This window comes from Mustela lutreola, chromosome 8 (assembly GCF_030435805.1).
Source record: "Mustela lutreola isolate mMusLut2 chromosome 8, mMusLut2.pri, whole genome shotgun sequence".
In the NCBI taxonomy this organism is placed as follows: domain Eukaryota; kingdom Metazoa; phylum Chordata; class Mammalia; order Carnivora; family Mustelidae; genus Mustela; species Mustela lutreola.
This window is the reverse complement of record NC_081297.1, coordinates 68972656-69254718: the sequence shown is the minus strand read 5'-3', so window position 1 is coordinate 69254718 and position 282063 is coordinate 68972656. Positions and strand designations below refer to the sequence as shown.

At 40.4% G+C, this 282063-nt stretch overlaps 1 protein-coding gene, 1 long non-coding RNA gene and 1 pseudogene across 5 annotated transcripts; 2 read left to right on the top strand and 1 right to left on the bottom strand.

Annotated features, from left to right (window-relative positions):
* Positions 1–41282: 41282 nt before the first annotated feature.
* On the top strand, positions 41283–227686 carry ANO6 (anoctamin 6). 3 transcript variants are annotated; one of them, XM_059185580.1, is made up of 21 exons: positions 41283–41705; positions 88522–88575; positions 116136–116215; positions 149064–149192; positions 163485–163550; positions 164480–164767; positions 164985–165098; positions 167127–167242; positions 173470–173604; positions 180637–180742; positions 184803–184863; positions 191667–191809; positions 194035–194112; positions 198766–198991; positions 200055–200224; positions 200428–200525; positions 206777–206907; positions 213637–213842; positions 218059–218261; positions 219545–219650; positions 224491–227686. In XM_059185580.1, the coding sequence occupies exons 1-21, from the start codon at positions 41633–41635 to the stop codon at positions 224695–224697; spliced, it is 2790 nt and encodes a 929-aa protein (XP_059041563.1). In that variant the 5' UTR covers positions 41283–41632; the 3' UTR covers positions 224698–227686. The 3 variants fall into 3 exon arrangements, with proteins under 3 accessions (XP_059041563.1, XP_059041564.1, XP_059041566.1); XM_059185581.1 differs by lacking the exon at positions 88522–88575; XM_059185583.1 differs by lacking the exons at positions 41283–41705; positions 88522–88575; positions 116136–116215 and adding an exon at positions 145426–145571.
* LOC131838193 (spermidine synthase-like) lies at positions 118992–125633 on the top strand (annotated as a pseudogene).
* Positions 216446–280121, bottom strand: LOC131838858 (uncharacterized). 2 transcript variants are annotated; one of them, XR_009356724.1, is made up of 6 exons: positions 280024–280121; positions 270502–270593; positions 260430–260485; positions 220385–220493; positions 218658–218729; positions 216446–216642 (listed from the first exon to the last, which is right to left on the bottom strand). It is a non-coding gene; the product is annotated as an uncharacterized LOC131838858 (long non-coding RNA). The 2 variants fall into 2 exon arrangements; XR_009356723.1 differs by lacking the exon at positions 280024–280121 and adding an exon at positions 274197–274329.
* Positions 280122–282063: the final 1942 nt, after the last annotated feature.

Sequence of the window (282063 nt, the reverse complement as noted above, 5' to 3'; positions counted from 1 at the left end):
AGCATTAGATATTACTGAACGGATACAAGGACCAGGAAATGTCTCCTGTCTTCTCCAACTTGGTGTGCATGAGAATCATTCTTAGTCTCACTAACATGCCCAATAAGATTCAGGAGGTCAGTGTGGAAGTTCTAAAATGTTGCCAGATGATGTTGGTGCCAATACTCCCGGTACACTTGGAAGGGCAAAGATTGAGGCCAGAGTGGTTCTCAAAGACAGTTCTTGAGGTGGCAACATCAGCATCACCAGGAACCTGTCAGAAGTGCACATTCTTGTCTGTACCCCAGACCCACTGAATTGAGGGGGGGCGCGGGGTCGGGGACAGAGGCGGGGCGGTGGCAGTCTGTTTTACCCATCAGGTGATTCTGATGTCTACTGAAGGTTGACAGCCACTAGTGAGAGCAGTAATAGTAATAACAATGACTCCCACAGATGTCGACCACCAGCTGTGGCCCAGCCCCGTAAACACCTTTCTTACATCATCTTATTAGCTCCTCACAACGATCTATTTTATCAGTGAGGAAAATACGACTGAGAGGTTATGTACTTTGCCAAGGTCACACAACTCACAAAGGGTGGATCCAAGAAACCATGTCTGTCTGGCCCCCAGTCCTGTGTCAGCTGTCCTTCAGGGTCAGCAGTGTTATCACTAGAAATGATTTCAGCGAGTCTGAAGTCAAAAGCCACACTGCAGTGGCTTTGAAAGGGAGGGAGTGGAAAAGTGGGTAGAGAACACTTTTTCAAGAACTTCAACTTTGAAGGAGAAAAGAGAAGCCAAGTAAGAACTGGAAGGTAATGGAATGCATGTACTGTTTCTTGCTTGATTGTCTGTTTTTAAGAAGAGGAATGCTCAGAACTTAAAGAGGAAAAGAGAATCTCAAGTTTCAGGGATGTGTTAGAGATTGCAAAAGATCAAACCTGAGCACAATCGGGGAAGATGAATGAGCAAGGAAAGACAATTGATGGTGTCAGGAGTGCTCCGAGGAAATGGGATTTTTATCCAGCAAAGGGGAGACGCTGAGGCAGAGCATAATCGTGAACTCTGAATATCTAGTGAGCTATTATATGGAGGGGGAACAAATCTTATGTTTATAGCTCTAGAGAGTGGACCAAGGGATGGAAGTTACATGGGACAGATTTCACCTTAAAATGAGAAAGAACTGTCTAATGATTTAAGTTATTTGGAAACAGAATGATTTGCCCTTTGAGATGGTGATTTTCTTACAGCTGAAAGCACTTAGGGAAAAGCTCTTTGACATCCACAAGGCAAGGTGTATAAAGGATTATTCCCGTGAATTCACCAGGGGCTTTAACTATGCTAAAATTTTATGCTATGTCCCTGCACTGCCTGTTCCTTTAGTAAACCACTGAAGTATAGTTACTGCTTATGGTAAGGATTTTCTTTGTGTGTGTAGTTTATATCTTGAAGCCTTCTTGCTCTAATTTACAAGTGATGGAGATTACCTGCCTCTCTGACATTATTAAAATGTATTTGAAATAATCTAAGTCACCATTTAGACTTAAAATCTGTGCTTCTGAAGTCTCACTTTTTAAAATGGATCCTGTTTCTAAGCTTCCACTCATTTTTTTCTTTTCCTAGCTTTTTTTTTTTTTTTCAAGATTTTGGTTTTTTTTGAGAGAGAGAGAGAGGGCATGCACGCATAAGCAGGGGGAGTGGCAGAGGAAGAGGGAGAGGGAGAAGCAGGCTCGACACTGAACAGGGAGCCTGATGCGGGGCTGGATCAGAGGACCCTGGGATCATGACCTGAGCAGAAAGCAGACGCTTAACCTACTGAGTCACCCAGGCGTCCCTACCTGATTTTGACTATACAACTAGTGACTGGATTTTCTTATTACGCTAAGCTGGAGTCCATTCACAGATGTTGTTCAGACATTCAGCAGACATCACAGTGACGTAACAGATAGTCTCTTCTCCCATAAGATGTCATTATTTTCCAAAGAGAGAAAAATCATCTTTCAGTGAATTTATGAAAAGAAAACCCCCAAAATTCGCACATCTCAACAAATCCCAAATTTACCCTATGTAGGCTTCATCTGTTCTTTTCTCTCATAGCCTCAAGACCTCGGCGTAACCTGAGAACTTTCTGGTCTCTCCACTGTGGGCCACCAGGTCACTGGAAAGGAAGCCCCAATGAAAGCCCTCTGCCTTTCAAGAAAATGAGCACAACTCACCAGAGTAAGTGGTGGCTTGTTTGGCTCATTGGTGAAAGGGCAGAACACAAGCCATGGAGGAGTGCTGGGGAGCAACACCATCTGTTGCATCTGTTGTGCAGAACAGTTGGTCCAAGGACCATATTGTGGACTGCAACCAAGAGCTGGCATTTACAGAATTGCCCTTTCCTCTTGGGTTCAAATTCACTGCTGCAGCTAGTGCTTTGTGAAACTTAATTTAAATTTTTGCAAGGCGACTAGAACCTTCTCTCTCTTAGAGTCAACTGGAACACTTGGGCACCAACCCTTGTTCTTGGCTCATGAACTTGGAAAGATCACTTCTAAGGTTATAGTTAAGTTTTTAACGTGAATCACAATATGTGGGTATGCTTTTGAGCAGAATGTCTTTCTCTTTGCATATCTTTGTAATATTTTGTAGAATATGGTGATTAATCTATAAGTATATATATGCATATGTATATATGTTTGAGTGTATATACATATATACGAATACAACACATGTATGAAATTTTGGACATTGGCTTCTCAAGCTTCAGATTGAAAGTAACAATTCCACTTGACATACTGTCACATGATATTTGCATATACACATATTATTAGCTACATGTCAGAGAATGAAAAGAATATATACCAAGCAATTCCATTCTTTCATTGAAATAGCTTAAAGAGAAACATTTCACATGGCAATGTTAAACTGCTAATATTTGGGTCCTTCTCACTTATTTGAAGGTCAATAAAATTTACAAACAATGTAGCCCAGAAAGGCAGCATTCTAACATTCTAAGATGACCTTTGAAAATAATTTGCTGGTGGCACATACTATCATGTTTTAGTGTGTTTCAGAAACTGCTATACTTACTTTTTCTCACCTTTTAAAGTCCCAAATAATCCTCAAATGGGCCTTTTAAATTTTTTTGTAATACAATCATGACATTTTAGTTAAATTAGAAAAATTTTTAATAAGCTCATCATTCCTCAAAATATTTGGAAGAACTAGTTGGAAAACTGGTCTAAAAAGATTTCTTTCTGATTTAACTCCTGAGTTTTTCTGTGATCGGTTAGTAGATCTGTTCTATTTCTTATTCTGAGAGAAGGAAAGAGCCTTTTCAACCTCGTGCCTTTGGAAGCAGGGCTATTAACAGTGGACCACTAGGGGGTAGTAGGGAACCGGGAATCAGGGTTTGGTTCTCAGCACTAGGCTTTCCACAGTTGTCCTGTACACCTTCCAAGCGTCGGTTTCCAAAGTAGAGCCACACGCCACAATTTTGGTATAGCTGTTGTTTTTGGAATGTGGTTAAGACCGTGACCCACTTGGAAGGTGTGATGTACAGGGCGACATGGGCTGGGAACCCAAGGGTAAGCCACCAAAGATCTGTTTGTGTAAGGGAAGCCTGAGGCTCCTGGGGACTCTCCATTCTAAAGCCCAGTGGCTTGGTCCATGTGCAGGAGAGGGTGGAGAATGTCGGGAAAGGAAGAGACTTTGAGTACAGCCAGGACTGTGTTGTTGGCGCAGCTCCCTAGCTTCTTCCTACACCTCATGTGGGGTATGATGTGGTCAATTGTTAGAGCAGCGCATGCAGATAAATATCAGACTGTTCATTTGTTACGAAGACATTAGCATTCAGGGATCACAGGACACTATCTCTGTGATGACTGTATTCTCTCCCTTTGGAAGACCCTCGGGAAAAACCAAACAATAATCCAAAAGTTGTGGGGTGAGGACTGCTGAAGTTTTGTGGGTAGGGTGCATCTGTCTCCCGAGGATGTGATCTCGGGCCGACCAGAACCCTTGGGGTCTGTTAGCTAAAGCTGCCTTTCCATTCTTTTGGGCACACGTGGTCCACTGGTTTACCCAGCCTGGGAAAAGTGGTTCTATATTTTAGAAAGAGCTTGACTAAATCCCTGATTCCTCCTCTGAGTTAGGGTTGTGATTCTGTGCAGTCTCCGAGTGGGAACATCACCGAGTGGTAGAGAGTTCTAGCCCCGGAGCCAGGCCGCTGGGTTCCCGTGGCGCTGCTGGAGCTGACCCTGTGGGGCATAGCATTGCCTCTCTCTGAGACCCCGCCTTCTCCATCTCTAAAATAGGAGCAGTCGTGGCATCTCTTTTCCAAAATTGTCGTGAAGATTGCATGAGTTAATACATAAAGCTATTTGACAGGGTGCCTGACACATGATGAGCACTAACATTTTAGCTATTTGGAAAAATGCACTTGCCTCTTTTCTTTGCAATTTTTTTTTTTTTTTTTTTTTTTGGTGGCCTTAATGAGTCTAAGTAATGACTTAGTGTGCTCCCTAACAGGGCGGTATTGGAACATGGTCAGGAATTTAATATATGCATTTACACATGCTGATTAGTTAGTTCACAAGGACAGGTTTTTTTAGCAGAACTATTTTATATATACATGCTGATTAGTTCATGGGCCTAGCTAATATTTTTCACAGTAGTACTATTACTATTCTCATCATAATGAATCACAATTCTAAAATAAACCTTTTTTTTTTTTTTCTTGTTAATGAGCATGTATTCCTTAGACACAAAGGAAATATCCATTCCTGGTTGAAGCCTTTTTCAACCAGAGTCATGGCCTTCAAAAGGAGACAACCTATTGATCACTTCCAGAGTTGTGCCATGGAGAAAAAGAAAAAAAAAAGGAAGCAGAGAAACGGAGCCTTGGGAACATGTTTTGCATGCGTTAGCTAAGTCCAATGTGAGCTTTCCACATTTGAGTGTCGAGATACGTTGTGCTGTCTTAGCCCATTCCAGCTGTAAGGTCAGAGTCAATGAAGAAAACAAATAGTTCCAAATTACTGGGTAAAAGTTTCAAAATAAAAATAGAGGACAACTTTAAACCACGTAAATGAAACATTTTTAGCCATTCTAAGTAGATGCAGTGGGATTTGCTTCTTTTGTGGTTGGTTTTAAATCATTTAATTTACGTAAAATATATTATCCCAGGCAACTTTTTAATCTCATCTTTTGAGGGTTTAAGACTTAATAAGCAGCAAGCTAAAAATGTAGTTAAATGTGTAAATCATTTGTACAAATAATCGATAATAGGATTTATTAGAGAATATAATAGCCAGTGTAACATTTAATCTTGAGTAAATGAATAATTTGTGAAGTACTTCATGACTTTTCAGGAAATTTATAATCGCATGGTTAGATTTGTGCTTTAGGTAATTTCAGAATATAGATTTGTGCTTTGGGTAATTTCAGAATATAAAATAATAAAAATATTATAGGATGAATTCTTGAAATTTGGGATAAAAAGAGCATGATTGATGTTATGAAATCATTGTTTTAATTACACTTTCCTTAGCTGTTGGATTATATCCACGGCCTTTTAATGTCAGTTTCTGTGATTTAAAAAATCCCCTTCACATTCATCTCCGTTTCTAGCACCACTTCCCTGCTGGCTCACTTTTCAGAATTGTACATGCATACCATGAGGAATACCAGGGGCAGGTCAACAGACACCAACATTAACAACAAAACCAAAAGTCAGCATTTCCTGTTTATAGTTCTCAAACAAGGGTTGTATTTATGACTTGGTATAAGAACTGTACCCTGGCAAGTAATAAGAATGGGCCCAAGTTCTCAGAGAGAGATGGCCATTGAGAACCCAGAGACAATGCCCAGGGTGACAGTGTCTTCAGTGGGTCCCCAGGGACCATGGATGGCTTGGTTCTCAGCTGAGTAAAAACTCAATTCAGTCCATGTATCTGGATAATCAGCCTCTTGGAGACTCACATTAACCGAATCATCTCTGGTCGATGCATAAATCAGAATCCCAATTAATTAAGTTGCAGTTAAAAATACGTACTCTTTCCTGTTACCATAATATCTGAGCTGGCCAGGGATGGTGTGCCATTTTGCTCCCTACTGTGACCAAGGTGCCTAACACAGTATTTTGCAAATAACAGCCATTCAGTAGGTATTAACTAAATTTAAAGGATAAAGAGGGACACACAGAGAGAGAGAGAGAGAGAGAGACACCCAGGAAAGGATACAGCCAAGTAAAATGTCATCCAAATCTTAAAAGCTTAGTGTTCCAGCCCACTCCTCAGGCAACATAGGTGTGTGATACACTAGTTAATGCTTGTTCATACTAGTTCTTCAGATTCCATTGTTTTCGCTTGAGGGGGAAAAAAAAAAGAATTGAATTCTTTCAACCTCTTTGATTTTCAGCCTTTTTCATTCTCTTTATAATTCAGTCTTTCTGTAGAGAGATTACCTTATAACTCGTAAAATGTTAACTTTTCCAGGTAAACTTTTCCAGCCCTACCTCTCAGGGACTCAACAATGGTCAGCTTGCTTGAACATCCCAAACCTCCCCAGACACACATTAATGGACAGTCTCTTTGTTCTTTGAGAGACAGTCCTCCAAAATGGGGATCCCCTTCCTCACCTTTATGTACCATCTACTTAGAATATCCGAAAGAAGAGTGCTTCTTTATTAGAAAATATATTTCAACACCTCTCCCCACCCCACCCCCAAAAGGTAATGGCAATTCCCTGTCAGTACCCACCTGCCCACCCCCAGCAACACAAACACAAAAGAAAACGAAACTTCTATCCAATTTGTAAATTCCTATACTTGAAACTGATTGCTACTTGGTACTTCAGAATTATGCGTATGTATTGACAATACAGATTTCATCTTCTCTGACATTTTGGGGCCCCGGTTTGTGCAACAGTTTTCTATGTTAAAAAGTTAAATAATAATTCCCTCATTCTAATTCTTGGCCCAAATCAGACGTCTGCATGTGTCAAAGAAAGAATTGCTGAGCTGACAGCTCGCCGCGTCCATGGCTGATCAATTACCTGAATTACCTGCAAAGCTCTGAATCCTGCTTAGAAAACATGCAGGAAGCCTAGGACCAGACATGATGCCAAGGAGTGCTGTGAGCCTTCTCCTGTCCTGGGTCACAGCCTCAAATACAACACTGAGCTGGGAGGGATCATGTCCAGAATTCAGACTTCCTCTCTCAGCCTTCTTTCCCAGCAAATGTCTAGGGAAATTTTCCCTGTTAAGGCTATTCCTATTATCTTCATTATTCATGCTCAAAATAATAAAGATAATGTTGAGAATTACAGTCATTGTGATGATGCTAATAATAGACTAATATTAATCAAAAGTCTCTTCCGGCCAAGTCTCTTCCTAGTATTTCACAGATATTGTCTCATTTCGTCTTCAGAACAACTCTATGAGGTTTTATCTTTTTCATTATTCAGATGAAGAAATTGAGGTCTAGAAGATTAAAAAAAAAAATCACTTAAGATTAAGCAATCATGCAGCAGTTAAATGGCATAACCAGTACTGGACCTCTGGACTGTTTGACACCTCTTTTTTTTTTTTTTTCTTTTTAAGATTTTATTTATTTGTTTGAGAGAGTGTGTGTGTGAGAGAGATGGCAGCAGCAGGGGGAGCTGCAGAGAGAGAGGGAGAAGCACGTTCCCCAGTGAGCAGAGACCCCAGGACCCTGGGATCATGACCTGAGCTGAAGGCCGAATCTTAACCAACTGAGCCACCCAGGCGTCCCATGTGTGACTCCTCATTTCTTAACGAGTACTTTTGGCCTCTCCCATCTTAAATCCCAGTAGAGAAATTAGTTGCATGACACATGTCAACAAGAGAATCTCAGTTTTCTTTTTTTTTTTTTTAATGTTCAGTTAGCCAACATATTATACACCATTAGTTTAATGTCATGTTCAATGATTCATTGGTTTTGTATAATACCCAGTGCTCATCACCACAAGTGCTCTCCTTAATACCCATCACCCAGTTACTCCTCTCCCCACCCCCTTCCCTTCTGAAACCCTCAGTTTGTTTCCCAGAGTCCAGAGTCTCTCATGGTGTGTCTCCCTCTCTGATTTCCTCCCATTCAGTTTCCCCTCCCTTCTCCTATGGTCCTCCGTGCTATTTCTTATGTTCCACATATGGAACTGGAGGGGATTTTGCTAAGTGAAATAAGTCAAGCAAAGAAAAAGAATCTCAAATTAAAATCTCATTAGACTTCTTTTTACATTTACCTTTTGGTCAATTTTGACTTTTGGGGTAGGGGGTACAAATGTGGATAGCTAGCCCTCTAGTTTCACCTACCTTTACGCTCTGCAAACTTTTTATCACTTTGGGATTTATGTCACGCCCTGTCAGAAGGGAAGGATGGAGACAAAGAGGTAGAAGATAGAACAGTTAATTGTGTTACCATAACAGCTTTGGGTACAGCTGAGAGACTTTGAAACTAATGTATAAAATTAAGCTTTGGGATTATCTACTTCTTTAGTACTTCATTCATCTGGATATAATGAGATGAGTCAGCCAGTAGCCAAATCCCACTTACAATTGTGATGTAAGTATTAGGAGGAAAAGCTTCATATATTATACTTCTGCCATTGTTGCCCTAAGAACATTTGCTGTATGTTTTCTTTGTATAGGTGGAATTCTGTAAATGTAACTTATGAATAACATTTAAACACTCTGAAACCATAATGTTTCAATTTCCTAGCATTGACCCAGCTCTTGACATGTTTATAAAAGCAAGCTAATGGGCACCTGGGTGGCTCAGTGGATTAAGCCTCTGCCTTCAGCTCAGGTCATGATCTTGGGGTCCTGGGATGGAGCCCGGCATTGGGCTCTCTGCTCATCAGGGAGCCTGCTTCCCTTTCTTTCTGCCTGCCTCTCTGCCTACTTGTGATCTCTCTCTGTGTCAAATAAATAAATAAAATTAAAAAAAAAAAAAGCAAGCTAATGCATCAATTGCTTTTATATTTATTTTGTCCAATTATTTTGCTTTTCTATGATTTTTTTTAGAAATTAGGAATATTAATAGCAGAACAGTATACAGACAAATGAAAGTCTATCCTACCTTTAATGGCATCTAGAGAAGACAACCACAGTTTCCCTCGATATTCCTTTCCAGAGTTTCTCAGTGTTCATTGAAGGAATTACTCTCTAACATCCAAATCTTATTCCTGTGTGTGAGTTGCATTTCCTACTGCTCCATCCCCATGGAGATGGACAATAGTCTGTCCCAGGAACAGGCAAGGGTTAACTTACATGCTATGAAAAGTTCTGAGTTTTATATATATGGAGAAGACCCAGGAATTAAATTTTAATAGGCCTCCAGATTTGGGCAGCAATCAAAAGATTTTCTCTATAGCAACAATTACACACACCACTGATCTGAGATCAAATATTTATGTCTTCCCCTACATGCTATAGGACTAGCATTTTGCTAGTTACTGTTATTACCAGGGCAATTCAATAGAGGGCAAAAGAGACTAAAGATGTCATTTCACAGTGGAAACTGTAAGAGAAAGCAATAACAAGCCTGGAAAAGATTAAGCACAATTGGAAATGAGTCTAAACTGAAATAAAATACTGTATTTGAGTAGATTTTTTTTTTTTAGGGCTGTAATTTTAACTTCTACTAAAGGACTGTCGTTTCGCCTATCACTGAAACACACACAAAAGAAGACAAAGAAGTTGGATGTTAGCAGGAAACAACAGCTCTTCCCCATTTCCTAAAAAGTTCTTTCTTTTGTAGTACTATATTGTTTGAAGAAGAAGACTCTCCCATTATGCCTTAGGGAAAATGTAGCCATTTTGAAAAATGAAACATAAATTATACTTTCCTTTGGAAAAAACTTTGTGTCCTTTGGCATTGGTAACACAGAAAGCAGTAACAGAGTCAATTCTACCCATGCAGGACCCCATCAAACAATACCAATGTCTCCTTCGCCTTCACAGACTTGAGCTTTCTTCACATTGCCATCATTATCGCCACCACCATGATCACCACATGACCGACGGCTCTCATGTTTTATCCTTAGGGGTGCAGTGTGGCCATAAATTCCCCCAAACCAGGTACTTTCCAGGTACCGTGACAGAGCTGCCCTTGAAGCATTTATGATTTAAGAACTTACATTAAAGTATTACACTGCTATTCTTTCATGACTTTATTTCTTTTCTGTTCACATTTCTGGTGATTTTATTTGGTTCCAGGGAGGCTGTGAAATTCTGTACTTTCTTCCCATTTGGCTCCAAGTGTAGAACCCAGTGGGCTTCCCTAGGACCTCTTCAGTCTCCTCTGGGGCCTCTAAACTGGGAATGGTTCCAATGAGGATACAGGCTCTGGGCAAAGTGCTTGTATGATCCAGATGGGCAGACAAGACCAGAGACAAGAGAAGATCATTAGTAATAGAAGGAAGTTCTACTTTTTTCTATTCCACAAGTAGTGGAATAACGTGCCTGGCCAGAGTTCAGGAGGAGAGAACACTAGGTCTACTGGAGTTGAGAGATTCCATGTGGCCAAGACTAAAGGAAAGTGGCTCTCCAAATGAGGGGACTATCCAATGTGAAGACCCGGAGAATGGAAGGGGTGGGGATGGTTATGGGGCAGTAAATACCTCTCTCACCTCTAATACGGTGTTTATGAAGGCAAGAAGCAGGAGATAAGATTGAAGAAGGAGCTTGTGATAGGCCTGAGTGAATGGCAGGCTTAGAGATTTGAACTTTATCCTCCACTCATGTTGGAGTTGAAGATTTCTAGAAAAGGGAAGTGACTGAAGGAAGGGGATATTTTAAGAAGATTCGTGTGGGAGCAAAGTGCAGGACAGGTGCGAGAGGAATGGAAATTCCCTCCCTAAAACAAGAAGACACATTCGGAATTCCTACTAAATGCCAGGCACCATTCATTCATTAGCAGACATTTATTGTTCATTATGTGCTAGGCACCATTCTGGGCCCCAGGAATATAGCTATTAACAAAGGTGGGTCCGGGGTTTTGTGGGGCCCGAAGTTTAAACAATTTAAGGAGACTTCTCTAAGAAAAAGAATGCCAAATTACAAATACAAAATTATATATAGGGCTTGTGAAGAGGTACACGCAAATGAGGGTCGCTGAGAATAAGCTTCATGAGCCTCATGGTAAATCTCTACCTGATGAGGAAGACAAGGGACCCTCCCCCTTGAAGCTTATATTCTAGAGGAAGCAGGGACGAAAGATAGACAATAAGCTAGTAGACAAAGGAGATTTTTTTCAGAGAGTGATATTTACCTCCAAGCAAATAAATGTCTTGATAAAGAGAAGGTGTGGGGAAGGGAGAATGGGGAGAGAGCAGCTTCTGAGGGGCTATCTGAGAAGGTGGCTGGCATTCCAGGCTGAGGGTCTGTCCAGGGGACGCACTAAGGCAGCGTGGCTGAGGAACAGACACAAGCCAGGATGGCAGAACAGAGTGACTAGAACAGAACATGAGGACAGGGTAGGCAAGAGCCTGGTCCTTTAGAACCTTGGGAACCCTGTAGGCACCTCTGAGGAGGAGCTGGATTTAATTGTACTTCAGTTACCTGTTACTAGGTACCAAACATGTCAAAACTGAGTGCTTTAAAACAATAACCATTTGACTGTCTCACGATTCTGGGAGCTGACTGGGCTCAGCTGGCCAGTTTATCTCACAAGATGTCCCCTCAGGCTGCAGAGCTGGACGAGGCTGGGACAGTCTCAAGGCGACCCACTCGTGTGTCCAGTGCCTAGGCAGAGACGACTAGACCATTGGACTCAGCTGGACACGGACACACCTGGGCCTCTCCCTCTCTCTCTCTCCTTGTCTCTCTTCTCCCTCTGCTTGGTTTCAGGCTCTCTCCCATGAGATCTCACCCACAAGATAAGTAGATCACTTATATGGGAGCTCAGGGCTTCTGCAAGTACTAAAGCAAAAGCTGCCTAGACGTTTCGAAGCCTCAGCTCAGAGCTGGCTGCCTTTGTCACATGTGCTGCCTTCTGCTGACTGACGGGAGTGATGGCGCTCACCTTCAGCGAGGGTGTAAATACTGGGAGACGTGGCTCATTGGAGACCAGCTAGCACATAAACCATTTACTTTCTAAAAAGTAAATCTGGGGGTGCCTGGCTGGCTCAGTCGGTTAAGTGTCTGACTCTTGGTTTCAGCTCAGGTCATGATCTTGGGTTCCTGAGATGGAGCGCTTTCACTGGGCTCCGCACGCAGCAGGGTGTCTGCTTCTCTCTCTCTCTCTCTCCCTCCACCCTTCCCCTGGTGCGCATGCTCTATCTTTCTCTCACTAAAATAAATGAATAAATCTTTAAAAAGTAAATAAATAAAAGACCGTGCTGGCTGTGAAGAATGTACTGTAGTAAAACAAGATTGGAAGCAGAGAGGCCAGTGGGGAGGAATGTCCTGGTAAGAGGGTGGGGTTTCCCGGACTATGGCGTAGCTGTGGGTACATGGAGAGAAGTACATGGATTTGGGGATGAGGTGAAAAAGGTATGTTCGTCCAGTAGTTAGAGAAGCACGTCTGTCTGCCATTTGTTGAAATAAAGAGAAGAGTCAAGTATTAGGATGTTTTATCATCAGGGAACTATTGAGGATTTTTTAGGTGAGGAACTGGTAGAATGAAAGTGGGATTTAGAAACAATTTGTGGGGAAGCAGAGGGAAAAATGGATTCAGCTAGAAGCAGAGTGCAGGAGAGGGAAAGAAACCAAGTTTTTTGGAGACAAGTTAACAAGTTCATTCTTCCTGGGGTCCAAGGATTAGATAGCAAACCCTAAACCGCCGTGATGGCCAATAAAGTGGAAAGGAGGAGAAGCGATAGTATTGTGAAGGCAGAGCTGACAGTCCTTCATGACTGCTTTGATACGGGGACTAGGAAAAGTCAGTGATGGGTGCATCAGTCAAGATCAATTCACCCAGCTTCCAAGCCAGGACAAGGGAGATGGCCAGTACCACGGACAGAACTAGGAAGGTTGGGAGAAGGAGCTGGCTTTGGGGGAAAAGGTCAGGTGTTCACGGTCACAACTGTTGCTTCCGGTAGGGCCATCCACAGAGAATGCTCAGCTGGAGACGCTTGGGAAATACAAGGCTGGACCTCAGGAGGAGTGAAGTCAGAGATGCTGACCCCTCTGAATATGGGTAGATGTGCTGGTTGACTCCGGGAGAGAAAAGCCCTTACCGACTGGGCTACTGGAGTGAAAGATCAGAGGGGTCAAGGACAAAATTGTTTTAAAACTCAGATCTGGAAAAATGAGAGCTTCAAATAGAAAGGGAGCCGTCAGTAGTATCAAAGGCTACAAAGAGCCCTAGGATGGTATAAACACTGGCTTTGGCAATTAGGAGATCATTAGCAAGTTTTCAAAAAAGCATTTTGGATCAAAGATCAAGGAGACAGAATATCAGGGACTCAGAAAAACTGAAAGAAGGGGAAAGGGTTTGTGGTCCAGACAACTACCTTCCAGTTAGTGATCAGTGGGTGTGGGGTGGGGGTGGGGGAGAAGAGGGCACGTTTTATAGCAAGAAGCTTAAGGAGACCGAGGGTGTTGAGCTACGCACTAGCCCTTTGTATCACTGCAGGAAAGAACTGCATTTACTTATAAAAACGAAAGAAATGAAAACAAAGCTTTTCACGTCGGAGAAACAGTAGTTTCAGATGGATGTGGCATTTGTTTGGCTCTGAATTAAAAAGACATCCTAACATGTAGTTTTTAGGACCTCTGTTTATAGGGGCAATGAGGGAAAAGCAACCTCAGAGAGGGGGAGAAAGGCATTTCACTCAGTCTTCCTGTTTAATTCTTACCACATTAGCCAACCTTAATGAAACCTATAGTGGGCTGCACTTTACTACCTTAAAAATATCATGTCTTACAAATCTGGCAAGGAGATGACAGGTTTGGTGTTTGTTTTTTGTTTTGTTTTGTTTTGTTTTGTTTTCAAGTGGCTGAATTATTTCCCTCTGTTTTCTAACCCATTTAACTAGTTCACATGAATCACAAGGCCAGGCTACTAGAAGCTTGACATATTTCCAAGAAAATGGTGGGGGGGCTGGAGGTGGGGAATATTAGTATCTATAGGAAGAAAAGTTAAAACACACACACACACCATGTTTCTAAGAAGTTGACACATAATTCCAATTGCTTGATCCTAAACTATAACAACAAAACATCATTATCATTATTATTGTTATTGTTATTCTGCACTGAAGACAAATGGAAGAGCCAGAGTCCTCAAGCTCTTATATCTAAGAGACAGTAATTAAATTCAAGCAAACCTAAGTTTGATTTTCCACTTCATCACTTACTTACTGTGCCAGAGGCTATAGACTGCTCTAAGTGCTCATCCTCAACTTCTGTTTTGTAAGAGAGCTAAGAGAGTAAGAGTGGGACACAGGGCTAGCTGCCCTGCCATAGGCTACATTTCTTAGCCTCGCCTGCACCTAGGGATGGCCATGTGTCTAAGTTTCAGGTCAGTAGAGTGTGAGCAAGAAGGATTTTCACAGGTTCTGGGTCCGCTTCTTCAGGGCAAAGCTAGTTGCCCTAAATATCCTTTTTCCTTCCTGTATGCTGGACACACAGGAATAAGGTGGTGACCACATGCTATTCCTTATGTCTTTCTCTGTTTGACTTATTTCATTTAGCATGCTCTCCTCCAGTTCCATCGGTGTTGATTCATGGAGAACATTAGGAGACGGAAGGGAAAAATGAAGGAGGACATGGGGAATCAAGGGGAGACGAACCATGAGAGACTATAGTCTCAGAGAAACGGAGGGTTTTAGAGGGGAGGGGGCTTGAGGGAATGAGTGAGCCCCATGGCGGGTATTAAGGAGGGCATGGATTGCACAGAGCACTGGGTGTTATATGCAAACAATGAATCATGGGACACTACATCAAAAACTAATGATGTACTGTATGGTGACATAACATAAAAAAATTATAAACAACAACAACAACAAAACAAGGTGGTGACTGAGCTTTTGCCATGCCGGAGACGGCAGTAGCTACATAAAGGGAACCTGGGTCTCAAAACGATCTCATGGAGTATCGCTGCTCTGACAATCTGGAATGCTCACACTGGGGCTGTTAAGATATAAACATTAACTTAATTAATTAAGCCATTATACTTTCTGGTCTCTTTATTACAGAAGCTCAGACTATCAACTCAAAAATTCATTTGTTAAGAGTCCTTGGTGTTCAACCTCTCCGGATCTCAGTTTCTTCTTCTATAAACTGGGGATAATGCCTTCCTCACATCTGTTGTGAAGATTACTGAGAAAAATGCATGGTGACAGGGGCATGGGGGGGGTGCCCAGAGCCTGACAGATGACTGGTAGATGATAAATATTTGGGGTGTCCCCTTCGATCATGGAGGAACATGAACTTCATATACCTTTTCAATATATATAGAAAATAGGGACACCTGAGTGGCTCAGGTCATAATCCCCAGGGTCCTGGGATCAAGACCCAGTCTGGCTTCCTGCTCAGTGGGGGGCCTGCTTCTTCCTCTCCTCCGCACTCAAGTGCTATCTCTGTCGCTATCTCTTTCAAATAAGTAAATAAAATCTTAAAAAAAAAAAAAAAAGAATGTAGAAAATAAAGAGACTGAGTGTCAAGCATGATTTGCACTGCATGGGCAACACTGGGAAACCCACCATAAGTTTGAAATATCTACACAAAAAATGCATTTGGTACACCCCACCTACAAAACACCATAGTGTAGCCTAGCCTACCTTCAGTGTGCTCGGAACAATTACTTTGGTAAAATCTCCTAACACAAAACTTGTTTTATCATAAAGTGTTGCATAATCCCACATAACTTACTGAATACTGTACTGAAAGTGAAAGATGGAATGGTCCTCGGGGTAAGTAAGCTTGTCAGCGTATGGGCTGTTTACCCACCGATCCCATGGCCGGGAGGGAGCTACAGCTCGCTTCCATCACCCAGCAACACGAGAGAGCACCAAACCACCTATCGCTAGCCTGGGAAAAGATCAAAATTCAAAATTTGAGGTACAGTTTCTGCTGAATATGTATCACTCTTGCAGCGTCATCAAGTCAAAAAATCTTAAGTCAAACCACCGTAAGTCAGGGACTGCCTGTAGATAAAAGGCACTCACCACAGACCTGTACCCCTGGGGATAAAAATATATGTTTATAAAAAATAAAAAATTAAAAAAAAAAAAGGCACTCACATTTCTGTCAGATTATAAACTTCTTAAGGACCGGTTTGGAGACTTGTTTCCACTGTATCACAACTGCACACACATAGGGAGACTAACAGTTGTCGAGTGAGGAGAACATTGCTATAAAATGTGAGTTAGCTCTTTTTATCTCCATCACTTCCTTCCCTCCCCATGATCCTGCCCAAGGAAAGAGGAAACTGGCAGACAGAGAAAAGCCAGTTGTCCGAGGTGATGTGGTTTATAAGGAGCAGACTTGAGATGTGAGCCAAATCCAGGCCTTCCTGGACCCACGTTTGGAGGTCGTCTCACCCTGAACCTAGATAGATGCTCTTTCTTGAGAGCAGACTTGGAGACAAGTAAGATATCTGTACACCAAGGGATGGAGAAAAACGATCTGAGAGAAATAGGGGAAGTTAGAGGGAACGTTTTTATATTTTAAAATTTGGCTCTGTTCTGCACAGCCCTACAGTTGTGGTAACCTTCCCCCTCCTTGCTTCATAGAGGGCAGACACCCATCTAAAGCACCCTTCTCATTTTATTCCAACAACCTATGGTGTAGCTAGAACTTTCGGATCCCTATGGGAGAAAATGGTTTAAATAAATTCCTTTAAAGACTCTTTTTTTTTTTTTTTAAGATTTTTATTTATTTATTTGACAGAGAAATCACAAGTAGATGGAGAGGTAGGCAGAGAGAGAGAGAGAGAAAGAGGGAAGCAGGCTCCCTGCTGAGCAGAGAGCCCGATGCAGGACTCGATCCCAGGACCCTGAGATCATGACCTGAGCCGAAGGCAGCGGCTTAACCCACTGAGCCACCCAGGTGCCCCTAAAGACCCTTTGTTAAAGGGCCAGACTGACAGATCTGTGGCCTTCAGCCCCAGTGGCACTTACTTGAGAGAGAAGAGAAAGACAGGAACCCCCTATGCGGCTAGCATGTTCTCACTCCAGCTGCTGCGCAGTGCCCTTCGCAGTTTCATTGTGACTCTCATAGTGACACGAGTCCCTGATCCTCTGCAAGAATAAGTCACTACAACTAGGGCCTAACTCCCCTGTGTAGAGGACTTGATGGATTATGATTATAAATTACAAATTAGAGGCAGATTGCTTTGAGCTGCTATCGGATAAGAAAAGTATTGGCCGATTAGGTTTTAGTTGGATGATTTCCAGAGATGTTGGTATATCAAAATATCAGGTGAGGAAGAAAAATTCCTGAAAAAAAAAGGGGGAAGAAAAATTCCTGAAAACAAAACAAAACCAAACCCTGACCAAACCCTAACCCTAACCCTAATGAAGGTTCTTGTTCTCTGTTTAGATTCAGAGATGCTTCCTCCACGTAGCCCTGGGCTCACTTGCAAAACAGAAACCTAGAATTGATCATCCATCCATATTTCTTCTCATATTTATTTCCATGAAATATTATATATGTATGCAGGTGTGTGTTCCCAGGTTTAGAAAGTTTCTACAAGTATTATTTGCAAATACTGGATTTGGCTTCAGATATCTATGACAGCATTATTTAATACTTTGAATTAATACTTATTTTCTGTCTTCATTCTTTCATTTTAACCCCTTCCTTCTCTCACTACTTATTCCTGTTTTTCTCTAACCTGAATCACAAGGGTGGATATTGTTCAGAGTGAGCATTTGAAAACCATGCCAGTTCCTTTCCAATTCTGTCCTTAGAGGTGAAGAAGAAAGATGCTCTTATTTTTTTTTTTTTAAGATTTTATATATTTGAGAGGGAGAGAGAGAGAAAGCATGAACACAAGCAGGGAGAGGGAGAGGGAAAAGCAGACTTCCTGTTGATCAGGGAGCCTGATGTGGGACTTGATTCCAGGACCCCAAGATCATAACCTGAGCTGAAGGCAGACACTTAACCGATTGAGCTACCCAGGCATCCTAAAAGATACTCTTGAGTTTTTAGCCATCTAGGGTCTAAACTTTGTGGATATGCTTTGTGAGAAAATGTAGCCACAGAAGATAGTAGAAAATGTCTTTAACCCAGACTGGTTCCTAGGGTCATGATTGTATCTATATATGGATGCTTTTATGCTCATACAGAAATCGAGACCGCAGGACTCCTGGGTGGCACAGTTGATTAAGAGTCTGACTCTTGGGGCGCCTGGGTGGCTCAGTGGGTTAAGCTGCTGCCTTCGGCTCAGGTCATGATCTCAGGGTCCTGGGATCGAGTCCTGCATTGGGCTCTCTGCTCAGCGGGGAGCCTGCTTCCTCCTCTCTCTCTCTCTGCCTGCCTCTCTGCCTACTTGTGATCTCTCTCTGTCAATAAATAAATAAAATCTTTAAAAAAAAAAAAAAAGAGTCTGACTCTTGGTTTCGGCTCAGGTCATGATCTTAGGGTCGTGAGATCGAGCCCAGAGTTGGGCTCCATGCTCAGTGTGGAAGTGGGGTCTGCTTGATATTCTCTCTCTTCCTCTACCCCTCCTACTCATGTGTTCTCTCTCTCTCAAATAAATAAATAAATCTTAAAAAGAAAAAAAAAGTGAGTCCTCTCCAACATGTACCCCAGTGGTGGTGACAGATATAGACTGAGAAAACCCTGCTCTTTGTTGAACTTTGTATCTTCTGAGGTTTGGATTAGATCTTTTTAGAAAAAAATTGCTTTCAAATTAGAACATATAAGGAAAATGGTAAAGGAATAGAAATGCATTTGGGGAGGGGGAAAACTTGGGCTGGGCTGGGGTTTAAACTGTTGACTTAGTGAAGAAAAAATATTAAGCCTGTGACATTTTGGAACTTGCAGACCTTTTGGTAAAAAATATAGTCTTTTGTGTCATCTTGCCACTGTGTGAGAACAACAGGAATGGGAGCTTCTGGGAAAGGGAGGTAGGACAGTTTGGGAGCAGCCCAAGAGAGAAGAGTGGAGGGAAGCAGGTTGAGGTCCTAGGAATTCCTTCTGAAGAAGAAACTGTGTAACTTCTTCCTGTCATGCCCAGTTTGAAAAATGGAATCAACTTTCTACTTGGAGGACAGAGGAGATAGGATAGTACCAAAGGGCTGCTGAAATTGAGCCGGGCTAAACATGGTGCTAAACAGATGAAAAATGAATTTCCTTAGTGATCCAGACTTACTAGTCCACATATAGAAAGGTAAGGAATAGTCCGGAAAGTCATTGGAAAGTATAAAATAATACATTTGTGATTATTTAGTTACACTATACCTTACAGATATCACTAAAAAAAAAAAAAAAAAAAACAAACCAAACAACAAAAAAACTTACTACATTTAAAAAAAACCCATTATAGGGGCACTTGGGTGGCTCAGTGGGTTAAGACTCTGCCTTCAGCTCAGGTCATGATCTCAGTGTCCTAGGATCGAGTCCCACATCGGGCTCTGCTCAGCAGGGAGTCTGCTTCCCCCTCTCTTTCTGTCTGCCTCTCTGCCTACTTGTGATCTCTCTCTCTCCGTCAAATAAATAAATAAAATCTTTTTAAAAAAAATCCATTATAATTATGTTGCTTAGTAGACTTCTTGTTTCTAGAAACCAAGAAATATGAAAGAATCCCTTCTTGCTTACACGGTTCTTCCTCTGGTGTCAACAGCTGATCTATAGCCCATAGGCCACTCTCCTGTCCCTGACACAGCAGCCCGTGACAGCTTTGCTGGGGAAAGTTGCTAGAGGAAGGAGGAGGGAGGTGGGACATCTGATCATCAAGAATGAGGTGGCCCCACTTTGCAGTAAATGGCATGGCATCCACGACTTCTCTATCAGGTCCAACAAGAGACACTTTCTGGTATGTTTAGAGATTTATTTTTCATATATATATATATATATCATATATAAAAATATATATGATATATATGTATATCTGTATCAGAGTGGCTTAGTTTTATTTTGTTTTGCCTCTATTGCTGGAACATGTACCATAAAAAGATCCTAACACAGTATTCTATATTGTCATATCCAAAAATAAGTAAATAGAAGAGGATCCCATGCTGAAATACAGTTAAGACAAGCTTTGTCTTGATAAGCAGGATTTGTTTCAGGAGGGCTTTGAGAAGCTTTGTGAGTCCCAGAGAGGGTGCGGAGCATTTTCCTAATGTATGCGGTAACCGGACTCTTGTTTCCTCCTTTCCCTCCTCCTCTTCTTCCCCACCACCCCCTTCCTCCTCCTCCTCCTCTTCCTTTCTCTTTTTAGAATTTTTTCTTTGAGCTACGTCATGTGAAAGGACTAGACGACTAAACTGAGAGACTTTCTTAGAAGCTCAACATGTCATTAATTCAACAAACATTTATGAAAGCAGTCACATGGCGACACTTAATAAGCACCCATTATGCACCTGGAAATGTTCTGGCTGTTGAGTCCATGCGGGTGAAAGAGACAACGTCCTTGGGCTCCAGGAGCTCACATTTACTGAGGAGAGATGGGCAACAAGCAAGTGAACAGACAGGAAAGTCTTACAGATGCAGTGGAGAAGTAAAAAGGGTCTAACATGACCCTGTGAGCTGAGAACCGAATGAAGAGGACGGAGCCTTGGGGAGACTGGAAGGAGAATCAGCAAATGCCAAGGCCTTGACAGGGAACCCACTCGGCTGGTGTTCAGGAAAGGGAAAAAAGCTGGGTTGGCTGGAGCAGTTCCAACAAGGGGAGAGGCAGAAACGGGGGGAAGGGGAGGAAGGCAGCACCAGCAGGACCAGGCAAAGGAACACCCAGAGGCTTTTGTTTGAGATTTGTTTATACCTTTGTTTTGTTTTGTTTTTTTAGGTACTTTCAAAGTTACAAAGAGAATGTGAGAGTATACAAAAAACTCTCATATACCTTCCACCCAGGTTCCCCTCCAAATCCATAGTACAATAATCTAAATTAGGGAATTAATAATATATAAGCCTATCCCCCAAGAGATTCCTTACTGTCCTAATAATATCCTTTATAGCAAGTTTCTTTTTCTTTGGTACAGGACCCAATCTTGAATCATGGGCTGCATTGTGACCATATCTCTTTAATCTGCTTCAATCTGGAATAGTTCCTTAGGCTTATATTTTGAGACTGTAGACATTTTTCAAGGTCATAACCTAATTATTTTGGAGAATGATCCTCAGTGTGGGTCTCTCTGATGTTTCCTCATGATTATTCAGGTTGTACTTTTGGCGTAGGAATTTTACAGAAATTACTCTGTATTCTTCTCTGTCTGACATATCAGAAGGCACATAATATTAATTTCTCTGATTTTGAGTGGTGTTAATTTTTTAAAAAAGATTTTATTTATTTATTTAACAAACAGAGATGAGAAGTAGGCAGAGAGGCAGGCAGAGAGAGAGGAGGAAGCAGGCTCCCCGCAGAGCAGAGAGCCCAATGCAGGGCTCAATCCCAGGACACCAGGATCATGACCTGAGCTGAAGGCAGAGGCTTTAACCCATGTGCCCCTGAGTGGTGTTAATTTTGATTAAAATGGTTTCTATCAGACTTATCCCCTATAAGGTCATTACTTTTTAACCTTTAAAATAAATTATTTTGTGGGGAAAAGGCTTTGAGCCTATGTAAATATTCCATTTCTCGATAACCTTTCACCCCCTGGCTTTAGCATTTGTTGGTGTTTCATGTCTGAACCATTATTGTGATGGTTGCAGAGTAGCAATTTCCCAATTTGTTCATTCCTTCAACATTTATTCATTGCATTCTAAGGTAAGAGAGAGTTTTCCCTTTCCCCCTATCCATTCATTCATTTATCCACTCATTCTCTCATTATCTGTATAGATTCATAGATTCCTATTATTTTCAATGGATTATAATTTACTACTTCATTATTTCTTTGGGTGCTCAAGTTGTCCAGATTTAACCATTGAGAGTCCCTTCAGACTGCCTCCTGTGCTCTTCTGACATGTCTTCATAATCTTTTTAAGTTCTTCCTTACTTTCTGGCCCAAGAGAAGTTTCCAGCCTCCTCTTGTGCTTCCCCTGTCCCAGCCCTGGAGTCAGCCATTTTTCCCAGGACCCCTGGCTCCTTGTAGTGGGGGATGGTTTTAGAAACCAAGATTTGGATGCTAAGTGTGGTCATAGCTCCCAGGATGCTATAGACCATCTCAATGGACTGAGGTGGGAAACACACAGACAGAACATATGCATAGAGCATATACATATAAAACATATCTACATATATTTCTATAGCTAGCTATACACACACACAAACGTTTTATATATATATATATATATATATATATATATATATACACACACACACGCATGTATATACACACACACATACACACATATGTACATACATACATTAGATAGATAGTTAGATACTATGACTTCTCTAATGTCTCCAATTCTGATCCAAACCATGGGACTTTATCAAGCCTTCCCCTTTTCCATATTTGTACATATTCACTTACTTGCCCAGTCCTCTTTCATGTAACCAATCTTTTAACCCCACCATGGCTTTCTCAGCCTTGGAGTGTTATCTCCCCTCCATGTCTACAGTCATTTCCTCAGTTCTGTTTCCTTGGTCCCAGCTCTTCAGGCCCTGCCATTCAGAGATCTTTCAAATGAAGGAAAAAGAAAAAAATTAATGACTTTTCTTAAATAAAAAATAAGGGGAAAAAAGGGAACAAAGGAAGAATGGAAAGAAAGACAGTACAAGGTTTTTCCCCTTAAAAAAAAATAACCTTGAAAACATGAAAACATTAGAATAGAATACTAATCCCTCCCTAGTCTTTATCACTAGCACAGATCATTGTCATCTCCTGACCAACCTTGTTTGGTCAGTATCCCTACCTACTCTCCCTCTCTATGTATTATTTTGAAACAATCCCAGAAATTATATCCTTTTGTCTACAAAGATTTCTATATGCACATCAAAAAATTATAATACTATTATCACACCTTAAAAATTCACAGTTGTTTCTTAATAGTATCAAACATCTTGAGAGTGTTAGAATTTTTTCAGTTGTAGGGAGTTTTAAGCAGGGAAGGAGCATATTCAGATAGAGATTTTCAAAGGATCCTTTTGGCCACTGGAAGGAGAATGGGCTGTAGAGGAGATAATTTAGGAATTTTCCGCTTGCTTTAGCCACAGATAATGATTACTTGGATCAGGGTATATGATGGAAGATAAGTGAACCAGACTTGTTGAATAGATTGCATATGGACATGAGGGGGAAAAAGAAAAATGAAGAATGACTCTTAAATTTTTGGCCTGAGCAAGTGACTAGCTGTTATACTGTGTATCTATACTGTATACTGTATATCTAGTGCTGCGTAACAAGTTACTCCCAAATGTGATCATTATTGTCTCCTCTGATTTCTGTGAGTCAGGAATTCAGACAGGTCCCAGCAGAGATGCCTCGTTTCTGTTCCATGTGTGGAACCTCAACTGGAAGGCTCAAAGGCTGGAGGCTGAAACCATCTAAAGGTCTGTTCAACTTACATGTCTAATGGATAATGATGGCTGTCAGCTTAGGCCTTATGTGTGCCTATCAGCTGGAGTATGTACACATGACCTTTCTATGTGGTCTGAGCTTTTTCACAGCATGGTGTTTGGCTTCAAAAAGTGAGCATCTCAAGAGAGATAAAGAGCCAAGCAGAAGAAACTCTACCCTTTCTATGACCCGGTCTCAGAAGTGACACAGCATCACTTCCTCTGTACTCCACTAATCAGGGAGGTCACAGACCCTGCCCAGATCCAAGGAGAAAGATCACAGAACCCACCTTCAATGGAGCAGTGTCAGTCACATTGTAGAAGAGCTTGGGAAGTGGGGTAAGTATTTTGGTGCAGCTATCTTTATAAAATACAGTCTGCCACAGGTAACAATTCAATAAATGGAGAGGGCTTGGGTAATGGTGCTTTGGTAGTATTAATAAGTCTGTTTTCCCCTAAGCAGGAACGTAGAATTAACAGGTGGACAAAAGAATCTGGAAACACCCAAGGGATGTTCAGGTTAGAGAGAAAGATTTAGATGATACGTTTAAGTCATGACACTGGATGAAATAACCTCAGGAAAGGAGGGAGATAGAACAGAGGGCTAAGAGTGGGGTAGGGAGGAGTGGCTGGTGAATGGGGAGGGATCAGATGAGTGAGACTTCCTGGGAAGCTCCAAGTAGAGTTTCAAGAAGGAAGGAATAGAATCACTTTTAACAAGCACCTTCTATGTGAGATTTAAATACTAGAAGAAAAAAAAAACCTTCAATGCTTCATATATAGAGTGAGCTATGCATACGGGGTCCCTCCCCTCAACAGAACATACAGAGAATTAAAGTATAGTTAAACAATTAAGTAAGCATTTACAGTGAAGTGTATTAAATGCTTGTGTGAGAAAATACTGGATATATAGACCAGGGAAAACCAAGGATGTCTTCCAGGAGGAGAAATAGCTCCAGCAACTCTGATCCTTCTGTACACTGAAGTATTCAACTTTATGATCTTACAACTCTTGTTTAGTTATGTCCTCACCATTTTACCTCTTGGATCCTGTCATTGCTGAAAGCATTCCCTTGCATAGGCCATCAACTCCCTCTTCTTTCCCTCTGTGGAACTTACCTTGCAAAACACAACCCAAGTGATATCCAGCTGTCCACCTGTTTGACGCATGGACCAGAGTAGTGGAATGTGCCTGGAAAAACATATGAGTGTGCTAACAGGTTTCACGTCAAATCCATGACCTTGTGTAGGGCTTTGGTATGACCCTGTGCTCTTTCCCTAGTCCATTTCCTTTCCAGCTGTCTTGATAACCATTCCAAATTTCTTCACTTAAACCTCCTTCTACATTCTCATTTCCTGCCAGTGACCTTTGTTTTCTATTTTACTGAGAAAATCGAAATGATCAAAAGATAGTTTCCAGACCTTGAGGACATTATATTAAGGGAAATAAGCTACTCACAAAAAGACAATACTATGTGATTCCATGTATAGGAGATAGCTAACGTAGTCAAACTCACACAAATAGGAAGTAGATTGAACAGTGTCTGCCAGGGGCTAGGGGAGGGAAAAATGGAAGTTGTTCAATGAATATACAGTTTCAGTTTTGCAAGATGAAAAAGTTTTAGAAATCTGTTGCACAACAATGTAAATATATGTACACAACTGAACTGTACACTTAGAAAAGGTTAAATTTCATGTTATGCATTTTTTTAGCGCAATTAAAACAACAACAGAACTATAACTTTTAGTCTACGACTTGGTTCACTCTCATCTGGGAGCACTGTGCCCACCGCAGGTCTCCTGCCCCAGCCACGGCCTCCCCACCCAGCCGGGTGGTCCCCCACCAAGCACAGGTGCCTGTGGAAACAAACCAGGAATATCTGCACAGAGTTACTCCCCTAATAAAACCCAAGGCAGAAAGGCAAACATGTCTAGCATAAAGAGTCTCAGCTCTTATCTGCCGCCCAGAACTTCAGCAGAAATTTTCAAGTGAGACCATCACTGGGAAGAAGCTATGGGATTCCCCAACAAGGTTGGGGAAGATACAGAATGAAATCCACCCAGAGCAGGATGGGCTCAGCTTGGCATATGGAATGATGAAGATTGGCATTACTACCCAGAATCTATGCCAGTGAGCAGAGGAAAGGTGGCATGCATGCTGCCCAGGCTAGATAGAAACTAATGAGGCAGGACCCAATGCCACAAAGGCCTGGGAGAAAGATCAGAGACCTGCCTAGTTGACCCCTTTGCCCCCAGGTAGACTGAGGGGCCTCAGGGCCAGTTTGGGAGATTTAATGTTGAGCGGGACTCATGGCTCCATTCTTGGGCACCATTTCCTTCCCTGTCCTGACTCAACCAAAAGGACATTTAACACTTGTCAAAAACATCACTATGGAGTACTCCCTTTAGGTTGTCTGCTGATTCTATAAAGTCATTTGTGATTTCCTCCATGATCATCGATAGGGGGAAAAATGTAATTGCTGAAAATAATGAATAAAAATCAACACCTAAATAAGTGGTTTTTTGTAAATACCCATGTATGCAGGTTGTTTGCCTGCTGAAACAGCTCCATCTCAGAAATATAATACACATTTCAGAAATTATGTCCAGGGCCACCAGGGTTGGCTCAGCTGATTAAACACCTGCCTTTGACTTGGGTCATGATCCCAGGACCCTGAGATCAAGCCCCAGATCAGGGTTCCTACTCGGCGTGGAGCCTGCTTCTCCTTCTCCCCCTGCTTGCCTCTCTGCCTACTTGTGCTCTCTCCCTCTCTGTCAAATAAATAAATAAAATATTTTTTAAGAAGTCTAAAGAAGGGATGGTATAACCCAGGTGTTGGTAAACTTTTTCTGTAAAGTGTTGAATAGTAAATATTTTCAGATTTGTGGACAGGACATACGATCTCAGTAAATGAAAACAGATGGTGCCAAAAAGGCTGAGATAATTCTGTGACTTGACTATAGTCATAAAAACATGTTCCTGTTGATTATAAAAATATCTAACCATGTTCTAGAAAAGGAGATTTTTTATTTCACTTTCTCTCGAAAATGATTTGTGAATTAAATGCTAGTGAAAATGAAGGACTACTCCTAAACTACTCCCTAGTTGTTATAGAAAGTTATTTCTAATCTCTTTGTTAAGTATGAGACCCTTGGGTTGTTTTCTCCTCATAATTCATCTTGCATTCTGAAGTATTATATATTTTAAAAATGTAATTAAACTCTAATAACTTTGAGATTGCATTGTAGAAATCCATGCTGCTTCTGCCCCTCACCCTACCTCCCACAGCAATGACTTAGATTAGTATTGAACTGGGCATGTGAACATTCTGGGGTATTTGATATTTTCCATTGCATAGAGTAATTTTTAAAGTCAAGCTATTGACAAATCTGGGGCCTCCACATAATTTCATAAACCAACCAACAACCCAGTAGGAAATTCTCTCTCTCTCTTTTTTTTCTCACTTTCCCATTCCTTTTTATTTTTCTTACTTTTTTTTTTTTGTTTCATATTTTTGTTAAACTATAGTTGACACATAATGTTACATTCGTTTCAGGTACACAACACAGTCATGCAACAGCTCTGTGTTACACGATGCTCGCCACAAGCGTAGTGGCCATCTCTCACCATACAACACTATGACAAAACCATTGACCATATTCCCTATGCTGTGTCTTTTATCCCTGTGACTCATTCATCCCATCACTGGAAGCCCGTGTCTCCCTCTTCCCCTTACCCATTTTGCCTTTCCCTCTACCTCTCTTCTCTGGCAACCATCAGTTAATTTGTTCTCTGTATTTGTGGATCTGTTGCTGATTTTCACTTAGCATAATGCCCCCTAGTTCCATCCATGTTGTCAGAAATGGCAAGAACCCATCCTTTTTATGGCTGAGTAGCATCCCATTATATTTATAAGATATACATCTTCTTTATCCATTCATTGATTGACAAATACTTGAGTTGCTTCCATAGCTTGGTTGTAAATAATGGTACAATAAATACAGGGGTGTGTATATCTTTTTGAATTAGTGTTTTTGGGGTAAATACCCAACAGTGGAATTTCTGGACCACACGATATTTCTATTTTTAATTTTTGAGGAACCTCCATAATGTTTTCCATAGTGGCAATATCAATTTACATTCCCACCAATAGTGCACGAAGGTTCCTTTTTCTCTACATCTTCTCCAATACTTGTTATTTCTTGTCTTTTTGATACTAGCCATTTTTACAGATATAAGTTTTTAATTTGCATTTCCCTGATGATTAGTGATGTTGAACATATTTTCGTGTGTCTCTTTGCCATCTATATGTCTTTGGGAAAATGTCTATTCAGGTCCTCTGTCCATTTTTTTTTTTTGAAAGATTTTATTTATTTATTTGAGAGAGAGAGCATGTGCTGGTGTAGCAGGGAGCGACAGAAGGAGACAGAGAAGCAGGCTCCAGTTGAACGGGAGCCTAACATGGGGCTTGATCCCAGGACCCTGGGATTATGACTTGAGCCAAAGGCAGACACTTAAGTGACTGAGCCACTGAGGTGCTCCTGCCTGTTTTTAAACAGATTATCCAGAGGTTTTGGTGTTGACTTGTATAAGTTCTTTATATATTTTCTGTCTTAACCCCTATCGTATATATCATTTGCAAATATCTTCTTTCATTCAGTAGGTTGCCTTTCCATTTTGTTGGTGGTTTCCTTCACTGCACAAAACCCTGTTATTTTAATGTAGTCCCAATAGTTTATTTTTACTTTTATTTCCCTTGCCTGAGGAAACACATCTACAAAAATGTTGTGAAGGCTGATGTCAAAGAAATTACTGCATGTTTTTTCCCAGGATTTTTATGGTTTCAAGTCTCACATTTAGGTGTTGAATCCACTTTTAGTTAACTTTTGTTTATGTTATAAGAAAGTGATCCAGTTTCATTCTTTTACATACACCTGTCCAGTTTCCCCAGCCACATTTATTGAAGAGACTGTTTCTCCCTGTTGTATACTCTTGCCTCCTTTGTCATAGGTTAATTGACCACACAAGCATGGTTTTATTTCTGTGTTTTCTATTCTATTCATCTAGATGTCTTTTTTTTGGTGCCAGTATGCTATAATTTTGATTATTATAGCTTTGTAGTATACCTTGAAATCTGGGATTGTGATACCTCCAGCTTTGTTCTTTTTCCTCCTTTCTTTCTTTCTTTTCTTTTCTTTCTTTCTTTCTTTCTTTTTTTTTTTTTTTTTTTCAGCTTTGTTCTTTTTCAAGATTGCTTTAGCTATTCAGGGTCTTTCCTGATTCCATACAAGTTTTAGCATTATTTGTTGTGGTTCTTTGAATAATAATGTTGGTATTTTGATAGAAATTGCATTGAATCTGTAGATTGCTTTGGGTACTATGGGCAATTTAACAATACTAATTCTTCCAATCCATGAGCATAGAATATCTTTCTTTGTGTTTATGTTGTCTTCAGTTTCTTTCATCTGTGTTTTTTACTCTTCAGAGTATAGGTCTTTCACCTACTTTGTTAAATTTATTCCTAGGTTTTTGTTATTTTTGGCATAATCATAGATAGAACTGTTTTCTTGATTTCTCTTCATTATTAGTGAAAAAGATTTCTGTATATTAATATTATATTCTGCAACTTTACTGAATTCATTTATTATTTCTAATAGTTTTTTTTTTTTTTTGGTGGACACTTTAGGGTTTTCTATATATAGTATTGTGCCATCTACAAATAGTGACAGTTTTGCCTCTCCCTTACCAATATGGATACATTTTACTTCTTTTTCTTATCTGATTGCTGTGTCTAGGTCTTCCAGTACTGTTTTGAATAAAAGTGGACATCCCTGTGTTGTTCCTGATCTTAGAGGAAAATCTTGCAATTTTTCACCACTGAGTATGATGTTAGTTATGAGTTTTTCATGTATGATCTTTCTTATGTTCAGGTATGTTCCCTCTAAACCCACTTTGTTGAGAATTTTTATCATGAATGACTATTGAATTACGTCAAATGCTTTTTTTTGCATCTATTGAGATAATTATAAAATTTTTATCTTTCATTTTGTTGATGGGGTGTATCATGTTGATTGATTTGCAACTAATGAATCATCCTTCTGTCCTGGAATAAATCCCACTTGATCATGGTGAATGATGCTTTTAATATATTGTTGAGTTTGGTTTGCTAATATTTTGTTGAGGATTTTTCATCTATGTTCATCAGGGGTATTGGTCTACAGTTTTTCTTTTTTTGTAGTGTTTTTGTCTGGTCTTTTTATGAGAGTCATGCTGGCCTTCTAGAATGAATTTGGAATGTTTCCTTCCTCTTTTATTTTTTGGAATAGATTTTGGAACATATATATTAAATATTCTTTAAATGTTTGGTAAAGGGAGGCCTGGGTGGCTCAGTCAGTTAAACATCTGACTCTGGATTTCAGCTTAGGTCTTATCTCAGGGTCGTGAGGTCGAGTCCCACATCAGATCCCCCACTAAGTGGGGAGTCTGCTTGAGATTTTTTCTCTCTGAACATTCCCACCTCTAAAATAAATAAATAAATCTAAAAAAAAAAGTTTGGTAGAATGCAATTGTAAATCCATTCAGGTCCTGGACTTTTGTGTTTGAAGAGTTTTTGAATTACCAATTCAATTTTGGTACTAGTTAGTAATTGCTCTCTTCAGATTTTCTATGTCTTCCTGATTCACTTTTAGAATATTGTATCTTGCTAGGAATGTATCCATTTCTTCCAGGTTGTCCAATTTGTTGACATATAATTTTCTACAGTATTTTCTTATAATTCTTTGTATTTCTATGGTGTTGATTGTTACTTTTCTTTCCTTTCTGATTTTATTTATTTGTGTCCGTTTTCTTTTTTGATGAGTTTGGATAAAGGTTTATCAATTTGGTTGACTTTTTCAAAGAATAAGCTTTCAGTTTCATTGATCTTTCCTTGGTGTGTGTGTGTGTGTGTTTAAATTTCTATTTCATTTATTTTAGCTTTGAACTTTATGATTTCTTTCCTTCAGCTAATCTTGGGCTTTGTTTGTTCTTTTCTAGTTCCCTTAAGTGTCAGGTTAGATTAATTACTAATTAATTAGGTTTTTCTTGTTTCTTGAGGTCTGTATCACTAAAAATTTCCCTCTTAAAACTGCTTTTGCTGTATCCCAAAGATTTTGGTCCAGTCGTGTTTCATTTTGCATTTATCTTCATGTGCTTTTTTATTTCCTCATTGACCCATTGGCTGTTTAGTAGCATGTTGTTTTGCCTCCATGTGTTTGTGTTCTTTTCTTACTTTCTTGTGATGGATTTCTAGTTTCATACCATTGTGGTCAGAAAAGATGTGTGATATGATTTCAGTCTCCTTAAATTTACTGAGATTTGTTTTGTGACCTAACATGTGATCTATCCTGGAGGATGTTCAATGTGCCCTTGAAAAGAACGTGTTTTTTGCTGTTTTTAAATGAAATGTTCTGTATATATATTAAGTTATCTGATCTAATGTGTTGTTCAAAGCCACTGTTTTCTTACTGAATTTATGCCTGGATGATCTATTGATTGATGCAGGTGTCATGTTAAATTCCCCTACTATTGTATTACTGTCATTTTTTTTTTTGCTTTATATCTGTTAATATTTGATTTATGTATTTAGGTGCTTTCATGTTGGGTACATAGTTATTTATAATTGTTATATCCTCTTGTTGGATTGACCCCTTTATTATTATGTAATACCAAGGGCACTTTTTTAAGATTCCAAACTGATAAGGAATTTTCATGGAGTGAGGGGGAAGCAATCAGCTTTTGGGGACCTACCTTTGAAACCTAGTCTTGTTCATATATGTGCTCTTTGTTCTTGAGACTTGCACTCTTACCTAAAGAGAAATAGTGTCAAATGACACGACCAGCAGTTTAGTAGAGTTTGATGTCCTTTATTTAAGGGCAAATAATGTATGGACTGGAGGAGTACAGTGACTTACAAACACTCTTCCCAATGGATTTTGGCCAAGGGTGAGTTTTACAGAACATTATAAGTGTCAATGCATAAAGAGATTATGAATGGCTTAAGTTGCATATCTGACTTTATTCAGAAAGACGGAGGAACAAGAAAATAAATATAGAGCCCAAAGTTTGCTTGGCATTTGGGGATTGGCTGAGTAGACATACCACTGATCCTTGAAAGACACGGGTTAAAACTATGTGCATCCACTTACATGTGGATTATTTTGATAAATGCAGTACAGTACTTATTATTCTCTACAGTATTTTCTCTTTCTCATTCTTATTGATTCTTTCCTATTATACTTTTCTTATGATTTTCTTTAACTAGCTTACTTTATTATAAGACCATAGTATGTAATACATATAACATATAAAATATGTGTTAATCAATTGTTTATGTTATTGGTAAGGCTTCCAGTCAACAGTAAGCTATTAGTAGTTAAGTTATTGAGGAGTCAAAAGTTATACATGGATTTTCAACAGTGTGTGTGGGGGATTGGCACCCCTAAACCCTTTGTTGTTCAAGGGTCAACTGTACTGTGTTTCTGGTCAAGGATAGCATTTACAGGAACACAGACGTTTTGTTTGCTGACATGGTAGCTCAGACAGAGATGACTTCATTTTAGAAATTTACCTCAACGATAGCCAAGTGTTTAGAGACCCAAACACTAGAGTCAGACTGCCCAGGTTTGAACCCTGACCTAATGGAAAGAATTGGTATTTGCCATGTAGCTAAGTGATCAAATTTAACACCAATAATTGTTGGACAGTCTGTCCGTGGATACCTCTTACTGTAATGTCACATGAAGAACATAGCATTTTCTATGACAGATTCTTGCCAAAAATGTTTAACTCAAATCTAATTAAACCTCTGACTTATATCCAGTTAATAGGAAATACTAGACTTTGAAAACTAGTATCAGGAGAAAAAAATCATTCATAGCTCTTCTGTTCTCTTAAAAAAGTTAAAGTTAGGGGTACCTGGGTGGCTCAGTCAGTTAAGTGTCTGCCTTTGCCTTAGTTCATAATCTCAGGGTCCTTGGATAGAGCCCCATCTTGGGCTCCTTGCTTGGTCGGAAGTCTGTTTCTCTCTCTCTCCCTCTGCCCTTCCCCACTGCTTGTGCTCTCTCTCTCCTTCTCAAATAAATAAATAAAATATTAAAAGAAAAGAAAAGAAAAGAAAAAGTCAGCCAAAGTCATAGGGAAAAAAAGCCAGGGAATATAACCAGTCACAGTATGTGAAATGTGATTGGGTGTTTGAATGAAAAACCCAACCATTAAAGACTCTGAACTTGAATATGGGATGGCTTGATATGAAGGAAATGCTGTTAAATCTCTTCTATGTGAATATGTTATTTATGTAGGGATGACATGTCACGAGGTCTGCAGTATTAACATGGTTCAATGAAATATATACAGAAAGACAAGCAGATAAATCAAACATAGCAAAATGTTCAAAATTTTGAAGTCTGGATGGATGCATAGGTATCTGTTACATTATTCTTCCAACTTTTCTATATATTTAAAATCTGTCAAAATAAACATTTTTGGGGAAAAAAGACAGCTTCCACAGCTTTTACCAATACATTTACCTATATACCTGCATCTGTATCCAAATACTGTATTTTCACTATGGTTTGCATGATAGAATTTTATCCCGCATTTTATAGCCATTATCTCTAGTTTATAGGAGCTCATCACTTTCACCTACCCAAGGACATCTCGAGCAATTTTCCCTTCTCTCTCCCACTTACCCTCTGTTGGCTCCACACACCCTCCTCTCTACTAATGCATTTATCCACTACCCTTTACACTACCCTCAAATCAATTCAATAGGGTACCTACTATGCACTGGGGATATAGTAATGAACAAAAGACAAAAGCACTGCTTTCATGGAGTTTCTTCTCTGGTTGATGAAGATAAATAACCCAGAGAGTAAGTAAACAAATGATGTAGTATGTAACAGGGAGTTAGGTAATAAGGAGAAAATAAAGCAAAGTAAGAAGGAGGTGGAGTATGTGTGGAAAGGTGTCCAGGGTTGCTGATAACCTATGTGGAAGCATGTACAGGCAGAACAAATCTTGCCCCAAATCATGAAGCTTGGCAGGCAGAGCCTGAGTTAGATATCAAGGCCTCATTTTACTCCCCCTGTCCAGGCACCTGTGCAAACATCTTGCACAATCATATGGGGTGGGGGGCTCTGGAAAATTTGCAATTTAAATAGGGTGGTTTTCAAATACCTTAGATTTTCCTATGGGCAAATGGGGAACTCTTGGTAGTTTGAGCAGAGAATAATATGATCCGACTTATGGTTTAAAAGCATCACATTAGCTATCATGTTGAGAATGGGCTATAGGGGGACAAAGGTGGGAAGTAAGGAAATTAGAAAAATAATCCAAGTAAGAGAGAATGTTGTCACAGATGAGATGTTAGTGAGGAAGGTGGTGTGGAGTGGTCCTAATTCTAAATATATATATATATATATATATATAACTATATATATATATAGTTATATATATATTTACTATATATATATATATTTATTTATATTTAATAGACATTAAAGGATCTATTGATGGAGTAAATACAGAGTGTACAAGGAAGAGAGGAGTCAAAGATGACTCCAGGCTTTGGAGACTGAGCAATCAGAAGGATGGAGTTTTGCTTTATCTGAGATGGAGAAGATTACTGATAAACCAGGGAGGAAGATCAAGAGATTGATTTTGGATGTTAAATTTTAGCTGCCTGTTAGAATCCAAATAGAAATGGGTATAGAATTCTGGAGTTTGTGGGTTTCAAAGAACTTCAAGGTTCCTTAAGAGTTGTTGATAGCCATTTTTACCATTTCTTTTTCTTTCATTCTTCTGTGAACCTGTGATGTAACAAGAAATATATTTATTTTTTGCCTTTAGTTCCTAGTACAAACCTCCTTAAACCCTTGGAATTTTCTGAGTGATAGGAGCCCCTTTTGGGCTTATGCTAATGAAATGACAGGGTGGTGCCCTTGGATAACTTCAAGATGGACCTGGTCACCAGAAAGACCAAGTGATTAGAGGGTTGAAACTTTCAGCCCCACCCACTGGTCCCTGAGAAGGGGGTAGGAGGGTGCTGACGATTGAGTTCTATACTCTTTAACAAGACTTGATAAACTTACGGGTGCACACATGCACGTTCTGGGAGGGTTGTACACTCCAGTTCCTTGGGGACAGAGGCTCCTATGCTCAGAAACTTCCTGGATCTTACTCCCTTCATCTAGCTGTTCATCTCTACCCTTATAAACTCCTTAATAACAAACTAGTAAATGTAAGTTAGTGTTTCTCTGGTATCTGTGAGCTGCTCTACCAAATTAATCAAACCTGAGTTGGGGATTGTGGGAACCTCCAATCTATAGCCAGTTGGTCAGAAGCACAGGTAACAACTGGGACTTGTGATAGGGGTCTGAAGTGGGGGGATGGGGTGACAGTTTTGTGGGACTGAGCTCTTGACTTATGGAATCTGATGCTATCTCCAAATAGTGTCAGAATTGAGTTAATTGTAGGATACCCAGTCACTATCCACTGAAATGTTTTGCGGTGTTGGAAAAAATACACTAGGCAACCTATTCTATACGTTTGCCCCCTATCACTCCTCTGAATCTGCTGATGTCACCTGTGACCTCCCACAGCAAAATCCAGTGGCAAATTTTTTTTTCATACTCAAAGAAAGCTATTTTAGCTACAGGAAAATTTGAAGTCTTTACAAAGGCATGGTATCAGATTCATTTGACACAGAATATCGTTTCTACCTTTTTGGGAAAAAATTTAACTTCACACTTTCCTGTTTCTCATTTCTCACTGGACACTCCTTCCTTCTCAGTCTGCTTTACTGGTTTTTCCACATTGTCCGAAAGCAAGTGTTGGAGGGCAGAGTCCTAGAGATCAGTCTTCAGACACTATCTCTTTTTTGGTGGTTGGGGGCAGGGAGAGAGATACTCTAAAATGGGCTTCATGCCCAGCACAGAGCCCATCATGGAGCTGGATCTTACAACACTGAGACCATGGCCTGAACCAAAATCAAAAGTCCAACACTCAACTGACAGAGCCACCCAGGAGTCCCTTGGAGCCTATCTCTTTACAGAGATTAACCTTCTAAGCAATCCTAACCAGACCGAAGTTTATCTCCAGTGCATATCTCTCCTCCAAGCCCCAGACACATGACTGCTGGACATCTTCACATGGATGTCTAACCTCAAATTCGAATTTATGGGTCCAAACGCAACCTCCTCCACTCTCTTCCTCCCCTGGAGTCCTACACATCTCAAACATAGCAACTCTATTTTCCCAGTTTCTCAGGTCAAAATATTGGAGTTCTCTTTGACTCCCTCTTTCCCCCCTCAGACTCATATCCAGTACCTCAGACACTCTTCAGATTTATTTCAAAACATGCCTTAATCCACATCTACCAGTACCATTCTGGTTCAGGACTGTTATCCCTTGGCTGAATTAAAGAACTGGTCTCCTAACTGGCCTCCCTGATTTTACATTTGCTGGGTGGCTCAGTGGGTTGAGCTACTGCCTTCGGCTCGGGTCGTGATCTCGGGGTCCTGGGATCAAGTCCCGCGTCGGGCTCTCTGCTCGGCGGGGAGCCTGCTTCCTCCTCTCTCTCTGCCTACTCGTGATCTCTCGCTGTCAAATAAAAAAATAAAAATCTTTAAAAAAAAATAAAATGTAAGGATGACACCTATTTAGTCAAAACTTTACAAAGGCTTTTCACATTATTCAGAATCAAAACCCAAGGCCCTCTGATGACTAAGTGATGCCGAACTCCCCCTCCTCTGCCATCCCTGACCTCCTACTACTCCCCCCACCATCACTATGCTGCAGTCACCACCGGCCTCTGCTTTTCTCGAAGACATTAAGCATGCTTGTCCTCAGGCCTTTCACATTTGCTTTTCCTTCTTGAAACTCTGTTTCCTCAGGGATTTATATACTCTGTTCCCTCACTTCCTTCAGACCTCTGCAAAAATGTCACCTTATCAGAGAGTCTTCTCCTAACCACTCATTATAAAGTCTGTCTCCCAACCATCATTCTCTCTGTGTCTTGCCCTGCTGCATTTTTCTCACTAGTGCCCACTATTGTCTGACAGGCACTTTCTTATTTGTCTCTTTCCACTACAATGGAAAGTCTTGATGGCAGAGATGTTGTCTGTCTTTGTTTTTTGTTTTTACTATTGAATCCCCAACATCCAGGGAAGTGGTCAGCATATAGTTAGTTCTCAGTAACTAAGAATGAAGAATGACAGTGGCATGTGTCACAAGAGTGATAGCGGAGATACGTGGCAGCCAACCTCAAAGATGGCTCCCAATGAGCCCTCCTTCTGGTGTTCATGCTCCTGTATAAGCCCCTCCCATAGGCAGTAGAGCTGACTGAACTTGTGTAACTGTGGCAGAAATGACAATGCAGGGGCGCCTGGGTGGCTCAGTGGGTTAAAGCCTCTGCCTTCGACTCAGGTCATGATCCCAGGGTCCTGGGATTGAGCCCCACATTAGGCTCTCTGCTCAGCGGGGAGCCTGCCTCCTCCTCTCTCCCTGCCTGCCTCTCTGCCTACTTGTGATCTCTGTCTGTCAAATAAATAAATAAAATCTTAAAAAAAAAAAAGAAATGACAATGCATGACTTCCAAGGTTAGGTCATAAAATATGTTGTGGCTTCTACCTCACCCAGCCTCTTGGATTAGTCATTGTCAGGGAAGACAGCATTGTGTCATGAGGATGTTTAAGGGGTCTACAGACAGGCTGGTGGAGGAGGAACGGAAGTGACTGCTGCCAAGCAGGATCACGTGAGGTTTAATTGTTTTAGGAGCAGATTTCGAGCCCTAGTCAAGCTTTTAAGTGACTGCAACTTGAACAACATTGTCACTACAAATTAGAACCTAGGCCAGAACCACTTGACTAACCTGCTCCCAAATTCCTAATCCACAGAAACTGTATGAAAGGATACCTGTTTATGATTGCCATGAGCTGCTGAATTTGGGCAGTGTATTATGCCACAGCTACATGATCTCTTTGCTGGTTTTTCCTTGGGAATTTTGCATTTGCTTTCCCTTCTGCCTAAAACTCCATTTCGCTCAGGTAGTTTGACATCTCAATCTCTTATACCAGGCTTCTGCTAAAATGTCATGCTGTGCAGTTATGCACCAATCAGCAATGGATGCAGGATGTGTTTGAGATATCCAGGAGGTAGATATAACAAGATTTAACTGATTGGACATGAGGGATAGAGAGAGGAAGGAGTCAAAAATGTTTCTCAAATTATTGGCTTGTGTAACTACACATTCCTGAATTTAGGGAAATACGTTTGGGGCAGAAATTATAAATTCAGTATTGGGCCTGCTAATTTTGAAATATCTAAGAAATAGCCAAGTGGAGATGTCCAGCATTCAAGTATATATAACATTTGCAACACAGAAGAGAGATTTGGAAATAAAGACCTTGGAATCAGGACCAGCTATCCAATTTGCAGTGCCCGTTTCAAACAAAACTTTGCAGGATTTCTTGTTCAGTGAGCACATGAAGCCCACCAGGAGCCAGATCCCCCTCCCACCAATTTGTAGGACTGATAGACCATGCCCTGGCTGATGGTAGAGAAGTGGAGCCAGGTATCTCCCCTTCCCCATCCCCATGGACTCTATGCTCCAAACCGCGTTAAAGACACAGCCTCCCAGAGGATGCTTTTACTTAGGGCATGGGAAAGAGGCTCATTCCCACCGAGTCACACCCATTGGGTGACAGCACTATGAAACTGCTAGTATAGGGCAGGGATAGCTGCCTTCAGGCCCTGCCCTACAGCACCATGGGTGCATGAACATGACCCTGAACTTCCCTGTACCTGTGCTGAGGTGTTCTTTGTCCTAGTGGTCCTGGTTTTGGGTAGGGCAAAAAGGAGGGTGGGCAAGGCTGAGAAGCTGTCCCGGAGGGCAGAGAGGCAGTGCGAGGCAGGACTGTATGAGAACCAAGCACACTTCATTGTTTCATTGAACGACACATATGAAACAAAAATTCAAAGATAATGTTATTAAGAATTTAAACCTGCAACCACAGAGCATTAATGCCCCAAGCATTAAGTGCTTCTGAGTGCTGGGCCCTCTGTAAATCAGGTGTTGATGTGCTCATCAAACTGGCCCTGTTTGAATTAGATAGTAAACTCCTAAGACTGAATGAGTTCAACAGGGAAAAATGAGAAGAAAAAAAGACAGGATCAAAATCAGAGACGTACCAATATTCAAGGGATGGGCAGAGAAAGGGCATCCTGTGGTCAAGTGAGGGTTGTAATTCATCAGAAGACTAATAGAAGAGAAAATACTTGGTCTACCACTCTGACTTGGAAAAGCTTTGCAAATCCAATAACCTGGCCACATATTACTAGGCACATTTTATTTCACTAACTATTCATGATATAGATGATAATTTTTTAGGATCAAGTATGTGGTTCTTACATGGGCCAATTAACCTTGATTATGTGTGAAGCATTTATGACTCGGTTGGAAAAAAAGATATTGTATGAGAGGAGCTACAGAAAATAAAATAGATTGAATGAAAGAATAGAATTTACTGATGATAGACTCACAGATAACAAGTAAATAATTCATTTCCCTTCTAGCAACAGTTACCTTTACACATAAGGCCAGCAGTGTCGCTCTGCAACATTTATCAAGCAACAAAAATGTAGACTTTAAAATCTAAAAGGAATTTCAAATGACTCATGGGACCCTATTACAAAATCAACCACAAGAGTTTTCTAACTACTAATTAATTTTGAGCGAAGTCTTAAGCCATAAAAACCAGACCATTTCGTGAGATAACTGGGGCAGAAAGTTGATGAGACTTAGAATTTGGGGTGAGGGGAGTGATTTGTCTCTAGAGTTGGTTTATCAGATGGCCAGATTCTAGATGCTTGGGTTTGAACCCCAGCTCTGCCACTTACTTCCTATATGTGATATTGAATTAGTTATTTAATCATCCTGTTTCTGAGTAAAAGAGTGGTAATAATTGCTAGAATTGCTATGAGGATTACATGACTCAATGTAAAATATTTAGAACTATGCCTAGCATATAAAAAGCACAATGTACACATTTGTTAAATGAAAATTGTGATAACTGATCATGTCGCTAAAATGCCTCTGGAATTTCTAATTTAGTAGGTCCCATAAGCTTTGGGGAGGAGTTTAGGAAAGAAAACAATCTTCTTTTTTACCTCCTCACCCCTCCCACCTTCTTTATTCTTTGATACCCCTCCCCCACCTCCTTCTGCCCATTGCAATGTATTGTTTTCTCTTTATATTAAAAACAATTCTCTCTCTGGGCTCCTGGGTGGCTCAGTTAGTTAAGTCTCCAACTCTTGATTTCAGCTCAGGTCTTGATCTCAGGGACATGAGCTCAAACCCTGTGTTGGGTTCCACGCTGGGTGTGGAGCCTATTTAAAAAAAAATTTTTTTTTTAGAATTCTGTTCTTTAAGATATTGGACATTTTCTTAAAATTAATTTCCACATGTCTTATGCATATTTGTGTCTGTTCTCCCACTTATGATTGGTCCCAATGTTTTTTCTTACATATGGAAATTCAAAAAAAAATGTACGGGAGAATAAAATGCACGGGAGATTTACTGTCATGATAATTCTGGTACCTCCATGGAAAAAATATAAAAAATTTTGATGGGGGGTGCCTGGTGTCTCAGTCGTTAAGCGTCTGCTTTGGGGTCAGGTCATGATCCTAGGGTCCCCGGATCCAGCCTTGCATGGGGCTCCCTGCTAAGCAGGAAGCCCGCCTCTCCCTCTCTCACTCCCCCTGCTTGTGTTCCCCCTCTGTGCCTCTGTCAAATAAATAAAATTGTTTAAAAAGAGTTTTGATGAGAAGTATAGGGCAATGAATATAACAAGGATTTCAAATATACCTTCTAAGCCCTTTTCAGGAATCAAAATGAACCTAACAGCAGCTTCTTTGAAAACAGTTCTGCAGACACACAATCCCAGGAACCTGCAGTTCAAACTACCCCACCCCCGCCCCCGCCCCCATGAGTCTTTAAAAGTAGAAATCTCTTTGTATTTCTCCTTCTGCTCCCTTCGGTCGCGTTCTTTTACTTTCTGCCCCAATTTTATTTAGTACTTTGTTTCCTCTGGTTGTTACAGTCTTTCACACTGCATTATAGTAGAGCTTGCTTCTAACCATAGGGAAATTCTTTGGCTTCTTTTGCATTTTTGATAGGGAGGACTAAGCTGACTCATGACCATCTCGCGACCACTCCCTGCGTGTGCTCAGGCGGGCGGGGGTAGGGGGCGCTTCTCTCGCTTTCTAACTTCCCTTTATGCGGAAATCCTGCGGCCTTTTGTGAACACGTTTCTTGAGATCCCTCTCTTTGTCTTTTTTCGCGTATCGTTTATTATTTGCGAGTTTTGCCTCTTCTCTCTGCAATCGTCCTCTCTCCTTGCCCCCATAGAATACACGTTCCCTCACTTTGGGGTCAGAGTAATTGATGCTTGAAGATCCTCCATGGGCTCCACCTAGCCTTTACATATGGTTCAAACGTGCTCGCCTTCAGAGTTCTCCACCTGAGCTGTTGCGGCGTTTTTCCCCCTCTGCAGCAACACATGTCAAAGAAAGCAAGCCCCAGGACTTGTCCATATATGACCTTAGAACAGGGCGCTGCCTCGTTTGGAGGCAACGTTTGGGGAACCTTGTCCACTCCCGCCCCCGCGTGCTCTCGCCACCGCCTTCCCCGAGGTCACTGGCGTGCAGAACGCGAACGCCGACTACTCCGGCTCGCGTCCCGACTTCCTTCTGGGAGCCTAATAAACCTGGGGGAAGTTTAATCATTCCGCAGCGAGCCCGGCTCTCTCACTGGGCATGCTCAGTGGCCCGGCCCCGCTCCGGTGGCGAGTGGCTGTCTTGGGCGCAGGGCTCGGGTCGGCGGCCGCTTCGGCGGGGCTTCCAGGAGTGCGGACCGGGCGCTGCAGCCCCTGAGCCGGGAGCCAGACGCGCCCCGCGGTCCCCGCCCGGACGCAGGGCCCAGCCAGAGCCGCGTCGTTCCGGAACCCAGGACCCCCCAACTTCGCGCCAAGTTCGGAACCGCCCTCCGGGGGAGCCATGCAAATGATGACCAGGGACGTTCTGCTAGAAATGGACCAGGAGGAGGAGGACGACGACGACGGGGACATCGGTGAGCGAGGGGTTCCCCGGCGGGGGCCGACGCCGGAAGAAGTTGGGGACTGCGCGTGGGCGCCGCGCCCTCCGCGGGAGCGGCTTGCGGGAACCCTCGGCCGCTCGGAGGGGCGCGGGCGCGGGCGGCCGGGGAGGAGGGAGACGGCGCCGCGGTCCCGGGGCTGCAATGCGGCCGCCTCGAGCCTCAGCTGCCTGCGGGCCGGCGCCCGGGGGAAGGCCGGGGAGGCGCGGGGCGCGCACGGGCTCCCGAAAACTGCGTCCGGGCGGGCCGCAGCCGCAGCCTCGGAACAGTCATGCTAGATACAGGGAGGTCTCCGCGCGCCGACGTCTTGACTCAGAAGCAGCAACTTTTGGGTCATTTCCTTCCCCCCTCGAACCTGCTGTGGGGATTCCGGAGTGCGGCGCGGGCGGGGAGCCGGCCCCGGTTCGGAGAACAGGGGTGTGACCCACCTGCATCCGCTGTAAAGTGAAAGAAAGGATCGGCTCTGGGAGGGAGGGTGGGGGCTGGGTGGGGCGCCCGGGGAACGGATTTGTGGCCGCGGGTGGAGGCCCGGGATCCTTTTGTCAGCCGCGGAGCCCGCCGGGGCCGTGATTGGAGGAGTAAACCCTAGTCCCGGCGGACCTCCGGATATGTCTACAAGTCCAGAGGGCCCCTGGAGCTTGGCGAGACTGGGAGGTGGTGGTGGGGGGTGGAAGCCGAGCCTGGGTGTTACCATTTCCAGTTAGAGTTTAAAATGTTTAGAAGTTGTAGACGGAAAGCAGGGAGAGTTGTTTAAGAGTAGAACAACCATTAAAACAAACAAGAGGGAAGGGAGGAGGAGGTGGGGAAGGGGAGAACTACTGGAGGAGAAGGGAGAATATCACTGTCTGGGAATGACACATTGGGTCCCTCCAGGACTGGCAATTTAATTACCCTGCTGGTCTGCTCAGAGACTCTGAGTCTGTTTCCTGCAAGCAAAATCAGTTTAAAACATAACAGTTCCTGCTCTTGTCCTCAAGACCTATTTTTCTCTGATAACTTTAGAAGTAACTTAATTTTAGGAGCTAGGGGTGGTTTTTATCATTTCCCCCCCAGCTGTATTGAGATATAGTTTCCGTATCATTTTCTAACTTTAAGGTTTATAAAGTGCTGAGTTGATACGCTTAGATGTTGCAAAATGATTACCACCATAGCTTTAACCAATACCTCCATCATCTCACATAATCACCATTTCCTTCTTGTGGTGAGAACATTTAAAGTCCACTCTGTTGGCGACTTTCAAGTACAGGATGCAGTATTAATTATAATCACTATGCTGTACCGTAGATCCCCAGAACTTGTCTTACAACTGGAAGTTTGTGCCTTTTTTTTTTTTTAAATTTTTATTTATTTATCCGACAGAGATCACAAGCAGGCAGAGAGGCAGGCAGAGAGAGAGGAGGAAGCAGGCTCCCCGCTGAGCAGAGAGGCCCATACGGGCCTCGATCCCGGGGGAGACCATGACCCAAGCAGAAAGCAGAGGCTCAACCCACTGAAGCACCCAGAAGTTTGTGCCTTTGACCAACATTCCCCCCACCCCCATTCTCCTGTTTCTATGAGTTCACCTCTAAATGACTTTATCTGTAGTAGTAGATTTCACCTGTAAGTGATATACAGTAATTATCTTTGTCAGACTTACTTCACTTAGCATAATGTCCTTCCAGGTGCCATCCATGTTGTCCTAAATGGCAGGATTTCCTTCTTTCTCGAGGCTGAATAATATTCCGTTGCCCACATGCAAGGCTGAGGAAGTGGTGAGGGGACTGGGTGGTGGTGGTGGTGGTTACACACACACACACACACACACACACACACACACACCCCACATCTTTATTCATCTATACTTGGACAATTAAGTTATTTTTATATCTTGGTTATTATAGGCACTGCTCATTAACACCCAAAGAACTAGATAACTTTCTTGTTGACCAGGAACAAATTGAATAGAGGGGCTTATACTTCATGATTTAGCTTTACTTTTCATTCATTTGAGAACAATTTATTAGATGGAGGGAGCCAGTAGTATTCTTTTTTTTGTTAGAGAGAAAACTGAAACTCACAGGTTTATCTGCCTAGCTTTTTGTATGACTAGTTAGGATTCAAACCCAGACTTTATGATTTTCAAGACCTGTGTGCATTATTAGTCCATTTTACACCTGGTCACTCAGCTGTCAGATAACGTATAATACTACTATTTAGCAGGCTTTACTGGTAAATCATGATTACATAAAAATGTAAATTATAGGAGCAAACTTTAAAAAGTTATAATAAAGTAGCATAGTCTGTTTTGTAGGAATATACTTAAAAAAAAAAGCTTTATTTATTTGAGAGAGAGAGTAAGGGAGAGAGAGAGAAGGAGCAGGGAGAAGGGCAGAGGGAGAAGCAGACTCCCTACTGAGCAGGGAGCAGGATGTGGGGGGCTCAATCCCAGGACCCTGGGATCATGACCTGAGCTGAAGGCAGTTGCTTAACTGACTGAACACAGCCCCCTCCCTTGTCTGTTATGGTGAGGTGTTACTGTTTATGTTGAGTATTGTAAACAAATAAGGATAAAAACCCTAATGGAAATCAAAGTAAGCTAGAGACTCTGAGCTTTGTTTGTTCTGCTGTGTCATCAGTAGATCTCAGTTTAGAAAGAAAACTAATTTGGTCTAGTCTATGTTTACCAGATGAGGCATCATAAAATTTATCTTAAGTGTGTGGCAATAGGTTCTTTTTTGTAATTACAGATGTAATTTATGCTGTTTCTATCGAGTCAAACTGTAACTGTATTTAATAAAAAGTTAAATATCTCCTCCTTCACCCTTCCCTCCATAAGCTACTGATACTGATACTTTACTGTCTCTAAGGGTCAACTCAACAGTTTATGTCAGAGAGTTATTATCTCAGCAGTCTTTGGTTGTTATACAAGTTCAGTGTGGGTTGCACTGATTTTATAATAAGCACAAATGTTTACCAGGTCAATAGAAAGTTTATGTCATTGTAAAGTAGTAAGTCTTTTTAAAGGTTAGCAGAAGTAGGCTGATGGTATATAGCCTTTAACAAAATAATTATAATTTTCAACTATGGGAGAGGAAGTTCTAGTGAAACGAAGATGATAATTTTCACCTGTGCCTCTTGTTTTATAATGTAGTGCTATGTTAAAGCTGTTGACTAACATATTTCTCCTAGTACTGGATTGTCATTACCAATAGTTGTATAATTTAAAATCCACTCAGGTACCGAAGGTTTCTATGTAATTCCTCTGTGAATATTAACTTTGTCATTCAGAACAGTAGAGTTATTTTTGATGTAGTTCCTGGGTAAAACATCGATCACCAGATAATTTGCAAAACACAAAAAGAAAAACTTCTTAAACTAGTTGCGGTCCCTGGTTGTAGGATATACATGTTTTATGTACATACATGGAAGGGTGCCCTGTAGTAGACTGGGCTTTAGGGCTCCCCCACCCCACCAGTGGGTTTCTGCTTACTTTTGCTTTATGTGTAAAGATTGCTTCCTTGTTTGGCCTGAACCTGACCAGAGAATCAGAGATGGTAATCTTATTATGAGCATCTTTTCCTTATTTACTTTGCTCAGGGCCACCAGAAATTGTCCCCAAAGGTTTCTGAATGAGGCGACCTGTTGGCATGAGAACATTTTTGCAAAAGACCCCTTATTTTCTAAATCAGCTCCAACAACCAAATGCAGGTGTGACAGGTGGGCAGTAGAGGCAGGAAACATGTGGCTTTTAGCCCTTTTGCACTGATGCTGGTAGATAGCATGTGTCCAGAAAGGTTTTGTGTGCCTGTGTGCAAAAAAAGTGTTTTTGGCTGGCCTGCCTCCAGGACTCCTCCCATGGGCTTCCCCGCCCCGCCCCATTAATCAGTAAATAAAATCCATCATTTCTCCCTGTTCATGTAGAAAATGATAGAAACATCTTTTATAGCCAAAATGTAGGTACTATAGTGTGCTGATTGATTGATTGATTGATTTTGCATTTCTGTGGTTCAGACTTTGCTGAGACAAGTAAAGTGTTCTCAAAAAAGGAGGGAATTATCAGGAATAAGTCAGATGGTTCAGGCAAAAAGGTTTGTTTAGATGCTTGGTTCGTTGCTTTGGGTTCCCAATCTGTTTATGGTAGAATTTACTCTTTGATCCCCACAGCTGATGGTTGAGTCATTGGTTGTGGGTCGGGGCAGGGGAGGGGAGGGCCGTTGTGAGCAGAGGCCCATTACCTCTGAGTTCTGATGGTCCAGCTGTATCTTTCAAGTGTCTTTATTGGCTCCTTTTTTAATCTCACATTTTTACACAGACTTACTGCACAATTTCTATCCCTACAAACTTTGTTTAATCACCTGAAGATCTGATCCTAGATCAATATTAACTGAGCAACCCTTCTGTGCTAGGTGCAAGATTGGGTGTGGGGCTTTACTAAAAATGAGTAAAATGCACCCCTTGGCTGCGGAGAGGTGGGGGCCGGGAACCAGCCCTTTGCAGTAAGTGCCATTATCGAGTTGCGTACACAGCCATGGGAAGAGGTGCGGGAGGCAGCTTCCCAGCAGAGATTGCTGGGCTGCGCGCTGGAGGACCAGGCAGATGCAGTGGCAGGGAGGGCAGAGGGAAACTCAGGAGCTCCATGGAGTTGCCGGTGGTAGAAGGGAACAGCCACAAGGCTAGGGAGGCAAGAAGGGGCCACACCATGAAGAATATTCTGCATGTTTTAAGGATTTGGTATTTGGAGGTCCTGAAAGATTTTAAGGAAAGGAGTGATGGGAGCAAATTTGCGTTAAGATAAATCTCCCTGGCAGCATGTTGGAAAGTGGGGTGGAGAGGGGAGGTGGTAGAGGTAAGCCTTTCTGGTAGTCACGTTTGGAAATGCCTGCAGTGGCCATGAGAGTAGAAAGCAGTGGTCTGAAAGTTTAGGAAAGAGGTGACCTCTCTGAGGCCACAAGCAAACAGCTGGATTCTTGGACCTGAGCTGAGTGATCAGGTGGCAAGTGGTGGCAGCTGTGCACGAGGGGAGACTTTTCTATTATTCCAGCAAGTCTCACACTTTTCTCCTCTGCTTTGGCTCAGACCATTTCCCTTCCTTGCTAATACCAGACTTAGCTCCTCTGTATTTCAGTGGCTCACTCTCTTCCAAGCCTGTCAAAAACCTAGAAAGCTAGTCCTGATCCTCATTGCCCAGAGTGCCCAACAGTAAACTGTTACACACCTTATTTTTCTGTTCTACACGATTAGCATGCACTTTTTTGTTTTGTTTTGTTTTTTAGCACGCACTTTGTATTTTGTCTTTGTTGTTGATTATCTTTATCCCCACAGCTAGAGTGTAAATTTCTTGGGCACTGAGGACTAGGTCTTTTGGGTCTTCTAGAGATCATGCAGAATATCCTGAACATTGTAGACATTCACTGCTACAATTAAAAAAAAAAAATGTTCGCTTTCTCATCCTCCTTTGACATACCAGTTTCCTGAAGGCAGGGGTCTTGCATGCTTTGTGTTCGAAGCTATGCCCTTTGTGCCTCCAATGGTGCTTGCTCTTTGGTAGAAGCCAAGCAGATCATTGTTGAAAGATCAATAAGTGAATTGCTGTTTTAAAACAGTTTGATTAACATTATGCTTGGTGGTTTTATGGCCCTCGTAGAATTCTCTTCTATGTCACTTTGAGATTCCCTTATTATCTGTCGATTGTCCATATCAGGTACTCTGCTGGGTTCTAGGGTCCTTGACCTCCTGTACCTCACTATCTGGGAAGGAGGCAGATACACAAATAGATAATTGCACTAGTCTGTGATTACTGCTGTAATCAAGATGTGTACCAGGGTCCTTCGTGGTACTAAGGAGAAAGCCTGTAATCTTGCCAAAAGGACTCTTCAGATGCCACACCTGAATGGCCTCGGAAAGGATCAGAAATAGATAAGTGGGTGGGGCTAGGACAACGATGTGTCTTGAGTATTCCTAAATGTGGTACTTTGATGAAATGAACTTTGATGCTGTCTTTATCTGCTATGGCGAGGGGAAGATTGTCTCTACCAGTAGAATGACAGTTCAAAACAAAGCAAACGATCCTTAAAGCCTTTCTCTTTTGAGTGTCGTTTTGCCCCCTTTTTAAAAAATATAAACCTGTTATTTTCAGTTTCAAACCCTCAGTCACAATTTATCTTCTGCATTTTAACTTTCAAGTCAAAGAATTGCTTTCTAAAATGTTTCCCATCTCCTCTTGTAATTCCAGTCATTCTCTAAATCTGACACAGACACAGTTCTAAAAGACTTCCACACTCACAACCCTTTCTTTTTCTCAAGTGGTTGCAATAGTCACATATATTGATTACTGTACATTTTTTTTTCTTTTAGAAACCAGTAAATTTAGACCAAAAGCTCCTGTGAAGGTTTCTGTCAGAGATGCTATTTAAATTCTGACATTCTTGAAGGGAGATTATAATGCATTATTAGGAATCCCATAATCTAGCTTTAGGTTAAAAAATGGTCTTAAACTTTCAAAGTGGGTAGTTATAGCAGGTTAAAGTAAAATGATTATATTTTAATAAAAGTTTCCACTGTAGCTAATACTTTAGGTTTTCATCTGTTATCATACTTACCAGTTTGTGTTTTGTATTCTAGCTGATTCAATTAAGTCCTTTTTTTTTTAAGATTTTATTTATTTATTTGATAGAGAGCACAATCACAAGTAGGCAGAGAGGCAGGCAGAGACAGAGGGGGAAGCAGTCTCCCTGCTGAACTGAGAGCCTGATGCAGGGCTCGATCCCAGGACCCCGAGATCATGACCTGAGCCAAAGGCAGAGGCTTAATCCACTGAGCCACCCAGGCGCCCCAAAGCTTATATAGTCTTAAAGGGAGAGGTGCTATGCACTTACTTCACAGCCTGTGTGCTGTAATGCTTTTCACATAGTAGATACTCAATAAACATTTGCTAAGGGACTGTTTTAGATTTTAATGGAAGCTTTGTAAGCTGTACGATTAAAGCTTGATCTGCTTTTGGTGCAATGTAGTCAGGGTGGGGTCTGTGCAAAAAACACCAGTTTTAGAACAGGAAAACATCGTTTCCAATTAACTTCAACCAAGGAAATGTACTTCAACTTACTGGTAGCTCCCATATAAAGATGGAGATGGTGAGAATTTAATACAATCAACGGATTGTCTTACGTCATTATCATCATTGCCATTATTGCATTTCCTTTGGTTTTGCCTTGCTCTAGAATACTGCAACTAAAATTAATTAGTATCCATCCCAAGAAGCAGCCAGTTTAAAGAATACTAGATGAAAACATCAAGAATGAAATAGTGTGGCTATGTATCAAAAAGCTATTCAGATACTCCTCAGCCAGAACATCAGATGGAATGTTTGCATGGAAGACAGGTTGAGGGGTTAATAAGCAAGTTTCTCTGCTGTGGTATTTATCACTGCCCCGGCTACATGTCTGAGTTCTCACTGAAAAAGCTTGCTGCAGCAACTTATTCAGTAGCTAAAAATATGAATGAAGGAAAATGTATTCTTTTGTGAAGTCCAGATGTGGCTTTTATATTTAATGCTTTTCATCTAGGATATTGAAACTCTGCTATTTCTCACATTATTTAAAAATACAAATCCTTGAAATTGAGGGAAAAAGGATACTGATCTTTAAAATTATCTTTTTTATAATTTTAATTTTAACTTTGGCTGTACTTCAGCCCTAGGTCAGTCATGCAAATAGATGTTCTTTCACAAAGTGCAATTAGGCGAATTATAGGGTTGTTTATAAAGCTTGTTTTACCTAAACTAAGATTGTGTTGACATAACTGAATATTTTATGATTTTTACCTAGATATTTGAAAGATAATCTTTGGCTTGGCACAAACAAAATGATGGCTAAACCTTTCTCCGGCGTCACCTAGACACAGCCTTAAGCGTTTTTTTTTTTTTTTTTTTTTTTTCTGATTTGTGCTTAGTTTTTAAGAAAAATGATTTCCCCACTAAATTGTAAGCAAACATTATATACCCTTCTTACATATAAAACTCAGACTTTTAACATTATTTTTTAGTTTTTAAAGATTTTACTTACCTATTTGACAGAGCTCACAAGTAGGCAGAGAGGCAGGCAGGGGGAGAGAGGTGGAAGCAGGCTCCCCGCTAAGCAGAGAGCTCAATGTGGGGCTCGATCCCAGGACCCTGAGATCATGACCTGAGCAGAAGGTAGAGGCTTTAATTCACTGAGCCACCCGGGCACCCCTTAACATTATTTTAAAAGTTTGTTTATATAATGATTTGAAACTGTTGCATTAATTTTTATATTGTTTTATTTCTTTCTGCTGTTACTGATTAAATAAACAAGCCCTGGATGCTAAGTTTGTATAAAAGATAAGATCCCCTTTCTAAAAAAAAAAAAAAATTAGAATAAGCAAAACCCACCATTGTTTCTAAGTGAGACGAGTAAGTAAGGAAACCATGTAAATTCATTGGTCAGAGATGCTACCTAGGGAAATAGGAGATTTTAAGGAGGGAGGGTGGAAGGTGAATCCCTGACGAGGGGCTGGGAAGGCAGTATTGATGCAGAGCAGGGCCAAGGGAGTGGAATGGCCAGTGGTCAGAAGACGAGTTTGTGGTTGGCTTTGACATTGAGAATCTGTTACCTGAGGCAAGTTGCTTGGCTCCTCTGAGCCGCTTTCTTCAGCCTAGTAGGGTTGCTAGGAAGATGCGAAGTGTCTGTGTAGTGCCATGTGGGGCTTTTCACTCAATGCTCTGCAAGTGGCAGTTACAATGTCACCATCTTAATGAATTCATGTATTTACATGCTACTTTTTTCATTTTTTTTTTAAAGATCTCACCTCATTTTATTTTAATTTCAGCCTAAGAAATGGTTACTCTTGGGGCACCTGGGTGGCTCAGTCGGTTAAGTGTCTGCCTTTGGCTCAGGTCATGATCCCAGAATCCTGGGATCAAGCCCCGCATCGGGCTCCCTGCTCAGTGGAGAGCCTGCTTCTTCTCTCACTGCCTGCTGTTCTGTCTACTTGTGCTTTCTCTCTCTCTTTTTCTCTCTCTGTCAGATAAATAAGTAAAATCTTTAAAAAAGTGGCTACTCTTCACCTCTGTGATCTCTCAGTCCTCCCTCCTACACACTGGCTCTGCGTTTTGTATTGCTTGGGTCACATCGTCTGTGCAGAAACTGCCCACTAAATGTCAGGTTAAGGATGACAGTGACAGCAGCTGTGCTGCAGACACAGGTGCCTAAAGATAAAGGAGTCGAAGAATAGCATGTGCTTTCTGCAAAGAGATAATTATTGTGTGTGCCCCCCTCCCCCATCTTCAAGCAGACTGACAATGTTTTCCGAATTCCAGGAAACCTACTTCAGGAGGAAACTCCTTCAGGGAATCTTAGCAAAAGATCCTAAGGCCTGTTACTTTGTGGGCTCCCAATAAATGGCTCGTAAAGGTAGAAATTGTTTTTTCCATCGGTAGTACCTGTAGCTTATCCCTTTTGCTCAATTGCTGTCAGGCACTTCTTGCCAAAGTATGTGCGCTCCCATGTGTCATCAGATAATTGTATGTACAAGACATGAGGAAGGAGACATTTAAGTAAGAAATAAATCGTTTTTATTAAGAATTGAATATCATGGGAGAATAGGGGAGAGGAAGATCAATGAGGAGATTTTTAGTGGTCAGAGTTCTCCCTGATTCCACTGTTACTCCTGAAATTGGAAAATTGAAAGATCGTTCAGAGATGTTTGCCATTCACTGGAGGGAGGGCAGGGAGGTGGTCTGTGGTGGGCGTGATCATTGATCTGACGTGAAAAACCCATTTGGCTTTACACCCTTCCCATTGCCCACATTCTAGTTCTTGACCATTGTGTGTACAGGCAGTCAGTTTCGGCCCCTCATTCTTTAAACATCTTCAGAACTGGAAATGACCTTTTTTTTTTTTTTTTTTTTTTTTAAGATTTTATTTATCTGACAGACAGAGATCACAAGTAGGCAGAGAGGAGGAAGCAGACTTGGGGCTCTATCCCAGGACCCTGGGACTAGGACCCGAGCTAAAGGCAGAGGCTTTAACCCACTGAGCCACCGAGGCACCCCGTGGAATGACCTTGTATCTCAGAGAGAGGACCTCCTGGCCATCTTGTTACTGGAGCACACCCAAACTCCATTCTTGCATCTACATCATTGTGGGTCTGAAGGGGAGGAGACACCAGGGCCTTAGCTCCCTGTCTGAGGGATCCGATCCACTCTCTCCCTTGAAGCCCTGGATGAGTGTAGGTATTGGGGATTAGGTGAAAGTGCTCTTTTTTTTTTGAGGTTTGGATCTGCAAGTGAAAATCTGAATTTGATGAGAGATATTTATACCAGAGATTAAAAGAAAAGGATGACTTTTCCTTGTGTTGAAAGATTATCTCCACCATCTATTATAGCTAACCTCGCCTTACCTTGGCTGGGGATATGGACGGGCACCCTGTAGTGTATCAGGAAGAAATGGGGCTCTCTATTGGCCTGTGGTCCTTTTTATTTATCCCCTGTTGGCTCCTCAGTTGCCCATCATTCTCCTCAGAGTTCTTTATCTGACCTCTGTCCCAGTGTTCTCCTCAGACAAATTGCCTGAGGTTAAGACTACCACTGCTTACACTTCAGTTTTAGACAGATGGGATTCAAATTCTAGCCCACACATTTACTAGCTGTGTGACCTTGAGTAGTAACAGAGCTTTGTTCCCCTCCTCTCTAAAACAGAGCTGATATTAATTAGAACCTACTTCAAGCATGACTATAGCAGTGATGTCATTAAAAAAAAAAAAAAAGTCTTGCTTTGCAGTGTTGCGGTACCTGATACACTGAAAACCCTCTATAATTAGAAGCTAATGTTGATATTCTGGGTAACAATTTTTTCCTGTATCTCAGCCCAGATTTGTCTCTTCTGGTTTTCACTAGAGGTTTTGCCTTTCTCCCAAGGCTATACCTTCCATGTATATAGCTCACTGTTAGTCTTTGTCTTTCTCATTAAACTGTGAGTATCTTGAGGAGATCTGTCACCTCCTTGAGCAGCATAGTGCTTGGGCACATGGTAGGCGATCAGTACATGCTTACTGAATGAGTGAATGGATGAAAGATTTTGATCATTGAAGGACTACGAAAGACTGGGAAGGTAGGCCTTTGTGTATAGATCAACCCTCGGGTAGGTTTTTATAACTTTGGAGCCTTGGTTTCCATATCAGAAAAATGTTGTAGACCTAATATAGAAAGGGTAATGATACTTTATGGAATTGTTACAAGGTTTAATAATATTAATATATAAAAGTACAAGGGACAGTTCCTGGCACATAATAGGCCAACAAACAATGGAGTCATTTATAGAACAACCAAGCATAGAAAAATACAGTATAATTGACTGGTGTAACTTAAGTTAGATTTTCTAGTAGATATATTTCACAACACTATCATCCTTTTGAAAGATACATAATTTTAGTAAGATTTTTAGAGAATATACTATAAAGATTGATAATGAAACTTAAATGATACTTTGCTAGATTTTACAGTAAAAGAAAACACCAAAGAAATAAGGGCATTTCTTAATTTGGCAAATTTAAGACTTTCAAAGTATCTACTGTTTAAGTCTAAAGAGTAGTGTTCTTGATATTGATCCTGTGAAATTTTAATGAAGTCAACTTTTAACATAATATGCATTGTTTAAAAAGATTTATTTATTTACTTTTTTATTAAAAGATTTTATTTTTTTGAGAGAGAGGGAACGAACAGGGGAGAGACAGAGGGAGACTGAGAAGCAGGCGCCCTGCTGAGCAGGGACCCTGACACTGGCTCTGTCCCAGGACCCTGGGATCATCACCTGAGCCAAAGGCAGAGGCTTAACAGACTGAGCCGCACAGGCGCCCTAGGAAGATTTATTTATTTCAGGGAGAGAGAGCGTGTGTGTGCATGAATGAGTAGGAGGAGCAGAGAGAGAGAGAGAGAGAAGCAGACAGGGAGCTCAATCCCATAACACTGAGATCATGATCTGAGCTGAAATCAAGAATTGGATGCTTAACCAATGGAGCCACCCAGGTGCCCCTAAAATACGCAGTTTTAAAATAGACATGTAATATTTAGTTATTATTTGAATGGTCCGTTATTTTATTTTATTTTTTATTTTTTTAAATATTTTATTTATTTATTTGATAGATCACAAGTAGGCAGAGAGAGAGGGGAGGAAGCAGGCTCCCCGCTGAGCAGAGAGCCTGATGTGGGGCTCGATCCCGGGACCCTGGGATCATGACCCGAGCCGAAGGCAGAGGCTTTAACCCACTGAGCCACCCAGGTGCCCTGGTCCGTTATTTAAATGGAAAAATTCAGACATGTCTCATTTGCTCCCAGAGCTAAAATTTCTCTTCATTAAGTATTACTGAAAAGTTTGAAGTCAGATAAAACCTGTTAAAAGACAAGAATAGGATACAGAGCAAAATGATAAAACTGAAGACAAGAGCCCACAAAGAAATCGTTACCTTTATGGCTTGAATTGTTTTGAATTTAGTGATATAAAAATAAAATAATCTCTACCTAATTTGCAAAAATAGGTACATGAAATGATATGTTTCATTTTGTGTGTTTGAGGTTTGAGACTGATTTGCCTGTACCCAGTTGTTAGAACTTAAAACACTGCTAGGCCCCTCTAGTAGCATCAGCCATAAGAAAAGTTAGATGTCCCATTCCGTCTGGGTAGATCAAAGCACAATGAAAAGAGGAAGGCTGTTCTTATCCTTAAGGAGAGTTAAAGTGATTTGCTTTATAGTTAAGTGTTCATAGAAGTGACTCTGCAACAAACGTGAAAATTTCATCTTTTGGTTACTGCCTTAGAATTGCAATTCTTGTCCATGGATTTCAACCTATAGTCCAGATTGTCAGACTGTCTCCTATTTCCTCCCTCTGTTTAAATAGCATTTAGTACCTATGGCGTGCATGCTTCTATAACAAGCACATTGCAGCTTACAAATCACAGAGGAGATGTGAGCATTACTAACAGTCCTTGTCATCTGCTCTAAGGGTGAGCAACACAGTAAATGGCTTTTGAGCAATGGGGTAATGATGGTTTTCCTGAGAATTACAGTTGCCTAAACTGTGGCTAGCGGCTTGTTCATACTCCAAGATACTTATTTTGAAGAATTTGGTCACAGTCTTGACTAAGTTATTTGGCACACGCACAAAAATCCCTTTGGAAGCTGATTGTGGAATTTGCTACTAGTGGCCTTCATAAATCGGAACTGTTGCTCTTTTAAAAAGACATGTGCTTAGGGATGCCTGGGTGGCTCATTTGGTTAAGCATCTGACTCTTGATTTCCCAGGTAACAATCTCAGGATGATGAGATCGAGCCCAGTGTCTGGCTCCATGTGGAGAGTGGAGCCTGCTTGGGATTCTCTCTCTGCCTCTTCTCCCGAACCCCCAGCCTCCCGCTCCCATGCTTGCTCAGGATTTCTCTCTCTCTTTCTCTCTCTCAAAAGATGTGCATAGAGATTTCACTGAACTCAAGAGCACTGAATTAATGTCCTTCACAGTCTTTACTGAAGACCTCATTTGGGTCATGTACTATTTAAGTTTTGAGTATAGAGAACCAGAGAGAATTCCAGCTTTAGTGAAGCTTGTTTTCTAATAAGTGATAACCTAGGGGCACCTGGGTGGCTAAGATGGTTAAGTGTCTGCCTTCAGCTCAGGTCAAGATCTTTAGGTCTTGGGATCCAGCCCCATGTCAGGTTCCTGGCTCAGCAGGGAGTTAGCTTCTCCTTCTCCCTCTGCCTCTCCTCCTGCTCATGCTGTCTCTATCTTTCTGTCTCAAATGAATAAATAAAATCCTTTTTTTTTTTTTTTTAAAGATTTTTATTTATTTTTTTGACAGAGAAATCACAAGTAAGCAGAAGTAGGCAGAGAGGCCCGCAGAGAGAGAGAGGGAGAAGCAGGCTCCCTACCGAGCAGAGCGCCCAACCGACATGGGGCTCAATCCCAGGACCCTGGGATCATGACCTGAGCAGAAGGCAGAGGCTTAACCCACTGAGCCACCCAGGCACCCCATGAATAAATAAAATCTTAAAGAAGTGATAAAGTAAAAACCGAAAGCGTATGCAAAAATCCATTCATTTACCTAATGTCTATTCAGCACCTCCTACGTGTCCGGCCTGGTGTTCTGTGCTAGGAATTCAGCCCTACATGAGGCAGCAGTGGCCTCTGCCCTCAAGGAGGAGGCTGACCAGCAGGGAAGACAAACATGCCAACATTACCAGCAAATTATATGTAAAGACTGTGGAAGAAAGAGACCGACCCAGGAGAGTACAGATGAGAACAGAACTTGGGCATTTCCACAGCAGCTCAAGGAGGCGGGCCCCCACTGGAGGATGGCTGACAAGTGCAGCTGTTATTTTCATAATTCTAAAAATAACACGGCCTTAGAGTGTCATCTTTAAAAAGTAGGTCTATGAGAAGGCTCAAGATGTACGTTAGATTCATGTGTAAAGCACCACGGTTGTGTTCTGACTTGTGATTCTGGTTGTGCTGTGCTGGGCCCGCACTCCACGAGGAAGATTTGTTTATTTGGATTTCTGCAGCTGTTAGTGTGTTCAGGAAAGTGAGCCATTAGCTCTGTCTGTACGGTGCTGTGCTCTTTATTTCTTAGTAGGTTGGCCAGATTGTTAGCACTGGGTTGGAAAGCCACAGAACCTGGTAGGTGGCCCCCAGCTCCCTTAATTCTTCTTTCATAGCCCAGTGTAGCGTAATATTCTCTCTTCCGTCAGTCAGAGATGGTAGTTTCCGTCTCCGTGCAGTTTCCCGCCGTTGACAGAGGAGGAGGAGAGAAGTAAGGAGCAGGTATATCTTGTCCCCGTGGTCTACCTTTTCCTCTTTTGACCTGAATGGAGCAGGGAGCTAGTAAAGGGTTCCTTGGGTTTTCAGCAGGAAACTGAAGAGTGGTTCTCCACTCTTTCTGCCCTGCTTTGCTAAGGGATGTGACTTGCTGGAAGTGACTGACACCACAGGAACCCTGGTGTGCTCCCTCAAGGACTTTCCTCTTGAGAAACTCCAGTGCTGGAGAATCACACTCTAGAAGTCCTTACTAGCCAAAGTACCCTGGTAATGGAGTCATCATGAAGATGCAAATTAAAACCTGTTTTCAGTTGCTACTGCAGGAAGAAATGGATGCAAAATCTATTTTCATTTACTATTCGTATACTATATTCATTTACTATTAAAAAAATCCTGTTTCCGGGGCGCCTGGATGGCTCAGTGGGTTAATAAGCCTCTGCCTTCAGCTCAGGTCACAAATCTCAGGGTCCTGGGATTGAGCCCTGCATCAGGCTCTCTGCTCAGCAGGGAGCCTGCTTCCCCCTGCCCCCTGCCTCTCTGCCGACTTGTGATCTCTCTATCAAATAAATATGTAAAAATATTTAAAAAAAAAATTCCCGTTTCCTTTCTGTGTTGGGCTCTTTCATACTTGACTGAAATCCAGCAAGCAATGGGATTATATTATTATTAAACTTACTATTTTAGCCGTTGCATCTCCTTCCTTTCAAACTGGGAATATTTTCTTTATAAAGACCTTTGTGATCAAGTGTAAGAGATGCTACAAATAACCCTTCCCCGTGGTTTTACCTGAACCCTCCATTCTTAGTAATGTTTATTTAGTCCTGCAGTATTTTTTTAACATTTAAAAAGCGTGTTTTACATACAGTAAAATGCAAAGTTAGCTGTTCGGTTTGCTAACTTTTGACAAATTTTATAACTATCCCCCAAAACAAGACAGAAGACACTTGCATGACACTTTCAAGTTATGCTTTTCTCCCCCAGTCCAGGTGAACGCTGAATGACTTCCATGATACACTGGTTGGCCTGTTCTTGAGCTGCCTGTAGGTGGAAGCCAGTAGAATGTGGTGTTCTGTGTGCCTGGCTTCTCAGCCCTATTTTTGGAGATCCGTCCACATTGTTTTGGGTCTCAGTTGCAGTCCAGTATATTTTGTATATAAGAATAGCTGGAAAAATATTTTGATTTAAATCGTGAAATAGTATATCTCTCCTAGGTAGCAGCCTGATCATACTTAGCCTTTTAATTATTTTTACTTTAATGTCAAGTATTTTTTTGGTCTTAGTTATTTTTGTAACCCCTGTAACAGTTCATACGATGCCTTGCCTGTAATAGGAAATCAGCAAATGTTCTCTTCAGATGGAAGGGAATGTGTGAGGAAAAGTAACTCCTGTCTCATTTTAGAGAAATTCAGGTTTCAGTTGCTGTGCCGTGATTGCGTAACGTGACTGCCCGTTCATTCTGAGTGTTAGCCCACTGACGATTTTGCTTGTGAGCGTGATACCTGCCCAAAGTGGACTATTTGTGGATTCTTTCCTTCCAAGTAGTTCAGCATAATCATTTATTTTTCCAAATAGGAAAATTTACTTTTCCAAAAAGGTCAGCTCTTATTGAAGTTTTTTTTTACGGGTTAAATATATTCTAAACAGATATTATGGGCCTCATTTGGTAACTGAAGAGCTCTGAGAACAGAAAGGTAAGGGGGACCTATCCAAAATGAAGGAGCAATTCAGCGTCGGTGCACATTATTAGGTTCCAAAATATTTGTTCAAGCGCGAGTGTTCCAAGTTCCCAGAGAAGTGACGGACACTGACGTTATTTCCCTTAAGGATGACTCATGATTTCTTGAGTCTGGTTTCCACTGTTAGTCATCTTCAGGGGTTGGGTTAAAGCAGGCTTTCATTCCAGGCTTCACAGACCCCACTCCCCAACCTCCACCCCCACCCGCCCTTGATTCCTATCTCCTGGCTCAGCTACACAGCAGTCTCTGCAACCAATTCTGGCTCCAGGCAAGAAGGATTTTAAACTTCAGCACTTAGCAGCAGTCCAGCATTAACCTTGTGTTTGTGTTTCAGGTTTGATCATTTGGCCCATCGTTTTCTTTTTCTCCCCAGGTTGCCCAAACTCCTTTCTTAGGTCCCATCTTACTCAGCAATGCCTTCTGCCCTGGGTGTGAAGTCCTCCCCCTGGGGGGTGCTCCCCCATCCCTGCTTGCCCTGATAATGGCATCCCAGTGTCCCCAGATTTAGTAACAGAGCTCTGTGTCTAGTTTCTTTAGCTGCTATCCTGGGGGCACCTTCAGTCTTGGACCCTGAATTGTGATCAAAGCACCGTATTGATTTTCAGGCCACTAACTTAGTCATGGCGCCCTGGCTGCTGTAAGTGGGGCTGTGAGTAAGAGTGGGATATGGTTTCCTGCGGGAAGAGAGGAGACTTCAGTTCAACCTGACAGGCAAGAAAGATCAAATGTTTACTGGAATGTGGGGAAATAACCTCCTGAGCAGTAGAAATCAGGGCCTCACAGGAAACAATTCTATTCAAAAGCAGTGGTGTTGTCCTCCTGTGTCCCGTGTTGTGTGTCCGCCCCCCCCCGCCCCCCCCATCAGTGCTGGGGAGTGACCTAGTTGAGCAGCAGGGTATCTGAGAAAAGCTAGCACTTAAAATGTCCCCTAGTTGAAAATTTCCAATACTTGAAAATGTGCTGGGAATCTCACAAGTTGAGAACCTTTTTTGAGTGCCTTTTTGCTTCTCTTGCTGCTGCTGATGTGTTCCTGAACTAGCCTGCCCCTCTCCACCTTTCTTGGTTACCGCATCCTCTCCCAGGTGGCCATCCTCCTGGCTCCTGCTTGGGATTTATTGATTTATTCCCCAGCACTTGCCCATAAGGCGGACTTCACTCCCCTCCCCCACCCACCCCAGCAGGCAGGCTCCAAACTGAAGATCTTCACTGAAGGTCCCCTTCTGGCTCTCACCAGGTCAGCCTGTCTTTGGAAATGAAAGGGAAGAGGGATCTCGTCTGCCTTCAGAGAGGGAAGTTAGTTCTAGGTGAACACACAGCCGAAACAGGCCTAACCTTGTTTTGACAGAACCTAGACATGGGTTTAAATTAAGGAAAAAAAAAAAAAAGAGGTAAATGCTGTGAATAGGTCAACCGTAGGGCTTCTTGTGCAACAAGAGCTGGTGTGTGCCATTGCCAGTTGCTTTATTAAGCTTTAGGAGCTCCTCAAAATGGATTGAGAAAGGTTCCCTTCTGAATTTTTTACTTTATTAAACAAGGTTACAATGTTTCATGTGCCTTTTAAAAAACTCGGTTGTGACTTCTGACTTAATCAGCAGCTTGTGTAGAAAAGTATACATGAATCAATATTTTTCAAGTGTATGTAGAAAATCTATCACCTGTGAATTCTGTACACCATGTTAATTTATTTGTCCACGAGGAGTGAGAAATAAATAATAATTGTGATAAATTGCTTTGTAATGTTTTAAAGCCTAAGTGCATTCGTACTAGGCTTTAAACATAGCCTACATGGCAGTACATAAACAGTGTGCATACGAGTCACCTTGACCAAGCATTCTGAACTTTTAAAACCACCACTTTCTTAGGGTCATCCAGCATGATTACCTGGAATAAAGCATTTAACTTTTAAATTTTTTTCAAAGATTTTATTTATTTGTCAGAGAGCGGGAGACAGGGTGGGGAGAGAGAGCACACAGCAAGGGGAGAAACAGAGGCAGAGAGAAAAGCAGGCTCCCTGCTGAGCAAGGATCCAGATGTGGGTCTCTATCCCTGAACTTCTGGATCATGATCTGAGCCCAAGGCAGATGTGTAACTGACTGAGCCACCCAGGTGTCCCAACGTTTAATTTTTTTAATGTATCTCTCTCCAGATATATACATTATATATAATGTATCTCTCCAGATATACTTTTTGGTCTTAGTAGATATGTTTATAGATAAGTCTTTAGTGTAATTAATTACTGCCCATTAAATGGGAAGGATTCAGACGTAGTACAATTGCCTTCTCATTTGTGGCAAGTTACCTCCTGAAAATGGGCTGTATAGGGAAAATAACATATCAAAGCTCATTTTCTCAGAGGAATTATGTGTAAAGGGAGATTGTACTAAGGGCCCTTTGTCCTTTGTTTTATTGAAATAATTACAAATACTTTAGATAGTATAATATAAATGCTTTACAAAGCTTTCCCGGGAACTTAAAAATTGATGGGACAGGGAAATGTAATAGTAATATAAAATCATATTTGATTTTTGATGACAGAATAGAAAAGGTTTCTGTTCATGTTCTTCATGATTCCTGCCTTATTTTTATTATAACCATTAGGAGGTAAATGGATGAAAGGCTGTTTAAAGGAGATCTGGGAGGCATCTTTGAGACTTGTGGGCCCCTTAGGCACAGAGGATGACCTTTTTGAGAAACTGACCAGAAATATGCTGCTCATTCCACAGCTGTTTTTCATAGCACCCAAGCACTGGTACTGCATGGGTTCCTAACTGGGTTTGTAGGTCTTCATGCTTGGCCTTGGGGTCATGAGAGTCTCTGAATCCCCAGACTGTATGGGAAATGTGTTTAGTTGAATATTTACAAGTCTCTGGCAAAGGGAGTCCATACCTTTCATCACATTCTTAAGGGGCTTCTTAATCCAAAAGGACTGAATTACCAGTTTCATAAAAACTAAGGTGGTTACAGTACAGATCTCATGAGTTAAGGTTAGTTAACTGTACAGTGGTATGAAATTGTTAACCAACACTGCTGCCTTTGAAATTAAAAACCTCTCTTTTCCTATGCTGTCCTCATCAGCAACCACACTGTTAATCCCTAAAGTCCACCTGCATTACAATGTGTCCAACAGATTTCCTTAAGTAGTGGTGTTATGGGGGGGAAGACCAGAAAAGGAATAGAAAATGTTACTTTTTTGTTTCTTGACATGTGACTTCCTGTTTTAATTGGGAATTTTTAGTCATAGGAGACAAAAAAAAAAACAACAACAAAACAAATCAAACAGCTTTAATAAAAAGGGATTCTTTTTACTTTTTTTAAATTAACATATAATGTGTTATTTGTTTCAGGGGTAAAGGTCTGTGATTCATCAGTCTTACACAATTCACAGCACTCACCATAGCACAGACCCTCTCCAGTGTCCATCACCCAGCTGACCCATCCCTCCCACCCCCCAACCCTCCAGCAACCCTCAGTTTGTTTTCTGAGATTAAGAGTCTCTTATGGGTTGTCTCCCTCCCTAATCCAAAAGGACTTGTTTTGGTCCCATCTTGTTTCATTTGTCTCTCCCTTCCCCTATGATCCTCTGTCCTGTTTCTCAAGTTCCTCATATCAGAGAGATCATATGATAATTGTCTTTCTCTGATTGACTTATTTCACTTTCCATCAAGGTTCTTTCCATAGTTTGGCTATTGGGGACATTGCTGCTATAAACATTCAGGTGCCCGTGCCCCTTCAGATCACTACATCTGTATCTCTAGGGTAAATACCCAGTAGTGCTCTTGCTGGGTCATAGGGTAGCTCTATTTTCAACATTGTGAGGAATCTTCATACTGTTTTCCAGAGTGGCTGCACCAGCGTGCATTCCCACCAACAATGTAGGAGGGTTCAAAAAGAGAATTTTTTAGCATAACAACTGAAAGGTGCAGAGGTCATTTGAGCTGCAAGAGCCAGCCTTGCCCTTGGGTTTCATGCAAGGGACGCCCACTTGCTCCATCGCGCTTCTGGTCACTCAGTTGCAGTGGTGGTTTTGCTCCCATTAATCCCTTTTCACCATGTCATCCATAGGAAGAAAGAGCTCTGGTACTTTCTTCTCCCTGGAAATCTCAGTCGATAGCTCTCATGGGTTTATAAACCGATCCCTAAGATTGCTGTTGTGGACATTAAGTTGCAGAGATTGTGGAAGTTACATTAGCTGTGTAAGTGACCATGGGGAGTGTGCACACTTCTGTTGAACTTTTGTATTGTTACCTTCTAAAACCAAAATGGCAGTGAAGTTTATCTGTCAGTTCAGTGTACTGAAATGTAGTGTTGGGGCACCTGGGTGGCTCAGTGGGTTAAGCCTCTGCCTTCTGCTCAGGTCATGATCTCAGGGTCCTGGGATCGAGCCCTGCATTGGGCTTTCTGCTCAGCAGGGAACCTGCTTCCCCCCTCCCCCACACCACTCCTGCCTCTCTGCCTACTTGTGATATCTCTCTGTCAAATAAATAAATAAAATTAAAAAAAAAGAGAAAGAAATGTAGTGTTTAATATTCATAATAATCTAATAGTTTTATGTTTGCTTTTCTTAGTGTAAAAATTAGAGACATCAGATATATTCTATTGCTCTATCTTAACAAAAAAACCCTGATTTTGGGGGGCGCACATTGGGTTGGTGGTGTTAGTGGCTCTTTCTAGAAAAGTTATGGCTAAATCTGCTCTTTTACCTTTTTAAATTTTTTTTTTGTGTGTGTGTGAAAAACATGAATGTTATTCAAATATTTCTCTGGTATAAAGCAATAGAAAAGGCTGGTTGGGAAGGGTTTCTGATGTTAGCATAACTAAATTAAAATATTTACTCTGCTACTTACTGGTTGTGCAACCTTCAGTAAGTTGTTGAATTTCAGCCATTTTTTTCTTATTATAAAGATAAAATGAGATAATGTACTTAAAGGACTTAGTACAGTGCCTGGGACTAGTAGCTATATTAGCCACGTTATGCAAATCTTATGATTTCAAATAAAATTTTTATAATATGTACAAGAACTTAATTACAGACATTCATGAATGGGCCCATGGCTAATTGCTATGCCTATAGAATGAATCTTTTCATTCTATTTTGCATAGATTCTCTTGGGTAGGATTCCAGAAGTTAGATTGACATTTTAGTCAAGAAAACCAAGAATATTATTAAGTTGACAGAGATAGCATATGGTACATTAATATTACTAATAAGCATTACTTGTGTTACTGAATTCGGTCTGAAAGTATCAAGAGGGAAATTAGCTTAAAGCACTGAATTTCCAAGTCTGTCTGAGTGTAAGTACACAGTACATCTTTAATTGATTTTATTCCTCAGGTGACTTTATTCAGTTTATTCTGGGGCTCAATTTTCATAAATTTATAGTATGAATGAATAAAAATGAATATAGTCATTTACCTTTTGTAATAAATAGTTCCGATCAGAATTGTTGAATCAGTGACATTCTTTAGAGCCAAGACTGAAACCTATTGAAAATTTACTTTGTGGTTTTTGGTTTTCTTGCACTTTCCAGTGTAATCCTTTCTGAGTTCTTCAGGGTTTTTTTAACCTGGGTCAATATGGTGCCTGAAATGCTTCTACACTTGGGAATTGAAGTCAAAATAAACATTGCTGAGGAAAAAGTAATGGGACCCATGTTGCTGGGCTTCAAAAAAGAAAGCTGACTAGTAGACTCTAATAATGTAGAGAGTCCAGCTGTGGAAATGGGGAGAGAGAGAATCTTAGTGGATTTTGGGAATTCATTTTTATAATTAACCTAATGGTATAGTTGTTAAACACTTATTGAGATCCAAATACAGACTTTTTCCTAAGAATGTTTAAAAATAGACAAGACAGGGGTGCCTGGGTGGCTCAGTGGGTTAAAACCTCTGCTTTCCGCTCAGGTCATGATCCCAGACTCCTGGAATTGAGCCCCACGTCGGGCTCTCTGCTCAGCGGGAAGCCTGTTTCCTCCTCTCTCTGCCTGCCTCTCTGCCTACTTGTGATCTCTGTCTGTCAAATAAATAAATACAAATCTTAAAAAAAATAGACAAGACAACAATTGGTCTGACTTCGATATAGGGCTACTTCAAACAGGGGTAAACCGGATGGCTTCGTGTAGGTCAGTTCTATCCTATTTTCTAATGAAATCCATTAACCTAGGATTTAAATGTCTGCTATATGCCGAGAAGTGTTAAAAACTGAGAGGGTGCCTAAAAAAGAGTAACCTATAGTAAGTGGCAAGTATAATTATAAATGTTTCATATGTATTCATACATTTGATAGTTATAACGATGCAGTTAAGTAGGTGCTATTATAATAACCACTTTATGGATGATAAAATCGAGGGACATAAAAGTTAGGTAATTTGCTGTAGCCACACAGCAAATGACCAATGCAGGCAGGATCGAAACTTTGACTCAAACATTAAGCTGATTCCTAGACAATCTAGTTATGGGTACAAACATGAGAAAATAAGAACAGTGTAAATACTTGATTAATCTACTGGGGGATTATGGATCTTACTTCATAATATGTAGCATCTCATTGCCTTTACTTTTGTTTCATCCACTCAAAAATTCTCCCTAGGTGGAAAGCTGATCTAGATATGACAGTAGTCCTTAGTGTTAATGGAGGGACAAAGCTTGATAAATACTGCAATCTATTAGGCTCCATGCTCAGCAGGGAGTGTGCTTGAAGATTTCTCCCTCGGCCTCTCTACCCCCTTTCTCTCTCAAATAAATACATCTTTAAAGAAAAAAACAAAACAACAACAACAAAAAGCAACCTTTCACCAAGTAGTAAGGCTGAATTTTCTTTTGTGTCTTCAGGGAATATACATGAGGTATTAAAGAAAATATATTTCATGATTAAGAAACTTTTTAGAAAAAACACAACCAGGAATTTGAGAGGGTATGGACTTGAAGGAATATGGAAGAAGACCCTGGCAAAGGTCATTTAAACAAAGGTTCCACTAATTAGTACACGTGGGGCCCCACTGAGTCTTAGATACTATTCTAGCTCAGGGCAATCTGTTCTGGGCCCGGTTAGCTAGCCTTAGCCAAAAATAAGACCTGCCATTTACAATACCTCCTTTTTTTGCGGATAAGTCAGCTGCGGAAATGGAAGCTGTTAGGCTGAGTCAGGATTATCATCCAGTGATGTAGCTTAACCTTCCTGGTCTAAAAGTTGTCTTAAAACCATAATAATATCTATCAGTGGTACCACATAGGACTTTCTGTGAGGATGAAATGATAGCATAGATGTTAAATTGCTTTCAAAGATTTTGAATTGCAGGCTGATAGCATCGTCCCAGCTGCTGGGATGTCCTGGTCCTGCAATGCCTTGTAAATACAGTAACTTCTTCCTTTTTGAAGCTGCAATTTCCATATCAGAGAAGCAGAAACACAAAAATGCATGATTAAAAAACCTATTATCTGACAATAAGAAAGAGTACATTATACAGGAAATTTGCCTAATTTGTATCCTGTTCACAAGGTGTTCACAAATACTGTTTTTTTAAGTTGTGATCAGTATTTCATCCTGGGTGATTTTTCTGAGCTGTTGATTCCTTTGGAGTACAGTCTGCCATTTTGAATTTTGTTTATTAAATATTCTGCAAGTGTATAAAGGTTTACAAATTCAGAAAATTCTTTTTAATATAATAGAACTCTTCTCATTTTGGGGGGTGCAGTCATGCATTTGAAAAAAAATTTTTTTTACATTTTTTCCTGAGAGCAAATTCATTGGCAGGCAAAGAATTCCAATTGTAAGACATTTCAGGGATCTCTGTTTTGTGTAGAGGATAGGCTATGGAAGATACAGTTCTGTTGAGAGCGGAAGAGGGTCGCCATCAGGTAATAAACTTGGTTTTCAAATATCTTAATAGTTCATGTAAGTTTAGAGGAAACCTGCTTCTGGAGGACAGTGTTAGACCCTGATTCTCCACATCATTCAACCGTTTGTGGTCATCTGACCTTAAATACTTCCAGTGTGCCAGTTGCCTGAACGCCCATATCTTACCCACTTTTCTTTTTCAATGGCTGCCAGAAGTTGTTACTTGATCTTTGGAATCATCTTCTTGTCTTTATTAAACAGTTTAATGAACATGGTATCCAAAAGAGTAAGGTACTTAATGAGAGTGTTTCTTACCGAGCAGATCATTAATCTGCAATTTCAGGTTCATACGGAGCCTAACATCTGAAACACTTCCCATAAACAGTTCACACAAAAGGATAATCTTGGGAAGTTCAGTGTTGCCCTTTAGTGTGTATTTCAGCTAACCAAGGGAATGAAACTCAAGAACTGTGTAACTAGATCTAATAAAAGGTCATGGGTTGTCTTAACAAGTTGGAATAAAACATTGATTGTGTAAGTAATGGAGAAAGTAAAACCAAGGTTTACCTGAAGGTATTTCATGTGAAATGGGAAGACGTGAAATCTTATGCCTCCTCTTTGAAATTAACACTGTTGTCCACATTACTGCAGCAAATGTGGGTCAGAACTTTTATTTCATACTCTCCAAACAGTAATTCTTCCCTAGTTTCACCCAAGCAAAATGTTTAAGATAAAGGACTAAGAAAAAGAATATGTCAGAATTTTTCTTAACTTTTAAAAATAGGTAGAAGAGGGGTTCCTGGGTGGCTCAATTGGTTAAGCAACTGCCTTTGGCACAGGTCATGATCCTGGAGTCCTGGGATCAAGTCCCGCATCAGGCTCCCTGCTTGGCGGGGAGTTTGCTTCTCCCTCTGCCTGCTTCCCTCTCATGCTCTCTCTCTCTCATTCTCTCTGTCTCAAATAAATAAATAAAAAAATAAAATCTTTAAAAAAAATTAAAAATAAAAATAGGTAGAAGGAACCACTTCTAAGAACATGCCCAGGTACTTTTGAGTTCACACATAACAGAATAAAAGGGGGGAGATGGTTTGTGATGAAATCAAGATGAGCTCTTTGAAAGAACAGAGCCGGGAGCCTGGAGACCTGGTGTCTAGTTCTATTGCGGTTGCTAACTAGTAATTATGGACCATCTTGGATCTCCATTTCCTCAACGCAAGTAGTGTTTCACCCGCACATCTCTGAAGTCCCTTTCAAATTCTGTGGTTCTTTGTGCTGCATGGCAAACTGTCTTGAAAGCTTAGTGACTTAAAGCAGCCATGGATTTATTATACTTCTGACTTTGCCCAGAGATTCAGCCCAGGCTTGGTTGGCTGAGTAGCCTTCAGTCAGCAGATGGTCTGGTCCCTAAAAGCTCCAGTCCTGTTTCTCTGACCTTGGCGGGGTGTCTGGAGGACTGAGCTTGGCTGCGGCTGGTCGCTGGAGGACCTACACGCAGCCTCTTCAGCATGGCGGCCTCAGGGTAGTGCGAGTTCTTTTGTGGCAACTCAGGGTGCCGAGAGTAGGGATCCAGCAGACAAGATGGAAGCTGTGTGGCCTCTTAATGGCTTAGTCTTTGGTGTCACAAGTGCCATTTCCATTCTCCTCTACTGAAGGAAGCAGTCATAGGCCTGCCCAGACTCCAGGGGAGGGGCTGTGAACCCCCTACCACCTGACGAGAGGCATTGCCAAGAATTAATGGCCTCAGTTTAAAAGTTGTTGTAGTCCCATTCACCATGTATGGTAAAGTTTGTTCAACTGTGGTAAAGCTTGCTGGTTTAAATTTAGCCCTCTCAAATGCTTAACAAGCTGGAAAAGTCATGCCCTAGGAGAGAATGCTGATGACCAAAAGTAGTACCCTTTCTCCATGCCTCCTTTCTTGCCCATTCTGTAGTTTTTGTTTATTATTAAATATTTTAAACTTTTATGTGTTTAGCCTACTACTCATGTTTCTCAACCACCACTTAAGCTTTTTAAATTGTTATTTAATATAAAGAATACCGACATCTTGAAAAGTCAAGTTTGATTGCATTTTCTTTTTTTTATTTAAAAATAAATTTTTAATTCAAAAATAAAGTTTTAATTCAAGTATAGTTAACATACAATGTTATATTAGTTTCAGGTATATAATATAGTGATGCAACAATTGTATCTATTACTCAGTGCTCCTCAAGATAAGTGTTAATTTCCATCCCCTTAATTTCCATCTTAATTTCCATCCCTAGTTTCCCCCACCACCTACCCACTTATGCTCTGGTAACCATCTGTTCTGTATAGTTAAGAGTCTGTTTTTTGGTTTATTTCCCTGCCCTTCCCCACCTTGTCTATTTTGTTTCTTGAATTCCACGTATGAGTAAAATCATATGGTATTTGTCTTTCTCTGACTTACTTCACTTAGCGCAGTACCCTCTAGCTCCGTCCATGTTGTTGCAAATCACAAGGTTTCATTTGTTTTTATGGTTGAATAATATTCCACTGTGTATCTGTATATGCACCACATCTTTATTCATCTATCAGTGGACACTTGGGCTGCTTCCGTATCTTGGCTACTGTAAATAATGCTGCAATAAACATCGAGGTGCATATATCCTTTCGAATTACTGTTTTTGTATTCTTTGGGTAAACAGTAGTGCAGTTACTGGATCCTATGATAATTATATTTTTAATTTTTTGAGGAACCTCCCTACTGTCTTCCACAGTAGGAAGTACTGGCTGCCCCAGCTTGTTGAGAGCATTTTCCATGGGCCTGACTTGGGAGTCAAGTGCACAGGACATTTCCTAACCTTTTCATTTACAATAAGTGGTTTCTTGAAATAAGAAAGCTGGTAATAATGCTGGCTTCACCTGGCAGAGCACACAGACAATCACACACACACACACACACACATTTAGCTGTTGGAAAAACATAACTTATGATTAAACAACCAAACAGCCTGATGTGATATATCCTCTTTACATAATTTTGAACTTAAGTGAAATACTTTGAACTAATCTCTCCTGGAGACCTGGGTTTATCTAGAACATAACAGATGGTGCTGTAAAGGATTTAAAGAAATTATTAAGCAAATATTATAGGAAAGTGGTCAGAAATTTCTAAACATAAACATACCTGTATCTTTTTTTAGGAGTCTAGGGAATTTTTAAAACTACTGTTTTTAATAGCTGCCATTTATAAGAACTGACATCTTTCCATTGTTTCTTAGGGACACGTGCTGAAATTTGGCCGACAATCGGTGTTCTCATTAAATACTCATTTCACTGCTCTGAAGGAGTTTTGTTACTCAGGGCCATCAAGCTTAGAGTTGCTGGAACATAATTACATCAATGGGTTGTACTTGGACACAGGTTGGAACAGCCTTCACAGTAGGTCATTTACCCTTTTTATTTTTAAAAGACTTTATTTATTTATTTATTTGACAGAGAGATCGCAAGTATGCAGAGAGGCAGACAGAGAAAGAGGGGGAACCAGGCTCCCTGCTGAGCAGAGAGCCTGATACAGGGCTTGATCCCAGGACCCTGAGATCATGACCTGGGCTGAAGGCAGAGGCTTAACCCACTGAGCCACCCAGGCACCCCAATTTACCGTTCTATTAAGTCAAAACAATTCTCACCTTTATCTGTGGTTCAGAGTTAACTTATAAAGGAGGTAGTGGGGGAAATCAGCATTTATTTTGTTTTATTTATTTATTTATTTATTTATTTTAATGCTGTATTCCTTCGTTATATTTTAAACATAATGGTTTGGTCATTGACACACTTCAATGTGAATATAAATTTCAGCTCTAATAAGGATATGATCTTTATAATCTTTGTCTCTAAATTAACTTTGAAGACTTGTGAAAACCTTCACACAGCAGGAAACTATGATTCTTGGCTCATTGAGGTATTGATGTCTTTCTTTTGAGGTTTCTTCTGGGGAAAGAAGTTACCACTATATTGTTCTTGCAAGGGCCGACATAATTAATGCTATCTTTTTTTTTTTTTTTAAAGATTCTATTTATTTATTTGGCAGATGGAGATCACAAGTAGGCAGAGAGGCAGGCAGAGAGAGAGAGAGGGAAGCAGGCTCCCTGCTGAGCAGAGAGCCCAATGTGGGGCTTGGTCCCAGGACCCTGGGATCATGACCTGAGCCGAAGGCAGAGGCTTTAACCCGCCGAGCCACCCAGGTGCCCCAATGCTATCTTATTAAAGGCTTATTGTATCTACTTTTTAAAATGGTAACTTTTCCTTGTTCTATAAAAAAGAAAATTGCTTTATTGATAGTGAGATAGTCTGTAGACCAGCATAACCTAAGTCAAGATTCTTTTTCTTTTTTTTTTTTTTTTTAAAGATTTTATTTATTTATTTGACAGAGAGATCACAGGTAAGCAGAGAGGCAGACAGAAAGAGAGAGAGAGAGGGAAGCAGGCTCCCTGCTGAGCAAAGAGCCCAACTCGGGACTCAATCCCAGGACCCTGAGATCACAACCCGAGCCAAAGGCAGCGGCTTAACCCACTGAGCCACCCAGGCACTCCCTAAGTCAAGATTCTTAAAGGGAGTAGTGAATATTCTATAATTTGGCCTGTTCAATGTCACATTTATTTAATTGTATAAGTATTACATTGTCACTGGAAGAAAATGAGAATATACATAGGGAAAAAGAAAATGGTAGCATCTAATAATGTCTGTTAACATTTTGGTTTATATCAATAATGAATAAAAAATATTTAACAGCCTATATGACACAGGCAACAATTAGTCAGAATGAAGTCTGGCCTTACCTAACACATTCTGTCTGGTTGAAGTTGGTCTTGGGTTGTATCTCTCTGGGTGTTTTCCCATTTACAGACATGCTATATATATTTTAAACAATCTGCTCTATTATCATGACTCTCCTACTCCCTTAAAGTGTTTGTAGGCTTCATAGGCTGCTTCCACCAACTAAAATCTATATATGAGAAATAGAAGTTGAGTCCCTAGAATTGAAAAATAAGATTGTTTACTTATTTATTTGTGAATTTCCTTTTGACTTCTCTTGTTAAATATACAATAGTAGAAGATCTCCATTTAGTAAAAGGACATGGACATCCTTTTAAAAACAGCACGTTTAAACTTCGTCTTAGCAGATTATCTTCATCCTGCTCATTCCTACTAGGCTTTCCCATTTGAAGTCAGTAGGAGTCCAGAACTTGCTTCTCAGCTCTCTCCAAGCCCCCTGCCACGGATCTAGTTGCAGAGAAGAAAAAAACAATTCAGAAATATCTAAATATATGAAGTTATTCATTGTTTGAGCTAATTTATGAAAGGCATATTGATGCCATTATTAAGAATGAAATGTGCAGTTGAGGTCCATAGAAGAAACACATGATTTAACAAGCTTGAATATTATCCCTAAATCTTCCATGATTTTAAGTTAGAAGATCTGTAATATCATTAACAGCCTTGATGGTTAACCTTTTGCTATATTAGAACATGAAAATGTATAATTAAGGTGTCCTTTTCAAGCCATATGAATGCATTAGATTACTTCGAGTCTGTTATTTTAGTTATAGGTGATCATCGATATCAGAGTTCTCTTATCTGTAGAATGAAAGGTTTGGACTAGATTATATCCAAGAGTCCTCCCAGCTTGCCCATCCCATAGTTGTATATTAATAACCCTTACAGTGAAGCTAGTCATGTCTGATTTATGCTTCAGATTTTCAAAAGCTCTTTAGAACTCTACATGTCATAATTCCAGAAGTTTCTCAATTTATGAATGAGGAGGTTGATGGATCTTGGATGGTACAGAAAGGAGAAGGCAGTAGGGAAAGACCTGTGTGTTCTAGTTTGGAGAGCCAGGGAAAGGTTACTCCGGGATTCTGGAAACTCAGACTGGTGACACAGCTGTCCCCAGTCCTGAAGGTGGGTCAGTAAGGGGGAGCGGGGAATAAGGATGTTGCTGGGGATTCTTGCCTGGGGAGGCAGTACCCGCTAAAGCATGGCTTCGGCCGGGTAAGGATTATTTTTCCTGCCATGTTTTCACCCTACTGTCATGTGTGGCCAAAGCCACACCTTGCATATTTGTGTTTTTTGAACATATCTTCTTTCTTTTGATTGTCATCTATAGGGAACTACTTACCTTGGTGGTTATTTATTTATTGGCTTGTTTTTGGATCTGTTGCTATAGTTTACTGAAAGTCTGCTAAGCTTAGGGGCTACCATGAAAAGGGGCATTGACATGAGTCAGAAGACTCCTGTCTGAGCATTTCCTGATCCAGTCCTACGTCTACCCCTCATTAGCCTTGGGCTGGTAATTGTCTTTTATAGTCCACCAAAAGTATGCACAGATCTTACATTTTAATTATGGTAGCTGAAATAAGGTATTATACGAGTAACTGATTATTAGACCTGAGCACTCAGACCTGAATTGATTTTTGTTTCATGGAAACCCCACAACATCAATGAGAGCTGTAATAATGGAGATGATGATGATGATAATTAGAGTAAGCAGATAATGATAAGCCAATCCTTACTGAACACATAGTGTGTACCGAGGGCTCTCCTAAGTGCTTCACATTGATTCGTGGACTCCTCATAACAGTCTGGATTGGTAGGTGCTTTTATGGTCCCAGTTTACAGGTGAAGAAACCAAGGCACAGAAAGATGAAGTAACTTGCGAAGGTCGTATGATTAGCAAGTGACTGAGCTGGGAAGCGAACTGAGGCCATCTGTCTTGACAATCTGTGTTCTTGACCCCTGTGCAGTACTCTGTCCTAGAAGACTGGGCTACACAAGACGGGGCAAGTTTGTTGAAGGCAACATGGGTACTAAGTACTGCTCGTACTTGTAGAACCAACTCTTTACCATCACATCTCAAGTTTTTGGAAAATATTATTAATACAGTTTAGTCTGGATAACTTGTTTTTAATTTGACTAGTTAAGTGTTTATCACACTTCTGGTGATATTTAACTTTTTTCACCAGATATACTTATGATTAAATGGATTGTGGAAATTTTCCAATATCATAAAAACAAAAGATTGGCACTAGTTATCAGTTGAAGGTGAAGTAGAAATATACATTATGGCCAAGTTTTTCTATAAACAAAGTTGGAATATCCAGATGCATAAATGAAGTTTCCTGGTTCTGTTATTTAATTATATAGTTTTATCTGAATGCCATACCGTAAAATAATCATATTTTAAAGTGACCCTGCTTAAGATTTAAGACATCAAATTTTTAACTCCCTTATATATTTTATAAATGAGAATAAGCTATTTTTTTTCTTAAACATGCCATATGTAATATCTCTTACATTGTAAACACTGAAAACTTAAGTTACCATAGTTTTTGCATGTCTAGATTACCAAAGCCAATAAAACTTTATTCCTGTTTATGACAGGGTTTTTAATTTTACAGAATCTATTTTATATGATTTATTCATTTATCCCTTTCCTCTCTCCTTCCTTTCCTGGTTTTATTATTTTGGTATTTGAGTGTGGGATGTATTGGAAGCCCTTCATCTTGGCCATCTTTGAAAACATAGAGCTTAGCCATCATTATCTCCTTCTCTCTCGGACTTGGAATTCTCTCCTCCAAGAGAAGCAGGAATGTTGCTGGAGAAGGCTGTAATGAACTTTACTTGTTGGACCTTATTCCCAAAGAAACCATCATGAAACCATAAGATTCTCCTCAATTTAGAAAGAATCACCCTTAAGTCATTTCCATGTTATTAAATTGTCATATCTACTAGTGGTGACTCCCAGTTCTGGGTGATTGTTGAGAAGTGAAATTATGACTACATTACTTTCTCCCAGATGGAGAGATTTTGCATCTCCTTCTGGCCTCAAGTGTCTCCACTATAAATTTGAAGTTACTGCCTCTCATCTTCTGATGAGGATGCCATCAATTTGAGTGTCTGTACATGCGTACACGTACACATACATACATAGTGTTGAAAAGGTGACAAAAAAGGAAGAACTCACAGTATTTTGTCTTTCCTGGCTTCATCAAACTCTGACACAGTAATCATTTCAGATTCTGGTGCTTTCCTGGCTTTCCAAACCACATTTACCTAAGGCAGTGGAGGTAATTTATTTTCATATCTGTTTGTCGTTGCATGGTGCTTTGGAAGGGCTGGTGTTTTCCATTTATTTGTTACCACTGTTAATCATTACAAAATCTTATTATTACTGCCCGTATATAAATCAGGAAAAACAAATTTGATTTCTAGCATTTTAATGTGGCTAAAAAAATTCATGAATAGAGGAAACTTCTTATGCAAATATAAGCAACTGACAGAGAATAAATATGGGCACAAACTCTTGCTATTATAATCATCTTTTGACCTCAGCCATCCTTTGTATAGCTCAAGTAATGACTGTTTGATATTTATTATAAAGCATATTAAGTTTCTTGATTAACTGAACCTTTCATTCCTCTTTTTTGTTTCATGTAGCAGTGAAAATAGATTGTTCTATTATCATTCTTGCCAGGAAATTTATAAAATATATAAAATTATTCATAAATGTATTTTAAACTGGAAATATGTTAATGTATTATTGGGTGTATTGAGCAGAAAACATTTCTTTTCATATTTGAATGGCAGGCACATGATTATAAATTCACTTCCTACTGAATATTAACCATCAACTCCATATGGCCGGTGGATAAAACTCTGAGAGGCACAGCCAGGAGATGTAAATTCTTACCCTCATCATGGTCTTTTTATATGATTTTGTTTAAAGTTTAAAATCAACTGAGTGACCTTTGAATTAAAAAAAGAAGTCATTCCTCCTGAGAAGTCCAAGGGCAATATGGTTTGAAGATGGGTTATTATTCTTTCCACTTGCCTCTTGGCTTCTGTGGTCCTGGCTCTCAGGAAGAGAGGCGGTCTTGCCCTCCTCCTAGATCTGACTCTTCCATCTTGGTTTTTTGCTTCCTCTGCTCTGCTTAAAACACCAACATTTCTTAGAGTAGCAACCTCAGTCCACATCTGTTCTTGCCCATGTATTCTCAAGGCTTGTTCAGTCACACTTGGAGTTTAGAGGTGCTGGCCTGTTCTTGGACTCTAGACCCCCCCGTAGGCCATTTCCCGAGGGATGCCTCCCCTCTGCACTCCCCTCCCCCTGTACTTCCTCCTTTCTCCACTCTGGTACCCCCACTCCAGCCATCCTGTGACCTGCTCAGTGGCTTGACTGCTGTCTCTCCGGCACTCAGCAAGGCTCTGGCATAGAGTAGGCGCTCAGAATGTGCTCAGGGATTTCATATTCACCGTCGAACCCCTGATCCTCCTGTGTCTGGCACCCCACACAGTGGGGAAACACCTCTCTCCCTGGGTTGTCTTTCTCGGTGCCATCTGCCGCCTGGTTTCCCCTCCCTCCTCTCTCTCCTCCCACCACCCTGTTGCTGCTCTTTCTGCACACCCAGGCCTGGGTGGATGTCTTCTGTGTGTCTGAGTCCACTCCCTTCCTTCAGTCCCAAACACCACTACCCTGGGCCTTGGCGTGCCTGTCTCTCCCCCGGATGGTGGCTCTGTCTCTGGGTTTGTATTCCAGCCTTCCGGTCTTGTCCTCTCAAACCCGTCCTTCTTTACCGTCGCCTGATTAATCTGAAGAAAACTGCGAACTTGACCAAGACTGCAAAAAAGACTGAAAGAAAGGCCAGGGGTTTTCTGTGCTGTCTGTATGAGGCGACAGTAGGAAAAAGTGGATGCTTCGTAGGTTTGTTTCTTTCAGTGTACCGCAGTGCTCATCAAGAAGCCAGAGGGAGTTTTCAGAGACCACTGGATAAACGGAGTTACTTGTCTTATAAAATAAACGCGTGAGAATACATAAGAAAAATTGTGGCATGAGATTATCACCTTTGCGGTGGGAAAACTTGGGAGTTGAACCTCAGCTTTGGTACATATGAGCCGTGTGGCCTGTGCTGTTTCCTACGACCTTCACTGGGCCTTCCTCTTTAACATGGCATTACAAGAGGAACTACCTCTACGAATTTCTGTGAGTTTTAAATGGCGTGGCGACAGAAAGCATGGAGTGTGTTTAGCACAATGTCTGGTACCTGGTATATGCTTAATAAATATTAGCAGAATCAAAAGGACATGAAAACCATGGCCACATACACATAAATATACATTTACATAATGTATGAAGATGAAAGAATAGGATAGTGGTCGTCTCAATGTGGTGGGGTTGCAGATTTTTCTTGTTTGTGCCTTTTCTCCATTTTCTAGAACTATTATTTGTTAATGGTTTTTAAATTTTTAAAATAGAAATCTTTCAGTGACTTCCCCCCTTTACACATTAAGTCCGAGCCCCTTATACTTCACCCAGTGCCCTCTGTAACCTCATTCCACTGTGCTTCTCTCTCCTCATCGATGAGGCCTTCTTCCTACCTGCCTTGGTAATCACCGTGAATCCTGAATTACCTTCTTCCCCGTATGCATGGTTTCCTGCCTGCCTTGCCCCGCCTCTGCCTGTAGTGGCCAATCCTAACTCTGTCCTATTTACTGTAGCTTCTCCTTTAAGATTTAGCTTAAGATCACACAACTGATGGAGCATTAGGAACACCATGTTTAAAGTATTTGCTCTTGTGTCTGTTTTTCTCAGTGGGATGTTTTTCTCCTGAGTGAGGACTTTACTAGACGCTAGAAATAAAAGATGACTAAGTTCTAGTCCATGCCCTCAGGTTGCTTATAATTAGCAGGAGGGGAAAGGCATGAACACACATGAGGATGGTTACAATTGTAGGATTTCTGATGCAAGATCCTGCAGAATTCAGTAGGGCAGAAGGAAGAATACAAAGGGGAGGGCGGTGAGTTAGGGCGAAGGGTTCATGAATGTTTTCATTCAAGAGGTGATGCTTAAGTGACAGATAACATGGGGACAGGTGTTCCAGGCAATGTGTGTGGGAGAATGGTGACAAGTTGAGGTGGGTCTTCATGGTGCTTGGTACAGGGTAGAAGCTCAAAAATACTCAAACTGAACAATGTGCCCCCTCTTAGTAGCCATGTGATTCAGGAGTTTGTGAATTCCCAGAAGTTATGTACAATATTTTATGTTTATTTGCTTCTGGAAATTTTTCTGGGGAGAGGATCCTTCAATGTCACCAGATTTTCCCAGAGAGTTGCATGGCCTCTGAAAGGTTTAAAAACACTCTTGACAAATATCATATCCCTAGAAGGAGGTGAAGTGAGGGGCGGAGGCTGGAAAATGATTTGCAGAGAAGCTGTCCCCGGAGGATGGCCATGCCCCTGACATCTCCAGGGCGCTTCCCTGCTGGAGCCATGGAGGGCCTGGCCATAGCGGCTCCTCTGGGAATGGTTCCACGCACTCTTTTCTAGCTCCTTTCACCGAGCAGCCTCCTTCCTGTCTCTTTGTTTGCTCCCGCTAAGCCATTACAGTGTTGCTTCCCTGAGAGTCAAAGCAACTCTCCAGGGCAGGAGACATTATGGGGTTGAAAGACTGGGGAGAGAATGGAAGCACCATGTGTTTTATTCTGAAAATAAAGTAAGGACGTGAAGATGTGAGGAGAACAAGAAAGCAAATACAGTAACCAAAGCAATTTGGTGGCAGTGGTATTAAGTAGGCGGCATTAAAAGACTGCAGTGGCATTAACCCCCCAGAGACACTGCAGGTCAGCTCATTCATTCCTCAGCGCTGGCTGGTAAGGAGATGTGTGAATTACCCAACTCTTAGAACCCTGCCTAGGCAGAGCCAGCGTCCTCCCCACTCTAGGCAGCTACGACGATACCCTCTCTATACCTTTGTTCTAGAACATATTGCACTGTGGTGTGATTGTTGATATTCTCTTTCATGAGGCATGACTAGCTTATCTTTGAATGGGCTAAGTGCTGGGCTCAGTTCATGTTTATTGGAAGAATGAGCTTGAGCTTTCTAGCCTGAAGGTAGCGGAGTTCACGGTTTAGCCTGCACACAGACACACACAGGCACATGCCCAACCAGCTGAAGATTTCCATTATCCTTTGCCTAAGGAGGCACTCAAGTAAAAGAGCTAATCAAGGAAGGGAGCAGATCTTTTGCAAAGACAGGGGCTGCTCTCTTGAAGGGAGGGATTTGGCGCAGTGCCGAATCTGAGACAGTATCGGCAATCAGCTTGCTAAACAGTTTTGGTAACCACAGGCAGAGCACAGGACAAAGGTCACTGGAGCAGATGCAGAGGGCACCGTTGGCCACACTTGGATCTGTGTCGGGAGTACCCACACACCTTCGTCTGTTGCCCAAAGTCAAGTAGCCTTCAGAAGCATAATGATCATGCAATTGTATTTTTCCACGCTCAGCACTGGGATTCACAAAGCGAGCTCCTGCCTTGCGTGATACTCCGCCCCATTCAGAAGGATCCAGAGGGTCCCCAGCTAACGGGATGTTGGGGGAGCTTGCAGAGCTTGCAGAGGGCTCAGGGGAGTCACAGATGCACTTAAAGGAAGAGAAGATTTAAATATTAGGATGTTAAAGAAGAACCTGAAGGGTGGCTTCATGGTCTCGGGTATAGGAAGTACACAGAGAATGGTGATTAATACTTTCCAACTACTGAGGAAGACAGAACAGGAAAATTGGTTTGAGCTGTATCATGAGGACTTCTGAATCGATGGAGTGAATTAGCAGATTATTGAAAATATCTTCTTATGTCCCTACCATGTTAACTGTTAGTTATAGATAGTTGGTCATTTTACACATTCACTGTTGCCTTCCTGTATTAGACTCACTCTAAAAGAAGGAAAGGAAATGAAAGTAGGGGTGCTGACTGCACGTCTCCAGACAGCAGGCCCTGGGTTTTCTTGATGCATCTCGGATTAAACGTCGTACTGTTTAATATCTGGACGTAGCTATTATCATCTCCATTTGTTTGTGGGGAAACTGAGGCAAGAGCCCTCAAGACGACAGTCATAGGTGGCAGTCCGAGGACTACGTCATATGTTACTTCAGTCCCGAGTCCGTGTGACTCCAGAGGCCTTGTTTCTAATTCAGCTGTGAAACACAACGGATCTAGTGTTTACTGAGGCTGCCTGGGTACCTCACTACTCTCTGTGAGGAGTTCCAGACATGCCTGTCCCAGGTCCTGAACACTGTCCCCTCAGAACAACTGTGCTTTCGTTACAGTTTGGCATTAATGCGTCCAGAACACCATCTGTGGCTTCTTCTCAGCCTGGGCAAAGTGTAGTTACAGAGCAGCAAATCTGTGATGCAGGCTTTCTGGCATAAGAGTAAGAAAAAGTAGAAAAATCCGCGTCCGTATAATATAAAAATTGAACTCCAGTGGCATGCCTTTGGATTATCTTCACAGTGAAGGCGTGCAGTGAAGGCACGCACAGGTGGTATGTTTTCTGTACGTACAGCAAGGGCTGTAGCCAGGTGAATGATCCCCACCTAAATGAAATCTGCTGGTCACCAGACCTTCCCATCCCTGACGCTTCCTGGGACACAGCTTCTTCTCATGGTGTGCATTAGACATGGACAGTGGTGGATATTTTGGAAAGAAAATACAGGAAATGGTCAATAAAAAATCACCCTAAGATAAACCAAACATGACTACCTTAGTGTGCCGCTCTCTAGCTTTTCAGAGACGCAGATGTAATGTCATAGAGTTTAGACGTGTGGTACCCCGCACTTACCTTGCCTCAGAAGTGTTCCCTGACGTTTTTCACTGTAGTAAACCATACATAACATAAAATTGACCATTTTATGCAGTTTCAAATGCACAACTCAGGGACGTTGTGTACGGTTGCACTGTTGAATAACCATCGCTGCTTTGCCTCTCCAGAACATCTTCCTCCTCGGTGTTCTCTCCACTTCAACATGCTTCACACACCATGCTTACTAGCTGCATGCTATCCGACCATATAGAATTTACTTGAGAGCATTTACTAGCAAACATTCAACCGATGCTTATTTTGTGTTTGCTGTGAAGCAGACTTTACAGCTAAGGTCGCGAGCAGAATGTGGTTTGTGCCTCTTGGACCTTAAGTCTGGTGAAGGCAGTGGCTGTCAGTGGGTGAGCACAGGAGTGAGGGGTACATGTACCAAGGGAGCCTAACTTGATGTATGATTTACATAATCTTCCTTGATTATTGTAGGTTGAGCCTGTGGCAGATATTTTTGCTGTTATTAGTAATATTGCGAGATATCTGTGGGTATAAACATTTATTTGCATCTTGATTATTTTATGAAGACTTGAAAAAGTGGAGCCAGTGAAGGACTCGCTGCCATAGGGCCATGCGAGGTGTTCTTTCTTTGAGTGCTGGTTCTTGTTAACCCGCCATGCCATTCTCCAGGTTAGGAGCTGCCACCAAACATTTCCGGTGCCTGTTACCTCTTACGAGCTCTCCTAACCTTTTTAAGTAAGTGTCTATGAAACCTGTAGGGTTATGTGAAGAGTTGAGGCTGAGAAATCGAGTGTACCCAGCTCAGAAGAGCTCAGGAGGGCAGGGCCAAAGGGACTGTCGACATGATGTCACAGGTAACATTTGAACTGGCCGGCTGTTTGGACTCCTGTCAGAGGCCTTGGCTTGACTCCCGCTTTAGGGCTGTGCTCCGTGTGCATGCTGACAGAGTTTGGCTCCTTTCTGTGAAATTCCAGGCTTGCAAACTTGAAGCTCATTATGAAGTAAGAGAAGCCTATAAAAGACAAAGTGTCTCTGTATCAGCTAAACAGAAACTTCCGATCTATTGTCAGAACTGGGAGAGACTTTGGGATACCATATATCTTCCCTGTTCAGACTGCAGACGAAGGTGCTGAGGTTTAGAAAGTCAAGAAACATTCTGAAGGAAGCCAGTTGGGGAGATAAAGGAGAGGGATTAAAACTAATTCTCTCAGTTTATCTTGTGGTTTACTCCATAACCTGCCTCATGTTGTCTTAGCCTTCGGTCTTGTCCTTCTGGGAAATTCCTGATTTTGTTTTCTGGCATGTCCTCTAAGGTGTTACTCATCTTCAGTGTTGAATGCATGTATGTGCTGACTAAGGTCTCTTCACAGTCATGTTATGCTGGTGTGTTTGCCTTCCTTACTCTATGTCGGTCTTCGCCTACTAATTTGTTGGACTGCTCCCTGCTGTCTTCCTCTTGGCCTCGTTGTTTATTGGAAAGTCTCTGTGGACTCTGGCAGCAGTAACCAGTTATGTTTTATTTCACTCCCTTTGTGTTAGCCCTTTAGGGTCACTTTGTTGGGTTTGGGTTTTTTTTTTTTTTAAATGTTAAGAAGTCATACACCCTCCAGTGATGTAGGAAATGTGGAAACCTGGTCTGGGGCCAAAGAGCAAACAGTTTTTAAATACATCCTGAATGTTGAGAATAGGAACATAAGCACAGATCTCTGACGTATTTATTTTATGATGACTGGAGCTAATGATTAGTTGGTAAAGCTTTCCCATGAACACACATCTCCACATTTATATAAATGTGCATATAGTTTTTTCTGTATAGCAGATCTTTTAAGGTCAAATTTACAAAGAAGCTAGCATTACTTTGTGTTAGACCAAGTGCCATTATCTTTAGTAGAGCTTCATATCTGCATAATGACTCTAAATATAGGGCCATCGGTCTCCTGATAATAATTAGGAAAAAGAACTTAAAAAGCCAGGGCATCAAATTTGGTCTGAGGCTGTCAGCCCCGGTATGAAGTGATTATTATGCAGTTGGAAAATCCTGTAGCTTAGATTCCAAACAATTTCTGGTAATCAGTATCTCAGAATAATTCAGAGTTATCAGGTTCTTTCATTTATGAGAGAAAAGAACGATTCCTCATTTATCTTGAGTCTTTGATGTTGGCAATTCCGTCCTTAATTAAAAAGGCATTGGCATTTTCATTATGAAAATGGTTTTCCTGGATGTATAGCTGAGTCCATTAATTTAGTGTTTTAAAGCTGATTGGCATTAGCCTATTAGTTACTTATATACAAAAACAACTTAAAAATTAATTTTGCAGTGTCTTGATTTTAAATACTATTTCAGACATCTGTTCCTCCTGGGTCTACTGGATCGGCGTATTAAGTTCTAGAGAACTAGGGAGTAAAAATATGGTGTACTCCACGTCCAGAAAAGAAGACAGCCGTTATCACGGTCTGTTTAAGGTGCCTGAAGAGAGCCGAAGGGGACATACCCTGGCTCTGTACCCCACCCTTGTTCTCTCATTTTCTTCTGTATCTTTCAGGGTGGAAAAATGATTATGATAATGACAGTTCTATTTTCTGACGTGATAACTGTTAATGTGTTACAGCCCCTTAGTCTTTTGTAAAAGTCCCATTGAAGATAGGCAGTATGATGCCCATTTTACACACTGGGAAGCAGAGACTCCCCAACGGATCACCTGATTAACCCCTGACACCGCTTAGTTAGCTCTTGTTGTTTCCCTGCCACTTCTTTCCATTCTGCGCATCACTGCTGGTCCCATCTGTGCTCTTGGCAACATTCTCCTTCAGAAACACCTTCTAACAGTCCGTAGTGCACAGGGCTAAAGCCCAAACTTCAACACATCTACAGGCTGATCGTAACTTCTTTAACCTTCTACCCCACAACCTCCTTACGAGAACCTGCACTAGGTACTCGTACTGTGTACTTTCCCGCTGGTTTCTCCTGCCTTGGCACTGACACATGCCTTTTATTTGCCAGGCACTCTGTTAGGATCTTAGCCACAGCTCTTGCCTTTAAAACTTTAGTAGCAAGATAGATGTGGACATACATCACTTCGTAACTTTTATGTATCTAATTCCAGATTGAGTTTTTGCCCTCCATGAAAATTTTCCTAACCATTCAGGGTAGATTCTGCCTTCCTCTGAATGCAGCCCGAGACTGTTCCAAATATTTATCTTTAAGTTCTGATTGTATTTTCTTGTGCCTGGGCCTTAATCCACTTCTAGGTTATAGATACTATAGGCACAGTCTGTGACTTTAATATATTGCTCTGATTTCTAAGCTCTATTTTTATTTTATTTTATTTTATTATTATTATTTTTTAAGATTTTTATTTATTTGACAGAGACACAGCAGGAGAGGGAACACAAGCAGGGGGAGCTGCAGAGAGAAAGGGAGAAGCAGGCTTCCTGCTGAGCAGGGGCCGGATATGGGGCTCCATCCCAGGACCCTGGGATTATGAGCTGAGCTGAAGGCAGACGCTTAACAACTGAGCCACCCAGGAGCCCCCTAAACTCTATTTTTAAAGGAAGGATTAATTAATTTGTAAACATATATAATTTCTATATATGATTTTAACTTTGGCTGGGACACCTGGGTGGCTCAGTCAGTTGAGCATCTGACTCTTGGTTTTGCCTCTGGTCATGATCTCAGGGTCATGAGATCAAGGCTCCCTGCTCAGCGGGGTTTCTGCTAGAGATTCTCCCTCTTCCTCTGCCTTTCTCTCTCTCTCTCTCAAATAAATCTTCAAAAAAATTTAGTTTTGGACTACCATATTTTTAATATATTGCAATGTGGTCTGAAACCGCATGTTTTACAGTATAAAAAATTAGGTTGGCATGCAAATATGGCACATTGCTTATTTTTCTGGATTTCTTTCAAACTCTGGAACCAAGTTTTTTTTTTTTTTTTTTTTTTTTTTTAATTAATGATTTTACTGTGACACCTTCCTCTTCATTAGTTATCAGCATAGGAAGAAAACCTTTTGAACATCAGCCAGGCCTTTAAAAGGCACTAATAAAATATCTCAGTCGCTAGTTCTTCAAGTTATGGGACTTGTTAAAAATACCATAAAATGTAAGTGGCGTGAGCAGATTTAGTCTTGACTAAGGAGGTATGAAACCAATTCTATTCCTGGTTCACGTCACTGAAGGGGGTGACTCTGGTGTAGTCAGAAGCACAGTGAGCCCCAGTTTCTTTGCCTGCCAAATGATGCATCATAGCAGACATGGTGGGTTCTTCTTTTTTTTTTAATTTTTAAATTTTTAAATAAACATGTAATGTATTATTAGCTCCAAGGGTACAGGTCTGTGAATCACCAGGTTTACACACTTCACAGCACTCACCATATCACATACCCTCCCCAATGTCCATAACCCCACCACCCTCTCCCTCCCCCTCTCCCCCTGGCCACTCTGTTTTGTGACATTAAGAGCCTCTTATGGTTTGTCTCCCTTCTGATCCCATCTTGTTTCATTTATTCTTTCCTACCCCCCAAGCCCCCCACATTGCATCTCCACTTCCTCATATTAGGGAGATCATATGATAGTTGTCTTTCTCCGATTGACTTATTTCGCAAGCATAATACCCTCTAGTTCCATCCACATCGTCACAAATGGCAAGATTTCGTTTCTTTTGGCTGCGTAGTATTCCATTGTGTATTTATATACCACCTCTTCTTTTTTTTTTTTTAAGATTTTATTTGTTTATTTGACAGAGAGATATTACATGTAGGCAGAGAGGCAGGCAGAGAGAAAGAGGAGGAAGCAGGCTCCCTGCTGAGCAGAGAGCCCGATGTGGGACTCGATCCCAGGACCCTGGGATCATGACCTGAGCTGAAAGCAGTGGCTTAACCCACTGAGCCACCCAGGCACCCCTATACCACCTCTTCTTGATCCATTCATCTGTTGATGGACATCCAGGTTCTTTCCATAGTTTGGCTATTGTGGACATTGCTGCCATACACATTTGGGTGCACGTGCCCCTTCGGATCACTACATTTGTATCTTTAGGGTAAATACCCAGTAGTGCAATTGCTGGGTTGTAAGGTAGCCCTATTTTCAACTTTTTGAGGAACCTCCATGCTGTTTTCCAGAGTGGTTGCACCACCTTGCCTTCCCACCAGCAGTGTCGGAGGGTTCCCCTTTCTCTGCGTCCTCACCAGCATCTGTCATGTCCTGACTTGTTAATTTTAGCCATTCTGACTGGTGTGAGGTGATATCTCATTGTGGTTTTTGATTTGTATTTCCCTGATGCCGAGTGATATGGAGCACTTTTTCATGTGTCTATTGGCCATTTGGATGTCTTCTTTGCAGAAATGTCTGTTCATGTCCACTGCCCGTTTCTTGATTGGGTTATTTGTTCTTTGGGTGTTGAGTTTGCTAAGTTCTTTATAGATTTTGGACAATAGTCCTTTATCTGATATGTCGTTTGCAAATATCTTCTCCCATTCTGTCAGTTGTCTTTTGGTTTTGTTAACTGTTTCCTTTGCTGTGCAAAAGATTTTGATCTTGGTGAAGTCCCAATAGTTCATTTTTGCCCTTGCTTCCCTTGCCTTTGGCAATGTTCCTAGGAAGACATTGCTGCCGTTGAGGTCAAAGAGGTTGCTGCCTGTGTTCTCTTCAAGGATTTGGGTGGATTGACATGGTGGGTTCTTTTTTTTTTTTTTTTTTTTAACGATTTTATTTATTTATTTATTTGACAGAGAGAGATCACAGTAGGCAGAGAGGCAGGCAGAGAAAGGGGAAGGGAAGCAGGCCCCCTGCTGAGCAGAGAACCCGATGCAGGGCTCAATCCCAGGACCCTGAGATCATGACCTGAGCCGAAGGCAGCGGCTTAACCCACTGAGCCACCCAGGCGCCCGACATGGTGGGTTCTTAACCCACCAAATACTTTCACCGGTGCCTCTCCCCCTGTTGTGTTGTAGAACTGTGTCCCTCTGTCTATTTACAGATAAATTTACTGAGTGACCAAACAACAGAAATTTATGTTCTCACAGTTCTGGAGGCTGGAAGTCCAAGGTCCAGGTGTTGGCACATTTGGTTTCTTCTGAGGTTTCTCCCCTGGTCTCACAGCTGCCATCTTATCACTGTGTCCTCATGCAGTCCTTCCTCTGTGTGTTTGGGTCTCTGCCCATTTTTCCTCTCAGAAGGACACCAGTCAGACTGGATTAGGGCCCACTCTAATGGCTGCATTTTAACCTCATCACTCCATTAAGGTTCATAAGATCATAAGGTTCGTAAGATTCTGGGTATGGCGTGTTAAGGCCCCAACACGTGAATTTGGATGAGACGCAATTGAGCATATAACATCTATTTAAAATAATCTTCATTTGTTTTATACAGAGAGACTAGTATAAAGAAGAAACCAAAACTAGCCTTCCACCTATTTAACAATGCCTATTGTTAAAGAGGGAGGGTAAGTACATGAAAAGATCATTCAAACTATATTCACGATTATAAAAGGAAAGTTAACACGCTCCTAGCCCCTTCCTTCCACACTCAGGTAACCTCTTTAAATACACTGACACAAATGTTTGCTCTGCAGAGTCCAGGTACATTATTGTCTGGTCTGAACGTATCAGGCAAAAACACACATCCGTGTATCCGTGCATCCTCTGTAGTGGCCTTTTAAATGACTGCATAGTATTCCATTGTATATGTTGTGGATGTAACTGGTGACCTGCTCATCGGCATCTAGGTTGTCTCCGGGTACCCTGTCCACCCGCATTACCAACAATGGAGTGGGATTCCTGTTAAATACGCATTATGGAAGGAACGGTAGTGAGCCACCTAAGGGACACAAGCAGCCTTCAATTTGGGGGAAGACAGCCTTTGTTTGTCACCTTCCTGTGCACTGGTCCTCATCAGTTACTGTGAAGGGCATTTCAGGCTTTCTTACCCTCCAGTCCCTGACCATATGCCAGTACCTCCTTCCGGCCTAATGTGGAAGGAGGGGCTTCTCTGGACGGCGTTCAGTCACAGCACACAGCTGTCCTTTCTCCTCAAGAAGAAAGACCAGTCTGAATCATTAACAGGCAGAAACTCTTCTTAGTGAAGTAAAACCATTTTTCTTGTAAGAATTGCTGTTTCTGTGCCCACGATGGCCCATGAATCCTTTCTGGCTGCTTCCACCCTTTGGAGAGGGGCCAGTTTCCTAATGGAATGTAAGCAGTCTTACTGCTAATCAAGATTTACAGCTGAGACTGGGATGCTCGGCGGCTCATTGGATTTGCAGACCTCTAAGGCAGCGCCAGCGGCAGCTCTGAGATTAAGTACAGCACAGAAGGCCCAGTCCTGTTCTCCGGGCCCTCCCTCCGTGCTCAGGCCCGGCCTCCTAGCCACAGGTATCATCTGGTGTTATTTTATAAGTTGTATCGCAGTGCACATGTTCTTTGCTGAAGAATTGCTTTCATTTCTGACTCATTTCAGGAAATGAAGCAGTCTATCAGAGGTGTTCTTCATTTTCATTTTCAGACCCACAGAGAATTAGTTTTCTCCAGGGATTTCTAACCACATGTGGGCAGTGCTTTATTTACCCAGATGTGAGAAATAGCAGTAATGAACAGCCCTTTTCCAAAGTTGGCCTTACTTCCCTGCAGAACCCAATGGGAAGACCCAGAGGAACTTGGGCTCTTATGAATGTAAATATTTCTGAGGTTTTGGTTTTGTGATGCTTGTGGACATGCTGTGTGTGTATGGGCTTTGGTGCAGGAAAAATATAATTTAGCAACAGATTTAAAAGGTAGTCTGGAGTGTTTCTAATTACTGTTTGTTTAGCTCACCATTGCCTTAATAAGTGGATTTAAGTAACCTTGGGGGTAGGGAATGTAATGTTCATATTATAGGCAGCCATGCAAATCAAATCCTAACTAACTATTGCAGAGAACACACCATGGAGTCATTTTATATGTATTCCGTTGAATTTTAAATTCAAAACTGAGAGCATTTTGGAATAAGCATCTTTCTACCTGTCATGTGTCGGTGTGAATTATGCATATGTCCCAAATCAACCCTACTGTGTGCTACAGTTCCATTTAAAATCTGTCACTAGCTCTGGCATGCCGTTCTCCTTTTAATTTGACCCAAAAGAGAGGGAGAAACTTAAAAGCCTCTCTTCCCTTCTCTTTGCCATCCTTCAGTGGCTGTCCTAGGAAATGGAAGTGTGAAGAGCCCCTAGAACAGTGGTTCACAACCTTGGCTGCACCTTGGAATCGGCCTGGGAACTTGGAAAGATACAGATGCCTGGGTCCCAGAGATTCTGATTTAATTGTTGTGAATGCAGCCTACCTCAGGATGTTAAAAAGCTCCCCAGAGGGTCTTCTTGAGCACTGGGGGTTGGGATCCACAGATTTGAGAGACCTCTCATCCAGTGGTTCCCCACGATGACTGCAGACTAGCGTCATGTGGAAGGCAGCTATGCTCACCACTATACCACCATTGCCGATCAGACCAGCATCACCTGGAAAGCTGTTGAGAGAAACACAGGTACTCTACCAATTGAAACCACATTTCTGGAGGAGGGAGCTAGTATTGTTAGAAAGCTCCCAGAGGTTCCTGATGCACGGCAAAGGTTAGGGTAAACAGACATAATCTAACCATCCCATGTCACAGATGAGAAAAAAAATGAAAACTTGAAAGGGCAAGCGGCTTGCTCAAGGTCAGCTCCCAGTTGTTGCAGGAGCAGGTCTGGGATTTGGGTCTGACCCTCTGTCTGGTGTGTCTGCTGCCTGCCTCCCCACCTTCTGTTTGTTTTTTGTATTTATTGATGCTTCCTCATCCCTCAGGTGATGTTGCTGCCTCCAAGAGGCCTTTTCTGACTTCTCACCCATCCAGGCCGGGTAAGATGCCCTTCCTCTCTGTTTGAACAGCACCCTGAGCTCTCCTCTCGGACTGTTGGCTCCAGGAGCCCACACCCTTCGTGTCCTTTCTGTAACTTGCTGGCACCTTGTAGGGTTCTGGATCGTTTGTTGAGTTGAAGTACCCTGATTTTTTTTTTTAATTCCTCCATTAGTCCACATAGATTGCTAAAAATAATCCATTTATTTCTATATGTTAGCTTTCAGAAAAAGTTCTGAAAGCAAAACTTGTCTTTCTAGGGCCTGCTGTATTGTGGGTCAAGATCTCATACACTGTGCCCTTCTCCCCTGTCTTCCAGAACAGAGGTTTTGGGGGGAAAAATTTCAGGGCGCTTTTGTTGTAAATGAAAACAGAATTTCAGTGACCTCCCAAGTTGCTCAAGATACTTATAACATCTAGGGACTTTTGAATAAAATACTGACAAGTGTGAGTGGAAGGTAGCAGCATGTGGCATCTACCTTAAGACAGAAAGTTGAATCAAGAGAACAAAGCTATTTCATGGAAGTGTGTTTTAAGGACTAAATTATCTCCTTTATCATACTGCAGACATAACTCTGAGGAGCCACATTCTGTTAGCAGAGCTGAATCAAATCGTTTGGCTTCTCTGGATTCATGTGCTAAATTACTTTCAATTCATAGTGATTGATTCAATTCAGTTCAATTGATTAAAAAAAAAAAACAAAACCTAAACTATGAATCTTCTGTCATTCCTGTTGACATAAGGTTCATTCTTGGTCAGTACTTTATTTTTATGTGAAAAAATGTTCCCAGGTTTGCATTGTTTTTATGTTGAGTCTTCTGGCTGTATCAGAGGGCTGACTCCGAAGACAGGCTGCTACTGCATCTCTTGAGCCGCGTGGCCAGGAGGCGGCACACAGGGGTCACAGAGAGAAGCTGTTTTCCTGTGTGGAGAATTGGGAGCTTACAGATCCAGGACTGTAAACTGGCTGAGAGCCGTAGGATAAATGTGAAGATGATGTCAAGATGTTGCAGTCAGGAGGGAAGGATGGCCAGTGTGGTCTCAGACGTCACGGTCTCCTGCTCTGTGATCAGGAAAGGGGCAGTGTGGTGGCATGGAGGTGAGGCCCCTGTGTAGTCAGGGGGAATCTTTCTTAACTGGTCTTAGACATTTCAGGAGAAACCGAAGTTGTTTTGCTGGTGGTAAATATAAAACGTTTTAATATTAAAATAATTTTGGTTACACTGTGAAATAGAAAGTGCAGGGTTTGCCTGACTTCCTTTTTAAGATGAGAGATGAAGTTTTAAAGAAGCACCTATGTCCAGTTGCTCCTTTGCTGCTATTTGGGTGAAAAATGGACAGACCGATAAAACTTTTTGCTAAGTAACCAGCTTCTATCAGACCAATTTCAGAGGCTCAGCAGTACCTTGTGGGAGAGGATTTATCAGATATGTAAGAGCGGTGTTCAGTGATTCAACCTTGTTTTGCTGTCTGATCATTACGACCATCTTGCAAATTAGGAATTGTTCACACCTGTTTGAAGATGGGTGTGTGTGTGTGTCTATACGTGCGCGCGTGCACGTGTATGCACCTATCCACCAGGGAGTGGAGCCAAAATTTAAATCCAGGTCTATCTGATTCCGAAGTGCTTTTAATTTTCTAACCAACATGGCCTCTTACGTCATGAGAGTGGAGAATTCTCCAGAAGAGAGTTTTACTATCGCGGTAGACGCCGGCTGACTTCAGCTTTTCTTACGGTTACTATTTAACATTCATAAGTTAACGTTTATAAGATTCTGTGACACAGTTAAATGCATTTCTTCATAATGTCCTATAAAGTTCTGACTTTACAATGGCATGTCCTCACGGCAGTGACGCTCCGAGACTTCCAGTGTATTCATTGTCATGGTTAAAAGAGGGGAAGGGAATAGTTAGTGGTGGCCATTTTTGATCCAAACACTTAACAGCATCAGGTAGAATTTGGTACTCTATCTCTCAGCCATCACACGTTTGACTTGAGGGAGGCAGCAAAGCAAAATGGTGGGTGATTTGCCTTTGGTGATGTGATTCCTGGGTCTGAGAATCCTGGCCCTGCTGCCTGCAAGCTGTGTGATCTTGGGCACATCACCTAACCCATCTGTGCCTTAGCTTCCTCATCAAGGGGCATTCATAATTTGATTAAACTTGCTGTTTTAAAAATTAAATGGCATAAGGCCTACGAAGAGCTTGGAATATGATATAAAATGTGATACAAAGTAAGTGATACAAAGTATGTGATACAAAGTAAGTGCTTGGTAGATGTTTAGCTATTCTTAGCGGACAAAACTAGATGCTACATGACCTAGCAATTCCACTCCTAGGTGCTGCCTTGAGAAATGAAAACTGTGTCCACCAAAGATCTTCTAGTGAAAGTCTATAGAAGTTTTATTCATAATAACTACAACCTAGAGACAACTCAAATGTCCGTCAACTAGCAAATGGATAAACTGTGATACAGCCACACAGTGGAACAGTGTTGAGGAGCAAAAAGGAACAGATTACAGATACAGGCATCAGAATGGATAAAATCTCAGAAGCATTATGCTGAGTGAAACAAGCCAGATATAAAAGTCTGCATACAATTTGATTCCATGTATATGATATTCTGAAAATGCAGAACCTTAGAGAGAAATCATCACTTGCCAAGGACCAGAAGCAAGCAGAGGAAATTGACTATGGAGGGGCTTTGAGAGAGAGCTACATGACTGTATATGCTAGTCAAAATGCACCAGACTTGGGGTAAATTTTTACTGTATATAAAATTAAACCTTAGTAAACCTGATTTAAAAAAAGAAGAAAGTCTGGTACCACAACATAGCAAAGAGGGAGAGGGGAAGGGGTTAGAAGGCGTAATCAGAAGTTGCAGAAATCGCAGATACTCTGCACTTTCAGAGGCTCTACGAGATGCATGGAATGATTGCATTAATTTTCCTCTCCCAGGCTGTGAGTTAGAAAAATGCAGAGACCTGTGGAATAGTTCCGTCCTGCCCAAGCGTATCTGATTCTCTGCGGTGAGCACTGGTCTGCTACGTCATTGCGTTTAAGTCTACCCATAAGAGTTGCCTTTATTTCCCGGGCATGGGGATCTCCTGGGTCGCTTCCTGGGAGAATTTGAAGGAGGGAGGACTGGCGACGTGAGGAAGCACTCGTGGAAACAGAGCGTTGGTGTTCGAGATGAACTGAGGCTTACTCTTCCAAATTACTAAGTCGTCTGAGTGCATTTCTGGGTAGGAAATGTCCTCCCAGAGCATTGTTCATTCATCCTGAGTCATGGAGGCCCTAGCCCTTTACCGTGGAGCCCTTGCTTATCTTAGCCACACTGAGCACAGCTGACCACTCCCTCCTTCCTGAAATTCTTTCTTACTTGGTTTCTGTGATGCTGCTTCCTTATGATTCTGTTTGCACCTCCCTTGTTTTTCCTGTCTCCCTTGCTGGATCCTTCTCTTCCTAGTCCTTTGCTTCTAACTTTGGAGTGCCGATGACTTTGTTCTCTGACTGCTTCCCATCTCGGCTCACTGCTTAGCTGATACTCATTTCCAGAGCCTTAAATACCGTCTATATGGTGATGACTTCCAGATACCTCTCCCCAGTCCCTGTCTCTCCCTGGCTTTTCAGCTGCCTGCTTTACCTCTTCCACTTGGTTGTCTCCTGGGTATTGCAGACTTGGCATGTGCAAAACCAACTCCTCATTTGTTTTCTTTCGTCGTTCCTCATCTCAGCAGTGGCTCCACCCAGTGGCTCAGGCCCCCAAACCCAAAGTCTTCCTGGATGCCTGCCTTTCTTTCACACCTCCTGTTGGACCCATTAGCATCTATCCCAGATCCAAGCACTCTTCCTCTCCCACCCCACACCTAAGTCCCAGCCCCCCAGTCACCACCACCATGTCTTGCCGGGACTTTGGAATCTTCCTGCCTCTACTCTTTACCTTGTGGTCTGAGTTCACACAACAGCTGAGGGAATTCTTCTGTTTTATACTTTTATACTACCTGCAGTGGCTTCTCCACAAACAGTATAAAGTCCTAACTCTTGGCCATGGACTGTAATGCCCTTGCCATCACTCTGTCCTTGTCTCTTGTTCTGCCCATCTCTCAAGGGACTTCAGCCACACCAGCCCCTCACTGGCCCTTGACATGTCACCCTCCTGTCTGGAACATTGCTCTCATTCCCATCTCCCCCCTGCTCTCCCCTCCCAACCCCTTTGTGTCTAGGATTCTCGTCTTGTACTTCAATCAGTTCTCCCTCGTACACCACCCCTGGGGGCTGGCTGGCCCCCCTGACTCACCTGGACAAAACACCACCATTACTCTTGGTTCCCTTCACCTGCTTTGTTCAACTTCAAACATTTGAAGTCAAATGTTTCAAAGCATTTATCTCTACCTGAAATTAAGTCTGTATTTGTTTATTGCCTCTGTCCCCCCAGTGGATCATAAGCTGCATATGAACACTGTTCTGATGCTCTATAAGTGTTTTTTTTTTTTTTTAAAGATTTTATTTATTCATTTGACAGAGATCACAAGTAGGCAGAGAGGCAGGCAGAGGGAGAGGGGGAAGCAGGCTCCCCACTGAGCAGAGAGCCCGATGCGGGGCTCCATCCCAGGACACTGGGATCAGGACCTGAGCTGAAGGCAGAGGCTTTAACCCACTGAGCCGCACAAGCACCCCTCAATAAGTGTTTCTGAACGACTGAAGGAATACGTGAATTAATGCTCACGTACCCCTATGTTAAAAACTAAAGAACCAGACACCTTCTTAAACCCTCTTCATCTCTCACCCCATTTCTTGGTCCTTTAATTATGGTGGAATTTCTAAAATGTTGTCTAGATGTGCTATAGTTCTTCATTACCCATTTCTTCTTTACTAAGATCTGCTGTTCTTTTCCATCACTCGTGAAATTTCTCAGGGTCATTCGAGCTCTTTGTGTTGCTGCTTCTGCCAGATATATCCCTATTCTGTCTTATTAAAGCTTGCGTTTAGTTTTATCATGGAACATAAGTTACCTGAAAAGGGACTTTTTCTGTGGTGTTATCTGTTCTGTCTTCTGCATTGAGCATGGTGTCTGGCACAGAATAGGTTCCAGAATAGGGGTTCTTAATGTTTATACATGTCCTGTCATGAGATGTTTGACGTGAGTCCTCACTTTCATTTTTTTTTTTTAAGGGGAAAAAGTAATTTTTTCCTTTTGTCAAAGTGTGGTATAATTATTTTATAATGTTTACATGAGTAGAAAATTAAGTAATATAATATTTGTTATGAAGAGCAGCAGCTCCCCTTCCATTTTATGTTCCCCAGAGGCAAGTATTTTCAACTTTAGCTGATTATTTTAGTAACTGCTTCTATATCTTTAATTAACATAATCATATTGTTACTCATCTGTTTCTTAGTTTTAGGGATTATCTATTGATGAAAAAGTGAGTATTTAGCTCGGGTTCATCCACGCCTGCTCCTCTTTCCTCTAACACAAATTTCCCAACTCCCATGCTCTCAGTTGAATTTATATTATAATTTTGGTAAAATCAGTATGAGATGTTTATTATAACATACTTTCCCACAGAAAAGCTCTGTAATATCGTTGGATTACTTTTCCTGTCAAGACTACATAGCAGATACTGAGTTTTTAAAATCTCTTCATTTCTGGTGAACTTATGAATATTCAACCTCAGGCTCTACCCCAGTTGTAAATCTCCTCTCAGTCAACCACATCAAGAATGTACCAAATTTATCTTCTGGGGAAATTCCTCTCAGACCCTTCTGATCTTATCTCTGCCTATGTTGCTTTCTTGGCTTCCCCTTCACCACTCTCCAGAGAACTCCTTTTGCCACTCCCATTTTGGAGCCCCTGATCTCTGGACCTGAATGACTTATTCTTTTTTGGTTTGCCACTTCATTTTCCTTCTTTCATGAATGTACTTTTTTCAGATAGCTGAAGATACTAGAGTTTTGTTTTTTTTTTTAATTTCTTCCTCCTGTGATTTTTCTCTCTCCTTTAAGTTGCCTTGCTGTTTCTCTGTTAGATGCATTCCCTAATATCCAGAAGTTTATTATTCCCTCCTGTTTTATATCCACTATCTAAAAAAGATGACTAGAGGTTCTTTGATAGCAGACTGGGCTATGCTTCATACTAGGCTAGGCGGGTTTTTTTTTGTTTGTTTAGGAAATCCTGATATAGTTTTAGGTTTTTGTTTGTTATTTGAGCTGAGCAGATTCTCCAGAGAAAAGATGACTAGTGAGAAAGCCAAGGACAAGGCTGCGGTGTCTCAACATTCAGGAATAATTTGTGTATTTTCTCTTCAGTATGAAATCCCACTCCTCACCTAGGCCTCGAATCCTCTAGTCCAAAGATCCCTTATTGAGTCTTTTAGGAAATACATTTCAGTCTTCTCCCAGGTGGGGCCCGGGGATTTGGAGGCAGTTACTTTCTTCAAGGAGTGAGGGAGAGAATCTGCGGGTCTCTCTACTTAAACAGACTTTCAGCCAATCTTCTCCCCACCTTTACCCCCACTGCCAGAAGAACCTGGCACTGCCAGTCCCTCATCCTCTTGAGGGTTTATCATTTAAATGACATTGATTCTAGATGGTTCTAGTTTGGGACTGAGCTTTCTCCAGTCTGCTCAGCCAGTCACCACTTGTCTGTTAGCTCTCCATCTTCCAAAATTGTGTTACTGTCCCTTCTCCTGTGGTGTTTGAGGAGGGAGCAAGACAGTGCAGGTGTTTAGTACTCCACTTTTATTTCTTTATTTTTTAAGATTTTATTTATTTATTTGAGAGGGAAAGTGAGGGGGAGTGAGGGAGCATGAGCAGGGGGACAGAGGAGAGAGAGAGGGTGAAGCAGACACCCGCTGAGCAGAGGGCTGGATGCGGGCTGGATCCCAAGACTCTGGGATCATGACCTGAGCCAAAGGCAGACGCTTACCTGACTGAGCCATCCAGGTGTCCCCTAGTACTCCACCTTTAAATGAAAGCCTCACTTGGATAATTTTCTTTGTTGTTTCTGAGGCATTTGATCACACCCGTGAACTGGGACTTCTGTGTAAATCATGAATCTCCATTTTTACTGACTTTAGTTCTTCTCTTGGGTACAGTTGGGGTTGAGTATGGTGGACCGTTCCCTGGACCAGGAGTTAGGAAGCTTGGGTCCTCTTCCCAGATTTAGTATGTAAGCCTAGGCATTCTCTCTTGCCATTATTTTCTCATCTGTAAGTCCAAGGGATTGCAGTAGGTGATTTTAAGATCTCTCTGTACCCAAAGATTGATTTTATTTCTAAGCAGTTGGGATAATCACGTGTGATTGAACACCAGATTAGGAAACAGAGTTGTGGCAACCAACTGAAGAAATTGCAGAAGTGAAGCTTGTCCTTGGATTTGTCAGTCAGTCTCTGAAACTCTGGTATCTTGAAAGTCTTGAGTAAAATTGCAACCCACGTTTCATGAACAGGAAACTGTTAAATGGTTAAAAATTCTGAATTTGTTCCCTTTGGGCCATTTTCAGCTGGTAGTACTTTAGCTGCAAAGCATGCTTGGGGTCATGTTCTCGATAGGGAGATAAAGTGTTAGGGTTGAGCCAGAAAAACGGGGAAGATAATAGAGAAAGAGGTCTGGTTTGTTGCCTTTTTCCTCTCTGGCAGGGATGGTCATTCTTGGTAGCACCCTACCAGGAAGTGTGTCCTTCCTGTGGGAGCCCAGTGTGAGCAGATAAAAGCCACAGCTGTATTTTCTGTTTCTTCCCCACTGCGGTTTCTTTTTAGATGGAGAGACCAAGTGGACATTGCATGTCACTGTGGTTTTGACTGGCTGGTTTGATCACCAACCCAGTGTGCCCAGCAGTGGTCAGTACAGTGACTAAGGAGGAAGTGTGATCTGCGAGGCTGGTGACCTGGTGGGCTGGAGACCAAGGTGAGGTTCTTTAGGGCGATGCATCCCAGACTGAGTTGCACACCTGAGTCATCCTTGCTCCCAGTTACTAATGCAGAATCCCCACGGGCCGGGGCCCAGGAATCCTTTTGTCAGAGTTCCCCAAGTTATTGGGATACACTTGATTCTTAGACTGACTCTGAGAACCTATTGCCTTAGGGACAGGAGGCCAACAAGAAAATCAGACTCTTGAGCATTTATTTGCCCAGCTCATGGAAAAAACCACAGAACAGAAACTGAACCCTGCGCACCTAGCCAGCCGACATTCGTATCCATCCTGGAAAGGATTTCCAACTCCCACTGCTCTCCTCGGGTCCCTATTTCACACCCTTGCCCCTCATTCTTAGTAGGTCATCTTGTTTCTTAAATCGCGGAGGGAGTGGAAACCTTCTGGGGACAATGTCTCAACTTTTCTTCCCTCAAAAAAAAAAATTGTGTATAATACACATGTGTGCAATGTATGTGTATAATGCACATACACACTTACATTTACACTTCACTTTGCTTCTCTGGTGGAGGGTTAACCCTCTGTCTATGCCTGTCTCCATCAGGGACCCCTCTTATCTATTTTACTTTCACTCTTTTCCATCACCATTTGTGTATGTCTGTGAATATGTAATATGAGTACACATTTCGTCTTTTTTTTTTTTTTTTTTTTAAAGATTTTAGTTATTTATTTGACAGAGATCACAATTAAGGAAGAGAGGTAGGCAGAGAGAGAGAGATGGGGGGAAGCAGGCTCACTTCTGAGCAGAGAGCCCGATGCGGGGCTCGATCCCATGACCCTGGGATCATGACCTGAGCTGAAGGCAGAGGATTTAACCCACTGAGCCACCCAGGCACCCCCATATTTTGTCTTCTAAAACAAGGCGCAGCAAACAAAACCATGCCTTCCTCAACTCTGTGTCCAGCCGAGGTCCTCCCGCGTCCCGTTCATTCAGTCGTTCAGCCAGCCGGTCTGTATGTGTTAGAGTCAGCTGCACGCAGGGACCTGATTGGGCCCTGAGCTTCCTCGTCAGCCCACACAGGCCTAAGCCCTCCTCTCATGGTGCTTAGAGTCTCTTTGTAACCAGACTCCTTTAAAAATGATTGTTCTTACTTTCCTGCATTACAGACGTAACCCATGCTCGTGGTCATAAATGTGGAAGTAGCTTCCTAATGGGAAGCCACTAAAAGGTTTAATGCAGAAGAGCACTGGGTCAGAATTTCATTTTCAGAAGTCACTTAGGCTGCTGAAGGGAGAGAGGATTGGGAGGGAGTGGAAATTGCTGGCAGGGGATTGGTCAGGGAAGTTCTGCTCTAGCCCAGATCAGGGCTGCTTGGCCAGACAGAGCAAGATAGACTCAAGATATATTCAGCACCGGAGGAGGATAATGAATGTTTGACTGTGAGGATGAAGAAAAGAGGGAGTCCAGGATTACACACAGGTTTCTGGCTTGACCAGCTGCATTGGTGGTCGTGCCATTTCCTGAAATAAGACATCATGGAGAAAGAAGTGTGTGTGTGTGTGCATGTGTGTGTGTGTAAACATAAATCCTGTGAGAACATTATGTGAGTTTGAGATACCCCTCCAAGAGGAGGGGTCACATAAGCATTTGGACGTATGAGTCTGGAATTCAGAAGAGATCACCCGAGATAAAATGATGCATTTGGAGCCTTTTGCTGAAGCTGTTAACAGACACCATGGGTAAATTACAGCAGAGCAGGCCATAGGTGGAGTCCTGAGTATTTTCAGAAGCAAAGCTCCAGTCCTGGTGAGGAGGCCCCATGGAGGGACGGAAGAACTTGTAAGAGAAGGGAGTCTTCAGAAGAAGTCCTGGTCAGCTGTGTCAGAGATTGTTGAGTTGTCAAAGAAGGCAAAAATGTAAAACGGATGTTGGGTTTGGCAGCGTGCGAGTCACGGATGATCTTAGCCAGGGTTGAGTGGCAGGTGGCTAGAGGCTGGGTCCCCGTATGAGGGATGCCCGCCCACCTAGAGCCGTAGCATTAGTATTAAGGATTTTGGACTATGTTGTAATGCAGCAGATGCAGTAGAAAAGGCTGATAAGGTCGTGTTCCTTCTCAGGAAGGAAGGAAACACTTATCTTTATTGTTTTATGTTGGTTATCAGAGCAGTATGTACTCATTGTAAAAGTTTTAAACATTGAAAAATATGACTGAGAACTGCCTCTTTAACTGCATTCCCTCAAGTATGACCACCATTAATAATTTGAGGTATATCCTTCTAGATTCTTCTGTGCATATTCTACCACACACACACAGTGATACACACTTACTTTACAAAAATTGGGTTTATGGCCAGAGGGTCTGCTAAAGCTTGTATCTGTACCGGTGTATTTCAGAGACCTCATTCCATGGAGCAGGTGTATATAGTCTTCTAGTGTGTTGGAGTCAATTCTCTAGATATTTGAATATTTAGACAGCTTTGCTTTCTCACACAACGCTACACTGAACACACCTGTGCATATTTACTTGTGTGTCCTTACGTATATATGTGCATAGGAATTTCTCTGGAACAAGTTCCTAACATGGAGTTGTGGGGTCAAAGGGCATGTGTGTTTGACATTTTGATAGTGTGACAGTGCCCACGGCAAGGGGCCTTTTCTTTCTTTTTTTTTTTTTTTTTCTTTTTTTTAAGGTGGAAGAAATATGAGCGTGAAAAATGTCAACGAGGGGCAAGTGAAGAGTAGGTCGAAGTCAGGAACAAATGCTGAATGTCGGATAGTAAGAAGCCAGTGGGAATGGGAACCAAGGCATGGGAGGGGGCTTTAGGCCAAGGAGGGTGGGGGTGGGGAGCAGGGTCCTCTGTCACTGGTCACTGCCACAGCCCCAGAGCCGTGGCCAGTGCTGGCACATGGCAGGCCCCCGGCAGTTGCTCGTTGCTTGAATGAATAACGTGTAGTGCAGTTGATTCGTGCATGGGACTTTATGATGTTTCTCTCTCAAAGCACCTAGTTTTTCCACTTCCTCTACAAACCAGAAGGTTAAGACTTCTTCACTGAAACTGGCAAAGGAGACGTTGAAGATCCGGAGGCCCTTCTTGTTTTGCAGACCTGGTTGCCCAGGGCAGACAGGAGTCCGAGACCGGGCGTCTCTTGCTTTCCCTCCCGTCACCCACAGGAGTTGTAGATTCTAAGGCCCTAATATCCCTGGACTCCATCTAATTCTGTTCGTCCTCACTACCACCGTCATTCTGTTAGTTCCAGCCTGGATTATCTTATCAGAGCAGTCTCTGAGGTGGTCTCCGATCTCCTCTGGTACCTCGCTCAGAGCTTGGTTTCGTGACCACCTCCTCCAGCCTCCAGCCAGTTCCGCTGAGGAGCACCTTCAGCTTCCCAACCCTGGGTGGCATCTGTCCTTCCTGGATGGTCACTTGTATTATTTTTCTTACCTAAAACTTTCATATGTAAATATCTTAATGGATGTTTTTATATCTCAAAGACCTGTAGGACTTAGTTCATATTGCATGCTACAGAAATGGTTGATATTATTTTGTGTGAAAGCCCTATGCTTATATAAATTTGGTACACAGGAAGGAAGGACAAGGACAAAGCAGGCACGAGATGCACTCACAAAGGGCCAGTAATTTAAGACATTTGATTCTGGAACAGGCCTCAGGATTATTACTCCCCAGGGAAAGGCAATCAGCTTTAAGTGTCATTTGTATTAGTATTTCTGTAATTAGCATGTTAAATGCATATTTTGAGAGACTTTAAATACCTTGCATCTCTAGGTGATTTAGCTATATTTGGATGATCTGTTTATTTTTAACATCTCAAATAACCACTTTGTGGTATTTTCTGGAGTGGAAGTACTTGAACCTCTCTTGCTGCATCTGGCCAGCTGGAAGATAATCACATGACTGAAGTCCCTGATGGGATTCTAAAAGAAACGGCCTTCTAATGCATTACATAAAGAGCTCCCAAATTAGGACTGGAATGTTCCTGTGTGGGCGGGCTGCCTGCCTCCCCACCCCTGTCTCTGTGCCCCGCCTCATCTACTGGGGAGAGTAGTGGGAGGTTCTTACCCGCTGGCAAATGAGCTAGTATTTCAAGTTACAGAATCTAAGTATAAGGAAAGAAAGAGACCCCAGACTTGGTTACTTTTTCTGTGGATCAGAGGGCCTGGGTTCAATCCCTGGGATCTCCTCGAGAGGCGCTTGTGTATCCGGAAGGATGCTTCTTGCCTCAACTCCTGTCTCTCTCTCCAGGCAGGGTGTGAGTGTCCCTCAAACAGCCACTCGTTCAGAGCACATTCCCCTGCGTTCTCAGCACTTAAGATGGCCTTGGCTCTGGCCATCGCTTCCGCACAAGGGAATGACAGGGGCGTGGGGTCTGGGTGGCCACTTCCGCCAAGCTCCCTGGGCTCTAGAGGGTGAAAGGGAAGAGGATGAGGTTTTGCGGCTAGAGTAGCCCTTGACTCTGTCGTGTTTCTGCTGAGCATGGGCAGCACGAAGATGCAGTGACCACATATGAATTTAAACCACCTTAACCAGATAGGCATTCAGTTCTGTTTCACCTAAAATAATATCCTAAATGTTAAAATTAATCCACATGAAAGGAATTTTTGTCCTCTTGGTCTGTTAGTTAACTGGTAGCTTAAAAAATATATGCATACGTTCAAAATTTAAGTAATATGCATGATTTAGAAATACTTAGATAATACAGTAGAGAATGCATAAAAAAGGAGTTTACATGTCTTGAGTTCTCTTTGCGATCTCTTTTAAGTATCAGATTGAATTTACAGACACTCTCCTAATTTTTGAGTTACTAGAACATTGAATAAAGTGCTGTCAGCATTCTTATTTCTTGACATACTTGGAAGACTGTAAGTCTTTTTAAAAAAATGAAAAAGAATTTCATGAAGGTTCAAATACATCATTTTCTCCCTCCTTGTATAATACTTGTTGTTAATATTCATTTAGTGTTTACTGTGTGCAGGGAATGTGCTAAACATTTCACATGCCACATTTCACAACCCCGGGAGGAAGTACTATCATTCCCATTTTTCAGGTGTAGACTTGGAAGCATAGAAAGGTTGAATAAATGGCCCCAATTCACACAGTGTGGAAGTGGTAGGTCTGGGATTTGAATTCAGATCTGACTCAGCAGCCAGCCTTACAGAAGTTATGCATCCATTTGGTAAGTCATTGAGATAATTATGGAGTCCCTAGCACTGCCAGGTACTGTTCTAGGTGCTTAGGATTCATCTACAAACAAACTCCGTCATGGAACTCACTTAATATATAATAAGGAAGTTATTATTAAGTCCTAAAGGAAAGTAGAGCAGGGCAAGGTGATGGAGAACAGTGGCTCTACTCTTGGGCTGTTAAATTTAGGATTTCAAGGACAGTCTCTCTGGGGCATGCATTTTGAACAGAGACTTGAATAATGGGAGAGAGCAAGCTAACTAAGGCCAAGGGGCAGTGTAATATGGCTATAAGCCTTGCCTCTGGTCGCCTAAGTTCAAATTCTGATTCTCCTGCTCATTAGCTGTTTGGTCTTGGACAAAACGCTGGACTTTTCTATGCCTCTTCATCAGTGATATGAAGGTAACTATAATACTTAATTTTTACCCTATAGGGCTGTTGTGAGGATGAACGGAGGATGAACTCTATATAAAAAAGAACTTAGCTATAAAACAAGCATTGAAATATAAGGACTCCTTAATTGGTAGCTGGTATTCTGTAGGCACTATGGAAATGGTGAGAAGTAGCTACTTTCTGGGTCCATTATTTAACTGGTAGCTTAAACTAAAATCTGGGTAGACTTTGAAAATTCAGCTGATAGGATTTATTGAGGAGTTAAATGCAGGGGTATGAGGGAAAGGAGCCAGGGAGGACTCCAGTAATTTTGATCTGATTAATTTGGTAGATTTGGGGGCCACTTCCCCATGAGATGGGGAAGACGGAGGTGGCGTATACAAAGTCTTTTTGGCAGGGGAGGGGGGCATAGTGGAGGGTGGAAATCAAGAACTTGGCTTGTAGTTAAGACTGAGACACTTCCGGGGGTGCCTGGATGGCTCAGTTGGTTGGGCAGCTGCCTTCGGCTCAGGTCATGATCTCAGGGTCCTAGGATCCTCTGCCTCTACCTGCCACTCTGCCTGCCTGTACTCTATCTCTCTGACAAATAAATAAATAAAATCTTTAAAAAGAAAAAAAAAAGATTGAGACCCTTCCTTAACATATTCATGTTTTGTACATGTTCACTGTAGAAAATTGGGAAACATAGACAGATACTAAAAAAATGAAAACACCTGACATTCCATCACCCATTATCTTCGGGTTCAGTTTATTTTTACCCCATACAAATTTAGATTATGTAGTATATATAGGGCTTTTGTTTGTTTGCTAGTTTTATATACTCTACAGTTTATTAAAAACAGCTCATGACAAAAGGGAGATTTAAAATCTAGGCAAGGAGATAAGAGCCCTAGCACCACAAAAGCTCTCTATGCCTCCACCACAGAGTGGTTATGGACTCAACCCTTTAGAGAGCTCTCCAGCTAAGGAGGGTAAGGCATAGTATCTTGTTTATGTTCCTCTGTCTTGGGACCCCCGGTGCCTGCTACCTAGGGCAGCTTCGTCCACAGTCATTAGCAGAACGACATTTTGTTTTCACAGTGGTAGAATACACATCGCCTGAAACTTACTTGTAACCCCTTTTTTTTTTTTTTTTTTTTAAAGATTGTATTTATTTATTTGACAGAGAGAAATCACAAGTAGTCGGAGAGGCAGGCAGAGAGGGAAGCAGGCTCCCTGCTGAGCAGAGAGCCCGATGCGGGACTCGATCCCAGGACCCTGAGATCATGACCTGAGCCGAAGGCAGCGGCTTAACCCACTGAGCTACCCAGGCGCCCCACTTGTAACCCCTTTTTGAATGTACAGTTCAGTGGGATTAAGTACATTTACATTGTTGTGCAATTGTCCCCACCACCCATCTCCGGAAGTTTTTCTTCTTACAGAACCGAAACTCTGCACCCATTAAATAGTCACTCCCCATTCTTCCCTCCTCTCAGCCTCTGATGACCACTGTTGTATTTTCTGTCTCTGAACTTGACTCCTCTAGGGATCTCAGATAAATGGAATCATAGAGTGGTTATCCTTTTGTGACCAGCTTTATTTCAATTAGCATACTGTCCTTAGGATTCATCCGTGTTAGAGCATGTGTGAGAATTTGCTTTCTTAAGGCTAAATAATATTGCATAGTATACTTTGTGTATCCGTTCATCTGCAGTTGGGTACGTGGTTTGCTCCCACCTGTTGGCTGTTGTGAATAATGCTGCTATGGACAGGGGTATATACAAATATTTGTTTGAGTTCCTGCTCTCAGTTCTTTGGGGCATATACTATATGCAGTTTTACTTTTTCACATTGAAGTACATTGTCAAAATTCTGTGTGATGAATATTCTTCTACAAAATTATTTAAATAATTGCATTATGTATTATCTGTAGCCATGTCCTCAGTGACTTAAGCAAGAATTGTTTCCTAGAAATAGAATTATAATAGATTGAAGAATATGACGAGTTTAAAGCTTTTGCTACATTTTCCCAAATTGCCAACCACAAACTCGTACAACCTGACACTAGCAAAATCTGTATGTCTTCTTTGCTCCTTCGCTTCTATTAGGTGTTAGTAATTATATTCTGTCAATTTGATCATTAAAAATGGCATGTAAATTCTGTTTTTTTAATGCAAATTTATGGTTCGCTTTCTGAGTTTGTTTGTAGCTGATTGCTGGGGAAAATACTGATTTGGCAAATACTGAACATGTGAGATGATGAGTGATGATGACAATCTAAGAAGAGGTCCTTCCTCGTCTTCAATTCGAAGGCAGTTGTGAGCCTTTTGCTCTGTGTATATATGACAAGCTGTGTAATTGGGTTTTGAGATCTTCTGTTTTGTGTGCTAAATACATTCTTAGTAGTTAAACTTTCACACTTCCTTACTTAGAATTCAAAAATCTTAAAAGTGCTAAAAAGAATTTTTTTGGTAATTCATTTGGTTATAAAGCCTGACAGATCATAGCACTGTATGTCAACTATACTCAAAGACAAAAACAAACCAAAAAATACCTGACAGTTTTGGTGGAGACACTGGACCTCAGCCAACATGAGGCTATTTATATATCTTATTTATTCCACTTAGAATGAGTGTTCATATTTTTGGCTATAAAACTGACTTCATTTGATTAAGGGATGTTGCCCCAGACTCCACTGAGGGTACATAGTAATGTATACTATATACATAAAAGCTATTTTATTTCTTTCTTTTTTTTTTTTTGAAATAATGTTTTTATCTTTTATTTTTATTTTTTTTTGTATATCAAAGCCCCCCTTTTTAATGTAGTGTTTCATGATTCATTGTTTACGTATAACACCCAGTGCTCCGTGCAATATGTGCTGCCCCAGGCTCACCTCTCCTCTCCAGCCCCCATCTCCAGTTGTTTCCTTTTTAAATTCTGAAACACAGAGGTTTTGGCATCAAAGATTTCAGATAAGGGTAAGGGACTGTGGGCCTATGTGTGTGTGTGTGTGTGTGTATAATTATTATTTTTTTCTTGCATTTCTATGTTCTCATCCCTCATAGGGTTCAAAAACTCATTTTGAAATCAGGCCTACTTGGGTAGGGTGAGCAAGGAGTAACAACTCAATGTGTTTTGAGTTTAAAGACAATAGAAATTTAAGGGTGGTGTCTTCTTTCATCCCCAGGACACTGTATAATCACTATAATCTGGGGACTGACAGGTCAGCGACTAGGACTGGGTTTCAGCTGAGTTATAGCCAACTGCAAACTCAGGACCCTGAGGGTCCTAGGAGGCCTGGGCCAGTTGAACTGTAAAGTGATAGTAATAGCTTTCCAAGATATTGTTGCAACATATTTCTATAATTAATACCACTTGTCCTTTATAGAGCATAAACTGTCTTAGCCAAGCTTTAAAAAACAACACCAAATTGGTAAAATCAAATAAAGTCACTCTTCATTTACATGATTGATTATTATCAATGCTATTAAATCTGAATTTTTAAAAACTTAATTTTTAAAGTGGTAAAGGTTGCAGAACTGGAAAAGCTGACTCAAGTTCATGCCGAATTATAAGGAGCCCTGAATAGCCAAAACAACTTAGAAAAAGAAGAACAAAGTTGGAGGGCTCACATTTCCTGATTTCGAAACTTACTACAAAGCTGCTGTAGTAATCAAAACAGTATGGTACTAACATATGGATAAACATAGACCAGTAGGATAGACTCCAGAGTCCAGAAATAAAAATGTACATCTATGGCCAATGGATTTTTGAGAAGGGTGCCAAGTACGCTCAGTGAGGAAAGAAGGATCTTTTTGACAAACGATGTTGTGACAACTGGATTTCCACACGTAAAAAGAATGAAGTTGGACTGAACGTTGCATCAGATACAAAAAAATTAACTCAAAATGGATCAACAATTTAGCCATAAGAGTTAAAGCCTTAATACTCTCAGAAGAAAACAGGGGTAAATCTTTGGCCTTGGATTTGGCAATGGATTCTAAGATATGACAATAAAAACAGGCCCAGCAACCACAGTGGAGTAGATGAGAATGTGAAATGGTGCAGCCACTGTGGAAAACAGTTTGCTGGCTCGTCAAAAAGCTAAACATTAAATTACTAAATGACTCAGCAATTCCACTACCAGGTATAGACACAGAGGAATTGAAAACAGAGACTCAAACAGATATTTGTATGCTGTTGTTCATTGCAGTATTATTCACGGCAGCCAAAAGGTGGAAGCAACCCAAGTGTCCATCAAGGATGAATGAATGATAAATAAAATGTGGTTTGTTACGCACACACACACACCCCCTGCACACACAGTGCAGTATTCAGTCATAGAAAAGCATAAAGTTCTGACACGTGCTGCGACATGGATGAACCTTGACATCATTCTGCCGAGAGAAATGAGCCAGAAACAAAAGGTCAAATGTTGTATGATTCCACTCACATGAAATATTTCTAGAAGAGGCAAATTCATAGAGACAGAAAGTAGATTGGACGTTATTATGGCCTGTGGGGAGGGAGAAATGGGAAGTTACTGCTTAGCAGTTACAGAGTCTCTCTGATGTGATTAACAAAAAGTTTTGGAAACAGTGGTGATGGTTGCATAATATTGTGAACAGAATGAATGCCACCAGTGTACAATGATTGTACACTGAAAAATTGCTAAAATGGAAGTTTTTATGTTTCACATAGGGTAGAACAATAAAATACTTTGAAGATGGTGAAAGGAACTGATGAATTCAGTTGGAATCTGAGAAGTGTGAGAGATACAGTCGGCTTTTCTGTAAAAGCGTTAGCTAACCTGGTTGGGATGTGCGAATGAATAATGGGATCATTGTTCCCAGCTCTTCAAAAACAGACGTGTTTAACTTCCAGGTATATTTTCGGAGCAGAATTATCAGGGGACGGTTGCGGGAATAGGGAGAGGCAGTGCGTAAGAGGAGCTAAAGCCACTCCAAACAGCACAGAAATATAACAAGATGAAGAAAATTGTGTTTATCAGAGCTCTTGTTGGGGATTATATTGCTACTGGGGGGATCGAAGAAGTTCTTAGAGTTGCCACTGGGGTGGGGCTGGAAGGGTGAGATGCCCAAGCAACTCACTGAACGGTCCCTCTTTTGTTCCTCTGTGGAACTCTGTTGCGCTGTGGGAAGGAGCATGTTCTGTTTGATGCATTGCTGGGGCAGTGGGCAGTGCGGAGGAAAGCGAGAGATCCTCCTTTTTGTAAATACTGTCAAAATATTGGAAGAATATTATCTTGGAGGAGCACCGTGTTGTTAGCCTGCCTTGAGTGTGAACATACTTCACTGTGGCCCAATGCAGGATGTTTTTGGAACTATAAAAACTCTGGAGTGATTATGTAAGTAATCAGACTACATTCTGAAAATTGAAGAGCGCTAATAACTTTTCTAGAATGACAGAGCTTATAATTCATCCCATCTTTGGTTCACTCACTTACGGATACTCTGTAACATATTAGGTATTGTTTCAAATTCTGAGGAAATGAAGTAGAGAGCTTATGAACCAGCGGAGAAAAAGAATGAATCAGGACCATACAGTGCAGTGAGGGGGATGGAAATCTATATTTCCCCCAAATTTTATCTTCTGTGGTGGTGGCCTGTTGTGAGAGAGCAACTACCATGTGATTATTTGGGCCTCTGTTCAGTACAAAGCTGAAAATTTATGTATAATAATCACTCCTCTTTATTTCTGTTCCACACTCTAGAAGACCAACTGAAAAATACTCTATTTTGATAACTAATAATGCAAGTTGAGGTTTTGGGCACCTTTAGTGACCTGACAGGTTTTACTAGACAATGGAAAGTGCTATAGGAGCATGAAGTTCAGCAAGTAACCTGACTTGGTCCATAAATGGTGTACATTGGTGGCACTGGAATAAAAATTTAAAGAAACAGTAGAATGTGTGTGTAGGCAGTGAAGGGATGCACATTTCAGATAAACTGTACTTAGGAGGAGTTTAAAAATGAAAAGAATGGGGTGCCTGGGTGGCCCAGTCGGTTAAGTGTCTGCCTTCGGTTCAGGTCATGATCTTGGGGTCCTGGGGTTGAGCCCCACATTGGGGTCCCTGCTGAGCAGGAATTCTGCTTTTCCCTTTCTCTCTTGATGCACCCCACCATGCACCCGGTGCTACTTGCGTGCATGCTTTCGCTGTCTCTCAAATAAATAAAATCTTAAAAAAAAAAAAATAAAAAGGTTAAAACTTGGTAACTGACCAAATGTCAAGTAAGGAAAGGGAAAAGTAAGAATGACCCCAGCTCTGGCTTAGGTAGTTGAATCAATGTGATTACAATATATTGATCAAAAATGGCAAGGCAACGGGGAAGGTTTGAAACAAGGCAGTTTTTACCATAATTTAGGGAGAATATTTATTAATTTTCTAAATTGCCTGATGGATAGTGCTGGGTTTCAGACATGAGTCAAAAATTTCCTTACCCTAACAAACTTGACATCTTCATAATGACATTTTTGCCTTTGTCCCTTTTTCTTTCCCCTTCAGCTATTTCTTCTACTTCCAGAATGATCTGAGAGAGAGAAAGAGCACATACAAGAGAGTGAGAAAGAGCACATTTTTGCCTTATGATGGGAAACACAGAATTCTAATAGAAACCATCAATTTGAATTTGAAATTGCATTCCAGAAATGATTAGAGGATGATGTCACTTTTTTTTTTCCCCATTTAAATATTACCATTATTGCCAGTAACAAGCTGGGGTTTAAAAAAAAAAAAAAAAATTACCCGTCCACTTTCAGAAAAATGAGGAAACATTTCCTGAGTCATGTCTCTTTTCATTGCAAGTAGTAGTCAACAGTGCATAGGACATTGAGGTCATTCAAAAATATTTGCTGAGTTAATGTTGTGTTATTGTTTGTTTTTTGTTTTTTTACACTTGAATTTATTTTATGAAAAAGAAGAGTCAAGGTGAAAAGTTAGGAAGAAAACTTGGTGCCTAACAAGATTAAGAATGCCAGACTTTATTAAAGTAAAAAAAATGATAATAGCCAATATTTATATAGTACTTAACACTTTTCAAGTCACTTTTATCTGTGTGTCAGTTAATTTATTGTCCACAATGACCTTTTGATGTAGGCATTATTATCTGCACTTTATTGATGAGGAAACAGATTCAGGGTTGAATGGTGTGCCTGAAGCCACAGAGTTAAACTGTGTAAAGGTTTTACAATTCAAGTCCACGGCCCTGAGTGGTAAAACACAGCCATCTCAGCCTTGAAAGAAACTGTCGTGTCTTTGTGTTTTATGTTTCATTTTTAACTTTCTTTTCATTTATGATGACTCTTTGGCCTCATTTTAGAATCTCATTTAATATGACAGGGTCTATAATCTGCAGGCTTACAGGCTATGGAGAGTATGAGAAATAGATTTTCCCCTACTTAATTGTCACCCAAATACAATAGGTCCTGTTAAACCCAGGCCAGAGAGAGAGATACCGGAACCCGAGGACCAAATACACCTACCACATGGTGATGCAGGCCCTGTCGGGAAGGCTCACGTGTAAAAGATGTGGGTAGCGAGACTGAGTGGACCCACGTAATACCTGGGAAGTGTGAAGTGGTAGGAAATGGCAGCCCAAGTGTGCAGTTACTTTAAGAATTGTGATGGGTGGGTGCTAGCATTCAGGTCAAATACCCAGTGAATGCTGAGACCAGTTTTCAGAGACTTCTGGTCAAAGGGGAGAAGAGTTTCAGGTGTAGGACTGCCTGGCAAATCATTAGACATCCTCCCCAATCTGGATATGCGAATACATCCTCGTTTCCAAGGTGAATGGGCCATTCCTCTGATACCTCTTTTTTTTTTTTTTTTTTTTTTTTAATTTGATAGAGAGATCACAAGTAGGCAGAGAGGCACGCAAAGAGAAAGGGAGAAGCAGGCTCCCTGCTGAGCAGAGAGCCCGATGCGGGGCTCCATCCCAGGACCCTGGGATCACGACCCAAGCTGAAGGCAGAGGCCTCAACCCACTGAGCCACCCAGGTGCCCTTCTGATACCTCTTTGCTTGTACAAAAGTTCACTAGGTCGTGACGTTCCTGAAGGCAGTTTCTGTACTTTTTTATCCTGATGTTTGTACTCCTATTACCTAGCTCTGGTCTTTAATCATCAGTCAGAATGTTGTATCTGTTTACTTATCTTGTGGGGGTTTTCCGTTAGTTCTTCTAATGGTGCTGGTATATTTACTATACCGTTCTGTCATTTGATTTTCAAGATAGATTGTTGGTTAGGGGGCCCTGGGTGGCTCAGTGGGTTAAGCCTCTGCCTTCAGCTCAGGTCGTGATTTCAGGGTCCTGGGATCGAGCCCCACATCAGGCTCTCTGCTTGGCGGGGAGCCTGCTTCCCCCCTCTCTCTGCCTGCGTCTCTGCCTACTTGTGATCTCTCTCTCTCTGTCAAATAAATAAATAAAATCTTAAAAAAAAAAAAAGATGGGTTGTTGGTTAATATTTATTTGACTTGTATGTACAATGCTATCTTGATTCCTTATCAACTTACATTTAGCAATAGGGGGAACCCTTGGAATTATTCATAGCAGCTGAGGAGACAAATCAATATATTCAAAAATATGTCCAATTCTGGAATTGGACAAATTCAGATCCTCATTGTGTCACTTTTGGTGCTTGGCTTCAGGCAACTGATAACCTGAAATTTTTATCATCTGTGAAAACAAAGATAAAAATTGTATTAAATAAGATCAGAAATTTAGAAGTGCCAAGCATAAAATAACACACTCAGGAAATTTCTGTTTATAGTTTTTCATATTGCTGGGTCTGTGTACATGAACTTAATTTATATAGTGCTGTATTGTTTTACAACATGCTTTTGAGTTGTCATTTGTACCCTTCACACAGCCTTGTGAGATAACAAGGGAAAGTAATTTTATTAACAGCTTCAGATAAATAAACTGAGACTAAGCTATTGCCTGGGATCATGCTGCTAAAGTTGCAGAATCAGGACTTGAACTCCGTCAATCCCTTTAATCCATGCCCAGTGCCCTTTGCACCAGGTTCATCTATTTTTACCTGCTGTCTCTCATGTGGTCACTAGGAGTCTGGTCATTTCAGTGTCAACCAATCAGTCTACGGCCAAACCACCCTGAACGCGCCGATCTCGTCTGATCTCGGAAGCTAAGCACGGTCGGGCCTGGTTAGTACTTGGATGGGAGTGGCAACCAATCCCCGTAATAAATACTCAGTTGGACCCACCCACTTCCATGCTGGTGCTGTTTGATAAAGTGTGAATGCCTAATTCTGATTACTTTCATTGCTAGGGCACCACTTATCAGGCACTTTGTTTTTTTTTACTCATGAATTTCCTGAAAGGTCTTTTTATGTTTTCTGATGGATAATAGATTGGCTAAGTTATAAAATTATAGATAATGGATCCTTTTATCACCCACTTTAAATAAGTCTCAAATTTGCTTTGCTCTAGAGGTGATCTATTTTATGGTCGGAAAATAAGTGTTAGTTATTCCATTTCTTCTAATTGATAGATGAATAAGCATATGAATTGCAACTCTCTGGTGAGCTTTCCACTGTGTTGGTATGAACCCATTAAAGTGACAAGGCCTCTAGATATTGGGCCCCTTCCTTTTTTTCTGGCAAGTCAGTCAGAACTAATACCACCAATGACTGGATACCTTTAATCTTATTTTACCTACCTACCTTAATAGTTTTTTGGTTTGTTTTTAGAATAAGACTCTTTCTTTTTTTTTAAGATTTTATTTATTTATTTGACAGAGATCACAAGTACGGGGGGCGGGGAAGCAGGCTCCCTGCTGAGCAGAGAGCCCGATGTGGGGTTCGATCCCAGGACCCTGAGATCATGACCTGAGCCAAAGGCTTTAACCCACTGAGCCACCCAGGTACTCTACCTTGATAGTTTTTAAAACATGCTTTTCTTTTACTTTTAACTAATTGTTATGTGATTAATTATTAAATTTTGGAAAAGTAGAATTTTAATGGGTTTCTTTTGACCCAAAACCTTAATTGTTTGACTTTTACTTACATAAACCAAATCGATAGATATGTGCTTTCCAAAGTATTCCTTCGGTATTCTGTAAGTCTTTGTAGCCTGGCACTTACTAATGAGCTTAAAATTAACATTCATCGTGTCTCACTTTCTTTTTCTCAAGAAGAGGGAGACTTGCTTGCCTGGTTCTTCTTGGTATCCCCAGGGCCTAATGACAAATGACCGTGTAAAATAAAAACCGGGCAGTGAATGTTCGTCGAACCTGACTTTCCATTGTGCTTTCTTTGTAAATCCATACAAAAATTCCACCAATAGGTAAAGGCCAAAGTTTGGTCATCATATTACAATAACTATTTTTCGGGTCTCTAGTCAGCTTTTTGATGAGCAGATAACACAGAGATCACAAAAATATACTTTTATGTACCAACAGCTGAAATTAAATGACCTTACCATGAAGCCATTCAAAGTGGTACTTCGTTGTGTATAGCGAGGCATGTTGACAGTACTAAAAATACATTTCAAAATGGTAAATGAAAAATGATTTATATAAGGTAAAAAATTAACATTTTTGCCTTATTAGAAGGTTTTTTCCCCTGATTCTGCCCTGTTTTTCATAAAAAGCCTTCAAAGCGTCACCTTGCTTTTGACTGTTTTTGCTGAGAAATGAACTTTTTCAGCTGTGTTAGATTACCAGAAATGAGAATATCAAACAGTAACGGGAGCCCTTCGGTAGTGGAAGTATAATGATCATATTAGCATCATAAATCATTTGCTTCTCAGTACTACAGTAGGTCATGAGAGCAACAGCTGCAGCTTTGTTCTACCTAGATGATGTTTCAGTAAAGCCATTTCTGTTTTTATTCACTCAAATTTACAGTTTCTCCTTTGTGTTGACATTAAGCAGTGAATCTATTAGTTTCCATTACCGACAGAATAACTAAAACTATAAATAGTTCTATATTTTCTCTCACAAATCCTCTCAAGCTGCAGTTGGTGTCTTTAATTTGATAAAACATCTGGGTAATACATCATGTTTCTTCTCCTTCAGCAAATGCATACTTTCTTAAGTCTTTCCTTAAAAAAGCAAAAACAAAAAACCCCAAAAAACTCAACAGCAGTTCTATCCTGTCTTTTGACCTCAGATTCCTCATGGTTAAATTGGGCATCTAATTGTGAAGTAATCCAGATAAGATGCGAAAGTCAGATCACTTCATCTGATTCACAAAACTCATTTTTAGAAATATCTGAGTATTATGTTCCAGTGAGTTGCTGGTTTTGCCAAAAAAAAAAAAGAAAACCTCACAACACAATGTATCATAAATACCACATACCTGATTTTTAATATCTAAATATAAAACGTTAGGTCATTTCCTTCCTAGCGTAAACCAAGTTGCAGATCACTGATTTCCAACTCAGTGTCACAGCCACCAGTATAAACACATTTTAGCACGTTCTAGAAGCACCCTTCAAGATTGTGATTATCTTGGACAACCGTGGTTCTGATGTTGGAATAAACCAGTTTCTTACGTTACAATTCTCTAAGTGTAGAAGGCTGCACGGTAATCGCCACATTCCTCTGGGGTACTCGGAGGCAAGCCCCGTAATTTTGGCTTTGGCTGCAGTTCTGTAAGCTCTGGCCCACCATGTTTATTTCTGGTTTCTGCTTCGGTTCACATTTAGGGGTCTTGTGAGAAGCTCAGTTTTTCTAGAGTAAGAATCACTTGTTTGTATTGTCATGGCTACTGGCACAACCTTTCGGTTCATAGGTGTACAGTGATCTGAATTTAGTGGACAAGATTCTGAGTAGATCTTAAATCTAATATAGATATTGAGATGTTTCTTAGTGATGTGTCAAAACTAAGAGTTTGGTAGCTGAATTGTTGGCTGACATTTTGGTTTTGTTGAATAGCCACTTTTAATCCATCTCCCCAATAAGCTTTCTTTTGAACCATTGAAGGGAATTTTTTTCTGGATTGGTGGGGACTCAACCTTTTCCTTCCCAAAAGCCTCTAATGGATTCTTTAAAAATTAGAATACTTTTTTAAAAGGCATGACAAAGCCAAGATAACATCACACTTAATAAAATTAAAAGTAATTTCTTAACACAATTTAATGCTTATTCCATGCTCAGCCTTTCTATTTTTGATAAATATGTCCTTTAAAAAAGCTGGTTGGTCCAAGTTGGGATGCAGATACCATATACTGCTAATGGTGGTTGTGATATTGTGATTTTATAATAAGAAATATGTTCGATCTTCCTCAGTTCCAGGCAGGAGCTCCTGCAACTCTGGTAATTTCCTAAATGAGGAGATAGAGAAAGGTGCATTTTGTTATGTTGATGATGGGACTTCTGGAAAGCCCCTGGGTAGCCCCAGGGTGAGGGGCTGGTTGCAATGGAAACCCACAGGGAGATTAGAGGGCTGAACCTTTCAGTCCTGCCCTCTGACTTCCAAGGAGGTGGGAAGGAAGATTGAATCAGTTGCCAGTGGCCTGTGATCAATCAATCCTGTCTAAGTAAGGAAGCTTATGTAGAAACCTGGAGGGTGGGGTTGGAGAGCTTCAGGTTGGTGAGCTTGTGCAGGTGTGGGGAGAGTGGCGCCTTCATGAAGAGAGGGCATCTAAGCCTTGTGCCTCTTTTCGCATACCTTGCCTTTGACCCTCTTCTTCTTGTTATTCATCTGTATCCTTTATAATAAACTGATAACTGTAAGTAAACGTTCCTCTGAGTTCTGTGAGCCACTCTAGCAAATTAATTGAACCCAAGGAGAGGGTGGTGGGAACCTCTGATTTACAGCCAGTCAGTCAGAAGCTTGAGTGACAGCCTGGACTTGCTGGGGCCTGTCTTGTGGGACCAAGCCCTTAACCCATGGTCTGATGCTCTCTTCAGGTGGATAGTGTCAGAATTCAGGTAATTGTTTGATGGTGTGGGGAAGAAAACACATATTGGAGATACATTCCTTAGGCTCTTTCAATCTCTGCCTTTTTCATATCATCGATTTATTGAAGAGGCTAGACCTGTTGATAAATTAGAATATTTAAATTTATTTAAATGTGCACATGATATTTAAATATTTAAGTTCATTTAATTAAGAACATTTTCCCCACACAGAGTCCAAATGATGTTGTTACCTTTATCAATATTAATAACTCCTTAATATAATCCAATGCTTAATCAATATTCAGATTTCCCTAGTTTGCGTTTAAGTCTTCTACATCTGGTTTGTTCAAGCCCAGATCCAGTCTGGAAGCACACACTGCAAATGGTTGTTTTGTCTTGTTTTCTCTCTTATCTTTTGATCTGGACCAGTTCCTTTTATTCATATCAGGAACTTGTGGGCACGGTGAGACTGGTGTTTGCAGAACAAACCAGCCTGTGGATTTGGTTCCTTTTCCCCTCCCATACTGCTGTGAAACACAGTGACCCCCAGTCACATGTGGCTATTAAGCTGTTGAAATGTAGCTAGTCCAAATTGAAATGTGTTGTGACTATAACATACATATTAGCTTTCTAAGGCTTAGGATAAAAAAAAAAGTAAACTATTTTGTTAATAATTTTTTATGTTGAATACATGTTCAGATGATCTGGGTATATCAAATTAAATATATTACTAAATTAATTTTACCCTTTTTTTTTCATTTTCAAAATGTACCTACTAGAAAGTTTTATTTGGCACCCAGTATATTTCTACCGGATAGTGCTAGTCAACAGATTTTAAGACAGAAAATTACTACCCCAAATGACTCCACCTCAGTTCTCTGAGATACAGTTGAAGAGAGAACATTAATAGGCTAAAATGTTCCTTAGCTGAAGTTTTACAACATTCAATTGCTGTGTCCTTCCAAGTGGAAACTAAGTGATTTTCCATAGTTGATCTAGCCTCGAGCATTTTAAGACAGAGTATCCTATAAGCATGGCCTTGTCCAGTAAATGGAATAGCTCTTAAAGATTTTGAGTGGCCCTGATGGCTGAGAGTGTTGAGTCCCATAACCTGGGAGGTGTGCCACAAGTGCTGATACAGTTGTTCAACACCGATGCTGGTGATTCACAAGCAGAAAAGTATTATGAGCCAGTGAAAGTCATGCTTGCTTTCTTTGTTTATTTCTAGTGTTGGACAACATTGAACAGACAGCTGTCTCCAGTTTTGGAGCACTGGAAAGTCAGCCTGATTTCCGAACCCCAGAGTTTGTAAGTACTATTACTACCTCTTCCATTCTCACCAAATGCAGAAGGTTTTTCATGAAATCTTGACCTCAGTGCCTCTAGATGTGGCACAGGTCTCAGTGGCAGAGCTGTGTATTTAAAGCTCCGGTTCTCTGGGGAACGGGTTCCTGAACTACAGTGTCTTGTGTAAACTTATTCTTCATACTGTTTTGTACTTTCTGCAGTAAAGTAGCATCGTTCCTTCCAAAACTCCTCCTCCATTCACGGGTAGCTTTGCCGTTAGTTTCTGCCATCAGTGACTCTGGAAACCAGTCTCCCGTGAGCACATACAGGTACATTGGCCAGTCTGATTCCCACTGCACTATGCAGCCGTCAGTCATACGACCTTTATAGATGTATCTCGTAGGGCTGGGACTGTTTTGTTGATTGTTCCTACCAACGGGGGAACTAACTGCTCTCACTAAATTAGGCTCATTAAAGATTAGCCATGGTTCTCACCCTCAAGGAATGAAAAATCTTATTAGATGCTACTGTGATTTTATTAATGCCTTGTTTAAAGAAAATTAAGCACATAGGATGTCACGTGCAGAATGTCCTTAGCAAATAGATTTTATATTAGGCTCGTTTGAAGAGAGGGATGGGAAGAAGTGTTTCTCTGACTCACGTACCGTATTACTGCACCAGATGTGTAGGAAAAGCACGCCAGGATCCACCTAGATTTACTTATTTTTGCCCCTTGCTGCAAATGGCTTGTCTACCACTTCAGGAAGGCAAAAGGCTTTTTTGGTTTATTTTCAAAGTGTGACAAACAGTTGCTACACCAGTAATTGGCAGAGCACAATTGTATTATTGATAAAGAAAAAAAAAAAAAGAGAGAACTCATTATGTGCTTTTCTTCTTCTCACTCATTCTTTATGGATTACTTACTAAATTCAGCCAAGAGTAAGGAAACTAGGCAGTGCTCTGGACTGAAAAGGGATTGCACATGAAACTGTATCTGCAATGCCATTTTATTTCACAGTGTGGGACTCCTGTGGCGTACTAGCAGATTGCCTACTGTGAAAATCACTTGGCTATAATAGAAAGACCACGTATTCAATGACTTCCCTGTTACATTCAATGAGATTTTCAGTGAAGGAAAATTGCGAATGCCCACCAATGTATCCTGTATCTTAGTTAAAGTAGCAGGGCAGTTTTGTGGTTTTTTTCCCCTAACTTCTACAGTGAGAACGCCCAAGCAGAATTGATACAGATATTTCCCATTTGAATATGAAATTGATACAGACTCCCGGAGCTGGCCCTTTTTTGTTTTATTTTCTAACTGCTGCACGTTGATACTCTTCAAGCACTATTTCTAATCTACAAAGAGCTGTGTGCAGTAGAGTGCTGATGTGCTTGGCAAGCACCTATACGGTTCGCACTGATTCCCTGTGTAAAAATAAAAGTATTTTTCTCAAGAACAGATTTTAGTGTCTTAGGAGGTTTGAGATTGGCCTGCCTCAGCGAGGTCTTTGCAACAGGTAGTCTACACTGTAATCACACTGGTAATGTTCTTCTACCTTCAGTGTCAGCTTCTTGACCACCTTGTTTTCCTTTGCAAGGGGTGAAGGCTGGTGAGTTTAAGGATGACGAGGGGTAGAATTTGAGGATCGCAGGATACACTGATGTTTTAAGAGATTTCTCTTAATGATGGGTCTGAGAACACCAAGCTGAAAGGGGATTTTTAGGCTAACTCCCCATGTTTTTCTTTCTCACTGTCACACCTCAACGATATCTAGAGCCCTTTCTTGAGACCACAGGAGCAGAGTTAAACTTGGTGAAGCATGGTTTTCTTAGATGTGTGGTTGAGACAAGATTTCTGTATCCAGTTATTATCTTTCTCTAGTTGCGAGTTCAGACTGTGTTTAGGAAGGAGTCCCTGATTTTCTTATGCTTTTTAGACATCTGCACCTCTGATGCTCGTTGCACGCCCCCGTCGGCAGGGACCGTGCCCACAGCCGCTTGCATTTCCTCCCCACATCCCCGTGGCTCCTGCCTCAGTTCCCTCCTACACAGATCTTTCCCAAACTGCTGCCTCCCTGGTAAACAAACAGGAGGCGCGTAAGGCTCCTTGAGAACAGAGTACCCGAGGGACTCAGGCACGACATGCAAGGGAAGCCTTTTTTTGGAGGCAGAAAGCGACAGCATCCGTAAAAACCGGTGGCTCTCATGTGTAGGCAGGTGGATTGGGCGGATGCCAGGACAAAACCAGGTATGTGGGTCCAAACCAAACATTCAGATCCGAACCAGGGGCACCAGCACAAACCCAGGAGCAGAGGGAGCGTGGCAGAAAGCGAAACTGCAAACAGAAAGAAGAGGGAGAAGAAGAAAAGGAGCCGAGGTTTCAGCACTCTGTTTTTCTCCATCTGGCATCTGGAAGCAGCAGCTGCCGTGTGCTGAGGTGAACGGAAACACAGCAAGGCGTAGACGGTATTTACCCAGGCTTTATCCTCAGCTAGCTCAGATTTTAGAAGGATCAAGAGCCTCGTGTTTTCAGCGGAGTGTATTTATACAGTTTGGCCAATGGGGAGAATAAAACGCTTATCATTATTGGTTTGTATCCTTCAGGACTTCTGTTTTTTTGTTTGATATCAGGCCCGCGCGAGCGATGCTGGTTGAGTACCTTGATTCCCAGCACAATAAGCAACGGGAAAGTTATCCTTCCCAGCTCAGGTGTGTGTGGCGATGCGTCAGGTCCAGCCGGCTTGCTGTCAGGACTGCGTAAATCAGGGATCGGTAAACGCCGCCGGAAAGCCCCCGCATGGCGGGTTCTCGGTGGGGCCTCCGCGGCTGGGCCCGACTCTCTGAACTGCCCAGGGGCAAGCTGAGACGGACGTTGGGTGCCTGTGTTCTTGCTTGTGAGGAGCTGGGGACACATTCCAGCTGGACACAGCCCCACCTGAGGCGGCGTGAACGGGGCCCCGCCGAACGGGGCCTGGTGAAATGTTGGCTCCACAGAGAGTAACTGGGTGACCTTGTTGTGGTAGCTCGAGCTGTGACCAGCTCCATCCTGTTCTTTGTTTAAGCGCAGTGAAAATCTGCTTGTGATCTGCTTAATTAACTTAATATTTTATTCTGAATGTTGTCCCACACTGTTGTTTTTCCAGGTGTATTGAGATATGACGGACACAGTACGGTGAAGGTTTACGGTGTATGGCTCTATGCTATTTTTTTTCTCTCTGACATTATTGTTATCTCTAACTTCTGTTCCCTTGTGCTGATGAACCATAATTAATCCTATTGTAGTTTTTAAAGCAGTTAGTTCAAGGGGTATCTAGTGAAGGAAACGGTGACATAGCCAGATGCTCGGGAACCCTGTGGTGGGTGGCCATCATTTAGGGACATGGGCTCTGAAGACACGCTAGGTTCATGAGGACAAGGATTGGATTGTGGAGAAGGGATTTGGCCAAAGGGAGTCTGGGGACTGGATTATCAGATACCCAGATAACCTTGCTGAGTTCAGACTTTGAAGCAGAGGCTGCAGAACGAGGCAGTTCAGTTAGAACCGAGGCTGGGGAGCCACCAACACAGTAGTGGAGCAGGTACAGGCTTTTCTGCAGTGTGGTAGCATGCCGATGTAGGGCAACCCAGGCTTCCTCTGGTGCACTCAATCTCAGGTCTGCTTAAGAGCAAAGGTGACCTGAGGCCAGGGGCTCATCAGTCATGGCCGGCTCAGAGGAGCCCAGGTTCATTCCAAGCCCTGAGCAGTGCAGGAAGAGTAGGGAAAGGTTGAGTGATAGGGCTCTTTCTAGAGACCCTGACTCTCTTGGTACAGACCCAGGAACCTGGGTGCACAGGAGGAATGGGGTGTGGGGAAGAACTCCAGGGGAGCAGTGGGGAAGCTGCTTGTAGCTAGCTGGATGGAAACCAGGCTGACGTCAACACAAGAGCACATGGAAGGAAAGGAAAGGCTAAAGAATTGTATTTTATGAGCTGAGTCTCGCTAATAAGATCCCTTTTTCCATCCTTTCCAGAACTTGGGCTTTATGCCTAAATCTCCTGGCTTTTAGAGGCAGGAATACTCTAACCACCTCTTGTTTCATGCCAGTTGATGCTGTTTTCCTTAGTTTAGCTTCAGCCAAATTTGCAGTAAATAATAAGAGCTTAGGCTCGCCAAAGAGTATTAGGGTCATAATAGGATAAACCAGGGAAGATGATGAGAAACTACAGGATTTAGAAAGACTAAGTCGAGACAGAGACTTAGGAAGAGGAGGATCAGAGTGGAGGGAGAGGGGGTCCCCTTTGTTCCACACTTCTGTCTATGCAGAAAAGAGGTCTGAAGAGTCATTATCCTTGCTTGGGATTTTGTGTAACTGGGCTCCCTTTCTGAGGGGAGATACTGCTTTGCAGAAAATATTGTTGATTTCCTGAAATTGACGTTTGATTGTCTTTAACTAGATGGAAATATATACGATCCCCGAGAGTTAAAATATTACTCTGCTCTTTGAGGCACTAGAGTGAACAGTAGAAAAATCATCCCTGTACTTCTGGAGCTTACGTTTTGGTGGGGGAGACATAAAGGACAAAATAAATAAGATCTTAGGACATGCTAAGTCCTTTAGAGAAGGGTAAAGGAAGAATTAACACGTATGTGTTTGGGGCAGGGGCTGGCTGTGGCTTTAAATGGAATGGTCAGGGCATGTCTCAGAAAAGGGTGTGCAGAAGGGGACAGGTGAAAAGACCTGAAAGCAGGGGTGCTACAAAAAACTATTTGGAAATCTAGATGAAGGGTGTTCTAGGCAGAAGGAATAGCATAGACAAACGTCTGGAGGTAGGAGTTTGAGATACGTTTGAGGAAATGGAAGGAGGCCAGTGTGATGAGCAGAATGAAATGTGGTGAAGACAACAGATAGTGGGGCTTCATAGGCGCTTGTGAACACTTTGGTTTTATTCTGAACGAGTTGGGAAATCAATTAAGGATAAGCCTTTGGGGGATAAACTGGGGGCTTTTGAGCAGAGGAATGATTTGACTGCCCTGCCCTGTGTTTTGACAGGATCACTTTGGTTTATTTGGAATAGATTACAGAAGCATAGGAGCAGAAGCAGGGAGACCGCTTGGACTTCTCAGGAACCCAAATGAGAGGTGGCGGTGGCTTGGTCCTGAGTGCTAATTCTGGTGTTAGTGAGACATGCTCCAATTCTCGTATGTTTCGAAGGTAGAATCAATAGGATCTGTTGACAGATCAGACCTGAGGTGTGCAAGAAAGAGCAGTCAAAGATGACTCAAGGTTTTTGACCCTGGGGGACTATGGAAGGAGCAGTTTGAGGGGCGAATACGCAGAGGAAAATAAAAATTCTGTTTTCAGCACGTGAAGTTTGAGACATCCATGCAGAGATGTCGCTACGCTGTAAAATATACAGATGTAGAGTTAGAGCAGTGTAGCTAGAGATGTGGGGGTTGTCCGCACACGGGTGGTGTTTGAATCTGTTCCATGGACTGAGGCCAGCGAGGCCTCAGATGAAGAGACCCTGGACAGAGCCCTGGGGACTCCAGTGTTCACAAGTCAGAGGCCCTGAGGACAGATCCACAGAGGAGGCTGAGAAGAAGGAGCAGCGAGGTTGGAGGAAAATGAGGAGAGTCCTGGGAGCCAAAGAAGGTTTGAAGTTGGAGGGAATGACCAGATCTGCTGGGAAGGATGGGAAGTTGGGTTTAGTGGTGTGGAAGCCTTGGCAGGAGAAGTCTGAGCTGAGCAGTGGGATACAAAACTAGAGAGGACTGAATACAGTAGGGGGAAGAGGAATGGGATACACAGCATTTAGATAACACGTCCAGTTATATTTTTCTTCTCTGAACATGAATGCAGAACAAGGTGTTATTATGTATGAGGACGAAGAGAAGTTTTTTTTTTTTTTTTTTCAACTGAGCATATGTATCAGGTTTATGGTAACAGAACTTCTCATCCAATTGTTAAGGCATGCTTTAGTTTCATACTTCCTGCACCTTAATAAAACAAGAATGAGGTTTTCCTTTTATTTTTTTCCTCCAGTTGATTTTTTTAAAATTTTTTATTTTTTATAAACATATATTTTTATCCCCAGGGGTACAGGTGTGTGAATCGCCAGGTTTACACACTTCACAGCACTCACCAAAGCACGTACCCTCCCCAATGTCCATAATCCCACCCCCTTCTCCCAACCCCCCTCCCCCCAGCAACCCTCAGTTTGTTTTGTGAGATTAAGAGTCACTTATGGTTTGTCTCCCTCCCAATCCCATCTTGTTTCATTGATTCTTCTCCTACCCACTTAAGCCCCCATGTTGCATCACCACTTCCTCATATCAGGGAGATCATATGATAGTTGTCTTTCTCCGCTTGACTTATTTCACTAAGCATGATATGCTCTAGTTCCATCCATGTTGTCGCAAATGGCAAGATTTCATTTCTTTTGATGGCTGCATAGTATTCCATTGTGTATATATACCACATCGAAGAGAAGTTTTTTAATTTAGTCTGAAGATGACAGGCATTGCCCCTACCCCTGGCCAGGTTAGGCTGTAGCACGGGCAGTGGGCGGAGCCGGTCCCTTCCTGCTGCCCTTCTCCTCCTGCCTTGCAGCCTGCCCTGGATTCTCCTTGTCTTCTGCAGTGAGCACTGTGGCAACGTGCTAGTGTTGCACGGCGTCACCCAGTGCACGGAGGGGGCTGATTCTCCCGGGATCTGATAGCCAACTTGCCCCTCTGTAGCCGCCCCGTCTCCTGCCAGGTGCTGCTCATCGGGGCTGGAGATGGGGGTGACCTGCAGGAGGGGGTGAAGCATTCCTCCGTGGAGTCAGCCTGTGGTCCAGTGGGAGACTGACAAGGATGCTGCTCAGGTCTCTAGGAAGTTCCTGCCAGGCATAGCTGTGGGGGGCTGCGGCCCCAAGCTGACCCTACATGTGGGTGATGGTTTTGAGTTCATGAAACAGAACAAGGATGCCTTTGATGTCATCATCACTGACTTCTGCAGACCCCCTGGTCTCTGCCAAGACTCTCTTCAAGGAGTTCTATCACCAGCTCGTGAAGGTGGCCCTCAAGGATGGTGGTGCGTGTCCCCTGCCAGGGCGAGTGGCAGTAAGTGCCCCCCAGACCTCAGATTTCCCTGTGGCGACTTCCCCTTACTGTACCGTCCCCACCTACCCCAGTGGCCCGATGGGCTCTGTGCTATGCAGCAAATATCTGAGCACCGACTTCCGGAAGCTCACACAGCTGCTGACACGGAAGCAGGCGGAACCGATGCAGCGGAAATACTACAACTCTCATGTGCCCCAGGAGTCCCCATCCTGCCCCAGTGTGCTGCCCCCGCCCTGAAGGATGTGAGCTGAGCCTGGTGTTGCTGCCCTTGCTGCCCAGGACCTAGGGCCAGGGAGCCTCTGGGACGCCCAGGTGTCACAAGCCCAGGACAAGATCCCCTGCCCCACCAGCATGTCCACCATGCAAGCATTATAGGCCCCAGAGAACTGCCTGGTATGCCCTGCTGGACGGACAGTTTGTCTGTCAATGTGCTGTTCCACCCCCAAGTCTGTACCAGCTGTGTACAGAAAAAAAAAAAAAAAAGGCAGGAGTTTCTGTTCATAAGGTGATGGAAATTAATTCAGTAGGGAGGGAAAACAGGATGATGCGGGAGCAAGAAGGAAGGATTTTTGGAATGACATCCTTGAGAAGAAAAGAAAGGAATGGAATCCGGTCCATAAGTAGAGAGGTTGGACACCCCCCATGGCTGCAGAGAGAGTTTATTCTTACAAGTAGGAGGAAAACCAGTGTATTGGGACCGCTCCCCGCTGAGCAGGATGCCTGATGCGGGGCTCAATTCCAGGACCCCAGGATCATGACCTGAGCCAAAGGCAGATGCTTAACGACTGAGCCACCCAGGTGCCACCCCCCCTTTTTTTTTTAAGATTTTATTTATTTATTTGACAGAGACTCAGTAGGTGAGGGAGAAGCAGGCTTCCCACCAAGCAGGGGGCCTGATGCGGGGCTTGATCCCAGGACACCAGGATCATGACTTAAGCTGAAGGCAGAGGCATAATGACTAAGCCACGCAGGTGCCCCTGAAGTATTTTCTTGATTGCTTCTTGTTTAGCAGTGAAACGAGAAGCAAGACATTAACTAACATTGAGGAAGAAAGAAGAGCGTAAGAGACCTAAAGAGAGAGGAGAAGGTATGAGACAGTCATCTGAGAGTGGAAGCTCTGGGAAATGCAGTGTGATTTCCTCGCAGCACTAGGAGAACCCACCTGGGGTTTGTTGTCATGGCAGGTATGTGGTTTTCCCATTCAAGTCCGGCTTTGGGGAACAGTACCTTAGACAACAAGTTTGATTTAGGCAATGTGGGGGTTTCTTCAAGCCAGTTCAGTGAAGCAAGACAGGGCTAAGAGAGTTTTAAGGTGTTTGCAAGAGAGTAGAGCACCAGGGTCATGAGCAGGATCAGGACAGTTAGACCTTAGTGGGGTTTGATAATTTTTGCAGTTGGGGTATTGGAGAGAGTGAACAGGAAAAATATGATTGGAGAGTCAGGATCTTTCTGACTAAGGGAGGAATTACAGTCATTAGGACAGACAGGGTCTGGGATACTGAGCATTGGAATGAGGGGCTGGGGCAGGGTAGAGTTGCAGGGACAGGGTGCTGGGAGGGTGGAGGTGGAAATCCCCAAGAATTATGTCAGAAGAAATGTCTTGGAGAGGTTGACAATGAGGCAGGGCTCAAATCTCTAAGAAAGGAGGGCTGGTGACTCAGGGATCAGTAGGTGGCTGTCAAAGGAGACGACTGGAGAGGTGGGAGAGAAACCTGAAGGGTGGCAGGATAGAAGCTGAGACGCAGATGACGTGGGGAGTAGTTTTGGGTGTTGCATAGGAACTCAGTCAGCAGATTCTTCAGCCTCAGCACCACTGACATCTTGGGTTGGATTTCTCTTGTGGGGCTGTCCTGTGTACTGTAGGATGTTTAGCAGCATCACTGGCCCTGGCCCATGGGATGCAAATGTCCTTGTCCCCAGCTGTGACAACCGCATATGCCCAGACATTGTTAAATGTCCCCTGAGGACAAAATTGCCCTCATTTAAGAACCAGTGAGTTAAATGAATCCTGGAAAGGTATTAGGGTCACTGGTGTCCTTATATAGAGCTGTTTCTGGGGAGTGGTGGGGATGCCCCTCTAATCCCGTTTGGAGTGGATTATGGAACAAGGAGGAGAAAAAAAAAATAGGAAATCCTGAACTCTCTTTCCGGGAGTCTGACTTTGAAGGGATGGAGGGTGAGAGAGAAGGAAGTGGAGGAGACAGAGAACCAGAGATGATACCCTCCTGTCGGATGGAACCCTGGACAGATTTAAATATCGATGAGAAAAGAGTGGCTTTGAGATGTGCTGTGTAATGGTTTATAGATCTGGAGGGTCCCCATTAGATGGGAGGAGCAGTGTCTCTAAAGATACGGGAGCAGCCGCTGGATGCTGCTGGTTTAGGGCTGTTTATCCAACAGCTTCCACTTTCAGCCGCTGAGAGTGAAGAGAACAGAATGTTGGGGTGGTGGGGGAGGGGGGGCAGGTGGTGCTTTGAAGCAGTCCTGGAGAGCCGGAGGAGCGGAAGACCACACTGGCCTAGAAAACAGGAGAAGCACAGGATGAGGATGCCTGGGCCGTGGTGAGGGCCCAGGTGGGGCTGCTGAGCCTGAATTCCAGCAATCCCAGCCTGCTTGCTGTGGATTCTCCAGGTCGCTCGAACACCCTGAAAGCAGACGGCAGGCTTCTGCCCGAGTCGGGGCTTCGCTAGATGGTCAAGATGGAAAGTGCAGAATACTGGTGATACCAATGAAATGATGAGTCTGGGAAATGTAACCTTTCAAAAGGAAGGGAGGGTAGGGAAGGAAACACGCATCCACAGATTGGTTAGAAAAAGTCACGGTGCCTCGGAGGGCATTGGGATTCGAGGAGGAGATGTTAGTGATGGTCCCAAAGGGGGACACCTGAGTAAGTGGTTTCGGAAAGAGAATTTTTCAAGTGATGACAAGGTCCAGGGTGAGACCATGGAAGTTCGTGCGTGAAAGGGAGAGCATCACTAGGGTCAAGTTGTGGCCCAGTCATGTCTGTGGATGCAGATGTCCTTCTGGATGAGGGACAGCATGGAAAGGAGAGGGAAATGGGAATCAGGGGCCAGATTTTCGGTGGACCAGGAGCAGCAGCTAGCAGGTGGGAGATGATAGGCTCTGGGAAACTCTGGGGGTTTACACAACTTGCAGGGACTGAAGAGGAGCTGCTTTTACCCCAAGAACACTGGGGACTAAGGGTCTGAGAGTGACCTATAGAATAGCGTGAATGTCAGCCTTACTTCTTTGCCCTGAGTGTGAAAGGTATGAAAGAATGATCAGAGCCACCTGCCCAGAGGTCTGCATAGTTTTGTTTTCAGGCTTTGTTTCAAAGTGTTCAGTCAAGTTTTTTGTTTGTTTGTTTGTTTTTAAGATTTTATTTATTGATTTGACTGAGAGACACAGAGCAAGAGAGGGAACACAGGCTGGAAGAGTGGAAGAGGGAGAAGCAGGCTTCGCACTGAGCTGGGAGCCTGACTCGGGTCTTGATCCCAGAATACTGGGATCATGACCTGAGCCAAAGACAGACGCTTAACGACTGAGCCACCCAGGCACCTCTGATTGGGCAAGTTTTATTTCAAAATGGCTTCCGGGGTCTGTTTTAATCTCCATCTCCCCTCCCCCAGAAATCCAGACTTCATTTTGGTTATTTCTGGCTTAACTGGCCCTGAGGTAAATGAATTGGTGCTGGGGCTGTTGAGGGAGACTGGCAGTCCAGAGTCTTTCTGGCTAATGGCCCTGAGGTAAATGAATTGGTGCTGGGGCTGTTGAGGGAGACTGGCAGTCAGGGTCTTTCTGGCTAATCTCAGAAACCCAACCAAAGTCCCAAGGTCTGCCTCAAGATCCCAGGATCTTCAGGACCTGGAAGACTGGGAAAAAAACATTTCTTTACTTGGCTTTGTACTCTTGTGTCTTCTACAAAGAAATAGGATGGCTTTGTTTTGTAGGCTTTGGCACTAAGTTCACCAAACTAAAAGAGAAAAGGAACTCACCCAAATAAGGAAACCAAACAAAGGAACATGGATTTGGCAAAAGATCTCAAAAGAAGAAAAGAGACCAAAGATAGGCTAGTAAGAATAGCTGAATTGGCCCATTTGCTATGGTAGGAATTCATCTGGCATTTCAACTTTGAGAGCATTTCATGCATTCAGGAGCAAAAGGTGAGGGAGCGTTTACTTTGCCTGAATATAGAGAGAAGGGGACCTACTCGTTTGCTTTATGTGGCTGATTCAGAAGCTACATTTGTTGATTTGTTAGGATTGGAGGGTAGGAACAAAAATAGGCCAGCGTGCAAAGTCTCAGTCAGAGATTTCTTTCTGAGTCACTTCTTTGGAATGCAGAATGTATTTTCCCAGAGAAACAGTCATAAATGATGACTGGGCTTTTGGTCCAGCTGGACCAGACCAGCTACGACCAGTTTAACTCAGAGTTAACAAAATTATCATTCCATGCTGATAATCCTCTGGAATATCCCAATCTTATTTTTTCCACTATTACTAAAAGTTAAGAATAAAAGTGAAGTCTGGAGTGAATGTGTTGAATGGAAGCTTGTGGAAAAATTGCTTAGCATGGTGAGTGAAAGAGAGAAGGATTGACTTTAGAGTTGTGTTAGATTTTGAAGCAGTAATCTAAAACTTGAGGAAGACTATTTAATGGTACAAGAAAACAGAGGGGGGAAGAACTTGTCCGCTTCTATATTTCTTTTGTCTTTTTTCCTTTAATTTTTATTTGTTTATTCCCATGCTGCATAAAACTAGTGTAGAAAGGCATGTCGTTATTCCAAATGAGTTTAAATTTCTTAGCTAGAAGGATTATGTGTCAACCAGGGTATTCAGAGGACATGTGATTTGCTCCTGGAACCACAGTTGGGAATCTGGAGGTGATATGGGGGCCAGGACAAGTTCCAGAATTGTAGAGGGACAAATATAACAGTTTTCCAGAAGGTGTAGGGTTAGGGTAGAAGTTGGACATAGACTGAATTCTGATAAATGGAGACATTGCCTCTAGAGTATTAATCTCCAGGAATATTACAGAATGAGATTTTTAAGCAGATGGTTTGTGAATGTTAAAAAAGGAAAGGTCATCAGGAGCCAATGCAAGTTCAATAAAAATAAGTCATGTCAAACTGAGTACATTACCTTTTTCTTTTTTTTCTTTTTTTTTTTTTCTTTTTTTTTTTTAATGGAGGTGATTATAATGGCAGAACAGGGGAAAGCCATGGGCATTATTGTGTTTTTTTAATTGAAGTGTAGTTGACACATTTTTGCGTGTTTTGATTTTAGCAAACAGTGTGAAAAAGATTACATTTAGATACAGAATGAAGAAATGTGGACCCAGTGAGAGGATACTTATCTGGGCAATTGATCTTACCAAGACTGGAACAACAGCTAGAAATCAATTCCTAGAGGAGACAAAAATCAATATGAATTAAAGTAAGCTCCTGCACCCTAATTCACAAATATATGCTGCCTAAGTACAGATTGTTAGAGCTGAGGCTAATGACTGATCATGTGAAAAGGCTAGGTATTGGCCTAATTAAACTTAGTATGAATCAAGCATGTAATAATAATGTTAAAAAGTTAATGCAAGTCTAGGTTGCATTCATACCTATGTGTCCAGAACAAAGGAAGTACTAGGCTTCTCCTGCTCATTATCAGTAAAGCCACCCACTCTTCTGGGTGCACCAGTTTGAGGGGGGGGGTGGGCAGCATGTTGATTCTAGAAAATCAACATGGTAGTGGATTCTGACACTTAGGCAAGAGTATGATATCAAATTTAAATATTTGATGATAGTAATTGGTGGATGGAGTTGCAAAATACAGTGTTAAGACCCATGAATAGAAGGTGTGTAGGGGCGCCTGGGTGGCTCAGTGGGTTAAAGCCTCTGCCTTTGGCTCAGGTCATGATCCTAGCATCCTGGGATCAAGCCCTGCATCAGGCTCTCTGCTCAGTGGGGAGCCTGCATCCTCCTCTCTCTCTCTGCCTGCCTCTCTGCCTACTTGTGATCTCTATCAAATAAATAAATAAAATCTTTTTTTTTTTTTTAAAGTATATATAGGCAGACATTTCATTTCAGTAGAAAGACTGGCTCATATTTGAAGTATCATAATTCCTTGGAGGAGTTCACATGTAGACAGAATGGTAACAGCCTATGCAGATGATGTATGCTTGAACCAGGACACGTCAATGGGAATAGGAAAGAAGGGTGTGATGTTTTATGCGTAGCAGGACTTGGTAGTGGGAGGCAGGCAGGGAGTGAGAGAAAGACAGGATGTTTCTGGCTATCCCACCCTAGCAAGTTGTATGTGGCTCTGATGAATCTGAGTTGCTTTTGTTTTATTTTTCTCCCCTCCTGTAACCTATCATCATCATCAACCAAATTTCCTCTTGTTTGACTGCTTTTATTCCCCTATTTTCAGAAAGCCTTGACTGAAATGCCTTGTGAATTCTTGCCCCACAAAGTATCCCATTTGGAATTCAGTGAGCTATCCATTATCTAGGGAAATGTCAAAATTAATTTGACAAAAACAGGCATGAGGAAAGCAGGGAGCCCTGGGCATTCTGAACAAAGATGTGATATCAGTATTTACCGTGGAACTCATTTGATTATAAGTCATCTAGAAGCATGCCACAATGATGGCCAGAAAAGCCCACAGAAGTAAAAGAATTGAGTTAAAGTTGAGAGTCTGCTGGTAAATAACCTGACTGGGCCATGACCTAAAAAACAGCAGTAATGGAAGAAGTTGTAATAAAAATTTAAAGAGAAACACAGAACTTGGCAGAAATCTATACACAGAATGAATTCACAGGATTCCTGGAAAAGTGAAAAGGAGAGACCTGTGGGATTTCAACTGTAGCTGCCCCCCCCAACGTATTTTGAATTTGTAATTAATTTGGAAGGCTTAAGGGCTTTGGAAAGATGATTTAAAATCCCTTTATTTCTGAAGTCCTACTAGTTAACCCTAGCTTTCCTTGTTTTGACAAATAACAATAAAGAGTGCATCTTTACTATAAGCTGCATATGTATTCCTTAAGTCTGTCTCTGGTTTAAAAAGCAAAACCAAACCAAACACTGTAAGATACGCTTTTACCCAGAAAACTCCAATGGCTCTGTTAAAAGGAAAATGCATTTACAGTTCCTTCTCCCAAGTTACTTTTTGAAATGTAGATTAATGTGACCTTACAGATTTTAATAACTACCAAAGAGCATTTTCATTAATTATAATGAGCAAACCAATAATATAGATCTTTACAATATTAGTAAGAATTAGAATATATCAAGTCAAGACCATACTTGTGGCTGGAGTAAAATTTGACTGCTGAGTCCAAATCCCTTAAAATAAAAACACATAATGATACTTTTGACAGATCATTCAGGGATTCTAATGGTATCACCAGCATTTCATGGTTTTTCGGTAGTCTTAAGTGTTTTTAAAAAGTGAATATACTGTCTTGTGAAATAAAAAGGTTGAAGGAGAGAGAGAGAGGTGAACGAGAGGAGGTACTTCTGAGACTTTGAAAAGTGTTTTTACTTAAAAAAAAATTTTTTTTTTTTTTTGTAAAAGAAAGTCATTCTGAAAGTCCCCCAGGAAGCTGAGCACAAGATGGCATTCCGGGGAATTAGAAGCCGTCTGTCCCTATGCCGTTCTGCTCTCAGTCCCCTGTGAGCCAGTCACTTTTTCTCTTAGGACTCAGTCTCCTCATGTGAAAAAGCAGAAAAACCAGCAGATTCCTTCACTGGGGTGTTGTTCCGTGACTGCACAGTGATGGAAAAGCATTTTAGCCATCTTAAAAGCATATTCATAAAATAATAATACAGTAGAAATCTTATCTAACATTTATGGACGTTTATACTTGACCACACAGATTGCAGGTACAGGGCTGGCCAGCCTCACAGTAACCACAGCCCTGTGTCCATCAGCCCCTCCGTCCCCCTCCCCTCCCCTTCGAACGAGCTCAGACTGTGTTGGTATCAGGAGTTGGTTCTGTTCCCCTTATAAGAGCATAGAGAGGCGTTTTTTAGGCCTCTTAGGAGAGTAGTTATAGGCATGGGGTATCTACCAAATTATCTGTGGGGTGAGAATTAATCCTACTCAGCAATGTTCTAAAATACCAACAGTACAGTCTATCAATAAATAAATATGTCAGGCACTTACCAACACTTGCTAATAGGATTTTCAATTGAACTAGAAATAAGAGCTGTTTAAATTATGCACTATTTTGAATAAACCACCATCAGCTTCACTAAATTTTGCTTTAAAATTTTCATTTATTCATTCATTTAATATTTATTAATCCATGTGCTGCAAGGAATACCAAGCAGTATATCTCAGTGTTTCCCCTCAAGGCCAAAAGTGGGCCCACTGTTGCCTCTGTCCCCTACGCACTTACAAGTCTTCATAACTGACAAATGTTAGTCCTGCAACTGATGCTGATTAGTTGTTTGAACGAAAGATCATGAGGCAGTGTGCCATGTTTGAGGAGTTCCAGCAGCACTTAAAGCCCAGAGGAGTTTGGTTAGGATCCTGGTTCTCAGCTCTGTTCGTGCCTCAGAATTCCCTAGAGAGCTCTTTTAAAAAGTGAAGGTCCAAGCTGGCCTTCTGATGCTAATCTTGCTTCTAGTTAGAACCTGCCTATGTTTGTAACAATTTTACGAAGGTGACTCTAACGTGCAGCCTCGTTTAAGAACCATTATCTTTGAAAAGTCACATTTGTAATTTTGAAGGCGCTGGTGGTAAATGGCTCAGCCCTGAAGGGTATATTTCACCAGGTGCTGAAATCTGCACCGAAAGGTATTCCAGTCCAGAAAACAGTAGGCTATATACATACGCACACACATGTATTTGCACATTCAGTTGTGTGTATACATATGTGTACGTATATATCTGTATCTATATATAAGCAGAGATTTTTATTTTTTAAGCAACTTTTTTTTAAAAAGATTTTATTTATTTACTTGACAGACAGAGATCACAGGTAGGCAGAGAGGCAGACAGAGGGAGAGAGGAAGAGGAAACAGGTTCCCTACCGAGCAGAGAGCCCCATGTGGGACTCGATCCCAGGACCCTGGGATCATGACCTGAGCTGAAGGCAGAGGATTGACCCACTGAGCCACCCAGGTGCCCCTATAAACAGAGATTTATTAAGCAGATCTACTTGAAGGAATTTGTCTATGCAGTGTGGAGTCCAAGGCATAGAGCATGGTGGCAGGAAGGGCCAGCTGGAGCCTCGGGGGCAGGGGTGTAGCTGCTACAGGCCCTAAGGTAAAACTTCTTTATCTCAGAGAAACCTGAGGATATTTTTTTTTTTTTTTAAAGGCCATCAGCTGATGAGGTGAGTCTTACCCAGATCATTGAGGAGAATCACCTTTCCTTTTATTTTTAAAATAAAATAATAAAATAAAATAAAATTTCGTCTTATTTTAGTTTTATTTTATTTTTTTAATTTAAATTCACTTGGTCAATGTATAGTGCATCATTAGTTTCTAATGTAGTGTTCAGTGATTGGAACTATTTTAATCCTGGGTAAAAGCAATGATCTTTGTAGGAGCATTGAGTGAGAAAGTTGCCAGACTTTTTGTTCCACACACATGTGCAGAGATGCATATACAGAGAAAGAGAAAGCAAGCTGGAAACCCAGGGAAATCCAGTGGCACATTTTCAGTCTCAGTCCATAGGCCTGAGAATCAGGAGAACCAATGGTGTGAATTCTGGACCAAATCTCAAGGCCAGAAAACCATAGGGCGATGGTATAAGTCCCAGTCTCAGGGTAGGAGAAGACCAGTGTCCCACCTGAACAGTCCGTCAGGCTCTGAATATTTTATAGGGCAGCTGCTCCTTTAATTACCAGTATGTGATATAAATATTTAAGATAATTTAAGTCATTAAGAGTGTTCTTTTTTGGGGCGCCTGGGTGGCTCAGTGGGTTAAGCCGCTGCCTTCGGCTCAGGTCATGATCTCAGGGTCCTGGGATGGAGTCCCACATTGGGCTCTCTGCTCAGCTCTCTCTCTCTGCCTACTTGTGATCTCTTTCTCTCTCTGTGTCCAATAAATATATAAAATATTTTTTAAAAAAGAGTGTTATTTTTTAATGGCTTGTATCATACATTTTATTTTTATTTTTATTTTATTTATTTGAGAGAGAGAACAAGCAGGGGGAGAGGCAGAGGCAGAGAGAGAAGCAGACTCCCCACTGAGCAGAGAGCCCGATGTAGGACTCGACCCCAGGACCCTGGGATCATGACCTGAGCCAAAGGCAGATGCTTAACTGACTGAGCCACCCAGGCACCCTGTATCATACATTTTATAATAGAAGTATGTCATTATTATAACCTTTCGTTTAAAATCAACTGAATGTATGTGTTAACCATGTCTACCAAATACCTTCACAGCAGCACGTAGATTAGTGTTCAGCTGCATAACTGAGTATTGTAGACTAGCCAAGCTGACCCACGAACCTGACCGACGTGTGGTGGCTGTAGTACAGGAGGGTTTCCTAACCGCATGAACCCACGACTGGAGGTGGGGCTGAGTAAGGAGTGTCCAGTGTGTATCGAGTGTAGAGTTGATCTAGGGTAGTGGGAGGAATTAGACAGTTGAAGGCCGAATGTAGCAGTATTGGACCAAGGATCAAGGTTTTGAACTTTTGAGCTGAAAAGACAAAGCAATGCTATAGCAGCACTACCCAACAGAATTTTCTGTGATGATGGAAGTGTGCTATCTCTCTGATGTCCAACACCGTAGCCCTCTAGCCATGTCTGGCTGTGGAGACCCTTGAAGTAGGGTGTTCATTCAAAACCTCCTCGGGACCTTCCTGAGTACAATCTGAAACTGACCCCATGTGTGAAGAGAAGGAGAGACTGAAGAAAGAGGCCACTCCAGATCTAGAGGTGGTAGGTTTAATAAGCAAGGGAACTTACAAGGCTTATCTTAGGCAGCCTCAAGGCAGTTAGATCTCCACCACTGCCCCACAACCCCACCACCTGCCAGAATCTTAGAAGTTATATAGAGCCTTAACTGTGTTCAGTCATATATGTGGACCAGATGGTCTGAATTCCACATCACTATCTCAAGGCTATGTCCTTGGGGTAGCTTCTCGGAGCAGGGAAGGCGAATGGAATGCACATTCCAAAGACAGAGGAGGGGGTGAGGAGCCTCTGATTGCTGGGGTCCAGGTCCAGGGTCAACCAGTGGTCATGTCCTGTTGATGACCTACCCTACCATGTGACTAGTGACACCGAAGAACCGCATTTTTAATTGTTTAATTTTAATTCCTGTGAATGCAGTAGCTCCGCGGGCTAGTAATTAATCGCTAGTAGTGTTGGACAGTGCAGCTGGAGAGCGTGGATGGGATGGCAGTCTGGCTGGAGCATGCAGAAGGCACTGGAAGGAGAGAAGCAAGCGAGCAGTCCAGTTAGTGGACCACTCTGACAGTCCCAGGCCGGTGGACCGTGCGGGAAGAGGAACTGAAGGGAGACAGCTGGGAAATGAAAGGGGAAGGAACCCAAGATAATCTTACGGTTGGCCACCTGTTTACCTTCTTGCTTCCCCTCCTTGTCTGCCCAAGCCCTTCCTATCGGTCAGATTTCCCAAGCTCATCTTTTCTCGTTGGCTCTCCTCACACTCCCTCCCTTAGCTCCAGTTACCACAGAACTCTGTGTTAACAGCTCCCAGGTTTCTACTTACAGTCTCGGCCTCAGTCCTTGATCGCTCCACTCAGAAATCTCACAGAGTCTTAGGAGTCTTCCCCTTCTAACTGTGCTATTCTTCCAGTTTTGTGCGTGTTGGTAAATATACTCACCGTCCTCTCAGCTGCTCAGGCTAGAAACCTCAGAATCCTCCTCACATTGTTTCTGACCTGCTGTGTCTAAGTGTGAGTCATGACTTGCCTGTCCCTTTGTCTTCATTTCTGTTGCTACCCCCTCAGACTAGGTCCCTCACTGTCTTTCTTCCCTGGACTTTCACAGTCTCCCATTGCCACTTGGCCACCCACCATCTGTTCTCTAAGCACTTCCTTAAAAAGGAGAAATCAGAAAATTTCATTTCTTCTGTGATGGCTAATGGAATCCTGCCCCACCTCCGCCCCCTGCCTGCTGTTGGCTTTATCTGTAACATTACGAAATATCACAGAATAAAGGGTTAATTAATTTCAATGGACTTACTTAATAATATTTATCCACTTAATATTTCTATAACCCTATTAAGTACTATTGGGAAATATCACTGAAATATCCCTTGGGGCATATATTCTAGTGAGAGAAACAGACATTAATCAAATAATTACATGAATAACTACACAATTAAAATTGTGAGAGGTGACATATAAGGACAAATATAAGGTGCTCTGAGAGTATAAAAGGAGGAGACCTACGCTAGCTGAGGAGGACAGGGAAGGTTAGGCAGGGAAAGGGAGGGGTTCCAGGTAGTGGGGACCTTATGTGCCAAGAGGGGAGGGAAATAGTTTACTTCAGTGGAATACATTATAACCATTAAAAACATTAATGGAATACGGAATCTGACTACTGCTTTGGGATGGAATGTGGTCTTAAATTTTCAAAGCCACCTGGTGCAACTTTTAGAAACCAACGAGACTGAACCTTTATAAAACTTGAATAAGATGGTTCTGTTAAACACTTTCTACTCGAATGTGATCTCAAGTCAATTTAGCAAGTGTCTATTGGCTTATTTTCCTAGGGGTTATAGGTTAAACCAAAAAACAAATTTCTCTCCTTCATTGTTATAATCCAATAAAAATGATAGTATGTATACATAAAAATAGTAAGATGACATATATAGGTATTTTATCATACTATTATTATAATTTATATAATGCAAAATTAAGAGCTAGAATGAGTAGTATAAAACAGTGGTTCTAAAGGCTTCATAGTCCTGCGCTTCACACTCTTACTAAAGTATGGACCCCAAATAGCTTTTTTTATGTGGGCATATTGATACTTCCTATAATAGAACTTAAAACTGAAAAAAAGTTAAATATATTAATTTACTTAAACATAACCAATGATAAACCCAATATACATTAACATAAAATATTTTAATGAAAAATAACTTTTCTTTAAACAAAAACAGGCATTAGTAGGAAGGGTGGCATTATTTTATGTATTTTACAGCTCTCTTTACGAGAAGGCAGGTGGATTTTCATATCTACCTCTGCAGTTAAAAATTGCAATATGTTGTTTTGGTTGAAGTATATGAAGTAAATCCAGCCTTACACAGGTAGGTAGTCAGAAAAGAGAGGAGATATTTTTTTTTTAAAGATCTTATTTATTTGAGAGAGAGAGTATGAACAGGGAGAAGGGCAGAGGGAAAGGCAGACTCCTGGTGGAGCAAGGCGCCTGAGGTGGGATTTCATCCTGGGATTCCAGGATCATGACCTGAGCCAAAGGCAGATGCTTAGCCAACTGAGCCACCCAGGTGCCCCAAGAGAGGAGTTTTTAAATCTTTTCAGGTAATTGTGGGTATTCTTCTTTGATACCAATTTAAAACTTGGCTGGTTATAAGCATCTTAAAAGTTGGTTGTAGAATGTGAAACCATATTGACAAACTTTTTGTATGTTGAAAGCCTGTCTTGCGTTTTGAATGGATCTTTACCGAAGCATAATTTTTATTACATGCATAGAACAGTTGAAAATATTGGTTCACTGAGTTAAGCAGCTCTTACAAATGTTGACCCATTTCGTTATACAATATGAAAAAAAATGACATTTGTTAACACGCGCCCAGTCTCATCAGAAATGCTAATGAATATTGGGAAGCTGTCAAATTCACAGTGGTGAATACAAGTTGTCCTAAATTCTAATACTTGCTTGGAATTTTATCATTACCAGTAAATATTGTCAGTTGTTTTTCCTGAAATGACAGTTTCACTTTGTTCATTTTTGGAAAAATATCTGCCAAATACCCAAGTCTAGATAACTTGAATTTTGTGTCAGTCATCTGTCGAGTAAAAGTGGTATCTGTGGAAGCAAGTGGCAATTCAAAAATTATACAAGCACTTTTCTTCCAGACAACCATCCTCCTTGAGTGTGCATCAGAAAGTGCTTTATGGGGACTTCCATTTCTTCTCACAGAGTATTGAAAAGCCATGTACTCCAGGGTCAGGATTTAATTTAGTTAGTCGTTGTTAAAGCTTCATGAAGAACATGTTTAAGGGAAGTGGCTCTACTGTATGTGGTGCTGAAGAGTATAAAGACCACTAGTAGAGTTTGGTGCTGCCGCTAAGTAGTGCGAAGATTCTGGCAATGTTACCTACCCCTCCAACTGCTTTTGCACCATCATTGCAGATGCTAACACAGTGAAGAAGACAGATCAAATCTTAGTATTAGAAAAATAGCTGTGGCTCCATGGGTCCCTTGAAGGGGTCTCAGAAATTTGGAATGCCCCCACCCATTGGCATTGACAGTAGCATAGTGAGGGAGAGAGAAATGGGAACTTTCTGTCAGGGAAGGCTTCATGAGAGAAGAATGGAGTTCCACCTTGAAGCAGAACTAAGTTTTGGATAGGTGGGAAAGAGACTTTAGGAGGGGATGTCACGTAAGTAAAGGAGTAGAGGCGGGAAGCATAGTGATGTAGCCAAAACACTGGTGAGAAAGGATGGTTGAGTTGGAGGGTTAGGGATGAGGAGTGATAATAAAATACAGGATATATTTTATTCTATATTTGATAGGATATATATAGCTATCTATGGGATATATCTATATGTATAATTTATTATATATATATAATTGATATGTATATTTAGGATATCTATGACAAATGAGATTCTGAAGGCTCTTGAATACCCACTGGAAATGTTTACACTTTTTCCAGAGGTCATTGGGAGTAACTGAAGGTTTTTGAATCCTGCTACTTGAACATGTTGGTTTAGGACCATCTGTTTGGTAGAAGTGTAGAAGGTGAATTTGACAAACAGGACAACTGGATGCAAGGAGATTGATTGGAATATTAATAGTAATCTAGTTTGTGAGGGTCAAGAATGCAGCCTGGAGAGCTGGCAATAGATGGAACAGGGTAAAATGTAGACTAATTGCTTCAAAGGTAGAAGCAATATGAGAACTAAAGAAGAAAAAGTCAAAGGTTACCAGCATATTGTATTTTATAACCCCAATTCCTTGCCAAGGACATTGTTAGGGAAATGGACAAAAACTGTGTGTTTCTATATAAGGTCTCACATGAGACCTTTCCCTCACCCAAATCAGAATGCTTCTTTTCATTCTGATAATAAGAACTGGATCATTGAACACATTTCCTTTTCACCCTGCTGCCAGGAGGCTTTGTGCCAAGTGTCATGTTAAAATCACAGCAGTTACAGTTGTCCCAGCAGTTAGTACATTTTCTTCCTTCTACTTTCTCTGGCCCTGATTCTCTCTATTTACAATTCATTAATCTTATTATTTTCATTCTATTTGATGCCAGATGCCATAAGACCACTTTTGAAAGAGGTGGCAGTGGGAGAGTCTTTGAAGGGTTCCTGGTACCAGTTCCAAGTACCCATGAAGGGGGGTGTGTTCCCCATTCCACCACACACTAAGCAGTTCTCAGATACCCACTGGGTATTGGAGAATTCAAGTCAATTCTGACACTGTCTACCAGGAGATAGCATCAGATTCCAAAGGTTAAGGACTCAGTCCTACAAAATTGCCTTCCACTCCCCGGTTGAGATGGACCCATGCCGTTACCGGGGCTTCTTCCAAGTGACTACAGATTGGAGGTTCCAACAACCTTCTTTCTAGGTTCAATCAATTTGCTGGAGCAGCTCACAGAACTCAGGGTAACATTTACTTATATTTACCAGCTTATTAAAGGACATGAATCAACAGCCAGATAAAGAGATATGTGCAGTAAGGTATGGGGAAAGAGCTTGGGGTTTCCATGTCTTCCCCAGATCTGCCCCTCTCCCTGCGTCCCCATGTGTTCACCAACCCAGAAGCTCTGCAAACCCAGTCCATTTGGTTGGAAGCTTCATTGCATAGCCATGATTGGCTAAGTCATTGGCTAATTCAAACTCCAACCCTTTCCCCCTCCCTGGAGGTGATGGAGGGCACTGACATTTTCAGCCCTCTAAATTACATGGTTGATCCTCCTGGCAGCCAGTCCCACACCCTTGGGTAGGGTTCAGAAGTCATCTTTATTAATAAGAAGACACCCATTTCACCTTTATGTCTCTGAAGCCTCTGCAGGACATATAGATGAAGACCAGATACATCTGAGAAAGAGATTTTGGTCATCTGAATAGCAAAATACATATTTCTTATAAATCAGTATATCACAGGGAGAATATAGTGTCATGATAATATATTAACCCTTCACATATTTTGTTCACTCACAGGATAGGGCACTCTACATCAGTCACATTTTACTCAGAACTTTAAGAAAACTAAAGACTCTGATGTCCAAAACCAAAGCACCAATATTAAATTTCAAAGAAATTCGATAAATTCCATTAATCTGGTTGTCCAATTCAAAGCAAATGAGAAGCAGCAAATAAGAGTGTAATGAAATGCCTATTAAAAACAGGTAAAGTGATACCAAAAGAAATGACTTCATAATCTGAGTAATGGCAGAGAGGAAAAGCAAGAAGCAGGTGCAAATTCCTAGTGACTGTGGAGTATGTAAATGCACCCTTGGCAGCTGGTCGTTAACAAAGAACTGTTACGCATTAGAGAAAACGAAGAACTCACAGTTCTTGAGCTTTTACCCTGTTCCAGGAGCTGTGCTGTTGCTATTCATGTATCATTGTTCTTAATCTTCACAATAACCCTGCATTTCTTTCTTTGATTTCCACCTTTTCACAGATGAATAAATAGTTTTAAAAAAATAAAATATATACATAAAGGCATACTGCTTTGTATGTAGCAGAGTTGTGTTTTGAAATCAGCTCAGCTGAATAACAAAGCCCATATTCTGTATTCTCATTTGGGGGTCTGTTCATTTTTACCTTCATCATAACAATAACAATAATAATAGCAGCTAAGTGATGTTCAATAACCTCTTAAAAGATATAAAAAATATTGTGTACTGTATTTGAGAAAATTTAGAGTATAAAAAGCTTAAAGTGACCTTTATTAATTGGTATAAGGTTTATCTAACAATGTTACGTCAGAGCACTTTGCTTCTTGAAAATTCCCAACAATTGGCTGGGAGAGGATTTTGTGAAGTGTTATTTTTTTATTTATAGTTAGTTTCAAACATTTTTGTGCCATGGTTTTAAATTAGTCCTATTTTTTTTTTTTAAGTTTTATTTTGGAAACATCTATGCATCCTCGTTTTCATACCACAAAGAATAGCCATTCCTGTAAATGCTTGTGAGTTAAGGGAGAGAAGGTAACATTTATATAAAACATTAACCAGCTGATAGGTGTTGTTGTATTGTTTTGCTTTGCTGGGCACTGGGTGCTCTGATTTCTTTTTCTTCCTCCTGCTTTGAATGAGCTTGTAAACACCAATTCTCAGAGAAGTAGTCTGAGAAGATTATGGCCCATGGATACATGGGACATAACAGTCTTTGAGGGAGTGAGTGTTGATGACAGGACTCTTGTGTTGCAAACTCTGAGCAGCTGAAAAGCTAAAAATAACCCAGGGCAGTTCTCAGATGAGAAACAGCAACATTCTGTAAAAGATGAAGAGCCTCTGGGAGTGACGGATTGTAACTTTAAGGGAGCCTGGGAAGAGGAGTTGGACAGGAGCCTAGGAAAGAGCTTGACTTGTTGCCTTGGTTACACCCCCAGTGCTACCTTCTTCCATATCATCTGCAGTTTGACAGTCTGAATAACCAGTTTGAAACCCTGTTTTCTGTTCATTCTAAGATTATAATCATCGTCTATGAGGTAGGATTTTCTTTCAAAAGCATAAAATTTCAGGGATTTGTAATCCAGGTTACATGTGACTTAGGTGACTAGGAAAAGGAAATGGTTCACAGCAATGGATTTGGTGAATGAGAACTACCAGTGAATATTTTTGAGTCAGAACCAGTTAGTTTTCTGAGATCTGAAACTAGATATGTGAAAGCCACTTGAATTATGGTTGACTGAGAGGAATAGGACGGTAGGTGGAGGGGAACCCTGTCGTTATAAAGTCACAGGAAAACCATTGTTTCTTAAGACTGATGATCTTAAAGTTGTGAACAGAATATTGTGAAAGCCCATTAAATCATCAAGGATCTGGTCCAAATACTCTTTTGGTTCTAATGGATTCCAGAATATAAGATTGGGAGTTTTTTCTTAAAGGTCCAAAAAGTGTAATTAGGACAACCATCTTGCCTAGGTGGGAAACCTCTAGAACATTTTTCCTCAAGAGGTAGTACAAACTGAAAGTTCTAATAGATTCAAAACATGTTTAAGAATGTTAAATCCATAATGTGTTATGAAAGCAAAAGCAGGTCACTTTGGGGATATTGAAACCTTCAGAGGTTCAGCCTCCAGGAGGGTAATCTTTGCCTCTCAGAACTACCGCCTTATACCACTTGACTTGTTTTATCACGTCTAACACTTTATCTTTCCACAGGTTTTATTGGGAATATTTACAGCTTAATCTCACCCACATTTCGCCAGTGTTACAGTTCACAGTGTGAACTGTGCACACCAGTGATGGCTGCTTCTGGAAAAGCATGAAAACAACCGCTATGGGCATTTTCACACTTTGTCTTTCTCTTTGTGATTTTTCTTATTCCTCTTTTCACAGATCACCATTAAGGAACGCTAACCAGAGGTTTTAAAATGGTTGGAAAGTGTATGGAAAAACAGGAGAGAGAAAAAATATATATAGCTATGCCACTGAAAATCCCAATCCTAGCTCTTACCACAGGGTTAAGGAAAAGGTTCACACAGAGCCCCTGCCCAGCGAGGAGCCTTCTATGAGCATCTCCCTGCAAATTTTCTGAAAGCCTGTTATCTACTCTAGTTACGTAACGCCTTTTAAGGAAGTTCTCCTTTAAAAAGGTCATTAAAAGTTCTATTTTCATATTTCCTCAAGCTTGGTTCAGAAATTTGAAGAATATATAAAGTCATGTGAGAACTTCATTTGATGAAACTACTGTTTCCTTGGCATGGGCTGGAAGGGAATATTTAACAGTAATTATGCCTAAGGCATTATGCCTTTATACTCATCCAGCATCTGAAATGTGATGTTCTAATAATAGAACTCCAGAGTTTATTTTAACACAAGCAAAAGGAAACAAAGGCAAAATGCATAACCCAAATGAGCAACCCGTTGGCATGCGCATGTTCCCTTGTGGGTATAACCAAAAACCCAGAAGCAGCAGCGTCATTTTCATGACACAATCTAGTGAGCATTTATAAGTGAACTGGATCTATCCCTGCTGAGAAAGAACTAAAACCCATAAGTTCAGCTATTGGGGAACGAGTTAGAGCCAATTACCAGTGCCTGCAACAAAGATCACTTATGGACTAAGTAAGTGTTAAGTTCTAAAATTTTTTTTTTTCGGAAATTTTTGAGTCAAAATATATTACTGCTCTTTGGTAGTTACAGAGGTGGCGTATAAACTATAATGGAAAGTATGTCAGCTTGGGGCAAGGATCTCTAAAACTGGTATAGCACATTCCAATTCAATGTCTGAAATTTCGGAAAACATGTCTACATCGTTGAACCCACGACTGATGGACCATACCCTAAAATATTTCTCCCTTTTCCTTTTGGAACTTACTTGGTAATTTTATGGGCTCCTTCTATATTACCATTTCCCCACTTGCCCCATTTGCCCGTATGGTCTTTAGGATCTCATCAGTGAAACTCAAGAGAATCTACTGAATAGGGATTAAATAATAATATAATTCAGTTAGGTCAAGAATAGTAATTGGCATTTCACAAAAGCAGTAATTCAGTTGGACAGTACCCATAAAAATGTTGGCACTCTCTAATTAAAAAGTGCAAATGAAAAAAAGATATTTTGACGATCATGGGGAAAGTGAAAATAACTGAAATCTAGTGAGGGTGGAAAAGGCATTTTCCTACTCTGCTGGTGCAAGTATTCATTTATCATAAATATTACAATGACAGTTTAGTGACCTATATGTCAAAAGCTTCTGAAAAGGCTGTGCCACTTAAAATCTTCTAGAATTAAGCCCAAGGAAATAGTCATTGAACATGTGCACAGATACACATATACAAGGATGCTCATTGCATCAGTGTTTATAAAAGCAGCAAATTGGAAACAATTTATGTGTTCATCAGAAGAGGAAATGTTTATATTGTAGTGATTAAATATGACACAGAGCTTTAGATCTAGCTAGAAAAATTTCTATGAGAGATGTTTATAAAACAGTATGTAGGGTATGGTACCGTTTTGGTTAGTGTGTGCGCACGCATGAAAACCTGAAAGGATCTACTCCAAAATACTAAACTCAGCTCAGCTCTGGGAGGTGGGATTACAAATGACTTCTGTTTATTTCTTTTTACTCTTCCGTATCTTCAGAATTTTTTAAATTGAATATATATTACTTTTATCATAGGGGAGAAAAGGTAAATTTTTTTCCTAAGAAAAAAGTAAACCGAGCTCGTGCTATATGCAAGGCTCAGCAGAGAACTCACGGTGAACAAGACATGGCCACTGGCCTTCAGAAGTTAATAGCGTGGTTAACAGAGTGGGAAAGGAGACTGGTGTGTACAAATATTCCGGGTCGGTCTTGAGTACACCTGGATCATTACAACATCACCATCAAGGGATCTTTGTGGAACATTCTGACATGCTTGACTCTGAAACTAACCAGAGTCCTTATTCTGGATACGCCTTCCTCCTGGAACGGACCCTTTTTCTTCTGACTTCCTTCCCTTTAGTGTTCCTGAATGCCTGAGTCCAGTCAAAAACATGCTTGCTCATCCCTTTCAAGACACCAGTTAACTGACCTGACTTCTGATTTGGCTCCCGTGTGTGTCCACGTATTTCTCCTTATCCCTGTGAGCAGGTCACTTCCTCTTTTCCACGCTACTTTCCACAATACCAGTCTTTCTACCTTTGGCATCAAGCCTTCCATACCGGTAGGGCTTGGCATTTTTCTTTCTACTTTGCATTTTCTCACTATTTGTTTTTGCAGATGGAAGAGGAGATCTCATAGAAGGAAAGAATTTGTCCTGGTTGCTTTTCTCTCTACACAGTTGTGTAAAGCAAAGAGGTTCCACTATTATTTATGCTTTGAATCTCGCGGAATTCTCCTACAGTTAGGGAAAACACTTCAGAGTGTATCTCGTAACTGTATGGCATGTAAATAAAATTCCACTGTGCTCCGTATTTTGGGAGATCTAAATATTTACATAAAGGCTTTTGCTTCTGAACTTCGATTTCCCTAGAACTTGCTATGTGCATGGATTCAGGGTTGACTGAAAAATTAAAAGATCCAATATTTTCACTTTAGTTCTCTATGATTAAAGTTGGCTTTTTTTTTTTTTTTTTCTGTTGTGTCCTTCTTGAAGTTAGTTAGCTTTGTTTTACTGGTCTTAAAGATGGCAGGGAGTCACATTTTTTCCACATTCACATATCAGTTGCTCTTTAGTTGTCTGAGTGTTTTGATACTGTTTATTTTTCGTGATGTAATTCCTCAACCATTATTGTTAGGCATTAAATCTTTCTTGCATCCTGCTTCCTATAATTACCCAAATAAGCTTGGACTACTCTCCAATATCTCCAATATCATAGTAAATGACAGCCCTATCGGGAATAGACTATTTGACAGTTCTGGACATAGAATCAGATATCACTTGCTGTCCAGGGAAAGTTTTACTCATGCTTACACATGAAAGTTTGAGCAAAAATCCCAATTGGACTGCTTTTTATGTAGATCTTGGACAAATAACTTCAGCATTTTAAGCTCTAGGAATAGATGCCTCTATTATGGAATGGGACTTCTAGTCTTGTTTTGGCAGGGTTATTTGAGGACCCAATTTGTGGGCACTTGAGAAGGATGAGATTAGACAAATGTTTAGCAGCAAATTATTTCCCGGCCTTGCCAAGTGCTGTTGACAGGGATCGCGTGAGGCTGCTTTAGTAAGATGGGCCACTCACCTAGAACAGAGCAGTGCCACTCACACAGCGGCTGCCCAGCTCCTGTCTTAGCCCAACCCTTCTTTCTCCACCTGGAAGACAGACCTCACCATCGTATGACCCTTCATATACCAGCAACATCCTTGTCAAGAAGGCTAAGGCCTTATTTAAGCCAGAGATTGCTTATGAGACGTTTCCCTACCAAATAATTCCTGGAAGATGCTCGTCTTGGACTTGTCTTTCTGTCCAATAGGATGTTCTTTCTCAGTCTCTTGTCCTGTGGTAAGTCCAGAGGCCTTAACTGAATCCTGGGGCGGGACTCATACCCATCCATACCCCTTAGCCAATAGCAAAATTTTTTCAAGTTCCTAAATTCACAACTCTAGCTTAAAAGCACTGGGTACAGAATTTTGCTGCTTGCATTTTTTATCCTGATTTGGTTAAGGCAGTTCCTGCCCTCTTGGGCTCTTTTGTTGAAGGATCTGCCCCACAAGTAAAAGAAGGCAAGAAGCCAGCTGAGAGGAGGGAGGCCTGGATGACATCATTTGCATGGATCACACCAGACCTCCCTTCTTATCCTCTCTCCTCTTGTCCTCAGCCAGGTTCTTCCTGCTCAGACCAGCATGTCTCCTCTGCATCCCAAGCGTGAAATGTCAAAGGCAACAGCCAAAGACAGAGGTGGTCAGGTCCCCTGTTCCTCGGTGGCTGGTAGCATGGGTTTTGATATAATGGCAAATAAATATGTTTTGTTTTTTTTTTTTTTAAAACCCCTGCAGCCGTTAACTTAAAGTACAACATTAGGTCACGTGGCCACCAAGGAGTAAATGAATGTTTGATTGGTGGAATCTAGTATCCTCGGGATCATTGAGGGCATTGGTTATTTTTGTGTCCTTTGGGTAATACCTAATAGTGCAATTGCCAGATCCTAGGGTAGCTCTATTTTTAACTTCTTGGGGAACCTCCATACTGTTTTCCAGGGTGGCTGCACCAGCTTGCATTCCTGCCAACAGTATAAGAGGATGCCTCTTTCTCCACATCCTTGCCAACATCTGTTGTTTCTTGTGTTGTTCATTTTAGCTGTTCTGACAGGTGTGAGGTAGTATCTCTTTGTGGTTTTGATTTGTATTTCCCTGATGATGAACGTCAACAAGCATCTTCTCTTTTGTCTGTTGGCCATCCAGATGTCCTCTTCAGAATAATGTCTGCTTTCAGGGTTTTTGTGTTTTGTCTTGGTGCCATTGGACTTGGTCAGAAAGCATAAAGATCTGGTTTTGAGTAGGGACCAAGAAAGGCAGAGAGTTCAGGACTAGACTAATTCATCACTGAACAATTAGTCGTTCTTTAAACAAGTTTATCAGTATTTATCCTGAGAGATTACTAAAACTTTACTTCATTAAAGCAAAACTTTAGAAGAGGAATTAGTTTTTAATTCTCTGTTATTTCAATGTCCTATTGGGTCAGTTAGGGCTGTAGTAGAATTATTACTGAAAACTCCAGCCTTTAAAAAAAACCCAGTTTTGTTCCTAAATCAGTCTTTTTAAATTTAGGCCAGATTTCTTGTTTGTAACCTATTCTTCCCAGCCCTGCGTCGATTCCTCCTTCTTCCCAATTGCCTAGTAGGAAATCTGCTGCCAAGAGATGGAAAACCTGGATTTCATAGCAGCAGAAAACTGGCCTCCTTTCCTTGGCATTGCATTCCAGTAATACCATATCAGAGTTTGACCTAGTTATTTCATACAGACGGCTGATGCCAAGTCACTGAGGCTTTCCTCCAAACAAAGGGCCATGGTCTTCTGTCACCCATGAAAGGCATGCATACAGACCAGATTACCTGGGAGCTGCCCTCTGGCCCGTATGGCCAAGCAAGGGCCATGCTCAGGACAGTGCCGGGAGCCATAGGCAGCCATGTGGTGTTCCTTCCGGGTCTCATGCTTCGGACCCTCACGTCAGTGAGTCCGGCTCGCTGCCACCAAAGGCAACAGAATGTGGGCTATAGAGAACAAGTGGCTTTTGTATACTTTTCAGACATCTGTAATGGTGACCAGGTTCCTGTGACTCCCTTCCACCCAACTCTGCCTTCCCTTTGCTGTTCTGAAGAAATTATTCTTTTCTTTTCTTTTTTTCCTCTACACAAAGTTTTCCCCTAGCAGCCACCCTGGCTGTCACCAATAGTGACATCTTTATTGAAAGGAAGAGAAATGGAAGGACCCCAAAGGACTTTGTGGCTGAAATGCAAAAGACAGGGCTTTAGCACTTTTGTATAGCTTGAAACACTTTTACAGTGGATGGGTGTTAAAGAGCTGAAATTGTAAATAAAAGAATCAATAGTGGCCCAGCCTAAGGCAAGGATGTGTCTGTTGTCCTGGCCCCACTGTGCTCTGGCTGGTCACACTGCTGGTGGTTAGAATCCCTGGTGAAGTGTGACCGGTGTGAAAGTGTGTGGAATCAGGTTACACCAGCAGCACATGCTCCACAGGTGAGGCAACCTGCTGAGTGGCAGGTGGTGTGACTGCGGGCAAGTAAACCATCACCCACCTCCTGGTGGATAAGAAAGGAATGACAAGTATCTTGTATACATTCAGCAAAAGGTCTCTCTTCAAAAGTGTGAAGAAAGGAAGAAGGGGCAGTGATTTTTGTATGAACTAATGCTAAAGTACAGAGAAGAATTAATCGCATTTAGGGATTAAGCGGTTTTACCAAATGACTACAAAATGCCATCCCCCCATGAGTTTTTAATGAAAAAAGTTACAAATTTAGAAATGTTACATATCAGTTATAAAGTAGTCTGATTTTTCCACAGCAACAGAGTTCACATCAGTGTCCCGCACAAACTGTGTGAGAAACACAAACCCAAGTCTTTGCTTAGAGCAAATTAAAACAATTTCTTTCAAATCCACATGGTAATAAAGATTGTTTAAACGCTGTTAGGTCTGTGTTGCACCATTATTTCTTTATTTTTAAGCCATAGGGCTTTTAAGCTCTAAACTAAAGACTCATTTATGATTGTCGCTGGGGTCATTTGTTTGTTTTATTTGCTAGGCAAGGAAGGGTATCTTTTGTGGATTCAGGAACAAATACCAACAACCTCTGTAGCTTTTGTGTTTATCAGAGCGTCATCTGGTGTATGTTTAATGTTATAAAGTGGTACTTTCTGTGAAGTGGTGAGATCCCATGAGGAAGGTTAGAAAATATGGTTAAGAAGCATGAGATTTTTTTTTTTTTTAATTTTTTATAAACATATATTTTTTATATACATATATTTTTATCCCCAGGTCTGTGAATCACCAGGTTTACACACTTCACAGCACTCACCAAATCACATACCCTCCCCAATGTCCATAATCCCACCCCCTTAAGAAGCATGAGATTTTTCATGAACGGTGCTTTGTCTTTGATTTTTCTTCCTAAAAGAAGAAGAAACTAAACTTCTCTCCTTTAGATAGGCACCTCTGGTTACTGTGTTTATTTACAAAGTGGTAACTCCTTTGCAGCTTGAGGAGGGAACAATTCTGAGATGATTGTGTTTACACAGGAAATACTGATAAATTCCCATGTGTTTGTAAAACAATCCTAAACTGCTTAATTTAAGGACTTCTTTCACTTAGAACACGCTATGCTTGCAAAGATCATGGTGACCTTGACCTCTTGGTTAAGCAACTAGCAATGGATTTCTTTTTCTCTATAAACACACTGATGTACTGATTAAAACTAGAAAATAAACACTTATAAATGGACACTTAAAAATTATGTTAAAATTTGTTTTCCCCCACACAGGAAGAATTTAATGGGAAACCCAACTCCCTTTTTTTTAATGATGGTCAGCGAAGAATCGACTTTGTTCTAGTATATGAAGATGAAAGCAAAAAAGAAACCAATAAAAAGGGTTCAAATGAAAAACAAAGGGTAAGTTTTCTGTGTGTACTATTTATTTCTGTGTGTACTTTTTATTTCTTATATTGTGAAGTGAAAAAAAGGGCTATTTTTATGTAAGCAATAAAGTGAAACTGATGTTTGAGGTATCAAGTACCAAATATACCTTTATATTTTCCCTTCTCTTCATTCCCTCAAGGCATGTTAAGAGTTTTTGTTATTGTTGTTGTTGTTTTGTTCATTTGAAGCCGAAACTTCCTCAGGCTCTTCACCTCAGTGGGTTTCATAGCAGAGGGCAGACTTTCTCCTAAGGAACTGTACTTTTTATTTGTAGAAGAGATTGACATTAAAAGCATACTTGGGCTATTTGTATGAGGTGGGAGAGGAAGCTAATGATTAATAATGATTGCCAGCAGAGTAACAACTAGTATTCAGCCTGCGCTCATGGATAGAATGAGCCTCATACATGCATTGTCTCACATCCTTTTCATAAGAACCTGTGAAGTACATTCTGTTACGGTACCGTTGGAGTTGACAGAAGTGACCCTGAGGTTAAATGATTGCCCAAGATCACCAACTGTAGGATGAGAAATAGTGAAGCCATGGTTCGTGACTTTGTCTTGAATGGAGAACCCGTGCTTGTCACCGCTCCCATTTTCTGTCACTTCCCTTCCTTTTTATCCATTACCGGTCAAGCTGCTCCTTCATCCCTTTCCTTTTCTTCAGGCTCTTCTAAGTCACTAGACTATTTTAGCTTCAGACAGTAAACCATTTAGTAGGCTAGGGTTATTTATTTATTTTTTTAAGATTTTATTTATTTATTTGACAGACAGAGATCACAAGTAGGCAGAAAGGCAGGCAGAGAGAGAGAGACGGGGAAGCAGAGAGCCCGACTCGGGGCTCGATCCCAGGGCCCTGGGATCATGACCTGAGCTGAAGGCAGAGGCTTAACCCACTGAACCACCCAGGTGCCCCTAGTAGGCTAGAGTTATAACAAGTGCCTGGATCTTCTTTCCCTGAGCTGAAACTGTATTAAACTGAAACAGGACAGAAAGGAGAGAGCACACATATGTCACCGTTTCCCACTTTGAAAATAACTCCCTCATTTTTTGTTTTGTTTGTTTGTTCTCACCTCTGTGCTATTATATCCACACAATTTTAATTGTCCCTCTCTGGACTTTTTCTCTGAAATTCGTCATTCTTAAATCTATTGACTTCTGCCCATTCTTTCAAAACAGCTGATGAAATCTGCTTAAAGTGAAGCAATCATGCCTGCTTTGTTTTGTTTGTTTATTTTGGAAGGGGTAACTTTAGAGGTTTGTCTTTGCGTGATACCTACAGTGTAAACCCAGGCATTGAAACTTGACATTCAAATTCTAATTCTGCTACTCTATGTGGAGTAATTCCAATGGATACAACAGACCAGCCCTGAATTACAGTGGCTTGATACAATAAAAGTTTACTTATTGCTCATGTCCAGGCAGATGTGGAGTCCCTGTTTTAAGCAAGATGGGTTTAGGGGTATTGTGGGGGGAGAGACGTGCTCTGTCCTTTGCAGTCATCCAGGGACTTGGGCTGACACAGAAGCTTTTCCATATTTAGCAGGTAGTTTCCAAGATCATCCTGGGCATTAACATAACTAAGAGTTTAAGAGAGAGGATGGAAAAAGGACTTGTGCTTCTTTACTACTTTGGCCTGGAAGTGACAACATCGAATGTGCCACATTTCTCTTGGTCAGAACTCAGGAAAGTGGAGCTGTTTCTGCACAGGAAAGCTACACTATGGAAGGGCAACAAGGATCTCTGGTGGACAGCTGGCTTGTCTTGACCACAGCTGTAACTGGCTATATGCTTTGAGTGAATTTTCTGATCAGTATCTTGTTTTATTATTATTTTTGAGATGTATGTCATTTTTACATTTTGGTTTTTTTAAAATCAGGGTATGTCTTACATATGACATATCATAATTTCATTGGCTGAATTTTTCTTACTGATATGTAAAATATTGGTTCATCACACACTGATGGCATCTTAGATTCAGGAAGTGGGAATTCCAATACCCAATCCATAGGATTATGGTTAGGATTAAGCACAATATTATATAGAAATATTATATAGATTGTTAGCACATATTAGATAATAGATTTTAATTCTTAAATCTTTTATTTCCAGTTTTCTTAACACAAAGTATTAGTATGAACAGGCATGACTCCTCTTTTGTTATATAATTTATATATATGTACGTGTGTGTGTGTGTGTGTATGTATATATAAATTTATTAGAATACTATACCTTAGAATGTTTTATCATTTTCCTGTGGACACTAAGATATTTTATGTGCAGTCATAGTCACCATCAAATATTCATTAAGCATGCATATGCCAGTGAAACTGCATTGAGCAATATAGAAAGTTAAATCTAATCCATTAAAGTGTAAAGGAAACAGTTCTGGTTTTAGACAAGAGCTTTACTGCCATGGTGAAGGAGCCCTAGAGCTGCTTTCATTATTAATAAGTGCTGCATTGGTTTTACACAGAAACGTAGGTCCCAGGGTAACTCTTATAAATCAGGAGGAAAAAATCATCATTAATTTGGCAATCTCTGAACTCAGTGGAGAGATGTACCACAATGTTGGTTTTTATAAGCCATGCTTTGAAGTGCTTTAAAGTCTGTATTTGTACAATTTACTTAGATTTCACCAGACTTTAAAGCTCAGCTTTGGAATCATTTTTATTAATCAGAAAAATATTTGTGAGTTCCATCATACAGGCCTTATTCAGGATTTAGGACTCCACCAGAGAAAGGCAATATCAAAATTCTGTTTTCATTGAGAGAAAAAAAAATTATGTCTAAATCATGTTGATTTCCTAAAGTAACACCAAGGTAGACTTTAGCAGTGACTGATCTAAAGAGTATCATTATGTACTTTCTAGAAATAGAGAAAGAGAGAAGTCATAGGGCCACAAAATATAGAGGAGTAAAAGACTGCATCTTTCCATGAGCAAAAGAAAAAATATTTTCCATAGCCAGATCTGGTTGAAGCAACGCTATTTGAAGCAACCAGTGTTGCTTCAAATAGCATGTCACTATGTCTTCCTATATTAGTGAAACTACTTCAGGAACTTCACACCTTCCTTTAAAAAGTATAAATCACTTACATTTAGATTAGGTATGGGGAATGACTGTAAGTTGTTTCAATAATATGTGCCCATTTAGCCCACTGTTCTTGGCACTGAATCACTTTGAATTTTTTTTTTTTTTTTACAGCAAGAAACAGGAAAACCAAACTCAAAATGGCTTAAGTGCTAAAGGAAATAAATTTTCTCACTTAAGAAGTAGCCTAGAGATAAAATCATTTCTGGTTAGGTAATTCATTAGTTTAAAGAGGTCATCAGGAGTTGAATTCGTCACATCCTTCTGCCCTGCCATCCTCATATGCTGCCGTTCTTAAACTGACTTTACCTTGTTACAAGATCACTGTTGTACTTCAAGGCACCTGGAGGTGGGAAAGGGAATGCCTTTTTTTTTTTTTTTTTTGAAGATTTTATTTATTTATTTGACAGATCACAAATAGGCAGAGAGAGGAAGGGAAGCAAGCTCCCTGCTGAGCAGAGAGTCTAATTCTGAGCTTGATCCCAGCACCCTGGGATCATGACCTGGGCCGAAGGCAGAGGCTTTACCCCACTGAGCCACCCAGGTGCCCCGGGAATACCTTTTTTAAGGGGGAAGAAAGCTCCCCCTAGAAGGACCCTAAGCAGATTTCCCTTCACAGTTCATTGTCTATCACGGGTCTGTTCCAAAAATGACTGTTGGCAAGATGAATGGGATTACTTAGCATCATTAGCATAGACAAATGAAGATGAGTCTTTCATCTCTTAAACTGCCTAATCATCCAACACCTGAAAAAGCATCAGGCTTTTCTTAGTAGTGAAGAAGGGGGAAATGACTGTTCGCTAGGTAGCCAGCGGTGTCTGGAATAGCACATGGTTAATTATATCTAAATATGTTTGATGTATACTGGGAATAACAAAGATGTTCTAAATGAAACGTCCATATTTGTTTCCAACTGTTTCTCCTCAGTTTTGTTAGTAATTTTCCTTCCACTTCCTTTGTTAGACCTGCAAACAAGTGGCAGAATTGGTCTGTTTTGAAATTTGTTTGTATGACACTTGATATCCCTTCAAATAGATGGGTTTATGACCAAGGGAACTCAGGTGTCAGTAAAGAGGGTGGAGGGGTCAAGGCAGCATGAAGACAGTATAAGCAATCCCGAGTAAGTTGTTTAGTTTAGCTTTCTGTCTGCGCAATCCATTCCTAAAAGTTAATGGAAAATTTATGTCCTTGAAGTTTATGTAAATTTTGTGTATGGAAATGTAAATTTGTATTTCATACCTGACTTTAAGAATTCTTTAGTAGGTGGCAGAAGGATCTAGCCTGTGGAGATCATAGCATAAGAGGTTTTTAAGAAATGAGCAATCAAATTAAATTATATCCAAAACTTCAAATAATGTGAGACAACTAACTAATTGGTTACAGATCCTGTGAGCTTTAAAAACTATTGCCCATGGTTTTAGATGAGTTATCATAAGGCTGGAAATGTTTGCCTAGAAGCTGGTTGAGATTCCTTTGGACATGTTTCAAAGCTCATCAAAAAGTTCTAGTACAATGAATACATTACATCACTCCATTTACTGAGGTCTTACATTTTTCAGTAAACTTTTTATAACAGTGTCCATGAAAATCTTTTACTTTTTTGTCTGTTCGTTTCAGTGTAGAGTTTAGTAAGACTCCAGACTTTAGAGTACTCCGTGCTCATCACAAGTGCACTTCTTAATTCCCATCCACTCATCCACCCCTCCCCCCCACCTCCCCTTTGGTGACCATCACTTTGTTCTCTGTGGTTGAGAATCTGTTTCTCGCTTTGACACTCTCTTTTTTCCCCTATGAAGATTATTTTATTTCTTAAACTCCACATATGAGTGAAATCATATGGTATTGGTCTCTCTCTGATCTTGTACATTTTTATTAACTACTCTTATTTTAAAATTTTGTTGAAATTTTCAACAGCATTTTAAATTGTGGTTTGTGATTTATTGTGTATTAAACATCTTCATTGATTTTCATCAGTTCTACCCAGAAACCTTGATAAACTCTTTTTAGTTCTAATAGTTTCCAGTGTGTCTTGTATGATTTCTCAGGAAAAGACCAATTATCTATGAATGATGAAAGCTTTGGTCTACCTTTGCCATTTTTATACTTTCCTTTTCTTACTGGAGTGCAATGGCTAAGACCTCTTGAATAAAACCAGTAACACAAGGTAGTCAGCATTATAGTGTTCCTGATTTTATTGGGAATGTTTGTACAGTTTCACCAAAATATCACACCTGCTATAAGATTTTGGTAGTTTTCTTTAAAAAAAGCTTAAGGAGTCCCCTTCTAGCCCTGGATTGCTGAGCATTTTTATGATAAGTGGGTTTTAGGGCAAGTAAGTTTTCCAAACTTACTTATTTATACAAACAAACTGGAGCACTTGCTTAAAGTAGTTTTCTTGACCCCATGCTTGGAGATTCTGACTAAGTAGGTATCAGATGCTGCCTGAGCAATCTACTTTCCACAAGTAAAGAAGATGCCTTTTATCCAAGTTAAGAAATATTGTTGTTGAGACCACCTTCTCTATGCATACATCAGCTACTCCTTTGTGATCTTTATCCCTTTCAAGCTTATTACTTATGAAAATTTAGTATAGTTGATTTTTACTAAACTTGTGCCTTTTTAAAAGTGAGATACAGGTGACTGTTTGGAACCCCCTCCAGGACAAATGACAGCTTTTTCATTCCAACCTAAGACCAGATCTCAGAAGGAGCAATCAGAGAAAGAAAAGGATTTTCTGTTCTCCACATCCTGGTGACCTGTCTGTTTTAAGAATTGGGCCCCAGGTTACTTTCCGCTTGAGGAGTAAGAACCAAGATTTGGATTAATTGCTCTCATGCTGAGTACTCAAAAATAAAACCAAACATGCTTATACCAGCAACACATTTTGTAGCTGTAATTTGAAACTGTCGATTCTAATTTACTTTATTCCTTTTAACCTACAATCTTAGTATAAGTAAGTAGGGTGTAAAGAAAGGAGATAAAAATATAAAGAAGAGGTCTCTGCCTTCGTCCAGAATGCTAGTGAACTTAGGTCAGACTGGATTTTGCTCCCTAAAACAGAAGAGAGGACACTTACCAAAAGTTACTGGGGAGGTAAAACCAGCCAACACTGGTTGCCATCATTTCTTCCTAACCTCTCCTAATATAAGCCTGAAGTTCCCAATTCATGGACTATCTGTGGCAAACATGTCATTTCCAGGAAGTATTTTATGCTGTTCTATGCTTCAAAATCCCTTTCTGCCATTCCTTTTATTTCTTCAACATGGGGAAGATATGCCAATGTGAAGTCGCTCAATCATGTCTTCTCCTTTATGAGGCTCCATGGAACACATTGCTTTCTGGGAGATCCTCAGAACATTATATTTCTTTTGGACAGGTTTTTTTTTTTTTAGTTGTGTTAAAGCATTAGAATATATTATTAATAACATCTCCCATTTTCTTTGGCTAGTAGGAAACTCAGAAGCATATTTACAATGGAACTCTAACTTCTGAACAGGATCTATGGTTAATAAAAAATCATTTTATTTATTACTCTGATACATCACTTCATTTTATTTTCCTGGACTTTACATTTGTCACTCTGTGTTTCTCATTTAACTGCTTTATTCTTGATGTTATTTCTGTAAGTGACCTCAAATACTTTTTTAACAAATCATAAATAAAGAAATAAAGTTAATGTAGTATTTGCATATGTAGGGAGCTAATGACTAGAAAAATTATACTTTGCAAGCTAAAGTCAATAATAAATGATTTCTGAGTTATCCATACTGTTAATTATCATCTATTACCCACAAATAACCATACATTTAATACACATAAGACTTAATGAGAAGTCAAGCCAGGTGATCCCTCAACAGATTTTTTTTTTAAATATTTAATAAAACTTAAAACTTAAATTTAAAAAATTTAATTTAATTTAAAATTTTAAAAAATTTAATAAAAATTTAAAACTTACTTGCACTACAATGTTTATATTAGTTGTCTTAATTTTTTTTTTTTAAGATTTTATTTATTTATTTGAGAGAGTAAGAGAGAGAGCATGAATGGGGAGAGGTCAGAGGGAGAAGCAGACTCCCGGCTGAGCAGGGAGCTCGATGCGGGACTCGATCCTGGGACTCCAGGATCATGACCTGAGCTGAAGGCAGTTGCTTAACCAACTGAGCCACCCAGGTGCCCTCAGCAGTGATTTTTTATAAGTTGCTTTTTCTCCTTTTCTCAGAAAATTTCTCTTCTCTAAGTTACCCACAGAGAGCATTTATGTCTTTTGTAATTACACCTAAAATGTTAATTTAAAAAAGAAAGTCAGAAGTTAATATTCACTTCCATTCCATGCTTATTATTTAAAATGTGCATCCTTTTTTCTGTCCCCTAGAGAACACATATTATCTACTTGAGTAAATTCCTCATCAGATTGGTCCACTAACATTAAATGTTTTATCACCAGCCTGTGAATTTAAATTAAGTCCCAATTAAATTATTTACTCTGCTTAGCAAACCTTTTTGAGCACATGATGTATAACTAATAAATAGTACTTATAGTAGTTAGTAATTTTTTTTTGTACAAATTAAGGACCTTTAATGTATTCGTCATTCATCTTTGTAGGCTTAACAAAGATTGGCAAGTTGAAAAATATGCTGACAGTACCATCAGTACTTTGCCCAACAAAGCTGTAAGAATACTTGAAATTAATCTACGCATATATTCATTAATCCCAACTGATTTGTGGTTTATTATCATTATACTGTGTTCAGTAACTTTACTTCATAGGCATTACAATCCTTGTTTTTCTTATCCTGTGAAAGCTGGTTGACTTAAAGAACATGGTAGATTGGTGTTTACAATCAATACTATTGCTGTATAATTCACAGGCCATTCCTGTGACTATATTAAGCCAGATGAGATGTGTAATCTAAAGTGCTTAGGGGCAGAAAGCTTCCTTAATTATGCCAGTCTGTCCTTTGTGATTTTGATTGCTTTTGTTCTCTATTTCTCTGACCGCTGTATTAACCTCTCAAAAGAGGTATGAATAAAATTCCAGTTTCTGGGGTGAGATAGGTACTCTTTATCCTTTTTTACTTTGAACCTCCAGCACCGGTCTCCACCCACAGTAGTGGAAGCACATCCATCCTTTTCAGGAGGTACACAGGTCCTCAATGATTACAGTCATTTTGGATTTACTTTAGGTTAAAAAAAAAAAATCCAGGTCGCAATGCCAATGAATTTGTTCCCCTAGGGACAGAAGAATTTACAGTACAATCTAAAGTATGACTGGGCATTTTTCAGAGCCAAAGAGCCTAGTTTGGTTATTTTGTGCTGCTAAATACTATAGACTATAGAACATAGTTTAGGTTCATATATGTAAAGTTTTTCCGATAAGGCACATAGATGATCTTTAGTGAAAAAAAATGTGTGATCTCATATTTATTTTTTTCAACAAATATTTATTGAACCATGGCTATGTCAGTCAATATGCAATATTAATTTTCTTTCATTTTTAACATGGAAGATAGCTCTACCCTAATTTTTTAAATGTCAAGAACACTGTTACTTATCTAAGTATAAATTCTACAAGGAAATGAAGATAATGATTTCATATTAAACAGACTGAAGCAATCTTTTCTTAAGTAATCAGTCTTTCCCTGATATGTGCTTGTTTGACAAATACCGTACATATGCTAATTTACTTTAGCTACCTGACAAACTAAGAAAACTGGTTTGATCAATTTTTAAAATATTCCACTAGTTCTTTGTGAATTGCCTTGCCAAAGGAAAATAACAAGAACTGTCTTATTAAAGTAACTCCAAGGTGATAGATTAAGATGTTTAAGCAAATAAAAATGTCCTATCCTTGATTCAACTGTTTAAGTATTTATAGTGAGTGGTAAAATAGAGGGCATTATAAACCAACTCCAAGGTCTACCAATTATCTTGAGAGAAATCAGGTAAATATCTCAGGAGTTCTTTATAAAGAACTAGATAAGAACTAAAATAGGATAAATTAGTACAACCTTTCTAGAGGGCAGTATGGCAGTACATATTAAAGAACTTAAAATTGCATACACTCTTTGAACAATTCTGCTTCTGGGACTTTATCCGAAGGAAGTAATAATGGATGCACAAAGACTGTTCTACAAGGATTTTTATAATAGTGAAAATTAGGAGCAACCTAAATATCCAAAAATTTGAGATTTGTTAAATAAATTATAGTATATCTCTCTGAGAGACTATTACCAAGCCATTAAAATGAGGTGGAAGAAAAGTATTTCTAAGGTTTTCTGCATCTTTGATACTCCCGTGTGCTATATACACTCTTGTCAATGACCTCCCTTATTATACAGAGAAATTAGGGAAAAGTAAGAAGTTACAAAGATGTGTTCACAACCTTCAGAGAGTGAAGAGGACATACACACACGCTGTCTCACACAGATATACTCATTTATCAGATAACAAAGAAGGTAGTCCGAGGACCAGGATGACCAAGTAGTATAGAAGAATCAAGAGGGAGAGCAGAGTAACTCAGCACTAAGATCCAGTTCTCGGAGTTATAGTAAAACAGTGTCATTGGTGTCCCACTGAAGGGGGTCACTGGGTGCAAGTGGATTGGGGTTGCCTGTTCTTATTCAGATATTTCGCATTAAAAAAGAAGAAGTGAGCCCCTAAGGCTTGTAGGGGAGCGAGGGTTTAGTTTTTTGTTTTTTGTTTTTTAAAAGGAATAAGGGAAGTTGAGCATGTTTGAATGGAGAAAAAGAGAATATGGTAATGGCTAGCATGTTTATGGCTTATTATGTATAAAACATAATACTGAGGGCTTTTATATCCCTGATCATATTTAATCCCTAAAAGACCCTCAAGATGAAGCTATTTCTTGTCCTATTTTGAAATGAAGCTACCACCGCTTGTATGATTTACATTATTTTGCCCAATGTCACAGAATCTGGATTTGAATTTTGACTTTGAATCTAACTATCATGCCATTATTTTCTAAAACGAAAACAAAAACTGAAAGAACTAAATGGGCTCTTTAGTAGACTAAAATGTGAACGGAGAGAGTCCCGTGAAGGCAGTAAAGAGTTGTAGCCTCAGTTTAGGAATTCTGTAAAGAAGGAGCCAAGTCTTACTGTCCAGTGTTGAGCATGTTACCATCATGGTGATAGAGCCGATACAACCAAGACGGGAGCAGTTTGTGTTTCATATGTTAGATGACAGAACTGCCTTCCTGTGGGGTTGGTTCATTTCCAACTCTCTTAACCATTCCCCTTTGCCATCTAGTAATTCAGGCTCCAGGGTGTCTAGAAGACACTTCATGCTCTGAATGCCCCTGAGCTATCTGGTGCTAGCACACCCCAGAATTAAATTGTATCTCTTCATCTCTGTCATATCCTGTAATACTTGTAAGCAAAAGTTCATGGAACATTCTGGGGGCCTCAGAAAAGGTGAGCATGATTGCTTCACTCAGTACTTTTATTCCTCAGTCCATTCCAACTTAACAGGCAGCCATCGATCTGCCATCTGCTCAATTTATTCATTCATTCATCAGACATTTGCTGCATGTTTATTCTATTATAGGTCTAAGTGCTGAGGATATCGAGATTAAAAGACATCTCTGGAGGCAAGGATGGTAATTGAAGAGTAGCTAAGGCCATGGAAGGATTTAATATTGCTAAGGATGGGAAACATTTGAAGTGTCTGTTGGCTGGGAGTAAGAGCAACGAAGAGGAAAGAATAAAGAGAAAGAGAAAAAGAGAAGGGATTGCTGAAGCAAGCTCCAGAGGAGAAGTGAAAAGGATGCAGTCTTCTGACTCCAGGAGGAGAGATGGTATCTAGCTGTTGATAAGTAAATAGAAAGACACCTGCAGGAGTCCCCACGAGTGGCTGCCATTTTTTCTGCAAGGAAGGAAGTGAGGTTACTAGCAGAGTGTCCTGGTGTGGAGTGTGAGGAGCTCCTTGAAGGTATGGACCAGCTCCCTAGTGGATGAGTAGGGGCCAGAAAGGAGATGGCTGTGTATCCTAGTGGACCGAACTGTAGTAGTAACCATGAATTTGTAATAAGGCCAGGTAATGCAGTTATGTGTTTCTTTCTGCCAGTACTTAATTGTTAAAATAGCCGTTTATCCACTAGAGAAGTTCCTCTTTTGACTGATTCTCCAGGTCTTCTCATGAGAAAGACATTTGTCTACAAGAGTGGATATCCTTGGGCCTGAACCTTTACATTCTAACTGAAATCTTTCCTGACTGACTTCAAAAGGATACAGAAGACACAGTCATGGATCCTGTTAATGGGTCAGTCTGGGTTGCCCCTTGTACAGATGCAGGATGAGTCATCTTCCCTGAAGGAGAGGAAGTCAGAGTGTCTGGTGTACTCAGAGCACCTGCTCCCCACTCTACAGTGATGTCGGTTTCAGCCTAACAACTTCTCCCTAGTTCACGGTTACCGAACCAGTCACGATTCCTGCTGGCAAGTGACAGAAATGAGCTCTAACATAAGCAAACAAGGAGTTTATCAGAGGAATGTTAGGGAGCTCACAAGTTCCTCTGAAGGGTTGGACAGATAAGCCTGGAAACCAGGCAGCTGGGAGCAGTGCCCCAAATCCCACTGCAGAGCCATTCTGGGAGAGAAAGCATGGTTGCTGGTCAGTGGCAGCGGCTCCGATCTGCTGTAACCTCTACTTCGGCTATCTCGGGAACTGGCATTTGCTTTCCAAACTACCCTGGAATGAGTTCTGTTGGGCCCAGCTTCTTTGTGTCACTGGCTTCTGAGAGAGGGTCTGGGGGGGTTGGTCTGATTGACAAGGCCTCGCTCATGTGCAAATAGCTGAACTTCACAGGAGACCAGGAAGGAGAATGTATTTTTTTCACCAGTGTAGTGGGCATGGGCTGTGGGGAGAGCTGCAGTGTTGAGGGCGCCATAAGGAACAGCAAATGCCTGTTACGTTGTCATGAAACACACGAATAAATGTTTCAGTCCTTCTGTATCAGAAGAAGGTCTTAGGTCATTGGACGCTGAGTTTCTCTCTAGTTCCCCCATAGCAAACTACTTTAAATTCTTTGAATTTTCAGTGCTTTGAAGGATGCTCTCAGGAGTGTTTGTAGAAGGAATTAATATGCATTTGTTGAGTATAGTCTTTGAACAAGCCAGCATTCGGCATAGACTCTGTGCCAAGCACCATGTTGAACATTGTTTGCAGGATTAAATATGCTTTTACTTTTTTTGTTGTTGTTGTTGTTTTCTGTTACTTGTTTATTTGGAGGAGGCAGCAACAGAAAAAGAGGGAGGGGGAGAACCTTAAGCAGGCTCCATGTCCAGTATACGGCACCTGATGCGGGGCTCCATCTCGCAGCCCTGAGTTCATGACCTGAGCCAGATGCTTAACCTACTGAGTCACCCAGGCACCCTTGAAAAGTGCTTTTAAGCAGCAGTAAAGAAAGAAGCTATCAGGCACGAGAATGGGACTACCATGCAAGAATCAAAATGCAGGTTAGGATCTGGAGTGAAGAAATACTGCCTAGTTTGAAGCAGGATGAGTCTAAAGGAGATTCCCAAGCTAAAATTGGGGATATAGCGGGTCTGGTTGCTTGTTCCTGTTTAAGGGAGTGTAGCTCTTGCTGATTTTTCTCTCACTATTGCATGCTCAAATTGTAAGAAGCAATTAAATGTATTACATTTGTAAAGCTCTTAGACCAGCCTCTGGCGTGTCGTAAGTACTGTATCACATCATTTACTAAATAAATAAAAATCATACCAATATTCTGTTTCTGATACTTCCACAAAAGATGTTAGGGATTCCACTTGGACTCATATTTAACCAAATACTATGTGTATTTTTTCACTTCTTGGCCTCTGGCCTTTTTCATGCAGCACCATCTGCTTTCTGTTTATTAGCTGCTTTCTGTGTTCTCAGCACTTTGATGGCACTGCAGCTCAGCCTTTCCTCCTCCCCTTGGCAACTGGCAAATCATGAATGGCGCTCCCTGGGCAAAGTGGTCTTGACTGCTGTGTCCCTTGGATTACCTAGGCCATGATCCACTAATTCCTTTAGCTTGTTAACTGCTCAAGTTAAGACAAATGTTTTTTGTTTTGGGGGATTTTTTTGTCCAACTTTTTCACTTGTCTTCAGTGGGTGAATTGGTCTAATTAATCTTCTGTGATGACTAGAAATGGAAATTCTAGTTTACCTGCCTTATGTGGTTTAAATTCTACAATCCTCATGAGAACCTCAAAAGGAAATTAGGCTTTCTCTATTCAATAGAGAAGGAAAATGAGGCATAGAGAGTTTGTTTTCTGCCAAGGGTCGAAGAGCTGATAAGTGATGGCACCAGAATTTGAACACAGGCAGTCTGGTTGTAGAGTTTGTACGCTGAACCTCTGTCTTCACTCATTTTTCTGATTTCATGATGCAATATAGCTGTTTCATCACCAAAAACCTTCTTTTAAAAGGTTAACTAAGTCTCTACCTTGACATGCTTTCCTTACAGCTTAGGACACAACCTGACAAAAGCCTAGCCAGATAGAATTTAATATCAATAAATATGGTACATTCTGCACCTTTTCAAATGGTCACGTGACAGATCTATTATCAATTCCCTGTTTTTGTAGGTTTATAGGTGTTTTATACCTTCATGGACATTTTAATCTTGCAGAGAAAAACATTCTTTCAAATTTTGCCAAAATTGTTTATTTTGTTTGTTGAATTTGTTCAAGGTATGTAGAGATGAAATATATATATCTGAAATTGGAACCATCTGTATGTCTGATATGTCTAGAATGCCAGATCTGGTAAATGACATCAGTGAATGGGACTCAGAAACCTCCTTTTTTGTGCCAGACTGCTTATAATTAAAAAAAAAAAAAAAAAAAAAAAAAGTTTTGGAATTGAATCAAAGCCAGAGACTTTTATGCATCCCGAATGGCCAGAAACCCATGGGGACAACCAAGGCCTTCGAGAGTGCTAAGTGAATCCAAGTACACTCCATTGCATTTCATCGCAGGAATCCAACACACCCACAAATCACCAACAGCAAGAGCACCTTGGTTGCTTACGTGCCCTTTTGAGCAGATCTATCTTTTCATCCGATTCAAACTGGTTTGATTTGGTTTCGTTTGTCTTTAAAAAGACTTTCTCTGTCCTTGGCCAAACTACAGGGCCTAACATATTTTTCAATTTCTTTTGACAGAGAAAAAGACAAGCATATGAATCCAACCTCATCTGTGATGGCCTGCATTTAGAAGCAACAAGATCGGTAAGTGTTGGATCCTTTCCAATTCCTAGCTGACTGTTGCTCTTGGGAAGCTACATGTCATTTGGGATGCTAGACTGGTATTTGAAGCTTGCAATTCGAGTGATGTCCTAGGCTGGGCGGAAAGGGGGGGGCATCCCTCAAAATCTGCATTATAGAATGTATTTGTTTCTGATCAAAGTCAGTATACCTTTTTTAGGAGCCAAAGAATGTAATACTGAATGCATGTATAAATTATCATTTTCTTCTTTTAAGAGCTTTTAAAAAAGATCTCTTATTTTATAAACAATGGCTTATAAAAAGTAGTGAATATAAGAATAACAAAAATAAAAATCCTCTATATTCTAATTATACATAAATAAATCTTGTGGTCCCACTGAACTTTTTTATTCCTCAAAACATATCTGTTTTTCCCTTTCAAAAAGGGGGATGATTATTTCACAGTTTTATAATTTGCTTTTCTTTCTGCTAATATGTAGTAGATGCATTTCTATATTGACATCTTTTTCTTATGGACACATAACATGACATTTAAAAGATATATAATATACTAATGAGTCCTGCTCTGGGTTAGAAATTTTACAATTATTGTTAAAATAACACTGCAGTGAATAGTCTGATGTTTTTCTTTTTAGTCACCAATTTGGGTGGAGTGATAGGCAAATTAACAAGTTTGCTTTTTCTTTATTTAAAATAATAGTAGTTTTCTGAAAGTATAAAAAGGACTTTAATTACTTGCTCAATAATTTTGAACCAAGAAATTATCTTTAAGGCAAAAATATCTGATGGCATGCAAGTCTGTTTTTATTTTATCTTCGTCTTTACCAGCGTCCTATATTTTGACTACCAGCAACCTAAGAACAATCCATATGTGTTTCAAAATTATGAAAATAATCGGTTTCCTGGTTTATGTTTTTATTCTTCCATTGTAGGTTTTGGATGATAAGCTTGTGTTTGTAAAAGTACATGCCCCATGGGAGGTGTTATGTACGTACGCTGAGATAATGCACATCAAATTGCCTCTGAAACCCAATGATCTGAAAACCCGGTCCTCAGCCTTTGGTAATTTCAGCTGGTTTACCAAAGTCCTCCAAGTGGATGAAAGTATCATCAAGCCAGAGCAGGAGTTTTTCACTGCCCCATTTGAGAAGAACCGGATGAATGATTTTTATATTCAGGATAGAGATACTTTCTTCAATCCAGCCACCAGAAGCCGCATTGTAAGTCTAAACCAAATGTAGTTGCTGTCTTCGAGTAATTTGGAACCTCCTGCTTGAATAATTAGTGGTCTGGTGTGCTTGGTTTAGTTTCGTTTTTAAAAGCTCTCCCCTCCCCCCAACCCCTCACTGAAAAGGAAGCAGATTCCTATTACAATAGTAACAATAATTGGGTAGTTACACATTAATGCATTCATTCTGTTTTATAAATTTTTTTTAGGTTTACTTCATCCTCTCTCGGGTCATGTATCAAATAAGAGACAATGTTAAAAAGTTTGGAATTAACAAACTTGTCAGCTCTGGGATCTACAAAGCGGCTTTCCCTCTCCATGATGTAAGTCAAGTGGCAAGAACGAAATAAAATACCCAAGGTGTACTTTACTGTGAATAGAGAAGGGGCTAATCTTCTTAACCTTGAGTTTCTTCTTCCATAAAATGAAGATAGTCTATGACAAGGTTACAAGCTCATTGAGGGCAGGAACTGGGTTATTTTGGGCCATAGAGAAGGCCATCAGTTTGAACAGTCAATGAACGGATGATGGAAACAGCAGGCATCTTGTAGTGCGCATATAGAGCTCTGCTGGTGGGCAGGTAAGAGCACTGGCTCTGGGGCTTGCTCTCCCACTTTCGAGCTGGATGACCTCATAAAAGTCACTTAGCCTCTCAGTACCTCAATTTCCTCATCAATAAAATGGGGATAATTATCATACTTACATCATAGAGTTATGCCATAGAGTTATGAGGGTTAATTAAATTATCTCTGTCCAATGTTAGCACCATCCCTGGCATGTAGTATAAGCAATAGCTCTCTTTATAATTACTGACAGATATTGTTATCAACTAGAAAAGTATTGGTTCTTTTTAAGTAAAATATGTGTTAGATCTTCTCACTCATAATTTTCTAGAACACGGGCTTTTTCGCCCTGAAATACCATTTTCTTCCTGTGTCCTAGACTATCATAAGGCTTTTACAAAGGCATCTGTCAGAGTTCTCATCCTGATGGCAATACTGCAGGGTGTTGACATTTTTTAAGGACTCCGTTCTGACATGACAGCAGCTCCTCAAATTCAAGAGCACTTCTGTGGCCGATAACATCTCTCATGAAGTGAGAATTGTAAAATGTGACTGCTTCAGACCCTTAACGATTCCATAAATGCAGGGATATTATATTTAAGCTCTTTAGGTAAATTCTGTCATTGAAATAAATTAAATACTATATTATAGTGTGCTATAGCTTTGTCACATTCACTATCAATTTTTCTGAATCTCTAAGACCAAGAAAGCCAAGAGTAAGATTGATCCTTCTGCTGGGTAGTACGTGTATGTGTGGATGACGACGTTATTGAAATGTACTGTAGATGATAATAAACTAGGATACAAAAGAGCTACTTGAGGCACATGTGTAAATAGAGAGCAGAGAGCTGAATGGAGTAGATTCTGAATTTCCTGGTGAAGAGACCCAATATGGCAGCCCAGACTGAGGGTCCATGTGTTTTATATTTGGTGGCAAAATTAGTGAGTATAGCATGATACAAACGCTAGGGATACTTAAGAATAGCTGTCATGAATATTAATGTGGGATGCCAAAGTTCAGTAGTATTCAGTTGGCATCCGCCCATGCCCAGTTCTTTCCCGCTAAAGCCTCTTTCAATTGCAGTGATCCCACATCCAGCCTAAGGAGTGATCTCGTGTGGCATTTGGAAGGGAAGTGAATGGAGGTCAGGACCTATGTTAAGGCTTACTTGGTGATAAACTGGTTCTAGTATAGGAGGGAGAAAAACGAGTCAGATGGGAAGAGTGACTGAGTTTATGTAGAGGCAGGAACCTTTGTTTTTTGAGTAAATAAAGTATATAATATGTCATACTTCTTTGTTGTTCATATTCTGCGTGTTGTTCCAGAGTAACTGCTGAACTGGGGGGGGACAAAGATGCCTGGGTTTTAGAATTGACCTTGGTACTAACCAGCTAAGGCCCTGGTTCCTCCCGGGCATCCAGGGAGAGTGTGGCTCCTCTGTGGAGTGTTCCTCCACTGTGGCTGTTTTGCACTTGAGCAGCCCAATTTTTAACTGTTTATGAGTTGGCATGCTTGTGGGATGTAGGGCATCTCTGGGGCTCCCACCAGGTACCTGAGGTGTTCTCTAGGATTATAACAACCAGGTATTCCTCCCCACCCACAATTGCAAGTGGCCGCAAGTGATTAATAATACCACTGGTTGAAAATCACTAAGAATTAGATGATCCATCCATCCCTTCCAGCAAAGGAGAGCCCCCTAATCCTGTGACTTACAAGTACCATATTGAATAAACAGTTCTGTGAACACCTAGTGCTTATATGCTCACTTGTTTGCTTCTGCTTCACAGTGCACCTTCAACCATAAGTCAGAGGATGTCAGCTGCCCGAGTGAACGGTACCTTCTGTACAGGGAGTGGGCTCATCCACGAAGTATATACAAAAAGCAGCCCTTGGATCTTATCAGGTGAGGTGTATAGAGAGCATGCCAGTGGGAGGACTCAGATTGCTCTCTGGCATCAAAGTGACAGTATTCGAAGAGGATTGGCGCCCAGGGAAGCTCACCCAGACCCCTGAACTTCGTTGCCCACAGCGTTTTTTTGTTTTGTTTTGTTTTGTTTTGTTTAAGATTGGTGTTTATTTATTTATTTGACAGACAGAGATCACAAGTAGGCAGAGAGAGAGGAGGAAGCAGGCTCCCTGCTGAGCAGAGAGCCCCATATGGGACTCAATCCCAGAACCCTGGGATCATGATTTGAGCTGTAGGCAAAGGCTTTAACCCACTGAGCCACCCAGGCACCCCTGTCCACAGCTTTTTATTGAGGCTTTGTTAGATAGGCAAGAGTCACTGAGTCATTGCCTTTGTGGCTCAGTCTCCAGCCCCTTCCTTTCCCAACATACTATGGCTCAAAGCCCCCCAGTCCTCCAGTCACATGGTTGGTCTTCCTGGCCTGGCCAGTCTCCGTCCTGAGTCATCCCATTAGCACAGACTAAGGGCCCTCCATGAGTCACCTCACTGGCATCAGCTGTTGGGTGGGGTCCCAGGGGTTCTTCGTGAGTAACAAAGACACCCTTATCATGGGCAATTCTAAAGGTTTAGAGGTTACCTCCCAAAATTGGGAATAAAAACTTACCATAGTCCTCATTACACAGGAGTAAATGTTAGATTTAGCTTAAATTGTATGGTAAGAGATACAAGTTTTCACTGCTTCCCTGTATCTGCTGCTAGAAACTCTTTCACTATATCTAACAAGGTATGATGACTAGCTCAGCATTTATTTTCTGAAAACACCAAGGTCAGCTGCTTTCCAGAAACTTTTGTTGTTTGGGCAAGGCTGCTGGAGAGAGAGATAGACCAAAAATAATGAAGAAACAAATAAAAATAAGCAAAGAAGTAAACAAAATTTCTGATTGAAATGAAGAAACGCCATGATGAGTTGGGGTGAGGGGAAGGAAGTGAAGAAAGTTACGTTTGAGCGGGCAACAGATGAACTAGGAGCCAGGATTTTGTGGATTAGAAAGAAGTCATTCTTGGCAGCTTGCACGATGGCCCATGAGGTCCAGGGTCACTGGCAAGTGTGAGGAAATATAGAAGACCTGTGCTAAGAAGAGAAGAATGAGACACAGGTTAGAAGGGGGGTGGCTGGATCACGGAAAGGAGGTTAGATTTTAAGGACAGTGAAAAGCACTTGTGATGCTTTAAGTACTCCCATAATTTTGTCTCATTCACACATTGCAAAGATAATTTGGGGAATGACTGACAGGGGCCCCAGGAAGCAGGGAGAGCAGGTAGGAGGCTGTCGGAAAGGCCAGAGGAGAACTCTTAGCAGCACAGTTGGAATGGGTGGTAGGGGAGTCCGTGGGACTTTGTTGGGGGTTGAATGTGGAGAGTGAGGAGCGGAGAGTCAGGCTCCCCCAGGTTGACCTGGGGCCAAGTGCCTGTTTTTTCTACCTCACCTCAGTGCCCAATGACATGGGAAAACCACTTGACATTAAAAGTAAGAGTTTTAAAACATTGAAGAGTTTTTGTTTTGCTTTGTTTTACATTTTCTTATGGGAAATTTCAAACATAGGCAGAAATATAGGACAGCCAAACCGCCTGTATCTGTCTCCCACCTCCAAAAATGAGGGGCTCCTCCCTAGTCTTGTTTCATTTTTCTCTACCTCCTTCTATCCCTTTCCACTGGAGCATTTTGAAGAAGACCCCAGATATCATTATATTTCACTAATATTTCATTCTCTTTTAAATGCAGTCTGAATACTTACAATCATCAAAAAGCCATGTTCAAATTTTCCTGATTATCACAAAAACTTGTTTTTTTTTTTTTTTAACAATTTTTAGTTCAGATCAGAGAACCAAACAAGGTCCAGATGGCGCAATTAATGTATTTCTCAATTGTCTTCTAATCTTTCCATTTCTTTCTTCCTTGTGACTTTGGAGGAGTTTCTCCATTCTCTATTTTACTGACTTCATTCTTCCTTGTGCTGGTATTGGACTTGTTGCTGTGTCCTGTGTATTTGCTTTAGCTAAGTAATTTGTTCCTCATTTGAAAATTTGATCTGATTGCGGTTCAGCTTTGTAGAAGAATACTTAATATGTGGAGTTTCATACTTCTACCAGAAGCTACATAATGTACTGTTTCTTCTGTGTGTGATGATAGCAACCATTAGTGATCATTGCTTAGAGTCATTTCATAAGGGATTTTATTTTGCTATTTCATTTGGTCATACTCTTAATTTCTTCATTTTTTTTAACTGGATTACAATCATAAAGAGGCATTTTCTTTCATTAACTCCAGGTATTCTATAGGATAAAATTTTAAAAGAGGGTGTTTGTGCATATGTAAACATTTGAAGCTGATACTCACATGTGATTTTCTTTTATGTTAAACCCAAACCATCTGATGGCAGGGTGTTGGGTTCTTCATCGTCGTTTATTGATTTTTTTGGTAAAGAGAACAATTTCCCCACTATTTTAAGTATATTTTGCTAAGGAAAATGTATTTTTTTTTCTAACTATTCCCTGTCCCTGGTCCACATGTTCCTTTCCTTGCTTCCCACTAGTAATCCTTTGAGCATTTGGGCTGTTAAACCTTTAACTGTGGGCCCCAGGGATTACCTGAAGGGAAAATCAGTTCTTTTCCAAAAAGCAAACCAAATAAACCAGAAAAAGCAACTGGGGGAAACACATTTTGCACAGAAAAAAAAAAAGAAGAAGAAGAAGAAAGAAAGAAAAGGAAAGAAAAACTACCTCCCAAACTCCCATTTTTACCCTCAAAGTGAGAAACTATGATATCCGTAAGAAAGGACAGGAGTTCTATAAAAAAGGGATCATTCCTTTTTTTAGGATACAATGTGATTCTTAAAAATGTAATAGAATAGAAAAACCCTAATCATAGTATTAGAAAATAAAGTTGAAGAAATTGTACAGAACACAGAGCAAAAATATAAAGAGATAGAAAAGAAAAAGGACAGGAAGAAATAAAAATTAGAAGATCAGTCCAGGAGATGCAATGAACAAAGAGTAGGGTGCTAGGAATGAGAACAGAGACAACATGGAGAGGAAATCCGAGCAGTGTCTGAACCATATTGCAGAACAATAGAGAGCATGAGGAGTCCCTCGTGTCAAGCAGTGCTGTCAGGAATCAGGAAGACAGCCAAAGGAGATGAGCTGAGAACAGATAACACTCGAACATGCAGGTGGTACCAAGAACTGATGATTGGCAAAGCCAAGAGCTGATGGAAGAACCAGAAGAGGCTTGGGAAGGCTAATGACTGATAAAACTCCTTAAAAAGGGAGGACTTCTGCAGCAAAGTGTCAGATTCTCCAGATTCGGACTTTTCCTTGTCTGACCATATTTGAAAGACAGCGGCCCCAGATTGGTCTCTGAACATAGAGAGACCCTCCACTGCTTGAATGTAATGAGCACTAAGTGTCGCGAGTGGACCTGGACTAGACTGAGTCCTCATCTCACCTGTACGCTCGGGGACTGACTGCATTTGGTTCATTAATTTCTTACCCTCATTGTATCCTGTCTGTTGTGTGACTTTGTATTGTGTCTTGCCCTGTGTGGCGTGTATGAAGCCAGATCAAATGTGCAGGGTAGTGTTATTGAGTTTGGAGTCGCAAAGCTGTTACAGTTGTGCAAATCTTGCTTTATGAGTGAGTAAAGCTGACATTGTGGAAAGACACAATTTGTACCTACACACCTTTATAGCACACTCGGGACAGGAACTGAATGTGCCGGGTCTCCAGATGGAAGGAGCTTACCGAGGGCTCAGAGGATGAAAGTGGAGCCAGCCAGTCACCTCAGCATGTCATCAAGCCATGACAACATGACACCTCAGGACACTGAAGACAAAAAGAAGATCCTGAGAACTTCCAGAAGGAGAAACAGAACCTCCAGAAGGAGAAACCTTCATTTGAAGGACCAAGACTCAGAATAACACCGAACTCCTCAATGACAACACTGCGGGTAGAAGAGAAGAGAGCAGTAACTTCAAATTTGCAAGGGATGTGATTTCTTACTTTCCAACTCCACAGGTGGTCAAGCTGTTTAAATAAGTGCGAGGAACTTCTGCCATTTAAACGTGCAAAGTAGTGGAGGTGTTGCTCCACGAAGGAAGAGGAAAACATGGCTTCGGTACACAGGGATTCCCAATGTGAGAGAAAAATGGAGAGATTCCAGGTGATAGCTCTGTGCAGGGCTAGAGAATCATTCATTTGGGTTGGAGAAGATCGGATGGGATTCATTCAAGGAGGTGAAAGCAATAGACCACCTCATGTGTTTGAAAGTACTGAGCAAATTACATGTTAGGTCAAAGTCTGGGGTTGAATTGTTGGTAAGCATACAGAAAACTAAGCGGTGAACCACCGTGACAATTACTAGAACTTTCTGACCCCTTGCTGAGTATATACTTTTAACTTAGATCAAAAAGCTGAATTTTTAGAAATTGATGTTAAGAATTGGAATGTTCTTGGCAGAAAAAGAATGATCACAATATCGTATTTGAAAGAATTATTATATTTTATTCCCAGCCTTTCAGCAGGAACTTGGAGGCAGTTTTTGGTCTGGATTCAAAAATTCTTTCTGATCTTCTTGCCTCCAATATAATGTAGGTATCTCTGGAAACAATGAACTCCCTGTCATGCTAAGTATCCAAGCAGGGACTGCCTGACTAGCTCTAAATGAGGCAGAATATTTTTACTATTGGAGAGTTGGACCAGTAACCTCTAACATTCTTTCCAGTTTTAAGTGTGGCATTTCCAGTGTGGATGGTTGATAAGAACATATCACAGAAAGCCTAACAGCCAAGATGTTGCAAACCCATTGCCAAGCTTTTCTTTCTCAGCACTACTCTAAGCCTGTCATTGACCTACAGTTTATGAGTCAGACAGCAAAGTCCTAATCACATAAAAATGCAACACTTGGTTCCTCCTGACTCCTGATTCAATGTCTGGGCCAGTCCTTCCTTATCCCCAGGGATTAGCCTACACCCAGGCCTATGACCTCTGAAGCTGACGGCAGGTTCAGCCCAGGGATGTTCCTGTTTGAAGGGAGTCTCCAGGGACTCCAGGCCTTCCTCAGAGCTTAGTCCCCATCAGGCTAAGCCCAAGGACCTCAACCCAGCTCCTTACTACTGAGCTTGAAGTCTCATAGAGGTCTTTAAAGAAGCAGAGAGCTAAGTAAATATAGTTTCTGTGGGCCAGTACTGAGCCAGGAGTGACTCAGTGTAGGAAAGTATGAACAACAGCAGCCGTCCCCTAACAATCATCTCAGTGTGCTCTCCTCACCTCTCAACTCTCTCCTAGTCCTGAACTGCATCTGTCTCCCTTTTAGGAATAGTCTGGTGTGGGGGCGCCTGGGTGGCTCAGTGGGTTAAGCCTCTGCCTTCGGCTCAGGTCATGATCCCGAGGTGCTGGGATCAAGCCCCGCATCAGGCTCTCTGCTCAGTGGGGAGCCTGCTTCCTCCTCTCTCTCTCTGCCTGCCTCTCTGCCTCCTTGTGATCTCTCTCTGTCCAATAACAAATAAAAAAAAATCTTTAAAAAAAAAAAAAAAAAAGGAATAGTCTGGTGTGGCTCCCTGCCGTACCTCCTTTCTTCCAAAGGGGCCTTCTGGACTCTTCCTCTGATCAGTTTTCACAATTTAGAGAAAATGGAAGTGCTAGATGTAAGGAATACAGCCCAGTGGATTCCTCAGTCATTGTCAGTGACTTCTCATCAGTCCTTGTATTTGTGATTTACACTAATTTATTTCTGATGTACATGACACTGACTCCAGGGGAGTTCCCTGGACAAGCAAAAGCAAGTGCCTGGGAGCGGATTGTTCATGTTCATTTGTCTCATGCATGTTACAGTCTTTTGGAGAATGTATCAGATGTGTTCGTGTTTACAAAGAATGATGGTGATGTATTCTGTTTGGTTACTGTGTAGCATTTTTCTTTCCTTCACCCAGTTCTAACTGACTTTGCTTCATCAGGCTTACCAGTGATCTGTAGTTCTAGGATATATAAAATACTTGTTTCCTAGTGGAATTTGGGGTCTTTATGAAAAGGAACATGTTTTAAGTATGAATTGAGTAAGAGGTCTAAGCTTAAAGCCTCCGGTATTTAAAATCAGAAATTGAGGTTAGGATGAAGATGCAAAGCGGTTTGGTGTGTCTTCTAAAATCACCTTTTCTGTCTTTCTTCAGGAAATATTATGGAGAAAAGATTGGAATCTACTTTGCCTGGCTGGGCTACTATACTCAGATGCTCTTGCTGGCCGCAGTTGTAGGAGTGGCTTGCTTTCTCTATGGCTATTTTAATCAAAATAACTGTACGTGGAGGTGAGTTCTGTTTATTCCTTGTTACTGTGATGAAAAATTCTGATGAGAGATTCAAAAATTCCCAAAATCAAAAATTTGAAAATTTTGATTAGACATACAATTATTTTCAGTGTCTTAGGCAGTTTTAGTAAAAAGAAGACTCATCACAGAACACTTACTGCCTTGGATAATATATCCCTTTTGTCCTGAGTGTAATAGCTAAGTGAAGTGGAAAAATTTTTTTTTTAGATAATGCAGCCCAGTTTCTGACAGGAATATTACCCTTAGGAAACACTCCAATTTTTAAGACAATACTGTATTTGAAAAAGAAAGGCAGTCTGGAGGGAGAATTGTCCTTGAACTTCTGCTCCCCAGAGGAATGTTCCGCTCAGGCCTACAGATGGGAGCCAAGAGGCGCTCTGATTTCTTCAAGATTTCAGAAGCAAAACTTGATAAAATTGGTATTTTTATGCTTTTAGAAATGACTTTTTAATATATATTAGGAAATTGGTGTTTAGAAATTCAAGTAAACAATACTTTTGCTTTTGTTCTACTTTTAAAAAATTAGGCCTTACAGTGTTATGGAAAAAAAAGTAAGTGATAAACAATTAGTTTGTGCTTGGTGTTAGAATTAAAATACCAGCTGCACTGTCTAAAGGGAAAAAGCATGGATGCCAGAACATTGAATTTCCCCAACACTGTTCTGAATTGTCATTATGCCTCTGCTTTTGGTAGTATCCACCTTTAGAAGGGATGCCACACTGAAGCAGGCATTTTCTTGTGTTCACCTGGCCTCTCTCCAGCTGTGACAGCCAGATCAAAATTTCTGGGCACCAGCTATGAGCTAGCTGATGACCAGATTTTTCTAGCCCCAAGCATATCAGCCTGGCTCCCGAGGCAGGAAGCTTACATGGCAGCTCTGATGTATAGGCATAATTATCCATTCTATTTAACGGAGAATTCTGAGCATTTTGTACCCATTATGGCTTCTTAGCTAGAAAACTGCAGATGGTCTTTGAAGTACTCTCTTCTCTTCACTGAAAATAAGAGTTCAGGGCCAGAGGCTGAATGTTGCTACCTTTTGCCTAAATTTGTCTCTCACTTATTTTGTATTCTCCATTATTTTGTATACTGTTCCAATCAAAAAAACAAAAACCATAAAACAACATCTCAAAAATATATTTTAAAGTGCAAATTAGCGTTTTTATAAGGTTCTTGCATTGTGGCTGTCCTCATTACAGGTCATTTTATACAAACACCCTGACAGTCACGGCACATGTTTTCTACTATTTCACACAGATTGGTTTACAGAAATCTGGGGCAGGGTCTTGGGGATATACTCCCTGTGCTCAGAACTGTTGGAGCTTTAATTACTTACATTAAGTATTTTTAAAATACATGCATTTAAATATTTTCAGTTAAGTTTATTACATGCTGAGTAGATTCACAGGAATAGAAAATGTATTTAAGGTCTAAGGAATAATGATCCCTCACCAGTTTAAAGAAAACAACATTACTCTGACCTCGGAGATGCTTCCCTCAGTTGCATTCCCTCACTTTCCACTTTGGAAATCAGAACTACAGTAAATTTTGATTTTTTTATCATTCCTTTAAATAGACTGTGTATTTTTTTTTTATCACATATATCTGTATCCCTACAAAATATATTTCATTTTGTGTGCTTTTGAAAATATGCATGTGTAAGTGGAGGTTCCTATAGGTATTTCCTCTTTCTCAAAATCTTATGTTTAAAGCTTATGTCCCTCTTTAAACATAACAACTTTATTGAGATATGATTCAGGTACACTAAAGTGTGCCCTTTCACAGAGTACAGTTGAGTGGGTTGCCTTTTCATTTACTTGATGGTGTCCTTTGAAACACAACAGTTTTTAATTTTAATGAAGCCTAGTTTACCTAATTTTTTTCTTTGATTGCTTGTGCTTTTGGTATCGTACCTTAGAAAGCATTTTTATACAGAGTCATAAAGATTTTATCAGCGTTTACCATCTAAAAGTTTTATAGATTTAGATCTGTGATTCATTTTTTACCAGGTATGTATCCAGGGGTCTGGGGACCATTATTGAAATTTTTCCCTCTAGGATTATCGGAGCACTGTTGTCAAAAGCCATTTGGCTAGAGGTGTAAGAGTTTGTTTATGGACTCTCAATTGTTTTCCATTGATCTCTGTGCCCTTTTCACAAATACATACTATATTGATTACTGTAGCTTTGTTAGTAAGTTTTGAAGTTGAAAACTTCACACAACGTTTTCTTTTTCAAGATTGTTTTGGCCATTTTGGGTCCTTTGCCTTCCATGTTAATTTTAGGATCAGCTGTCCATTTCTGCAAAAAAGCCAGAATTGCATTAAATCTGCAGATCAATATTAAGACTTCTGATCTATGAACACAGAATGTCTTACCATTTATGTAGGTCATCTTAAATTTTTTTTAATAAACTCTTTTGTAGTTCTCACTATTTAAATTTCACACTTCTTTTCTCAAATTAATTCTAAGTATTTTATTCTTTTGATGCCATTATAAATGAAGTTGCTTCCTTCATTTAATTTTTGGATTGTTCATTGCTAGTGTATAGACATATAATTGCTTTTTGTGTATTGATTTTGTGTCTTATAACCTTGATGGGCTGGCTTATTAATTCTAATAGTTCTTTGACGCATTTCTTAGAATTTTAATCCAAACTGTCATGTCATCTCAAATACAAGTAGTTTTACTTACTCCTTTCCAGTCTGGAGGCTTTTAATTTATTTTCCTTGTGTGGTTGCCATGATTAGACTCTCCAGTATAATATTAATCTTAAGAAGAAAGCATTCAGTCTTTCACCAGTAAGGATAACATTTGCTATGGGTTTTTCATAATTGTTCTCTTATTGAGTTGAGAAGTTCCCTTCTATTCTGAGTTTTTATTTGCTACTCTGTTAAAATAACATATTACATGAATGGATTTTTATGTGTTGAACTATCCTTGAATTCCTGAATACATCCCACTTGATGATGATTCTTTCTATATGTCACTGGATTTGCTTTGCTAGTATTTTGATGAGGAATTTTGCATCTGTATTCATAAGAGATAGTGGTCTTTAGTTTTCCCTGACATCTTGGTATGATTTTGGTATCTGTAACATTGGTCTCATAGAGTGAATTAGGAAGTGTTGCCACTTCTTTATTTTAAGAAGGGTTTGTGAAGCATTTGTGTTGGTTCTTTAAATGGTTGATAGAATTCCCTAGTGAAGCCATCTGGGCCTAGGCATTTCTTCATGGGAATTTATTTATTTATTTATTTATTTATTTATTTTTAAAGATTTTATTTATTTATTTGATAGGCAGAGATCACAAGTAGGCAGAGAGGCAGGCAGAGAGAGAGAGGAAGGGGAGCAGGCTCCCTGCTGAGCAGAGAGCCAATGTGGGCCTCTCTTCATGGGAATTTTTAAAAAAAAATTTTTTTAATTACTAATTCAGTCTCTTTACTTGCTATTGGTCCATTCAGATTTTCTATTTCTTCTTGAGTCAGCTTCACTTATTTACTTCTTTCTAGGAATTTATTTCATCTAGATTACTTAATTTGTTAGCATACAATTATCCATAATATTCCCTATAATCCTTTTTATTTTTTAAGTCAATGACAGTGTTCCTCTTATCACTTCTGAATTTAATAATTTGAAACTTTTTTTCTTGTTCTCAATTAGTCTAGCTAATATTTGTCAATTTTGTTGATCTTTTCAAAGAACCAACTTTTGTTTATGCTGATTTTTCTGTTTATCTATTCTCTATTTCTTTTTTTTGCCTTTTGCTTCTCATTTGAGTGCTTAATTCATTTACATTTAATGTCATTTTTTTTCCTGTTTGGTCTTTTTTTCTTTATTCTTCTATTAAGACTTTTTTTGTGTAACACAGATATTTTCTAGTATACCATTCTAATTCCAGTTTGTCATTTCTTACTTTTTTGTTGTTATTTGCTTAAGTGGTTGCCCTGGAGATTGTAATTAATATCTTGTTGTAAAGCAATTTCATTCAGTTTTAATGTCAACTTAATTTCCAGTGTTAGGCAGAAACTTTATATCAGTACTGGTCTTCTTCCTTTGTGCTCTTATTCTCATGCAAATTACATCTTTATGCATTATAAGCCCATCAGCACAGTTTTATTTATTTATTTATTTTTAAAGATTTTATTTATTTATTTGAGAGAGAATGAGTGAGAGAGAGAGCCTGAGAGAGGAGAAGTTCAGAGGGAGAAGCAGACTCCCCAAGTAGCTGGGAGCCTAATGTGGGACTCCATCCTGGAAGTTCAGGATCATGACCTGAGCCAAAGGCAGTTGCTCAACCAACTGAGCCACCCAGGTGCCCAGCACCATTTTATATTATTGTTTTATGTAGTTGTCTCTTACCTCAGAAGAAAATAATTACATACAAAAATATATTTATAATGTGTTATTTACCTGTGTAGTTACCTCTACCAAGTGCTCTTTATTTCTTTAGGTGAGTTTGAGTAACTGTCTAGTGTCCTTTCATTTAAGCCTGAAGGACTTTCCTTAGTGATTCTTGTGGAGCAGGTTGGCTAGCAACATTTTCTTTCAGGTTTTGTTTATCTAGGAATGTTTTAATTTCTCCATTTTTTTTTTCTTTTGAAGGACAGTTTTGGAAGATATAGAATACTTGACTGACCCATCTTTTTCTTTTTCTTTTTTTTTCTTAAGATTTTTATTTATTTATTTGATAGATGGCGAGAGAGGACAACAAGTAGGGGGAATGGGAGAGGCAGAAGCAGGCATCCTGCTGTGTGGCTTCACAGAGTCATCACTGCTGTTGTTTAGTTAGTTATTATCCTGAACAAATTCTATAAAGTCTTTATTTTTGGTTGCATGTGACCATGAAGACTGTTTTCAGTAAGCTTAGTTGTCAGCTAATGATCGGACAGGATTTCTCTAAGTTCTGAGAACCAGTCATTCTTGGAGCTCTTGCCAAGTTGCTCTGTGTGTGTCTATGAGGAATGCCTGTAGCACTTTAGCAGGCCATTTGCCTGTCTTCCTGAGCCTCTACTTCCTGCTTATGCAGAAACTCAGAGCCACTCAGAGATGAGGAATTAAGGTTTTCTCAGGTCTTTCCTGGCCACCTGTACTATCCTACACATGCTCATGGCCTTCTACAGTCCTAGGAATTTATAGGAACTTTTTAAAGCCCTCTATCAGTATCTCATTCCCCAATGTTTCCTTTTAAGTTTCTTGATCAGCATCTTGTTGGCCCCTCCTGGTATTGCACCACAGGCAGTTGTAACGTTAATCATTCCTCCTAATGCTTTCAGCAGACACTCTGGGGATAGGACCATTTGCACAGCACATATGAGCTCTGAGATGGGTCAAAAATGACAGATCCGGATAATGGAGCTTTTCCAGGGAGCTTTCAGACTAGTCGAATAGTGACAATTCTCCAGGGATGGATTTTTGGTGGCTTAAGATCACTTCTGCCTCATTCAGTGACTCCTAGGCTACCACAGTGGCTGTTGTCTTTTAACCCTACCATTAGGCTTAGGAGATGGGGATGGGAATAGGTCAAGTTAAAATGTCACAAAGCTCACTATCATTATGGAGATTTAGCTATTTTTACTACTCAGATTGCTGTAAGCTCTTGTTTCATTTCCAGAGTTCTACAGATGACTACAAAGGTTACTTTTCACAAATTTTGCCAGTGTTTTTATGGAAGAGCAGTTTTCCCAAGATCTTTACTCAGCTATTCTAGAAGTGTTTTCCCTGCCAGTTTGCTTCTAACTGAGTTATTTGCAAGGCTAATGAATTCTGCAACTCCAGGGCCATTAACATAGGAGTCCATCTGAGAGGCTCTGCCCTCCCCCCACCCCCCCCCACCCCCCGCCGTGCGCCAGGGGGCAGTCTGCACCCTGTTCTAAGTTTGTTGTTTTTTCCTTATTAATTTATAGGAGTCCTCTGAATACTCTAGTGAATAGTCCTTTGTCATGGGTTTCATGTGTTGCAAAACTTCTACCAGTTTATGGCTATTTTTTCTTCTCACTTTATGGTCTTTTAATGAAGTTCTCACTTTTATAAGATTTTGAGTCAATCAATATTTTCCTTTACTTTTTATTTCCTCATTAGTGGAGTTTCTCCTTACCCCAATGTTATCTAAATAGCCTCCCCACCACCCAGCCCCAACAAGTTCCTACTGCTGCATTCCCATTTTCCACTTGGAGTGAGTTTGTATGTAATAGGCTTTAGGAGTTCAATTTCACATTTTTCCATAAGGATATTCGATTGCAGCAAATGTCACTTCTCACTTTACTAATTTGCTGGACCAGCCCTATCCTAAGTCAGTTGCTGTATATGCCGAGGTCTCTTCATAAACTCTGTGTTTTTTCTTGCTCAGTTCCTTCTTCTGCCAACAACCTCTTGTTCTTGAGGAATGTCTTGAATGGTCTGACCATTTTGCTCCTTTATTGAATTTATGGCTCAAATGAAGGAGAAATGACATCTTCATATATTGATTCTTCCAAATTATGAATATGATAATGTATCCATTAGATCTTAACTCTTTCAGAACAGTTTTATCATGTCCTCTATAAAGATTATATATCTGAAATTTGATTTATTGCTAGGCTCTTTATTTTTCTTAAGCTATGGAAAATGTTATTTTAAAAAATTAATTTCTAATTATTGCAGATCTATAGGGGCACAATTCCTTTTTCTGACCATATGTATATTTTGTATACGGATTCTGTGTTCAGCATCCTATCTTTGTTTCTCTTGACTTACTGTGCTGGCAAGGCCCCTGCAACTGAAAAGAAGTAGTGATAACAAGATACTTTACCCTGATCTAAATACTTTTAGCATTTTACCATTAAGTATAATTTTTTTTTTATAGGTTTTATGTAGCAAGCTTCTGTTAGGTTAAGGAAGTTCAATTTCTTTCCTAGTTTTATAAGAATTTAGTTATTTTCTTATTACAAATGGTTGTGTGATTTTATGATGCTGCTAAAAAGGAAGTCCTAGTCATTAAAACATTTTTAAATTTTATTTTTCTTTGTCCTTTAGCAAAGAAGTTTGTCATCCTGATATTGGTGGCAAGATCATCATGTGTCCTCAGTGTGATAAACATTGTTCATTCTGGAATCTCAATATTACTTGCGAGTCCTCAAAGGTAATTTTTGTTACTCCAAACATTTGCAAATAATGAACGATTTTTTTTTTTGAATAATTTTAGTACAGCCTGGAATTTTTTTTTTTTCTGCGAAATTCAGAAGGGTAATTTTCAAATAAACCTCCAAACGTTCTGAAAGGTAGACATAGAATGTATGTGTTTATTCCTCTTGTACAAATAGTAAATTGAGATGAAAAGCCTTATCTAAAATCTTCAGGTGGGTCCATAAAGAACTACAGAATTGAACTATTAGAGTATTTGAAGTAATCAAAGCAGAAATCTCAAAACCAGCTTATCTCATGAATACTGTTTAATAGATTTACTTACTATAAATCTTTTCCTTATTTCAAGTGAGTAGAAACCTGATATTTGTACTTATGTTTTTCCACTTTCAAGGTGTGCTGAAACTAAGTTTGGTTTTTTAAAAGCCTTGGTCATCAGATTTAGGTGTGTCTATGAATATGCATAAGAAAGGCTTTGTATATAAATGATAATAGATATTCACTTTGTCCCAGAACATTCCCAAAAAATACATCTGGCTCCCTTAAGCATGCTGATGATCTTGAGCTATATGACTTGTTACAACCCAGGAGGTTTAGGACAAGTACTGAGACTAGAGGTAGCTTACTGAAAGGCATGCCACAAACTCTGGCTGGAAAGAAAGGTGGTCATCTTACTTTGGAGAATTTTCCTGACAACTTGGACCTACTGTTTTCCCATGTTGTGATCTTTTTCTCTGTCCCCTTGTTCCACTATGGAAGTTTAGGGACCTTTAAATTACTTTAGAATATTCTAACCTGCTCCATCAAAGTCTTATTTAAACCAAATACATACCTATTATAATGGTGATACTTAGAACTTTTATTTTAAAAGATCCTTGAACTTATTATTTTGACATAACCCTGTGAGGGAGGCGAAACAGGTACTCCCTCCATTTTACAGATTAAAACACTGCGGGTTGAAGAGGTTAAATAATTTGCTCAAGGTCACCCACCTAGTAACTGATGAAGCCAGAAACTGACAGCCAATCTGTGTTTCTTGCCATTACTGTGTTCCTCACCAGCTGACGGTAGTAGCAGCCACTTCACTCACAAATTGAGCACTGTGTTTGAAAAATGTTCTGCTACTTAATTAAGATGATTGCAGGGTATTGTCGACACATGGATTTTTACTCTTAATTTATGAATTAAAGCAGATTTCATTGCCTCTCCCCCAGAAACCAACACAAATTCTAGACTATAAAAATCTGTCCTAAATCACATAAAGTAAAGGACTTGAAACTAGCAGGAGGGAAGCTGCCTTCCAGTGATGTTGACTCATAAAGGTCACTGGGTAGTGCATATCCTTGGACACCAGGGTTAAGGCAAATGCTAGTGATAACACCAGAGGCAAACTCTACTCCACAAACTGTAATTGGAAAGTTCACTTTCCTTAAGAAATTCTCTTTCAAATACGAGACCCCCATTTCATCTCTCAGTTCTTCTTTTCCACCGACCCATCCTTAAACACATGACTTTCAAAGTATGTCCCTATCTACATTTTTTTCACTGTTTTGGAAAAAATGAATCCTTTATCCTAATTTCCTAAAGACTTCTTTGAATCTTAGAGTGATTTATTCTTTCATATGCCTCCTTCCCTTTGTAAGAGAATTACATTTTAAAAAAATTTTAAAAAGGAGAAAAAGCAGCTTTCCATGTCTTTCTTTGGTTAATTCAATCATTTCTTCATTTATACATTTATGTATACATTTCTGCCTCTTTCTTTTGGAAAGAGAGTATTCACTGATGGACATGAATGCTAAAAGGATTAATAAAGTAGAAATAGAAAATCATGATCAAGGAAATGAGGGAACAGTTATGGAAATAATCAGGATTGATGTTGTTTGTGTGACTGAGCATTAAATAAGTTTCTTACTTTTTGACTGGCAAGATGAAAGGGAAATGTGGTAACTTAAAATATTTTGTTCTCAGAAAACATTGTTATAAAATTTTGGTTTTATTCCTTTGGAGGAAGAAACACAACAAATGGTCACTTTTCTAGATTTTCATTGGTTCCTCTGGTTTCCTGCATATGCAGCCTTCTCTTTTCTTTCCTGTTCCCTGTGATTAGAGCAGGATGCTGATTGGGGCTACTCTTAATACATCTGTGTTTCCCCATCTCTGCCCTCCAGTCAAGCAAACTAAGCTAAGCTTTTTACCAAGAAAGCCCCTTGCTCCTCTTCTTCCCCAATTCCTGCTTATGGGGTATGTGGAGACGCCAGCCATCTTGTTCTCTCTGCTGAGTCCTCAGTCTTAATAAATGTGGCAAAAATGGTAACTTCCTCCAGACCACCTGACTCCATCTTGTAGGTGCTCAAGGCACATCCTTTACCTTGAGCCAGGCAACTGGGGTGATCTTGGCATTAGTGGTAAACCTGCTTTTTCTTGCTACTCCCCTTTTTTCTTTTTTCTTTCACACTGATAGATAAGCATCCACTGGCTTTTTCTCAACATGGTAGGGCTAAGAATTCAGAGGTAGGGTTTTTTCTTTCTAGAGTAGGTACTCAGGGGTGTCAGAGCAAGTAGGGAAATATCAGATAGAGGTGTGCAATGATTCCTAGGAGAAACATTAGACAGAATTTTCAGTAATACCATAATAACACATGGGACGGTTCTGCATAGGACTTTCCTTACAGTAATTTTCACTGAGGGATGAGGCATAACATTAAATGAAAGCTTTGGTTCCATAAAGAGTCCAGACTGGAAGATTTGAAATATTGGTCCATGGAATTCTAAGACTAGAGGATTAAGTGGGGGGCAGTGTTCCCCAGACTGGCCACTCACTTATTAATTCTGTTTTTCTTGAGCTAATTTTTAAGAGAAATAGTTGCATCCCAGTTTGGGATTGTACTTTCTGAGCAGCTCCAGATAGAGGATTGAAGGGCATCTATATGCTTTGGGAAACACATGTACAAGTGTTTTGTGGATATTCTTTTATGGTTAAGTGGATATTCTTTTATGAAAATAATATTTTCACATAGGTGAAAGTTTACCAAATTTATGTCAGTATATAAAGGGTAACCAACAAAGTTACCTAAAACAAAAAGTTTCTTTAGAACCAACTTTGAATTTTCTTTAGCAATTGAAAAAGGTTTTTTTTTAATCCTATACCTTCTTTTTGTACACTGTCTTCTTTACTTTTTGTATGATCTGTGCAAATCTATAATAAAGTTGATATTCTACATGTTTGCCACTTTTTCCAGTACCTTTATATTTTATAGATTTTTTTTTTTTAGGATTTTTTAAATGCTCACCAGAGGAAAAATTAGTAACTAATTTAAAGATTTTCTGGGAATCCCAAATGGGAGATGGGAGATAGGTTATTTATATACTAGCAAAAAAATGAAATTTAGCAGAACTAGAGGATAAAAGCCTTCTTTGTACAGGTGTGTCATTGATTGATTCATGGTTGTACCCACAGTAAGCTTAGCAACAGCCCCTGTCCTTACCTAAGTTAATGGTAGCCTCTGTCATTAATGGTAGAAAAGCCATCACTGGGGTTTGGGGAAACAGAGCTCTCCTTGGGCAGAACCATCTCAGAATAAACCCCAGCCTTATACTCTTCTTAGCAAGAAAAGCAAGAATTCAGTAACTTACCCTCTGACCAGGATGAAATGATGATAAGATGCAAATTATAAGTCCAAAAGTTGCTTAAAGTCCCTTTTATTTGTAGAGCTATAGTACTTCAAGTTCACTATGACAGCTTATAAGAAGAGCCCTTCATTCAGAGGTCTGATAGAAACTTTAAACCGAATGGAATCTTGGCAGCTATGCCAATTGCTTTATCACGATATGGAAGGATTCCCTTGGAAAATGCACTGTGGTAAATACAGCAAAGGCTGTTTGCTTTCAAAACAACAAGAAATCCCATCTCCAAATTTGTAGTAGATACGGTGATTGTTAAACTAGGTATCAGCTTTAAAAGAGATTCAGACTGTAGAATACACAAAGTATTGCATATTTGCTAAATGCTAGTGAGTAGAAAACATGACTTAGTTATATGTCATTACTTTGTTTTCCAGAAATTGTGTATCTTTGACAGTTTTGGAACCCTAGTGTTTGCAGTATTTATGGGAATATGGGGTAAGTTACTTTCTTTTTTTTTTTTTTTTTCTTTCAGTTTACTTTTGCATCTTAACACTAAAATACAACCCAAAAACCGTATGTCCCTATCTACATTTTTTTCACTGTTTTGGAAAAAATGAATCCTTTATCCTAATTTCCAAAAGACTCCTTTGAATCTTAGAGTGATTTATTCTTTCATATGCCTCCTTCCCTTGGTAAGAGAATTACATTTTTAAAAAATTTTAAAATCATGAGATCATACAATCTGCTAACTTAATACCATGTCACGGTTTGATATATGCTATCAAAGTAACCCAGTGGATTGCCTAAACTTCAGCTCCCTTAGAACTCAATTTATAATCCGTAAGGCCATTTTACGAGTTACCACATAAAAAAACTCCTTCAAAATAGGGTTGCTTAAAACACATTTATTATTTCTCATGATTCTCTGCATCAGCTGAGAGGTTCTCTAGTCACTTGCTGGCTCAGCTGATGGAGGCAGTGAGCCTGGCAGCTTCACTGAGGGAAATGGTCTGGCGGTCGCTAGGCTGGTTTGGTCTACCGGGCTCACCTGGGCTGCTTCATCTTGCTTCTATATTATGCCCTCTCCTCCACTGAGCTAGTCCAGGATTCTTCACATGGTGGCTTTAGGCTTCCAAAGAGAAGCAAGAGAGGACAAGCCCCAGTGCGCAGACATTTTTTGAGCCCGCGTTTGCATCAAGTTTGTAAATGTCCCATCAGCCAAAGTAGGTCATGGCCAAGCCAGCAACGATGTGAGGAGGTGGGAGCACTACCCCGGGGCTTGGATGCAGGGAGGCGTGGTTCATAGGGAGCCATTATTGTAACAGTCCCCACGGCTGTGGTCCACCTTGACTTACATGGGGTTGGGGTTCCGGTGAAGCCATACAGGAATTACAGGTAAGCTTTCTTCTTTATAGTCTTTTATATGAGCAAGTATTTATTAAGTTATGCGTTATGTCTTATAATAGTAAATAATAAATTCTGTTTAATAAGTAAAACAGATATAGTCCTAAAAAATAGAATTTTTTTTTTTTTTTTTTTTTTAATTTGACAGAGAATGAGAAAGGGAACACAAGCAAGGGGAGTAGGAGAGGGAGAAGCAGACTTCCCACAGAGCAGGGAGCCTGATGCAGGGCTCCATCCCAGGATCCTGGGATCATGACCTGAGCCGAAGGCAGATGCTTAACGGCTGAGCCACCCAAGCGCCCCCCCAAAATATAATTCTTATGTGGATGTTTTAACACTATAGTTATATTATTTACTTTGAATAGCATCATTGTAATGAGGCAATTGTCATTTTTTCTAAATGCAAATATTTAAATGTTAATGTAAGCATTCTACTGTAGAAGAAAAGAACTGCATTTTCAAAAACAAATTCTTTCCAATTTTACTGTGTAAGTTAAGGGGGAAATAGAGCTCAGGTTGTAGCTAGTTGGGGGAATAATGTGACTCAGATCTCTTACTCTTGAGAAGACAGCACGTGAATGCGAGCATCTCATGGTGCTTTTCACATGTCCTTGAGAGTGTTTCCTTTTGCAGTGGCTGTGCCTGTTAGAAGTCACCAGATCTCAGAACAGACGATCCAACTGTTCTGGACAACTCTTAGAGATTAGTTGCCACTCCTTGATAAAGAGAACTTTAGGATGGCCAAACCTATCTACAAAGTTACTGTCTTTTGCATATTCAACATGTTCTGGCTAGAGACCAAACACTAGCTAATATTTGACACGTAGAAGAATAAAGATCAAATTCAAGGATTAAAATCCTCTGTACTCCTCTATTATAAAATATGTTATTCCCCACCCCATCCCCCCTCCATCCCCCCATAAGAGCACAGGTACTGAACACATGGGTGGTGCTCGCTTTACCTGTTATCCTAACCTTGGGCTTAGCACTGATTTGTAATGTACAAAATTCTGACACATCTGTTGAACTCCATATACTAATGGATGTTGACAGCCCTAATTTAGAAATACATTTTTTAAAAGATTTTATTTATGCACTTTAGAGATAGAGCACAAGCAGCGGGGGAGGAGTAGAAGGAGAAGGACAAGCAGATTCCTCAGCGTGCAGTGATCCCGACCCAGGGCATGATCCCTTGACCCTGTGATCACAACCTGAGCCGAAATCAAGAGTCAGATGCCACCAGGCACCCTGAAAACATTTTATTATTATTATTTTTAAAGATTTTATTTATTTATTTGATAGAGGGACAGCAAGAGAGGGAACATAAGAGGGGAAGTGGCAGGCAGAGGGAGGAGGAGAAGGCGGCTTCCCGCTGAGCAGGGAGCCTGACGTGGGCCTGGATCTCAGGACCACAACCTGAGGCAAAGGCAGATGCCCAGCCAACTGAGCCACCCAGGCCCCAGAAAACATTTTAAATAAATCAAAAATATCAACTAATTTTGGCACTGGAAAGACAAACCTGCCATTTCCCAGCTAACCTTGCTTTCTGTGATCATTAACTATACTGGGTTTATTGAACTGACTTAAGCATATTGAGCTGATTTTATGTCATCAGATTTTAGAAGGCAGAAAACATTTCAACATTGCTTGTAGCACCATATGTGTATCTTTAAGGATATGTATGTATGATGAAGTCTTTAAGTGTCTTCTATTGCCTTTCCTGCTATGTCTGCGTTATGAGAACCACTGCTGTGAACCTTGTTATAGAACGTCAGAAACTGCAGAACCAAAGAGGAGGGAGGACCATGTGAAGTCTTTCATTTCACCACCATTCATAGTGTTTTGGTTTCTTTTTTTCTTAAGATTTTATTTATTTATTTGACAGAGAGAGAGATCACAAGTAGGCAGAGAGGTGGCAGAGAGGGTGCGGGGGAAGCAGGCTCCTCGAGGAGCAGAGAGCCCAATACGGGACTTGATCCCAGGACCCTGAGATCATGACCTGAGCCAAAGGCAGAGGCTTTAACCCACTGAGCCACCCAGACCCCCCTCCACCATTTATAGTCTAGTAGCATCTCTTGTGTCCCCAGATCTATTTGAGTATTTTTACTATGTTTCTGTTCTCTAGGAATTATAAAAGTTGAAGATTGAAAACCTTTTGTAATAAATGTGGTATATATCATGTACTTACCTGAATAGTGTCTACCCTTTCAGGCCCTGCCAGGCCACACATTCATACTGACTCAAGTCCTAAACACCAACCCAAAGCTAATGTGCCAGATCTTAGCATATACCTTTCTCCTTCCTGCTTGTTGCTTCGTACCTACTTCTGCTGGATTCTCCAAGAGCTACAGGCTTTTGGCAGCATGGCTGCATTTTTAACCTTTGAGTTCTAGGCTGGGCCTCATGATTTCCAGAAAAACACCAGATACGTGGCTTAGGGGGAGCTGGGAAATCAGGAAGGCAGTCCCCTAACCAACTACACTTGGAGATCACGGAACTGCTTTTGCCGGTTTGTTCCAGAACTGCACTTCTCCCGCTGCATGCACACCAGCAGAGTAACATAGCTCCTGCAACTGCCTGTGCCTCCATTCAACCCCACTTCTGGTTTAAGTGACACACACATGCACCTGACGGACATTTTATAAAATCACACCAGGAACCTGCACAGCAAGAGTCTGAAAAAATGTATTATTATTATTATTATTATTATTATTATTATTATTTTAAAACCTGGTCTTTTAGTGTAGAAGTTGGAATAAAGGCTGAGCAAGTTCATCTGCCCTGCTCAGCTTTGTGACTAAAGAGGTCTGAATGGTTTCAAGGCCCAGGAAAGTGGCCTGGCTCTCCAGCAGCAAACTTACAGCAGCTGGAATGCTACCATGTGCGTGTGTGTGCCTTGTCCTTGCACGGTGCTGGATATAACCACCCACGCTGTAGATGGCTGTCTTCTTCATGTGATGCAGCCTTCTTTTAGATGTGATGACACCATGATTGAGAGGACAAGCTGTTCTTGATTCCCAAGGTCCAAGGCAGCTTTCCCTCTCCTCTCATTACAGGTTGATGTAAGAGTCCTAACTCGGTCTCTCTAATCAACATGGGCCTCCTGGTATGTGGTTTGCCAGAGAACATAAGGGCAGTGCTCTCCACCAGAGCGGGGAAAGATCAAAAGACACAGAACAGGAAACTCCAGTCTGCCATGGCACCCGGTCACCCTAGTTCCTGGTGCCCTCGGGGTGGGACACTGAGCCACATGAGTCAGCAGTGATATCGTCCAGCAACATTCTAAAACCACAAGTAGTTATGATACACAATGTGCACCCAGCAACGTAGTACCCAAGGTTTTGTAGACCTCCCCTTCCAATATCCCATAACACTTCGCAGCAGGAGGCTTGAGGAAGTACCCCGTGGTGAGTAAGCACAGCTTGGGCTCTGCAGCCAGAGCGCCCGGCCTCCAACACTGTCATCTCGGGCAGGTGTTTTAACCTTTCTGTGCTTCTCTCTCTCTTTGTCTGAAATGAGGAGAGTAATAGCAGTTGCCACTGAGGGGTGGGAGGGCTTTGATACAGATGATGCCATGAAGCTCGCAACAGCCCTATGAGGTGGGTCCCACTGACCCCGTGTCGCAGAGTGGGAAACGGGGGCTCAGCACATTGGAACATGTCGACCAGGAGTCACATCTAATAATCACTGGAACCAGAATTTGACCTCAATTCCAACACCCAGCTTATTTCTACTCTCACTCATCATTACTGGAAAACAAGTAAAGTCACAACCAATGCTGCTGGGAAGTGAGTGCTTTTTATTTCAGCTCTCTTGGCCATTGGGGAGTGCAGAGTTCCTGCTGCTCACAGCCCCATCTCAGGAGGTCCTCCTGCGTCTCTGGCTATCCTCAGGTGATCATCCTTAGGTGTTCTGCAGTAGGGCTGGCCGGCCTCTCTCTGCTCTGTCCTCACGCAGTTCCCAACCCTGATGGTAGACCTTTGAAGCAAAAACAAAACAGTGCTTATGCCTCATCCTAGTCTAGTAAAGTCGGAAACTCAGGGGTGTTGCCCAGGCTCAGTGTTTTGTTTTTTTGTTTTTTTGTTTTTTTGTTTTTTAAGTTCAAGGGCTTTTCATGTGCAGCCACGCCAAGAACTACCCCTCTACACCTCATTTAATGATCTCATCTGCTCACAGCCTCAGTTAATGCTTTATAAAGTTTCCAGCTTAGCCTAGATTTTTCTCCCAAGTTCTAGATGTTTACCTACCTACTGGTCGTCTCTCCTGTGGCCCAGAGGCACCTGATTAGAACCAAACCTGTTGACTTCACTCCTATTACTACCCTTCTTATTGTGGATAATGGCCCTAGAATTTAGGGTATCACCTCACTTTAGCCAGAAACACGATTGGCATCCTAGACCTCTCCCTCCCCTTTACACCTCTGCATCTGACCATCCTGCCTGCCAAACATGCTCTGTTCTCTCTCCTCCACACCCAAGCAGCCTCATCAGGTACCTGCTGGCAGGTCTCCCTGCCTCTAGTCTCTCTAGAACTCCTGCAGTGTCCCCTCCACCTTGAAGTTACAAAAGGGTCACTTAAGGCATGGAGTCCTTTATGACGTGCCCCTGCTCTCTCTCCACCGGCTGCCCCACATTCCTCATGACACTGTACACTCACTTCCAGATAGTTGCTGCTTCTGGAAAGTATCTGGTTCTCTGGCTTCCTTGCCTTCATATGTGTGGCTCCTTCAGGGGAGGTGACCTTAATGTCCCAACTTCACCTGATCAACTCTAAGTCGGTCATCTGCAGTGGTCCCCTCCTCTGGGAGAACCTCAGCCACACGTTGGTCACGTATTCTGGCTCTGCGCCCCTGGAGCCACCTGTGCTTACTTTGATGGGAACCCTCACTGGTCTGCTGTAGCTGTCACGTCACCATAATTCCTGCACATTTAGGAACTCCTTGAATCAGGCGGGTGTCTTTTCTCCTTGTGGTCAGCACATAAAAGTACTTGGGTGTGGAACAGTGGTAAATCCAGAATTTTCTATCTAGGAAAGGCGAAGAGGTACCAGTCTGATCGAAAGAAGGGTCAAAGGGATTTACCCTCAGACTACATTTTCAATCACTACTTGATGTTGTTTCTATTTAGTATTTTAAGTTCCAAGCTTTGAAAGATAGTAAAGATTTTTAAAAATAGTTTCATTCATACTTCACACAAGGTTGAGAAAAATATCAGATTCCCATATTTAAGAATAGTCTTTTAATTTAGGGTGGCTTGGGTGGTGGTAAGTAGAGATTTGAGGACTGCTCAGGTGCTCCCCGTCAGGCCCTCAAGAAAGAAGAGGGGGATGTGGGCATGAACAGGCTGAAGGACGGACGGACCATAAACTGGTTCTTGAATTACTGTAGTTATTTGTGGTTTTTTGGTGGGCGATAAAGTGCTAGTAGCAGAAGCCTTTTTTTTTAAGATTTTATTTTATTTTATTTGATAGAGATCACAAGTAGGCAGAGAGGAAGGTGGGGGGTGGGGTGGGGAAGCAGGCTCCCCGCTGAGCAGAGAGCCCTACAGGGGACTCAATCCCAGGACCCTGAGATAATGACCTGAGCAGAAGGCAGAGGCTTAACCCACTGAGCCACCCAGATGCCCCGCAGATGCCTTACATTATATAACTTGTGTTATATAATGTATATATATATATACACACATTATATATATATAATGTATAACACAAGTTATATAATGTAACTATTATAATCACTTAACTCCTCTCTTCTAAAAATTAGTGTCCCCTGTAAATTAGACTTTACTGACAGTGTATAAAAGTGTTATGGGTAATTATAATCATCAATAATCTGGTACAGATTTCTGAAACCTCAGTCACCTATGAACCACATGCTCCTGTTCTCTCTCCATTAGTCACCTTGTTTTTGGAGTTTTGGAAGCGGCGCCAGGCGGAACTCGAGTACGAGTGGGACACAGTCGAGTTACAGCAAGAAGAGCAGCCCCGGCCAGAATACGAAGCGCAGTGTACTCACGTGGTGATCAATGAGATCACTCAGGTAAAGAGAACATTAAGTAGATGCGGCTTAGTCTGTGTACACGGTGGTTCTCAGCTGTGGCGCACACTGCCATCACCTGGGGGCCTTGGAAAGTCTCGATGCGTAGGTCCCATCACTGTATACTCTGGTGGTCCTTAGTGGCCTGAGGTCTGTCCTGGGCACAGGGATTATGTAAAGCTTCTCTGGAGATTGTAATATGTAGCTGAGGTGAAGAAGTATTGCTTAGAACAGTGGACGTAGGAGATAAATGTGACGCCTTCTTTCATAATAAAAGTAAAATTGGGGAAAAGAAAATTAGACTGCGACAGAAATGTAGAAGAAAAGATGCACTGGTCTGTGTCCTTTCTTTCATATCGATAAAAAATGCAAACGAGAAAAATTAGAGTCTATGACATAGTTGTATAAGGAAGGACACATTGGATTTTATAGTTGATTTTTCATTTTTCACATGCCCCTCCTTCTGACAACCCCTTTTCCATCCAGACGAGCCCGCTGCCCTCTGTGCTGCTCTAAGCCTCCAGGACTACTCCACCTTCTGGTTGGGATGGTCACAGGATCGTGCAGCTCTCTTCCAAAAGTTGGAGAAAGGGTAGAGGGAGAAGGGAAACATTCATTGAAGTCCAACTATGTGTAGGCCTGTGCTCGGCATTTTATATAATTGGAAAGGTAGATTTGCTTCTGCTACTGCTGCTGCAAAAAATAAAAAAATGAAACTGTGTCTCTCTACATATATATTCCAAAGCCAGTGAAGGGTAATTTTTGAATCATCTGCATTATTGCTCCTTTCCATCAACACAGAAAATGTAGAGCTGATTATACTTGCAGTCATCAGCATAAGGACAGTCAATCCAGAATACGAATAATTCTTGGAAAGAAAATGCTTTTACCAATAGCATCAGAAAATGTCCCTAAGTATAGATTTTATAAATTGAACCACAGATTTATAGAATGCCAACACTAAAAGGGACTGGAGGGACCAGTTCAACCTCCTCATTTTATAAATGGAAAAAAATGAGGTTCAATTATCAACAGAAGGTGACATTTGTCTTTTACAATGTAACAAGCTTCAAATAATTCCCATTATGTATCGTTCTCACTGTTTTCAATGGAAGATGATGAGGTCAAACCATGTGTTGTTGGAAGACTATACATTCAGAAATGAAAGCAGAAACTTAGATAAAATTAGATGCTGAAAGCGCCTTTTAAATACTTTTAAAAAAAAGCTTATAATATTGGCATGATAGAAAAAGTACTAAAGAAAAGAAAATGTAGTATTTAAAATTGCCAGCCAGTAAGTTAAATTTCCATTGAAACATTGCTTGTGAAAAAAATTGAAGATGAAGGTTCATTTTTCTTTCTCTTTTTCTTCATGTTCCTTTTGTTGCTAATGCACCCTCCATTGGTTTAGTGTGGAAATGAAGTGGTGGGAATGAGATGGCGTGCAAACCAAACACAGCAACTTACTAGCTGAGTGGTCTTTGACAAATGATCTAACTTCTCTATGCCAGAGTTTCTTCAGCTGTAAAAATGGGAATAATAGAGTTGCTTCCTCACACAGTGTAGTAAGGGTTAATTGAATTAATGGGTAGAACCTACTTAGAATAGTACCTGGCATAGAGTAAATGTCGTGGAAGTATTTGTAGCTAATATTATGCTACAGCTGCTCATATAATCCAGGTAAATCTTGAGAAGTATTGTTCTCCTCTCTTAAAAATTAAATGTATTCTTATGGGCCATGGAAACTGAAAATTTATAGCTATACCAAATTAATATATAAAGCTCCTCCAAGAAGCACATAATAGATAACAGTATTTGCAGATACCCGTGACACTTCCTGTCCTGCCCTGACTCTATGCTGTCGTTGCTACCGTGGCTAACATCTCCAATGAGCTCAGGAATGTAGCTCTACAACTTAGCATTGTCACATACCCAGGCTCCTGAGCTCAGGTCATGGCAGACAAACATTTCATCATTCATGGCTTGCATTTTCAAAAAACATTAAAATGAGCACTGCAGTTGCCTTGTTGTGCATGTGTTTGAAATTAACAACAACAACAACAAAAATGTAATTCTGGGGAAAGGGGCTATGTTTGGAAAAGAATTTTTCCAAAAATTAAGCCTAAGATTTAGAGACCAGTCAGGAGAAAAAAAATCATTTCACCAGGGTCCTCCTTTGATTGACTAGACTTTTTTTCTTTTCTTTTCTTTTTTTTTTTTCCTTTCAGGAACAAGAGCGTGTTCCCTTCACTACCTGGGGAAAATGTGTCCGTATAACCCTCTGTGCAAGTGCTGTCTTCTTCTGGGTAAGTCTGTCACAGACATTTTAATATCTAATTGTAAATATCCAGGAAACTCAAGGCAAGTTGGAAACCATGTGGTCTCATAGAATTGTTTCCGGAGAACCAGTCAGCCACCACATGGAGCAGCTCTCATATCTGTCCACTCACGGTGGCTCTTCCAGTTCTTTTCACCTCCTTGGTTTAAATCAGATGAGTGGGTCCAGATTTCCCAGTTTCTGGTGAAGAAACAAGTGGGAGGCCTTAGGAATTTAAAATTTTCCAACAGGAGCAACAAAAATACAATGTCAAGGAATAGCCTTAAAAAGATAATAGGAACTAGCAAAGAAAACATAAAAACTACTGAAAGGTATAAAAGAAGACTGAAACAAATGATTATAGATTAAAAAAAGTAATATTTCTAAAATATCAGGACTTATCACATTAATTTGGGGTTTATTATTAAAGTCATATTAGTAATATAATCATTAGTAATATATTGAGAGTTTTATTGGCTCAGGAATAGCAAAATTAGAAAAGAGGATGTGAAGCCCAAATATGGGCCCTCATATCAGTAATAATTTAGTATATGAGAAGGGAGGCATTATAACTTATGGAATAAGTGAAGATTATTTAATAAATGGCAATGGAGGGCCACCTGGGTGGCTCAGTGGGTTAAGCTTCTGCCTTCGGCTTGGGTCATGATCCCATGGTCCTGGGATAGAGTCCCACATCGGGCTCTCTGCTCAGCAGGGAGCCTGCCTCCCTTCCTCTCTCTCTGCCTGCCTCTCTGCCTACTTGTGATCTCTGTCAAATAAATAAATAAATAAAATCTTTTTTGAAAAATAAATAAATAAATGGCAATGGAATACTTGTTAGCTCTTAGGGAAAAAAAAAAAAGATATTAAAACCATACTGTGAATACATATTGTAATTCCAGAAATATTCGGAAGGTAACACCACAAACTGGAAATAAATATTGATGAATATGCAATCTTTGCATAAAAAAATCCCTTCCTAAACATCACAGCAGTGAAAGAAGTTTCAGAGGAAAATCTACAGATTCCCACACATTGGTATCATTCTAAGCTTAAACAAAACAGATGAAATTTTTGTTAACAATGAGGGCAAAAGGTTAATACCTTCAATACATAAGAAGTCCGGATCACTTGTAAGGTAGCACTAAAGATCTCAAAAGCTGAGGAGGCAGAGAATAAGAATACCCTTTCACAAAAGGAAAAATACCCTGGCAAATGTCAGATGTCAATACTAATTAAATCAGTGCCCATTTAAATGAGATACGGTGTTTCACCTCTCACCTCAGAAGGCCCAGTGTTGGTGAGGTGCAGTGATCAGCTACTCTCCTACTTAGAGTGTGAGAATTTTAAGCTGCCCTGGTCTTAAAAAGCAGTTTGCTAGTAAGTGTCATGAGTCACAGATATTTATGTGCTTTAATCTACTAATTCAGCTTTTAAAAACCTTTAATAAGGAGGTATTTCAAAATGGTAAGAAAAGTAAAGATTTAGTCACATGTATTTATTACAAATATACACATTTATTTATGTGGTTTATGCATTATTATATATAAAAACGTCTCAGCCAAAATATCCTACATCTAATCCTTCATACAATTGAATATGGTGTAGCCATGAGAAAGTATGTCCATGAAAATACTTTATTACATGTAAAAATGTTATGGTTTTGAAAGGCTTAAGAAAAGGATAAAATATGTAAAATGATCTTTAATATGCAAATAATGCATAATTCTGAAGGAATTGTGCCTACATATAGATGGTACATACATTTTTTTTTCTATTTTTCTTTCTTTCTTCTTTATTTTTATAGTTAGGAGTCATTCAGTTGTAGGTGATGGAAAGATCAATCTTCAGTTGATTTAAACAACAACAACAAATTGAGAGTGGGTGACATTTATTGGTTCCTGTAACTAAAACTCCCAGGTCTGAGGTAGGGCTTCCATGAGGGTAGATAATTGCAGCCCAGATGACATCCTGGGCTGTGTGTTTTGTTCTGCCTTCATTCTGTGTCCAGTGGTCTCCTGGCTCGGTGGTTTTGGGCAATACCTTCTGAACTCAGAATGCTGCAGGATTCCAGATCTCACATCACATGCAAACCAAGAGAGTTTTCTGTTAGCAGCTTCCTCTTGACAGAGCAAGTTTCTCTTCCTCATAGACACTAGCAGATCTCTCCTCACATCCTACTGGCTCTTATTAAGTTATTTGTCAGGCCTTGAATCTTTGTGAGGCCAGCAGGATGAGATACCTATTTGTCTCAAACCAGCCAGGATGTACCTGTAAAGACGGGGGAGCAGGGGGACAATCCAGTGCAAACCACAGGACTGAAAATGAAGGAGAGTTCATTCCGCCAAAGCAAGAGCTGGGTCTGCTGCTAAGACTGGGAACAGATCCAAGGCAGCAAGAGCAACCAGTGTCCACTGTGGTGTAATTTCAAGTGTTCCAATAATCCTATATTAAAGTTATAATCAGAAAAGATTCATAAGAGCTTGAGAATTAAAATCTTCCTCCTGGGAAGATATATTGAACCTATCAAGTACCCTGAAGAATTATGGAAACAAGTCAAGTTTGTAGAAGCTCTGAAATGAATTGGAATTCATTTCCTAACCCACGTAGGAGGCAGTGCCCTGTAGAGGTTAGTGGAACTCTGGAGTCTCTGAGTGTCTCTGTTCTTTCAGTTACTAGTGGCTTAATTTGGGTCAAAGTCTCAATCTCTTTGGCTCTTTTTCCACTGTAAAAGATACCAGGCTACCTATCTCCCAGGGCTGTTGTTGAGGATTTTAAAAATATGTGTGCTGAGGTGAAGAGTAAGCATTTAAAGAATCTCAACTATTATAATTACTTAATAATTCAAATTATTATGGAGATTTTAAAAATATATACATGATTTTTTAAAAAAAAGATTTTATTTATTTATTTGAGAGAGGGAGACAGAGATAGGGAGAGAGAACATGATCCGGGGTGGGAGGGAGAGGCAGAGAGGGTCTGGGAGTCTGCTGAGCAGGGAACCCGATGCGGGACTCAATCCCAACACCCTGGGATCATGACCTGAGCCGAAGGCAGAGGCTTAACCACCTGAGCCACCCAGGTGCCCCTAAATATATACGATTTAAATGGCCAATATTTGTTGTGCTCAGAGAGGAAGACGGGATATACCTTCACTAATACATTTTTCTCCACCTTGGCTAATTTTCACTTGTACTGACGTACACAAACATGTCATTCCTTTCACAAGTATTAAGCCCTTTCTGTGAAGGGAAGGAGATAATGAGAGAGATTAGAAGAGGAAATATCATGCCTTCTCTACAAACTGATGGCTTTAAAAGTAAGAAAAACCTCTTATTAATAACATGTCAGTTGCCGTATTCACAGCTACCATTTACATAGTACTTTTCATGTGCATGGGCTTAATGTTCTTAAGTGTTTCTACCTGCGGTAACTCATTAAAGCCTCACAACAATCCTATAAGTTAGTTCCCATTAGGATCCCTCACTCTAAGGACAAAGACATTGAAACCCCAAAGGCTAAGTAATTTGCACAAGGTCCCACAGCTCGAGGCAGAGCTGGGAGTCAAATGCAGGAAGCTGACTCCAGGGCCTCACCTATAATCTCTCCCCAAGTGAAAACCAGGCACCTTCTCTTGCTGTAAACAACACCAAGTGATTTGCTTGGCCCTGAAGTGCACAGTGTCTGTAGCTTTTCTCCCTGGTAGCAGTCCTCACGGGCAGTCAGTCACATCGAGTACATGCTTTGGAGTAAGTCCAAGAAAGTAGACGTAGGGGAAACAGTTTGAAAAAGGGATCTTCAGTGTGTGTTACTCAGGGGCCAGAGAAAACCTGCCTAGTGGGGCCAGAGAAAACCTGCCTAGTGCGGAAGTAATGTTCTACTAACCATGTATAAATGGCTTCAGACCCCCCCGCCAACATGGGGTCTGTGCTGTCAAAAATGCAACAGATTAGTGAAATGAATCTTGTGCGAAGGCAGGTGTGAATAACTGCCAGTTTCAGATCTTAAGATCTAAGCGTGAAAAGCATGTGCCGCCTTCATCAGCAGATACCTTGTTGTCCTTTCCAATTTCCCTGTGGGCATGCTGCAGCCTCCTGGGTCCTGTTCAGAATCTCGCCTCGTGCAGGTGACTAAGACGCTAGCACCTACTGACCCTTGAACCTGTGCTCGGTTCTCTGTTGGAAGGAGAGCTATCCCCTCAATGCACCATAACTGAGTGAAAACTATTGCATACCCTCAAGGATGCCGCAACTGTAGGAGAGATGTTTTCATGCGTTCTACTATTCCAATTTTTCCTCATCTGAAGATAATTTTTTTTTTTTAATAGACCTTCATTTTTGGAGCAGGTTGGGGTTTGCAGACAAACTGCCCAAAAGTACAGGCTTCCCATGAACTCCTCCCTCCTTGTGCAGTTTCTCCCCTTGCTTTTATTTTCCCTCAGTGGATACATGCTCTTTTGACCTCCATCATTCCTTTCCCCTATTTTGGGAAATTTAGCATGCCCAGGTTCTACCTGTCTCAGGGCCGTTGTGCGAGTCCCATTATCCCACATGTGCACCTTGTCCATTCACACAGGGGTTCATCTCTAAGCATAAAAATACTCCTCGTGGAGCTCATGTGGGTGTGTTTGTTGTGCTTCCAGATCCTGTTGATCATCGCCTCCGTTATTGGGATCATTGTCTACAGGCTGTCGGTGTTCATTGTGTTTTCTACCAAACTTCCCGAGACCTTGAACGGGACGGACTCAATCCAGAAGTACCTGACCCCTCAGACAGCCACGTCTATCACAGCTTCCCTCATCAGCTTTGTCATCATTATGATTCTGAACATCATATATGAAAAAGTGGCCATCATGATTACGAATTTTGGTAAGGTCCTATTACAGCTTTTGTCATCTGTAAGACATTTTTAGAACCTGGTGAAAAAGAGAGTCTGTCTCTTTTAGGCATTTCAATTTCAACATGTTACAAATTTTTGAAAATTTCAAGTGTAAACATACTTCATCTAACCTGTGTGGGAAATGAATTATCTACAGCTTTGCATTAGCAAAAGGGACAAAGCAAAGACAATCATTATAATGTCCAAGCTCTGTGTAAACAGATCAGCCCTGAATAATATTTTCAATTATGTTAGATCACGTACCCTATTGTTGAAAGTAAATAGTCTCTTTATTGCAAATAAGTGGAATAGGGTCATGGTTCCAGTGGCAAATATGCTCCTCTTTTGCTGAGAGGACAAGTAATCACACTGTTGCGTGGCTTCCCCCCATGCTGTTCATATTAATATAGCTTTGTTCTCATCAGCTCCAGCTTTTGTAATAAATGTTTCTCTCTCCCTGGCTTGTATCCCAGGCAGCTGCTTGGTGGTCAGAGTTAAGCACTCCCCACATGCTGCATATACCTGGGTCATTTTCCGAATGGTCTGCTCAGCGGTCATCTTCTGAAAATGATCAGACTGATTTAAATTCTAAACTAGAAGAATGACCTGTTTTGTCTTCTCCAACTGCTTGTAACAAGTTCCCCCTTGTTTGTTTCAACAGCCCTACCTTATCGCAATTCAGGAAGACAAGAGAGTATAATTTAGCAGGGCTGTTCAAATAAAAATTTTTTTTTGTCTACTTAGACCTGAGAGAGCACGGCCTTGTCCATTTGAGAACACTGGGCTCATAAAAATTAAGGAATCCTTGAATATTTTTGCCGTATGGGATATTGTATTCTCGGCGGAATTGGGAGGGAGGGAGGACTCTTACAACGATGTGTAAACTTGGAATTAACACAGTAGCTATATTAAGGAATTCAGAACAGCTTAAACGGAAACAGTGTGAATTGTATTTTTTTTTTTTTAAAAACATGTTAACTCATGTATCCCTGTCTTTGCTTAGGGTCTCAAAGCTGTTCACAGTTTTAAAATCTCACCTTTATTCAACTACAGAACTCCCAAGGACACAGACAGACTATGAGAACAGCCTGACCATGAAGATGTTCTTATTCCAGTTTGTCAACTACTATTCTTCATGCTTCTATATCGCGTTCTTTAAGGGCAAATTTGTAGGTTACCCAGGAGACCCCGTCTATTGGCTGGGAAAATACAGAAATGAAGAGGTATGGACTTAGAACTGGATTCTCTTGACAATTGAAGCTGCTTTCTGTTTCCTCCTGGCTGCCCAGTGAAGAGTTTCTTCACTGTATAGTCTAGAGAGTCTCTTCACCTCAACAGAAGAATATCACCAAAAAATAAAAGTAGTGACTCAATTTCATGTTTGACCCATCTAGAATTTAAATGGGATTTTCTTTTCATATTCCAGTGTGACCCAGGTGGCTGTCTCCTTGAACTGACAACGCAGCTGACGATAATCATGGGAGGCAAAGCAATCTGGAATAACATACAAGAGGTGTTACTCCCGTGAGTATGAAGCTGTGTAATCCCGGGGCTGTGACTGAGGAGAGAACAGCCCACACATCCAAATCACTTGCCTGTATGTTCACACAGCTGCGTGCCCACCTCTAAAATGGAGTAAACTCTATTTATTATAGGTCTCCAGACAAGATGGTCCAACCAATGGTATAAATGTATCCAGTGTTTGACAATTATGTTACAAAGGAAAAAAAAATCATATTTAACTTAAATCCCCATCTGCTGCATTTTATGCCTATTAGCCCATTATTGGTAGCAAACTGATCCTCGTTCTTGGAGAGATGACCTTTGTTGAGGCTGTGAACTAAGTATTTCCCCAACTTTCATGACTTTCTCCTCCCTTATAGTAAGCTTTAAAAACCAACAGTAGTAATTTGTTGAGTTCCTAGTATGTGCCAGGTCCCTGTATTAAGTGCTTGATAGATCACTCTCATTTAATCTTACAGACAATCCTTATTTTTATCTCCTTTATAAAAATGAAGATTCTGTGGCTTAAAGCAGTTAAATGATTTACCCGTGTTTGCGTTATCTGTAAGAGGCTACTGTGGGATTCAAATCCAAGATCCCAGGACTCCAAATCCTTGTGCTTTCAACCAGAGTTCTCTTGGGTTCCTCAGGCACAAGATTACATAATGTTTTAAGAGATAATCATCTAAAATAATAACCACAAATGTTTTGGCTTACTGTTCTTTCCCTAAGAAATGAGAGCAACAGATGTTAGCCAAGGTCACACTGTCCTTTTAAATCTTCACTTAAGCCCTATCTTATATCAAAGTGAAGAGTCCAGTGCTGTCTCAATTTCTGCACATTTTCAGGGGGCTTAGTATATTTCTTTTTTGTTGCTGCTGAACAGATTACCACCAACCTAATGGTAATAGGAAGACAATTAAAAAAAAAAACACAAAACAACAGATTTTAATACCTTACAGTTCCAGAAGTCACAAGTCTGACACGGGTTTCAGTGGGCTACAGTCAAGGTGTTTGCAGGAGCCTTCCCTTCCAGAAGCCTCTGAGATGAATCTATTTGTTTGCCTTTTCTGGCTTCTAGGATTGTCCACATTCCTTGGCTTATGGCTTCTTTTCTCATCTCTGAGCCAGCCTTGTGGCTGTGTCTGACTTCTGTAGTCACATCCCCTCAGCTCTTCCCTCCCTCCCTCTTCCGCTTTGACTGACCCTGATGATTTCAGTGGGCCCACCTGGATGATCCAGGAAAATCTGTCTTTTTTTTTTTTTTTTTAAGATTTTATTCATTCATTTGACAGAGAGAGAGAGAGAGAGATCACAAGTAGGCAGAGAGACAGGCAGAGAGAGAGGGGGAAGCAGGCTCCCTGCTGAGCAGAGAGCCCGATGCGGGGCTCGATCCCAGGACCCTGAGATCATGACCTGAGCTGAAACAGAGGCTTAACCCACTGAGCCACCCCGGTACCCCCAGGAAAATCTGTCTTATTGTCAGCTCATTCACAACCTTATTTCCCCCGTACCAGGTAACGTAACATATTCGTTTGTTCTAGGCGGGGGCTGTAGACATCTGTTGGGAAGCCATTTTTCTGACTATTCCACATAACTTTTCAAGATAATTTCTGGCTTTGAGTTTCTGTTCTCAAAAAACTTTTGATCTCTCTTCTGTCTTGCCTCCCACATCTGTATTTTCTGCTTATGCCAACCCTAATGCCAGCTGTGGCCCCTCTCCTCGGTGTCCTCCAGAACCACTCACACCAGCAGCCTTTACTGACATTTGGGACACAGAGCCAGAAACCCAAACAACTTTAATTTTAAAATTTAAAAAATCCATCTTTTTAAAGTCTTTTGTCCATATAACTGTATGACTGTTTTTTTTTCCCCTATTACCCTTCTTTGTAGCTTCAGACTCTGCTGCTTGTCTTCCCCCCACCACATAGAACTTCCCTTTCTTTCTCTTCCCTCCACTAACTTCTCTCTCTTCCCCATTACCAGGTCCCTGTTCATTCTCTCTGCAGAACATTTAACCTCTTTTTTTTCCCCCCTGTCTTTGCGGAGCAGAAACCTCCAGGTTTCAAAGTGTGTCCTTCCACGTCTCGTCACCAGGCTTCATCCTCCACCTTCCATGGAAACTGTCAGGGTCTGTCTCCAAACAGACCCTCCTCTTGCCCCCAGCTCCCTCCTCACCTCTCTCCCCACTCACAGAAAAATGGATTTTGGTCTTAGCTATAAAATTGATATTTGGGGACCTTACTACACAGTAAACAACCCTTACCTTCGCTGAGTTCATACTCAGATTGTTCCAAATGAGTACAAGTAGGTCATGCACCAATGTTGGATGTGAAAATAAATATATCAAATAGAGGAAAGGCTTCACTCAGATGAGTAAAAACCATTTTTCCAAAGGAAGTAGGCTGGTTATTTAAACCAAATTTTGATGACTAATTGGTTGTCAGAGAGCTATTTTCTGATTAAAAAAAAAAAAATAGTGGCTGTTGGGGTGGGATGGAGGGAGATGTATATTTCCTAAACTGGCACTGAGAAATTAATATGCAATGAATCTTGTTCACATGAAATATTTAAAAATAAAGGATGTATATAGTGTCCATGGCTGCTTTATACCTGCACTTCAAGTGAGGCCATCGTTACAAAATTTTAGTAAGCTAAACTTTTTGTTCAGCTCTTTCTATGCCTGGCCTAAAATACTTGAGGGTGGTACATTTTGAATTCTTTTCCCCTTGCCTGAAAACTAGGAATGCTAAATTTTAGCCACTTTAGAGAGTGACTCTGGCTCTTCCCATCATTCTTTCTTATGGTAGGTGCCATTTTCTTTCTCACTCTTTCCACAACAGTGAGAGAGAGTGCAGTTACTCTTGCTACCCAAAACTGTCCCCACCCCAAAAACACACAGGAGGGGAGAGAAAAACTGTGTGTGTAAGTCAGCAGCTGTTTTCACACCATTTAAGTATGTCATGGGGAACATAACGAAATGAATGTCACCATCAACTTGCCGCCTTCCACCGCCACCCCATTTGAGGTCCTCGGTGAGGATTCCTGGAGTGTAAGAAGAAGCACCTCTTGCACTATGACCCAGGTCCCTTTGGGGTCCCCCCAGCACCTAAGTCAGTACCTAGGATTTAGCGGGCAGTCCCCAGCAGCAGAGGAGTGAGTGAGTGAGCCATAGGCTTCAAATACATAACATCAGCGAAGTGACACAGTTGTTTGTTGGACCCAGAGAACAAGCTCATCATCCCAGCCTCACTCAGTATTTTAGTGTTTGAGGCATTCCTGGGAATTTTATTCTGTGCTTGACAAAAGACTAATACAATTGCTGCATGAAGCTACTTACTCTGGAGAAATTTTTATGATAAATGTTAAGGAACATAATTATAGTTAAATATCTAAAATACCAATAGCATTGTTCTTTGGTGTTTAGATAATGGATGACTGTAATTTTCATCCATTATATGTTTTTGTATTTTTCACAATAGATATGCACTACTTTAAAAAAGTGAACTCTTATAAGAGAAAATATCCCTTCTCAAGATCTGATTTGGCTAGAGGATGAACCAAAGACATAGAGTAAGGAACCTTACATAAAGCTATCTCTCACTGTTCACACTGATCCTTCACTTTCAGGAAGAGTAAAATAGATTCAGATACTGAAGGGTGCTTGTATTCAAAATTAGCAAGTAGGAATACTGTGGAATAGCCTTAAATAGAAATAGTGATTATCTGTACCATGTGGATTACATATGATAATGAAGAAACAAAGAGAAAATGAGGTGTAAAGTGCTTTAAGCCCTGCTTTATGCATAATAAGGACTTAGGAAAGGGTGGCTTTTTACAATGCTGTTCTGTTATTGCTAGTATGCATGGTAAATTCTTAAGAAAACTATTTTTGTAACCTCTGCTAGAGGGAGGAAGCTTCCAACCGTGGCCAGGGGAAGAAGTGTCTGGTACCAGTGTTTTTAAAAAGTTCTCTCGGTGATTCTACGTGCAGTCAAGATTGAGATCTCTGCCCTAGATTCATAACCCACTAGAAAACGCAAAAGACCGAGGACAGTGATGGATGGATGACAGCCCAAGATTTCCTGTTGCTGATAAGTGGTTCAACTGAGGAAGATGGAACAAGAGGCTCAGAGTCTGTAGCTCAGAAAAGGAAGCCAGTCAGAAGGATTTCTAATATGACCCATTATGGGTGAGGGAAGGCAGTACGGTGCCAGAGGGAAGTGGGTAGAGGAGCTGGTCATACAAGTGGTTGCCAGCACAGAAATTTCATCCTCAGTCCAAATTGGAATGGATTTAGATCCCCAGTCATAAAAGAATGCTTCTCTGGAGTGTGGAGAGGAATCCATCAAGAGGCTGAGGCTGGAAGTGTGAGCCAAAATAAATAAATAAGACAATAGAAATCAGGAGTCTCCAGTCTGGGTGTCCTGAAGGGTGATGGATGATGCCACCAGTGTCCCAAGACCCCAATCATGCCTAAAGCTGCAGGTGCCTGGCCTTGCCTTAGACTTGACTGATTACAGAACTTTGGATTAAGGTATAGGAAAGAGCACAGCAACAAGCCTTCCAGGTCATTCTAAGTGCTGAAGTGGGACCCACCCATCCAGACAGCATTGTGTCCCCAAGCCAAGATTCCAAGTCACTGAGGCTGGGTTTACCATCGGCCTCAGCCAGTGAGCCTGTATTGCTCAAAAGAAAATCCCGTGAAGGGGGTTTTGATGTATTAGGAAATGTGCTAGATACATTATCTATTCTGGATCATTTAATCCTGACAGAAACCCTGAACAGGATAGGCTTCCGCACCCCATTTTATTTTAGCATGACTGAAGTCAGGTAGTAAGCAGTGAAGTGTGGATTCGGATTCAGGGGTGTCTGAGACCGTGTCTCCGCCACTTCCCAAGCCTCGCGCTGTGTCCCTAATGTCACAGAAGAGAAAGAAGTGCGGCAGGATTGTGAAGCCAGGGGCGTGTTCTGTCATAGAGCGGTCGCCCCCTCGTGCGCCTCAGGGTTGGGGGTCGGTCGGGTTACCACAGAGACCAGCAGCAGTGGGATGTCTGGCATGACAAGCTGTTTGTAGCACGTGTGCATGGGCAACCCCGCTAGGGCTGTCTTTAGGGTAAAGCCTTCTCAGTATCTGAATTTGAAAATCCGTGCGAGCATGTTGCTGGATCATCCACAGCTTAGCCCAGATGTTTGTATTTGAAGTTGTTTGCTGCTGTCATGCCTCTTACGGTGCACTCCATGAGGAAACCACAAGCCTGCTGTTGCTTGAGGGGACAACGGTTCTTTAGGCTACAGGTGCACGCTTCGTGCCACTGCCAACTTCAATTTCTTTTCAGGAAAAATTGCCCTAAAAGCAGGGGGAGCGGGAGAGGACACATTTGTCTGGAGGCATTAGGAAAGAAGGTAACATAAAAGACAACAGACGACTCAGTGGGGCCGGTGTCCAATAGAGCAGAGCGTGGGGCATTGTCACTTCTCGGGTCCTTGATTTATTCAGCTTAAAATAAGGTCTTGGACCTGTTTCATCTAAATGAAAATATTTCCCCATTCTCTCAGAAACCTTTAATGGCTCCCCGCTTCCCCCAGAGTAAAAAAATGCCCAGATCCTCATGGTGATCTCTTGGGCTCTGCACAGCTCAGAACCACCCTAGCAGTTTCTTGCTAACCCAGGACCACAGTGGGCGCCATGCTGTCCGTTGAAGGAAAGTCAGGGGCCTGCTCCTGCCTCTGGGGCTCTGGAGTCACTATACCCTTTGCCTCCTTCACATTTTTATTCCAATGTCACTCCTCTACCTGAGCCCTTCTCTGCCATAGCCCCTCTCTCCCTTCCACGAATGCAGACAATCTCCATTCCTTGCCTTGCCTCATTCTTCTCTGCAGCAGGATCATCAGCTCCCATACCATGTCTGCCTATATTTTCTTCTCTGGTGATTTTTATACTAGAAGGACCATTTTGGATAATAGCAGCCAAATGGGGGAAAACAAAAAACAAAACAAAAACCTAAAGTTAATCAAATGAGAGAAAAGTATTTCTAAAAACTAACTGCCATATGGAAAGGAGCTGGGAGAAAAAAACAGTAGCAGTTACGATTTTAATAAAGCCTGGTACATAGTACTGGTTTTCAAAATATCTGGGGGTAGGGAAGCAGAAATAGAAATTTATCATGAAAACAAGCGATTAATTTCTTGGGGAGGTTGTGTGGTTCTCTTGTGAGAGATCTGCAAAATAATTAATGCTATTCTAATTTATAGTTCGATCTTTTTGGCAGCTGGGTCAAGAACCTGATTGGACGATGTCGCACAGTTTCTGGAGCAGAAAAAATGACCCCGCGATGGGAACAAGACTACCACCTGCAGCTCATGGGCAAACTGGGATTGTTTTATGAATATCTTGAAATGAGTAAGTCCTTAGTGACATAAATCATACTGGAACATGTTTTGGATCCCACATAATTAATTACCTGGTATAGTGAAATGGAAAAAAAAAAACACGTGTTTTTCTCCACTAGATAAAATTACACAGTCAGGCTTTAAACTAAGATGACTGTGTGTGTCTTTGTCAATATTCTTTGTACAGAGCTCAAGGTTTATTACTACGCAGTCTGATGGAACACTCACTGAGGTCCATCCTCACCGTTCTCAGTGCACTCTACCCAGGCCATCTGAGAACGCCCTCACAGCTATGACTAGAGGTGATTCAGCTTGGGCTGGAGTCCACACAGGCCCAGCTGTTGACCGATACACTTCTGAGTGAGTCATTTAATCAAGGCTGCACCGACAGCCTGCAGGAGCATGCTGTTTCCAGGCAGGGAGGATCACAGGGTTCCCCCTTTCACACCTCCCACCTACTTTTGACAGTTGTACCTATTTCTCCTGGCCCATCCTTTCTGTGTGGTTCCTTAAGTGACCTCATGGCTGATCACTGGCTTGAATTTAGAACTAACATTGGGCTGGTTTGGAATTAAGATTGAGGACAGGCCCCTTCTTTCTTGAATGCCGTTGTCCATTTGTGCAGTATTTGCCTAGGCTGTTTCTCTTCCGCTGGACTTGAATCTGAGCTCTTGGGTGTCTTTAAATGGACACGTCTCAAAACATTTCCAAAGGAAGCACTGTCTTTTCTATATGCATGACACACTTGTATCCGTTGGAGGACTTACTATTTACATGTTTTGTATCTTTGCACTTTCAGCTAACCACTGCCCTGAATTACAATTTTGTTAAGCTTAAGAGAATAGAAAACGAGGCACAACATTTTGGTTGACAGGCCTTGCTTTTAAACAGGGATTTGTGTGTTTGCAAAGATACCCCTTTGTGGTTCCTGTTTCCAAGTCTGCAGATAGAGGATGGTTTTATTAAATCACTTTCTATATATAATTGCTTTTAAAAATATACATTATACATGGATCACATCTGCTTCCTTCAGTGAGTGAAAGGTTTGTCTTATAGCTTATTCAGTCAACAGTACTTTGCAGCCTGGAGTTTGATTTGAATTTCATTTTTTTTTTTTTTTTTGCTTTCGTTATGTTTCGTGACCAGGTTCAGTTAAGGGTATAGCTTCAGTACATAATGTAGAAGCTGTATTTATTTATTTATTCTGTTCATTTTCAAAAAGACTATAAGACAGTTACCTCTGATTCCAAAATGAGTCATAACTGTAATATTTCTTATTGGAGCTATTATCAGCATTAATAACAATAACATTCTGGGACAGAATATCATTTGTTATTTTAGCACCAAAAACATTGCTTGGAAAAAGTTATTTTTCTGTGGTTGACTAGTCAAATAGATAGTGTTGAAAGAAGTTATAGGAAAAGGTTGTGCTTTGGGGAGAAGTTGGCATGACTTTTTGAGTTTCATAATCTCATTAAAATAATTACCAACACAATAATTCGGTCTCATCCTACCCTACAAGAAAGGATGGAATAATAACTGTTAAAGACAATTTTTTTTAGATTATTGAATTGTTTTCCTATTATCTAACTAATAACAAATGAATTAGAAAAATTCATCTATTGTTGAGAGTAGGCCGTCTGATTGGTATTCAACACCAGAGCAAAGTCTACTTTTTGTTATTTGGTTTGTGGGAGATAGAATTGCCAAGTACCTTTTGAATTATTTCTGTTTCTCCAAAATAAATATAGAGTGCCTTTGGCCTCATCACCACAGCTCCTTCCTTCTGGTTTTTCCCATATCTGTGAATGACACCACCATCTACCTTTTTAATTATGCCTCCTCGCTGTTGAGGGGAACCATCTTCTGCCAGACAACCCTGGAGCCTTTAGACTCCACCACCATCTCTGTTCCCCTCTGCCCAATGGAGAAGACTAGAACTCCCCTCTGCCTGAAACACCTTTCTCTTCTCTACCTGAGAAATTCCTGCCAAGCCTCAGCAGTAACACTCAACTTTTCACACAGATTTGCTGCTCTTTTCTCTAGGCATTAACAGCGCTTGCTTCCTGCCTTGATGGCATTTGGCTCTGTGTGTGCCTGTCCCCCTGGCTAGACTGATTCCCCTCAAGGTGGCTACCAAGACTTTTGCATCTTTCAGCCCTCAGCTGGAGCACCACGTTCTGGACCTGGTACTCATAAATATTTAAGTGACCCGAGCTTGGCATTTCAATACACACATAAGCTGTTAGTCGAGTTTGTGTTAACATGGCCCCCAGCATCCCAGTGAAGTTCTTTATGGCATGTCTTTGGGGTTTTATTTTTGGGTGAAATTTCTACTTTATTTATCTATTTCTGTCTGCCATCCTTGGAGATGATTAAAGTAACCCTGGTATGTTAACCAAAATTGCCTCCCCAGGTTTATGTTCCTGCCTTCTGAGAATTCAGACAGAGGATACAGAGAAAGAGCCTGTCAGTCTACAATCTGGAAGCCATAAGATAACCATTCTGTGCTCCCAGCACTACACATGTAGAAACTCTCTTGAGAATTCAGTGGTGGCTTCCAGGGGCAGGTGGCACAAATGAAATGCAGTAAAGTGGCAGAGTGGACCCTGTTTTTCTCTAGCCCTGACTCTTCTGCCCTTGTTAACTTGACCTCCTTTTCTTCCATCTCCAAGTTACTTTTTTAAAAGATCCATTGAAACAATGACCTTCAATTATTATTGTCTCCATCTAATTTACTATGATTACTGTCAGCACTTGAGCATCTTCTCGTACCCACCCCTTTTCCTGTCTCTCCAGTGCTCACCTCACTAAGCACCCCTATACTCTCTAGGACCCAGGCCTGTCTTCTCCCACTCCCTCATCTCTACTGTTTCTGCTCACCACCTGCTTTGATGCCCACCACCTGATGATGCCTCCTATCTCTTTTCTCATTTATTCATTCATTCATCCGAAAAACATTTATGGAGCACCTGCCAAATACCATATCAGTTGGTGGCGAAACCAAGTAAGACAGGGTGTCTGTCCTCACAGAGCCAAGGGACAAGATCAGACTTCCTAGAACAGGTGATACTTGAACTGGACTTGGAAGGATGGGTGCAAGTTGTCTATCTGAAGTATGGGAAAAGAACTAGACCTTTCATGCAGAGAGGCAGACCCATTTAAAAGTACTAGGGCATGAAACATCTTGGCCAGTTCAAAGAGTGGCTAGTAAACAAAATATGGTAAGAACAAAGGATCCATAGGTAGGACTATAAGGGAAGCAAGGGCTAGGTCATAATGCTTGCTTAGCCAGGAGGGTAGAACTTACCCTTTTTTTTTTTTTTTAAATATTTGTCAAAGAACACACAAGCAGGGGGAGTGGCAGGCAGAGGGAGAAGCAGGCCCGCACTGAGCAAGGAGCCCGATGCAGGCTTGATCCCAGGACCCTAGGACCATGACCTGAGCCAAAAGCAAACGCTTAACCAACTTTGAACCACCCAGGCATCCCTAGAACTTATCCTTAATGAACTTGTGCTTGGAGTATTTGTAAGCAAAAGAATAATATAATGTTTATTTTGAAAAAGATTAGCTCATTCTGCTGCAGAATGGAAGGTATTTAGAATGAAAATGATATTTGGGGAGGCTACACCAGGTAACCCACACAATTGGGTAATCCCCACACCTAAGTAGAGGCGGTAGGCATAGGAGTAGAGATCAGGGAGACAGATTTGATAAGTGTTAAAGAGATGACTAGTATAATAATATATATAATATATAATAATTACATATAATATAATGGAATTATTGAGATAATTTCCAGGAGATAGAATACGCAGGTGGAATATAAGGAGAAAAGTTGGTTTCAAGAAGATGGTTTGGCATTGGGTATTTTGTGTGTAAGGGGGTCTGCAGGATGTGTCCATAGAAATGTCTACATTAGGAAGCTGGATCCATCAGGAGCTCAGAGGAGCTTCAGGTGAGACTATGGGAGTGATTCAAGCCTGCCAGGCACAGAATTGATGATGAGGCCCTGGGGGGAAGGGTCATGTGAAGGGTCAATGGGGAAAGAGATCCACAAAGAGAAAGAAGAATAGCAGAACACTTGGAAGAGACGTAGCAGAGGGTTGTGTCAACATAGAAGCTGAGAGGGTGCGTGATAACGTTGCTTAAGAGGGATTTGAACACCGAATAAAAGGAGCATGAGAAGTGAGAGAAGTGAGAGCCGAAGCCCCTGCCTCGTTGCTGGACAGTGGGGTTAAATAGAAGCCACACCCTATAGCTAGGTAGCGTTTTAAAAAAAAATTGTGTGCACATGCGTGTACACACACACACACACACACCCCTCACCTTGGCTTTTTAGATTCTTTAAGTAAAACAAAAGTCAAGAGGGAAAAGCATTCCGCTGAGAGGCCGTATCAAAAACAGCCTCGTAATCCAACAAATAAGGACTGAAAACGCACACTGGCTTAGCAATAGGCCGTCGCTGCAGAGTGAGCGTCACGAGGGCTGAGGCAGAAGGTGTGGCTCTGAGGAAGGAAGGATGGTGGAGAAATAGTTGACGGGGTATTTCGAGAAGCTTGACTGCACAGTGAAGAAGAAAGCAGAGTGGTAGAGAGCACTATAGGGTCCTGAAAAAATTCGAGTCAAGGATTTGGGGTTTTGCAGTATGTGTTTTTTGCCTTGCAGAATCCATAGGTCTTTTTTGTTGTTGATTTCAGAAGTTTAGAAAGTTCTTCTCGTTTGAACATCAAAACAGGTTATATACCGTGTTGATTTTTCTGGTGCATTATTTTAAAATTAATCCATTTGTAATTTATCTTGGTGACAGAAGTGAGGACTCCATACCAGTTTTTCCAGTGATGTAGCTAATTGCTCTAATACTTGAATCCACGGATTTGAAGTATCAGGTTTTATAATATAGTAAAATCTCATGGATATCTGCCTCTCTTCTGTTTCACACTGTGAATGCACTATCTTTGAACTGTTTCAGTTGCCATCGTGTGATAATATGCATTGGTTTCTCTCTGGTCCCAACTTAGCCTTTCTCGGAATGTCTCTCATGCTGTCAGTTCAAGCATCCCTCTTCATTATTTTACCTGTGTAGTTGTGTAGATTTCTTGAAAAACTGTAGCATCACCTTTCAGCTTAAAAAAGAAAAAAATCTATTGGGGATTATTAATTAAATTTGCATTAGATTTTGCAATTCTGTTTTGGAGAAAATAACTGATGAGTCAGCCCAGTTAAGAGTATGGAACATTTGGCCATCCATTCATTTATCATTATTTGTTTTTATTTTTTTAGGCTGTTATCATATCAGTGTTAACATTTCTCACTAATTTATTCCTAAATAGTCTGAACTTTTATTGTTATTTTAAATGGCATCTCTTCTGTTTGGGCTATTTAACTGGGTTAATTACCAGTATAGTCCTAATTTCTGGCTTCTCTTGAATAACGAGGAGATCTGGCAACATTGGACCCTCATTCTGATGTGGCAACTGTGAGTAGTCCCTTTCATTAGCCTACAGACTTGCCAGTATGCCACAGTTGACTGTACCCATTCCATGCATTTCTATTCTTGCCTGGTCCCTGTGGGCAGATGAGTTCATGGAGGGGCAGGTGGTCCATAGACACAGTCCGCAGCATAGCACCAAGCACTAGTGTCAACATCTATGACATCACCAACTCTGGTCCTTGGCTATCTTTCCTGAAGGTGATGGCTCCTGCCTGGCCTGTGGACCTGCCAGATCTTTCCAGCCCTCTCTTCTTCTGCAACACACCCTGGCCTCTCAGACCAGAAGCACATGCCAATTCCTTCTCCCTCCATAGCCTTGCCCTTTTTGGCCAGATTGGTCCCTGCCCCTTTTCTGAGCTGTAGCTGTAAAGAGGCCGTAAATCTTCCCTTTACTCACAGCCTTATTTCCACATCTGTACTAGTTTACTTGAAAGGTTTCTTTTAGATCTCTGGCCATCTCATTCCTAAACTTTACCACACACTGCCCCGCTGCCATGGTACAGTTTACCCCAAATCTCTGATGTCCGTCTATAGTGATGCCATATAAATTACAGACAAGGAAGAAAAGAACTTCTGAGCTATCACTTGAATTTTTATTTACTGGGACCACATAGACTGCAACAATGTCAAGAGAAAAATTCCTGAAGAAGTATATTTTGCCTTATTAGGCCACTTTCAACACATACATGTCTGCGATTTGTAATAATACTAAAAATTCTCTGAATGCACTGCATTGCATTTGCAGACTTGCGGGAGCTCGCTCATTTGCCTGTTTCTAGCATATTTCCTCTAACATTCTCTAAACAGAGTCTTCCCAAAAGTCCATTTCTTATTTCTTTTTAACGTGTTAAATGCTTCCACAATATTCCTTTTTTTTTTTTTTTAACCCTAAATCACAAATCCTCTTCTAGCATTCTATTATTTCCGCAGAGAATGGATAATCTACCTGGAGTGTCCCAACTTTACTGCCAGCGAATAACTTTAGTTGATTAAAGATTTTAAATATATTATTCCTACTCCATGTGTACGTAGGAAAGAAACCGGCTCTAACCAGTCTTCTTTCCAGACACTTCACCTTTGTCTTTGGTTCGGGTTCCTTCCCTGTTGAACATTGTTACTACCATGGATGTCTTTTCTCTTTGGGACTCAGTTTGTTGTTTGCCTTTGTCTTTATAAGAGTCAAGGAGAGTGTGTTGTCCTCCCATCCACCCACCGCTCCATGATGCGTGTCCATTCCATTGACAGTTATTCAGTTTGGGTTCGTCACCTTATTTGTGGCCTCTTTTCCACTGGCCCCCCTGTTGGCTCTGGTGAACAATATATTGGAAATAAGAGTGGACGCATGGAAAATGACTACCCAGTATAGACGCATGGTTCCAGAAAAAGCCCAAGACATCGGAGCGTGGCAGCCCATCATGCAAGGAATAGCAATTCTGGCTGTGGTGACCAATGTGAGTACACCTAGGCTTCCTAGGGTAAAGAGCTCGAGAAATCCAAAAATGCATTAGTGTTGCTACCGAAGGAACCAAATGTTTGCTATATTTTTTTTTTGAATGGGAGGGAGATGCCAATACTAATGTCCATGTAAAAACAGTTGTTATAACTGTGATTGTTATTGTTTTTTAATGTTCTTAATTGTTTATATTCTTATTCGTGACTTATAAATCAAGACCTCTTATAGGAACAGTTGCTAAGAGTGACCATTATGCTATTATTGTTCATTTGCTAAAGGTTTTATTTAATAGAAACACAGTAATAGTAATAAGAGTAAGAACCAACTCTCTCTATTATCCAATAGTGCTTTTATTTTTTTTCCCAATAGTGCTTTTTTAAAATTTATTTTTATTTTTTTTTAAAGATTTTATTTGACAGAGAGAGAAATCACAAGTAGGCAGAGAGGCAGTCAGAGAGAGAGAGAGAGAAGAGGAAGCAGACTCCCCATGGAACAGAGAGCCCAACGTGGGGCTCGATCCCAGGATCCTGGGATCATGACCTGAGCCGAAGGCAGAGGCTTTAACCCACTGAGCCACCCGGGCGCCCCCCCCCCCCAATAGTGCTTTTAAAACAGAGATAGTAATCTGTCCATTTGTAGTGGGAGGATGCTCAATTAAGAACTATCCTTCTACCCTATTTTACCATATATTCCATACTATTAACTGAAAATATTAACTATTTGATGATGATGTATGCATAAGCAGTTTGCATTCCATTCACGTGTTACCTTCCTTTTCTCCTGGGGCAGAGGTTCTTCAGGGAGGGGGGCTTTAGAATGGGTCCCATCTCTCTTCTCCACCCCAGCCTTGGCCTTGCTCGCCACTCACTGGTCATTAGCTAAACAGCCTCATACCCTCTATGTGTCCCAGCTTGGGGGAACAGAACACAGTCCTTCATAACCTGTATAGAATTTGGACCAATCTGAACAGTCAGTACCCCCTACCTCCCCCTCCCTTCTCCCTCTCTCTTTTTTTAAGCACAGGCCAGCAAGGAGCTCTCAGGGAGAATAAGTTCCATTCCATCCCAGTAGGGGAATGACCACCTTCCCTAGAAATATCCTTACAGCTGGGGTTATTTCCTCCCTTATTTCACTAACCGTTTTACTCTCAGGTCACAATCCCAACACGATGCTATCTGAGTTTTAATTTCTTTGTCAAGCCACACTTGCCCAGAGTCCGCAGCCTTTTCCCATGAGCACTTGTAGAAACAGAATTCAGCAAGTGCCTGTGGGTCAGGCTCCTGCTCAGGCTCTGCACTGCAGACACAGGTCAGACCCAAAGTCCAGCTCTCACTGATGTAGCTTCCCAGCTGCATGACCTTGGGCCAGACCTTAACACTGGAGAGCTTCAGTTTATCATTTGTAAATTGAATAATTCCTTGCTGTATATTTTAAGACAATTATATACCCTAAAGAGTAACGCAGGGACTTCAGCGAGTTAATGCATGGAGCCTGGTCCTCATGCAGTGTTAGCTATTGTTATTCTCTTCATCACCCATCATCAGTAACAGCGACTGTGTAGACTTTGACAGGTATCTAAACTAAAGGCACAAGATTTTTACAATGTGTCACTGAGCTGTGGTTACAGTTTTACACAATCAAGCCAATTTTCTGGAACTCAGCTGTCACCCCCTGCCAAGAACCCTCAAGTTATTCAAATTGTAGGCTATCCCTGCTTTCTGAAGAAAGTTGCAAATTGCACACAAAAGACAACTGCTAGGCTATATCATTTTCCATTTACCCAAGTTACCCACACCTTCCACATCCCCTGTGCTACGAAATGAAGACTGATGTGCAGAAATAGGACAGTGAGGCTTTTCAAGTTCTACAGTCATAAAAGAATGAGTCTGTCACATTCAGTATGCTGTACAGCATGAAGCAAGGTAGGAATGTGGACCTGGGCACTTTAGGAAAATTGAAGCAGCAAGGTCTGAAACTTAAAGTGTTTTTGTTTGAACTTCAGCTAACCAGAAACTTCAAATGATTTGTACTCCCCATTCCCAGCACTTTGGTTTGATTGTCGTAGGCACCTTCTCCTGATATCCCCAGCAGGGCTCCACTCCATTGGCACAAATGGGGTATTTGCTGTGTTTCTAAGGCTACCGTGTGGGGGGGGGGGCGGTGGGTGTAAACAGGCACCTGCGTGCTTGCTAATTGGTGCTACTGGTCCTTATCCAGTAGTTTTTTTTTCCTCATAACCTAGGCATCGTTTTATTATACCCTAGGAAAACTGCTTTTTAGATCATTGAACTACAGACCATCCTTTTCCCCATATGATTAGGATTTGGTCCAGCTTCCAGGCTGCAGGTCCTGTTGCATGTTTGTGTGTCTGTAGGAATGGCCCTTGTGTATCATTCCCTCCCATACCTAATGTAGGCCTCTACCATCTCCTGGGCACAGAGAGGGCTAACTTTCCATAATAGGAGAACTTTCAACTATAGGAGAAAGAGAATTGCCACCAGGGATGAAAATGGACATCAAGCAAGAGTTTGGTATGAAATCATTCATCTTCCAGCAGCTTGTACAATAAACTGTATTGACAGGTTGTATCAGGCCACAGTATCTGCCACTGAAGACTGATTTTAATTTATTTTGACAAATGGAAAAGCAGCACACCGCCTTTACTTGCACTTTTGCAGTGTGTCTCAAAGCCGCTCAGTTCAGGAGGAACAAGGGTCTTGTCAGAAGACAAAAGAATTCTCTTCCTTGTTGGAATTTTTGTAGCTTCCAAGCACATCTGCAGGTGATTCTGTAAAAAGCTATAGTTAAATAACAGGAAATGTTAAACTATTGAAATCTGGAAAAAGTAAAATATTCTTGTCCTACATCCCTCCCCAGCCCCACCCAGAGTCAAACATACACACATACGTCAGAGGAAATGACAAAGCTGGTTCTACTAGGGGGAGTAATTTTGCAATAGGAAAGCCCCCTTTGTTGTTTTTCTTGCTCTGCTGAGATCTTGTTTGTTGACTTGTGGTCTCACTGCATCTAAACCATATGTTCAGATGAACACTATTAAAAATCATGTTGTGCCAAAAACATGTCTTTCTGCTTCAGTAAAGGAACCATTCAGCTTTGTTTATTCACATAGAATTTGGGTTAAAGTATATTCCTTACTTTCTCCCTCTTTCAAACCAATTTTATACATTGGAGAGTTGAAAGCCCAAATTAAAGAATTTTAGAGAAAAATTCATGTAATTCATAATACCCTTCTATCCTGATAGAGGGCTGTCTGACACAGACTCAGGTTTAAAACTGATCTGAATTTATTCCTTTAATCTTGGAACACACTAGACTTTCTTCAGTTAGTCTTTCTGAAGTTTAGAGGCTTAGACACGAGGTCCAATAAAACAGGCATACACTTGACCATATGAATTGCACAACCCCAAGAGTTTCTTGCTACCTACATTTTAAAATTAATAAAAAATTTTTGCTCTCTAATGAAGCAACATATGTAAGTATATACTGATGGTTTAAAATCAGACTGTGAGTTGATGTGAATAAGTCAAGATACTCTAGGGGGAAAAAGTATGAATTTGAAGGCCCTTTTAGATTAAGGAAAATCTATTTTATGCAATTTATAATTTATAAAAATAGAATTAATTTTAAGAGGCAAGTGATTTAAAAATGAGTTTTGTATCAATTGTAAACTCTACAAAGGAATTATGTAAGGCCGCATTATTTTTGTAATACTGGCCCTAATATTACTTAGACAGAAGGGCCTTCTCAATCATAAAAGATTAAAATTAGATCAAGTAGAGTTTCAAGGTTGAGTTGTATAATATTCTAATTTTTGAAAACCTAATTTATATGCAACATATGCAAGCAACTTGAGTTAATCCAGGATACCCTGGTCTACAATTACTGTACTTAAGAAACCTAAGAGGCAACTTGCAGACCTTTGCTTTTCGACTGCAGATGGACTTTTGGACAGCCCTTATGTGAACTGAAGACCAAGAGGAAGTAACTATCCTTTAAAGCATTGCTCAAAGACTTTAGGACACTGGCTATCTATATCCATTTGACGGTTAGGAAAGGATTTAAAGTTCCTGAATCTTTCATTTAAAAAAAAAAAACAACAACAACCAATGAACATGTAATTCTGGTGTGTTTGTTAACCATAGCTATAGAGGTTCTAAATTAACAACCCCCTTCTTGTGTTCCTCCCTAAACAGGCCATGATTATTGCTTTCACATCGGACATGATCCCCCGCCTGGTGTATTACTGGTCCTTCTCCGTCCCGCCATATGGCAACCACACCCATTACACCATGGAAGGCTACATCAACAGTACTCTCTCCATCTTCAACGTCTCAGACTTCAAAAACCAAAGCAAGGGAAATCCAGACCCTAAGGCGGTTATCCCTACCACATGCAGGCAAGTTCTGCTTACCTGTTTAAAAATATACTTCCTCTTTTAAAGGACTTTTATTGTCATGTAATTCTAAATAAAACTGCTGGAGGCATTCCCCACCCGCCCCCAGGTTTCTTTTCAGCCAAACTTAATACAGACTGGGGTCAGAATTTACCAATCAGAACATAAAGCCTCAATTAAAGATGGGAGTTTCAAATGATTGCAGGGAAACTGATCCAGGAGGAGAGTCTTGTTTATACCTTAGAAAGGAAGAAATTCAAGGAGTTCCCAAAAACAAGTCAATTCAGTTGTAATGACTAATCTGTTATTCAAGCACACACTGATGTGCTGAGTGACAGCAAAGCGGCCCTCTCACTCCAAGAAATACAAAGACGAGAAATGTGAGGACTGCATGCTCACCTAGCAGCATTCTCGAAAGCATTCCATGAGGCCCTTTCTCTCTACATTGATTGTGATGGCTGGTGAGGTCAGCTGTGGACAATAAACAAGTAAATTACTACTTGATAAAGTTTGTGGACTACAAGTCCTAAAGGTTTTTGGTTTTGGTTTTGGTTTTTTTTTTTTAATTCAGTATCTTAACCCTAAAGGAGATTTTAAATCTTACCTAGTTCAACTCCTCAAACCCTTCTCTGGTTCAGATTCTCAGCAGCACAACCAAGAAACTAGAAATAAGCCCCAAATAAATGTTTTTAGAGCCTCTTCAGAATCCCATATCAAATCTTACTCTTACTTGACATAATTCTAAAGAGTAGTTACACTCTTCCAGGTCTAAAAGGTTACAGGCAGAAAATTTGAGATGTGCTACCTGAGGGCAATAGACTAACAGCAGTAGCTCCTGACCTCTAAAAAGGAAATTAGGTTGATTATATTATAGCAAGCAATTGGGCATTCCTCTCTAGAAGGAGGGGTAGCCCATAGCTGAGGGAAGCCTGCTGATACCATGAGATACATAAATTTATAATCCTGTTTGTGAAAATACACCACATCATTTTAGTGTTATACTCTTTTGAGAAAGCAGGAATAAAATTCTGACAAAAAAATTTTTAAATACTTTGATTTTTGCACATATGGTGTATGTATGTATTACCATCACCTTCCTATTTTATGTTAAATATTACTGGACTCATTATTTCAGGATTTTGTAGCCAAATTAAACTCTTGGAGAAAATTTATAGGATGTCCAGTTTTAAAAAGCAGTACATTAATTATGACCTCTTTTGAAAGGGGTCCTTGCTTTCACTACTTAATCAAAAAGAACTTCCTGATATCCCTGTTTTACTTTTCAGGTATCGTGATTTCCGGAACCCACCTGGACACGAACAGCAGTATAAACACAACATCTACTACTGGCACGTGATCGCAGCCAAGCTGGCTTTCATCATTGTCATGGAGGTAAAAGAAGTATATTTTGAAAGAGCTTATACGGCAGTATAAGCATTAAGTATTGCCAACTCGGACTTAAAATACATTCTTTTCTCTTGCTAGCAATTATTTTAGGACATCTACTAATGAAATTTAACAGGCGAATACCCATAATGCTCTCATTAATGAAATGAAATCGGTTATCTGTTTGAAAAGGTGAAAGCATTTTGTGTGCTAGGAGGATTCGGTGCCTCTCACTGCAGTACTGAGTGCCTTTTTTAAAAATTTGGGGCGCTGGCCTGCATTCTAGACCAGGAAGGGGCTTATTGAAGACGACTAAGATGTGATCTCTGCCCCTGAGGAACTTTATTGCTGTCATAGTTTTATTTGTATTACTATTAAAATTAACCAGCTCTTAAAATGACTGAGGCAGCAATAAATTTGAAATTGAACTAAGCAATTTTACTTCTGACACAGAGGGAATAACCACTACCAAACTGTGAAGGCTCAGAAGTTGCTTGATGGGTGTGGTCCCAGTTAGGGTAACACTTAAAGGGTGATTTTTCTCATATAGCATAGTAGGTGGCGGCTTCTGAATCAAGACCAGCTCGCTGACAGGGACAGGATCTCTGTCTCTCTGGCACTTGTGTGCATGCGCTCTCTATCTCGGCATGTCGTGTGTGTGGCTGCAGGGTGAGAGCTGCAACTCCCGATGGAACACGTACAGGGTCTAGACAGTAAGGAGAAAGAAAGAGGATGCTCACCATATCTGTTCCTTTTTGTCAGGAGAGAAAATGCTTTGCCAGAAGCCTCCAGGGCACACGGCTCCTCCAAGCAATAGAGTAGGCTGAGACAGGAGGTGTTCGGTTTGCTCTGAACAAAATGAGGGTCTGTTAGCAAGAAAAAAGCTGGATAGGCTGTGTGGCTTTGATCATTTTTCAGTTTGGTATTTATTAAAAAACAACAACAACAAAAAAAACAAAACAAAAAACCACAACATTAACAGAAGAGGAACCAAGTTGTCATTTAGCTCCCCATCATCGGAGGATTCCTGGAGTATCTGCTACATCAGCAAGAATCACTAGTTTATATTCAGATATGTAGTGGCCAAAGTGTTTCGACTTCTGCTTCTGAAATCATGGCTGACTAGATACTCTGAGGGGCCATTTCACTACAAAACATTCACAGTCAGGTTAAAGTAGAATTTCCTTTGCATTTTCAAGCTCAGGGAAAGGGAGGAGAATCTACAAAGGGGGGCAGAAAGGTACCGGCTCAGCTCCAGCCGTGAGCACCCTCTGAGGCTGCGGGATGGGGGGGGGGGGGGGGTCATCAGCTCCACCCTCGAGAGTCTCAAGGGCGCCAAGCAGCGGGTCAGCCACAAGGTGGACCAGCTAAAGTTGAGACTCTTGGATTCAGCCAGGGGCCCCCCAAAGAGCTGAATTTGTCTCAGAGCAAAAGGAAATGCATATATTCCCTGGAGAAAAGAATGTCCTCCGTTTAGACCACATTTTTCTCTCAGATTGAAATAATCAGATATGAGCTTCCAAAGATGAACAGTAATAACATGGGGAAATGAGAAAAACCACAAGTGAGATTCAGAAAATAATAATTTGGACCCTCAATAACTTCAAGAGTATGCATTATCACATTAGGAATTATAAATTAAAATGTGTATGAATATGTTTAAACAAAAAATGAGTGATTGACAAATGAGCAAATAATAAGAAACTAAAAAATTACATGGTAATCTTGAAAAATATATAGTTGTTTAAATGAAAAAGCATATGGATTAAACAGAAGTCTGAAGCAAGAATGAATGAATTGAGAGATAGGTCTGAATAAAATTACTCCCAGTACATCACAGGGAGAGAAGAAAGTGGAAAATGTGAAAAAGATTAAGCAGTTTTTAAAAAATCCACAGAAGGAAAAAAAAATACTAGAGGAGAGACAATATTTAAAGAATTAATGGCTGAAATTCTTCCCAAAGAAATGAAAGGGATGTGTTCACAGAGCAGAAAGCACAGCAAATATCAGGCAGAATAAAGAAATCCAGGCTTACAGAGATTGTAACAAAAGTGCAGCTCCTTGAAGATAAGATCTTAAAAGCAACCAGAGAAAAAGGACAGATGACTGATAAAATTGAAATGAGAGTAGACTTTAACAGCAGCATGGAAGCCAGAAGCAAGTAGTCAAATATCTTCTAAAACGCTAAAGAAGGGAACTATAAACCTAGAATTATAACAAAATTTTGAGTAACTGAAAAATCTTTCCATAAAGAAAATGCCAGCCCATATGATTTTGTAGGAGAGTGATGCCACACTTTCTAGACGTATACTTTCAGATCATTTTCGTTACCTCCAGAGACCAGAAAAAGAAACACTCTCCAACTCCTTTTAGATCCTTAAATCAGACAGGAATAGAAAGAGGAAAATTATAATCCAGTCTCCTTTGTTGCACTGATGCAAGGATCTTTTTAAAATGTGCCTATTGAATCTAGCAATATATTTTTTAAAGATGACATCAGGCCACATTGGTTTACCCCAGAAATGCAAGGGTAGCATAATACAGAAAGTCCACGTCTATATATATAGATGGGGGGGGGAAAAAAAAGAACCTCCCCTTCCTACATCATCAGCTTTCGCCCCTTTACTCTATAATTTCCATCATTCAGACACACTCTCCTCTCAAATATTCTCCACTCTCCCATTACCTACTAATCAGAAGCCTTTGGCACAGCTGATCACTCTCTCCTTCTTGAAGTTCCTCCTCAGTTGGCTCCCAGGAAAACTTTTTTTTTCCCTTTTCCTCTTATCTCACTAGGCTGTCCCTTCATAATCTCTTTAGTCCCTTCCTTCTTTCTTTTCTCTCTCCTCACAGCCTTGGTGATCTCACGCAGTCCCTTGGCTTTCAATGCCATGTATATGCCAGTGACTCAACGATATATGTATCCAGAGCCCCTCTCTCCTGAACTCAACCCATGAATCCAATGTCTACTTGACCTTTCTGCTGGGATAGCTAACAGATACATCTACCGCCCCAAATGCCCATATTTTCTTCAATCCACTTGGAATGTTCTCCTCTCCATGCTGCCCTAAATATTCCACCCACAGTGGGTCTGCCCCCTCTCAGTCATGGCATTTGTAGCTACCACACTGGTTGTTAAGGGCAAAATTCTTAAGAGTCCCCCGCTTGCAATGCTGCTGGCTTTCCTTGGACAGTACATTGCAGATCTGACCATTACCAACTCTGCTTCTATAACCGGGTTGGAGCCACCATCATTTCTCACCTGAATTAGGGCTGTGGGCTCCTAAATAGGCTCTCTGCTGCCTTCAGAGAGCAGTGTCCTTACAGTGCTGTGCAAGGCCTGACAAGCTCTAGCCATACTCTGTTACCTCTCTTTCTCTCTCTCATCCCTCCCCACTGCTGTTCCTGATGCACAGCCAGCAGGCTTCCACCACACAGACTCTGTACTGACTGTTCCCTTTGCCTCGCATGCCTTTCCTCCTGATGTCTGTGTGGCTGGTTCCCCACCTCCTCAAAGCCTTGGCAAAGTGAGGCATACCCAGTCTGATCTGTACAAAATCCATCTGAAATTGGCCTCCCACGTAACACATAAACTCCTGATCTGCTTTACTGCTTTCGCCACACTCTTATCATGTGAACACCATGTACAATTTGTTGATTTTTAATGATGTGTACATTGTATATTGTGTATTTCCTCGGTAGGTCAGAGACTTTTGCATAACGAACAAATAAAAACTTGTTCGACATCATTAGTCATCAGAAACGACTAAATGACTAAAATGAAAGTGCATTTTATAATCACTATGTTGGTGAGGAAAAAAATGATGACCACAAGTGCTGGCAAGAATGCAGAGCCCCTGAAACCATCACACGCTGCTGGTGGAGGTGGAAGCTGGATTAACTACTTTGGAAAAGACTTTGGTACCATCTTGGAAATTTGAATATTCATTTAACAGAGTCTTGCCAGTTCCACTTCTAGGTCATCCCCTTGAGAAACTCTCACAGATGTCCTCCAGAATCCAAATGCAAAAACATTCTTAACATCATTGTTTCTAATAGAAACACTAGAAACAAGCCCAGTACATTTTGATGGGGTAATCGACAGGAGACCCTTATACAGAATTATGAACAAACTTCAGTTATGCACAATAACATGGATGGGTTAGAAACTAGTCTTGAATGCAGATGTCATTTTTATGGGCGTGTGGGTGGCACAGTTCAGCATCCAACTCTTGGTTTAAGCTCAAATCATGATCTTGCAGTCATGGGATCGAGCCCCGTGTTGGGCTCCGTGCTCAGTGAGGAGTCTGCTTGAGATTCTCTCTCCCTTTCACTCTACCCCCTCCTGCTCACATGCATTCTCTCTCTCTAGTAAATAAATCTTTTAAAGTAATTTTCAAAAGACCATATATAGTATCTTACTTTTTATAAAGCCCAAATCAAGGGAGACTAAACAATATATTATTTGGGGCTCTCTACATATTTTGTTAAACAGGTTCTCAAAAATAAAATGATACAGATAGACTCACACAGATAGGATTTAGTGCTAATTTTGGGGGGAAGAGCCCTGGAAAGGAACATACACAAAAATACTACAGCATTGTCAGGGTAAGTGTTAGTGTTCTTGAAATTGTCAAAGTAACAAAATGTAGCTCTTTGGCAGACCACATGGTATAGGAGAGACTGGTTGTGTAGAGAAAATACTCACCACTTTGTCCAGATCTATTGCTGGGATGACTAAGCAAAAAAACCAAAAACAAAACAAAACAAAAAACCCACAAAAACGAAAAGAGCTCTGTGTTTCCCACCATTTCCTTGTGATGGACACTTTTCTTCTCTCCCACAGCATCTCATCTACTCTGTGAAATTCTTTGTATCCTATGCCATCCCAGATGTATCCAAAAGCACGAAGAGCAAGATCAAGAGAGAAAAGTACTTAACCCAAAAGCTTCTTCGGGAGAATCACCTCAAAGATATGACAAAAAATATGGGGGTCATAGCTGAGAGGATGGGCGCAGTGGTAGAGAACAATTTACGACCAAAATTAGAATAAGAGCTTTATGTTCTGAGAAGCACTTTACAGAATTTAACTCCGTCAAAATATATTCTGAATCACTAATGAGAATGTTGAAGTTAAAACACTTTTTGGCAAATAGGTGTCTTCGCTATTGCCATTTTCATAGAGATTATTTTTCAGTTTCAGCCTGCCATGCAGGACCTGGGAAATGCAAAATTTAGATCAAGAAGTGCATAAAACTAATCACCTGGAAAACCAGAAATGTTACCCTTTTTTGATAAATTGGAATTTCTGTAACACAGAAAGTGTCTTGCAGTGTGCTTAAAAACCACCTCTTCCAAAGCTGAATGGATTTTTGTCCTTCCGTTTGATTATTTTCATTCCTTTCTGTTCTCAAGCACATGCTCCCCTTTTAGGCGGTGTTTCATTTCTTCACTTTGCCAGATCGGTCCCAGAGTTCTTTCCCTTACAGTACTTTCATTAAAGACTAGACATACTAGCTTTTGTGTGATTAAAAATAGCTAACTCAGAATTCAGTTTGAATGCTGTATTCAGCGGCAAATAGACCCAAGAATTCACAATATTTAGGTGTATTAGCACATCCCTACAGAAAAACGAAACCTCACTTAATAAGAGGAAATAGTTTCTGTCTTCATTCTGGCCTGTCTTTCCATCTCAAAGAAATACTCTTAATGGATTGGAATAAAGATAGCAGGGTCCTGAAGTGTATTTGGACTAATCCACAGTGACACCTTTTATCTTCCAGGAGCACTCCTGGAATCCTCTGTGCCTAATCAGTGTTGACTGCTTTGCAAATCTCAAGGGAGTAAGATGACAAAAGTGGGGAAAGGTACAGATTCAAATAGAATTGGAACTCCTATTGATCAGGATAATTAATTTACCTCTTCTAAAGATAGGTGGTTTCTTGAAAAAAAAAAAAAATCAAGGGATTAAAATTACATTTTTATCAGCGTAAGGGTCTGGAAAGCTAAGCCCATCCCTTTCCCAGCAGTTGCCCTATAGCCATCAGATCAGCTCACTGGCACCCCTGGGAATGGCTCACTGCCCAGCCCACCCAACAGGACAGTGCTGCACAGCTTGAGAGAACAGCAGGTGCCCTCACTGTGAGTCCCAGTGGGGAGTGCCTTTCCAGCAGGGGTCCTGCCTATCCAAGTGATCAACATACCAAAGCATCTGCCATGGTCAAGGTGCTTCCCTACATCCTCCATTCCCTTAGTCCCAGCCCAGAACTTGTTTGTAACTTGCGTGCACCGGGGTAGGGGTTTGGTGGGGGGTTGTGGTGGGGGGAGAGGAAAGAGACAGGCAGACCCAGATCACTCTCGATCCAAAAAAGAGACTCTGGTCTGGATATGAGCCTCCCTAAAGCCACAGTCTGGTCACAACCCCTGCCGCCGGTGGGAGGTAACTTCCTGATGAACGCCCGCACACTGCGCACATCTTGCCTTCAGTTTGTCCGCTCAGCAGCCTTTACTGTGCTTGACCGCCTTTCAGGTGCAAAGCCCTCCCGGGGCCCGCACTGTGCTTGCTTGACTGGTACCTGGGCAGCGCTGGGTGTGGGAGAGGGTGTCTGGCACTGGGTTCTTGCAAGGTGGGCCGCCACCCACTGCGGTGCTGCTAAATGCCCAGAGGCCAAGCCACTCAGAATCCCAGCGGCAGAGGGAAAGGAAAGCCATTTCCTGAGCGGATTCAGAGGCTTGTGGTAAGAGCAGCTTGACTCAAGGTCACCGTTCTAAATGCATGCCATGAAGGTTTGAAAAACAAAAATAGTACGTATGGAGGATCCATCGGAGCAGCGCTCTGGACTTCTGAATTGGCCCAGTGGATCGGGGACAACATTTCACTAACCTTCTTGGTCACATGAACAATGGGAACAGAGCGTTCCCAGGAGCCACAAGAGCTCTGACCCTACAGGGAGTAAGAAAGGCGTTTCTTCACAGCCGCTCCTTCCTCGCAGTGGCTGCGTCTGGTCCCTCCCCTGCTCACCTGGGATACCGCTCCTGGCAGTGGGGCCGCTTCCTCTGCTCTTAACTCTGCTCTTCTCCAAAGCCGAGGACTATCTCCTCATGTTGGATTGGTTGAGTACTCACCATTTAGGGGAGCACAGAAAGGAAATCTTCTTGCCTTATTTCCTTGTATATACGATAAAACTTTAAAAGAGTTGTGCATTTACGTCTTCATAAGTCATCTTTCATCAATCATTCATAGGTTAAAATGTGCTTTTGTGGACAGGAGTGGGGGAAAGCTCTATATTTTTAAAGGCAGAAAATGGGATGTAGGACACTGCCAATATTCCCCAAACAGCGACGTGCGGGGAGCCAGGTCACCTGGGACAGCGACAGTGTTAATGTAACTCCAGCGTGGACTTGTCCGCTGCAAAAAAAAATGTGGGGCTGCGTCTGCAGGCAGGCACGGGCTGGATCTGTAAATGTGAGCAGAAGCAGCACCCCAGGAAAAAGGGTGGGTGTGACTGTGCCCCCATGAAAGGAAAATCTGGCCCTCCACCTGCCTGGTATTAACCACTAGAGAACTTTGTTTTGTATCCTTTTGTAATGCCTGTGAATTTTAACAGATCGAAGCATTAGACCAAAATACTCAGGGGATTTTTCCTTAAATATCCCTCAGATATTTCGGATGTGTCAATAGATAGGGAACGCTATCATTTCTGTTTGAAAACTCAACAAGGCCATCTTGCAAACTGTCACCAAACGCCTTCCCTTTTAATTACCCATGCATGCATCTTGAATTTCAGAAAACATTAGTTCACAATGGGGGGCAGAACATGCTCTGTTACTGAAACACTTCTTGTACCATTTTCTCATTGTGCAGAAGATGTTTGAAAAGTTAAAATGTATGAGCAGCTTAACTAAAGTAGAACGGAAATATTCATGATGCTTTCATACACTGTGGCATAAGATGTAAAGTTTGTAATGTTTTGTGAATTTCTGTGCATTTTAATATTCTTTTATAATTATGAGCATTTTAATAAATTCATTTTTCAAAACAACACTGGTCTCTATATTTGTCTTCATGTTTTTAAGGAGTATACATTTATATATAAAAATGTAATATATATACACACACACACACATATATATCCACTATTTATCAGTTATGTATCACCCAGATAACAAATGTGTGCTTTTATGTAGATGATATCTAAAATTATATTTTTCACCACCTACACTTACTTTGAAACATGATTTTTCTGGGAAAAACTTGGTGTGGGGTTTCAGCCAGGGCTGCTAAAAACCAGTTGCTTGGATTGAGCAAGCCCTGCCAAGGGCACCAAGCCCGGAGAGCAGGTGGGAGCTGAGAACCAGCTCCCCTCTGGCCCCCCACACTGTGGTGCGCCAGAGCCAGGCTGCATCCGCGAGGAGGAAAAGGCACTTTTCTCCAACTGCATAAAGTTGGCTTCTGCACGCTAAACATGATTGCAAGGGGCAGTGCCACCAGAGAGGGTAAGTCTCTAATAATCCCAGAAAGGCTCTGTTTGAACCTGCTGCAGCACTGGGTACAGAAAGGGGAAATTATGGAGAAGAAAAGAGGGGAAAATGTCATTATAAAAATCAACCTTTCTATCCTGGACAACATATCCAGATTTTAACTTTTTCTGTTTTATTAGAGGGAAGTGTTTGTTTTCTGGATTTTGGTTTGTTTCATTTGGTTTTGATTTTTGCCAACTTAAATCTCATTAGGCTTCCAAGAAAACTCTAAATCAAATAAAATCCATAACTGGACTAACAAGAAGACTTTCCTTACCCTTACGTGATATCCTTGGGACCAATACTAACGTTATTTTTACTCTCAAGCCTTTTAAGTCCAGCAAAGGACTGACCAGAATTTCATTTCTTAAGCTAAGTACCATTTCCCATTTGCAGGGAATGATGAGATCATAAATACAGTTGACCCTACAATAACACCTGTTTGAACGTCACAGGTCCACTTATATGCAGATTTCTTTTTTTAAGATTTTATTAGAGCACACACAGCAGGGGGAGGAGCAGAGGGAGGACAAGACTCCACTCTGAGCAGAGAGCCTGATGCAGGGCTCTACCTCAGGACCCTGAGATCATGACCAGACCTGAAATCAAGAGTCTGTCACTAAACCAACTGAGGCAGCCATGTGCCTCTCCACAGATTTTTTTTTTTTTTAAGATTTTATTTATTTATTCGACAGAGAAAGATCACAAGTAGGCAAAGAGTCAGGCAGAGGGAGAGGGCGAAGCAGGCTCCCCGCTGAGCAGAGAACCTGATTTGGGGCTCGATCCCATGACCCTGAGATCATGACCTAGGGCAAAGGCAGAGGCTTTAACTCACTGAGCCACCCAGGCACCCCTAGATTTTTTTTAATAATAAAATTTTAATAATACATACAGTACTATAAATGTATTTTCACTTCCTTAGGATTTTAACATTTTCTTTTCTCTAGCTTACTTTTTTGTAAGAATAGAGTATAAAATATACAAAATATATGTTGATTGGACTTCATCTTCTGGTCTAAGATAGCAATGAAGGAAGACCCTGAGCTCCCCCTTTCCACAGACACACCAAACTAATACCTATTTATAGAGCAATTCCTTCTGAAGAACTGAGGACTGACCAAACCTCTTCTGCACAATGAAAGACCACAGAGGGAATAGCAAGAGACACAGACAAGGTAACAAAGGGAACCCTCACCCCCATTGCAAACTGCAGTGAGAGGAGCAATAATTCAGAGGGATCATGAGCAAATTCATCTGCCCTTGAACACTGGAAAAAGGCCACTGTTTACAAAGTCAACCAGAATATATAGGAATCTTTCCTAGAACCCTGTCAAATGGGAGGCAAGATACTGGAACTCATACCAGGTCAGAAGGGCTGGTGAGCCCCATACTTTGCATTTACCCTTTACCTTGATAGCACAGACAAAAGCAGGGTCAGGGTATCAAAGCCAGCCTTATCAAGGCCTGGACTCCTAAGCCCACACCAGTCTCAAATGCACCCCCAGGAACAGGAAAAACAAAACAAAGCAAAACAAACACAAACAAAACCATGGCTTAAAGCAACTAGAATATTAAGGATCCAGCCCTAGAATTATGTCGAATGGCAGAGGAGCTGCTGAAACTCTCTCCAGGTTGGAGGGGCTCGATTACCTTCCTTCTCCACCACCTGGCAATGTGGACAGGAACAGGGTCTGGGCACACACTAGCAAGCCTACCAACCAGTGAGCCCCCAGCCCACACTACCCCCTGCTGTCCCACCAAAGTGGTCCCCTGCCTGAAGCACACCAGAACACCCCTGCTCAGCACTCACTGTAGCTCCAGCCATCTCGTCAAAGTGATACAGGTGCAAGAACACTCCCAGTTCATACCATGTTGGCTCTAGATGACTTGCCAGGACATCCCTGCTCTCACTTTGGCTCCAGACAATTTACCAGCACTCCCTTTGTGTGGAGAGCCCTGTGGATTCCCCTCCACAATCATGCTTTGACCACAATGCCAAAGAGCCCCTGCACCCCAAAACAGCCTGGTCTACACCAATCCTGGCTCTAGCTGCCCAGCTATGGCACCCTCTACATGCAGCATCCCAGAACACCCTGGCTTATACCAACTCTAGCTTTACCTATTCTGCTGGGGCATCCTCTGTGCAGAGAGCCCCAGGACACCCCAGCTCGTACCTAATTCATCTTCAGCTCTCTTGCCAGGGTGCCCTTTTCACAGAGAGTCCTTGGACCCTCCAGTTTGCACCCACTTCAGCTCTCTGGTCCAGGGTGCACTGGGCTCATGCCCATCTCCGGCCATTCCACCAGGGTGGTCCCCATCCCCAGGCCACAAAAGTCACAGCCTCAGCCAGCCAACCCACCAAAGTCACCAGACATACAGTCTACACAGGGACAACCATGTACAAGATCATTCCTTTTAGTTTAGGAGAAATAGCTATTCTGTCTAATTTATAGAAATAAACACAGAAAATGGGGAGATAGGGAATATGCTCCAAATGAAAGACCAAGACAAAAGCTAAATAAAATGGAGATAAGCAACGTGTCTGATAAAGAGTTCAAAATAATGGTCATAAAAATGCTCACTGGACTAGTGAGAAGAGTGGATGAACTCAGTGAGGACTTCAACAAAGACAAAATATAACTATTTGAAGAAAATATAAATATTGAAGAATACAATAACTGAAACAAAAAAAATACACAGAGAATCAACAGTAGATTAGTAAATGCAGAAGAACAGATTAGCAATATGGAGGTTAGGATAGTGAAAAGAGTCCACGCCCAACAACATGAAGAAAAAAATTGTTTTAAGAAAAAAGTTTTAAAAATAGGCTAAGGTATCTCTTGGACAACATGAAGTGAACAAACGTTTGCATGATAGGGGTCTCAGAAGGAAAAGAAAGAAAGAGGGAGAAAATTTATCTGAGGAAATAACAGTGAAAACATTCTTAAACTGGGGAAGAAAACAGACATCTTCATTTAGGAAATACAGCAAACTCCAAACAAGATGAACCCAAGAAAGTCCACACAATCTATAAAAATTAAAATCTCAAGGATTAAAAAACAAAGATAAAATTTTAAAAAATGGCAAGAAAGAAGGAGGAGAAACCTCATAAAGCTATGTACAGAAGAAAGTTCACAAAGCTATCCATTAATTTTTCAACAGAAACTTTGCAGGCTGAGGATGGGGGGTGGCATGATATATTCAAAATGCTGAAAGGAAAAAAATTACAACCAAGAATACTTTACCTGGAAAGGTTATCATTAAAAAAAAATGAAAGGAGGGTTGACCCTATGACCCTAAAGGAAGAGTAGAAGACCGTATTTCAACTGGTTCCCTGAATTGAGCTAGATATCTACCAGAGCACTCTGAACAACCATGAAATCAACCTGAGATGGAAGATTACACACTTCTGAATCTCTACAGGGGCAGAGGATCATCAGTGGAGATACTGTAGCTTGCCTGGATTGTTGTTGATATTTTCAACTATACATCCCCTCAACCACCTCTCACCAGAATGACTAGGAGGAGGAACCTCCAACAGAGGAAAAATTCACAGACTGTGACTCAGCCACTGAACTACTGGATATAGACATAAGGAAGATGTTGGAAATAGATTTCAGGGTAACAGTTATCCAGACTATGGCTAAATTGCAGAAAACCATTAGTGGCAACATGGAATCCCTAAAGGCAGAAGTGAAAGCTGATCTGGCAAAACTTAAAAATGCTATCAATGAGATCAAATCTAATCTAAATACTCTTAACAGGGTAAATGAGGCAGAAGATAGATTTATTGATCTAGAAGACAAACGGATAGAAAAGAAGGAGCAGGGGGCCTGGAACACACAGCTTAGAAACCATGAAAACAGAATTAGAAATAAATGACTCCCTGAAATGTTCTAATGTCAGAATTACTGGGATTCCTCAGGGAGTGGAGAGAAAAAGAGGACTAAAAGATATAGTTGAGCAAATTGTAGATGAGAATTTCCCTAATCTGGGGAATGGAAGAAGTATTTGTGTCCTAGAGGCAGAGGACATCCCTCAAGATCAACAAGATCAACAAGAAAGACCTCCAGACATGTGATTGTGAAATTCACGAATCATAAATTCAGAGAAATTGTCTTAAGTACAGCTAAGGGGAAGGAGGAGGACTATCAGAATAATGTCAGACCTATCCACAGAAACCTGGCAAGTCAGAAAGGCCTGGCAAGACATATTCAGGGCACTAAATGAGAAGAATATGCAGCCAAGAATACTCCATCTGGCAAGGCTGACATTCAAAATGGATGGAGAGATAAAGAGCTTCCAAGACTGGCAAAGACTAAAAGATTATGTGACCACCAAGCCAGCACTACAAGAAATATAAAGGGGGATTCTATAAAAGAAGAAAGACCCCAAGAGTGATACAGAACAGAAATTTACAATCTATAGAAACAATGGCCTCACAGGCAACATGATGACAATAAAAACATATCTTTCAATAATCACTCTCAATATCAATGGCCTAAATGCTCTCATAAAACAGCACTGAGTTGCAGATAGGATGAAAAGACAGGACCCATACATATTCTGTCTAAAAGAGACATATTTTGAACCTAAAGATACATCCAGACTGAAAGTTAAGAGATGGAGAACCATCTTTCATGCCAACGGGCCTCAAAAGAAAGCTGGGGTAGCAATTCTCATACCAGACAAATTTGATTTTAAGCTAAAGACTGTAGTCAGAGATATAGAAGGACACTACATCATTCTTAAAATGTTGATCCACTAAGAAGATCTAACAATTTTAAGTATTTATGTCCCTAACATGGGAGCACCCAACTACATAAGCTAACTGTTAATCAAAATAGGAGACATATTGATAAGAATACATTAATTGTAGGGGATCTTAACATACCATTCTCAGCAACAGATTATCTAAGCAGAAAATCAACAAAGAAACAAGAGCTTTGAATGACACATTGAACCAGATGGACCTCAGAGATATATACAAAACATTCCACCCTAAAACAACAGAATACTCATTCTTCTCAAGTGCACATGGAACTTTCTCCAGAATAGACCACATACTGGGTCACAGATCAGGTCTCAACCAATACCAAAAGACTGAAATTATTCCCTGCATATTCTCAGACAGCAATGCTTTGAAACTGGAACTCAATCACAAGAAAAAGTTTGGGAGAAGTTCAAACACTTGGAAGCTAAAGACCATCCCGCTCAAGAATGTTTGGATCAACCAGGAAATTAAAGAAGAACTTAATTCATGGAAACCAATGAGAATGAAGACACATCAGTCTAAAACCTATGGGATATGGCAAAGGCGGTCCTAAGGGGGAAATACATAGCCATCCAAGCCTCAATAAAACAAAAACAGAAACAAAAACAAAATCCAGAAAAATCCTGAATACACAAATTCTCTTTACACCTTAAAAAACTGGAGAATCAAGAACAAATTAAGCCTACCCCCCACACAGGAAGGGAAATAATTAAGATTAGAGCAGAGATCAATGAATTAAAAACCAGAGATACAATAGAACACATCAATGAAACTAGAAGCTCGTTCTTTGAAAGAATTAATAAAATTGGTCAACCACTGGCCAGACTAATCTAAAAGAGAAAGGACCCAAATTAGTAAAATAATGAATGGAAGGGAAGAGAGCACGACTAACACCAAGGAAATAGAAACAATCATCAGAAATTACTGTCAACAGCTATATGCCAATAAGTTAAGCAACCTAGAAGAAATGGATGCTTTCCTGGAAACCTATAAATTTCCAAGACTGAAATAGGAAGAAATTGACAACCTGAGTAGTATAATAACCAATAGTGAGATTGAAGCAGTGATCAAAAACCTATCAAAAAACAAGAGTGCAGGACCTGATGGATTCCCTGGGGAATTCTACCAGACATTCAAAGAAGAAATAATACCTATTCTCCTGAAGCTGCTTCCAAAAAAAAAAAAAAATAGAAACAGTAGTAAAATCTCCAGACTTTTTAAAAGATTTTTCTTTTATTCTTTTTTAAAGATTTTTCTTTTTTTTCTTTTTTTAAGATTTTTATTTATTTGACAGAGATCACAAATAGGCAGAGAGGCAGGCAGAGAGAGAGGAGGAAGCAGGCTCCCTGCTGAGCAGAGCGCCTGATGCGGAGCTTGATCCCAGAACCCTGGGATCATGACCTGAGCCAAAGGCAGAAGGCTTTAACCCACTGAGCTACCCAGGAGCCCCTCCAGACTTTCTATGAAGCCAGCATTACCTTGATCCCCAAACCAGGCCAAACCCCATCAAAAAGGAGACTTTCAGACCAACATCCCTGATGAATATGGATGCCAACATTTTCAACAAGATCCTAGCTAATAGAATCCAACAGTACATTAAAAAGATTATCCACCATGACCAGGTGGGATTTATCTCTGGGATGTGAGGGTGGTTCACAAGTCAATCAATGTGATAGAACAAATCAATAAGAGAAGAGAGAAGAACCTCATGGTTCTCTCAATTGATGCAGAAAAAGCACACTTGACAAATATAGCATTCTTTCCTGTTTAAAACTCTTCAGAGTATAGGGATAGAGTGAACATTCCTCAACTTCATAAAATCCATCTATGAAAAACCCACAAAGAATATCATTCTCAGTGGGGAAAAGCTGAGAGATCAGGAACACAACAGGGATGCCCACACTCCCACTATTGTTCAACATAGTACTAGAAGTCCTAGCAACAACAATCAGACAACAAAAAGAAATAAAAGGCAAAGAAGAAGTCAAACTCTCTCTCTTCACATATGACATGATACAGTATGTGAAAAAACCAAAAGTCTCCTCCTGTAAATTACTAGAACTCATACAGCAATTCAGTAATGTGACAGGATACAAAATCAATGCACAGAAATCAGTTGCCTTCTTATACACTAACAATAAAAATATAGAAAGGGAAATTAGGGAATCAGTTCCATTTACAATAGCACCAAAACCAGTAAGATACTTTGGAATAAATCTAACCAAAGAGGTAAAGGATCTGTACTTGAGGAATTACAAAACACTCGTGAAAGAAATTGAAGAAGACACAAAAGATGGAAAAACATTTCATACTCATGGATTGGAAGAATAAACATTGTTAAAATGTCTATGCTCCCCAGAGCAATCTATACTTTCAACACCATCCCGATCAAAATACCATCAGCATTTTTCAAAGTGCTGGAACAAACATTCCTAAAATTTGTATGGAACCAGAAAAAAACCTGAATCACCAAGGAAATGTTGAAAAAGAAAAACAAATCTGGGGGCATTACGTTGCCTGATTTCAAGCTTTATTACAAAGCTGTGATCACTAAGACAGCATGGTACTGGCACAAAAACAGACACATAGACTGATGGAACAGAGTAAAGAGCCCAGATAACACAAATCTATGGTCAAATAATTTTTGACAAAGCAGGAAAAAATATCCAGTGGAAAAAAGACAATCTCTTCAGTAAACGGTGCTGGGAAAATTGGACAACTAGGTACAGAAGAATGAAACTGGGCCATTCTCTTATACCATACAAAAAGATAAACTCAAAGTAGATGAAGGATTTCAGTGTGAGACAGGAATCCATCAAAGTCCTAGAGAAGAGCATAGGCAAGTAGCCTCTTTTACATCAGCCACAGCAACTTCTTTCAAGACACGTCTTCAAAGGCAAGAGAAACAAAAGTGAAAATGAACTTTTGGGACTTTATCAAGATAAAAAGCTGCTGCACAGGAAAATAAATAGTCAATAAAACAAAGAGGAAACCCACAGAATGGGAGAAGATTTCACAATGACACTATAGACAGAGGGCTGTATCCAAGATCTATAAAGAACTTCTCAAACTCAACACCCAAAAGAAGAGATAATTAAGTCAAAAAATGGGCAGAAGACAAGAAACACATTTCTCCACTGAAGACATACAAATGGCTGACAGACATATGAAAAAATGTTCACCATCATTAGCTGTCAGGGAAATTCAAATCAAAACCACATTGAGATACTTATTACCTTACACCAGCTAAAATGGCAAAGATTAACAAGGGAAGAATCAACAAATGTTGGAGAGGATGTGGAGAAAAGGGAACCCTCTTACACTGTTGGTGGGAATGCAAGTTTGTACAGACACTTTGGAAAACAGTGTGGAGATTCCTCAAAAAATTCAAAATAGAGCTACCCTATGTCCTGCAATTGTACTACTGGGTATTTACCCCAAAGATACAGAAGTAGTGAAAAGAAGGGCCATAGCAACAAGTCCACAATAGCCAAATTGTGGAAAAAGCCAAGATACCTTCAATAGACAAATGGATAAAGAAGATGTAGTCCATATATACAAAGGAATATTACTCAGCCATCAGAAAGGATGAATACCCAACTTTTGCATCAGCATGGATGGGACTGGAGGAGATTATGCTGAGTAAAATAAGGGAAGCAGAGAAAGTCAATTATCATATTATTTCACTTACTTGTGGAACATAAGGAATAACATGGAGGACATTAGGAGAAGGAAAGGAAAAGTGAAAGGGGGTGGGAATCGGAGGTGGAGATGAACCACAAGAGACTGTGGACTCCGAGAAACAAACTGAGGGTTTTAGAGGGGAGGGAAGTGGAGAGATGGGTGAGCCTGGTGGTGGGTATTAAGGAGGGCACACATTGCATGGAGCACTGGGTATTATATGTAAACAATGAATCTTGGAACACTACATCAAAAACCAATGAGGTATTGTATGGTGACTAACATAATGCAATAATAATTTAAAAAAAAAGAGTGAAAGAAGAGATAAAGTATTTCTAAGACAAGAACAAATAAATTTTTTAAAAATCCTAAAAATAGTTAAAGGAGTTCATTCCCACTAAACTAGCCTTATGAGAAATGTTTAAGGGACTTCTTTAAGTAGAAAAGAAAAACCCATAATTATAAGTAAAAAAGTTATGAAAGAAAAGAATCTCATAAGTAAAGCAAACACACAGTAAAGATAGTAAGCTAACTCTTATAAAGCTAGTATAAAGGTTAAAGACAAAAGTTATACAATTATACCTTAAAAAATAGGTAAGGGGACTAACAAAATAAGAATTGTAAAATATGGCAACATATACATGAAAATGGAGGGAAACGTAAAAATGAAATTTGTTTAGAATGGATTTTAAATTCAGTGACACCATCAACTTACTAGAGGCTGCTATATACTTAGGATATTATATATGAACTTCACAATAACTAAAAACAAAAAACCTATAATAGATACAAAAAAGTAAAAGAGAAAAAAGGTGACCATAACACTAAATTAAGTCATCAATCACAAGGGAAAGAGGAATAAGAATGGAACAGAGAACTACAAAAACAACCAGAAAACAATGAACAACATTGCAATAGGTACATGCCTATAAATAATGTTTTAAATGTAAATGGTCTGAATGCTCTATCCAAAGACAGGGGGTGACAAAATGGATCAAACAACAACAAAAACACTAATGTCATGCTGCCTTCAAGAGACTAACTTCAGACCTAAAGACACATATAGACTGAAAGTGTAGGGATGGGAAATGATATTCCATGCAAATTGTAGAAGAAAAAACACAGGGTAGCAATACTCATATCAGAAAAAATAGACTTTAAAACATAAACTGTAACAAGAGACAAAGAACGGCAGTACATAATGATAAAGGGATCAATCTAACCAAAACATGTAACAATTGAAAATATCTATGCACCCAACATATGAGTACCTCAATACATGAAGCAATTACTGACAGATACAAAGAGAAATGGACAGTAATACAGTAGTAGTGGTAATATTCCTTGTACATCAACGGCTAGATCACACAGGCAAAAAAAAAAAAAAAATTCAGTAAGAAAAGAGTGTCTTTGAATCACACATTTAGACTAGATGGAGTTAACACTTATATACAGAACATTCCACCCAAAACAACAGAATAAACATTCTTTTCAAGTACACATAGAACATTCTCCAGGACAGATCACATGTTAGGTCACAAGGTAAGTTTCAATAAATTTAAGAAGACCGAAATCATATCAAGCACCTTTTCCTACCATTAAAAAGAGAGAAAGAGAGAGAGAAAGAAAGAAGAAAAAACACAACCACATCAAGGTTAAGCAACATGCTACTAAGTGTCCAATTGGTCATTAAGGAAATCAAAGAGAAAATAAAAACATACATGAAGACAAAGGAAAATGGGTCTAAAATCTTTGGGACACAGCAAAAGCAGTTCCAAAATAGAAGGTTGTAGTGACATATGCCTACCTCAAACCAAACCAAACAAACAGAAAACACTCATACACACAAAAATAAGAAAATTTTTAAATAGTCAATCTAACCTTACAACTAAAGGAACTAGGAAAAAAGTAAAAACAAAGCTCAAAGTTAGTAGAAGAAAGGAAATAATGATGATCAGAGTAGAAACAAATGAACTCAGAGAGAAAGAAAGAAGGAAGGAGGGAAAGGGAGGAAGGGAGAGAGAAGGAGAGAGAGGAAGGAAGGAAGGGAGAGAGAGAGAGAGAAAAGGAGAGAGAAATAAAAAGAAATGAAAAGATCAATTAAACCTTTTCAACTGAAAAGATCAATAAAATCTCGAGCAGTTTCTTTTAACAGATAATTAAAATTTATGAAGCTTTAACCATACTCAGCAGCAAAAAAAGACAGAGGACCCACCCAAATAAATAAAATCAAAAATGAAAGAGAAGTAACAACTCACACCACTGAAATACAGAAGATTATAAGAAGCTACTATAAGAAATCATACGCCAACAAACTGGACAACCTAGAAGAAATGAATACATTCCTAGAAACCTACCATCTCCCAAAAGTGAATCAAGAAGAAACAGATAATCTAAACAAACAGCTTACTAGTAACAAAATTGAATCAGTATAAAATTTCTAAAAAACAAAAGCCCAGGATCAGAGGAATTCAGAATTGCATTCTTCCAGACTTTTCAGGAAGAGTTAATATTTATTCTTCTCAAACTATTGCAAAAAAATATAAACAGAAGGAAAATTTCTAAATACAAGGCCAGCATTACCCTGATATCAAAACCAGAAATGACACTACAAAAAAAAAAGAAAACTAAAAGCCAATATCCCTGATGAACACAGATGTAAAAATCCCCAACAAATATTAGCAAACTGAACTCAGCAATACACTAGAAGTACTATTTATCATAATGAAGTGGCATTTGTTCTGGAGATGCAAGAATGGTTCAATACTCACAAATTAATCAACGTGATACACCACATCAACAAAATGAAGGATAAAAATCATGTAAACATCTCAATAGATAAAGAAAAAGCATTTCACAAAGTTCAGCATCCATTCATGATAAAAACTCTTAACAAAGTGGGTTTAGAGGAAACATACCTCAACATAGTTAAGGCTATCTATGAAAAACCCACAACTAACATCATATTCAATGCTGAAAAACATAGAGCTTTTGCTCTAGATTAAGAACAAAACAAGGGTGTGCACTCTCATGGCTTTTATTCAAAATAGTACTGGAAGTCCTTACCACAGCAACCAGACAAGAAAATAAATAAAAGTCATCCAACTTGGTAAGGGAGAGGCAGAACTGTCACAATTTGCAGGTGGCATATATCCACAAGAAAGCCCTCAAAAATCCACCAAAAAACAATTAGCAGTAAACCAGTGAATTCAGTAAAGTTACAGGATACAAAATTAATATACAGAAATCTGGTGCATTTCTATACATTAATGATAGAGAAACAGAAAGAAAAATTAAGAAAACAGTCCCATTTACAGTTGCACCAAAAAGAATAAAATATCCCAGAATAAACATAAGCAAGGAGGTGAAAGGCCTATACTCCAAAAACTATAAAACACTGATGAAAGATAAAACAAACAATCCTGAAATTTGTATTAAACCAGAGAAAAGCTTAAATAGCCAAAGCAATCTTGAAAAAGAAAACTAGAGGGATCACAATTCCAGACTTGAAATTATATTACAAAGTTGCAGCAATCAAAATGGTGTGGTACTGACATAAAAACAGACACATAGGTCAATGGAACAGATAGAAAACCCAGAAATAAACCACAATTATATGGTCAACTAATCTTCACAAAGAAGAAACAAATATACAACAGGAAAAAGTCTCTTCAACAAATGGTTTTGGGAAAACTGGACAGCTACATGCAAAAGAATGAAACTGGACCGCTTTCTTTCATCACACACAAAAATATACTCAAAATAGATTAAAGACCTAAATATGAGACTTGAAACTACAAAAGTCCTTAAAGAGAGCACAGACAGTAATTTCTCTGGCATTGGCCATAGCAACTTTTTTTCTAAATAAATCTCCTGAGGCAAAGGAAATAAAAGTAAAAATAAACTATTGGGTTTACCTCAAAAGAAAATGTTTCCGCACCATGAAGGAAACAAACAATGACACTAAAAGTCAACCAACAGAAGGAGAAGATATTTGTAAATGACACATCTGATAAAGAGTTAGTATCCAAAGCATATAAAGAACTTCTAAAACTCAACACCCCAAAAAATAAATAACCCAATTCAAAAATGGGCAGAAGACATGAATAGACATTTTTACAAAGAAGACATATAGATGGCCAACAGACACATGAAGAGATGCTCAAAATCACTCATCATTAGGGAAATACAAATCAAAACTAAAATGAGGTATCTCACACCTGTCAAGATGATTAAAATCAACAAGATAAGAAACAACATGTGTTGACAAGAAGGTGGAGGAAAAAAAGACCAAATGTGAGACCTCATGTACTGTTGATGGGAATACAAACTGGTGCAGCCATTGGTGCAGCCATTGTGGAAAACAGTCTGGAGTTTCCTTAACAAGTTAAAAAAAGAACTATTCTATGATAGGAATTGCACTACTGGGTATTTACCCCAAAAGTACAAAAACAGCTATTCAAAGCAATACATGCCTATGTTTATTGCATTATATGCAGTAGCCAAAGTATAAAAAGTAATCCAAGTGTTCAACAATAGATGAATAGATAAAGAAGATGTGATATATATATAACCACGAAATACTATTCAGCCATAAAAAGAAATGAAATCTTGTTACTTGTGACAACATGGATGGAGCTAAAGAGTATACTGCTAAGAAATAAGTCAGTCAGAGAAAAACAGATACCACGTTTTAACTCATATGTGGACTTTAAGAAACAAAACAATGAGCAAAGGAAAAAGATAAAGAACAAAAGAAAAAGAAAAGAAAAAAACCAAGATACAGACTCTTACCTATAGAAAACAAACTGATGGCTATCAAAAGGGAGGTAGGTAAATGGATGCTTGAAATAGGTGATGGAGATTAAGACGACACTTATTATGAGCACTGAGTAATGCACAGAATTCTTAAGTCACTGTATCATACACCTGAAACTAACATAATACTAGATGTTAACTGTACTAGAATTAAAATAAAAAACTTAATGAAAAATTGATGGAAGAAATTGAAGATGTCACAGACAGATATTCCATGTTACAGATTGGAAGAATTAATGTCATTAAAATGTCCATATTAATGAAAGAAATTAGATTTAACAGAATTCCTATAAAAATACCAATATCATTTTTCAGAGAACTACAGTAAATAGTACTAAAATATGTACAGAACCACAAAGACTGAATAGGTATGGCAATCTTGAGAAAGAAGGACGAAACCTGAAGGTATTACAATCTCAGATTTCAAGACATACTACCAAGTTATAGGAATAAAAACATTATGGTATTGGCACAAAAATAGACACATAGATGAAAGGTACACTATAGAGAGCTCAGAAATAAACCTATGATTATATGGTTAATTAATCTACAATAAAGAAGGCAAGAATGTGCAATGGAGAAAAGGGTGTCTTCAACAAATGGTTTGGGAAAACTAGATAGCTACATGCAAAAGAATGAAACTAGATTCTTACTTCATATACAAAAATAAATTCAAAATGAATTAAAAACCTAACTATAAGACAGACCCACAGTCATAAAACTCCTAAAAGAAAACATACACCGTAATCTTGGACATAAACTTCAGCAACATTTTTCTAGATATGTCTCCTAAGGCAAGGGAAACAAAAGCAAAGCTAAACTATTGGGACTTCACCAAAATAAAAAGCTCTTGCATAGCTTAGGAAACCACCAACAAAATCACATGGGAACCTACTAAATGAGAGAAGATATTTGCAGATAATGTATCTGATAAGACACTAATATCCCAACTATATAAAGAATATATACAACTGAACACCAAAAACCCAATAATCCAACTAAGAAATGGGCAGAGGATCTGAGTAGATGTTTTTCCAAAGAAAATATACAGATGGCCAACAGACACATGAAAAGATGCTCATCATCAGGGAAGTTCAAATCAATGCCACAATAAGATAGCACCCGTGGGAGTGGCTAGAATAAAAAGACAAGAAATAGGGGCACCTGGGTGACTCAGTCAGTTGAGCATCTACCTCTTGGGTGCAGCTCAGGTCATGATCTCATGGTTTGTGAGATTGAGCCCCACATGGTACTCCATGCTCAGCAGGGGGTCTGTTTGAAGATTCTCTCTCTCTGCCCATCCCCCATTCATGCACTTGTGCTCTCTTTCTCTCTAAAATCACTAAATCTTAAAAACAAACAAAACGAAACAAAAAAAACAAGAAATAAGATTGAAGATGCGGACAAAAGGAACACTTGGTAGGAATGTAAATTGGCATAACCATTGTAGAAAACAGTATGGAGGTGTCTCAAAAATGAAAAATAGAAATCCCATATGATCCAATAATTTCACTGCTAGGCATTTACCCCAAAGAAAGAAAAACACTAATTCAAAAAGCTATACATACCCCTATGTTTATTATTGCAACATCATTTATAATAATCATTTATAATAGAAGCAACCTTAGTGCCCATCAATAGATGAATGGATAAAAAAGATGTTCTATATACACAATGGAATATTAGTCATAAAAATGAATGAAATCATGCATTTTCAGCAACATGGATGGACCTAGAGGGTTATTATGCTAAGTGAAATAAGAGAAAGATAAATACCATATGATTTCATGTATATGTGGAATAAAAAATAAAGCAAAACAAACAAACAAAAAAAACAGAAACAGACCCACAGAAATAGAGAACTGGTGGTTGCCAGAAGGAGGGGGTGGGGGATGGGCAAATTAGGTAAGGGAGGCAGGAGAGACAAACTTCCAGTTACAGAATGACCAAGTCACAGGGGAAAAGGTAGAGCATAGGCAATATAGTCAATGATACTGTAACAGTACTATCTGTGGAGAGATGGTAACTACACTTGTGGTGAGCATAGCATAACATACAGACTTCTCAAATCACTATGGAGTGCACCTGAAACTAACAGAAGACTGTGTGCCAACTACAATTCATTAAAAACAAAACAAAACAAAACAAAAAACAAAAACGTGCTGTTTGTATGCTTTTGGTAAGGTTTCTGGTCAAAAGGGTAGTAGTAGTAAATTTTTTGGTGGGTCAAAAGTTCTGTATGGATTTTCAACTGTGCAAGGGCTGGGAACCCCTACTCCTTCACTGTTCAATGGTCAGCTGTATTGGTGGGGGTCAGATAAATACCATGCACGGTGCCAGGTGCTTACTCACATATTATCTCACTGTCAACATTTTATTTTATTGCAGGTGAATTTTAAGTAGCTTTAAAAAAATGATTCTAAAGGAAGCATATGATTATAGAAGCAATACAACATGTTGAAATTTCGAAGCTGTACATGGAGGCTGTGTGAGAAAGACCTTAGTCCTGCTCTCATCCAGCCCAGCCCAGCCCGCTCCAGAGGGCCAGGAAATGTGAGCTGAGGTCATAGGGGTCATCTTTTTGCCCAAAAGAGACTTCAGAGATTTGCTTTGGTGTTAATAATTATCTTTAGTGTATTGAAGTTATAGATCAGAAAAGCTACTTCTTTCCTTCTACTTTTAAGTTCAACCCAAATTCTATTCTTTTCATAAACTTAGCAAATTTTATCACTTTTAAGGGAATTTTGAATGTCTGTCTCCTCTTGCAAACTAAATGAAATGCTTTAAAATATCTGAAAGAGCAATTATAAATTTGGCTTATTCCATTTCCTCTTTAAGTACTCCGGTTTTCTGACCAACTGTGGTCAAGAGGCCACAAGCGGGGGAGTTGCAAATTCTACTCTTCCATGTTCTTCTCTTCCGAAGATAACTTTCACAAAGACATTTAGGCCATGTCCTCTCTTGTTACCCTTTGTTACTGACAGACTGAATATGGAGTGGAAAATTGAGAGACCGTATATAGAAATAGAACCCTGACCCACAACCTGTAGCAATCAGCTCAGGAGACCAACCCCTTAACTGCACTAGCCAGACCAGAAGGCCAGCCAGACTTGTAGGAAGTCGGGCCATTTCTCTCTAGTGACAGTCCAGGAAGCCAAACAATAACCCCTAAAACAGCCCCACAGGGCAGGGGCTTGATTAATAACTGACAGCATCTCTAATTTTTACCCCTCCATCCAACTTAGGATCAATCACAGAAAGCCAAACATGCACCCTGACCAATCACAGAGGATGCCCCCCTTCTACATAGCTCGCCTCCAGCTTCCCCATGTCAACAGCCTCCAACTAGATCACACCTGGACTCTTCCCATTTTTCCACTAGAAAGCTTCCTCACTCCTATTTCTACCATTGAGTCTTAGCCAAAATGCACTGGACAGTGGCTGATTCCTTTACTATAGCAAGCTCTGAATAAATAGTTTTACTTGCTTTCATTTGGTTGATCTTTATTTTCACTGAGTTACTTAACCTCTGTAGCCTCTAGCTTCCTGATCCATTAAATGGGGCTATTTGTTCCTACTGGGTAGTGTCACTTGGAGTTCCTAATGTCTCAGACTAAATTCAGTGTGCTAGGCAACATAAGAAACCACAGCTGAACCCAAGGCATCTACTTTGAGGTGTGGGTTTCAATGATTAGGGGAGAAAAGGTCGTATCAAAACAAACATAGATATATTTTGGAACTGAATGTAAAATGTAAAGGAATTCATAATATAAAATAACAAAATTCAAAGGAATTGCCTGCTTATGTTGAACGGCTTCATCTAGACCCCCCAGATTATGACTTTCCTTTTCTCTCTTCATTGGAACTTGGGTGGAAAAGTCTGAGAAATGTTGATGTATGTTAAAAGCACCCTGTCAGCCTTGAGATTCTAGAACAGTGATTCTCAAAGTGTGGTCTAGGTTCCCTTGGGAGAGTTTGAGACCTTTTCAGGAGGTCTGCAAAGGCAAAACTATTTTCATAATAATGTGAAGACATTATCTGCATTCTCTCTCTCATTTCCTCGGTGTGGAATGGGGTTTCCAGAAGCTACACAACATTCCATGTGGCCCCAGGTTGAACACAGAAGCCATTATGAGCATCCAGCTGCTTTCTATTAAGTCAGACATTAAAAATATAAAACGATGTGCTCTTCTCACTTTATTTTGAAAAATATAGTTATTTTTCATTAAAACATGCAGTGGGTTTATTGTTTTAAAATTAAGGACATTTTTTAATTTCTCAGTTTTATTTTCCAATACTCTAAATATTACTAGATAGGACTCATACAAACAAAAGTTTTTCAGGGTTTTCAATACTGTTTGAAGAGTATGAAGGGGTTTGGTGGGCAAAAAGTATAAAAATCACTGCTTTATAACAGTAAAAAATTTGAACCAGAGCAAACCATGGCATTCACATTTAACGTGGACAATATGTCTCCAAGTATGAGGGGTTGGGCAGAAAGACCAGTGCAAACTTTCCACTCTCAGTGCATGTGAAATTCATCTTCCGGTCGATGTTAATGACCTTCACTGAAGCTCAGGACCAACACAAGGCCTGCACTGGTGCTGCTTCTCACACAAAGCCCTCATCCCAGACTGATGCCTGCTAGCACTTGATCTTTATTTCCCAGCTGTCTGCCTCAGGCTACACAGTTTGATGAGGACTTCTGCAGCCTCTTCCATGTATCCTGCTACATTGAGCATAGATTTGTGTATATACGTTGGATTCCAGGGTCTCACTTAGAAATTCTGGAGTCTCAAGGGAGGAAATAAGACCATTAATATTAGTGAACTAGCATGCAGAAAATGGTCAGAACTACAGATCTTGATGCTGTTTAGAGCCCCACTCTAAAAACATGGTGTACAATGGACCTGCACACCATACGCAGGAAGCAATCTCATGAAAGATATTTCCTTTAGATAAAGAGGACAGTATATTTATTCATTACCATATCTGTAGCAGGCCTGGCAGAGAGTAGATGTTCAACAAACAGTTGTTGACTGAATGAATAAATAAGTGAATTAATATATTAACCTTCCCTGAGATCAGATTCTTCTGGCCAAGAGACTTAGAAAGCATACCCAGGAAAATAAAATAGGGTGAAAATAGAAATGACAGTTGACTGTGCAAGTTATTAAATCAAGATGGGTAGAGCTAGACATGTTGGCTTCATACAATGGTTGAATGGGTGGAAGTCCTGAGTGTAAACGGAGAGAAAATATTTTTACTATAGACGCTGGTACTTCCCCAGACACTTGCCAGCTCTCTGCTGGCCACCATCCACCAGCCTACCACTGAAATGAGGCATAGTCCAATACAGAACTACGGCTGCCTTATGAGGTGAGGTGACACCAAAGATTTTTTTACAGGACATACAGAAGCCAATGTGAAAGGCCAGTGAAATGGATCTGGGAAGCTATCAATCTCCATATACAAATGCTGCATTGGGCAAACTCCTGAACTCAACTGCCGTGTGGTTCCCATGACTGATTCCCACTTGGTACCTCCAACTGGAGACAGATTCAACCAGAAGGCAGCCTGAGCAAGGCTATCATGATATTAGCACCTTGTTATTCCCTATTCATAGGAAAATGGTAAAGGAGAGTTTTCTGGGCATGTGAACATTTGAATTTGGGCTTTTAAACAAACTCTCAAAGGCAAATGCTGACTCTCATTTCTGTTCAGGCTAATTGGAAACAGTAAGTACCAGGGTATGCAAGATATGATTTTGCTGTCATATTTGACTTTGGTTTGTTCATGACATTGGACTTTTGAAAGGTCCAACTTTTGACTTTGCTGACTCATTTTATTATGTCTTTATTTTATATTCAATATATCATTTTTATTGTGATTTTCTTTGGATTTAGTCTTTATTTTTCTCTGGTTTCTTTATTTTTTTTAGATTTTATTTATTTATTTGACAGAGAAAGATCACAAGTAGGCAGAGAGAGGCGGGTTAGGGGGAAGCAGGTTCCCTGCTGAGCAGAGAGCCCGTTGTGGGGCTCGATCCCAGGACCCTGAGATCATGACCTAAGCCAAAGGCAGAGACTTAACCCACTGAGTCACCCAGGTGACCCTCTATCTAATTTCTTAACTTAGATTCATTTCACAATTCACTCAACAAATTGTGTCTATTGTATGACAGGCATTGTTTTAAATACTGGAGAGAGAGTAGTGTTCCTCGGCTCACTAATTTTTTAATACTGGTATTTAAAACCATAAATTTCTCTGGCTTGATTAGGGGATATCTCCCCCTTCATGAATCTAGTGGGCAAAGACTGGAAGAAGTAGCTGCTTTTTTAAAATGCTCAGTTTCACCAAAAATCCCAAGGCAGGAAAGTAACATCACCAAAATGGTGATGAAGAACACCTTAGGCTCCCCCACCCCAGAAAATATCAATAATTAAACAGCTATCCATGGACAAAACCAGCACTGGGTGAGTTCTGGAATCCATTAAAGTAACTTCAACAACCCAGTGGAACAAAAATCCTAATACCTGCACAAAAAGTGAAGGAAGACAGTGACATTTTGTTCATATCATTCCATCCCCCAAGCCAGCATTACTCAATGCCAAGAAGGAATTTCACAACTAGAAATAGTTTCCCTCACTAAGAAAGGCAGAAGGTGCTTTTGAAGGACAACATGAAGGTCCCACTTTAGTTTTACCCCCACAAAGATGGTGTATAGAAAGGGCTATAAGGGACAGCTAGGAGCAAGGAAGAAAATAAGCAGCAGTCACACCAAGGGAGTGATCACAATTCACAGTGACTTTCTTTATGGATAAACCCAGAAGCTTTCAACATAGAAGAAGGAACCAATGGCCAGCATTTCTGCTGTGAGCCTCCTGCAGATTTCACCAGTTTTCTCCCCACAGGTGTTTGGATTCAATGATGCCAATCAACTGAGTCCTTCTCTGCTCTTTTCCCCTGTCCAGGCCTCTGCAGCTACTGGAATGCTGAACACCAGCCTAGAACCCGCTGGCTGACCTCCACCACCAAGAGGACCCCTGAGGCTAGCCCCTCCAGCTATACTCTTGCACACTGCTGACCTGATGCACATCACTGGCCTCCACTGCAATGCATATGCCCAGGAAGAGATTACACAATCAGAGGACAGCACAAATAGCACAGTTGCCCATGAACCCTTCCTTGGCTCTGACCCTTGTTGCCTGGTCTGTCACCCATCACTATGTGTATATCTGCAACCTATCCCTGAAACTTTATAGACACCAACAGCTGGTCCCCACAGCTGAGTATGTGTACACTGCTGGCTTTAGTCATGGCTGATGTCTGTCCTCACTGAGAATTCCAACAGTCCTTGCAGCCACTGAGGACCAACAACAGTACTTGCCAATGATGACACAGTTGTCAAAGCTATAGATCCCAATGGCTTGAGCCAAAAACCACAACAAACCTCCCTAGACCCAGTGCTACCATATACCCCTGCATTTCACGCCCTGCACCACTAAACCTGGGATCATAACACTTCAGTGTGCCCTCACATGCAAAGGAAGTCTTCCCTTACCCAAATCTGTCCATAAAGTCTGGAAGAGGTAGCTGCTGCTTCAAATGTGCAGGTACCTATGCAAAGGTATGGGAATTACAAAGAATCAGGACAAAAAAAGATGACACAACCAAAAGAATACAGTAAACCTCCAGCAACTGGCCCCAAATAAGTGGGGATCCAGGAATTGCCCAACAAGACTACTAGATAATTGTCCTAAATATCCTCACAGAATTACAGGAGAATGCAGGTAAATAATTATCAATATCAAGAAAACAATCAACAAAATGAGAAGTTTAATGGAGATAATAACAACAAGAAAAAGGCAAAAAAGAACCAAACAAATTGGAACTGCAGAATATAAAAACTTAAGAAGGCTTCAGCCACAGACTTGAGAATTTCAGCAATAGACTTGACCAAGCTGAAGAATAAATGAGGGCCAAGACAGATCAACTGAAATTATCCAAATCAGAGGAGCAAAAAGAAAAAATGTGGGAAAAAGGAAAGCCTATGTGATTGATAGCACACCATCAAAACACCAATTTGAGAATTAACAGAACCCCAGAAGAGAAATAAAGAGAGAGAGAAGTAGTAAGTGCTTATTTAAAGCAATAATGGCTGAGAACTTCCTAAATCTGGAGAGAGATTTGGATATCCAAGCCCATGAAGGTCTTAGGTAACCAAACAAGATCAAGTCAAAGAGATCCACTCCAACATGGAGGTTCCTCAAAATGTTGAAAATAGAACTGCCCTATGACCCAGCAATTGCACTACTGGGTATTTACCCTAAAGATACAAATGTAGTGATCCAAAGGGGCACGTGCACCCGAATGTTTATAGCAGCAATATCCACAATAGCAAACTATGGAAAGAACCTAAATGTCCATCAACAGATGAATGGATAAAGAAGATGTGGTATATACACAATGGAATACTATGCAGACATCAAAAGAAATGAAATCTTGCCATTTGCGACAACATGGATGGAACTAGAGCGTATCATGCTTAGCGAAATAAGTCAAGCAGAGAAAGACAACTATCAATGATCTCCCTGATATGAGGAAGTGGTGATGCAACATGGGGGCTTAAGTGGGTAGGAGAAGAATCAATGAAACAAGATGGGATTGGGAGGGAGACAAACCATAAGTGACTCTTAATCTCACAAAACAAACTGAGGGTTGCTGGGGGGAGGGGGGGTGGGAGAAGGGGGTGGGGTTATGGACATTGGGGAGGGTATGTGTTTGGTGAGTGCTGTGAAGTGTGTAAACCTGGCGATTCACAGACCTGTACCCCTGGGGATAAAAATATATGTTTATAAAAAATAAAAAATTAAAAAAAAAAGATCCACTCCAAGACTTATTATAATAAAAATGTCAAAAATCAAAGACAAAGGGAGAATCTTTAAAGAAGCAAGAGAAGAAATAACTTATAACTCACAAAGGAAACCCCATAGGTTATCAGATGTTTTCTCAGCAGAAATTTTACAGTTCAGGAGAGAGTGGGATGATATATTTAAGGTACTAAAAGGAAAAAAACAAAATCACTAACCAAGAATACTTCACAGAGTATTCTTCAGAAATGAAGGAATGATAAAAACTTTCAAAGACAAACAAAAGCTGAGGGACTTCATCACCATTAGACCTGCCTTACAAGAAATGCTGAAAGGAATTCTTCAAGCTGAGATGAAAATACACTGATCAGTAAAATGAAAACATGTGAATAAATATACACAAGAGGTAAGTATATAGTCAGATTCAGAATACTCAAATACTGTAATATGATGGAGTGTTAACCACTTGAGTATTAATATTAAAGGACAGAGCATTAATAATAATGACAGTGACAATAATTTTTGATAGATACACAATATAAAAAAGGAAAATTGTGACATCAAAATGTAAAAGGAGGGGAAATAAAAGGGTAGAGATTTATATGCAACTGAAGTTTTTAGTGTAAACTGTTAAATCTATCAGATGTTATATGTAAAACACAGAGTATGCACAAGACAAAAACCTACAGTATATTCTCAAAAGATAAAGGGAAAGGAATCAAAGCATACAACTACAGAAAATCATAATTCCAAAAGGAAGGCAGCCCCCCCCCCCAAAAAAAAGCTGGAGTGGCGATACTTTTATCAGACAAAACAGACTTTAAAACAAATACCGGAACAAGAGACACAGAAGAGCATCATAATGATAAAGGGATTAATCTAAGCAGGGGCTGTAATAATTATAAATATCTACGCACTCAACTTAGGTACACCTAAATACATAAAGCATTATAGACAAAGGGAGAAGTTGGCAGTAATACAATAACAGTAAGAGACTGGAATCCTCCTTTTACATCAATGGATATACCACCAATGCAGAAAATTAATAAGGAAATAGTAGCTTTGAATGACACAGTAGATCAGATGGAGTTAACAGATAAATATAGAGCATTCCATCCCAAAACAGCAGAATAGAATGTTCTCCAAGAAAGGTCACATAGTAGGCCATAAAAAAAGCTTCAATAAATTTAAGACTGAAATCATATCAAGCATGTTTTCTGACCACAAAAATATGAAACTAGAAATCAATTGCAAGAAAAAAAATCGGAAAATAAAAACACAACTGCAGGCTAAACAATATGTTACTAAACAACCAATGGATTAGCAGAGAAATCAAAGATGAAATTAAAAAATACCTGGAGGCAAATGAAAATGGAATATGATGTCCAAATTCTTTGGAATGTAGCAAAGGGACTTTTAAAAGGGAATGTATGGTGATATCGGCCCACTTCAAGAAACAAGAAAAATCTCAAATAATAACAATCAAATCTGACACTTAAAAGAGCCAGAAAAAGAACTAAAATGCAATGTTAGTAGAAAATGAAAATTATAAAGATCAGAGTAGAAATAAATGGAGACAAAAGAAAAATTGACGAAACCAAGAGTCAGTTCTTTGAAAACATAAACAAAATGGATAACCTTTTAACCAGCTTCATCAAGAAAAAGAGAGGACTCTAAATAAAATCAGAAATGAAAGAAAAGTAACAACCAAAACCACACAAATGTCAAGAATTATAAGAGATTACTACAAAAAAATTAAGACAAGGAATTGGACAACCTAGACAAATGGAAAAATTCCTAGAAACATTCCATCTTTGAAAACTGAATCAGGAAGAAATGGAAAATATGGACAAAGAGATTACTAGTAAAAAAAAAAAATTAATTGGTTATGGAAAGCAGCTCAATGAACAAAAGCCCAGGACCAGATGGCTTTATAGGTGAGCTCTACCAAATATTTTAAACAGAGTTAATATTTATTCTTCTCAAAATAGTCCCAAAAATAGAAGAAAAATTTCCAAATTCATTCTATGAAGCCAGCCAAAACCAAAGACGCTACCAAAAAAAAAAAAAAAGAAAGAAAGAAAGAAAGAAAACTACAAGTCAGTATTGGTAAACACAAATGCAAAAATCCTCAATAAAATGTTAGCAAACCAAATTCAATAATACATTAAAGGGATCATTTACCACAATTAAGTGGAATTTATTCTGGGGATCAAAGGATGATTCAATATCTGTAAATCAATCATTGTGGCATATCACACTAAAAAATGAAAAGCAAAAATCATATGATCTCAATAGATGCAGAAAAGCATTTGACAAAATCCAATATATTGTTAATAAAGCTCTCAACAAAGTGGGTTTGGAGGAAATATACCTCAACACAATAAAGGCTGTACATGAAAAAACAACAACAACAACAACAACAACACAGCTAATATCATATTCAGTGGTGAAAAACAGCTTTCCCTTTGAGATCAGGACCAGCACAAAGGTGTACATTCTCATCACCTTTATTCAAGATAGTGCTGCAAGTCCTAGGGGTGCCTGGGTGGCTCAGTGGGTTAAAGCCTTCACCTCAGGCTCTCTGCTCAGCAGGGTGCCTGCTTCCCTTCCTCTCTCTCTCTGCCTGCCTTTCTGCCTACTTGTGATCTCTGTCAAATAAATTTTAAAAATCTTAAAAAAAAAAAAATAGAGCTGCAAGTCCTAGCCATAGCAATGAGACAAGAAAGAAAAGGTATTCAAATTGGTAAAGAAGAAGTAAAATTTCCAGTATTTGCAGATGACATGTTACTATACCTGGAAAACCCTAAGGACTCCACCAAAAAAGCAATTAATGGTAACAATGAATTCAGTAAGATTACAGGACACAAAACCAATATACAGAAATATGTTGCATTTCTACACACTAATAATGAAGCAGCAGAAAGAGAAATTTTAAAAAACAGTCCCATTTGCAATTGCACAAAAAATAATAAAATATCTTGGCATAAACTTAACCAATGAGGTGATAGACCTGTCTTCTGAAAACTATAAAACACTGATGAAAGAAATCAAAGACATCACAGATATTTCATGCTGAAGGATTGAGACAACAAATATTGTTAACATGTTCATATTACTCAAAGCAATCTACAGATTTGATGCAATCCCTATCAGAATACCAATAGCATTTTTCACAGAACTAGAAAAAAAAATACTAAAATGTTATCAAACCACAAAAGATCCTGAATAGCAAAAGCAATCTATCTTTATAAAAAAGAATAAAGCAAAAACAAAATCACAGTCACAGATTTCAAGATATTCTACAAAGCTACAATAATCAAATTAGCAAATTACTGACACAAAAATAGGCACATAGATGAATTGTACAGAATACAGAGCCCAGAAATAAACCCATGATTTTATGGTCAATTAATCTTTGACAAAGGAGGCAAGAACATACAATGGGAAAAAGATAATCTCTTCAACAAATGGTGCTGGGAAAACAGGATAGCAACATGCAAAAGAATAAAACTAGACCACTTTCTTACTCCACATACAAAAATAAATTCAAAATGGATTTAATACTTAATGTGAGACAGACCTGGAGCCATAAAACTCCTAAAAGAAAATAAACAGAGTAATCTCAGACATCAACCTTGGCAACATTTTTGAGATATGTTTTTCTAAATAAACTATTGGAATTTCACTAAAATAAAGAGCTCTTGCACAACTAAGGGAACCATCAATAAAACAATGTGGAAACCTACTGAATGGGAGAAGATATTTGTAAATTATATGTCCAATAAATGGTTAATACCCAAAATATATAAAGAATGTATACAATTGAACACCATAAAACAAATAATCCCATTAAGAAATGGGCAGAGGATCTGAATAGACATTTTTCCAAGGAAGACATCAGATGGTCAACAGACACATGAAAAGATAACATCACTAGGGAAATGCAAATCAAAACCACAATGAGATATCATCTCGCATTGGTTAGAATGGATAGGATCAAAAAAGACAAGAACTAGCAAGTGTTGGTAAAGATATGGACAAAAGAGAACTTTCAGTGGGAATGTAAATTGGTGAAATCACTGTGGAAAACAATATGGAGGGTCCTCAAAAAATTAAAAATAGAATTACCATGATTCAGTAATACCTCTACTAGGTATTCACCCAAAGAAAACACAAACCCTAATGCAAAATGCTACACACAATCTTGTGCTCTTTGCAGCATTATTTACAACAGCCAAAATATGGAAGCAACCTAAGTGTTGTAGGTTAATGGATAAAGAAGATGTGCTATAGGGGTGCCTGGGTGGCTCAGTGGGTTAAAGCCTCTGCCTTCAGCTCAGGTCATGATCCTGGGGTCCTGGGATCGAGCCCCGCGTCGGGCTCTCTGCTCCACAGGGAGCCTTCTTCCTCCCCCCTCTCTCTGCCTACCTCTCTGCCTACTTGTGATCCCTCTCTCAAATAAATAAAATCTTAAAAAAAAAAACAAACCCACAAGATGTGCTATATATGTACGCAACTGAATATTGCTCAGTCATAAAAAGGAATGAGATCTTCTCATTTTCCTCAACATAGATAAACCCAGGGGGTGTTTGGTTAAGTGAAAGAAGTCAGGTAGAGAAAGACAAATACTGTATGGTTTCATGTATATGTGAAATCTAATAAAACAGAACAGACAAAACCAGAAACAAACTCAAATACAGAGAAGAAATGTGATTGTTAAAGGGGAGGGGAGTAGGGGGAATAGGTGAAATAGGTGAAGGGAGTTAAAAGGTAAAAGCTTACAGTTATAAAATAAGTCAGTCACAGGTATTAAAAGCACAGTATTGGGAATATAGTCAATAATACTGTAATAATGCTATATAATGACAGATGGTAACTCCATATATCATGGTGAATATTGCATAGGTATAGAATTATTAGATCACTATGTTGTACACCTGAAACTAATAAAACATTGCATATCAACTATATTTCAGTAATAAAATTAAAAACAAAAAAAAGGCAGGAAAAGAAGAAAGAAACACTACTCAAAGAAAACCACCCAAAGCCACCTATAAATTCAAGGCAATGCCTATCAAAATTTTGACACCTGGTGGTGGGTATTATGGAGGGCACATATTGCATGGAGCACTGGGTATGGTGCATAAACAAAGAATGCTGGAACATTGAAAATAAATAAAATGAAAAAAAAATTAAATTAAATTTTTAAAAATTTCAATGACATTTTTCATAGAAGTAGAAAAAACTATCCTTGAATTTGTATGGAATTACAAAAGACCTCAAATAGCCAAAATAATCTTGAAAAAGAACAAAGTTGGGGACATCACACTTACTAATTTCAAACTATACTACAAAGCTACATTAATCCAATATTGGCCCTGGAATAAAAATAGACACATAGACAAATGAAAGAGAATTGAGAACCCAGAAATAAGCCTTTGCATGTACAGCCAACTAATATTTGACAAGGGAGCCAAGACACTCAATGGGGAAAGAATAGTTTCTTCATGACTGATGCTGGGAAAACTGGAAATCATGCTCCGAAGAATGAAACTAGACCCCTGTTTATACCACTCACAAAAATTAACTCTAAAGGAATTAAAGATGTAAACATAACAACTGAAACAATAAAACTTTTAGAAGATGATAGGGAAGAAGCTCCTGGATATTGGTGTTGACCATAATTTTTTGAATATGAAACCAAAAGTGCAAACAACAAAAGCAAAAATTATAAGTGGGACTACATCAAACTTATAAAATTTCTGCAGTCAAGACACTATTATCAAAATAAAAAGGCAACCTATGTAATGGGAAGAAATATTTGAAATCATACATCTGATAAGGGGTTAATATCCAAAATACTCAATAGAAAACAAACAGTGCAATTTAAAAATGGATAGAGGATCTGAATATTTTTGCGAAGAAGAAATACAAATGGTCAGTAGGTGCTTAACATCACTAATCATCATAGGAATGTTAATTAAAACCAAATGAGAGATCACCTCACACCTGTTAAAAGGTTATCATCAAAATACCATAACTAACAAGTCTTGATCAGGATCTGGAGAAAAGAGAGCCCCTGTGCACTACTGGTATGAATGTAAATTCTTGCAATCACTATGGAAAACAGTATGGAAGTTTCTCCAAAGTTAAAAATAGAACTACAATATGGTCCAGCAACTCAACTTCTGGATATACATCCAAAAAATATTAAAACAGGATCTCAAAGAGCTATCTGCATTGCCATGTTCATTGCAGCATTATTCACAATAGCCAATATATGGAAACAACCTTTGTCTACAAATGAATGGATAAAGAGAATGTGATGTAGAAATACAGTGGAATATTACTCAGCCATGAGAAAATAAATCTTATCATTTGTGACAACTTAGATGAAATTTGAGGGCATTATGTTAAATTAATTCAGAGAAAGACAAATACTATAAAACATCACTTATCCATGGAACCTAAAAAAAAAAAAAAAAAAGAAAGCAAACTTGAAAACAGAGTAAAATGGTGGTTATCAAAAGCTGGGGATGGGGGAGATGAGGAGATGCTGGTTAAAGAGTATACACTTCTGTCATAAGATGAATAAATTCTAGAGATCTAACATACACCATGGTGATTAGAGTTAATAATACTGTATCATGATACTTGAGAGTTGTTAAGAAAATAGGTCTTAAATGCTCTCAACATAAAAGAGAAATGGCAATTATGTTAGCATGATGGAAGTGTTAGCAAATGCTGTGATAGTAATCATTTTGCAATATATTAGCAGATCAAATCACCACATTGTATATACCTTAAACTTACATAATGTTGTATGTTAATTATATCTCAATACAACTGGGAAAAAAGATGTCTCTAGAGGTCGGCTGGGAAGACAGCAGAGTAGGAGGAGCCTAAGCTCACATCCTCCTAAATACAACTGGGTAATGTCCATTCCAGCATAAATAACCAAGAAAATGACCTGAAGACTGATGGAATAAACTTCCCAACTAAATGAAGAGAAGGAAGCTACACTGAAGGAGGTGGGAAGGGCAAAGACATAGCCATATTTCATCTGCAGTGGGGAGGGAACCTGTGGCACAGAGAGGGCAGAAAACAAAGTTTTTTTTTTACTAGGGAGACCATGAACAGGAAAAGGAATCTCCATAATATTTGCCTTTGAAGGTGAGAGAGGCTGAATTCCATGAATTCTCAAAACCAGTAAGATTTAAAGTCTGAAATTTAACAAATCAGTGGGCTCGGCTCTAGAAGAGCCCTGAAGTATTAGGAAGTGGAGTCTCCACCCTTAAAGAGACAGCATGGCAAACTGTGCAGATACAGCACAGAACTAGCAGTTTGAAAAAACTCTGGGGGGCAGATGTGAGGGAGAGTGATTTGCTCATCTTGGAGCATGGCCCAGAGAGAGACAGGGATCATGGGGAGACTCCTCCAGGAACAAAGGAGCTAGCAGGTGCCATTTCCCTCCTCTATTTCCCCAGCATAAACAATGGCCATCTGTGGGAACCAGCACAGCTCCAACACTCCTTATATAACTTGCTTGCACCCTCCCCCAAAGTGTGCTTCCCAGTCATGCTTGCCTCAGTCCTGGTGCTGTGGGCCTCTCCTCCAAAGACCTCGGCAAACCCTGTCAAGACCCGCACATTTTGGGGACCTTAGTTCCAGCAGGGGCAGGTCTTGCTTCACTGTCAGACCACTGCACACCTTCTGTTCACAACAGGCAAAGAGAACCTCTGCTGACAACTTTTCTGAAGGAAAACAAAGCCAAGACTCAATAGCAGAGCACACACAACACACATAGGAAATGCTCGCTGAAGCATCAGGCCTATGGGAACAGGGGACACTGCACTGTAGGGTACTATTTCATAAGGCTACCATTAAAAACAAGAGAAGTAGCTAACTTTCCTAACACACAGAAATAGTCACAGGTATTCAGACAAAATGAGGAGAGAGGAATATGTCCCAAATGAAATAAAAGGACCAAACCACAGCAAGAGACCAAAGCAAAATCAATATAAGTAATATGCACAATAGAGAATGTAACATAATTATACTCATTAGATAAAGATACTCACTGGATTTAAGAAAAGAGTGGAGGAACTCAGTGAGACCCTTAACAAAGAGATTTTTTTTAAAAAACTACCAATCAGAGATCAAGAACACAATAAATGAAATTAAAAATACACTTGACAGAATAAATGGCAGGCTAGATGAAGCAGAGGGACAAATTAATGACCTAGAAGACAGTAATGACTAGAAGACAGTAATGACTTCAGTAACCAAGCTGAGCAAAGGAAAGGAAAGAAAATTATGCAAATTGAGAATAGTCTTAGAGAACTCAGTGACTCCATCAAGTGTAGTATCTGCATTATAGATATCTGAGAAGAAAAGAGAGATAAGGGTACAGAAAACTTATTTGAAGAAATAATAGTGGAAAACTTCTCTAATCTGGAGAAGAGAACAGATAACCAAATCCAGGAAGCACAGAAAGCACCGCCCCCCAAATTCAACTCAAGGAGTTCCACAGCAATACACATAGTAATTAAAATGGCAAAAAATAGTGATGAAGAAAAAAACAAAGTTTAAAGCAGCAAAAGAAAAGAAGACAGTTACATACAAGGGAAACCCCTTAAGACTATAAGCAAATTTTTCAGGAGAAACCTTGTAGGCCAGAAGGGAGTGGGAGGATATAGTTAAAGTGCTGAAACAGAAAAATCTATAGCCTAGAATACCCTTTCCAGCAAGGCTGTTATTCAGAATAGAGGAGAGATAGAGTTTATCACATAAACAAAACCTAAAGGAATTCATGAGCAGTAAACCAGTCCTACCAGAAGTACTAAAGAGAACTCTTTGAGTGAAAAGAGAATAAGTAAGAGTATGAAAAGTGAAAAACACAAAAGCAATAAAAACAAATATTTCTGTAAAAATCAGTCAGGGGATTAATAACATAAAAGTATGTAAAACTTGACACTATATACCTAAAATGTAGGAGGAAATGGAATAAAGAATGGATTTAAACTTAAGTGACCATCAACTTTATATAAACTGCTATATGCAGAAGATGTATATACAAACCTAATGGTAACCACAAATCAAAAACTAGCAATAAATATTCAAAGAGTAAAGAAAAAGGAATCTAAGTGTATCACTAAAGAAAGCCAACAAGAGAAGAAAGGAGCAGAGAAAAATCTATAGAAACAACAACAAAACATAACAAAATGGCTACAAATACATAGCCATGAGTAATTACTCTGAAAGTAAATGTACTAAATGCTCCAATCAAAAGACATAGAGAGATAGAGCGGATTTTTAAAAAAGTGACTCATCTATATGCTGCCTTTAAGGGACTAATTTTAGACCTAAAGATACCTGGAGATTGAAAGTGAAGGGATGGAAAACACTTACAGTGCAAATGTATGTAAAAAAAAAAAAAAAAACCGGAGAAGCAATGTTTACATCAGACGTAATAGACTTTAAAACAAAGACTATAACAGAGACAAAAAAGAGCAATATATAATAATAGAGGTTACAATACAATAAGATATAAAAATTGTAAATATCTATACACCCAACATGGGAGTACCCAAATACATAAAATAGGTAATAACAAACAGCAGAAATAATTGACAGTATCACAACAATAGTAGGGAACTTCAACACCCCACTTACACTGATGGAAATGGAAAGATCATCCAAATGGAACTTCAACAAGGGAACAGTGGCTTTGAATGACACACTGGCCAGATGGATTTAAAAGACATATTCAGGGGCGCCTGGGTGGCTCAGTGGGTTAAGCCGCTGCCTTCGGCTCAGGTCATGATCTCAGGGTCCTGGGATCGAGGCCCGCATCGGGCTCTCTGCTCAGCAGGGAGCCTGCTTCCTCCTCTCTCTCTGCCTGCCTCTCTGCCTGCTTGTGATCTCTTTCTGTCAAATAAATAAATAAAATCTTTAAAAAAAAAAAAAAAAAAAAAAAAGACATATTCAGAACATTCTATCCTAAAACAGCAGAATACACATTCTTTTCAAGTGCACATGGAACATTTTCCAGAGTAGATCACATGTTAGGCCACAAAACAAGTCTCCACAAATTCAAAAAGCTGAAAATCATACCAGGCATCTTTTGACCACAACATTATGGAACCAGAAATCAGCCACAGGAAAAAAGTCTGAAAAGAAGAGAAACACAAAGAGGTTAAACAACATGCTATTTAACAATTAATGGGTCAACTAGGATATAAAAAAAAATAATAAAAAGTACATGAAAACAAATGAAAATGAAAACACAATGTCCAAGATCTTTGGGATACAGCAAAAGTGGTTCTAAGAAGGGAAATGTATAGTAATACAAGTCTACCTCAAGAAACAAATCTCAAACAACTTAAACTTACACCTAAGGGAGTTAGAAAAATAACAAACAAAACCCAAATCCAGCAAAAAGAAGGAATATAAAGATTAGAACAGAAATAAATGACATAGAAACTAAAAACCAAACAATGAAACTAGGAACTGGTTTTTAAAAAGATCAGTAAAATTGATAAACCTCTAGCAAAACTCATTAAAGAGAGAGAGAGGACCTAAATAAACAAAATTATTAATGAAAGAAGAGAAATAACAACCAACACCACAGAAATAAAAACAATTATAAGAGAAAACTGAAAAACTATAGGCCAACAAACTGGACACCTTAGAAGAAATGGATAAATTCCTAAAAACATAAACTACCAAAACTGAACCAGGAAGAAATAGAAATTTGAGCAAACCAATCTCCAGCAATGAAATTGAATCATTAATCAAAAAACTCTGGAAACACACACACACACACACACACACAAGTCCAGGAGCAGATGGCTTCACAGGAAAATTCTATAAAACATTAAAAAAAAAAGTTAATACCCATTCCTCTCAAATTACTCCAAAGAGCAGAAGAGGAAGGAAAGATTCAAAATTCATTCTATGAGGCCAGTATCACATCAATATCAAAACCAAAAAAAAAAAAAAAACAAACAACACACACATCACAAAATAAAAAGGAGAACCACAGGCTAATCTCTCTTGTGAATATGGAGGAAAAAAGTCCTCAGCAAAATATTAGTAACTCAAATCGAATAAATCTGACAATCGTGTGGGATTTATTCCAGGGACACAAGGGTAGTTCAATATTCACAAATCAAGCAACATGATAGGACACATCAATAAAAGGATAAAAACCACATGATAATTTCAATAGATACAGAAAAAGCATTTGACAAAGTACATCATCAATTCATGATAAAAACTCTATGCGAAGTAGATCTAGAGGGAACATACCGTAACATAACGAAGGCCTTGTATGAAAAACCTATAGCCATCATCATACTAAGTGATAAAAACAAAACAAAACAAAAAACTATTTTTTCCCCCTAAGATCAGGGGTAAGATAAGGATGTCCACTCTCAACACTTTTTATTCAACCTAATACTGATAATCCTAGCCATGGCAATCAGACAACAAAAATAAATAAAAGGCATCCAAATCAGTAAAGAAGAACTAAAACTTCCACTATTTACAGATGACATGATACTCCATATAGAAAACCCTAAAGACTCTGTACACACACACACACACACACACACACACACACAATTTGGCAGTATCAATGAATTCAGTAAAGTTGCAGGACACAAAATCAATATACAGAAATCTGCTGCATTTCTATACACTAATAATGAAGCAGCAGAGAGAGAAGTTAAGAAAACTATCCCATTTGCAATTGCACCAAGAATACCTAGGAATAAACTTAACCAATGAGGTGAAATACCTGTATTCTGAAAACTATAAAATACTGATGAAAGAAATTGAAGATATCGCAAACAAATAGATATTTTATGCTGAGGGACTGAGACAACAAATATTGTTAGCATGTTCATATTACTCAAAACAATCTACAGATTTGTCGCAACCCCTATCAAAATACCAATAGCATTTTTCAAAGAACCAGAATAAATAATACTAAAATGTTATCAAGTCACAAAAGCTGTTGAATAATCAAAGCAATCTTTATAAAGAACAAAACTGGAGGTATCACAGTCACAAATTTCAAGACACACTACAAAACTACTGTAATGAAATTAGTTATTACTAGCACAAAAATAGACACATAGATCAATGGAACAGAATACAGAGCCCAGAAATAAATCCATGGTTATGTGATCAATTAATCTTTGACAAAGGAGGCAAGGATATCCAATGGGAAAAAGATGATCTCTTCAACAACAGTGTTAGGTAAACAGGACAACATGCATAAGAATGAAACTGGATCACTTCCTTAAGCCACACATAAACCTAAACTCAAAATAGATCAAAAATCTAAATGTGAAACCTGAAACCATAAAAATCCTACTAGAGATCACAGGTAGTAATTTCTCTGACATCAGCCACAGCAACACTGTCTCCTCAGGCAAGGGAAATAAAAGCAAAAGTAAATTATGTGACTATCACAAAATAAACAGCTCCCATACAATAAAAGAAACAATCAACAAAACAAGAAGACAACCTACTGGATTGGAGAAGATAAATGCAAATGACATATCCAATAAAGGGTTACTATCCAAAATATATGAAGAACTTCTAGAACTCAAAAACCCACGAATAATCAAAGTAAAAAATGGGTAGAACACATGAACAAACATTTCTCCAAAGAAGACATACACATGGCTAACAGACTCATGAAAAGATGCACAACATAAGGGAAATACAAATCAAAACCCCAATGAGTTATCACTTCATACCTGTCAGAATGGCTAAAATTAAAAATACAAGAGACAAGTGTTGGTGAGGATGTGGAGAAAATGAAACTTTTTGTACTGTCAGTGGGAAAGCAAACTGGTGCAGCTACTGTGGCAAACAGTATGGAGGTTTGTCAAAAAAATTAAAAATAGAATTACCATATGGTCTAGTAATTCCACTACTTGGTATTTAATGAAAGAAAATGAAAACATTAATTAACTGGAATAGATGTATGCACTTTTATGTTTATTGCAGCATTATTTATAATAGCCAAATTATGGAATCAACCCAGATACCCAGTGACAGATGAATGGATAAAGATGATGTGTGTACTCATACACACACACACATACACACAATGAAATATTACTCAGTCATAATAAAGAATGAAATCTTGCTATTTGCAACAACATGGATGGATCTAGAGGGTATAATGCCAAGTGAAATGAGTCAGAAAAAGACAAGCAAAACAGGTATCATATGATTTCACTCATATGTGGAATTTATTGAATAAAATAAAGAAGACAAAAAACCAGACTCTTAAATATAGAGAACAAACTGGTGGTTATCAGAGGGGATGAGTAAAACTGATGAAGGTGGTCAAGAATATACTTACCCTGATGAGCACTGAGTAATGTCTAGAATTGCTCAATAGCTATATTATACACCTAAAACTAATATAATAGCACATATTAATTATATTGGAAAGAATAAAAAGAGAAGAAGATAGCAAATCAATAACTAGCTGAAGGAAGAAATAATGAAGATTAGAATAGAGATAAACAAAATAGAGAGTTAAAAACCTAATGGAGAAAAATCGATGAAACCAAGAATTGACTGTTCAAAAAGATCAACAAAACAGACAAAACTTTAGCTACAATGACTAACAGAATACCTCAAAAACTAATACCAGAAATGACAAAGGGGGTATTACAGTAGACTTTACAGAAATAAAAGGGATTATGAGAGAATACTATGAACAACTGTACATCAAATTCAGTATCTCAGATAAAGTGGACAAATTCCTAGAAACACACAAAACAACAACTCTCCTCAAACTCTTCCAAAAAGTTGAAGAGGAAGGAGTACTTCTAAACTCATTCTATGCATTACACTGATACCAAATCTCAACAAAAGCTACGACAAGAAAATTGCAGACCAATACCCCTGATGAATATTGCTGATAAAAACCTCAAGAAAAATACTAGCAGACAGAATTTAACAACAATTTAAAAGGACTATATACCATGCTGCAGTGAGATTTATTCCTGGAATGTAAGGATGGTTCAACAAACAAATATTAATCTACATTGATTAATGTAGATAATGTAATAAACTACATTAATAGAAAGGAACCTATGATTTTCTCAATTGATACAGAAAAGGCATTTGATGAAATTTAACACCCTTTCATGATATAAACATTCAACAAACTAGCACTATTAGGTAACTACCTCAACATAATAAAGGACCATATTCTGAAAAGTTTAGCTGAGTTAACACATTTAATGGTGAAAGACTGAGAGCTTTCCCTTTAAGATCAGGAATTAGACAAGTAGTCTATTTTCATTACTTTCATTCAACATAGTACTAGGAATCCTAGGCAGAGCAATTAGGCAAAAAATAGAAATAAAGAACATCCAAATTAGAAAGAAAGAAGTAATATTATCTCTGTTCACAAACAATGATTTTGTAGAAGACCCTAAAGTTTCCACACACAAAAATATTAGAATATATATATTTAGCAACGTTAAAACCTACAAAATCAACACACAAAAATCAGTTGCTTTTTTATGCATTAACAATGAAAATCTGAAATAGTAATTAAGAAAATTCCATTTGCAATCACATCAAAACAAATAACATACTTGGGAATCAGTTTATCTAAGGGATGAAAGACTTGTACACTGAAAACCAGACACTACTGAAAGAAATTAAAGAGAACACCAATAACTGGAAAGACTTCCTGTGCTCATGGATTCAAGAACTTAATATTGGTAAGATGCCAATACTCCTCAAAATAATTCATGTGATCGCTATCAAAATTCCAGTGAATTTTTTTTACAGAATTAGAAAAGTCCATCCTAAAATTCATATGGAATCCCAAGGGACCACAATAGCCAAAACAATCTTGAAGAAGAACAAAGTCAGAGGTTTCATACTTCTTGATTTTAAAGGTACAGTAACAAGTCTGGTACTGGCAAAGAGACATATTAAAATCTACTTATAACCTATATGTGATAATTCAATATCAAAAGGTATTGGGTGTCTAATTTTGCTTTTATTGTATCTGTTAACATGGTCATACATAATGGTTCATTTCCTATGTGAAATTTTAACCTATGAAGTCTTATTTGGGGTTTAATCTCTAAGAATCCTTCAGAGCCTGAGTAAGAAGACAAGCCTCCATGGGGAATGTGCATTTGCTTTTGTCATGTGTTCTGGGGTCCTCTCAAATAACTTCTTGAATTCCTCAGGCTAGGGATTCCTAGACATTCAGGTAATCTAAAATTCAAATCCCAAACCCACACATGGGAAAGACTTGATTACATTTTTTTTCAGTCTGGAGCTTAGGTCCTGATAAGTAAGTGTCATTTTCATTTCATATAGCCAGTAGGTGGATTTTGTTTGTTTGTTTGTTTTTTTCCTAGTTCATTCCTTCCTTCAGAATGTATTTCTGAGGTCCTGGCTCTGGAGGGATCTTGAAGTTCCAAATCCCTGAAGGCTTTAAAACTCATCTTATATCTACTGCCCAGCCATTAAAATGAAAGTCTGTTGATTATTAGAACTGACAGAGGCTCCCTGGGAAGTCAGTGCTTCAAGAAGAATTTCAGAGGATGCCTGGGTGGCTCAGTTGGTTAAGTGGCTGCCTTCGACTCAGGTCATGATCTCAGGGTCCTGGGATCGAGTCCCACATCAGGCTCCCAGCTGAGCTCATCCCTCTGCCTGCTGCTCTCCCTGCTTGTGCTCATGTGCTCTTTATCTCGCTCTGACAAATAAATAAATAAAATCTAGAAGAAGAAGAAGAATTTCGGGAAGAACCACACAGGTTTCCAGCTCCCTCTTTGTTTTTGGCTCTTAGAGATTTTTCTAACATTTTTATCATTTCAGCTATGTGTTTAAAGGATGTTTGTTATATTTAATATAGAATTCCTTGGATTTCATATTGTACAGATTTTCAGGACATTTAGTCTAACATATTGCCACGTGTTACTGCTGTAATAAAAAAAATGACGTTTTTCTTAAATGAAAATGAAGACATGGAGAAGTCTTAGACCAGGGTCCACTACTGTAAGATCTTTAGGTTATCTTATAAACTCCCATATTCACTTCTGTTAGGTCCTGTTTCTCAGGTTGCTTTAGAAGTGGGCTGCTTAAAATGCAACAGACATGGGCCCACAAAGCAGGGCCACCCGTGCTACTAAGGGGTGAATGGTGGGGCAATGGAAACTCCATCTTATCTAGACTTGAAAAAAGAAGACCTCCATGGACTATAATGAAATAGGACAGTTGTGAGAAGAGGGGGAAGAAAAACAAAAACAAAAAAAACAAACAGGCCGAGTCCTTGAGGTTTAAAATCAGGAGAAAATATAAGAAACTCATCAAAAGCTGACAAGGAGCACAAGGACCACAAAGTTGAAAATATACAAATATTCAGGCAACAAGGGAGAATTCTTTAGTGCCCCTTAATCAGGTTACCCTTACCTTGTCTATTTATCAAGTATATTTATTCAGGTCACCTCCAAGGTTTAATAAAAAAAGAAAAAAGGATGTAGTCCTTAAGATTTTATTTATTTGACAGAGACACACACAGTGAGAGAGGAAACACAAGCAGGGAGAGTGGGAGAGGGGGAAGCAGGCTTCCCAACAAGCAGGGAGCTAGATGTGGGCTCAATCCCAGAATCCTGGGATCATAACCTGCCAAAGGCAGACACCTTTTTTTTTTTAATTTCTTTTCAGCATAACAGAATTCATTGTTTATGCACCACACCCAGTGCTTCATGCAATTCGTGCCCTCCTCCTTAACACCCACCACCTGGCTCCCCTAACCTCCCACCACCCACCCCTTCAAAACCCTCAGGCTGTTTTTCAGAGTCCATAGTCTCTTGTGGTTCACCTCTCCTTCCAATTTCCCTCAACTCCCTTCTCCTCTCTATCTCCCTATGTCCTCCATGTTATTTGTTATGCTCCACAGATAAGTGAAACCATATGATAATTGGCTCTCTCTGCTTGACTTATTTCACTCAGCATAATCTCTTCCAGTCCCGTTGCTACAAAAGTTGTGTATTCATCCTTTCCGATGTTGGCATAATACTCCATAGTGTATATGGACCACATCTTCCTTATCCTTTCATCCGTTGAAGGGCTTCTTGGTTCTTTCCACAGTTTGGCGACCATGGCCATTGCTGCTATAAACACTGGGGTACATACAGATGGCCCTTCTTTTCACTACATCTGTATACCCAGTAGTGCAATTGCAGGGTCATAGAGAAGCTCTATTTTTAATTTCTTTAGGAATCTCCACATTGTTCTCCAAAGTGGCTGCACCAACTTGCATTCCCACCAACAGTATAAGAGGGTTCCCCTTTCTCCACATCCTCTCCAACACACATTGTTTCCTGTCTTGCTAATTTTGGCCATTCTAACTGGTGTAAGGTGGTATCTCAATGTGGTTTTAATTTGAATCACCCTGATGGCTAGTGATGATGAACATTTTTTCATGTGTCTGATAGCCATTTGTACGTCTTCAATGGAGAAGTGTCTGTTCATATCTTCTGCCCATTTTTTTATATGATTATCTGATTTGTGTGTGTTGAGTTTGAGGAGTTCTTTATAGATCCTGGATATCAACCTTTTGTCTGTACTGTCATTTGCAAATATTTTCTCCTATTCCATGGGTTGACTCTTTGTTTTGTTGACTGTTTCCTTTGCTGTGCAGAAGCTTTTGATCTTGATGAAGTCCCAAAAGTTCATTTTTGCTTTTGTTTCCTTTGCCTTTGGAGACATATCTTGAAAGAAGTTGCTGTGGCTAATAACGAAGAGGTTACTGCCTATGTTCTCCTCTAGGATTCTGATGGATTCCTGTCTCACGTTGAGGTCTTTTATCCACTTCGAGTTTATCTTTGTATACAGTTTAAGAGAATGGTTGAGTTTCATTCTTCAACATACAGCTGTCCAATTTTCCCAGCACCATTTATTGAAGAGACTGTCTTTTTTCCACTGTATATTTTTTCCTGTTTTGGAAAATTATTTGACCATAGAGTTGAGGGTCCATATCTGGGCTCTCTACTCTGTTCCACTGGTCTATGTGTCTGTTTTTATGCCAGTATAAAGGCAGACACTTAATGACTGAGCTACCCAGGCACCCCAGGACTACATCCTTAGATAAAAGTTTGTTTTCTGATCTCTTCAGGCAAGGAAACAACTCATGGAGAATTGAAGTAATAGGCACTGAAGCTAGCTTTGTTCATCCCTCAGCCAGGAATGAAACTCAGGATTGCTAGCTTTTGCATCTCTGTCCCTTTGACTTCTTTTCTGTCCCCAGAGCTCTCTTCTGTCATCACTCAGAAATAAGTCCACCATGTAAAAGGACGTGACAATAAATTTTCCAGAGGAGAGAATATTTGGGAGGACAGTTGTAGACCTTCGGAGTATCTCTCAGATTTTGAATGATATAGTACAAATCTTTTTAAAAGGGACATCTCAGAGATGCAGGTCAGCAAAACTTTTCTAAATTCATAAAATTAATTTGCTTTTAGGAAAATGAAAGGACAAAAAAAATAAAAATTTCTTTAACCAAGACTAGTCACTGGCTTTCATAAATAAAGTTTTATTGGAACACAACCATGGTCATTTGTTTATGTATTCTTTATGGATTCTTCATACTACAATGACAAGGAAGTTATGACAGAAACCATGTGACCCAGAAGCCTAAAATAAGTATTTCATGGAAACCAGTTTGCTGACCCCTGTCTAAACTCTCTATTTCAGTCTTCTTGTCTAATTATGATCTAATGTGGTCAACGGTAATGAAGATGTCTCAAATGAAGTTTCCTCAGTATTTTGATAGAGACATCCCAGCCTTCATTGTCTTCCTGGCTTCCACTATATTGCCCTTTTACTCATTACAACTCTAGCTATCGTTTTCCCATTTCTAAAAGAGAATACATGTAGAAACTTCTTCACTGAATTACTGTGAGAATCAAAGGACATGGGTTAAAGCACTCCATGTAGCACCTGACACATTGTAAACATTCAGTAAATGGTGGCTATGATTCAAATCCATCCATTCGTTTAGCACATATTTATTGAGTTTGTTATGGTTTGAGGAAGAGGACATGATTCAATCCATATGTGTTATGAGTATCTATATTCATATAGATAAATTCATATTATAAATTCATATTATATGAATTATATATATACTATATATCATATACAATATTATGAATATATATGAATTATTAACCCTCATCCCTCAGAACAGGACCTTGGAGATAGATGTTTTTTTACAATGGTAATCACACTAAAATGAGGTTATTAGCTTGGATCCTAATCCAATATGACTAGTATCCTTATGAGAAGAAGATACAGACGGATACAAAGGGAAGACAATGTGAAGATGCAGGGAGAAAAATGGCCATCTGCAAGCCAAGGAGAAGGGTCTGGAGCAACTCTTTGCCTTACAGCCTTCAGAAGGAATCAACCCCAACACTTTGATCTGGATTTCTAGTTTTCAGAACTATGAGACAATAAATTTCCATTGTTTGAGTCCTGTGGACTGAACATGCAAATCCGTATGTTGAAACCCTAGTCCTCATTGTGATGACATTTGGAGATGGGGTCTTTGGGAGATAATTAGGTCCTAAGAATAAAGCTTCCATGGTGGTATTAGTGCCCTTATAAGAAGAGATGCAAAAGAAGTTGCTTCCTTGCTCTCTCCCTGCCAATGTGAGGACACACAAGAAGGTGTCTATCTGCAAACCAGGAAGAGGGTTCTCACCAGGAATTGAATCAGCAGGCATCTTGATTTTCCATCCACCAGAGTTGTGAGAAATAAATTTCGGTAATGTATGCTACCCCATCTATGGTATTTTTGTTACAGAAACCTGAAGGAAGACATTAAGCCACCTCGTCTTTGATACTTAGTTATAGCGACCCTACAAAATGCTATAGATTTCAATAAGAGGAAAAAAAAAAAAAAAACAGAGTAAACTAAGAGGTGCTACTTTGGATTAGTAACTCTTCTCTTTGAGATATCTGTATTGTGACCTCCGTAGTTACAAGGAACAAACCATATGAAAATTTGGGGAAAACTCTTTCCAGCTGGAGAAATAAGTGCAAAGGCCCTGGAGGAGGAGTACTTCTTCTACCTTTTTAGGAGAGATAGCTCCTATCTCTTCTACCTTTTTCTTACCTTGAACACGGATGATATAGGTGTGATGTCTGGAACTTTACAAACAATCTTGGGACCATGAAGTGATAGGCATAAGATCAAACACCAACATACTAAGGATGGAAGAGAAAAAAAGAAGGAATCTGAGGACTTCATGGAATCATTAAACAGCTGCACCAATACCACAAACTGTCTACTTAGGATTTCTTGTTCTTTAAGAAAAATTCATCCCTTTTTTAAAGACACCATTAATTAGTTTTTCCATTACTTAGAGCCAAAAATATTCTTAACAGACGTAACATTGTACAATGTGGTAAAGATTACTAAACTTTGAAGGTTTTTAATCCGGGGAAAAACAAAGTCAGATTTAAGTTTTTAAAAGAACATTCTGTGAAGGGAATAATCATAGAAAATATGGTCATGGAATTCAGAAATAGATCTCCTAGGGCTTTGTATGCCACGATAATCCCAAATTTTATTCTAAATATAATAGGAAGCTATTATAGGAAATGTCAAAATTTCTCTGTATTTTTTAGAGGATCTCTTGGTCGTAGAGTTTGGAGGTCAACTAGAAGGTAATTACAGTAGCCAGGCAAAATATGATGGGTGACTGACAAGGGTGTTATCAGTAAAGATGGATAAAATTGGAGGGAAAGAACACTGACTACTACTAGAAGGAAAGAAAACTGATAGCTGTAATAGTCATCAGGGTGAATGGTAATGGAGCCCAAAGGATTGGGGAACATTTGGGTGCAGTCTTGAATGGACTTGCTAATGAATTGAACATGTGATGGAGAGAGGGAATGACAGAAGTGAAGAATAACTCATTTTTTGCCTGAGCAACTAGGGATAGAAATGCTACTATTAAAGAAAGGTATGTTTAAAAAGTAAGAGTTCTCTTTTCATCACATTTAAATTACAGATTTTAATATGGAGGAGGAGGGGGATAAGGCTCAGCAGAACTACCATGAGAAAGGAAAACTACAACTGTGTGTTACTGTGGAAGGAAGGAGAAGTTTCAGGTAGGAGACAGGGGGTCATCCGTTTCAAATGCTGACAGGTCAGGGAAGGTTGGAAAGGAGGAAATTTGGATTTGTCAAAGTGGTAAACCTTGAAAACAGTTTCAGTGGATTGACAGTCTCAGAAGCCCCGTTCAAGTCAGATGTAAGAATCATTAGCCATAAAAAGGAAGAGATGGTGATCACGAACAATTATAATGGGGGATGCTGGGCAAAACACCTGTACTTTGCTGGAGGACTACATTCTTGCCACTTGCTAAGCTAGGGTCCAAAGCCCCGTGAGAAGTGGTCTGGGAGCCCCAGGTGGGAAGATCCAGGATAAGGAACAGACACTGTTCTTCCTCTTGCTGTGTTTCTAATCGCATGCCGGCACTGAAAGTTATCTGATCACAGTCAAAAACCATGAATTCGGAATTTTCTGACTCTATTGTATGTCAAATCTTCTGCCTAGCATCACCTGGGTTTCATTCTTTAATTTACTTAGCGTCTCAAAAGCAGCAGAGAACGGGTTGTATTTGTGTCAGTTTATTTTAATGTATAATGAGTGATTCAAATGATTGCACATCGCACATTCAAATTTTGTTGAATGTGTAATCATTTAAATGAACACAGGTGCCACGCTCCTGTGCGCGCCTGGAAAACCACGGTCTGTGCCTCATGTGGAAAGATGATGATGTACTTGGCTGTACGAAGCTCATATCTTAATTTCTTTTTAATTTTGTTCTTCCTCCATGGCTTTGGTGTTTCCATCCAGTAAAACAGGCGGAGCCCTGCGTGTTGGAAGGTAGATATTTGGCCCACCAGCTAACCTGAAACCATTCTTCAACACACACAAAACAGCAAGCTTGCAACCGTTCGGTTTATTTTTAACTTGGCGGGGGGGTGGTGAAAAATTATAAATCTGTGTGCTTTAAAATGAGCGTTTTCAGGAAGGTATGAAACCCTGGAAACAAGGATGAAAGAAATTAAATTATCCTCTCTGATGCTCCTGCGAGATAGGACTAACAGCACTATAAGTTCTTTTATGTCACTCCTGACAGTTTAGTATCAATCCTCCCAGGCAAGCTAATGTAATCAACTCTGGTATGTTTCACTCTAGTGCGGACTGCTCTGGCATTGTTAATATGACCATGTTATTTCATAATTAATTTATCTTTTATTTTTCAGACAGGAACTATCCCTCGTAAAACGAAAGCACTTGGCATTTCTCTGAATAGGATCCTGAACTGTTTATACACACCTATCACTAGATCACAGTCAAAGCTCAGATGTAGGACATAGTTCATTCCCACTCACTAACTTGCTCCAGTCACTATGGGAAAAATCAGGGGTTCTTGTACATTACCAACACTAAGTATCATTAAAGATGTTCTTTGCCACTAATCACTTGCTATACCTGAATGTGTTAAGGATCAGCTGAGAAACCATGGCTTTTCAAAATGAGGTATACAGACCATTTTCATTGGACTCCTCTGAAAGACTTATTAAAAAGTACTGATTCTTGCTAACTACCCCTACACCATCATCTCTGGAGGGAGCTGTAGCATCTGCATTTTTCATAGGCAGTGCAAGAGTATGTATGCCCTCTAATGCTTAGAAGCCAGTGAATTAAACTGTTTTCTGTTTTCTATGACCCGTTTTTCACATATGGTACCACTTGCTTGCCATTAAGCCATTTCCAGGGTGTGTGTACAATACACTAGGTGTCCAGCCAACACCCTCTTTCTTGGCAATGCTGCTTTCATAGACTCTAAAAAGTAAGTAACGTATTTACTGGTGGTGGTGCCATCACACCCATCAAAACTGATCAGACCTGGGCTGGACGGCTGACCCAAGTGGAATCAATCAGAGCCTGTCTCTTAATTTAAACGGAGATAGCAGAACAGTAGTAATTAGTTGTAGTCACTGGAAATGGAGAGTCACGTAGACCCTCAAGGCTGGGAGTTTGGGAACTGTGTGGAGAACCAGATCACAGTAAAAGGCAGAGGGTAAAGCAGATGTCTCAAAAGAGGTAGAAGTGAAATACACCATTGAAATAAAGAGAAGCTAAGCATGGGCAAGAAAGATGACAAAGAATGGCAATCTTGGTTCCTGAAGACTTCCCAGCTTATAATTCCAACTGCTCATAATATTCAGCTGTACTTCTGGTTCTTGCATTCCATTAACTTAACCTGGGGTTTGTTGGTTGCTGCTTTTTGCAACCAAATGGTCCTTTGAATTCAACAGGGAGTTCTGGCTTTTCAGTGTTCATGGTAAACTGAAAGTTCCTAGTCTATTACCAGGACCTTCCTGTTAAATTAGTAAAAATAGATAAATAAATAAAGCAAATGCTCCTGTTTTTTCCTTTGGAAAACTGCTCTTCTATGTTGTTAAGCAGAGTACAATTAAAGTCACAAAGCAGAATGCTGAGTACGTGGGTTGCAAGGCCACCAGCCAGAGTAGCTGTCTTTATTGTTCCCTGACCTGCCTTTGGAAAAGTTGAGGGATGAGCTGGCAGGAAAAAGTCCAATTGCCTTCAAGGTTCATCTATCTGCTTCTAAGCCAACAAACATGTCCATATTTTGAAACCCCGTAGCTGAGATCAACTAAAACCGAACCACACCAAACCAACAAACAGAAAACCCCACGAAACTCCAAAGTCCTTGCTTAAAAAATAAACAAAGGGCAAACTCTGCCAACGTTGACAGTGGCCAATACCTGGCTGGCTGGCTGGCTAATGGAGTGCTGGGAACTCAGGCTTCCGTCCACTTACTGCATTCATTAAGCAGAAAAGAGTTTTCATTTCCCCTCCAGACTCCAGCGATTGGTGGAAAGGTCTGAGAAGAGTGGCTCTCTGCTTCTCCCCCCCCCCCCCCGGCACCCATCCACTCTCCTTTTATGCCCCTCTCCCACTCCTCACCCCACTCCCCTGGCAGCTGTTCCAGAAAAAGGAGCTGGGAACAGGAGAGCCCCAGGCTGGTCTGTGTAAAAACAGGCCACGCCAGGTTTTCAGCTGCAATTAATTTTCCAGATAAGCTCTAAACCTCTGAAACGCATTTGAAATTGAAATGCTGATACCGTCATCAACCACCACGGTACACAGCCGTAAATCCTGAGTACGGATAGTTGTTCATGGGTAATAATGAAGTACAATATACGTTTAATTAGTGTGCGATTTAGGAAATGTGCAGCGTAATAAAACAATATTCTAATTAGGGTTGAGGAAACTTGTTGGAATACTATTTATACAGTACCATCGACGGAGTTCTTATAAATACACTGAAATCTGCTTTAGTAGGGAAAAAAATAAATCCAAACTGAAAAGACAAGATCTTAGGCTGTTGAATATTAGTCCCAGGGACAGTATCCGATTTAAACCAAATGCTTATGGAGGTGGAGTAATGAGCCAAGAGGAAAAAATGGAATCCCAGTGTGAAAGCCGTGGCTTGACTATTAGTAAAAGGCCAGCCTGTTCTCATACCTTACTTTATTTTCCAGTGAATTTATGCTCTAAATTCCCTGATTTCCTGTTCAAAACCCATCATCTGTTACCTGGGGATGTCACTGGTAGCCATGCCCAAGAGCGCTGTGACTGTTAATGAAGCATTTCACGAGAGTGTCCAAATCCTGCCTGCGAAGGAGGCCGTAGTCTAAGCCCTCTAAGAGAACAGCCTCATGGGAGAAAAGCGCCTGGGTCAGGAAATTTAGATTCTAATCCCAGCCAGGATTGTAAAGTTCTGTGTGACCTTGATGACGTCCATGAAGCCCTCTGTGCTTCGAGCACCTTATGAAAACTAAGGATAGCTGGGTTTCACCTGGGCCACATTTTATAGATAATTAGGTAATGACTATATTATGATGAATGGGAATAAAAAGCGTTAGGAGAAAACAAAATGACATAGCATTTTCCTCCCTGTGACATACATATACATACACACACAGGCACATAGATGCAGACACACGTGCATGTATAATAATTGGAAAAAGCAAGTTGTTTTTCAGCTTACTCAATAGGTTTTTGTTTATTTTTTTTCAAAGAATTATTTATTTATTTGACAGAGAGAGAGAGAGAGGGCACAAGCACGGGGAGAGGCAGAGGGAGAGGGAGAAACAGGCTCCCAACTGAGCAGGGAGCCCACAATGACTTGGGGCTTGATCCCAGGATCCCGAGATCATTAACTGAGCTGAAGACAGATGGTTAACTGATTAGGCCCCAAAGTTGGCCCCTGGTTTTTATCTTTTAAAGGGAAAATGTAAAGATTCTTTAAAGTCAGGGCACTTGGTATTTAGAAATACTTTATTTATAATTGTAAACCAGAAAATGTCCCTGAATTTAATAATCCACTTAAAGAGGGTAAAAATAATTTTAATGTCTGCTAAAGTGAAATGCAGATAATGGGAATTTTTTGAGGCTGCTCTTTTGGAAAAATAGATCTACATATATTTAAAATTGGATCCAAAAGACCATATACAAAAGTATAAAGTTTTTGTGTGATCTGGAGCAAGTTGATTAACCCTTCTGTGGCTCTGTTTCCTTATTTGCTAAAATACTACCTTACTAAGAAAGTATTGAGGAGTAACTTGGCCAGACTAACCTCATTTTTTTCCTCTTCATTTGGAAATGTAATTATATGAATACATATAATATTATAGAATTTCATTTCTGGTACAGTCCTTAAAAGCCACCTAATCTAAATCCTGCCTTTTGTAGATAAATAAACTGAGGTTCAGAGAGGTTAAATGGACTTGTCCAAGCACACACAGGTGGCCAGGTCTTGCCTGTCCCTGTGTTTCTGCCCTGTCATAGCTGCCTCATGGAGTTGAAGGAGTTAAAGCCCCTCCAAACAGTAATCAGGGAAGTTTATTCATAGCCAACTGGTACCATTTGTCTCAATTCTGCAGTACTGCATATTTATAAAGATATTGCCAATCTTTTTTTAATATTGAAAATATATCAGGTGATATTACCATTATTTTGACAGTCAGCTAGAAATCCCAGAAAGAGAAATTAACAGCTTATCATTTTAGAATACCTCATAACACTATTAGGAAGAGCAATTTTGACATTTTTATATGATTAGGTGTGGTTTGTTGTAAACACTGCATTTGCTTAGCTAAAATCTATTTTATCCATCCTTGATTTCTGCAGAAGAAGCCTCACCAATTTAAGACAAGTTCACAAAACAAACAAGCAAAACAAAAACTGATGGCAAAACACGGTGCTCTGGTATAACATCTAATTAGTATGGGTTTCTTGTAGGGCATGTTTTGTTTGTCCTATCAGCAACTAGGAAGGACCTCTGCCTACAGGTTCATTTAATCCTCAGCTAATATTCATCTTCTAAATTTGATTTCTCTACATTGGATGAAGGTAATGGATTATAAAGGTGGTTTCCTAGCTTTTGGATTCATATGCCATGAAAATTCTGCAACTCCTCCTGCACACCACCAAAATTAGGAACATAGGCAAGATTTCTAACATTCAATTTCCAACTAAGCAAGGGAAAAAAACATAGCTAACCAACTATCATATCATTTCAAAAAAGAAATAATTTAAACAAAAAAGAGATAATAGCACATTCTCAAAATAAAGAAGTTTCCAAACTGAATACTCTGACTTTATAAAACCCTAACCACTGTATCCTTATTTTACAATTAAACAGTGATGATTACATCACAGAAATCACCCAATAAAGTATATTTCAGATGTGTCATTGATTAAGAGAACTTACATGTATTGGGCAAAATGCATCTACGTTGTCTGTTTGACTTTCTAGTTCCTTAAATGAAGTTAGTGAATTACCTGTGTTTAATATTTAAAAATCTCTGAGCTGCACCCAAGTCTCCTGGAGGTGAGTCAGAACCTCTGCTATCCTAGGTGTGATCTTTAAAAACAATAACATTTTATTTATTCATTTGAAGGAGAGAGCAACAGTGAGAGCAGAGGGAGAAGGAGACTCCTCACTGTAGGGGCACAGGGAGAGGAAGCAGCTGGCTCCTCGCTGAGCAGGGAACCCAACCTGGGACTTGATCCCAGGACTCTGAGACATTGACCTAAGCCAAAGGCAGACACTTAACTGACTGAGCCACCCAGGCACCCCCCTCAGTGGGGTCTTATTGTGAAACAGCGGAAGTACAAGAAGCCAAGCAAAACATTTAAAGTCTTTGGGGGCGCCTGGGTGGCTCAGTGGGTTAAGCCTCTGCCTTCAGCTCAGGTCATGATCTCAGTTTCCTGGGACTGAGTTCCACATTGGCCTCTCTGCTCCACGGGGAGCCTGCTTCCCTCTCTCTCTCTCTCTCTGCCTGCCTCTCTGCCTACTTGTGATCTCTCTCTGTCAAATAAATAAAATCTTAAAAAAAAAATTTAAAGTCTTTGTATTGTGACATTCCACTGGTCCATCCCAACATCAATGAGAAAAGAAAATATGTTGTTCCTGCTCTTGTGGGGGACATTGCAAAGTCAACACAACAAGAGCATATATGTCTCACAATTCTGTAACAAGGTATGAAATAAAGAATTGGAATGTAATCCAATATATTTCAGCTATAATATCTTCAAATGGGCCATATACACTAATTATGATGGTCTAACCTCATCATCCAAGCAAGTAGGCAAGATTCCTATTCTCCTAAATAACAATTTCCTTAGGAGTATTTCCAGAGAAACGTACACATATCAGCAGGCCTACTGTTTGGTTTGGTTTCCAACTATTCCTGTAGGTGGTCTGTCATATTTTATATCATGAACAAAGTTTGCTTTTTGTTTTTCCTTTTAATAATTTTATGTTAAATCCTTGTTAAAATGCATTGTACCATCTTACCACTTAGATGAAAAACTTCTCAAGGGCAGACTTGTCATAGATCTGCTGTGTGGAACATAACAGTAATTTCTGCACCTGTTTTACTTCATTGCCTCGGGCTGTGGTTCATTAAATCTGGCTCTCAGATCCTGGGCACTGGTATTTTTTAAAACCACCTCCAGATGATTCAAAAGTGTAACCAGGGTTGAGAACCACTGGCTAGGGCCTTTGACCCACACATGAATAAAAATACCACAAAGAAGTTGTACTCATGCCAAATCTCCTTGTGCAAGACAAAAACGACATAGCTAGTTTGCAAGAAGGTAGGTCATTTGTAAAATTTCCCTCTGAGGCCCACTCAGACTAGCAGCACCACCTGGGAGCCTGTGAGACAGACTCATGGGCCTCTCCACAGACCAACTGAATCAGGAAACTTTAGTTTAAAAAGATCCCAGGTGATTCATATTTATGTGAAAGTCTGAGAAGCAGGGCTAAAAATCCTAAATCCTAACTAGGCAAGACAAATCAGTTTCCCCTTAGAGAACTTTCTTCTTAGCAGGTTCCTAAGACTCAAGTCTGGGATTCATCATTAAGAATGTTGCAAGTGAATTAATTACTATAGTGGTAGAGAGAGAGATAGGTAGATATAGATAGATACATATATATGTGCGTGATGAAATATAGTGTAATGTAATATCATGTATAGCAACATAATTTATCTTCCTTTCCAAATAAATTTACTTGCAGAGGGGGAAACCTTAAATTGCGTTAGGAATAAAAGGAGCAGCACCCACTACCCATAAGTATCCTGTACTTCATTGCCATTTCATTTCCTCCACTGTGGCAGAGATAAAATGGATGTGATCTAGTTCTTGCCTTCAGGCTACTTATATTTTAATAAGGGATACTGACAAGTAAATAATTAGCCAGAACTTAATGTACTCTAAAATCTTAAAATAGAAGTACAGCCAAGAGCTGGGCAAACATTAATGTGCATGACAATCACCTAGAAGGTTTGTTCAACCAGCTTATACCTCCATCCCCCTACGCACCCACCCCAGCACTCCAGGTTTTCAGTAAGTCTATGGTAAGACCTGAGAATTTTCCCATCAGACAAGTTTGCTGCCGGTCAGGGACCGTACTTTGGGAACCACTGGGCTATGGAAACAGTAAAAAGAACAGAATGCTGGGATTCTTCTGGATGGCAAAGGACGAGCCAAACATCGACAGAGAAGAAAGAGAAAGGTATTCCTTCTTGGTACCACAGCTGGAATACGGCATATCTGAGCATCTGACATGGTGGGGCACTGGGCTATGATCAGAGGTCAGAATACATGAACTGAAAAATAGATAAGACCATAGATAAGACCAAAGATAGATAAGATCCATAAGTCAAGGTCAACTCATGGATGATTTAGGACAGCAACAAAGGAGCTTAAAGTTTATTCTGTGGACAGGGAGAAGTGATGAAGGGTCTGTGAGGGTAGAAAAAAATTTTTTTAAAGACATGATCCAAATTTTACTTTGGGATAGTATTCTAGGGAGCAGCAGGAAGGATGGTAATGAGAAGCAAGAAAACAGAAGTCAGGAGAGCAGGGGAGAGGCTATTCTAATGATCAAGGAGAATGATCCATAAATAGGGCCGTTGCAAGAATATCTGGTGACCTCCACACTTCTGGGAAGCACCAGAAGAACCCGTGTTTAGACAGTGACAGAAAGGAGGGGCATTCATTTATTTAACACACCTGTATTGAACTCTCAACTGGATTCCAAGCACTGTGCTAGGCACAGACGAACAGCGATGAAGGAGACAAATTTCTTATCCTTGTGGAGTTCTCAAGCTAGCAGGGAAAAGAGACAAGGCAGTAAAGGTCAGCGAAGAAGAGAGACTGTGGAACCTTATGTGTGTGATGTCAGAACAGAGAGTGGGGGCTGGTTGCCTCATCCAGCTGGGGAATGAAGGAAGGCTTCCTGGAGGAAAAGACACCTAAATCTGAATTCCTCAATGGCCAGAATGCTTAACAGAGCCTACCAGACTCTACCTGATCTGGGCCATCCCTTTATTTAAGTCAATGTCTCCCTTCCTCTTCATGTTCTGGAACTAGATCCCTTTCAATTCTTTTTAGCCTTAGGATTTTGTACATGTTATTTTCCTTGGCTTAGAATTTTCTTCTCTCCCTTACCTAAAGAATAACTGTTCCTCCTATGAGAGTCAGCTTAAATATTCTTCCCACAATGTTTTCCCTGTGTTTACAAGATAAAATCAATATTCCCATTTTGCTCCCTGAAATCTTTCTGCCTATCTTTCAGCTTATCATTGATCACAACTGTAATTATTTGAAGATTATTTGTTTAATATATCCCTTAGGTATATCTCTAATATACCTAAGTATCCCTTCTTAGATTATAAGGTCTATATTGGACAGGATTATGTCATTTCATTATCTGTATTCTGAGCAATTAACACAGTATCTGGAATAAGATAAATATTCAACATTTTCCTTTGTAAACAAAAACCAAGAACTAAAGAACAGAGGGAGTAAGAGAGGAAGGAATAGCAGGCGAGTAGGCCCTGAGGCTGAGCAGACCACTACTCAGAAAGGAACTGAAAAGAGACCAATATGACTGAGATAAGAGGTGGGCCTGGAGAGGCAGTCAATGGGAAGACACTGAAGGGGTCAAAACTAGGCAATCTTTCACCAGATCTGTTTTTATAAAAGCCTACCCTGCTTTATGGAGAGTAATTTCAGGGGAGCAAGAGTGAATAATGACATCACTGGATGACTTATCCCAGAGTCCAAGTGCATGTTGGGTAGAGAGGTGGTGGTGGAAAGCGAAACAAGGATACTCACGCAAGATATTTAGGAGCTAGAGCTGATGGAGCTCAGTGGTAAATTGAATGTGGGGATAAAGGAGAGGAAAGGTTGTGACAGTTGACATGCAGATTTTTGGTTCGTAGAGATTATCAGCACCATTTACTAAAGGTGGGAACAGTGAAACCCCCAGTCATGTAGAGCTCCTCCTAGCAATGACAGAGTCCTTCTAAGAGTATAGATGCTGAGACTTCAGGCAAACCTAGAGCCACAGAACTTTAGAGACCACCAGAGGGACTTTGGAGATGAATCCAGGGACCAGTCCGAAATGTGTGTATTCATATCATTTTTGTATATCTAAATATACAAATTTTGTATATAAAATATATAACATAAAAATATAAAATAAAATTATATAAAAATATATATCATATTGAACAAGTAAACTAATAAAAATTATTTAAAAAAACAGTTCTGCTGCTAAAAATGTCCACCCACCACTACCATGCAATAGTGTCAATGCCTCTACAACTCGGTATACTGGCAGGTGATTGGCAATCCCAGTCTGGTTAGAGTAGTTTATTAATGTGATTATGGATTTTATTTCTATAGCCAGAGGCAGACATTTTTCTTCTAAATCTGAGGTTGGTAAAATTTTTCTGTAAAGGGCCAGATGGTAAATACTTTAGGCTTTGTAGATAATATGGTCTCTGTGGCAACTATCCTCCTTGGTCATTGTAGTTCAAAACGAGCTACAGAGAGGGGGTAAACAAATGAATGTTGTTGTGTTTCAATAAAAGTGTATTTGTGGACACTAAATTTTGAATTTCATGTAATTTTCACATGTCACCAAAAAAGTACTCTTTTTGGGTTTTTCAATGAATTAAAAATATAAAATCCCTTCTTAGCTCCCAGACTTTACAGCTACAGTATTTGGCCCAAAGACTGGAGTTTGTGGACTTCTAAACAAGG

Coding starts and splice junctions, on each gene's coding strand:
- ANO6 (XM_059185580.1), top strand. CDS start 41,633: ATGCAAATGATGACCAGGGACGTTCTGCTAGAAATGGACCAGGAGGAG. Junction 180,743..184,802: donor TTACTTGCGAGTCCTCAAAG/GTAATTTTTGTT, acceptor TTTGTTTTCCAG/AAATTGTGTATCTTTGACAG. Junction 200,526..206,776: donor ATACAAGAGGTGTTACTCCC/GTGAGTATGAAG, acceptor TCTTTTTGGCAG/CTGGGTCAAGAACCTGATTG.